General features: G+C 36.7%; 1 protein-coding gene across 1 annotated transcript; it reads right to left on the reverse strand.

Moving 5' to 3' along the window:
• Positions 1–27,677: 27,677 nt before the first annotated feature.
• Positions 27,678–226,944, reverse strand: THSD7A (thrombospondin type 1 domain containing 7A). Its single transcript, XM_082293117.1, has 28 exons — positions 226,788–226,944; positions 149,166–149,997; positions 133,058–133,306; positions 131,348–131,529; positions 129,565–129,633; positions 125,599–125,754; positions 122,967–123,170; positions 101,485–101,676; positions 91,733–91,967; positions 88,447–88,562; positions 86,104–86,236; positions 83,315–83,418; positions 70,730–70,924; positions 68,054–68,317; positions 56,200–56,378; positions 51,489–51,622; positions 50,720–50,873; positions 49,766–49,907; positions 49,181–49,296; positions 42,986–43,103; positions 41,044–41,189; positions 40,292–40,466; positions 38,039–38,212; positions 36,991–37,086; positions 33,923–34,005; positions 33,376–33,586; positions 29,928–30,015; positions 27,678–28,340 (listed from the first exon to the last, which is right to left on the reverse strand). The coding sequence occupies exons 1-28, from the start codon at positions 226,936–226,938 to the stop codon at positions 28,256–28,258; spliced, it is 4,983 nt and encodes a 1,660-aa protein (XP_082149243.1). The 5' UTR covers positions 226,939–226,944; the 3' UTR covers positions 27,678–28,255.
• Positions 226,945–288,358: the final 61,414 nt, after the last annotated feature.

The following is a 288,358-nucleotide window of genomic DNA, read 5'->3' on the forward strand; positions in this document are numbered from 1 at the left end:
TTAATTTGGCTCAATACAATATTAGCTAAAGGATGGTAATTAGACTTGCTAAAAAAGAATGCAACATGAAGAGGGGGAAATGGCCTTATTAAAAAAAATCTCAGCCAGTAGGAAAGATGGAGTCTTAATCTTTATGCACAACCTTCTGTCTCCATAGGTAAGACATTTAGCCTTTCTTACACCAATCTTCTACCCCTAAGAAGAGCTAATATGCTGTTCTATCTGGGGGCTTTTGAAGTAAGTGCCTACAAACTCTTGTAGCATGTTTTAACTGAACAATGTTCTCTTTTGCTGTTGACACATGGTAATTATACCATGTAAGAGAGACCGATGGCCTATTTACTATGTTTTCATTTGTGTTATTTATGAGAATTTGTTTTTACAATGTGCTTATTAAAAAAAAAAAAAAAAAAAAAAAGGAAGTTTGGACGTATTTTGTTACAAGATTTCAGAAAACACTCCTTTATATACCATTAGCACTTCTGGATGTATATATTGTACCAGTGGTAGGCAAATCAGCATCAGGGAGGTGCAGCCTCACAGCTACCATGGCTTGAGAATTAGCTGGGAATGTAGGCTTTTGCAGTCAAATCTTGCTTCAAGCCTGTCCTTTTAGAAATTCATAATAGAATTTTTCTTCCTTTTTCTATACCTGCTTCTCACAGCAGGAGGTTTAAAATTGCCAGAGTTAAGCCGTTTAATAATTACTTTTGAAAAGTTAAAATGCACATGGCCAGGTAATTTCATTTTCATTTTGAAAATAAGTTTTTCCTCTTGTTTCTGAAAAAGGAGGTGGAAATTATGATTGCTTATGAAATTAGTTTGTATAACTGGTTGGGTATTTGATTATTCAAGCATCTGTATTTAACAGCTGAGGTAGTTCTATTGCCTTAAGCATAAATCAGTGAGGTGAGAGCAGATAGTGGGAAAAAGATGGAAATTGCTCTCAGGCTACTTGTCGTACTAAGAGGTCTAGTTGCAGAGGACAGGAATTGAACTCAAATGGCAGATGAAATGGGAAAATCAGAGAGGCCCACTTTGAAAATGCACATTTCTGCAAGTAGAAATAATTCCATCTGTAAATCATTTGGCATGAAATTCTTTTCCTTGCCTTAAATGTAACACTATGATGGTAAAGAAAATCCCTTATAAATGAACTATTGAAACTTCAAAGGGAGTCCTGTGTTTCCCTGTCTTGCAGTAGTCCCCACTGTGCCTTGCAGTCCCTATCCCCTAACAGACATGTAAGATTGAATAAAAGATATAACATTTTGATCAGCAGAGGAAAAGAAGTGATTTGCTGATACTTCAAAATACTTTAAATTCCACCACTTCACATAATTTATCTTTTTAGGTAACACCATGATTTTTGTGTCATGTCATCCTTTCCAATTCTTCCATTGCAGGTCACACATTTATTCTTGTTCTCATGTCCCACACCTGAAAAACAAAATAGGGCAGGGAAACTGTGAAGATCAGTTAGGCAGCATCTCCTTACACAGTGAACTCAGAGCTCTGTTGCTAATCCAGTTTCTGACAGAGTTACCATTGTTTGCCCTTGGCTAGGATTAGCAGTTTTATATATGGATCAGGGATGTGGCATGGGAGGTGAGGAAACACATAAACGAATAGTGTATTAGATCAAATGGGAGAATACTTTGCTCTGTAAAAGGGATGAAGTAAGAACCTAGCATAATTCTGTTGCTATTCCTCGTAAATAAGAACAAAAGTTAAGGTCATGATGGTGATAAGATTGTGAGCAGCCTTGGGGAGGGTGGAGTGGGAATGGATCCCAAAGGAACTGCTGGCCTTTAACAGGATTACCACCTTGTTCAGTAGAAAAGGGCAAGTTAAAAGAGTTTGTTGTGCAGCTATTCAAAAGATTTTTCTTTCAAATAAGTGAAGGACAACACCCTCATGACTGAAAGGACACACCGTCTGCCAGCCCAGCATCTGCCTTCTGGCAGAATCCCCAGGACCTTAACCTTGAGAGGCCGAAATATCTGACAGAGATATAAGATCCCCACTGAGTGGGACATCAAGTGTATTTGAACGATAACGAAAGTTTCCTTTTGTGGTTCATATAATGTAGCTGTGCTGTACCAAGGAAAGGACCAAGTTTCTCAAAATAATGTAAATGATGCATGAACAATATGTAAAATATGCCTTGTCATTTCTGTCCAAACCTGCCCATACCTGGGAATGTACCATGCTTTTTTACATAATGTGGCACACTTTTAACATCTCCCCTGAAAAAAATGGTCAAAATATGTAAAATATAGGAGCAAAATTAGTGTTCTTAAATCCTTATCTTTCAAAAGTACCACAAGAATAAATGACTCAGCTGAGACTCCATTGGAAAAAGTTTAATGGAGTATCTTTGTGTTATATTAAGTGGTAATATTTATGGATTTTGATTCCTATGCTAAGTTGAAACTATATAATATGCAGTCATAAAAACTTGCTATAATTTGTGAATCATAGAATCATCACAGTATATTCTGAGTTGGAGGGGGTAAACAATCACCAAAGTCCATCTCCTGGCCCTGCACAGGATACCCTGGGAATCACACCATGTGCCTGAGAGTATTGTTCAAACACTTCTTGAACTCTGCCAGGCTGGTCCTGTGACCACTTCCCTGGAGAGCCTTTTCTAGTGCCCAACCACCCTCTGGGTGAAGAACCTTTTCCTAATATCCAACCTAAACCTCCCTTGAGACCATTCCTTTGGATCCTGCCACTGGTCACCACAGAGAAGAGATCAGTCCCTGCCCCTCCTCTTCCCCTCATGAGGAAGCTGTAACTGCAGTGAGGTCTCCCCTCAGTCTCCTCTCCTCCGGGCTGAATTGACCAAGTGACCTCAGTCACTCTTCACACAAGCTTCCCTTTTAGAATATTAATAAAATTAACCCAGGTGCTTATTTTTTCCTTATATATAAGAACTTTTTTCTTTTTTTTTTCAATACAATAGAGCTGGCAATCTGTGAGTAGTGGAGAATTTTTTTAAAGAAAAAAGAAACTTGATCACTGGTACGGTTAAATTATGGCTACTAATGTGTCTTCAGCCTATTATGTGCAACAAAAGTAAGAAGTCATTAACCAGAAAGGTATGTGTTAGGAAGAAACAAACCTTTTTACTGTCCTGGGAAGCAGATTGGAATTGATTGGAAAATAGATATTAGGCAGGTGGGAAGTGTATCATTACCTAAAATGCAATTTCATAAGTGTCAAACACACAGTGCTGTCCTACAATAGTCTGTCTAGTTCATAGATTGTCCTGAAATGAGTCTCGACCTACCAGCCTAATATATCTCCCATGTAACGAAGTTCTCTTGCACTCATGTCCTTTGCAAATGCCTGCGGTCTGTTATGAACAATAGCACAGTGAGATAAACTACTAATGACTGCAAAACCATGATAACCCTTCATATAAAGTTCCTTAGAATTTGTGATGGAGCTCTTTTCTTTTCAGCAAAAAGAAGGATTATGAGGAGCAGAGACCATCACCAACCACAAGATCTCTAAAAGCAGTAGATTACATTTGCAGATAAATCATTCTAGCACAAAGGGACATCTAAATGATGCTAATAAAAAATGGAGCTTCTTTATCAGATAGTAATAAAACTACATTTATAAAGATTAATGGAAAAGGAAAAAAATCTCTGGGACCCTATTGCTTTGCACATTAAAAAGCAGCTGAATTTTGCATCTTTGAATTGATTTAAGGAATAGGAAGACAGATTGCATAAATCATTGCTACATCCTTGTCATTATTGTTTTAAATAGCCTGCAATTATAAGGAAAAGAAAAATCTCAGTTTCTGATGGAGTTGCATCCAAAGGCATTATTGGTAAATGTTTTTTTTTTTCCTGCTCTTTATCTTTGGTAAACTGACACAGCCTAATCACCCACAGAGCTGAGGAATAGCATGAGTCCTCTGGGTCACATCAGTGAACCTGGACTGATGGAGAGTGGGCATTTATTGAAGTCTGAAGTCCAAAATATTTAAGATGTACCAAGAAAACAATATCATACATAAGACTATTTATTTGTTCATTTGTAAGGCTGCTCTGGCACAGAGTTAAATGCCATCTTTAGACAGGAAGATGCAAATTGCAGTTGTTTGCATGGTTGGTTTCTTTAAAAAGATTGTATGTGACAGGCTTTCAGCTCGAGTATCAATCTTGCCACAAATTTCTTTGATGGGGCTTTCTCTGAGGCTCTGAGACTTAGCCTCAGAAAGACAAAAAGCTAGTCAAACATCTAGGGCTGTCCAGATGGCTTCTTCTTTATTGATGAACCACCTCTTGTTGCACAATTTTTTTGCTGCTTTTGGGGAGAAAAAGATCAGAAATCTTTGTTTTGTTTCCCGAAAGTTTGTCCCCTAGTAGTTCTTTTCATCACTCTGTAAGTTAATATCAAAGAGAGAATCTGAAAGACATATATGGCAGAAGGCTAGTCTCCCCAGATGCAGGGCCAGGAGGAAGGAGAGAGCAAATAATGATAAATACTGTGATTTCCAAATGCACTGAAGGAGGAGCCTGTGTGATATCTGTAGATGTTTTGCAACTGATTTCATGTTAATTGACATCCGTGATAGCTATTTTATAAATCACTTTCAAAATTATACAAATATCCTTCTTCCCCAAGCACTGCTTGAATTTAAGTATGTGCCTGGTGTTTTTTCTGTTCCTTTGGCCTCCTGGCATTTTCTAAATCTCTGTTGAATGGGGTCTGTTTTTCACAGAATATGATACTGGTGGAAACCACATTCAGCACAACAGTTCACTGGCAGGGGATGCTAATGGGGGCGCTCAGACATTTTGGCTTCCTTTGTATAAGTCGAAAGAATTTCAGCCTAATGCTGGCCGTGGCTCCTTTAACAGGACCAGCTAAAGTGTCTGTGTTCCACACAAACTCCTCCTTTAAGTGAGGAGTTTTAATTGAGTTTTTTAACCTAAACAGAGACATGTCCTCCAAAACATTTCTTCCTCAGTGCTACTGCAAGTATTTCTGCTTTAACGTGGACAATTCTGTTACCTCTTTTTCCAGAGTGACAGCTGAATTTCTGCAGCTCTGCTTGGGTGCTGGATGATTGTTATGATTATTTATGCACAGACCAGTAATGTTCTTAACTGAATTGCAGGATTTATGGAAGTTTGGACAACATGCAGCTAAAGACATCTATAAAACTGTGAGTTTTTTCTGGAATTTTCAGGAAAAAAATTCTGATGTCCAAGAGGTTAAAAATCCTTCCTTCTTTAGGAATACAAGCCTATAGATATACCCATACTTTTGTCTGCTACCAGGGTAAAACTCCCAGCATAGTAAAATGGAGAAAACATTTTTTTCTATGAATTGATGATAAAAAAAAATTTTTCCTTACTCATGCTTAGTTTTTCCAATGCTCTTGAGACAATATTGAATTTTACCACCTCAAAATATTTTCAGATTCATACCCCTAAAGATGGATTTAAGTGTTCCACGATATATTTGTGATTCATTAACAAAAATATATCCCTTTACTATAACTGAATATGTCCTTAAGAAGCTTCATGGTGAAACATATTTTATAATTTTTAATATGTAATTTCTTAATAATTATTGTGCTTCATGTGGCCACCTACTTCATCAGCTTGGAGTGAGATGGCATTTCCCCGAAATTCAGGGGCTGCTGTTGTACCAACAGCCTGGGCGTGTTTGCATTCATTATTTTTTTGCAGTGGAATAATAATAATGGAAGAGGGGAAAGGATGGGAAAAGAGCAGTTCTATGTCATTTCTTTCTCAAATTCAAGTATATGCTGCTCTCTTGTGGAACTTCTATGGTAGTTACACGCATTAGATAAAGGTTTCTGGCTTTTGTTTTCTGACTTTTATTTTGGTCCATTGAATGATGCTAAGACAGATCTAGTCCACATGATGTTGCAGTTTTTTCTGAATACAGATAGCAATTTTGCCTATTAATGTACTATGTTCTTTTTCTATTTTGATGGTCAGCATCCATTGTTGACAGAGCTTTGTGTGCTGCATTTGGAACTAGATCTGAGCTGTTTTGTAAATAAGCATACATTTGTTAATACTGGAAAATTATCTCTTCTACTCATAAGGTGATGCTGAAATGCACCTGTAGTTTTCTCTGGTTCATTCTTTCAATTAAGAGTAAGAAATTTCAATTTCAGTAAGAAAATAATTGCTTTACAAAAGGAACTGAAAACTTGGATATCTGTCTGCATGATGTTTGTGTATGTGGGGTGTGTTGTCTAAATCATGGATTCTCAAATCTTTTCTCATGTATTATGAAACTGAATGATGAGTGGAATTTTTAGAATAGTGTTTCAAGGTGTATCACTGTCCAGTCAAAGAGTGGAGGCAGTACAGTCACAGAGCCATCCTCACTGAGGCCCTGGGGAAAAAAAAACTCCACAAGCAGAACTTCTGGTGCCTGGTTTCCTGAGGATGTCTTCAGGGTGAGATTCTTTGCTTTCTAATGAATATGTGTGAATATATATGTATCTGAGTTTATATGGCTGTTGCTCTGTCATCAAGAGCACCTCTCTACCTTGACATCCGTTTTCATTACAAGACAGAAGTACTTGAGGCTGTAGCCCTTCTGTCAGATGTGGTCAAAAATGTTATTTATTATTGCTGGATAGAGAGGCAGAGCAATTTTATTACCTTTTTTTACCTCGAAAACATTTATTAATAATAATAACAATAAGCTCTATTTGTGCATGAACATGCCTTACATTCTTACATATTCTGCAGCATATTTTATCCAGTAGAATCCTTAAGCAATATACAGGCTAAGAGCTCCCCCTGAGAATTTCTGCTGCAAACCTGATACTTGATTTGTTTCTGGAAAGTCTGGTTGAGTTCACTGATATAAGACACGCACAACAAAATGCTCGACTACAAAGAAACACTTCATTCCCTCATATAAATACTTGCTGCCACCTCTGAGAAAAAAAAATCTCCTTAGTGCGGTTACTTATCCTTGTAAGCAAAATTTTTGAAGATAAGCTATGTTAGAGCACCCCCATCATTAAAACCACACAGGCAATTTCAAGAAGATTGAGTTTACTTTTTCTGAGTAAGTCTTGTCCAGTAAGTTGAGGAAGGATTTAGGTCTTTGGTCTGCTCTGACCCTTGGAGGACCACAGCCTGTTTTCAAAGGGGAGCAAGTAAGGTCCTAGAGGTGTCTTTAGTGCAAACTGGGCTTCCATGAGGCAATGGCTAATTCACTGCAAATGCAGCCTCTGGCTCCCTCCACACCAGTTCCTCTGTGTACCCAAGCCTTGTATTCTCTTGCTTGTTGAGAGGGTATTATCTGGTGAAAAGAGGGAGTACAAAGAATCAAGTCATAATCAGTATGCTTTTGTGAGTCCTGTGAAATAGAGTGAAAGCTACGAGGGAAAAGCAAGTAGATTTTGAGTGTACAATATTTCAGGAGAGATGGGAGAGGGTGTTTTTACGATATTCTATTATGTCTCCTCTTTAGAGAGTGTCTAAGCCAGTGCCAAAGGAATAGTTCTCCAATGTGCTGTTTGTTCACAGGATGGATAGGGGCTGACAAGCTGACCATCAGAACAGCTTCTTTGTCCTTGGAGCTCCAGGTGGTTTAACAGTGCAGAGAAGCTATGAGATTTTACCAAAATGACTGCTCATTCCTTTGACTTTTCAGCCCTGTCCAGCTTATTTTCAAGGACTTTTAAAAGAAAAAAAAATTAAACAGTGTATATTAGGAGGGTGGTGGGGAGGTGAGGGTAAGTACTGGGTGTACACATGATGTAGAAAGGATCTGTCTTGCCTTTTCTAGAAATACATTCATCCAGAGAAGGCTCAGACATAAAAGTATCAGTATTCATGCTACATAAATATCACAGCTTAATCATGGCTATAATCAGCTTTACTAGCAACAAGATTGATATGACTCTATTACATCCCCTGCATTTCCTGAAAGTACATTTAGGGATGTAAAGAGCAGTATTAAAATTATTCTCAAGAGCTTTCCAGGATTTTTAAAATTATAATATTTGTTTATTGGTTTTAATGAAATATATGAAAACTAAGCCCTTTATGACAGGTAAAGATAATATGATAATTACCTAATATAGACAGCAAATAACACTGGCAGTCATGATTATAATCTGGTTTAGTTCATGCAGTTTGCAACAGAATAGAAGAATATGTTGATTTATTACTAATAAAGAATCAGGGGTCATTCTTGTTTACTACTTTAGGTTCTGATTCTGAGCAGCTTGCAGAGATAGATATAAATTTAGGGATGAGAAGAGTGGACTAATAACCTTCTTCAGGCTGTTCCTAATGCAGCCCTGTGTGCAGCTTGTTTCTCTGCCAGGGCCTGCAGCTGAGTCATGGTCAGTGTGTTGTCCACCAGGACCCATTTCCAGGTCTGTGAGCCATCTTAATCTTTAATCTCTCTACAATATTTTAAAGGAAATATTTCTTTTTTGTTTTGTATCTTTTTCTAATTATTTTTAATTTCTTTTCACCTTTGAAATAATCAAGCAAAGTATATAACTAGTTTAGCAAGTGGTGACCCTTAATTTTGCCCAGAAAGGGAGAGGAATAAAGAAAAACTACTGCATATATTCTCTGTTGCCTACTTGGGGATGGAAAAAATGCTGACTTCTATACACAGTAGTTACACCATTAGCTTTTTAGGCAAGAAATAGAGAAGAGAATTGCCTCATGTTGTACAAATTGGGCTAGAGACTTCTAATCCATCAGAACTGTATTGACTCAGCTGAAGTCTGAGGACCATTGGGATAAAGTGGAGAATGGCACTGGCACCCTGAACTTCTGATAAAACTACATTGAAAATTCGTCCAAAGGAGGCAAAGTATCAAAACCAGTGCGTAGTGGTGGATTATACTTCACTTGTATCACTCCTAACACCCAAAAGATGGATGTGATATTTAATGGAAACTAAGACGCTTGTTTTGAAAGGCTTCACTGTTATATGTGTAGCAAATGGTTGTGTCTAAGCTTCTTTCCTGTGCAGTTTGTCCACTTTGCTGAGCTTCTGCAGGGAATAAGAGACAAAATCACTCTGCAGATTTTAATTTCTGCAAGAATGCTACTCCCTGCATAGGACTGGCCTTTTTACCCAGGATTCACTTTTTGCCTTTAAGACTCCATTTCCCCAAAATGTTTGAAAAACTTATTAAACTTCTGGTCCTTATTCCTTTCTTCCATTAATTTACAGAAACTGCTCATTGGTGCATGTGATTGTACCTGCTCTTCATCAGCAGCATGAACTGTGCTTTGAATCATCTCACCAGAAAATAGCATTGCATTGTTTCCTTCTATCTTATCACTTTATTTTCATCTTCTTTTTAAAGCTTATTCATAGCACTGAAGCCTTTCTGCAAAATTGTTATGTGTTCATTAGACTTTTACCGTGTGTCATGATTCAGCTGCAGATGCTGGCAGTGAGAGAGAAAACTGCACACAGGGCTGCATGAATAAGAGCTTGAAGGAGGTCATTAGTCCCCTCTGTTCAGCCCTGAATTTATATCTCTATCTGATATCAGATGGGAGATCTATGTCCTGCAGATTTCCATGTCCATGTTTCTAGGGGTGTTAAATCAGCAAAAAGCAACACAAAGGGCTGGGGCAGTAGCAGAGGTGAGAGCAAAAGCCAGGGAAAACCTTGGCAGAGCAGGGATGTGCCAGATGTGGATAGCGCAATGCTGTATACAAAGAGATGCAAATGAGAGCAGGAATAGAAAAAGGAAATTTTGGTCTCTGAAGGGACCTTCCCAGTGCGGTAATCCGTGTCTCTAAATCTCCACATTGCCCTGATTTTATTTCTGCATCTGCTACACAGAGAGCATCTTGAGAGAAGTCTCAGGACGTGCATCTCCACAGTGTGACAGCCTGTGGATTTTCGGCAGGAATGTTGATCCTCGCGTTTCTCAGGGCGGGGCTGAAGGAGCCGCAGCGCCGCTCGCAGGAGCCGCCCGCCCGCAGCGCCGCCGGGTGGCCGCGCCCGCCTGATGCAGGGACAGAGGTGACAGCGCTGGTGGTTTTCCGGGAGGCACCGGCACGGCCGAAAAAAACCTAACAATATTTTGAAATTTACAGGATTTGCCGAATGTCGCATGCTGTTTGATTTTCCAAAAGGCAGTGTTCTCACGGTGAAAGAGCTAGCTGATGTCTCCTCTCTCCTTGCTCCTCAACGAACGTCCTTCCCTTCCCTTCCCTTCCCTTCCCTTCCCTTCCCTTCCCTTCCCTTCCCTTCCCTTCCCTTCCCTTCCCTTCCCTTCCCTTCCCTTCCCTTCCCTTCCCTTCCCTTCCCTTCCCTTCCCTTCCCTTCCCTTCCCTTCCCTTCCCTTCCCTTCCCTTCCCTTCCCTTCCCTTCCCTTCCCTTCCCTTCCCTTCCCTTCCCTTCCCTTCCCTTCCCTTCCCTTCCCTTCCCTTCCCTTCCCTTCCCTTCCCTTCCCTTCCCTTCCCTTCCCTTCCCTTCCCTTCCCTTCCCTTCCCTTCCCTTCCCTTCCCTTCATGAGTAATGAGTTCCCCGCGGCTCCAGCAAAGCCCTGTCCCACCCTTGCCGGATCCACAGCTTGCCATTGATGCTGAAGTGGACAAATGCTGAAGCGTTATTAAGAACTCGAGTATTGTGGGTAGGTGGGAAGAGTAGATTAGATTAGATGGGTCCTTTGCCAGGAAAACAATTAATATATCATTTTGTCACACCTAGAGATTGTGATGGATACAGAGATAAGATTTTTCAGAGGCAGCCAAGGTGTTTTCACAATAAAAGACTCAATATTTTTCAGTTAACAAAGCCCTGTAATAACCAAATATGAAATATTGACATTACCCATGCGTTCATTGCCATTCTCACTTTCTATCTTGTTTTCATTCTCAAAACATATAAGCTCACAATGGCTGGAATCTCATGAGCTTTGTCTCTTCATTTTATTACCTGTTGCCAAATACTCTTCTCTCCTCCTATTTAAGTCCAGAGCATATTCCAGCATCAGCTCTGCTAGACATAACCAGCTTGGCAAAGTTTATCTTAGAAGCTATTTACTGGAGTCTGTGAGGGAGACTGGTGATACTGTTTGCTTGACAGCAGCTTTGCAGGCAGTCTAAAGCAGAGAAGTAATTTAAATCCAGTGTTCTCTCCAAAGAAAAACTTTGAAAGGACAATAAAAAAGTAGGAATGACATCAATACAGAAAGAAGCAGAGGACAGGAGAGACTCCTCAGTTGTATAGTTCTCATCCAGAAAGTGTGCCCTGTTCATTATTCATGTGTTCAGTGCAGGAGTTCTCATACCCCTCTGTTACTGAGGAATGAATTGGAAGTAGCTGTTGTGTTGTTGTAGGAGCACTGGCATGAAGAAAGAGTAACAAAACCTCTGGTAACAGTGTTAATAATTGTAGAATCCAAATGTAAAGAGGTCAGTACTTGGTTTTATAAACAAGGTATCAAAGTTATTTTTCTGTATATGGTTCTCTGTTGCAGGCCCACCACTAACTTTCCTGGGTCTAACCTCTGGTAAAGGGCAGATTTAACTGGCCTAGACTTAGAAAATTCACCTTCCCAGGACACCGCAGGGACCACTTGTTCCAAGGGAGGTGTCTCTTTTTTCTGCACTTTAACTTGGTACATGCGTTTGAAGGGGTCCACCTTAGTTGTTGGGAAGTTTCACTCAGAGTGCTCAGCATTGACAGTAAAAAGAGATGTTACTTTTCTTGGCAGTGATTGGGTCCTCATTTCTGAGAGAGATGTTATTTGATCTGTAAGATAAGAGGGAAATTATTATAAACACAAGCAGAACTCTTAATGGATAATATCAAACTTAAAAATTAATAATTATCTTTCTCTCACTTCAACAAATACTTATCCAGAAGGTGTAGCTACTTTTTTCAGCCCTTCAAAAATGCAAGGCAGAGCACTGGACACCTGGGTACCTCCTGGGGACTCCTAGGTGTTTATGATTTCTGTTTTTCTGCAAGAGTAAAAATGTGGCTGTTACAGTTAGGACTTCAAAGGGGAAGCCTTTAAAAATGTATTGTCATCCACATATCCAAGTTCAGGCCTTATGTATTCAAAAATTGTCTTATATTTTGGGCTTAGAAGTATGTCTTGGCTCACTGGTACCTTGCTTGGAAAGCTGGTACCCTTTGTGCAGTGGCTCCTATATCCATTTGTCATTTATTAATGGCATTATTAGTGTGGTTTCCAGAGCTAGTCCCCTGGTGATGGATGTTGGACATGCACAGACTAAAACCAGCTTATATTTGTAGAAAGGTTTCTGATGCAACACTTTGTTCTTCCTCCCCGGGCTTGTACCAAGACATTGTAACACATTGGTAGCTCCAGTTAACACACACACGTCTTAGCACACACACACACATATATATACACACATATATTTATATATCTACATGCAGATCAGTAAATTTTAAACGATCAGTAAATTTTTCAGGAGTCTAAAGTTTGTGATAATTAGCACTTGAAAAATGTTGTGAAGCTTTTCGTCATTCGTGTTTTGACATGCAAAGACTAATGTTTATACTAAAAAAATCTGCTAAAGATTCATTGCTTTCATTTACACCTCTGTTTGATTAATCTTTTTTTGTCTTGGTCCATCACTTTTTTTTTAATCAGTTATGGTTCTTTGCTGACAATCTAACATGTTTGAAGTCCCTCTTTGATTCAAGGAAATGAAAGTTGGATGGTATTGTTTGAAAAGGTGCTATTCCTGCTAAATAATGAAGTCATCCTGGCTCAGTTTTTTCACTGATAGGTCTCCATTTGGCTAATTGGTCTGATGACATGTGAAAGTGTTTAGAAGACATCACAAAAGTGACAGAAAAAACATGCCCCCAATTTGTTTTTACTGTTCTGTTAAACTTTTCTGAAGTTTCTCCTTTATTCTTTTTAAAGCTGTAAACATCAGGAGGAAGCTTTATTAAATTGCTTTTACCTCAGACTACAGGGGGCTTTGATGGAAAAGGGGAAAATGTTTGAAACTCTTGGGTCTTTGTTCTTTTTCTAAGGCAAGAACATTGGGAGTCCACACAGTGGGATTTTAATAACTGGTGTTATTACCTTCACAGCAGTAAAAAAGGTGGGGCCACCTGCTTTTACTGGACTGGTTAAAAGGAAACTGAGCAATTCCATACAATATGTACTTGAAAAAGCACAAAGAAGTATAAAAATGTTATTTTCAAAAAGTCAAACAGTTCTACAGAACATACATATGAAGTCTAAGAAAGTATTAACAGACTCTCTCTATTTTGCAGGATCTCAAGTACCACAGTGACACCTGGAAGCATAGGTGAAATTCCCTGAGTAATTAAGTCATTAACAGCATCCTCTGGAGCCCTTGTAGATGCTTCTGTGGCAATGATGGCCCATGGACTAGGGTCTTCTTCAGCACTGAGGATACCCAACATGACACATTTGGCATAAACAGCTACATTCCTGTGAGAAATGAGACAACTCTTAAAAAGATTAATTTACTGAAAACAGAAAAATTGAAAAATTACAGAAATTAGAAAAATATAAAAATTTGGGATCCTATGGCTCAGTAGATGGTATGCCCCAGGAACACAGGGATTTGAGATCTTCTGGCTGAGACAGCACTAGACCTCAGGTAGAGAAAAAGAACTTGCAGTGCTGGGCAGACTTTTAGTTGGTCCAAAGTCAAAAAAAAATTACTAATGGCTCCTTAATAGGAGTAGGCTTTTAACACCCAGCACCGTCGTCTCCCACAGCTAGCCTGGAGAGAGCAAGAGGGGAAAAGAGGCCCTGCCTCTCTGCCTCATTCTTTTTATAGTTTTGCTCCGCCCACAGCCTGCCCACAGCCTGCCCACAGCCCACCCCTTCGGTTTAAAGTGATTGGTGCTTTCCCTTTGATAGATCATCTCTGTCCACCAATGACTCATCATTGTCAGAGGGGTGGTATTAGTTGAGATAAGGGAGCTACAATGCCTTCATTAAAATTCAGGTATTCAGGTTGCCATGGAGCTTGCCTGCAGAGTAATGGCCGTGGCTAAAAATAGCTGCTGGCTATTAGACTGGGGTTTTTGGCCTTGGAATCAGAATGCAAGTGGAAACACCTAAAAAAAGTATGAAAATACATCCAACACATCTTAAAACACTTGTAAAAGTATACAGTAAACACAGGAAAGGTAACTCTTATCGTGTATAGGTGGTTTGAAGTTTGAAAAGGGAGCAACTCTCTTAATAAACTACTTTAAACAATTGAAAACACTGATAATGGAACTGCATTTTTGTACCTGGGCTGATGGGTTAATTTTAACATTCAATTTAAAAATATTTAACTCAAAATTAATTAATTAAAGCACTTAATATGCAAAGACCAAGCACAAAGAGGGATTTCATGTATGACATTCCTCCTTTGTTTCTCCTTTAACCAGCACCAAAACATCCTCAGTGCCCAGAGAGGCCTTGTGATGGCTCCATCTATGCATTGCCTGGGAAATTCCCAACTGTTCCAGGGTGAGCCATCCTTGGCATTCAGGCCATGGCCACTTCACTTACAAGGTGGTGTGTGAATGTGTGTTATACATAGCCAGGGTAACTTTTCTGTAAAAGTGAGCAGGAACAAAGATATTCACAGTATATGGTACTGTATGTATACTCCAAGGAGACATGTTTTACTTATTTTTAAAATTTTAAATCTTTTAGGAATTACAATCAATGAAATTAAATCAGGCATATCTGATCCTCTATGACCTTAACAGTTTTCTATTTCTCCCCTTGCAGTTGAAATAAATACTTCATTTATTGCCCTAAATTAAACTTTTGTCAAGATACCGTAGTATTCTTTGTGGACTCTGTGTTGTAATAACAACTAATGAATCTGAAATTCTCTGGTATTGCCTCTGGAAGGAGATGGTTGTGGGTTTTCACACCAGTTTGCCCCTGTTCTGTGTTGATTCTTGAACAGGTGTTAGTGTTGGCCAAGAAGATGCAACTGTGAGAGTTCTCTATGCCTGCCTGCCTGTCCTCGCTGCTGCTGTATAATCTCTTAATGCTGTTGCAGCTCTCTGCTCTTCATAGCACAGTACTCACTGGAACTGCTGTTTCTAGTGCAAGCTGAAAGATCAAAGCAGATGCTGTGAATGAGTTTATTTTGTGTTGTTTCATTTCACTTATCATCTATTAATTGATCTCCTGAGTCATTTAAGGTCCTCACAACCTGTCATTGCTTTGGTAATTTCTGTTGTTTTGCCGTGTAACAAGACATTATTTTTTTTTCAGCTTTTATTTACGAAACAGAAGAAATCTGCAATAATTAAGGATTTTAGTGCTAGGAAGTTTTGTAAAGTTTATATGTTTATCTAAATATTTCATCTCCTAGTTTGGTGAATCAGGCTGATCTGTGAGTTCTTTTTACACCCAATTCACTGAAGCTGACTCTTTTTTATCGAATCATTTGCTATTACATGCCTGCAGAAGATCTGTACTGCTGCTCTGTCCCTCTGCTGCGCAAATAAGCGTTGCAGCTTCCCCCTGATTTTTTTACCCTTTCCTAACAACATGATTGCTTATAAATTCTTCCACTGTTGTGGCTGTGGTTTATTTTCCATAGGTTCACACAGCTGTGCTTCATATCACTGTACACACGTACAGAACTTGGTGCTCAAGCCTTGTACCTTGGCCCTGTTCTCACTAGACCATAGGGGAACCTTTGGGAATCAAAACTGATTGGACCTGTTTTATGGCTACAGACATACTTTGCCTGGGAGTCCAGTGTATGAGAATCCCAAGTGTTTTAAAGAGGAGTTTGGGAAGCCATGCAAGCCCTGGTTATAGGTGGGCAAAGTCCAGAGGTACTTTGCCTGGGAGTCCAGTGTATGAGAATCCCAAGTGTTTTAAAGAGGAGTTTGGGAAGCCATGCAAGCCCTGGTTATAGGTGGTACAGGGATGAAACTAAACCTGGTGGTTGAGATATTCATCTTGCAGCACTATAGTGATTTTCTGTGGACAAGAAACAGAAACATGTCTCTGATTGTTTCCTGTTGCAAGATTATGAAATAGATATTTGTTTTGACAAAGAGGACATCCAGGTGCAGCTACATCACCAAAGTCTACAGAAAACTTGCATCACGCTTATAGATAAAGATAAGGGCCTACAACTGAAAAAAGTAAGGTTTTTCCCAAAGGACTGTCAGGGTTTTTTTTCATTAGAAAGTCAATATATGGTATCCAACTTTAGCTGAAGCTTTAAAACAGCATTAAATTGCAAAAAGATCAATGAAAATATAAGTAAGCAAAACAACCTCCCATCATGGTAAACTTTGCAAAGGTGTCACCACCTGGCCTATCAGCAGCACAGCAGGATTGTTTTCCACTGCTGTAGGCAGTTTATTTTGAATACTTTGCCAGATCGGACTTCTACTGCTCTCTTTTCTCCATTGCCTGGAGAGAGTGTTCTTTAATTGTAAAATTAAATGAATATTTAATGAATAATAATGAATATTGGAGCTGAAATTTGCCCTGATGTTCTTCAAGGCCATATATCAGGCCATATATCAAAGTATGTTTTTGTCTACATGCGTTTGAGTTACATGTTTTCCTTGCCATATTCTGAAGGAGCACTGAATATCTGAATGTGCTGGAATTTTAGATTGTTCTTATTTCCCCTCATTATGACATTTGCATTCCTTCAAATCCTCCTTTCAAAAGAATCTTGTTCCTCTCTCTTCAGCTCAAGACTATTTCCACCATGCTATGGGGTTAGCAGACATGTTTCAGGTGCTTCCCTGTGTGCTGTGATCCTTTCTGCTCAGGGAACAATCACAGTCTGAGGAAAAGGAAGACTGACCAGCTCTCCTATTTCTTCTCTTTTATGAATTTATGGCAATGGTACCTGCTGTAGACCCAGATCTGCTTCTAAACTATCACCCTGGAACTAGAAGGGCAGTAGATTGTAGGAGATGGCACAAGTTAAAAAAAAATTGGTCCCCATCATAAAAGTTAAAGCCACCTAAGTCTGCCAGATACAGTGGCTGGTAGACAACTGCTGGCCTAGGGAGTCTTGACACAAACAGTACTTGGCTTGTGAGTGTAAATGCAAGAAAAAGCCCTCCAGGGTGCTGTGAAAACCTGGCATTTTTTATTTTTCTTTAAAGATTAATTTCAAATTTTCCACTCATTAATATCTTTTGCTAGTAAGTTGCTTTATAAGATGTTGTACTACTGCTAAGAAATTCTTTGCTTATTCTGGCCATGTCTTCTATGGTCATTTGCTGAGCTGTAGATAAAGGCACTATTTGTCTATTAACTATCACAAATGTAAGTTATTTTGAAATAATTCTACTCTGCTCTTGAGGAACTTTCGCAGTACATGCTTTGTCATGTCTTTGATCATATCAGACTTTGCTGTGGCTCATTTCTTTATGACATATTTTCCCTTGCTTTTCTTTTTCCCCCCACTGCTATCCTGCAGTGTTTTGCAGTTAATTCTAGCTACTCTTTAGTTCAGGCACTTTTTTCTTCCAGTTGCTCATCATTTTAATAATTTCCATAACTAGCCCGCAGGCTTCTTTACTGTGTCTGCTCAGTCAGTATTTTTTTTTAGCACTAGCAAGTTCTCTGTCCATATTGAACAGTTTTCTAGTTCATTGGTATATCAGGTGGACAAAATTAGTGCAACTGCTTACCCTTGCGACGCAACATCTCCCATCATGATTAAGATAAAAGCCTTATTCATGCTCACAAATACTTATATATTTCTTACAAAAATTACCATTGTTGATTTTTTCTTTAATCACATTGCTTTGCACATAGTGCACTTTTAGTAAATTTAGGATTTTTGCTTCAGTTCTAAATTAAAGTATCCTACTAAACTAGCTTCAATTTCTTCATTAAAAATAGCAAGACGTGCTTCTAAGGTAATGACAAACTTTTCTTTCACTTCTACACATTTCTCTAATGATTTGAAGCCAGTGTGTATCTAGCTTTCAAGGTTTTCTCTTTCTTTTTTAAAACTTGATGTACGAAGAGAAGATTAGTGTATCTATATTCATATAACTCAGAAAGTCATCTATCCTTTTTTCTCATCCATCTGTCCCAGGATTCCCTCTGCTGCTACATAGTTGTTGCACTCAAAACCTTGCTCATGGGCATAGGAGAAGCACACCTTTTATAAAAGTAAATCTAAAAAATTATTAGTGTAACTGAAAGCAAAGCGCTTCTAACCATTAGTAATTCAGATCTAATTGTTTAAAAAAGAAGGTTAATGCAGTTAAAATGTTTATACATACACCTTCTAGTGCCTACCTCCCACTGTTAGGCTGATGTCTCCACTGCTCCTCTGGGTGCTGAGATTGGTGGGGTTTCATACTGGTGGCACTGGTGGGGTGATAGTGAATTGCTAGCCTCTGGAGTCCTTCAGTGTGAGGAATATGATGATTGTGGTAATTCTCTCTTTAAGATCAATTTTTTAGGGGCCATTTTTATGTGTCTGCCAAAACCCTCTTACACCTTTGCTCTGTCTTCACTGGGCTATAATTCCATATTACACCCAATTAACTATATATGGCGTCTTTTATGTATGTTAGACACTATTTCTTTGTTATCTCTAAAACCAGTTGTGTCCAGCTCCAGGTCTGCAATCGTCATGTTAGAGTCTTAAACACTGTTCTCCACAGAACAGCTGCTTCTTACTGCAATCTTTATAGTGGTTCTACTGTACAAAGTCAAAACAAATTAAATGTAGACGTGGTACCCTTCCTGCTACTCCAACTTGTTCTCCTCTGTTGATGGTCTTAGCAACTAGTTCACCTGCCTTAAAAGACTTCTAGAACATGAGAGAATAAAAACATATAGATGTAGATACATGTGTCTGACAGTCGAGTATGTACAATGCAGACAAAAAGAATAAAGAGAAAGATTCTCCTCTGTCCCACACCCAAAAGACCCTCCAAAACAAAAAAAAAACCCACACAGAAAACAACTAAAAAAATCTAAAACCAAACAAAAGAAATAAACAAAAAAAACCCCAAAAGAAAAAGGCTGTGAGAATTTGAAGACATGAATGTTGGGGTCCCTTCTCCCCTGCCATGTAGCCCTGGCAGAGGGGCCCTGAGGGCACAGACACGGGGTTTCCCTGCCCCTGCTCAGCCTCGTTCCCATGGGTTGGTTTGTGTTCCCTGCGCGGGCAGAAGGACCCTCGGGTCCGTGACTGGAACAGTTCCTGGGCAGAGCCCCGGCCATGCGGCTGGGGAAATAAACATCTCTGAAACAGCTAGCAAGAATCTGTCCATATATATTTCTTTTCCCTGGGCCTTGTCTGAGGCACATGTTGCAGGATCCCCACTGTAACACATGCACAGGAAATTGATTGTACCAACTCTCCACAGAGAAACCGAGAGCACAGTGAACTTCCTTGTCCTTAGGAACTGTATGGTAAATGGTAGATCTGGGAGGCTTTTTTGAAAAGCAATTTGAATACACTGATTTAGAGAATTCTTTAAAATAATATTTTTTTCCTTCTTTACGAGCAATTTAATTTACTTTACTTTTATTTAATTGTCCTGTGACCTTGCTGAAAAACAACAAAAAAAAGAGAACAGCAAATCAACAACCCTCCCAATCCTGTTGTATGTGTGGTTTCTTGTTATACACATAATTCAATACAGTTAAGCAGAGACTGCCCAGGATGTTTTGCATGCTAACTGACAACTGCTGAAGTAGAACATAAAAAGCTCTAAACAATGTAAATCAAGTAATAATAAATATTTTTATCACTTATTTTCTTATAATCTCTGTAGCGTTATTAATGGTATGTAAATCCTTAAATAATAGCAGACAAATTCACAGCTTATAAGAATTTGTTAAACATAAAGGCAGTTTTTAATATGGCATGGCATGGCATGGCATCTTGATGAGACTCATGGAATATTCTGGAGAAACACACTGTACTGCTATTTCATCAATCTAAGGTGACAGATTAAAGTCTTGTCATCTGCAGTACCACCTCATTTCAAAGTGAATGCAGTTACAGAGATGGAGTACAGCAATTTTTAATGTAAATAATGTTTTGCCTTTCTGAAAGAGCCAGTTTATAGTCTTGAGGCCATTAGACTTCTGTCCTGGCTTCTTCAGCAGTGCAATTCTGCAACAGGATTGGAGAGTCAGTTTGAGATTGATGATTAACTTCTCACTTGTGCTGCAAAGCTTCCTTTAATATTTCTGTAAAACTGAACAAATGACTGCTCCTAATGTTTTGCTCATCAACTAGTAAGTGGAGGCCATTTAAGACAGAAATGTAGGATTTAGCTCCAGCTGCTGTTCTAATGTTGCAGAAAGCTTTTGCTGCAGTTCATTAAATTCAACTTCAGGCAGTCACAAAACTGCCAGCTAATTATTTTTTCTTTCCTTGGCTGACTGAATCCTAGTGTCACCAATTTCCACTCACAAAATGGAGCTACAGAAGTCTTCATTCTGAAGATTGAAGGAACAAAGCAGTGAGGATGATACCAACACAATTCTTACAAAACCAGGTAAGACTGAATTAGTGAAACTTTATTTCCAACCAGTTTGTCAGACTATCTTGAAAGTCAGACTCTGTATGGAACATTGGTTATTTGGTAGCAGGTCACAGGGCCTTTATTAATAATTGATAGTTTATATTTTGGGGACTAATAACCAGATTGGAGATTCAGGTTACGTGGGTTCGACCCTCTGGTTGAAAAGGAGCAGACCTGTGGCTGAGAAGTAATTTTCCTCAGTATTGAGTACCTGGGGTGTTTTATCCTCTATTATCTCATTACAAATCAAATTATATTATGAAAATTTCTTTCATTTTTGTGGAATATCAAAACTAAAAATGGGATCCAAAATTGAAAGATACATGTATGGAGATGTCCCTCCTGATCTTGCATACAGAATATGTACCTGAACACAGCTCTGTTAACACATGGATGATGCTACACACCTCTTAGAAACTGTTGTAAACATACCTCGAGATCATCTGTATTACTCATGACCGTAAGTGGTTGGTATAGCTTATCGATAAAGTAACTAAAATCAGTACATCCATGTGTGTTTAAAATAACATTCCAAAATGGGCAAAGTGAATAAGCTCCTGCCATGGAGCTGCTCATGGAGTAGGGATTTTGATTGATTCCTGGGGTGATTTACTCTTCAGGAAGTTTACAGCCTGAGAATATTTCCAAGCTAGTACACCAAGCTTTCATCCCAGAATTCTTGGAAAAATAATAGATACTGAGGATTTGAGCTTATGCTAATCACTGTTTATAGTCATATCACTGTCAGGATTTCAAAGAGAGACTTCTCCCTTCTGCTATGATTGTACACAAAGAGGACAGAGCCCTTACTATGATTTTACAATTAGAATTTACACAAAATTAATATAAAAAAGGGAACAGCAGAGAAAAATGTAAAGTAACAGCAATAGAATGTCATGATTAAAATATGTAGAATTAGGTATCTTCAAGGTTTCTAAATACATCTTAATTGTATCTTTAGTTACATCTTTAGTTGCAGGAAGAGAGGAAAAATTACTTCAGCCTCAAAAGTCACATTTTCAATATGTATATTTTTGCTTCTGACAGCATGTCTTCAAATGTCAGTAAGTTGTCCACTGGCAACTATTGTCTCACTGCAATCTTAAGAGTGAGAAGACAGACCAAAAGAGAGTTAAGGCTATGATAGCAATCAGTGCAAATCAGGAAAGTTCCACATAAGGCTGGAACCTGGCATTCGTGTCAAGCACCAAGACACAACGAGGGCAAGGTAAGAAAGCTGTTAAGGGAATTGGGTTAGAGTATGAAAGCAAGAACCAATATGTCACCCTTTGTCTTAAATGACAGTTTCATCATTTTTACATGACACAAGTTGTGTAAATTAGTTTGGGCTCAGCTGGGGAGAGGTTTTTGTAGGACTTCATAAGGCAGTGCATTAAAAATAATCTGTCAGTACTGGACCACCAACAAACTGAATGTCCAGTTGCAGAACTTCTAAATAAATTCTGGCCATGGGCTCAAATCAAATTGCTATTTCCATATAGGTATCTTAGTGAGCAGCGCTGGGAAGAGTTAAGAAGCTGAGAATTAAGTTACATTTTGACATGTATAGGTAAGAAAGAGGGTTTGTTTTTATAATTATTCAGAGAAGGAAAAAATAATATTTGCTTTCAAATGCAACATTGAAATGGTGATTTTTTATTTGTAAGATAACAAAACTGATTGAGAAACAATTTTCTGCCATTTTAAAGAATTATGTGACACACTGAAGGGTATTTTTGAAAATAAAACCCTCTTCATTTTCTAATTTCAATTTCAGAATATAATTCTAATAAATTTAAGGGTCTAGGTTCTGAATAAAACCCACAAAACATTAAGATGTATTTGGGAGCTTCTAACCCCTAATCTATAAATGGACAAGAACCAAATCTTATTTTCTCTGAAAAGACAAAGATTTTTAGATACATAAACCCATAATGATAATTAAATATGTTCAACATTGAACTGTTTGAAATGTGATTTCTTTGAAAATGGAAAACAACAAGAGGTATGATCATAGATTATGATCATGTGGCTAAGTTTTACCTTCACCATAGTGACAAATCAAAGGACTTTTCCCTTGCCTAAAGGGGGTCCAAATCAGTCCTGTGGCTCCTAGCAGAGCCTGAAGAAGGCTGGTGGAGACTAATGACCTCCTTTGAGCTCTTGTCCATGCTGCCTGTGCACAGCTGCCTCCCTCACTGTAAGAGTCTGCGGCTGAGCTGTAGTCAGCATGCTGCCCACCCACCCGCTTTTCAGCAGAGCTTCTACCTAACCAAACTAGGACAATCAGGATTAGGCAGTATCCAACAGCATCAGTTTGCCAAGAAAGGTCAGAATATCAATACCAGGACTGGCTGGAAGGGTCAACTTCTAGCACCTCCCCATGTGGATATAGCCACAGGTTGGTGTTAACAGCCTGCCACCCTGACACTACTGTGCTCTCATGAGGCTCAGTCCTGTCCCAGACCAGAGCTGCCTGACAGCAGAAAGAGGAATGGCATCTGCCCAATGTCGCTTAAGGTGCGCCTCAAAGTAAGCCTTCCAACTTTTCTGTTCAAGCGGGACTTCAAAATTGACTGAATGGGCAAGCAGAGACTAAGATACACACACATACCCACCCCATCCCTACCCCACCCCCAGAAAATGCAAATGTTTGTTCATCTGCCTGGTCGTTACCTGCTTTTGGATAGACAGCCAGCTTTCCTGCATCTAAGAAAACAATCAGAAGATTCAGAGAACCTTTTCTGTAGCTAAACTGATAGCAATGCCGAGCAGATCTGGAATGGCTGCTCAAGCTCACTACTGTTTCAGCAGGATAATTTTCTAGATCCAATACTGTAGGTCTAATGTGAAGACCTAGATTAGAAGGCTAAAATATTTACAAGGCATATCTAAATCTCTTTATGTCCTTTCATTACATACCTCTCACTATGTCCTTTCATTGCACTTGTACTAGAAAATCACATTCTCCTGTAATGTTTTGGGTCTTTTTTAAAATAAAGACTACCTTTCCCATTAATCTAGAAGTCTTGCAAACAGTTGCCAAAGTCCTACCACATTTTCTTTACTGAATGTGAAGACCCTATAATCTTTGTTAGTATACCATAGCTAATTATCTTCTGCAGAGCTTAAATGAGAATTTAAATTTTCTTCCCTCAGGTATTTTTTAACTGGTTATAAAATTCTGCCTATATTCAATTAAACACATTTAAATGATTTAAAAATTCCTCTATTAAGTTGTAGGTGGGAATTCAAGACCAATGCTTCTGTGATTTTACTGTGGATTCCAGCAGGAGAAAATGTAGGCAGGAGTTACTTGTGAAAATCCTGAAGTGCCTCAAAAATCAGAGTTGTGTGCTCTCAAAATTGTGTTTAAATCTTTTAGGGGTTAGCCTGGAAGAGTTACTGGGGAGGTAGTAACTACGGAAACAGGACAAACACCCCATGATCTGTAAATTACACAGCAGAACTGCACACGAAAAAAATTGAGTTTTGGACAGCACAGAGGTATAATATGAGCAATTATGAAAAAATGCCAAGTGACTTCTTTTCTCTTTCTTCTTGTGTAGGGACAGTGACAGATGCAGCTTCACTTGAAGTGAATAGATGTCTCTTAGTGACATCTTGGTTGATGCCTTATTTTCCACAGAAGGGTTGTTTTTTCTGATATAAAAATGGCAAGGAAGAAAATTTTAAATACCATTGATGTATTTCACTTTTTTGATATTTACCAATCAACTAAATACGTTTTGTAAACTTCCAAGTCACCTAGGACTGTAGCAACAGACTTGATTGCTACCATAGCATCAAAAGTACTTTTCTTTTTAAAGAGAAAGACTAATTTTTAACAAGAATATGTTTGCTGACACCTTTCAGGAAAAAAAGAGACTGTTTAAAAGGTGGTCATATTTTACGGATCTGGCTTTTATTGTTACTCTATCCCAGCATAGTATACTACATGTATTAAAAAAGACATTAAATGATTTTGTGTTTATATTTATTGTCAGCAATACATCAGTTATGTAAAAATAACCCAGATGAAAATGTAAGTCTTGTTACATTTTCACATCATCTGTATTAACTGAATAAAGCTTAGTGACAATATACACAAATTTGCAGTAGTAGTTGTACGTAAACATTTTGTGCATTAAAAAAAGAAATATACATAATTTAAAAAATAAAAATGCATTACACAATTTACAAATTAACATTAACCAAAAAACAAAAGGTAAACATTCCTCAGACAGCTGCCTTCTCATTCTACAAAATAAATATTCAAGTAAATTAAGTTAGGCAAAATAAAGTCTTAACTCTTAACAATTTACATAAAGGTAAAAAGACAGATTTCCGTTTAATTCAAGGTATATTTTACAGTGATTTACACATAGAGTTTTTTAATTGGTCTCTTCAAATTGTAAGATTGGAAAAAACTTTATTACATTTTGACAGAAGGAAGGGGGTTTCAAAATTGATGCTTTATACCAAATATAAACAAGCTTGTGCAGTTGCATCAAAGCTTCAAAAAGGAACTGCTCCAGGTCTCAAAGCAGACACAGTAAGCTAGAAACTACAGTTTTAAAAAGGAAAATATAAACCACCACATCAACAGGAAAATATCTACTTTTCTATTTTCTGAATGGTTTATTTGACCACTGGAAACATTACTTTCACAAACTAATAATCTATAGTAGTGGCTGCTTTAGGCACTGGATTTGTAGAAGCACTCTGATTTTTAAAGCAAATTGCTTTTCATTCTATACTGATAATTCACATATTATTTATTTCTGTTTCAATGCTAGAGGGCTTAATCATCTTTGCAAATTTTAGATTTACATAAAATTTCAGCCCTCTTTACAGCCTAGTATTTTTTTCTTGATAACGAGGGAAGCCATTCTGGCTTCAAATTTCCATGCACTTTGTTCATAGAAAAAATAATAGAAAAATGCACTCTAGATTTTAAAAGCAGCACTAGGATGATGCAGATGTGCACCAGATATTCACTGATCAGATATAAAATGCAACATATACTAAAATACTTGCATGGATTGCAAAGGCCAAACATACTTAAAAAAACCCTCCTATCTCTTTGTTTGTCCCTTTAATATGGTAAGAAAAAGGAGATGTCATACCTTTAACTTCAAGTTATTAAATGCTTAGATTCAGAACATAAAATTCTTCAAGGCAAGAACTAGGCAACAGCTCCTGCTAAGACCAGCCAGTGTCATAAATAAAGGTGACTCATTGCCAATGACATAAACCCTGTTCCCTCAATGCCCTCTTGGTCCAAAACTATTTGACAACACAGAATCAGACTTTTAAAAGAACAGAAGTCATTATTAAAATTTGTCTCCACATGTAGTTATCATTCTTTAATATTATATAAATTTTCCATGTTTTTTTTTTTGTATGTCTGACAAAAGAGGAACCAACCATTTTTTCTTGTTTTCTACTCAAGAATGCAGAAAATTAAAATTATCAAGATTTGCATTTTTGCAGTGGATCTTTACAAAGTGATATAAGACTGAAGACTCCGGTCCTGAAACACATACATGAATGAATCACTGCTGTGGCAGGGGGCCATGGAACTCCATCAGCTGCAGCTGGATCAAGGTATAAAATGAGAAATTAAACCTGTACCAAAGATTGTTACCATTATTCCTCTGCTCATCATTCCCACCTGGGGAATACTTACACAGTGGGAGGAATGTAATTTTCTTGATGCAGTAACACCACACTGGTAATATGTCAGCTAAGTTAAAGTAGGGCCATAATCTCTCTTGAACATCCACAAAATGCTCATTGGTTTCAAGAATTATTCTACACAGAGCAAAGGTGTGTATTTTTAAGTACTGATATCACCCGTTGATGTCCATGAGAGCCTTGTCATTGATTTCAGTGGATCTGGAACAAAGTTTGCAAAGCTAGTTTCATTCAGGGTGCAAAAACTGGTGCTTCTTGAGAAAATAGAGTGATGGGTAGGCAGAAGTGGTTTAGGCTATAAAAAAGACCTGAGAACCTAATGTTGAACTTTATATAACAATTATTTTTGAGAGGTTGCCTGATAAAGTTTTGTATTGCTTAGTAGTGGCACAGTCACTTGTATGTTTAGGCTGCACATGGAAGCCATTTGAGGAGAATAACCTTTCTCAGGTCATGGATCACATCCGAAACAGGCAAGTCATGAGTGGGAAGTCAATGACCTTCATGTTGGAAGCGTAACATTGAAAAGCCATAAGCATGGAAGAGGTTAACAATGAGTTTTCATACTGCCAGAGTTTTTTAAAACGTCATGAGCATTAAAATAGCAGAACTATTGATCATATTTTTCACTTGCCAGCACACTCAGGAGTTTAACTGAATAATTAAAAGATTCTGTCAATTATGCTAATTAGAAAAGACAAAATGTCTCTGAATATTGCACTGCCAGTAACAGTGAAAAAGCTCTCATTAGCAGAAGGAAAGAAAAGCAAAACCATTTTATTTTAGTTGAACAATTGGAACACCTTTTTAGACAAGAAGTATGTCACTTAGGATGACAGGGCAACCACTTTTTCTTTTCTTTTTTTTTCTAACAAAGTTAACAAATATAAAAAATCTAGTCATAAACAGCCTTCAAAGTACAATTAGAAACCAGCAGGACAATCTATACCAGTATAGGTAGATGGGGCAAGAAACTAGACACTTGTATTACTGCCATGGTGTAGAGTACAAATGGCTGCTGTGATGAGGAACGGTGTGTACAGCACACGTCGTAGCCGATTCCATCCCGTCACAGTCCAAACTGAACGCTACTCTCTTCAGGATTCAAGACCTGTCGACTTGACACTCCTTGCACAAGATACAACATTATCCTTTCTGAAAAGAGGCAGTTTCTATGGCAATACTAGTTAAGTGCATATCATGCTGCACTAATATAGTGCAAAAATTTGCCTTACATGTAGCAAAAAAGATGCAGGCAACAGTTTGAGTTAGAGAAAGTAGAAACGTATTGTAACATTTACAGCAGGTATTTTTTTCCAGACAGCAACCACTAGAAAATAGGGAATCTGAGAATGCCTCCTTTCTGGATGTACACATGAGGCCTTTATACTTTGGAGTGGTAACAGGACAGAATTTTGCAAGTGAGTCATTGCCCTCTGAAATGCAGGTTAACACAAGTTATCATTAACTGGCAAACTTTTGAACTTGCTTTTAATCCCAGTTAAAAGTTAATATTGTACTAAGCACTAAAATGCTCTTCATCATGTATATAATCTGATAGAATAATACATATGGTTCAACTGAGTATATATGTTTGAATATAAAGAGTCATAGACAGCTTGGTACAAACTTCACATGCGTACTGATTATACTCGGTTAATGATGCAGGGGCTTCCAAGTGTTAATAATATGTCAGCTACAGTATTCTGGAGACACAAGTGGTGCTCAGTTCTAAGGCTGAGGAAACACCACAGATCTCCAACTGCTGTGTCTATTAACGTGATTCTGCCCGATTTCTCAGTGCTGATGGTCTAAAGTAAAGCAATAATACCTTGAATATTGGTAGGCATTATGAAATCCATCCTTCTTTGTCTATGGTGCAGTTACAAAAAAGAAAAATTCAAAACACTTAATCCACTCCATAAAAAAATCCCTGTGGCTTCGGACACCTTCCGATTTCATTCCTATAGTTTAGACTCCATTTGTTACCATGAGAAGTTGTATTTTACATGTCTGCATCTCCATCATAAGCCAAGGTTAAAGGTTTCAGTCGGTTGTTCTGCCTTCTCTGGGGCTTCTTTGGCTTTTTGCTGAAACAATAAGATAATTTGTAAATAGAACAAGCAACTAATAACATACAAAAATGTACTTCATTCTTAAACAAAAGATGAACATGTTGATAATGCATTCAGTTGTTTGTTTATAAAAGCTATAAGCCTAAAACCTTCACTAGGATCACTAATTTTCTCTTTATCAACCCAAAGCGATATCTAATTCAAAGCTCAGTTGTTCAGAAACAAGCTGTTATGGTGCTGATGTGACTTGATGAAATCCTTGGCAGGTACTCTTGCAATATCACTCAGTTTTCAGAAGAACTCAGAGCCTGTCATGCAATATTTGGGCATGTATCAAAGCTGCAATCAGGTTCTTTTGAATTATGTGACTCAAATCTTAAACTGCTCTTGATACATCAAGGGTTTCCACAGGAAAGATCCATCTTTTGACTGGCTTTATCTCATTATACTTGCTGGAATGACTACAATTAGTTCTAGATGTTATAATCAAATCAGCCATTAATAGCAGAGGTATGCTTGTTAGCCATAACATTCCTTGTCTAGCCTTGAATTCGATTTTAATCCAGCAGTACTTCCAATCCATTTGATACAGTTTTAAAAAATTACCAGGCCAAAGGAAAAATGTTTATCCATGCTTTAGTACTTGTCTTCTTTTAGAGTGTAATATAAGCATTTCTTTAAATCAGGCCTCTGCATCCTCAGTCTTATCCAAAATCTTATCTCAGCTATGTCACTTAGGCTGCTCAAATCTGAATCTTTTATACCAAACCATTTGTTACAATGATTTGCAGTAGCCACAGATTCCAGTCCAAATAATCTGCAGTGCATTTGAATGCTAGTGGATTTCCTTTTCCTCAAAAAAACCCCCAAACACCCCCCAAAATCAACCAACCAACCAAAAAAAATCCCAAAAACCCAAATGAATTTTTGTATTACCTAGACAGAACTGAAATTTTGGGCAAAGTTTACTGAACGTCCAACACACCCAGAAGCCCCACAAATGCCTACTAATGCAGTACAGCCAGGAACCTGATGCACATGACCACACTTTCCTCACCTTTCATCTGTACAGTCATTTGGATCAGAAATTCTGAACAGGACCTAGAAAACTTCAGGGAGCACATTCTCAAAGGTGACTTTTCAAAAAAATATTATTTCATATATTAAAAAGATGATAAAGTTTTCAGAATTTTTCTGGCTGTGTATCTCTGTATCTTGTTGTCTAGAACACTTGTCAAATATAAAATATGACTTGCCTGGTTACTAAATTTCTTTCTTGCTATTTCTCTCAGCATTTTGCAATACAGACACAATAAAATTATTCTGGACACTGTACATAGCAAATGAGATAAACTGAGCAAAAATAAACTGTACACTGAGCTATCCCATATTTGTAAGTTCTTCTACCCTCAGAAGAGCATGTGGTTATCCATCATCTAGAGTATAACCAGAATCTGCTAACCTGAGTTTGGACAAAAGGACATGGGAAATTAAACACTGCAGTTCACAGAAGAGCCTGCAGTTTCTACAGCAGGAGGTGTAAACATTTGCATTACAGTCTGTGAGGGGACTGTTTTTTTAATAAATAATTAAGGAACTCACCAGGCTAGATAGATCATAGAAACAATAAAGATGAGTAAAACAAATGCACCAGCAGCTACACCATAAACCCAGGTCTTCAGCCTCCCATCTAAAAGGAATGAATGTTAGTCAGTAGTATTTGAGTTAGTCTTGTTGAATTATTAGTTCTGATATAGCATAGAAATACTTTAATAATCCAAAATAAATGTCTTCACTAGCAATTACAGTTTAATCAGTGTAAATATTGTTAAATAACTGAGCAATGACTTCTCTGTGCTCTGCTTTTCAGTTGAAGTCGATAATTCAAATGGAGCTGAGATCTGGGGCAGCAGGTGAGATACCCAGAAACTCAGCTTTGGGGCCCCCTGCTAGCAAGCAATCCCTCAGTGTGATCACAGGGCAGTCTGGGACTCATTTAGCATCACTTTCTATTCTAGCTCTGGTAAATCAATCTGCCTGTTATTTTTATTCTTCTTCCTATTTAGTTTTATGTTTTTAAATACCCTTAGCGTGCTATACCTCATCCATACCTTAACTGTACATACGCAACTTTTACTACTGCATGAAGTCATATTTTTAAAATTTCTTTCCTGACCAAATGCAAGTTTTGTTGTTATGAGTAACTTCTCCTCACAGAACAAAAATACACAAAAAAGGACAACCCATGCTCATAAATAAAAAACCTGTCTGTTGTTAATAAGAACTGTATTTATTGTGCAGCCTGTGCAGTCTTTGTTTCAGACATGATGTCCCTGCAGGCTCAGGCATACATACCACTCTCCTTCTTGCCTCAGATGCACCCATGTCTACCAAGAAAAATGATGTGGCTTTGTCTGTGGGGTTTTGCTCTGCCCCAAATGAGCATGTCACAACCAAAGGTGAATGCATATTTTTTGATTCACTGCATCTAACTAATTTTCCAAATTTCTAAATGGCTTTTTGCAAACATTTTTTTCCAGGAGGTTAGCTAGCCTTGTTTCATCTCCTTGGCAATAAAAAAAAAAAATCGTTAAAAAACTGAATTATTTCATTTACAAGTGGTACAAGTTTTATTTCATGAAGTTGTGTATATATTCAATGTAAGCAAATACAGCTAAAATTTTTCTGACCAAACACTTAGTGCTTCTTGTTAGTTCTGTGGAACCAAAATACATTATCAATGCAGTTTATATTTCCACAATAATAATAACAGAAGTTAGACTAAGATTGTTTGGTTACACAGTAGTGTTCTTTGCTGTGCAGTTAAGTTCAGGCTTTCTGGTCTGTAGCAGTGCAAAGTCTTGCTGTCATGCGGACAAGTTGTTCAAGACTAATCAACATCAAAACATTACCTTAAGTTACCTTCGTTACCTTAATCAACCTAATGAATCATTATAACTGATAATAACTTACATAACTGAAATAACTGATCCATTAAAGATTAATGGAACAGTAGATTTGACCTGACACATGTCCTGTGATATGATAATATCAATGGGAGGAATTCAGACATTAGTACTGCTAAATAGGTTAGTTTCCTCTCTCCTTGGCTTATTTCCATTGGTAAGAGGTTTTTTTATTTTCAGGTTGGCTTCTTTTAAAATAGTAACATCTCCTTGAAAAAAAGACTGGCAATATCTTGTGTACATATTTATTTGTTTTTGTCAAAGCAAGGAACTCTGTTAATGAGGTCATTTCTATTATGCAACTACTGACATCTAACTCAGGCTTTCTGAATTCCCTCTGGACAGATTATTGCTAAGTATACAAGGCAACTGGCATCTCAGACTCATCTGTTTGTGGTAATACTTCAGCCCAGACAACTGAAGAGGATAGTTTTAATACCATCCTTTCTGGAACTGCAATGTAATTTGTGGAAGAAAAAAAAAGAACTATTTTAAATCTAGACTTAGAAACTGTGGGAAAGGAATAATCATGCCAGAGTAAACCCAAACTTTTACAATGGATATCCAATCCTGAAATAAAACAATCAAGCCTAAATCTCATGTGAATTGGAAAATGTTCACTTTCTCTCACATTGCTCATAACTTCACTGCATAAAGTATTAGTTTTATTGAGTATGTTTGGGATTATCTGAACTATGTTTCCTTCCTAACTCGAATTACATAAAATTGGTGAGTTTTCATGAAGTTTTCAACTGTAATCTTGCTCCAAAACCATGCCTGGATTCACATGAGCATCCACATTCCTAAACTGTTGAAGGTGACTGATATTTGCTTATTGTTGTCACTCTGGCTGCTCCAACACACCTTCTGGCATTTTCGGGAGGAGTTAGCTAAAATGAGTAAATGATAACATATATGGTAAAATGCTGTTTTTTAAAAGAGGACCAGAAAAGTTTAATTTTCTATTCTTTATTGTTGATTAAAGTACTTGGAGTAAAGACCATTTTATTGCCAAAAAAAAAAAAAAAAAAATCAAAGTACAAGTAATACTAAATACTCATAGGACTAACGGGATCTAACATAAGTATTCCTAATTTCTAACCCAAACATTATTTTATCTGATTATTAGAAATATAGTTATAAATCTCAACTTGAAACATCTTATGGATTATGCATGTAAAGACAGTGCTTTCAATTCTGCAATTAAAAACGTCCAAAAACCCTTTAGAAATAAATGACCACCCTAATACACATGTGTATTAGTATATTTACCCTGTGTGATTTAAGACAAACTTAAGATGATAACCAATTGCTCTCTTCCATACTAATAATATTTTGGACAAGCAACATATCTCTTTATGTGAAAGTATTTTGTTTATTAAAGTTTTATTTATCTAAATGTTTAATAGCCCTAGGAAATATTTACTGACATCTGATTACCTGATGGACTTTATGAAGTATTTTTTATGAAATAACTCTCATATTTTACGACACTGGCACATAAGTCTTTGCTCAGCTCTAAAGAACATGGTCCATCATGAAAGCAAATACTGCTAGTAGAGACTTAGAGCACGCCTATGCTAATTATTGATAATATGGTTAGCATTTGAAAAACATGAATTAGTTTAAACATGGATATGTCAGAAAAGCATTAGCATACCTATACCGAATATTTTCCTACAATTTATGCTATGGCATAAATTTTAAGAAGTCTCTACTCTTTGCAGTCTCCAGTTCTACCTTTTCATTCCTCTGTCAATGGAATTATTGGTTGAGAAACCATAATTTAATATACTGGCTTGCACCTTTGCAGCAAACTTCCTTCTAAAGTCACATTTCAAATAGCTTCTGTGAATTTTATCAGGTAGAATGGCTAAAAGGAAACTGCAATATAAGATTTCACTAAATATATTGATGGAGTAGTGAGAAGCTAGGCATTTACTTCTGTCTCCTCTGTTTTCAGTGATAGTAGATGCCTGCCTTCTTAAATGAAATCGTAAGGGTTTTTCTTTTTCATTTACAAAAATGTAAATGCCAGACCCTTCAGCAGTTCTTAACACTAAGAACTCATTGCATGACTTCACCTGGCCCAAAAGGCTGTAGAAACCAGGTCCTTCCTCGTCCTGACTGGTTACTGGAGGGCTGGGTAGGGTTCACAGCTCGACTGGTTTTCACATCTCCCTTTTTGTCCTCCATGGTGGGGATCACCACCACTGGGATGAGAGTGCACTGTTCGAGTGTGCCATCAGAGGACATAACTTCAGTGTATCCATCTTCACAACTGCACGTTCTAGTCTGTAGGGAACAAGTGTTTTACACCGTGTAGCAGAAAAACAAGGTTTTCTGTGAGCTATAAAGCATAACATCACGGATGACTGGAAGAGAAGACTTTTTTGATGAGTGCTAGCCTGGAGAGTACCTCTTCATATATTTTTATGCAAGTTCATGCCATATAAAGAGAGATTATTTAACATTTAATTGAAAGGTTGAAAATCATGCGAGGTGGATTTTAACAAATTAGTGACTAGTAAAATCTCTGAAAATACTTTTTGTTGGCATAATCTTTGTAATCAAGAGATGTGTGGGAAGCCCTCATGGGGGTGTTCTATGCTCCAATGCAGTAGCACATACCTCACTGCAGTAAGCGTGGGGTTGGCTGCACGGTGGGTTACATGACCTGTCAGCATCTGGTTGGCGCATCACTAAACAGCCCCCTGTAGGACAGAAAATCATATTTTCACATGGTAATACCTCACCACTGATGAAATTACTGATGTCATTACTTGCTGCAGTATCTCATGGGTGACAGTCTTGTTGCTAATTTGAATGTAAGAGTCCTTCTTTTATTCCAAAGTGAAGGATAATTGGAATCAAGTGTTTTCTTATATGTAGAGTAAGGTTACAGCAAATGTATATAATTTCATGTGTATTTTAGAGAACTAATATTTGGCAATTAAGCTTTTTGTTTTCCCCTTTGTTCCCTTGTTGGATTGCCCAAAAAACCAATTTAAATGCTTTGTTGTACTCAAGGGAAGAGATTTGGTTCTCTGGGGCCCTCCTTATGACTTATATATTAAAACTGCAGCCACGATAGAAACAAAACCATCTTTTTTATTTATTTCTTTTCCTGTTAAACTGAAAACAAGTTACTCATCCTGTTTATGAAAGGACACCTATTTCCTGCAGCTACTGGGTCACTTTTACACATGCTATAGCTTTGGCTTTATGAATTGAGGCTTCATGTTAGTCTAAGATTTTATGAAAGGAAAGCAGCTTTATCAGTAAAGCATGTTACAGTACTGATGATAGTGTGGGTTTCAGTCTTTTCTCTTTTTATAGAGACCTAGTTTTCATTTCTACAGCTTTATATATAGCGCAGTTATTGTTATGGACCAATACACACAATCAGGCTTTCACTATCATTTCAGCCAGAATAACTTTAAAATACATTTAGAATCAGTTTGAATTTACCTGTGTTTCCTTTTAGCTTATAGAAGAGGGATAAGCATCATACTTTTTAAAATTTATACTGCTACAGGACAACTCATCTTGCATCTCCCAAATTAATACCAATTTTATACTGGTGTGATATGATGATGAAATCCTGATAGCTGAGGTTGGTCACAACCATAGCAGATGCAGTTAGATGTGGTTAGGTAGATCCAAGTGTTAATGGAATGGCTGGTGAAGAACAAAGAAAAACCCTGCTGGTTGCCATAAGTTTTCCCCACCCCCAGAAAAGAAAATCATACATCCTAGCATACAAATCACATGCCTGTGGGAATCTATGTAATAAAATATCAGTCATCCAAGGAAGCAGAAGGAAAGAGTTGCCTCATCGCCCATGGGAAATAACACCTTCAAGTAAAAAAGAACTATTCAGCACAATGATATTATGCAAGTAAGGAAATAAAGACCTTAAAATACCAACAGAAATCACAATAATTATTTAATAATGTCTGAATTAAAATACACTGTGTTAGAGCCAAATGTGTAGGAATGAGGCAGTCAAGACACAGTAATCAGAGAAATGGGTTGCTTCTGGATCAAAATAGGTAATCTCAATTTAAATCAATCATGTATATGAATCTATCACATCTATGAGCTCTTAAATACTGTAGTTTATACAAAACACTTTCAAAGAATCTACAAATGTAAATTAAAATCTGGTATATTTAATGTGAGAAGGTCCCAAAGAATATTTTATTTAAGTGTTGTGTTTGAAAACGATCATAAAACCCATGAAAACTATAGTTTTCCATTTATCAGAAACATATGAAAAATATAGTTTTACAGTTCATGGAGACCGGTGATTGCATGTTCCGGGATATCCCATTAGTCTTCATTTCAAATCAGAAAGTTACCACAGCTTTAAAGCCACATAAAAACCAACTTTGAAAAATAAAAGATACAATATAGGTCTGAGGTTTGTCTGCCTTGGAGGTCCCAATATGAAAAATCTGCCAACAACACATAGTCATATATTTGTCTTTCCTAGAATTTATTGCACAACTGTATTCAGTCACATCAGAAGAAATTATTATTTTCATGTAACTGACTGGGATTTATGAATACATTCTGGTTTTAACATCTCAGAGCTATAATCTCCAAGATGATATTTATTTCAAATCCTATAGGACCTTTCATAGATAATATCCTATATTAATCTCAGTAAGAATTCTTAGAGTTTTACTTACCACAGAAACATCTTAGCTAAGCAGGAAGTAATCAAGGTGCATAAATAATGCCCTGTTGCTTTTCTTGTGAACAAGATGTGTTTTGATATTCCTACACCAGAAGGTAAGATTTGCAAGAGACTTTGAGCTATTATTTCAACACCTTGTAGAAATAAATATTTTACTTCTACTGTTGCAACAGACAGTAGTGGTGGACTCCATCATCATGAGGTATTGTGGTGGCAATACATGAAAAACAGCTCTCCTCCTGTGAGTCACCTGACAGTGACTGGCATTGAAGATGTGTTTACAGTCTCTGGGATTCTTTTACTATCATTTGGTCTGATATAAAAATTATTTAAATAAATGCATAACTCTTAGCTGAAATGAGTCCTTATTTCCAATATATAAATCTGTATAAATAGATTCATATGAAGATTTTCTTCTGAGATCTCAGTCATTCTTAATTCATGGATTTTGTGCTTTGGTATGCACAAAAAGTCACTGCATCCCACAGCAGTCCACTGACATATCCTGATACAGATTTATCGCATTGAAATAAATAAACTTACATTAGCACATTTATTAAAATTTTATATTTTGCAACTTTAAGGAGATGTATCATATATGGATGATATTATCAAGCTCTGCAACTTTCTTTGCCTTTGTATAGGCACTGAAATGACCTGTAATACATAACATTTTTATTTGTTGTAGGGCTTGAAATTTGACACCCTACATTTAGAAGTGTAAAGATGCCTATGGTAAAAAATCCCCAAACATATGCAATGTAACATTTCAGGTCCACTACAGAGGATACTATTTATATTTACTTTTAGCACGACATGCTGCATGATTCTAGAAAAGAAACCACATCCTTAATATGCAAAAAGATGATGGTTTTGATTCATACATCAGGAAGTGTTTTTAGCAGATCCTTTTCATTTTTTTTCAGGTTTTTTGAGAAAACACATTATCCACCTGTTTTCCAGGCTTTTTTGTGTGTATAAAAAGAGTAGTTACCTGTGACGTTTAAACCATCTGACCTTTGGCACCACACAGTCCGAGAAGATCCCTTCCATGGGCTAGCCATCCACTTGTACTCATAGCACTGGCCATCTGCACAGAGAACATTTGTATTTCAAGAAATTTGATGACAAGGTTTTAGACTACCACTGGCAGCAGCCACACTCCTCAGCAGACCATACTCATTACGAATAGTGGCTTGTAGAGTTAATTAGGCCCCCTTTTCCTTCATCCAGCAACCTAGAAGGGTGCACTGCACTTGTGGAGATCCCAGAGTCCCCTGCACTTACTGGACACATAGAGAGTAGACCAGATGTGTCCTAGACACTAACTAGGCTTATTAGGCAAGCCTAATGTAGTTGATGGGCAAAAGAAATGTTTCCAATAATCCCATAATGGTTGCAGCCCATCTGTTGTGCAAAACTCATTTAGGAGTCAGGTTCCTTTCCTGGTGACACTGAGCTTCAGCCAGTGCTCCAGTGATGAGGGCTGCATCTGGCTTTACATCTCAGCTCTTCTGTGCACATCTTATATAGTCTGGGATGAATAATGAAGTCCTTCTGCACCTTAGTTCTCTATTATAAATATAAAATTCCTTTTCGTCTGATCTGGACCCTGAAGGGACAAGAAATGTCTGCACAGGAAACTACTTTTCTTAGATACTTTGTCTACTACCATTGGTAAACATGGCAGAGACATTTTAATGACATTGTCACACAATTAACAATTCATAAATCTGGTTATGAATCAAAATTCAAAGATTTCTTTTTATTAATGCTACTAAACAGATAAGGAAACTGTCCCATATAAAAAGAAATGTCATTATTAAAAAAGGTTAATTCTAAAGGGGTAACATATTATAGTTACCACTTGAAAGTTTTTCTGTTTACAGATGATATATGGAAAACAAGAATTTAAGCACATTTCTGTCTTTCAACTTTGCATTTGCCTAAAATTGATAACATAAACAGAAATATAACAAAATTATGGTTGTTCTGTATTTTTTTCTTGCTGGAACAAGCCTTGCATATATTTTGGTGCTTACCGTTGCATGGTCTTGTTTCCAAAGCCTGTTCTGGACAGAGATGTTGATTCTCTAAGTCCTGAATGATCACTGCTCGAGATCGGACTTGTATTCCTCCAAAACCAAGATCCTCACCATTAACACAGGTTAGCTGGCAAAGGCTCCATTCTGACCACTCTCTCAAGTAACAGTCCCCTGTCAAAGAGCAATTTATAAGATGAATGACCATCGTATGTGAAGAGGTTTTTGCAATGAATATGTCTTAAAAAAAAGTCTAAATACAGTTTCCTTATTTTCCTTCTTTTTAGTTCCTTTCATTCCTCTTTTTAAACTTGACTAATAGTTAAGAGAAGATAACATTTCGATACTATCTGAATGTCTGCATCATAGAAAATATTGAAAAAGATTATATAAGCACCTATTCATTCTAAAGCAGTGTAGTTTCTTGTAGCATTCCCATAAGACCACTGTCATTATGAATCTCTTTGCAATGCTCCACCCAATGTCTGGATTTTTGTACATTTTAAGATATTGTGCACTGTATGCCTTATGCTAAATTTACATATCTTTTTTTCAATTCATCTTTGATCTTAGAGAACATTGTCTAGTATTAAAAAGACTAATTATTGCTTATCCCCATGCAGATTTTCTCTAAACAGACGTAGAAGAAACTGATGGAACATTCTTTGCAAGAAAGGGAAATAAAAACGTGATTAAAATGTCTGCTCTCCCTATTTCAGTTAGGGTAACAGATCTGTAGAATTCTATAGTGTAAAACCAAAAAACAAATTTATACTAATGACACTAATTAGCACGATCAGCTAAGGAACATTTAAGGAAGATCTGAGGCACAACCCAAAGAAATAATTTTGTTAAAACACAGTTGAAAATGGGACTAGACTGTGCACAGACTCATAAATAAACCTCTTAGTTCTCATTATTTCAGTGAGAAATCCATTAAAAATTCATGCTACCTTGCATTATACTGATGAGAGATATAATCAGTACTGTGTTGACCAGACGCCTGATTAATGAAGGAATTTTATTTGCCAACCTTAGGAAAGCATGCAAAGAAATGAATAATTGACAAACTGATGTATACATAATAGGAAAACGAGTAGTGATTTTTGGAAACATTAGTTGGAGCGTATCATTAGCACATCCCCACAGGGCAGTTATTCTTGCTGGTTAAATGTGAGATTGTTGAAGAACAGGTCCCTGCTCAGCAAAATTTTTAAAGCAATCAGTAAGCAGCTATAATTTTCAAATAAAATTCAGTAATATGAAAACATAACTACAGTCTTTGTATTCTTCCAATTTCTATTTAAGAAATAAAATATGTGAAAATCATGCAATTGGAATGCTAAGTACAAAGCAGTGGTGGAAATCTCTCTATTTTTTTATTGATTGCTATTTATTGAGACAACTTTTCCTTCATTCCAATCTGAAATGAACTGGGAACAAAATTCTGGGGAAGAGGAGTGTTTCAAGAGAATGAAAATAGAGTACCAGTGTGAAATGATAGCTACATTAGAACTGAAAGAGTTTATCACTTTTGAAGATACATCATTAATGACTACTGAACAAGAGCAATATACTTCAAATTTTACAAGTAAGTGTTTAGAATGAACTGAAGGGGTTTTACTGGAAATTAAACAGCTCTTATATGCTCTTAATCCTTCTCTGTATGACCATCATGAACCTGATCCTTTAGATTCAGTTCACAAAGGCAATGATCGTGTATGTCACATCCAGAGAGTTAAACAGCTAGAGGCACCCATGTTTTCTCAGAGATCAAAACTTTAGTTTCATTTGGAATAGAACCTTTAAAGGAAAAAATAAAATGCCTTAGCTTATCTGCCTTAGACACCCATAAAAGGCATCAAGTTTTTAGCCACTGGTAAAAGTACTAATAAAGTTGTTAGGTAATCTATGCACTTAACACTAATACTTAGCTGTAAACCAACACCTTTTCTCATAGAGTTAAACACAGGTTTTATTACAATAGATTTTGTGAAAAAATGAATACATCTTAGGTACTATCTGTGACAGAGACCATGTCTTTTATAAATTTAAAATCTAGTATTTTTTCTAATTGATTTATTGTCATGAAGCCACTCCTAAGAAGTAAATCTGTTGGTCATTTGATGGATGAATCCAATCAGTAAAGCAGATAAAAAAGATTTAATTGCCTGTGGCTAATGCTGGCACTAATAGCTGTAATGACACCCAACCAATCTTGAAATGCAACATTTATTTGAACAGCTTTGTTACCTGGACAAGGGAGAGTACAGGTTTCCTCAAGTATTATCTTCTTATCACCATCTATAATAGGCTCTATTTCTCCACAGAATTCCTCATCTACTACTTTGCCAACATCTTCAGTGGATCCATCATAAACCACACAGGAAATGTTCCTCACTCGTGTTCCCTCTCCACATTGAGCATCCTATGGAAGGAGAACATACATTGATTGATACTGGACAGAAGAAAGTGCCAAAAGACTAGATCTGAGTTACATGTCACTCTATCTCCTATTATTTTTGCTTAACTACTTATTCATTCCAATAAGGAGAAAAAGAAGACAAAAGAGAGAAGACAGGGTTCGTTTCTTCTGAAACAAACAAAAAAAAACCCAACCCAAAATTTCTGGTCACTGTTGCTTGTTTCTTAAATTATGGAGCTAATTATGCCTTTGAATTGAAAACACAGTAGTATATCAAGTGAAGATATCTTCTAATAATGTGAATATATTTCTGCTGATATTCTTTTACAATAGAAGGATTTAAATTATTAGCAAAGGTGCTGCTCAGGTACCAAAGTTTACATTTATACTTTGAACATCTGTAGGACACTGTTGTATCCATTGACAAATATAAAACCTAAGAAAAAACCCACACTTTAGTTTTTGTATAAGAGAGGTGGAAGCAAATTGTTTACAGTGTTGTGAAGGAGGTATCTGGGCATATCACAAATATGCCTGGATCCACATGTTCCATAACTTCAAAGTCCCATATGGCTTTTACCTCTACTTTGCACGCAGACCATTGACCATATTGCCATCGAAAACAAGGTTTTACTGGACAGGGTTTGAATTGCTCCATCTGAGAAGGACAAGGCCTCCCATCACCCTGAAATGGCTGATTTATGGTCCTTCTTCTGATCATTTTTCCTGTAACAAAAACCAGCAGTATAACTAACAACAAAGTAGTTAGACTGATTTATTCCTCAAGATGGTTCTATTTTGCTGAAAAGTGTTGTATTTGAATAAAGTAATTTTTTCCAGATTTGACAAACTGGATTATAAATCAGATCTGTTGGCTCTTGTCTGTTATTATTATTGTCTGTGGGTTCATATTTTCCAAGTCAGACACTTTATATTCTGTCATTTGTTTGTAGTGTAAGAAGTGCAGGAGGATGTCTGATTAGGATTGTTCCTGTAACAGCAAATGAAAGCAGTTATTTCCTAGTTCAGAGCCTGAAGAAAAATATTCTTTATGAATGTGACAACATGTTTGTGGCATTTCAGTGGAGATTCCTGCTCTTTATCTGGAGTTTGCTGCTAGAAGAGGCCAACATGTTCTGTTCATCCCTAAGTTAACACAAAAACATGTGTCCCATAATTGTCTGATTCTAGCAAACAAGGACTTGCAATTTTCTGTCACTGTCTGTTGGAAAACATTACATGCAAATTTTGCAGGAAATGGAGGATTCTTCACTCAGGCCCCCAAAAAATTAAAATACAATAGGCTTATCTAACAATTATCTCTTCCTCAACAATGAGTGATATGCTACCCACTGAGATACAGGTTCTATTTCAAATACTGATATAGCCTGGAAGAGGAAGACATTTTTATCCTTTTAGCAATTCTTTCTCCTTTCATCTTGCAGTGGACATTAGACCATTGTGCTTCATTACAGAGAGTTCATGTGATATAACTGAAAATTTCCTTCTGTGTCAGAAAGAATGGTCAAATGGCTGCTCTAGAGTTGTCAGCTCACAAAGGTTTCCACAAAATCAACACAGCTGTGGTATTTTCATATATTTATAGATAAATATAAGAGCCAAGTCTGAAAAAAGATGTATTTATTTAAATTTGTATAGTGAAGCTTATAATAAACTAAGGCATTACACAGATTTACCTATATAACACCTGATGTTAGCCAGCCAAAAGAATTAATTTTAATTCCACATTTCAATCTCATGCATTTTCAGTTGAGTAGTCTAATGATAATGACACTAATCTTTTGCTGAGAGCAAGCTACACAAGTTACCATGCATAAGCAGAACAATATCAATCTCCCAGACAGCTGTGCTCACTGCAGACAGCTAGAAAGATGTTTGCCAAATGGAACCTCATCATTCTTGAATTCACAGCTGCTCCAACTGATATGTTACAGGAGAAAAAAAGATTTTCTTGAAAAGTACCGGAGGAAAAACTCCAAACAACAGCAAAGAGCACACTTACACACAAAATTCTTCCTCAGCTAGATGGCTATTTGCGTGGGTTCACAAAACCAGTTAAGATTTGTGGTCATTGGATTTATTATATGGCTATAACTTGTCTAAAAAGACAAGTCACTTCCAACTTGTTTTTGGAACAATTTTAGTTTTGTAAACTCACCACTAATAATGAAACCTAGGAGAAAATCCCTCCCTACTCTTCCTCTCCCCACCAGATGAAAAATAAATGTTCAAATCCATGTTTACTTCTGTCTCAATATATTATTCATCATATTTCACTTTTTTCCTGGGATCAGAAAATATTTGGATCAAATTCCCATTATTTTCAGTGAGCACAGTCTCACTCAATCTTATTATTTCCATAAATAAAGCTGATTTACATATCTGTAACTCTCCTTATCTAGCTACATTTTTTAGTTCTGCAAAGAGAGGTATCATCACTTTTATTAAAGAAAAAAAAAAGAGAACTCAGTCTTTAAAATATGCCAAAGGTATGTACTGACCTGTAAGGCCACAAGTTTGAGAGCACTCAGACCAGGTGGACCAGTCAGAGAGCTGACAGTTCACAGGACATTCCACCACGCAGGACATATTCATTTGCCATGTCTTTTCCAAACCAAGCTGAAAGAAGATGTTAAATGGTTAGCCCACAACTCCAGGCCTGTACCATCAGTGTACAAAAAAGTACAGGTAAAAAAGTAAAGTAATTAGGACATTTCAAATTCTCATAAATGCATATACTGATCTCTATATACATGCATAAATACTATTTTCATTAATCATTTTCTAAACTAGAGCCTATAAATGGAGGGCTTCAACTCTACAGTATTACTTTTTAAAATAGGTGAAGGCCAAAATAATTTAAGAAGTATTTTGAAAGAAGGATGCAAAAATACTGAACAGCTGTTAATAAGTGAATTTAAGTGGTACTAGAAGCCACATTCAAAACTAGCAAAAGGAGAAGGATGAACATGTATTGGATAGTCAGAAGATGTAGCATATGCTAAAAATTTACAGGAGCTCAAGAGAGAATGAGCAAGTTGATGGAAAAGAAGTCTGAAGGTTTAAACACACAGAAACCCCACCAGGCAAATGCAGTCCAAGAGCTGAAAACAGGTGGAGGCTGTGAAAGGAGTAGATGGAAGCTCTTGTATGTCCGTGCTTCTTACTCTTCCTTAGGCATCTGCTTATGCCTCTCTTGCTTTCTTCCTAATGTGCTGTATAAGTGCATGACTATTCTATTCTATTCTATTCTATTCTATTCTATTCTATTCTATTCCATATATTAAGCACCATGCAAAGATATTGACATGACATTGATAATGACTTGTCCAAAAAAAAAAGATATCTGCATTTTTTTCTGAAAAAATTTGCAAAAACCAGAATCCTCTAAAATCCATAAAGTAAAAGCTCCAGTTGCTGGAGGAGTATGAGAGAAAGGGACAGAGAAAATAATCAGTATAAGAGAAATGTTCATGAAGGATGTCTGGACTTCAGGCAGCTCTCTTGAAAGCTGTTTATTGCATAGGCGAAGTTACAGCATTTCAGGGAGTGGGTATCCAGAGCCAGCCCTACAGCTACCAGCTCCAGCTGTAGGCATACCTGAAGCCCCTTTCTGTTCAAGTTACAAAGCATTATATACTTTTCTTTGCAGAGTATCTTAACACATAACAACCAATAAGCACCATACACAATACCTTTACATTTGCCTATAGCCTATCTTAGCTACTACCATCACCATATTATAGTCATTATTATCCAATCACAAGAGTAAGTAAGTTACAATTTAAGCTTACGATGGAAAATTCTCAGACCTCTCCTCTTGCTACATCAACATTTCTTGTTTGCCTGCGATAGCTCTTTTTGGTAAAGACATGTTTTCTATTTACTTATGCTCTTCTTGAGATTTATTTACTTGGTGAAAAACATGTCTTTGTTTGTAGTCACATACCTTTGTCCTATTCATAAAAATCTCCTTCCAACTCATCTCCAACCTTTGCCTTCTCAGTTATTCAGTGGTCAGTGTTTCAGCAAAACATCTTTTACTCTATATCAAAACTTGCTTTCATTTCTATCTCATCCTCAGTTTCTACATTCAGAGATCTTTCTGCCAAGCCTACATATCTGTGAAACTTTCTTACCAAACTTTCATCCTCTCCAACAAATCAGACTCAAGTTTTCCTGAAAATAAATTCTGTACTCAGTTCTTCCCCAGGTATGATTCAGCCTAACGCTGTGCCCCAGGGAAGCAGGAGTTTTATAATCATGCTCAGCACATGGCACAACGACTACATGATCCTTTGGTCTGATCCTGGACAGCCATTACTATGTTCTTATGAACTACCACACTCCAGATTTTCTCCATCTATGGAAGGAAAGAGATACTCTCACAAAAACACATGAAAATATATGATGCAAGATGAAATACAACTGATGGCAAAAATATTAGTATAACAATAATAACACCTGCATTCTGCACAGCTGAGTTAAAAGGGTAGGTCAGTGTATGATATAAAAAGGGTAGGGTGTATGATATAAAATGTGATGGAAAACCAATCCTGCCAATATGAACAGATCTACAGCTTTCCAGCACAAAGGACTGTCCTCCTCACTGGACCTCACCAGCAGACCTTGATCATCATTGAGGCCTTTCAGAATCCTAGGCAGTTGTGAATATCTTTAACTAGAAAAAATGTTTTGTTTTGTTTTTTAAAAAGCAAACTAGACATTTCAAAACCTATTAATTTTAATGACTGGAAAGGGTAATGATATAAAGCCAGCAGTTAAGACTTTAAAAAGGAGATAAACCCACTATTTCCTACTAAACACAAGCATAGAGCAATAATTAGGCACAACGTTAACATGTCCTCCATAAACTACCATGAGTATTGAAAATGTCTCCTTCTGATAGACTCACCAAGTTTTAAATTTGCATTTTCAGTACCATTTATTGAGACAAATGAGGATTTAGACCTCTGTTCTCTTTTATACATCAAAGAGTGAGTTCTTGGCTTTTCTCAGTGGTTCATCATAGCCTTGGTTATACAGCTATCACACACAGACAACACCTGAAACCTTTGGATTATCTGGAATTTGGATGATTAGGAAGCTAGAGAACCCTCTTTGAAGTCCATATTTGGGTCAAACCTTCTGAGCAAAGGATTTAAAGCCTGCTGAATTGATTCCTGCAAGTTAGAGAAATATGACCGCCCTCTTACAAGACTGGATTTCTCAGCTGGACTTCAGCAGCTTGAGAGGGAAAAGCCCAAAAAAGATATTAACAATGAAGAGGAGAAAGCTGAAGGCCATCACCCACAGTGATCTCCTATTTGCATATCTCAGACACTGAAGTGCTGCTAAAATAGATCTGGGGAACAACTGACAGGCTGCAATTTGATAGTATTCACGTATTCCTTTCTCATCCCTCTCCTTCCTTGAACTGATGAACCACAATTCAACTTGAAGAGCTTAGAAAATATTTGAAAAGGTGTTCAGTAGCTCCCTTACCCTAAAGCCTTTGTTCTGGATGAGCTGCGGTTTCTGACTCAACAATGGCAAATACTGAAAGCTACCCCTGTGCGCGCTGGGCACACATGCCAGGGGCAGCAGGCTGCCAGACCAGCATGCTCTTTAAATCCTGTGATCCACAAGAAGTATCTGTATTTGTTTATAGGACTGTTTGGCACCAAAGATTAAACCCTGCTGCTGGAGGTTAATCATGTAATCTGACAAGCAGACTATTCACCAATAAACCAGCAAAGTCCGCTTTTTAATGCAGACACGACTGCTGGTTTCTAGGCTTTTCTCATCTTTAATTAAAGGCAAATGAATGAAAATAAGTCTATAAATAGGAATATGACCAGGATCAACTTGCTTTAGGTGATTTGATTTTCAAATATTTAACGAAAGAAAGAGAAGTCAAGTTCCTGTGATAAGTAGAAAACAAGTAATCCAGTATTACTGTGCCTTGAGAGTTTGAAGAGAACTACATTAACATAACCAGGACTCAGAAATAAGCTCTATAAATTGATTTATCTTGGCAGTAATCAGGATGACTGGCTACCTTCTTTAGCTGATTGACTCAAATAAACACAAAATCATATGGACACATACAGAAATCAGAACACAGGTGCTCAGATGGAATGCTAGTATTTAACTATGCTGATGCTCAAATATGGAGATGGTGATAGACAAAATTCAGCATAAAGGTTTTTTTTTATATATGGATTTATTATTTTCTTGAACCACATATTATACAGAAACTCAGAATTTGCAATTATATGTCTCAATTTCTCAGCGATTAGTGTAGGTTTTTCTATTATGATCTCTCTTCTTTGCATGTAATAATAAGAAACACAAGCCAGTAAATGTACCTACACATAAATTAAGCAAGTCTTTATTCATACATCTAATACAAGGTTTTATGATAGTCTAGTGAAAATTCATTAGCTAGGTCATTACAAAATTATTTCATATTACTCCTATTCATTAACTTTTCCAACCACATGTACCTTATCTTGAATTTCACTTAACCTTTCTGCACTGCCCTTATAATGCAAAAACACAGAAGAAACCCCCTCCCTGAAGGATCATTAGTAAGAAGTGTATAGTGTGTATTCATATTTTGATAATTTCTTGAATACTCTCTCATGACCTGGAAGGTCACAGAGCTGGCTTTCACATCTTTAGAGTCTTAACAGAAGGGTCTGTTAAGATCTGAACAGCTTGGCTTTCCTCTTAATCAGGTTAACAGGTTTTACTCCTCAGTTATTGGATCAGCCTTTGACCTCATTGGACTTCTGCTTACACATCCATAATTCAACAAATAGTCTTAACAGTGTGACTAGGGAGTGGATCAGAGCTTTCTATAAGAAGATGTATCTCTATATGTTCTAGCAAATCAAAAGGGCAAATAGGAATGTAGCGTGGTGGCTGTTGATAAATCCAGGACCCCACTGCAGAGATGTCTGTTAGCCAGTCATTTACAGCAAGTAGCTTTTGAGATATTATATTCTTGCCCTAATTATTTTCTGAGTAATAAACTTTCATTTCTTAAATGCAGGAAAGCTCCAGAGGTTTTCTGAAATGAGATTCCAGTGTAAAATGTAATCAGTTCTAAATGTTGTTTTAAATCTTTGCTTAACAGGAATGATTTCTTGGGTTTATAGTAGAAGAAATCTATTTTCCTGTAAAATCAAATCAATAATTTTTTTTCTGTTGAAATATTTATATGGATGGATAATTTATATCATGTCTTCATATTAATTAATAAATATTGCAGCCTCTTAAAAATGACAGAAATGGCAGGCCTTTTTTTTTCTTTTTCTTTTTCTTGACACATTAAAACATTAACAAAATGTATGAATACATTGCTTTATTAACTTCACAGAAACTTGATGGTAGGTAGTCATATCCTGAGTTTTTTCTTGAGACATAATTTTTGTGGATGCCCCATCCCTGGAAGTGTTCAAGGTCAGGTTGGAGGGGGCTTTCAGCATCCTGCTATACTGAAGGGTGACCCTGCCCACAGAAGGGGGTTTGATATTTAAGGTGATATCTTTAAGATCCCTTCCAACCCAAACCATTTTATGATTCTATGAAATTATTAGATTTGATTATAAACCCAAGAACTATGTAGGACATGGGACAGAAGTAAGTCTCATCTGAAATTCTCTGCCTTTGATAAGAACTTATTGATTCAGCAATCCAGGATGTCGGAGGAGACTGGAGAAGTTTAAGTAGCTCAGATATACGATTACAAAACTATAGTCCAAAGCAAAGGATGAATTTCCTGACTCCCTCCACTTCTGATGAGGCTCTTTTCTTCGGGCACATCCTGAGGAGCAGCTAGTTGCGAGAAGGGTCCTGCAGAAAAGCTGTTGGTGCCAAAACTGCTGTGGAGGCCTTTCCACCTTTGTCCCCCATTGCAAGTAATTTTATTTCTAATGTCATGGTGGTGGGGGAATGGCAGTAGAAACAAGTGCAGTTGCTTTCCATCAGAAATGCATGTAGAATTGCCCTCAATGTAGTACTGGTGTTGTCTTCATGTTTTTGTTCATACTGCAATGTCCATGCTATTGAAAGCTTTAAGACTGACACACAAAATTTCAGGAAACCAGTGCTGTCAAATTGGAGGTTAGTTTGAATATTTGCAAAACGGCTCTTTCAAAACTTAAGGGCTCCTGTCTGCTAGCTAGTTCTCCCTATATGCTCCTACTTAATATTACATTCATGTTGCATATTTTTTCACACTAGCTTGGGTATCTTTTGCATCACACAGCTGGATAAAAGAAGTTAACATTCAGCCCAGCTGCAGAATGATACTTGAGAAATATTTTCCAACACATCGAGTAAATGATTGATACTGGCAGGTGTCCAAGACTCCATGCAGAAGTTGCATCAAATTAGAATTATGATTAGTATTCTGACTGAGATTTATTCCCTTTATTCTACTTTATTAATTATTGTTTCTAAGTAATTTCCTTCAGGACATAAAAATTAGCATATGTTCACAGAGGCACTTAAAGGTAACCAAAAGAAATAGTATAAAAATCAGTTGATGGCTCAGTTCATTTCAGAGGTACTTAACAATCCATGAATAGTGCTGCAAAACATCTGGTAAAGATGCCATACAGCTCAGTTGGCTCATTATTAATTAGCATCATTAGAAGGAAGCTTACTCACAGGTACCCACTCACCTCTTCACAGTATTTCAGGTCAACTGATTTGCCATCACTGCGAACACAGTCGAGCATCCGTGTTTTGATACCACTGCCACAGACAGCCTTCTCGCTGAGCTGACACGTGCTCCAGTCTGCAAAGGAGGAATTGATTAGCCTTGCAGACTTTCAGACAAAATTCATAATGATCCAGTCTCCCACCTAACTCTGATGGTAACCCTTACAAGCAAATTTTACATATGCAAAGGCTCACAGAGACCAGCTGCTGCACCTTTTTGTGAAACAGTGACCTTTACTGCAAATAGTCAATGCCACGGTACCTTCCTGAAAAGTTCCTATTTGGTTTTGTCTGTACGGATTTTGAGTAAATCACAAAATGATATGAGAAATACTTTTCCTGGGGTTACAGCATGCCCATTTCACCTGCAAATTCTCTATGTAATATATTATCTGGATCAAATGGCCTGAGTCAGTTTTCAGTACCAGTTCCACAGCTGCCTCTGGGTAAGAACAGAAAGCAGAAAAATCCATACTGTAAGGTCAATGGAAGTGAGCTGTAAGATGTAGTACCAGGCTGTCACTAGAGCATAATAGCACAAATACCTGTCACGTTGTAGTCATAGTGGTAGCAGTTCTTGTTCAAAGTGCAGGCTTCTGTCTCGGAGGCAGCAGGACAAGGCTTTCCATCATCTGGTTGTCTTAGGGATTCAGCTGACCTTTCACGGACACAACTTCCATTGCATGGCTTGAAAGTAAGATTGGAAAAAGCTTGGACATTTTGGCACCCTGATACCTTTTTATGCAGCATTACAACAACCTTTCAAGTAATCCCTTCAAAACACAAATTTAAAATAACAGGTTCATGCTACTGTATAAGTGAAACCCTTTCCTTGTTATTTCAGAGACAATTTAGTCTGCTCTTTCACCTTGGTACCACCCAAAGGGAAATATCTTTAACCTGGTAACACCTCTCTATTTTCCCAACTAGTGCATATTTCAGTGCTAGTGCTTTGGAACTATTTCACTCATAAAGAGGATGCTCACTTTCCAAATGCTATAACGTAGTGCACAAAAGCCTCAATACTGAGACAATTTTATTTTTTAAGTTTTTTTGCCATTTCTTTTTAAAATTGCTGTCAGGAAGGAAGGGGAGACCCAAAATTACCTTTCTATGCTCAGTCTTGATCTACAAACTTTACTTGTACCAGGATAGTGACATTTTTAGTTCAGTGACGGTATCACTAAGGAGAGGCTCAGAGCTAGGCTCATAGTCAGATTCAAAAGCCACTGCCAAAGCTATTCCACCACACAGAAGGCCCCCCACACTGGGAAGGGTGACCATTGGGAACATTTTAGTCTGTGTTCTGGAGCAATATAGCTTAATGGAAAATACTGTCACACTTTAATTTCAGCCAACAGAAAACAGCCTTAAAGATGACACTACATATAGATATTTACACATGTAATCAGTTCAACATCTTTGCAAAACACATAATACATACACTTTTAAAGTATCCTCCCAAAACTATAAATGTGACACTTCAGTATACTTCTTACCAAAGAACACTGAGACCATGATCCCCACTCAGACATAACACAGTCCTCTGGACACGGCAACGTGCATTTTCTAGCACCAAGTGGCATCTCTTCAGGATCACACAGATAGTCTTCTACTGTGTCAGAAGGACCATCCACAGTGTTTAGCATGCACCTGGAAAAAAGAACTGCACATAAACTGCATTTGCCTTGGATTTTGTATGGTATGTGTTCTACAGTAATCTGAGGCATTTTAACATTTTATCAGCACATAAATGAAATAAGTACTGATCTATGAATATCCAAGAAAAGCTGAAAAGCCAAAAATAATCCTTGTTTTTACAGACAACAGCCACATAAAGGCATGCACGTAATTTAGACAGCCCCTACCAGTGATTTGCTGAGAGCCCCTGGGCAGGTGATTTGCTTGACATTAGCTTACCTCTAAGCCAGAATAAAGCAAATCATCTATAGTTTAGACTTATTTTGTGCATACTTCAGCTGATAACTTTAAATCCAGAACTACTGAAATTTCAAAAATTTTATATTCTTAGTATTAATCCTTAATTTAAACAGATGCCTCTTAATTACCAATGGATTAAATTAGGAATCAAGGCCTATATCTATAACCAGTAGACAGAGTTGTATTGCACTCTCTGTATCTATTCTATCAGCCAGGGTCCAGGTCTGAACTCAACATCAGACATAACATAGAATTATGTCAAATTAAGTACAGACAAAACTGAAAGTGAAGGTTCTTTAAAGTGAAGGAGGAGCAATATTGTTTTACCTGACTTTCCTTGTTTGAACACCTTCTCCACAATTCTCTTTTAAGTCCACATTGGTCACCTTGCAGACGCTCCAGGGCTCAGTAACCCATATGTACTGGCTGCAGTCACTGTGGCAGGGAACCACCTCATACACCTGGAATACACATTTAGTGTCAGTTTTGGTGCACACAAGTAAGATAAACATGCAAAACTGGTCATACAAAAAAAGAGTTAATGCTCTTTTTGGTAACAATAACAAATAAGAACTTGCTGATTTAGACACCATAGTAATAAAACAGATTAAATACTTGATAGAAAACTACTGAAATAGCAAAAAGACAGAAGCTATCGAATGATGGATTCTCTGGTTTTCTCTGCCACTAAGCCCATGCTGTGCCATTTCCACTAAAAACATCAACACAACAAACATAAAGCCTGTAACTAGGCTAGCTCAAGAGTATAACTTTTTAAAAAATATTGTTAAAACTCTTCTAGCACTTTACCTCTACCCCTCACATCTCTTCTCCACGATTCCATCCCACTATTATTATACTATTATCCCAGTTATTAGCTGTGGAGTTTTTGTATTTCTAAGGAGAGGCGACCTCAAGAGAAATTATACCAATATATATTGATTCACTTTATTTATTAATTGTGTATGCTTAAAATCCCTCTAATAAATTTGTGTACCAACATTAGTATTATGTTTAGATTTGAATAAAAATTTTTAAATGGCATCTCATATAGCAATTTCTACAGTGTTCCATGTACTGACTCAAACACACATTACAAAAAAAGAGACAGACAACATAGACACAATCAGGAAGAACATGTAAAGCTTATATCTCCATTTTAGAAACTCTTACCTGTGCCTGAAGAAAGTATTTTCATGAACCCAAAGAAAAAAAAAAAAAAACAAAGAGAAAAAGTTAGAATTATGAGAGGGAAGCATAGGTATTTAAATGGCATCAATTTAGCTTTTATTATAGACAACATTCTGTTCCTCTGCAAAGCAAAAGGCATCAATTTTTTTCTCTTGGATCTCCTTTGCTGTCACAAGGTAATTTGCAAAAATTTGCCCTTGGAAGAAAACAACTTTGATAAATCACAACTGGTGTGAAGAAATTGTGTATTACCTAGTCTCTTTCCATGTTAGATAGTAGAACTGTTTTCTTTTTTTGCCTGTAATGAGCATCACACCTTCACACAGTAGGGAATTCAGTTTCCCTTAGATATGAGAAAATCCTCAGTGTTTTTGAAGGACACTGGTCTTCTCTATTAATTGAAATTCTTCTGACAGCATTAAGTGGAATAAATTCAAAGGAATAAATGGAACTGGCAGTTCTCATCCTTCCAAAGTTCCTAAGTCCTTCATGGAATTCTTAATTATGCATAAATTACTTAAAGCCCATTGCCTTGAAATTATACCAGCTAATTTGACATATCATTCTAGGTACCAAGTCAGCACAACTAAAACTGCTGGACAATCTAAGACTTGTCTTAAACAAGTCCTTGATTTCTTTTCAGCAACGCTGCTTGTGTATAAAAAGAGGGCTGATGTTTTGATAATTAACCTACAACAAAATACCACCAATCCCAGAAAATATAATCCCTTGAATGCTAAATGTGTAGGGTCTGGATATCCTATCACTATGCAGCTCATCAGCCCACGCACAAGACCACCAGCATAGTCAGCATACTTGGGCCTTCTGTGAACTACATAAACAATAAAAGACATAAAAGTGTGTGGTGAAAATGCATATTAAGGAAGGTACTGGACTTGGCTGAAAATTTGCTCTTTAGAATTTATCTCCAGAATTTCCAAAATGAGAATAGGGAAGCCTTAATTCAGGGAAATGTCTATATGTCTGACCCTGGTTAGCATAAGAAGAAATACATAAACCCCACACACTTAACAGCTTTTGCAGTAACATAAAATTTGGATATCTTGATAGAAAGCTGGAGGAGAACTCTATATTGCATTGCACATGTTAGAGGTGTTCTCCTGATCCTACTGGCACTTTTGTAGCTATGACTGCAGGCCACAGAATTTGGATGGTATAAGAGTTGCATACCTATCCTGCTCCTGATAAGGGGAAAAATAATGCCTGGAATCAATGAAAAGACTGATGTCCTTAATTTCTCTAACACTCTCAGATTAGTCTCTTAATTTGAAATCATCTGATGGCCATTGGTATGATTTTATATCAAACCTGACTCTAGTATTACTGCAATTATGATGTCTTTTAGCCTAATGAAGTCAGTACTGAGCAAGCTCTATTCAGTTGGAATGTGGTTTGGGAGCCACCCTGGCATGCCCGGCCCAGGACGAAAGACACTGAGTGAGACATCCAACTTTCACTGCAGTCAGTCCTTCCTCAAATTACAGGCACACATGTCAGCCCTGAGAGACATTGAACGTCTTCTTAAGAAGGTCTTAAGCATTTTATTTCAGCGTTTCCCTAGCCTTACTTTTAGAAATTTTTCCCAAGGCTTAACCCAAATCTGCTGGCAGCAGTGTAAGCTCACTGCTTTTTATCCTATCCACGATGTCCATGGAAAATGGATTATTTCCTCTTTCTTTGCAACAGCCCTTTATGTATGTACTAGCAGACTGCCAGCATTCCCCTCCCATCTCCTGTTCCTTGGGCTAGACATGTTGTAGTCTTTCCCCAGGGTCATAATTCCTAGATGGCATCTTACAGCATAGTCCCTTTGTAAATCATAGTCCACATAGTTGTGGGCACCAAAGATGCAATTTTACCACTATGGGCCATTTGTGTGCAAATAAACATGTTACATATATAAGTAATAAATATGTAACTAAAACACATATTTAATGATTGAAATGAATACTCTGAAAAGTCAGTACTTTTTCAGCTGAATGGTGGATCATATTTAGTTTAAGTAACTTAGTCATTCAGAATTGGAATGACTGTGTATTTCTTTGCATGTTTCTGAAATGACAGGGAATATATTCAAAAATGAAAAATACAGACTCTATATCCTTCAACGTCCTTGTATTATCTGTGGAATGTCCTTCTCATGAAAATACTATATTTCCATTTTATTTATACAATAATTATACTTTGAATCGTCTACTATTATTAGGCAAGTATCATGTAACCACAAATCAAATGAGTAAAAGTACCGGCAGAGGGCAATAGTGTTGCACAAACGTGACGAACAGACCTCCAGCAAAATCACCTTTGATGCAGAAAAATACAAGCCTATTATGTACTACATGAATATTAAAGAAGGAAAGAGACTTTTGTATAGACTATAATTTGCTTCTATTGAAACACGTTCCTCCTAATTTAAAGCATATTTACATGCTGACCCAAATCCAGCAACCCCATTCTAGTTTGTATTTCGTTAAAGTAGATCACAAACTTAGTTTATTAGCTGCAGTTTAACACTTATGATTTTCTAAATTAGAAATAATTACATCCCCTAAAGTAGAAAATTAGATCAACAAGCCATTTCATTTTGTGCTAGCAAAATGTCAATAGGATAATATTAAGTACATGCATTTTTATTCAAATGTAAATTGAGAGCACATTTTTAAAAAATCTTTGAATATTTACAGAAAAGACCATGTGGTTGTTTAATATGCCTATGCAGACTACATTAAATTCAACAGTAATATGAATATAAATCAACTTTGAAGAGCATAAGTTAATTGACAAGGAATGTTTTTCCTTTCTAAAACTCTCCAAGGAAAGAAGCTTCAGGGGTTTAACTTTGGCTAGTGCTAAACTTGGTCCCAAAGACTAAATGCCTATTAGTGGTCCAAGCATCCAAGCACTACCAGGATACTCTTAGAACACATTTTATGGCTTAGTTTCACTTGAAGAGGATCCAGACTGTGTGGTCAGACTTCTCCTTACTGCAATATCAAGTACAGTTTGTGGGACAACTGGGAGATTGACTTCAGAAGTGCATTTGTGACTGGAAATGCACTGCCAGGGCAAGCATGCCCAAGAAGGTCAAGCTCCAGCTTGATGAGAACTCACTAAGGGACACTGGGATGATACTGTGTGACTGTTTGAGAGTTTTGTTTTCTGATCTAAGATATCAGGAAGTGACACAAAAAATCTTGCCAGTTTGAGCAACCAAAAGGAGACATTTTACCCCCTGTCACAGAATCACAGAATTAGGTTAGAAGGGACCTAAAAGATCATCTAATTCTAAGCCCCCTACCATGGGCAGGGACCTTCCACTGGACCAGTTTGCTCAGAGCCCCATCCAACCTGGCCTTGAACATTTCCAGGGATGGGGTATTCACAACTTCTATGCACAACCCATTCCAGTGCCTTACCAACCTCTGAGTGAAGAATTTCTTCCTAATATCTAATCCAAATCTACTCGCCATTTGAAGTCATTCCCCCTTGTCCTGTCACTACACAGCCCTGTACAAAGTTTCTCTCCATCTTTCTTGGAGAATCTCTTCAGGTAAGAGATCTTCAGAAACATACTCTTCAAAATCTGCATGTAAACATGTTTTATTGTCTCCAATCTGCAGTTCAGAAAATAAGCAAAATTCTTGCAGATGAGGAAGTAATGAAGGTAGATCCTTTGCTGTGGAACTCTAAACCAACACATACTCTTTCTACCTGTATCTGCCCCTTATGCTATACCATTTTTCTACATCAAAAAAAAATACAGATAAAAGGGTTATCTGAGATATGGAAAAACCTGTATCAATAATGTAAATATAAATCAAATTACCTGATTGACGTGATCTAGCTTTGGACATGGTCTTCCACCATTGTAGGGTTTTTCACGGAGCCATTTAGACCGAACCTTTACCCCACTCCCACAGGATTTACTACAGCGAGACCAGTTGGACCACTCACTGAGCTTGCAGTCTGAGGGACATGGAATAATACAGGCTTCCTCAATATACCCTGTATGAACGGAAAAGGAAGTGAAATCTCTTCAGCATGTCAGCTTGCCATTCCTCCCCGAAGCCCTCGTCTACTTCATTTAGATTCTCCAAAGTTTGACTTGACAGGACTGTGTGAATAGAGAGATTTCTTCATCATTAGGGCTAAATTAAATTCTGCAGAAAATTGACACATATAGCTGGAGACTGTTTTAGAACAGCAGCTGAGCATCCTCACTGCTCATCATCCCATCTGATTAGGATTCACACTCTCCAGATTTCAGCATTCAAACTTTCTGACAGCTATGGTGTAATTGACACTAACTATCTCTTGACGGCATTGTTCTTACTCTGTATAAATGATATGTAATTTTTTTAAGAAAAAAAATGTTTAATTAAAGATACTCCACCACTGTATCAAGTAATTCAATTGTAGTTATACATCAAAAATCCAACTGAGAGGAAATGCATCTTGCCAGCCTGGAGCAAGGGAACTTAACACCTTGTGACCTTTCTAAGGCTAGAAAGAGAGAGTAGCCCACCACATTAATGATCTGCCGATTAACAACCATCTGCCCCCAGTAGCACACTGAATAATTACACTGAATGGAAAAGCAGATGTTTGGTTTGGATAAGTCATCGGTCCAGAGAGGTTGGAAGGGGCTATGACATGGTCTGCAGGGAGTAACATGAGGCCTCAATTCACTGAATAAGTGAAAATGTCTCTCTCAAAAGCAACATATGCCATAGCTATACAATATGTGTAATCTATTCCAATATTTAAGGGAGAAGCTATAATACATCAAATAAAAAGCTGGCCTTTATTGCATTTTTACTACAACTATATCCTGAACTCTCTTATCCCCTTTCCTCTGTCAGATCTGCAAAGTACCATTAGCAAATATTCACATTACAGATTAAAAACCTTGGTGCATTTAAAATTGTATTAAAATATTTAATTAAAATATTTAATGAAAACAGTTGGAAAATTGGCATGTACTTGGCTAAGATAATTCTCAAAAGATTGGCACAGTTTGCTAGGCTTCAAATGTTTCAATTGTTTGTCAGATATATTTACATTTTTAAATTCAAAAGCAGTCTATTCATCAGAGCTGAACTGGTTTTAACCTATGCTTCTGAGTAAAGTTGTTTTGTCTCTTCTAAAAGCAACCAATAGCAACCAATCTCAAGGTTTGTAAATAATCAGACCACTTAGATTTTAATTCTGTATACCTATTCCTAGTTAATTTGTTGTTTTAGATATAGTAAATTTGTTTTAATAGCTAATCTAGTCAATTTGTTTTAGATATAAAGAAAAGAAAGTTTTTTAAAGACCTACAGTAGCATTCAGAGTATTTTATGGTCATATTCAGGCGATGGTTTTATCATGTATGGTTTTACTCTGTTTAGAAGTACAGAGCACATTCTGGACTTGAGTGCCTTGAAACTACTGCTCACCAAATGTATCTTCCTTAAAATGCTTATTTTATATATGGAATGTTATTAGCGTGAATTACAAGCATATTTATTAAATATCTGTTGCCATTTGATCAACCAGTTCAGTGATATTATATAAAAGGGACACTGTGTTAGACAAAATACATTTTTGAAGATCGCATCCCTGCATATCAGAGGTGCTGACATAGATTGCCCTGCAGCAGTAGATGCAAAATTGACTACATCTCACTTTACCTGACATCTGTGAGTCCTAGAAATCTGATGCACCCTGTATCAGAGCTCCATGCTACACTGAACTTTGACTGCATAAATACCAAAGTCTGTATCTTCACCAAAAATGAACTTTCAACTGGCCCTCTCAGGTGCTATGCAAAACCATGGACTCATTCAATCAGGAAGCTACTGAGGGAAAATGGAAAAAAATACCCAAAGCAAGTTAAGAAAAATAACTCCCTTCAAACAATAAATGTTTACGGACATTTAATGTCTGATAGAACTAAGTGAAGATTTTATTGCTCTATGAAATTTCTTGTGATCCTGAAGTGCTGCTTTTACCTTCAACATAACTTCTAAATAATTTTTTTTTCTGGAGAAACCTTTCTACTATAGCACAATTATGCATTTAACATTTGTTAAATTTCTGTCTCTGGTAATTAAGGTCTGAAAAACCCAAATTCAAGTTGTTTTAAATATACTGTACATCCTTAAGTAGGTAACTTTAATTGGTACAGGCTGCTTCAGGAAGACTTTATTATCAGGAATTCCATAGACCTCTGAGTTTGTCTTAATAACTATGAAAGTGTTCTTCCCAATCTTTGCCAAGATTTTCTCCAGGATACCATGGTATTTTGGGACTTTGATAATACTTCATAGCCTACCAAAAGGAGCCTGCATGGAACACACTAAACTAAAATAATTGACAAATTAGAAACTGTTTTTTCTTTTCCCCTTCAGTTCATCCAGACAAGGGCAAAAAGTTTAACAACATGTTCAGAATCTTGCAGATAGAAGTTGTATCAAATACATTACAATATATACAATTTCCAGGTAACATTTTAATTACACTGAGCTGTATTCCAAGTGATTCCATAAAATATCAAATGAAAACATATCACTAGAGGAACCTTTATACTATCTATGAAATATTTACATTGAAGTTAGCCACCAAATCTGCCTTACCATAGAATGCAAAAAGGCCAGAATATTACCATATTACAGATATAGAGTCTCAGTAAGAGTTATAGAATGGAAAACTGCAACCTTGCTGGTAAGTTAATGCATTTTGTAGAGGATGCAGTGGTCCAGATGACACTACCCACACACTGTATAATCAAAAGATACTGAACTGCAATCTTATTCTGGGTCCTTAATCCTGCAAGCTTAATGAAATAGCTTCTGCTCACCATACAGGTCTTTCCTACGCCATCTCCATGATATCTGGCCTATGATGGTCTCCTCTCCCTCTTTCCTATTTTCTCAGAAAAGCTTCAAGACTTAAACTCCACATATGAAAGTAAAATAGTTGAACAAGAAGAATGGGAAAGACATGTTTAGAAGAGAACAAGAATGGAGTCAATCAATGAAAGCATCAAAAAGGGGCTCTAACAAGGTAGGAAGGCTTGGTGATCCTGGAAGCATGGAACATTTTTGGAGAGCAGAGAGAAAACCACTTATTATTTTGTAAGATGCAAGACAAGCATTAAAAAACTCCTAACCACTGGTATACTGAGAACACTGTTAAGGTGTCCACAAAGGAATGTCAGAGCTTCTCCAAACAGAAGGAAAAGGAAATAAATAAGTGAAGGACAGGGAAGTGGTCACAGCACCAAGTCTGACAGAGTTCAAGAAGTGTTTGGACAATGCTCTCAGGCACATGGTGTGACTCTTGGGGTGTCCTGTGCAGGGCCAGGAGTTCGACTTCAGTGATCCTTGTGGGTCCCTTCTAACTCAGGACATTCTATGATTTTTTGAAGTTATTTTTCGTGGCAAAGAGTCAGAATTCGAAACAACAGAGGAGATGCAAAACAAAAGAGAGACTAAGGAGGAATAGAGGAAAAGGTAAGAAAAGACATGGGGAGAGAAGAGGAAATAAATGGCTCAGAACATAAAGACAAGAGAATTGTAAGGAGATACTGCATAGGCATAGAAAATAAAGAAAGACGAGAAAAGAAATAAACATCCTGCCAAGAGTAATATCTTGGTGAAGCACAAACAGAACAAAGTGCTCTCAAGAGCTTACTCTGGTATCCTCTGTCCAGACAGTGAAATGTAACGAAGAATGTTCTCGCAATTCAAAATAGAGGACAAAGGGAAGAAATACAAACACTGTGCCCTCTGATTTGAATTCCATATGTAATTAGTATGCAGAATGAAAATGACCTTGTTTTATCTGACATCAAAAAGTTTTTGGCATATTCATCCCTTGGCACATTTCTTCTCAGTGGCCTCAATATTTTGCCCAACAGACTATTTAGCATTTAGCTATGCTACTGGATTCCCTTAGAACTGAGGCAGAAGCAGACTTCAAATTGCTTACAGATATCACTTTTGTCAAGAAAGAAGAGTGAATTAAAAAAATAAATTACTTGTTGCAAATTACTTGTTCCACTCCACTTACTACCTATCAAATGATACTTTTCAGGACAAGCTTCTCTGAACTTGCCATCACCTCAGATGCCTTTCTTTGTGTATGAAGTCAGCATATCTTTTAGGGTGATTATCTCCATAACTTCATAGCAATCCTCCCTCAAATCCAAGAAGGTAGATGTTCAGGAACTTTGAAAAGTTTATACTTTCTTTTTTTAAATTTTTTTTTGTTTTTTTTTTAAATTTCAGATGTTTGTATTTGTCAACCTTGTTCACACTGCAAAAATTTTAGCAAGTGAGAAGACAGCATGGTGTTGTACAGAAAAAATATGTTAAAAAAATACTGAAATGCAGAAACCAGAAATACTACATGCAAATGGGACTGGTGATGGAGACACATAGTTTCTGACATGAAAAGGATATGAATGAGCCATGTTTTAATTTTCAGCATTGTTTTCAGTTTGATGAAATCATCCTTGAAAAGGTACCACTTGTGTTGGACAAACCTTGTGTGTGTGTTAGTATAGAACCTTATTACAGAAACAAGCCTCTAGTGTGTGGGTAAGCATCTGTATGGTGGAATATCATCCAATTATATCACACAGACTGGTTGGTTGATATAATTGCACCAAAAGTCATACCAGAGCTCTGAGGTTTAAGGAACAAGCAAGAAATCACCAAGATAAAACACAACAGATGTAGAGAGAAGGAAAGAATGGGAGCAGTGAAATGTCTATGAAGAAGAGCTGAGAAGGTGAGGGAGGGACAGTGAAAGAGAAGACTAACACTGTAAAGGCTGGAACTATGTTCTCTGGACATTAGCAGTTCACTTTTTGCCTGCTGTTTCTCATCCTGACTGAAGTCTTTCACTGAATGCTTCCTGCGTCTCTTCCTTCTTGTAACATCTGAGGGATGTTGGAGAGATGAGACCTTGGTGTACTGTGGTACAGGGTACAGGCCCTCCATGGTCCAGAGAGGTGTTGGAAAGAGTTGCCTATATCTAGGGGCCTATGTCTGGTCCCAGGGCAGTAGTTTCTCAATTATTTCAGCTCCTATAAGACTGTGAAATGGGCAGTTGTCTGTTATGAGTGAGAACACGGCTATTCTATCATTAAAGATTATTGAACCACAATTTAACAAATGGCTTTGAACCACTAGGAGTATGAACTGAACTCATTAGTAAAAGGGAAAAGTTTACTGTCCCATTGCTAATTGGCTATAAAATCTGGACTCCTAGAGCAAACTCATTAACAGATGTGATGGATAATTTATAAGGGAAGACTTTAATGGACTTCACGCTTTCTCTAATGACAAAACAGGATAAGTAGGTGGATATAAGACTTTTCCCCACAAACTGCATGTGCAATGTGTAGGAACAGACTGACTACTCCAGTTGAAGGGTGCAAACATAAACATCTTACAAAATGTTTACATGAACTTTTGTCCCTAGGACTGACAAAGTTATGCTCCTGCTTTCATGATTAAATGCCATGCTATGTTTCAAAGAAAAAAACCTGCAATGTCAAAATGGTTTATGTTCTTCTCATAGATTTTTTTTTTCCAGGAAATATAAAGTTCATGGATCTCATCTTCCAGGACAAAGAAATATACAAGTATTTGCATTTCATTTGTAACAGAATATATATATTTCTAGAGACTATTCATATTTCTGCTGAGCCATGGATAGATTGAACACCATAAGATTTTTTTTTTTTTTTTCAGGATTACCCTTCACAGCCTCAAAATCTGAGAGCAATTGTTCATGCTTAACTATCTCCTGCATCAGCAATTCCTTCTCTGGTGAACTAACTACAGGTCTTTGAATTGATGGAGGACTGCTTTAAGACTGATATCCTGTTGACAAGGCAGATGTGGTGGCATCAGAATTCAGAGGCCTAAGGTAGGCTTTCTGGAGCAGATCAATAGGTAGCATATTCCTAGAGAACACACAACATAAATACACATATATTTTAAAAAATACGAGAAAATATATAAGCTATGAGGCAGCAAAGTATCTTAATAACAATTTGAGAACCTAGGCTTAGTACCACACTAGATTAGAACTTCCTATGGGAAATATATTTACTTTTGAATAAACATTCCACAGAAAGCTTTAATTAAATTTTAGCACCAATTTTTTTTTCTTGATAAATTTGCATTGCTTCAGGTTAGAATACTGAGAGTGAAATAAACAGATTTTTAATATCCTAATAAAAGTAGATAAAGCAAGCTGTAACAGATCTTGGACTATACAGACTGTTATATCATACAAAATTTTATTTTATTGCACATATAAGCAATTAAATACAAAATTCCTCGATTCACATTGATACTCTTAGCAGCTGTTGCAAAAGTATTCACTGATACGCAGATATTTCTCTCTAATCCTCCACATAAGCCTTGTAGCCACAGAGGGCTTTGTAGAGTCTGCACAAATCAATGCATCTCATTTAATTAATGCTAAAGGGGGAAATAATCTCACACTAATAAGGCAGCAGACAAACTATCCTGACTGCTTGACTGTGCCTAAGGTCTTAACAGTAAACGGACATGAATTAAGAAGGGTAATACGACCTATATAAAAATGCTGCATCTGTCTGCCATGCGCCTCTGCTTGCCTTCAGTAGGCGCACACAAATACAACCACCGCTCAGCTTATGTGGGTCATGATTCATAATTGATATATGATGGAGAAAAACTAAATACCGAAGAGTAAATAGTGTAGTTCATAAGCATGACAGTGGCTTGCTTTTAATTTTTTGTCATGAAAATTCCAAGGTACAGTTTAAAGGTAAAATGAAGAGAATCTCTCTCAATTTTTTTCACAAATGCATGGAAACAGATTGTTGGCAGACACATGTCATTATCCACAGAACTCTACAGTACACAAGTGATGACAGCGATAAAGCTATGAAAAACAACTGCTGCTTTTCTAATTGAAGAAAACCTTTCACACTTGACTAACAAACTAAGTATATGTTTTAATATTTCTCCAATAAAATTACCTATGTAGTATTGACGAAAAGCAAGAAGCAGAGAAAGGGCAATTTATGTGTCTTCCATTAAGGGAAACAGGTAAACAACAGCTCAGTTACCACTTTTAGCTGATGTCAGCACATCTGCTGACAAGTGGAAGCTACTAGCTCTTGCCCACACTCTGCAGAACTGGAATGGCTGAAAAATACCAGTGGCAGAATATTTCAAATGGCTGCTGAATAGTGTAAACCCTTACCAATAAATTTAACTCAAATTTGAAACAAAATATTTTGAAAATAAAAGTCAAAATGCTTGGCATATATATCACAGATGAAAAAAGAAAGGAAGGAAAAAACAAAGCACCTTGTCTCTCTGCAGATGAAACTTAGGTCTACCTTCAGCTGTTTGTTTGGGGCTTTTTTTGAAGCACCTCTTAAGCTACAGAAAGCTAAAGACCCTCTGCAGAAGAACTTCTGCCCCCTGCTTCCCAGCATTCTCACCTAGCAGTAAAAACAGATTTAGTTAACTATATTTTGTTGTTACTTTTCTTTTACTGCCACTCCTGTCTTTTTGAGAAACTTGTCTGTACTTGGGGCTTTCTAACTGCACCCAAAATTTCAAAAATTAGCACAGGAATTCTCTGATGGCTGTACTAATTTAGGGTGTTCCTTGTGTCACATCTGTCCTTATCTCCTTGGTGTCTGTGAAACAGTCTGTTAGTTAACTCTTCTCAAATATTTTGAACATGAGATGCATCAAGCAGGAAAAAGAGCCCTTGAAGTATTTATTCTTCTGCTCCTGTTTACCTTTCCTTTTCTGAATAAATCAACTGAATTGTGATGATAAGCACATAACATTTTGCAAAACAAATAGCTTATGAATTTTTGGGTACAGCAGAGGAGGTCTGTCTTCTCATTCTGTCCACTCAAAACAGCAAGACTTGCAACACCAACCTCTTCATGGTTTCATAAATTTACATTGCAATATTTACTTATAACTTTTGAAAGTCTCACAATTTGAGTTTCTTGTGTCATTTGAATATATCACATAACATATCTCATGATGTTTTAATAACATCAGCGTGGGTGCAGTTTATCCTTCTTGTCAGATTTAGGGGTTGTTTGCACAGTTGAAGAAGTTCAATTATCTCCATTTCCCACCTCAGGATTTCATAGTGTCAGAAGACAACAAAAGTTCAAGTAAAAGTTGGATACCAGACAGGAAATATCTTTCTTTAAATGTTGGTCTTGTTTTCTCTCCTAGTGCAAGCTAATTCACCAAATCATATCCTATAAAAACTGCAATTACATAATATTTTACTTGGAAAAGAAGTAACAGACCAACAGGAACTGAGAGTAAAACACATTTCTGAGTGAAACAGATAACATAGCAGAAAAACCTGATAACACTTTGGATCAGTTATAAAATGAATGAAAATCCAGTGAAAAATCAGTTACAAAATGAGTGAAAAAGCATAGCTGTAGGGAAATAAGCACCTCTGTTAAAATTTACAAAAATAACCCAAGCAAGTTTGAATTATGTGTCAAGTTCTGCTTGAAAAGCCAAATGCAGATTGATGAGAAGCTACAAGGCACTTTTATTTTTCAGCAGGTGGGGTACTATTGTGATACCACAGAAGTCCCTTGTTGATTTGGCATAATATAGCTTTTATGTTTGTTCTTGAAGAAAAAAAAACAAACCAAACCAAAACAAAGAGCACACAGAAACCTAGAGAAGAAGCTAAACTGAAGAACTGTCACACAACAAGGGCATGAGAATAACAACAAAAGCATCTTTAAATAAATACTGGGAAGATATAAAATAAGATTTAACTGGCAAAACAGCAGTTTGTACACATTGAAAAAAATAAAACAAATCATCAGAATGTAATCCATGAATACAAAGCAGTTATTCAGAAAAGGCATTAAACATAAACTAAAATTAGATTGAAAAATCTATATTATTTGTTCTAGCTGCCTTGTATCTGCAAAAGTATGCTAAACCTGGAAAAATGCTGAAGGCAGACAATAAATTAGGTAAGCTTTACATAAGCCTATACAATGTGTATGCACAACACCTGTCAATAACAGGATCTTCTGGAAAGGAAAGCATAAATTTAGAGACGTATCCATTAGCATCAGTTTAAACCTTTATCATCAAAGTCATGTTAGATACTTCATTCCCTGTATACATGAAATTCCTGTCAAACAATTTTAGGAAAGTAGAAGGAATACAGGATTAGCTCAGTATGAATTCCGAGCTTCTGCTCACACATTACACCATGGACTAAGTTAGCATGTACTGTCCCCCTCAAATTGAACTGACAAGGAAACAGAGACGGGGAGGGGGGTGAGGTGGGGGGTGGTGTGGTGGAATATCGAGGAACCAGACACCTTAATGAACCAGTCTAGAAAAAAAGAATTCGAAAGAAAACACCACATAAAAACAGTGGGTTCAGGCTTCCCAATACACAACAAGTATAGTTATGACAGGAAAATATTTCCATTTTACAAAGTTTAAAGAGACTTCAAATCTCCCATGAGAAAAATGTGATGGAACTGGAGAAAAAAAGAGCACAACAAAGCAATGCTGTGTTGTGTTTTTGGAAGGATGCCTGTGAGTGCTAGTAGCATGTAAACAGCTGCCCTGGCTATAGTAGGAATAACAGTAATACATTGTTAGCAGCTTTTCCACTGGATTATTATCCATTGTGGTCACTGTGAATGTAGGCCACATTCACTGATAAAATATATTGGATCAGAAATTACTATCATGAAGAGAGAGTTATGACAGGGTAAACAATGATGTTTGAGAATATTCTTTTTTTATAATTTTTCATTCCTCTTATATCTCTTTGTTTCTTGCAGTGGAATTGTACCTCAAAATGCACTGCTAGGGCTTGAAAGCAGCTATGCCCCAACTTGTTCTGCACAAAAAAATTGTTCCTAGCAGCAGCATGCTACCTACCATATACAACACCTTACTATTTGCTCTTGGACAAGCAGTTTCCTTTTTTTTGACACAAGAGCTGGCAGTCCCCATTCTTCAAGTCATTGAAAACTGATTGGCCGTGGGACATCAGTTCCCCTACTTTCCTACATATTGAAGTGCTTTTACAATTCTTCACTTTTCAAAGGTCACTCTGAACTTAATGCTGAAAAAACATTAATTTCTAACATAGTGTCAAATACTGTTAAATTTAAAAAACCATCAGCAAAGAAATAGGAAAAAGTTTCTGTTCTGAATTTTCTGATGGTGCCTTCAGAACAAATCAGATTATTCCACAACTTTTTTTTTGAGCAGTTTCTGAGGAGATTTCTAATTTTCCCAGGACAACTGCCCAGTCCAGGCATATCTGTGCTCACACAACTGCTGGTCGTTAAAAGCAGACGCTTCTTTTGGTACTACAAAGATGGCAAGTGGTCATGGTCAGGCAGACCAAGTATAGCACATCCTCTTTATACTACACAGAACAAAACTAGCTCTTTGCAGACCTCATTGCTGAGCAAATAGCTGAGAACAGAATTAAAGAACATTCTCGGAGTAAAAAGATTTGCTGTCCCATGAGAACTTAGGATTTGGACTTTGTCATTCAGATGTGTTTAAATAAACTTACCTTTCGAGTATGAGTTATCTACAGCAAAAGATGATTTTGAATAAAAAAAAAAGGGACAAAATTCTCCACCAAATTATCTTCCAGGTTTGCTTTGAGGAATTTAGCTGAATGCTCACTTTTCCATCAAATAACAAAGATGTCCTAACACCTTGACTTGATACATTGAATTTGTAGTTTATCAAATCTTTAAACTGGAATTAACAGCATGAATTAAAATCTCCTTATTTAATTTAATTTCTTTGATTAGCTATTTCAAATATAGCCAACTAAATAAATGAAATTTCTGTTATCTTAATTTAACATTAGAGAGTAGAACATATGTGAATTAAACTTACATTGACCTTTTAATGGCACTAACACCCAGTTTTTTCATACCAATTGTTCAGATACAGGTTTGCACCACAAGCAGGAAAAAAGTGAACACAAAAACTCCAGTGATGTCAATTAGCACATTTCTGGCTCACTGAAAGCCAGAAACTGCCAGTTTTGACCCTAACGCTACAGATGCATCCCCTTTAGGAAGGAACACTGTTCTTTCCTGGAGCAATGAAAATACAAAGAATATAAAGTCTTTAACCATCCTAGTTTTACACATGACAGATTTACACAGAGAAAAAGTGCTGTGTGCTGTTGAACTCAGGTCAATGCATGCCTGTTTGTTAAAGTGCTGAAGAGCAAATCGTAGAGATAAGCCTATATAAGGAGTTTAAAGAATCTGTGGAATTTCAGCCTTTCCAAAATAGTCCTGTGCTTGTTAATTTTTTGAGAATTTGCCCCTTCTAAATGGCTTTATTCTCAATTTTCTAGATACAGTTATCAGGAAAAAGAACAATATTTTAATTTTTTCAATTAAAATACTTAATTAGTAGCTTACCATGATTTTACTTAATGTTACAATTTTAAAAGTCAGCAAAAATATGTGCTGGGTTTGAAGGCATCTTGGGATAAAAGGCAGCCTAACCAATAAATATTAATCTTCTAATTCTACTTGTACACATGTAATCTTAAATTTAAATAAAGCACATAAGTAAACAGATGAAAGAAAATAGGCTTGTAAATACCATGACTGTTGCATCGTGACGTTTCCACAAGTCGATTGTTTTGGTCGTAGCATGCCATGGCCTGGTAACGATAGCCTTGTCCACATTCCTTAACGTCTCCTTGTACCTTCATTCCCAGCACTACTTCTGTCTTACCCTCTGGTAAAATACAGTCTGACCAATTTCCCACAGACTGAGCACTGTACTTGTCACATGGACAAAACTGATTCTCAATCAGAGGATACAACTGAGAATTTCTGCATTTGTCCTTTTTCTTACTTTTTCCTAGAAAGAAAAAATAGTTATTTTAGCAAGTTTTTATCAGCTTGCAGCTTATCTCCCAAATATTTCATTTAGACTTCTGTAAAAAGTGCTTGCAACCACATACACATGCCTAATATTAGTCGCATTAATCTTTATTAAATTAGGTTATTGACTTGAATTTCTAAAGTAGTGGATACCTACAATTTGCACAAAGGCAATGTCTTTTTTAAAAAGAAGATGTAATTTATTTTTATTTTGGATAAAAATGTTTGGGGAGTAAAGTTTGAAAAAGTTAGCAATTAAACAAATACACCCTTTTCCTCCTATTTCATCAGCAGTGTGCAGTTCAATAATAAGATTTCTATCCGGATCAAGCTTTTTCAAGTTGAATGAAATTTCAGAAGGAAGCAACATGCATCTTTGCTACAATAGCACCTTCTTTTAAAATGTCAAAATTATTTAATTTAATCATCTGTTATCATACATTCGTTCATAATTACCATTCTTCCCCTCTAACAGAATAAGCTCCTTTTCTGAATTTGTTTCCATTCAATTCTGTTCTTGTTTTCTTTCCTAAACTGGAGCATAGCCATCCACTCAATTTCCCCTTCCCATTAAATCTATTTAAATCTTCTCTTTGGTAAAGTTTGCTTAGTTTTCTCTCCATGCCAGGCAGTTCCTATAAATTAATGTAGTAGTCTTTGCAAAAGTAGTTGTTGTTACTAAGTACTCTCTAAGTAGTTGTTATTTAGATAATACTGTAAATTAATATTCTGTATTTTTGGTGCAAAACCAATACATGTAGCATTTTCCTTGCTGTTCAAAACAAGGCACTGGACACAACTTTGCAGCATCCTTAGTTCTTGTATTTACTACTGCCTTCATTTAGAATAGAAAGTGGGTACCTGGAAAAATGTTTATCATATTTTTGACAACACAACTTCTTACTAAATGTATGCTTCTCCTCTGGAAGTATTTACTGGGAATAATTATGAATTTACTCCAAGTATTACAAGTTAGTCTGCTTAACACATTGCCACAGAGAACACACCATAGCACACATCACAGAGTTAGCAAGTTCGAATAGGTAACTTAAATGAGGACAGGAAGTATCACAAAGTGTTAATGATGTGGTAGGAGAATATGTACTTTCTTGCTCTGTTTTTAAAATATGGAAAAATGCTGTTAGTCAGTTTTGTCCATTTTTTTCATTGTGGAAGCAAACCTGACATAAAGTTTACTGGAATTATTAGACAGCCACAGTGAGGCTTCCTTAAGATCATGAATTATTCATTGTCCACTGGTCTTCTGATTTGCAGGGGGATAGAGATGGGGATAGGGTTTGGATCCTATCACATTCTTTCAGAAGCTGCTAATGGGCACCCCCCTTAGCTAGCTTTCCTTCACCACAGACAATACAGACTAATTGGCAAAGAGCGCTGTGACAGAGCCTAAGCCTTACTCTTGAGCTTTCAATTATAATTTAGAAGCAGAGCATGTTTTTTTTCTCTTCACTTTATGCAGAAGAAAAAATAATTTCAAAAAACTCCCCCAACAAAACAACAGATTAAAAAGAGGTTGAAGAGAAAAATGTTTCCAAGTGAAACAGTGTCCATTATGTAGAACTAGGACAAGTCTGCGGTGAGGGCATCACTGGTAAATCTTTTTATTCTGCTAAGTAAAACCTAAAGGACACAAAATAAGAGCACAAATAAGGACATAAAATTGTCTCAAGAAATAAGGCAGAAAATTAAGCATATTGCCTCATGTGGTCTGTGGTGCTGAATGTAGACAATGGAAGAATGGCAAAAGAAAGAACTCGGAGAGCCAACATTCAGCCAGAGAAAGGACTGGCTTAATCACAAATCTGACATTCAAGACTGCAGCTAAGTTCAAAAGAGGTAAACAAAAGCTTAAGGCTGAAAATGGTAATCTATAGCAAAATGCTGAAAGCACTCAGCTGCCATAGTAATTCTAAATGCACTAAAAACACCATCAGAGAGAGAAGTCCACTTAAGCCGAGACCAAATGTGGGAAGAGGAAGACAAGTGGGTTAACATCTGATCATGTTAAGGTGAGATGATTGCTGACTTGTCTGTCAAAAAACCCCACACAAACAAACAAATAAACAACCCCAACAGAACAAAAAAAAAAAAATCCTACTATGTGCACTATATTTAGGAAAAAAAAATGGCATTTTTCTATGTTCTCCCATCTTCTCTCTAGCCACTTACCCATATCAAGAGTCTCTGACATATGGCACGAGTTTTCACTCCTGGGTATTGCTCCACCAACAGCATATAGAGCATGACACTGCATCTGGTTTCTGCCACTATGACATTTGTCATAAGGGAACCTCAGAAGTTCTCAGGTTTTAAACAAAACAGTATCAATAATTAATAAAAGAGGCATTATTTTGCTTGTTACTCTTACCAACAAGAGTGCGTTTTCTTGTCCTGACTCCTCCACAGTCCCCATTACAGGGAGAAAATTTTGACCAGTTCGTAAACTGACAGTCATCTTGGCAGGGAATCTGGCACATCTGTGTTAAGGGTGGTAATGGGCCAGAGTATTTAAGGCACTCACTGATGTCAGCTGGTCCTCCATCTTGTCTGCGACAAGTAATTGCTGGAAGCAAAAAGAGGTGGAGTCTAATTCAGCATTTTTTTAATGAATGTCTCTATTCAGTTAAGTAAAAACTACAATATTCTACTGGAAAATCACACTAAAAGCCCAGAATACCTATACAACAACTTAATATTTGCCACCAGTTTTACCTTGAATGAATACATTTGACATTTCTCACTTTTTAAAGATTTTGTTTAAAATAATTTATCAGGACTTACCAGGAAAAAAAAATTGCAGAAAACTGTAAATATTATAAAGGTTGTACCATGTTATCCACACCTGCTATACCACTTTACACATTATCCTTTTTCCTACTGACATAGCCTACATCTCAGACATTAAAAAACTTGCAACACCATCTTAAGTAACTTAATTGTATGTTATAAAGTTTTACCAGCAGATTGAATTTTAGAAAGATGGATAGACATAAAATTTAAAAGTATATTTGAGTTCTGGATACCACTTAACCATTTACAAAAGTATTGCTGCCTGATGTTCTTCAGCAATTTTTAGTCTTGAAAAAGGTTTAAAGAATACAGCGCTGTTTCCTAGGGAAGGACCATCAGGCAATAGGGGTACAACTTTATAGAACAGGATAGCCATGTCCTGAATAAAAGCTTCTTACTTAAGAAGAAAAACAAATTCCTTAAGGAAACATCAGTAAGGAGTAAGGAGTTGGAACATAAGGATTTACAAAGAATAGGGAGGGCTGTTTCATTAATATAGTCTTTAACAACCACAGAATGGTTAATGTTAAGGGATTACTGGAATTCCCTGCTCAAGCAGGGTCCCCTAGTGCACATGGCACAGAATTGTGCCCAGAAGGCTTTTGAATACCTCCAGGGAAGGAGGCTCCACTACTTCTCTGCACAATCTGTTCCAGTGCTCAGTCATCCTCACAGCAAAAAATTTCTTCTTCATGTTCAGGTGAAACGTTCTGCGCTTCAGTTTCTGCCCGTTGTCTCTTGTCCTAAAACTTGGCACCACCAAGAAGAACCTGGCTCTGTCATCTTGACATCCTCCCTTCAAATACTTATAGACATTGATATGATCCCCTCTCAATCTCCTCAAGGCTGAACAGGCCCAGCTCCCTCAGCCTTTCCTCAAAAGAGAAATGCTCCAGTCCCTTAATCGTCTTTGTTACCCTCAGCTGTATCTGCTCCAGGAGTTCCTCTTGTATTGAGGAGCCCAGAACTGGACTCCAGATGCAGACTCACCAGGGCTGAGTAGAGGGTCAGGATCATCTCCCTCAACCTGCTGGCAATGCTCTTGCTAATGCGCCCCAGGATACCACTGGTGTCCTTGGCCATAAAGGGCATTGCTGGCTCGTGGAAAACTCATTGTCCACTAGGACCCCCAGGTCTTTCTCCACAGAGCTGCTCTCCAGCAGGTCAGTCCCAGCCTATGCTGGTGCATGGGGTTATTCCTCTCCAGGTGCAGGACCCTGCACTTGCCCTTGTTTTATATCAGATGGTTCTTCTCTGCCCATCTCTCCAAACTCTCTGGATCCTTCTGAAAGGCTACACAGACCTCTGGGGTATCAACCACTCATCCCAGTTTTGTTTCACCAGCAAACTTGCCGAGGAGGCTCTCTACCCCTTCATCAAAGTCAACAGTACTCTATAACTGTTTCTCAAGTATATTTTTTTTACGCATGGTTGCTTATCTATTCTATCCTAAGCTCAGTAAACCTAACTTTAGGTTCTTCCCCAAAACAACATAAGACTTATTATACAGTAACAAGATAGGAAACTTCTAGTTGTTTGTTCACACAATAGAATTATATTTATGCTTCTTGGCATCTGACAGCACTCAGCAGATGCGGTAGCTCGAGATTGTAAAATAATTTGGGTCACCTATTGTTGCAGTAGCATTGCATCCAAATATTCTGTATACATATGAAGGAATATAGCTTTTTAAATTATACTCCATAATTTAAGCATAACTCTTCAATTGTGTTGACAATAATTGCTTTGTTAGCATGTATTGAAAAAAAAAATCACGTTCAACTGCTGGAGAAAAAGGGAGTTTGATAATAAATAAAAGAGAAAACTGCCAATGAGTGGGCAAGAAGAGGGACAGGTGCCCATCTCTTCTTTCTGGTGACCATTGACAGGACACAAGGGAATGGTGTGAAGCTGTGTCAGGGGGGTTAGTTTAGATATAAGGAAAGGGTTCTTCACACAGTTGGGAACTGGAAGAGGCTTCCCAGGGAAGTGGTCACAGCACCAAGCCTTACAGAATTCAAGAAGCATTTGGACAACACTCTCAGGTACATGGTGTGACTCTTGGGGCTGTCCTGTGCAGGGCCAGATATTGGACTTCGATGATCCTTGTGGGTCCCTTCCAACTCAGGATATTCTATGATTCTATAACTATTTCCTCCAGGAGGAAAAAAGGAAGCATAGTTATCATGGTTTAGTATAGTTTGGGTTTTTAGTAAAGAGGGCTTCAGCCACAGAAGTGATTCTCTTGCAAGGAGGTGCTTACAGCTTCCTCTATGACCTGACAGAACCAATCAATTGGCTAGTTTGAGTATTGGCAACTTTTTTAAGCCAGCCCCCCGCCACAGCCCTGCTGTGTGCAGGCAGCCCCCTGCTCCATGCGGGCCGGCCCCCTGCCACAGCCCTGCTCTGTGCAGGCAGCCCCTCTGCTCTGTGGAGGCCAGCCCCCAGCCAGTGCGGCCGAAATTCATCTGAGGCTACTACCCAGCAAAGATCATGTGGCCAACAGCGAGAGGTGAATTCCAGCTGCAAGGCTCAGGTGAGATGAACCCTTTTAGTGCTGTAAGTTTCCTCTAGAACGGATGAAGCCTGCAGACATCAATCCTCTCCTGAGTCAGAGGAAAGGTGAAGGTAAGTGAAGAAAACACCATAAAGACACCTAAGTCAGTGAAGAAGGAAGGGCTGAAACCCTGAGAGAAAGAAAGAGAAGATGCTTCAAACCTAGGAGCTACAATGTTGTAAAGCTATGGTGATGGACTATGATACATCAGAGTACCCGTTGCAATTTCATGAAAGCATGGGGGGGTGGAGCGTTCAAACTGCAATTGTGAGGAAAAGCACCTGTGCTGAAATAAGCAAATGTTGAAGTAGCTGTAATTTGATGAGAAGCTTGAACAGAGATAGATGAAAGTGATGACTACCCTTGCTCCCAGGCAAGGAGAAGACCTCTGTTCCTGGAGATGAAGATGCTCCCAGAGACAGGTGAAGAGAACCTTTGTTTCTGAACAGCTCATCCTTAAAATGGAACCCCATTAGCTAAAGATTGGACCCTCGAAAACAGTTGTGGGAAAGCTGTAAGTCGGGGGAAGGGACTCTCACACGCGAGCAGAGAACCAACCTGGGCGGCTGTCTTGCTGTGACAATGAAGCCATGAGAGAACTGTTTCTTGTGGAGATGTCTCCATAGCATGAGCAAGAGAGACTCCTCTCCCTAAGTGAACTGAAAAAGGTTATTATAGAGGTAGTAAACTGACTGAGAATCTTAAGGATTATCTTTTTACATTGTCAGTGGGAGAAGGGAGAAAGGTGGGGGGAAGAGAAGTGTTCTGAAGGCTTAGTCTGACTTTTTTTCTTTCTTTTAGGTCCGTTAATAAACTTCTTTATATTCTTTTAAGTTTTGTGTCTGCTTTGCTTTCTCCTAATTCTTATCTCACAGAAGGAAAATAAGTAAGTAATAGATATTTTGAACCAAACCACTACACTTAATTGGTGTTTCTGCCCGGTTTACGAACTGAACCCGCTACAACAGTTCAGGAAACTTTTTTTTTTTAGATTGCTTTGAGGTAATTGTAATGGTCTAGTGACCTGTGATTTCTTAAAAAAGCTTTTTAGTTTGACAGTTCTAAACTAAATTTCTGCCTCATGAAGACTGTAGGAAGCTGAACTTGACCCGTATGTTCCATTTCAAGTCCTTGCGCCTACTAAAATATATCCAAAGGTCTCAAGGGAACTATTTTTGCCACACGTTTGTGATAAAACACTGAAAGGGAGGGGGTGTGTTTTTCCTGAGATACTAAGCAAACAACTTCCCTGATCCTTGACTGCCCTTTGGAGCAGGGCTGCCAGCACTGTTTGTAATAGGCTCAGCACTGCATTAAGTTGTGCTTATTGTGACCAGCTGCACACTGTCTAATACAATTATTCTGTCAAATCCTATTATTTTTAGTGTGGTTTATATGAGGAAATATTTTTTTCAGACGTAGGTCTAGTGATTCAGTGAGAAAAATCAAATATCTAAAAATTGAAAATCCATGCTATCGGATTTCTAAGATTACACAAATATTTTAGAAAAACATAAGTCAAACTCCTATCTTCCAATAAAAGCCTAGGCTATAGCTTTGGATTCTTGTGAGATACAATTCTCTGCTAATAGCACACATCAATTTCCTTAAGGTAAAAGCATAGTTCAGACTAGTTTTGCCATGTGGAAATTCACAGAGGTCAAACCTAAATCCTCTGTCTTGAGTTTGACCTTGCTATGTGCACACATCAGCAAAACTCATTGCATTATCTTCATTGCATTATCAGGGAGATACAGGCCACCATTTTCAGCAATGAAAACTATACTTGGCCAAGGGCTAAAAGACAGTCGACTAATTAGCCAATATCCTTCAATAAATTTATTTGAAAGTTTAATACTCATTTTACATACTGCCTCTCCATCTAGTCCTTTGATAGGACAGTAAACATTGTCCACCAAACAACATTCTTTCTTTCTAGCTAAATTGAGTTTCTCTAAAGCTAGTATTCATTCCCTCATCTTTCCTAGTTATTAAACATTACTCCATGAGCATATATCCACTCTGCCATGATTTTTTTCAGACTCATATTAATGTATCTAATTTACATCAGGCAGACTCAGGTGAAAAGCTCCCCTGAGGATTAACACTTTGGTTTTTTTCCAGATTAACTGTCAGTTGTACCATAGCAATCAAAGCAGGAAAACTCTTCATTCTCAAACCTAAATATTTCACCTTAATAACAACACAAATTAGAGGACAGCTTGGCATACTAAATCAATTCCTGAATCTTAATTTTCACAGTGCCTGTCCATAACTATTCATGCTACTTCTGGTTGACAAGACCTGGATGATTCATTCTGTGTTCTATTTTCCTATTGTTATTTTCCAGATTCAAGTATCATTGTGAAAGGTTTATACTCCTTGTAACTGCGAAAAATGGGTATTTTTCCATTATTAGAAGCAGAGATTTTGACAACCCTATACATTCCATTAATACACTTTTTTGGCCAGCTAACTGTCTTGACACCTGAAATGCTCTCACTGTTAGAGGAGTTACTTTTTCCACTCACAAGCTAGTCTGGGCAAACTCATCCCTGCGTCTTTGATCAAACCTATGGTTTTTTAACTACATTCTGTAGAAGTTGATTAACTCACTATAGAGAGAAGTGTCTTCAACTACATAAAGCTATACAGTACCAGGCTAATTATTTTGCTTATACAACCACATTATATTTATTACAGACATTAGCAGTAAGTGGAAAGAGCATGGTTCCTCCATTACTGAATTAAACACTGAATTATTAAGTGAAAACATAAACCAAGAGTACAGCTAAAAGAAAAATCAAATTTAACATGGAAACCATGTTCTGGTATTTAACAACTATTAGCTCCCAGAAGAAAGGTGTAAAATAAATAGCAGTCTAAATTTAATAGACGAGGGACTTTGATGTAATTAAAACTTTATCGGATAGCATTGTTTCCACCAAGTCCCCACAGGAGACTACAGGCGAATATATTTCTTGTAGGCATAATGAAACACTGAGACTGTATTTCAGCAAGTCATGTCATGTGTGAGTTTATATAAAAACCTTTCCAGTGCTACCATCATTAGCATACTTCACTGACATTTCACTGAGATATGAAATTCAGTGAATCCTGTACCTAAAAATTTCTTGATAAATGAAGGTGATCTATTGTCCTTTCTTTTACAACACACTTGTGATACCATTTTTTCAATTGTTAAGTGTTTTTAACAACAAAAATATTCCTTTCCAATTCTAAAAAACAAGAATTATTTCAGCACACTACCTTTTCTTATGCCTTCTATAAGAAGAGAATAGTTTCAGCTATGATTTCAGCTATGTTTATTTCTTTCTTTGTGGGACACAGCAGACTAGACACAGTGTGACAAAATGTTCCTACCATGAAGTACCTTAAGAAGGAGCACATGCCCATAATATTGTGAAAATACAAGCCTGAGTGTTCTTTATGTTCCAAAGAAATAACAATGTATTTCTGCTAAATAAAGTTGTCTGGAGATTGTGGCTCTTTTTTTTGCAAATAAAAAATTAACTCTTATGTAAACACAGCTTTTGAGCAGTTGTCCAAATTCTTACATATGACTACTGAAGATGATCACTGTACTTTGCTAAAATACAAACTAGGCAATAGAGCACTCTCATCTGTTAAGTCTCAATGACATTAAAATAGCAGTTTATAGCTCCATGAAGAGCAGCACTCCATGATCTTGTGCTTTCAGTAAGGGCATGAAACACCCACAACAGCAAAGTCCCCTGCCTCCATAAGCGAAGCCTGGAGAGGGAGGCTGCTGTCCCTGTTTAGCTATGGAGCAAGAAAAGTGCTTTTGACCACTTGTTCTGTGTTTGAGTCTCCCCATGGCTCAAACAAGCCTGCAAGGCTTCTCTGCGCGCTCTTGGCCATTCTGGGAAGCTTCCTCCCATTCCTTTGCCTTTCAAATAACTACATACACCCTGTGAATAAAGAGTAGTGAGAGCTCGAAACCAGATCTTTATTAAAGGCCAATTCCCAGTTACATCAAGCACAGCTATTCAGGTATTCTCTCTGACAGTCAGGTTACTTTAACTTCTGTTTAAATTTACAATTAACCTTCCTCTTGCTATTACGGAATATCCTGACAGATTTCACAGTTTTCATTCCATGTCTCCTACAAAACTCTGAGGAAGATTCTTGGTGGCAAGGACTGCAGGCTGTGCATCCTTCTGCAAATCTCTTTTTGGTCACTGGGATGGTCCATACCATGTGCATCCATCCATGTACATCATGACGTGATCAGGCTACCGCAGTTTGGGCACTCAAGCTTCTCATCTGCTACATGTCCTCTTCACTACCATTGGGATGCAGCCCAATAAGCCCTACTTCAATTTGCAGGAGCTACTGGCAAAACAAGTTTTAGTCTTTCTTAGGTTTTCCTATATAATTCTAAAGGGATTTGAGGTGTATTTCTAAGTTCCTTCACAAGTCACTGAAGCCGAGATCTACTAACACAGATTTAAGATATAACATAACACATACCCGCCTAAGTTGTTCACAATTTCAAACTTCATTTTTCTATCTCATTGAGCAGACTACTATTCTGAAGTTAGATTTATGTACTAATAAATGTTGGCCTTAAAAATACAGAGTGATATCTCTTAGCACACCCCAGCTGAAGCAGATTCTTCTCACCATGAGAATCCAAATCCCCGTCAAATATTAGTAGCTTGGGTTTATTAAGCATTTATTCTCTTGTTCTAGTTTTTGGCTGGTAGTTGTTTTTTTATTTTTATTTTCTTTGGGGGGAGGGTGGTATTTTGTGTTTGCCACCACTGTGCCTCTCTCATGAATTTCAGGTGGCTCATCAATACATCTGATCAAATTAGTCTTGTTAGTTGAGAAACAGCTGATGAAAATAAACACAACATAAATGTTGCAGTAAAATCTAGCTGTTCTCTGTATTTAGTTTTCTTGTTGGGTAGGTTAAAAGGAGGTTTCAAAATCCTTGCTGATGCACACACATCATCTCCTCTCGAGGGTTTTGAACAAAAGACTGATGTCTTAAGTTGCTTCAGTTCTGTAATACATTCCTGCCCTGCTTATCCACTGTTAAAAGGCATTTTTTCAGTGATACAAATTCAGATTTTCATTCAACATAGGAATTCAACACGATTGCTATGACCACCAACCTTCTTCAAATACAGTTCATGACTACAGCAATGAATTTGCTGCTCAGTATTAAGTGCTATTTTACTGTGCTTAGGATTAGATACAAATACTTGCTCATTATTTGCATGAATAACTAACAAACATTTTTTAAAAACACTTCTAAAGAAAATCTTTTTTTAAAACAAAACCCAGAAACCACCAAATCCTTTTATTCTCTTTCCTCTCCATTGACCCAAGTTACAGTTTTATGACATTCATTTAAACTGACATGATTTGTAAAAAAACCTTCATTATACAAGACAGATAGAAACAAAGTTGTCTTTAACAATGAATCACAATTCTAAACTTTATGATTCACCCAAGTATCTCTTCTGCCAAGAAAGACCAAATGTGATAAAAAAGCTGAAGGATGGAAGTGCAAATAGTAAAGTTGTGACATAAAGCAAGGGATGCATATGCTCTAGTTACTCACAGACTCTTAAGATCAGACACCTAAGCAGTCATTTTTAATGATTTCTAACTTCTAATCTTTCCTTCAGATTTAATTATCTTTCTAACTAAAATTTTAACAGTAACAGACTATTTTGTTTAAAATAAACTGCTAATGAATGCATGGTCAGATGTATCTTTTCCTTGGTGCACATTCCTATTCTTTCTCATATAACACATTTGCTGATAATCTATGTGTTACAGTGGTTGTGCGTGGGCAATCAGATCAGAAATAGGACAAGCTGATAGCAATGGCAATATCCCCTTGCACTGAAAAAGAGGAATTCAGAACTCTTTCCACACAGAAGAATGGAATTACTTGCTCTACTGAGTATCAACACAAAATGAAAGGACAATGCACAGGAAACCAAAGGGCAGAGATTACTTCTACAAAATTATTATTCGCTTTGTCATCAAAAGCAAACTGGCGCAAAGGGATGAATGCGTGATTTCTCAATCATGAGCACCAGAAACTTGAAAGAGAACTCTTTCTCAATTGAAAAAGAAATGGTGGTATGTCAACAATTTTCACAGTCAATATTTGTATAGAAATCACAAAAAAACAGTTAAATGTACCATTCAAAATATCTGTATTACAGCAGCAATCATAAATGCAGTATCAGAATGTTATACCAAATGGATTTCTTATTTCAGTGTTTAGCATTTCCTGATTTTGGGGTGGTTCAAAGGACTTGTACAGTAGAAGCTCAGACTTTTCTGTTCCTACATCACAAAATGGCCATTAAAGAAACTATTTATAGTACAGAATTTTTTAATGACATATTAACATGCAAAGTTTTCCACACCTGTAAAAAATCTATTTACAAGCAGCGAAGTATGCAGGAGGGAGCCAAAAATTAACAGGGAGAGGAGATAAAACCTCTTCCAGCATCTTCCTTCAGGAATTGGTAAAACCTTTCTAATACTGTCCAGGGCAGAGCTCAGTCTGTTTGCTCTCAGGTCAGCCTCCCTTCAGCGAGCACCTTGCATGAAATCAACTCTTGTTCAGGGGCCCAAACAAAATAATGTGTATCACTGAAAATTCACACATGCCTATTTTGAATTTGAAAATTAAGAAGGGATAAGGAATATGTTGATGCCCTGTGTAGGAGATAAATTATATTATGAAATAAAACACACTATTCATGTTCAAAATGCAATTTTCTGAGGTGTGAAGCAAATAAAACTTTATCTGATAATCTCTAGAATTAGAGAATTATGTTTTCCAAAGGGAAATTTACTTTTGTGCAAAAATTCAACTTGTATTTCCAAGTCATATTCATTGTAAAGGTAAAATATTTTACTTGTTTCAATCTAAGGAAAAGCTGTACTACTTTGTTTAGCTCCTACAGATTATCAGTTTACATTACTGAGTACAGAAGTAAAAGATACAATCAACACATTGTGAGGTATTACAACACTGAGACATGACACATAATATACCTGAGTTTGAAACTTGCATTTTATGTTGATTTATATCACTTATATAAATGGGAAAAAATACTGGGCAAAAACCTCTCTGTCCTTAATGCTTGTAACTTTCACCACTGCAACAGCCTAAACAATATTTAGATTCATATTTAGATATCTGGACTGAGGCACAAATAAACTTTTGCTGTCCAACTTGAATTACTTGCTCTGTGAATTCTACAAGGGAATTTACACATGGGATGGACCTGAAAAAAAACAGGAGTAAACAAAAATCTTCCTTTCTAACAATTTATCTCAGAAACATTCACCGAATTGTATCAAAAACACCAGCTTTCTTCTGGCCTAGCTGCTCCAGGGGTTCCTAATTAAGGATTACTCATCCTACCACTTGACCACATTACACTAGAGAGCTACTTCCATTATATCTGCTTGTGGGAGCAAGATTACTGCTTGAATACATCATCTTTCACAATATCGAACTCTGTGTAGTACCAAAGGGAAATTCTGCCAGTCTGTTTTATCAGATTTGAAAACTACAAGGCCATTAATTTCAAGATAATTTATTATTCTGTATATGTGTGGCCTGTACATGATTGGAATTATGTTTAAAAAAATAAAAAGAAACTCTCACGACACAAAAGAATAATAAAATCCAATCTGCATGCACTATTATTAGCTACCTTTCTTTATTAACAGACTTTGAGGCAAAGTCAAGAGATTTAGGTACTACCATACAACCACAGAAGACAACACTTTGTACAATCTGAATTCCTGCCATCAAAGACAGAAATCTTATTTTCTCAGTGTGTAATCTGAATGTATCCTCCAGAGCTGCTAGAAATAGATTCCATTGTGATAAACCTTTGGAATAATTACCACAGGCAGGAGTCTTTTGTATTAACAGGCAATGCCTTAAGGTTTCATTTTGTGGTAAGCTCTAAATTGATCTCCTGTAACACTTTCTGAGTAAGCGGCAGGAGCTACTATCCTAAGATTTACTCCATAACTTTTTAAGCATACCATGACCTCCTTTAATACTGCAAGGAAGTTAATGACCTGAGCATTTCACTTCTGCAGTTAGCAATGTCCTTCCTCAGGAATGGCACAATCTGCTGAGCCAATAACTTAACAGTGCTTTAACAAATAGAAGTTTGCGCTCAGAAACAACAAAGGAGAAAACCTTCCTGGAATTCAAGGTTGGCCAGTAGTTCAAAGCAATTCAATTACTGTAACACAGTAAATACGAACTGCATTTATTTTCCTATTGAATGTATTTAATGCACCTACAAAGGCCTTATCCAGCTATACTTAACAGAGCCACACATACACAACTGCTAAAGCCACAAAATTCTCTATGAAGACAGGTGTCTTGGTTTTGGAGACAAAACTTCAGGAGGAAACACTCCAGAATGAGTGTCTCCTCTGGAGGGAAAAGGGCCTCCCCTTTTCCTCCACCAATAAAAGTGGGTCACAATAAGGGAAAGTGGAAAAAACAAACTGTTTATTAACACACAAACAAAACCATGTAGAACAGGATTAAAAAAAAACCCTCAAAATACAACAAATTGTATTTGGGAACAGACACGTGGGCTTGGACCAGCCGGGGGCACTCCTCAGGCTCCCCGGACCAGCGAGGAGGGAAGAGAGGCAATGAGGCAAGAGAAAGGAAGGGCAAAAAGAACAAGAAAAACCAACAAAACATTTTCCCAGATAGCTGTAACACAAAAGAAACCCAAAAACCAGCACAGCGCTCCCAGGGCACTCCCTCCCGAGCCCTGCCAAGCCCCCCAGGTCCATCTTAAAGAAAGAGCATCCTTGGGCATGAAGCGGACGGTTAAGGAATAAAGTGGCTTCATAACATCACCCCAGGACAACAGGTGACAGCAAAGCTGGATTTGGATGTAAAAATTATTTGCTGTTAAATGGAAATGGTACAAAAATGTCTGAATCATTGGGCTCAAAGGGTCAGTGGTTTAGAAGTCTAACCAGCAGCTGTTTAAGATTGTTTCACCTCAGTGGTTAATTCCAGGCACAATTCTGTTTAGTCTCCTTAACAACCTGTACAGAAAGCATGCTCAGCAAGTTTGAGGACAACGGCAGTTTGAGCAGTCAGTACCTGCCTGGAAGGACTGCCATTCAAAGGACCTTGACAACCCAGAGAAATGGGCTGGCACTGAACATTAACAGTGTAAATGCAAAGTCTTGCATCTCTCATGCTCCCATTGGTCTCTGTAACTACCTTAATTTGAGAGTATAGAGAAGAAGTAGCCAGACTGTTCTCAGAGATATACAGTGAAAGGGTAAGGGGTCACAGAGACAAATTGCATCAGGGAGCAAATGGCAGAGAGGCCGCAGGATCTCTGTGCTGCCAGAGACTCCAAACATACTGAGACATGGCCCTAAACACTTTCAGTATTTTCCTTTGCTGATGCCCATAAAGATAGATAAAATTAGGTTACAAGTCCTAAAATGTAAGGCACTTCCCACACCAGTGCATCTATAGATTTCTGAGGAATAAATGACAGAAACAAAGGGTCTAACCTCTTGCTTGTAGCCCAGGTCCACAAGACTCATGTGCTCCCGGGCTGTCTTGGCGCACGTACCATGGTACCAGCTGGCACCTGCGCCATTTGTGGGTCTTCCACCTGAAATGAGAGGGGAAGCAATCCATCTGAACCTTGTAGCCATCAAACCCAAGGCAGCACGAGTGCTAGATGGTGTTATAAATCACCATGAGCTGTTGCTTATTTTTACTAACTGGTCACAGGCACTTCACAAAAGAACTAGTAACAGTACCATAAACTTCTTTCTATTCCATTAACTTTTTTTTGTTCTTTTAGGATGAGGCCACTAAGAACATATGGAAGAAAGGAGGAAGCAAACGTGGAAAGGGAAAGCAAACCATATACATTTTCAAGGATTTTGAAGCACAAAGTTATATTAACAGTGCCAAAAAAATACACAGTGAATATATTAAGACAAAGCACTAACACAGTTATACAAAATATGAAAAAGAAAATTCAAAAAAGAAAACTATACAGAACAATAAAATTACGTGCATTGAATACCCATTTAACAAGAGAACTCCTTTGCTATGAATTTATATCTGAGCATGCTTAGAGTATTATATGATTCAACAAAATGACATACCGAAATTTGAAAAGTGGATTTAATGAAAGGACACTAACATCTCAAAAATCAGCATGGACCAATTAAGTAAAGACAAATTTTAAATAGTACCACAGCCTAATAAACCTCCCCTCTTTCCCACTTTGTTTTCCTTCCTTTCTTTCTTCCACCTAAGTCAGTGAAGCAAAGGTGTATTGAAGTTTCCCAAATACATTCCAGAGTTAAGACTGCAGGGTTGATTTCTGATTCAGGCAATATTGAGATTGTCTTTGGGCAGTAAATACTGTCACTATTAGGTGCTTGATCTTTCCTCTTCCCCAGGTCTTTTTTCACCCCCTCCCTTAGGCATGCCTTCCAACACAAAAATAAATGGAGCAATTCTGCCTTTCTTGAAACAGGGAGAAGTCTTGGAGCTACTAAGATAAGGTAGGATGAGCAAAATTTTAGGATTTTTATTTTGTTTTCACAAACCTTAAAGGATATGATTACAAAGGTAAGGTTGTCACAGCAAACAAATACCTTTGTTAAGCTTCACTTGAAAAATACTATTCCAGAAAAAGAAATAAGAAACAAAAAGGAAGGGTAGCTACAAGAAAGTATTGGGGCAGTGGGCTTGAGTGCTTGCAAGGGCATCTCAGAAAATTCCTGGGAAGTGGCAACACCTTACAAATGTGGAGCCAGCCAAGAAAACCAACACAATGTGAATATCGGCTCACCATATCAAAAATAAAACACAAACAAAAAGAACATTGATAACAAATGAAATATTGTACTGCTTAAATTATTCTATCATTAATATAAACCTCTATGAAACTTTGTAAAAGTTCCTATTCTGCTAGTGCTGCAGAATACCCCAGTCCTTAAATATAACAAATCCAGGCAAGACTGTTTGTTGTCACAACTCTAAAATAATCCACAGTTGTCCACAGCTCCAGCCATCAGCAGTTTGCATGTTTTAAACTATTTCAGTAGTTTTGCACCTCGAGTTTCCTTGCAACCTGCCTCTATGGGACAGCAACTAACTTAAGCATGAGCCAGCTGCATGTGAGTCCATCTGTTGCAGCATGTGTGCAGGTCAGAAAGATGCTAAAGGAAATATATGGAACATGTGTTTAGTATTAGTTCGTGTCATGAAATATAAATGACCTCATCTACCACTAGCAACTCTTCTTTCTTATGCTCAGCACATTATCATGCAGCTCAGATACTGAAGAGATGAGGAGCAACCAGCATTTTAAAAGATAAAACTCTGGCTCTAATTTTGACTATAAAAAGTTCTTGAGCTCTATTTCTCTGGTGTTTAGGGTACTGATTTTGGTAGCTTCCCAATGTTCTTTTCAATCTTTTAATATCTCTTAGTTGCATAGAGTGTGAGCTCCTAATGATTTGAAATGATAATTCTTATCAGATGATGAAAGAATCACATTTCTTTAATCTCAATTTATTTTCATTAAACTAAGCTTAAATTCTATTTTTACCTCTGCAACAGAGAATAGCTTCATGTGTATTACTATTCATAAAACAGAAAAAAAATCTTTTTATTATTTTGTCAAGTAAATCTAACTAACACCATCAAAATCTTCTAAACTTTGTCTCTATCAACAACCAGATCTTGTTGTATGTCTAGACCTTCCCACACACTCAGATGGATATTACAGAACTATCCAAACATTTTCTTAAGCAATGATGGTTCCACCTTCTGAAACAGTCCTCAGCATTCTGTGGTGAAGATCAGACAATGCAGAGGACACAGGGCATATGGGGAATATCTTCAGCTCTGCACTGTCTCAGGGCTTACAGGGATAGAAAAATGAAGGATATGGTAGGTCGAACAGTGTGGCACCAGAACTCAGCTCTCCTAAACATACAAGCTTGCAGTTCAGCACTTTGGATAGTTTAGAAAGACTTTTTTCATGCATAGAATGTCAAAACAGTTTCTAGGAAAAATTTATTCTGGAAAGTCATTCTTAGTTGCTGCAATGTTCTTGAGAAGGAACTGGAACAAAATGAACCGGTGATTCCCTATGGGCCCAGCTGAGTCTACATATCTATTGTGAAACCTTGATTCAGATGTGTATCCTATTTTCTAAATAGTACACGTTAGAAAAACAACTGCTAAGAAATGGAATTCAGCAAGCTTTAGAGGTAGTAAAAGTTTAACAATCATGTCTGAGCTCTTTCTGGTTGATTGTCTCACATACCTGTAGCTATGACAGACAGGAGAAGCTTCACATTCCCTTTCCTCAAACAAAGAGTCTGGGCACTCCCGACCACCATTGGCAGGGAGCTGGATAATGACTCGGTGACGGGACTGCTTCCTTACTGTGACACCCCCTGCAAAGAACAGAATAGCTTGTTTTTACTGCTGCTACATAGGGATGAAACTAATTAGGATGAAAACAAGGTATTTGAACCAAATGCCGTAATATTGACATGCTATTTTGCCCATAAGCAGAAAAATTAAGCCTAATAGAAAAAACACTTCAATTTCAGCTCAAGGCCAGAAAGCAGAACTAAACAGAAAGCAATACCAGCAATACTGAACAAATGAACAGACAGCTGAAATGAATAAACACTTCAATACAAAAAAATTAAACCAGCTCAGTTTGCTGCTACACTTTACAGTTTGAAGCTATAACCTTACCCTAATCATTTGCATGTAAAACTAGAAATTCTGCTCTAGGATTCCTTTACAGTTTGCATTTTTTAATTATTATGGTTATCCATTATTAATGAAAAACTACGAAAGTGAATAGTTCCTTTAGGAATTTTAATTTCAGTCATCTTCAGGTATCGGTTCTTCAGGCAGAAAATTAAGAGAAAAGCTACATATCTGTATTAGTTCCACAGCAATGCCTCTGTTAGGTAAAAATCTTGGAAGTTTGGTTTTTTTTCACAGAGAGCAGTAGAGCAGACATTTGGCTGACTGGGCTGATATCAGCTTTGGGTGGGTTATTACAGCAGCTGCAGCTTGTCTGATCACAGAAGTGTGCTGGACCACAGCCAAGCAATTGTAATTAGGAGCGAGCAGTAGGAGAATCCCGGCGGTGACTCTCCACCACCTGGCCACTCTTCAGCACGGAGGAAACCCTTCACTCCCGAGTCAAACAGCTCCAGGAGATGCCAGGAGCTGGCACAAGGGGCAAGACAGACGTGCAGCCCAGGAAAGCTACTGACCTGCTTACTGGCACAAATGGGTAAACCCCATGAAATAAAAAGTGTTTGTGTAGTATAAAGAGAGTTTGACTCGCCAAATAGACAAAACTCCTTTAGCTCACAAATATACTATTTTTTAGAAGCCTGCACACTAGTTTGTGGTAAATATTCATGAAGATATGCTCATTGCATCAAGAACTTTCTTAAAACCCATAGAAATGGGAACAGAAAAGGATGGAATTTTTGCCCAGTATGATCTCCTCCAACAAAAGTATTTCAGAAAGAACAATTAATACTGCTGTAAAATAACGCGTATTTAATAATGAATAACTATTTTGTAGATTCAGATTTAATGGATTCAATTCTCTGCTCTCTTTCAAAGGTTATGAATTTAGTCTTCCTAACCCCTTTTTTCATTTGTTCGAATGCACTAAACACTGATAGGAATTACTGCAAAAATGCCTTTATTCTTGTTTCCTTTATAAAGCCTAAAGAATTGATCATGACAGCCCAAGTGTGTATGTTTGATGTAAATATATCTTTTGCATTCTGACAAAGTGATAGCTGTGAGTAATCACCATGTCCACATAGGGATTAGCACCCTGTGAAACAGAGGGTATTACAGAGTCTGTCTGTAATAGTACATATCGAAAAATGCCTCCTGTTAAGCTTAAAAAGAGAAATAAAGCATAAACTAATGTGTGGCTAATATTAAGCCTGTCATCACGCTAACTTCATGTGAGATTCCAGAGTAATAAAAATTCAGGGGAGACTCACACTGTTTTAAAGAGCTTTGTCAAATGTATAAAAATGGTGTTGGATTATATGTTTAAATTGGACCATTCACATCAATGTAAAGTCTGTTGGTTTTTATTAACTCTCCTTCAATTTTTCTTGGAGTAGAGCAGCCAGACAAAATTATATACAACTGCACGTCTACTTATCTACATACTTATCTCCTTGTATGTAAAGACTCAGGTTTTTCTGATGAGAAAACAGCATGAACACAGGTATTTCCAAAACCAAAATCTGACAATTAAAATGCTATCATTGTACAAGTATTGATGTTAAGATGATAAGCTGATGATGTTAAGAGATATGTGTCTACCCTGTAACTAGTCATCTCTTTGTCAGTGTAAGATGCAAATGTGAGTTTGTAATATTAGGAAAAATGTGGAAAAAAAATCCAAACAGATGCATATAGAAAATGTATTGAAATAACTGTCCTTTTCAGCAAAAACTCTGTCCTCCCTGCAGCAGCTGTACCAGGTATTACATGTCCTCTGTCAGAAAAAGATGTGTATAAGCATTCTGCCAAAAGTGACTGCTAGTCTGACTGCTCATTTTTTTACTCCTAAAATCTATTAGCACAAAATGGATAAAATTACCTTCTTGACAAGATGAAGGACACACTGTCCAGTCACTGAATGGAGTCACAATACAGTCCTTCCTGCAAGGAAGCAGACAAGGTCTCACAGTTTCAGGTCGAAGGCTTTCAGGGCATCTAAAAAAAAAACCCCAAAAATTACAAAGAAGCATTATCAAATAAACAACCACTTTGCAATGAAGTAGTGAATCATGTGAGGTACTGAATGCTTGCAGACACATGAGGACAGTGCTTGCTGCCCAGAATTCACCAGGATGGAGCACTAATATAAAAACTAGTAGCAATTAAATGCATGTGGTGAAAGCAAGCCAAATGTGGTGTATTCTGCACCTCAGGATTTAAATAGCCATCATCCCTCAGTCACCATGCTAGACTGTATTTTAAGGGTTACTTTCAAGCTTTCACATAATTATGAAGAAAAGCCATCTGATTTAGCTTAGTAAAATACATTTTCAGGTCTCATCACTTTATCTAAATACAAACTCTGGAAGGAGACATATTCAAAATAAATAACACTGCTAACCCAGGAACGAATAGGTATAAGTTGGCTGTGATTATGAGAGAAACCAGAAAAGGATTTAAAACTGCCAGATCAATGAGACTGAGAAAGACTGTCAGAAAAGGCAGAAAACCTTACTTGTTTTAGGAAGAGTCTTGATCAGCATATAAAAAGGATTATTGGACTGCCACATATGGGACTTATTACGCAGGTCATTTTCCCCATTCTGTGGGGATTCTGTCCTTTTTCATCAAGGAAAACCAACTCTCTATGCTGCAATACTTGTTTCAGAATGGAACAATAACTCTCACAGAAGTACTGAAAATATTTAAAATAATTTCAAAATTGCTATTGCTCTAAACACATACAGACTGTGGGCTGTCTGAAGAATATGTAAAGATGTAAGAAAAACATCACATCCATATTTGGGAGCTTTTGGATAATTATGGAAAAACATTACTATGACTAGCTTTTCCTCTTTTCAGTGCTGGGCAACTGGGACCAGAGAGGTGAGAGAGGCAAGTCTAATGGTAAACTATCAAGAAAATCTAGTCTCCATGGTCAGCAGAGAACTATGCCTTGTTGGGGTCCCTCCCCCTGCAATGGAGCTCCTGAGCAGAGCCCCAGCCATGCGGCTGGAGAAATAAACATCTCTGAAACATCTGCCACGAATCTGTCCATATATACTTCGTTTCCATGGGACTCCTGGTTTGATATATACTTGTCGCAGTAATCCCCGCTGCAACAATGCCTGTACAATGTGAGGAGGAGAAAAGCTGATTTGCAGCTTTACAGGAACATACTCTTCAACAATAATACTTGCTCATGCAGGCTTTCTACCATTGTCTCTGCATTTTCCTGCCAATTCACATTCACTCCTCAGTATATGATCAATTACCATGAACCAGCACCCATTCCTCGGTGCCCTCTTAGAATGGTATCTCCACCCTTTCTCTTTTCTCCCCTTCCACCAATGTGAAGAAAAAGAAATAATATAACTATAGCAGCATAAATCTTGATCACTTCTCTGTAAGATCTGTTTACATTTTTAAGTCAACTTGTGCCTTGGTTCCATGTGATTCATAAAATCAGATTCTATATGCAAGGGTGTATTTAGATATGATCAGATACACTTTAAAAAAACCTCTGCTACCAATCACATATATTGACGAAGATGTCAGAAATTTTCTTGAAGGTTAAAATAAAAAGTGTTTCTGGAAAGCATTGAACATTGGCTTACTAATGGCTTTTCTTGCATTGGCTTTTCTCTTAAAAAAACGGGAGAAATTATAAGCATACAAAACAGTCTGAAATATACACATTCACCATTTCACTGAGAACTTCATCTTTCAGGAGCACTAAACACTACAATTCCTCTTCAGATACTTAGGCAAGGCAATTAGTTCAATTAGAACACCATTTCTATGCTTTATATTGTTTGTATTTACTATATGTGGCTTAAAGCAAAGTATTGATTTTTTTGCAGTCCTTACTCAAGGTCAAATTAAACAGAAAAGATACATGCTGGAGTCTGTAACTTGTGAGGCAGATAAGGCCAATAATATTGATTGTATCATACCAAAGTAATCCTTTTTATAAGGGGAGTTTAAAAACAAGGTTCCTATTTATATTTTCATGTTAAATGTCTAGGTCTTTAAAAACGATTAGGTGATTTTGATGTGACGATTTCAAGGATCAACGAAGACTTTTTTTCATTTCATATGATTCATTTATGAAAGAATAAAACAGTCCTCCTCCCAGAATTTAGGGTCAAATCAAAGGTACAGGCATTTACAGTAGATTTAAAAAGGATGATAAATCATTAAAGGTTTGTGGGCTTTTTAATGTAAATGTACCAAACAAGAGATATAATGGTATCGTGGCTAAATAGAGCAGCCACTTAATGCAGATACACAACAATTTAGATTACTGAATGTGCAGACATTACTCCCCACATTTCCATTTAAAGTAAATTAGGCTCAAATCTACTGCAGAATGAAACAACAAATGGCAGGCAGCAAGCAAATATTTAGTGTGAAAATAGCTGCCTCATGAACTTTCTAAACCACCTCTGCTATCAGTTCTTCCAGTTTTGAATCTGTTCTGAGTGGTATATATTTACAGAGTGCCAATCCCTACAAAGATATTATCAAATGCATTTTACTAGCAGCTAATCCGTATTTAAGCCTGGTCACACATTAAACTGTAAAACCAAATTATTGGGCCAAAGGCATAACTTAAAAAACCACATAAATGGGAAAAAATTCACAAAGTTTGTCATGCTAATGTTCAAACTAATGTTTCAAATTAATGACATGTCAGGTTCCACTATGCTACACCTCCTTGGTCTGGTTCTGAGAAGAAGAAATGCTGTACTGTATTGAGATTCACAGCACTACTTTTGAGTGGAACTGCACTAATCCATACAGTGCACTGCTTGTTTGGAGACAACAAGGATCCTGGAAATGGTGCTGGTCTGCATGTCACACACATACTCCAAGAATTTTATCGTGACTCAACCTGATGGTGGCAAGGACCCAACTGGATTTATTCGGCTGTCAGCAGAATCACCACTGTAAATACCACCCATAAAAATCCACAGTGAGAAAGGTAATATCTAGTCTTCCTGTTGTGCCAGTTTTGTATTTTTAGAAGATTAAACGTTCCCTCATGAGAACACAAAAGAGAGGGTCTTTTTGCCTTTGAAAGCAGTCATCAGTGATAAAAATATAAAGCAGTAAAATCCAAACATTAATTACAGCATGAAGACATTTTTAAAGATCTTTACTTTTTTGGGCCTACTTGTCCCACGTTTACTCTCACACAGATGACCTTTCTTGTCTGCATCCCCACGGAACAGGTGGCCTCCCCATTCCAGCTGGCAGAGGAGTTGAAAGCAGAGACAGACGTGTCCTCTATGCACTGTCCCCATGGACCAGTCTGCCAATGGTACACAGTGCAAGAGTGCTCGTTACAGCTGCGTGTTTCCTGGAGGGCACTACTATTTGGGCACTGTATTCCTCCTGGAACAATAAAAGAGGGCAAAAGATCATTCAGTGGAAGGAGACAAATTTTTTTTTTATTTAAAAAACCCATACCACAAACCCACTTTGAAATTTTCTTAGTTATATTTTAGCAGTTTGATTACATGTATTATCAGTTTGATTACATGAAAGAAATGCTGTTCCTTTTTCCTCCTCTTCATATGCCCACTATCGACTTTGACAAATTTCAGTCTACAAGCCACACAGACTGTTCATGGACAGTGTGTAAGTCTGTACCAAAAGGATAACAAAATAATCATAACTTCTATAACACACTAATGTGCTTGGAGTAATCTACAGCCTTACTATTTTGGGGTTCTCTAAAAGAGACTGCAAGAGATCACGTAAGGACGTATGAAGGCTCTGGGCAGGAAAAAATTTTAATTATTCTAGTTATGCATGGCTAAAGACCACTGTTTATGTCTAATGCACAGATCAATTGAAAAGATTTTTGGAGCTCTTGTCCTAGGTCCCAGTGGATATTTATCCATGTTATGTAAACCAAAGAGGATGGCATGGCTGGCAATTTCAGGTCCAGATTAAGATAAAAAGCAGGTTAAGACTAAAATGCAATCAAGTGTCAGTGATTGTGAAGAAAAGCTCAGATAATGTTGTCTTTGTTGTGTTTGGTTTCAGATAGTCTGTTCAGTTTATTATATTCAAGCACGTCAAAACTACTTTGGCCTCCCAATCCTCCAGGAGAAATGAAGAGGTCTTTCCTACCAGAGTTGATCACAGGCTATTAGATGTCCAGCCCTGCGAGCAGACATCACACCTGCTAAATATCTGGTGTTATTAGACACTCAGAATCTAGGTTTAAGATTCTGGCCTACAAGGAACAATGGGGCTCCTATCTCCAACTGATGAAAAGGCAGTGAAAAATCTAAATAACATTTTAGCCTCTCCTAAACACAAGAAAAGTAAGAAAGACGACTGAAAGAGGAGCTTTTTGTTAGTTAATGCTGATGATCCATATGACTTTTCTCTAAAAAGAAAAATGTATGCTCACACCACATGCATGTTGTAGAGTATATTGTCTTTAGATTCCAGCACTGAACTTCAAGTTGACTGTCTGCTCTACAGATATGCAGGAGGGAAGGAGTTTCAAGCACTCATTGTTGATATTAAACAAGAAAGTAAATGTAATCAAAGAAACAATGGACACTTCAAATACTCCAAAACAAGAAAGTCAAGTCACCAGTATAAAATACTTTGTACCCCAAGTTGTTCTTCATGGTCTAGATCTGCAGCACACATGAGAAAAGGTCCATTCTAATGAAAATGCAAGATAAAATCATAATCCTCAATTTATTTCTCTAGGAATATTTTTAATTTCTGGCTTTTTTCTAAAAATATTGATGTAACCAAGCAACAGTTAACATTGTATTAGTTGATATGTCATGCCACAGACTAGCTAATCTTAAATTTTGCAAAGGAGGATTAGAAAAACCTACAAAAATGCGAATTAAATAATAACTTGAATTTTTTTTGGTTCAGAATGGATGCCAAGTCTATTAGAATTGGTTAAAATATGTCAGTGTGCAGAGCATAAAAAAAAATGCCAGACATATTTTCCTAAAAAATAAATTAAAAATATAAATGATAAATTAGAATTTTGGTTATGTGATAAATTTCATAATGTTATCTAATCATCATCCCTCAAGAAAAAAAAAATCAGCTAAACCAAGCAGACAGGAATATAAGCAAGTAAATTAGGAAAGTGAGTGTATTTTGAAGAGAAAAAAAAAATCATAAAGTCAAAGATTATTTGTCATGGAAGGGAAAATTGAACCATGTGAGGAGTCTAGACGTTCCTCCATTAGTAGGGTTAAATAAGGAAAATTTAAAAGATGTAGAGAAGGTTAATAAATTAAGTATTTCCATCTGATGTTAGCTCGAGAAAAAACACAAGGGAAATATTTAATGAAATTTAAAAATTAAAGGGGGTGCATGGGGGAAAAAATATTTTCCCAGAATTGAATGCCACAGTCACCAGTTCCTAAGACATTTGAGAATAAGGTGACAATGGAGGTTCGGTTTCGACATCTATGCAAGAATGTATAACCAGGGAATAAAATGAGATTGACATTACTTGTAAATGAAAAACATTGGGGCATGAATGTCTGCAGCTCAGTGGGAATACAGCTCTGTTCAGATTAAACCAGGAGTTAAAAAACATGCAAAGACTGAACAAAATGTGGAAATAATACTACTAAAATAAAAATCAGTGTGCCATTCTCTACAGGAAAACAGCATTCTCTTGTGCTTCCTCAAATTTAACTAGGTACACAAAATGCAGAAGGGGTTGGAAAACTGGCAATTAGAGATGCCCTTTACAACATCTGTGTAGGGGTAACAACTTTATGAGCATATCCCCAGTTGAGGACAGGTTTGACAGGAATATAAAAGTAAATGAGTATCACAGGAAAAAAATAAAACAGACATTTGAATTCATCAGAATATGTCAAAAAGGGACATACAATAATAAACATCCTTTAATAACAGATGATCAGATGACAGTAAATAACTACTTGGCAGTACTAAAAATAATAATTTCAAGGATACAAAAAACAGTTGAAGCATTTAGTTTTGGGTTTGGATTCTTAAGCAAAGTGGTCTTGGAAATGAAAGACTAGGTTTGCAGAGGGACTTGCATACTGCTCATAAAATAGCTGAGATATGATATTGTTTCCTTGAAAGCTTTAACAGAATTGTCATACACTTAGACTTATTTTCTGCCTGGTTTGGAACTGCTAACAGGTAAGACACCTTGCTCGAGGGTATTCAATGATTGGATTTTATTAATCTTTCTTTGTGACATTGACTTGATAACTTTTAAATTTCAAAATGCTGAACATTTTTTTAAGCATTTAGGATAATTTTAATTAATCGTCTTGATATAACTCATTTTTGCAAATGCATATAGTTTTACAAATGCATTTCAAAACAGCTGGAATAGTCTTAAAGTTTGAGAAAACAGATGTGACTGAAGTGTCTCTTGTATTCTAGTGAGTGAGGTGTTACTCATTTCTTTGCTGTAGGAATGAGGTAGACATTTCTCAAGGCAGCTGCACTTCCTGAAAACAGACACAGTCAGAACCAAGACTGTTCCTGTTCTGCAAACACTGATGCTTCCTCGCCTGGTGTATATCCATTATACAACCAAGCAGAGCTGTCCTACACACACAACAGGTCAGGATGCAGAGTGGACCCATGGGAAAGGAGAGACCTGTCCTCAAGTCTTTTCCAGGATAGGATTTGAGCCCCTGACCCCTCACTACAGTCAGCAATCTGAGTTGATGAGCTCCTGAGCAAAAAAACACAGTAACATACCCTGCCCTGGCTCACCTTTCTCACACAGGTGTCAGGTCACTTAGTAAGTCTTGCCTGAAAATTCAGTTTGCATGGTCCCAAAACTAAGTGGGGTTTTTTTATTCCTGTTTCATGAAAAACCTCATGTTCTCCAAAACTTATTCTTTTGTGAATTAGCAATTTGCTGGTAAAACAATTACTCAATTTTGTACTTTCAGATTTAATTACCAAGCACTATTATTTCAAGCCAGGAAAATACAAAAATTAAAAACAACCTCAAGAAGTGTAGGAAGAGTAAATACATTAAAAAACCCTAAGCATGACTTCTTGTTTGTAACTACGAATTCAAACTGCACTGGAATTTTATCAGGAATAAAATTTTAAAGCATATCAACAATAATTTGCTAAGTGTTGAGAAGAAACTCCTTTGATCCAGCTATTTCTTAAATATTCAATAAATTAGTCTTGCAGATAGATGAAAAGAGCTGTTGGTGCCTGTCAAACAGAATATCTGACAGACAACTGATATTCTATACTATCTAACTGTGATGTTTAGTGGTCTGTGATATATGAGGTCATACCAAATAGTCCTTCTGGCACTACACTTTGCTAATCTATGAGCATGTAATACTCATAGTAAAACATTGACATGCATATGCATCCCTGCCCTAAGAGAATATGTAAAAAAAATTTCCCTTCACTCTCATTTTATTAAATTAAGCTTTTAAGTCATCTTAGTTTCCTCTTTCCATTTGACTTTTGGTTTTTTGGTTTTAGTTTCGTTTTCGATTTTTTTGGGGGGGGGAGTGGGGTGTTAAATCTTCAATTTTCCAAAATCAATATTACTAATAAAACTTGGGATGTATCCACAACATTAGTGTTGTGCTGTGTTGCACTGATTTGCCAGTGTCACTCTATGGCAGTTGTCATAGGTTAGCAAGCACAGTCCCAGAAGGGATGTCCTTGCTAAGGGGTGCTTACAGTTTCCTCTGGGAACTGATAGAACCTATCAGCTGGCCAGTTTGAATATGGACAATTCTCTAAGCCACTTAAGTTGTGACCCCTCTGTGATGCACACTTAAGAATAGACAAACTCCCCCCCAAGCTCTCTCTCGTTTCCGGCGCTGGCACAGGTGGCTGCGGGCCCCGTGCGGGGGCCAGCGGGCCCGGCCAGGCCCTACTTGGGCCAGGCCGGGCCAGGCCACGGCCATCCTGGAGCCGATGGACCTGTTCCAGCTGTGGAGAGCTGAAAACCTGAGGGAAGAGAGAGAGGAGATGCTTAAAGCTGAAATTCTGTTCTAAAGCTATGATATATCAGAGTATCCTGTTGTAATTCCATGAAGATATGGGGGGTGGAGTGTTCAGCTCGTAAGCAAAAGCACCTGCGCTGAGATAGGCAGATGCTGACGCAGCTGTAATTTCATGAGAAGTTTGGACAGGGAGAGATGGACCAGATGAGGACTTCTGCTCCAAACGGGAAAGGAGAAAACCTCAATCCCTAGAGATGGACCAGATAAGGACTTTTGCTCCAAATGGGAAAGGAGAAAACCTCAGTTCCTAGAGATGCTCCCAGAGATAGTCCTAGAGATGAAGATGAGGAAGAGCCTTTGCTCCAAGGGAAGGAGAAGGGCCTCTTTTTTTTTGTTCCTGAACGGTTCAACCTTAAAATTGTACCCCAAAAAACTTCAAGAGTGGACCCTCGAAAGCAGTTGTGGGAAAAGCTGCAAGTCGGGGGAAGGGACTCACATGCAGGCAGAGAGACTCCTCTTCCTAAATGGACTGAACAATATTTGGAAGTGGGCGGCTGTCTCGTTGTGATAATGTTTTCATAGCATGAGCAAGAAGAGACTTCTCTTTCTAAATGGACTGAACAAGGTTATTATGGAAGTGGTAAACAGACTGAACATCTTAAGGGTTGTCTTTTTACATTGTCAGTGGGAGAAGGGAGGAAGGTGGGGGGAGGAGGAGAGTTCTGAAGGTGGTATAATTTTTTTTTCCCTCTTTTAGGTCTGTTAATAAACTTCTTTATATCCTTTCAAGTTTGGTGCCTGCTTTGCATTTCTCCTAATTCTTATCTCACAGCAGAAAAACTGTAATGAGTATTTAGGACCAAACGACTACAGCAGTGTGTGATCAATTCAGAATCAATCTACATATATATTACTTACTGAAAAACTAGGATTCATTTAATACTTCTTAGTCTCAGATATAGTAGCAATGTGAAGCTGTCTCAGTGCACACTACTAATTATATAAGATTTATTGTGAAAAGGGAATTAAAAAAGAGCAGAAATATTAAACGGAATATAAAACAAAAATAGACAAACCCTACATTCAAGAGTGAGGCTGAGCTGTATATGATACCTTACTAGATTTATGCAGAACAACTATATGATATATCAGGTAACATCACTATGTCCTTTACTGTCATTTTGTATTTTGATACAGGGACTTTTCTGATTTTCTTATGGTACCATGAAGATATATTTGATAGTGACACAAATGAGCTAACACTATAGGCAGTCTCACAGACAGGCAAATTTATAAATCACTTTGCCTTTTAAACCTTCAAGCTGAGGACAATGATCTCAGAAAAAACATCAGAAATGGTTATTGTAACACTCATTTCCACATGGAGTAATCTCACACAGCGCAGTAAGTATTTATCTTGTGAAGAGACTCCTTTCTCTCCACTGAACGCAAATAAATAAACCCATCCCAGATGTGCATGACCACACTGTGCTTGAGGCTGTGTAGTTTGACCACAAGAAAAGGGTCTTGTTCAGTATGAGGAAATGATGATGAGAGGGTGTACAGCTGAGGTCAGCTCCTGGCTCAAGCAGAAAACAGTGTGGTGCTGGAGGGGCAGTCGGTATCCCAGAGCTCATTAGCAAACTTTGTCACTGTTGTAATTTACATAGGGCTTATATTTTTCCTGTGAACCTATTCTCGACACTGAGGAACTTTTATAATACTGCTGAATTACTCCTATTCTAAGTCATCAAAAAAAAAAAAAAAATTATTAGGCTGTGGTTGTTTCCTGGTGGCCAGTTATGTTAAGTTGATGGTTTCTTAAAAACAATTCAGCAGCATAGATAGCTGGGAAATAAAAGGAAAAATAATTTCTTAGGTGTGAAATGACATAGCTCTATTACAGACAGTTATCTGCCAATAAAAATGGCAGAATATAGTATTTTTCATTGCAAAGTGGAAAGAAACTGAACAATCACAGACAATACTTGATAAAAAACCATCTGAGAGCCAGATAAAAAAAACCTATTTCACATGTATCTATAGATCCTCAAAAATTTCAATGGGGTTCATTTTTAAGTACCCAAATGAGCAACAATTAAATGCTTCAGATACTTTGAGGGATTGCAGTATTCGCTGTGTATGTAATGCCTGAAATGCTTTGATCTTCCTAGGCTTGTGGACTGAATGACCAGCAGTAGGATGTGTGTGATCAAGGTCCCACACCTGGACTCCTTATATCATCTTACAATACAAATTATTTGCAACAGTCTTGCATATTTTTTCTTTAATTAATAGCCAATCCTGATATATAATAGGAATAGAATATATTTATGTACAATATATTTGCCCTATTGTGTTTTGAGTAAAAACTCATGGCAACATTATACAGAAATTCCTATGGAATAGCGTACCTAGCCTGGTCTGTCTCTCTTACCAACAGTTCAAGAAAAGGTTCAGAAATCCAAAACACTTGTGTGACTGTTCACCTGAACAGAACTGATAGCTGTTTTCAGAACTCAGTTTTAACGTGTAAATGGAATTATTTGTCTTACATTTATGCAGCTTGGAATTTTTAGTTATACATGATGCTTACAGAGCTTCGATCTACAGTTCTGTGCATTTTTCCTAAGTTCTGAATAGAACTGAGAACTGTATGTTTTCCAAAAGATGTTCATATGAAGCTTTCTTTTATATCAATGGAATACAGATGTTCAGATACATGAATATATTCTGTGCTCCTAGAACATGAAATGACCTCCCAGCACTCAGTATTTTATGTTTTGGGAGCACAGCTGATCTCAGTCATGGAATTCTGGAGCTGAAATGTCATTCAGTTATTTGTCATGTAACAAATGACTAAAAGGCATAACAGGAGTAAGAGGACAAAAATGACAGTAATTCTAATTCCACTGAAGGAAAAAAAATAAAAGTTAAACTGATACATTTTGAATATAATACAAGAAAAGGTGAAAACTACCTTCCAGCTAGGGTTGTAAAAATACCCTAAGCCTTGGAAGGTTCGTTCATTTATTTATATATTTTAATTCTCTGGAGTTTGTACAGAGTGCAAAGGGGCACAATGTTGAAGAAATCTGACCAAGATGTGAGTACACTCCTGTAAGGTGGGTAGACCTACCAGCTTGTATCCTTAAAAAAAAGCACAGAATAACTTCATCTGAAACAGCGGGAAGAAGCCAGGGTTCGAGCAAAGCTGAAGCACTGCAACACCCAAGTAATGAGTTAGCTTTCTCAGCCTTACTTTAGGGATTTCTTCACTAGAACCTCTGTGGTTTGAGATCTGTCTGTGATCACTCTGTGCTGATTCTGATCATTGCACAACGAACAGGAATAAAATTCACATACCTAAAATCCAGGCTATGCTGAATAGCTTTGCTGCATCTGCAACTTTGTAAATTAACCTAGGTTGTAGTAAGTATCAAAGTCAGAATAAGGAGCACCTTTTAAGATTAAGCATAAGAAAGTGGAATAATTTTTTCAGTAATTAAGGTTTTCACTTCTGTGGCATGCTTGTCAGGAGTTTAAATTTCTGTGTCCAATAAAATTACAAAAATATATTGAAAATCTATTGTCTTGACCTACATGGACAAGCAAGAAGAGCCTGAATATATGTTTATTTGAATTATTTGGCTCTGTGTGTCCCCCAAAATGAGTCTGTTTGGTACATTGTAAAGGGGCAACACAAACCCAATTTTGTTAATAATTTTAAAAGTGTTTCTACTTTGTTACATAGATCCATCTAAATAACTATGATTTGAATCAGCTACCAAAATATAGTTCTTATTGCCACTTACATTTCTAGCAAAGGCTCCCTTCAGAGAAAAGGTTGAAAGTGCTATGCTATATTAATTTTTTTTACAGTCATCCAAATTCTGTAAAATACACAGTACACTTTCAGCAATGTTAGCCATGTCTGCAAACAGAAAAGTGTACAAATACATCCACTGCTTCCACACCTTGCAGCTTTCACTTTTCAGCTAAATTTCATCTTAATGTAAAGTAATAAAATTCTTAACAGTTTAAAAGAAGAACTAACACATACATGCAATCCTTTTATATTGAAGGCATTTAACTTTTCTGTCAGTAATACATGTGGGTAAACACCTGCCAAGAACTCTTTGGTGCCTATGTATCTTGGGTCCTGGTGTTGCATGAGGCATTTTATCAGCTGGACCCTGGCATACCTGACATGGCCATTTTTGAATCATGTTATATACAGAATACATTTCTTCCTCTCCAAATACTTAAAACCAAGAGCTATAGGAACCAGGAAAAATCATCAAAGAATAGCCATGAACCTATACCTAAAACCTATTTCTTCTTCTCCTTTATATTCCAGATATGTCTTCTCTTTGCATTTGCTGCAGACTCTGCACAAGGACCATTTGAATAAATGGAAACCATTCACGAGTCAGGACTTGCAGAGCAAAAAACAAAGCCTTGCTACGAATAAAAATGTTAGTGGGGTAACATAAATTACCGATTTGAGATAAGAAACTACAAAACCCATTTGCTAGCATTTGAGCCATTAAAATTCTCGTCTTTTCAGCATTCAGGATACTTAGATCCTTCCAAACTGGACCTAAATTAGGGTTGCTAGTCTGTATTGGATAAACTGTTTGCCTTATCTAATTTTAATGGAAAACAGGAAAACCATAGATCTGAAATAGAAACAGTAACATTAAGCATATTAATAAAAACATAGTAACTGAAATGAGCAAAATAAAACCTCTTTAAAACAGCTTTAGGTACCAGGAGTAAATAGGATAACCATTTAAACAATTTTGCTATATTTAAAACCCCCCAACTCCACGTAATAATTTGTTCCTGTCAATCGAGAAATTACTTTGACATTACAAAGACAGCTGAGCATTCACAATCAGACAGGAGCCTGCGAGAGTGTGAGCCCTTACCTTCACCTGCATACGCCAGGATGGAGCGGGCGCGCATCTGCTTCCCTTCTGTGGTTTTGCCGGAGCAGGTGTGTGAGCAGGAGGACCACGCAGACCACATGCTGAGCACACAGTCCTTTGGGCACGGCGCTTCGCACACCACCGGGATCGGGTAGATGGCATCTCTACACAGCTGTCTGTCAACCTCTTCTCCTGGGGAAAAAAAAAGGCAGTGCAGTCTACCATTTGCTAAATTAACTTAAAATGAGCAATCTAGTCCAGATGGGCACACAAATAAATTAGATTCAGTTCTTCTGTATAAACAAGGTAAATAGATTTTTTATTAAAATCCCTTTTCTCCTTTGCCTCGATTCTAGAAGAGTGTACTTAAACCTAGTTTGATTCAATATTCTCATGAAGTGAAAGCCAGCCTGGGTGGTCTTTAGGCTTTCGTTTTGTAATATATACTTGATCCCACACAAAATCTAAATGTGAGTAACAGAGTATATTATACACCTATGGAAAACTGTGTACATGGAGATATATGTATAGTAATGACGCAGTTTTCATCCGCATTCAGGGAGAAAGGGAAAAACATCCTAACTTAACCAGCTTTATAACCCACAATTCATCCTTTGAATTGTAGCTATCCATCAAAACATGAAAAGCTGCAGTAAATTACAGTCAGAGTTTTGTTTGGTTAGAAAGATCTTTATTTGTTAGCAAACCAGCAACACATCAGTCTTTGTGTCATGGAAGTTTAACAAGATCTATGCATTTATATTCTGTAGGTACACATTTCATTATAATAAAAAGATCCTGGCTGGTATGCATTCCTTAATGAAATATTAACTAGTGTTTAAATAGCAGGGTTTCTTTTGTTTTCAATCAGATAATTGTGGGAGAACTGTGTCTGAGATCTGTCTGAACAGCACCTTAATCACAACATGGAGAGTTTTGTGAGGTGACATGATTTCTTGATCAAATAAGGTAATATTTACTAAGGGAGGAATGAACAAATGACCCCATATTCTGATATCTCTAAGTCTCATGATAAATCTTCATGTTGGAGCAAATGATGGAAAAAACGAAGGACCAAGCGATCTGGGTCCACTTTTTAGAATTCTAGCCTTGTTATAACATAATGCCTGTTATGAGGAACTGAAAATGTTGCATCTAAGAGTACATTGGACTTTTGAGGCCCTGGTAACCACATACAATTAAGGCATGAAAGAGGCAGTTCAGTTGTGAACACAACATTTCTTTTTTTTTTTAAATTTTCTAATAGGATGACATTTCAAAGCATCTCAATGCCTTTTGTGCTGTATGATCTTTGTTGTACTAGGGCATAAAACATTTTGCTATGATTCATCTACTGAAACACTCTCGAATCTTACATAATCTTGACAGGACCAAAAGGAGTTGTCTATGTTACGCACTTTCTAAAATCCATCGTGTCAACCCCTTTGTTTTAATAGCCAATATCAACAAAATAATGTCTTAACAATGTTTGCAAATAAACTTAAGTCTTCAATACGACAAAATATTTGTTAGATAGATTGATTAAATACCCTGTAACTGAATCATCAGTTACTCTTAGTAACTACCACATGGAATCTGAAAGCTAATTCAGCAAGAACTGAGCATGCTATAAATTAAGCCAAAGATCTAAAAACACTGCTTTGCCGAGTCCCAAATTAGGCTTTATTGCTCAATAAAATAATAATAACAAAATTATTGAAATATTAATCAAAACAGAAACTACCTAAGCTACATTTTTTTGTCATTCAAGGTTTACAGTCTTAGAACCTTTAAAATAAGAATCTCTGTTAAACTGAGTTCCTGAAACTAGGAGGTTCTTTAATACTAAAGACATATCATGAGTCCCAGAAGTATTAACCAAATTCTTTGTGAAAGAGTAAAAGATGAGGGCCATCCATTCAATATTGGATCCTTTTAACCAGTGCCAACTATTTTATTCATACAGAATATTTAGGCACAACAGTACTACAATCATCAATCTTCCTTAGTTCTGAAAACCAGGGAAAATCCTGAAGCTCATGTTTTTAAAATAGCCCAAAGTAGTCATAGTCATCTGAATTATAAAGACCATTGAGATCAAGTCAGTCTCAGCAGCTATATTTTCTCATATTAAAATAAAAACTTGAGTCCTGCCAAAGGCTTCATAGCTCTCCCACACCAAGTTCTGCTTCCCTCACTGGACTCAGTCTTTGCATCAATTGCTCCTTCTGTTGTACTGCAGGTCATCACACCCTGACACCAATGCAGGAGGGATTCCTTTCTGCTTCATCAGAATGGACATGTGTTTGGGTTCAAGGGCAAGAGATAGAGAAGAGGACTGTAAACATCTATTCCAGATAGAAAAAAAAGCTAGAAAAGGGGTGAACCGTAATCTCAAACTGTTCCATTGCTAGATAAGACTCAATGAGGTAAACTGCACACTTTGCAAGAAATTGTACTATTACAATAAAGTGTGTCACAGTATAAACAAACAACACTATACTGAACTTATTTATCACCTACTGGCTTTTAACTTTAAATTCAAGCTAAATTTGGTGCCACAATGAGAAATTCTTTTGATTAGTTTCAGTCTGAGTTTATATGTCAAATGAAACCAAGCCTTCACTCTCTCCCAAAATCAAAGCCTATCTTTTTTCTTTGCTTTTACAGAGAAAATATTCTAGAGATATTTGTCTTGCATATTAGCATTTTGTTTTTGTCAACTGTCCAATCCTAATCTGATGAATTCAATAGCATAGAAATGTAGTTGGAAGGAATGTCTTATAATGGGTACTTCTTATCTTTGGGGAAATACTTTATTTAGACTAAATTGTTTCTGACATTTCACTAATGATTTTATGAAAAACTTGACCTTTTTTGCCTTCTTCTTTAAAGTGCATAGTGTAGTCAACTACCAGAAACCACTCAACCATAAGCTGGGAACAATGCCAGCGTAATGACTACTTAGAAAATGTCCCATTTGAAAATATTTGCTGTTGTGTGTTGAAGCAAGTCTAGAGGAGGGCCATGAAGGTGAGCAGAGGGTTGGAATATGTCTCCCATGAGAAATGGCTGAGAAAATTGGAGTTGTTCAGGCTGGAGAAGAGAATCCAATGAGACATTATAGCAGCCTTCTAGTACCTAAAAAAGGCCAAAAGAAGAAAGATGAAAAGGGGCTTTTTAAAAAAGCATGTAGTGATAGGACACGGGGGAATGGCTGCAAACCAAAAGAGAGAAGATTAAAGACATTCTTTACTGTGAAGGGGAAGAGGTGCTGGAACAGGTTGTGTAGAAAAGGTGGATGCTCCATTCCTGGAAGTGTTCTAGGCCAGGCTGGATGGAGCTCTGAACAATCTGTTTTAGTGGAAGGTGTCCCTGCCCATGGCAGAGAGGTTGGAACTAGATGATCTTTAAGGTCCCTTGCAACCCTAAACACCCTATGATTCTATGATTTTATTTGAACGTTACGGGTATAAATTCATTTCTCACAAGAATTGAAGACAGAACTCTAAAAAACATGACTGAAAGGCCTCTGCCCTGGGTTACTTATATGTAGAATGACAAAAAGTAAAAAGGAGAGATGAAAACAGAATATGACATTTCTGTCAAGAAAACTCTTCACTGCTTATCAGCTGATTTGTTCATTAAAACCTGGAATCTAGCAATAGTCCATATATACAAACAATGCCTATGTTGTTGAATTATATTTCTCTCAGGCAAGAGACACACATTTTGGACTAAAAACTCCAAATTTCTTAAGGAAATGACGGCATGTAAAAATGACAGGAGAGAAAAGAGGTTTATTTTTTCAAGAATTTAAAATGTCAAAGGTTGTTTAAACCTTTTCCTGGGATTTTTTTTAATGGATTTACATCTGTGAGGAGTACCGAAGGGATAGCCTTTTGAATCTCTTCCTCAAATAATTATGGTGGATCCAGCTGGACAATCAGCAAAGCAAGTTACTTCATTAAAACCTCCTCTTGGCCAACTTCTTGGCTTGAAGACTTCCTGGTATGTGTGCACACTTGAGAGCCACTATTGAACTACGCAACTATTAAGTTGCTTTAAAACAAATAATCAAAAACAACCACAAAACACTAAGCCAACCAAACAAAAAACCCCAAACCTCCTACTGAATAGGCAAATTTTTACAGGTCAGAGAGGTAGCTTTCAGGAAGAACTGACTAATAAGTATCATACTGTATTCATATCACCATTCTCGTTTTATTACATTCACAAAGCAGGTATGGTATCTGTAAAAATTTAGTCTAGATGCTAAAAGTTGGGCTAGACCATCTTCTCTGGTTAATGTAGTTGAGTCATGTCAGTCCTTCGTGTTTTTGTCTACTCATCTGTAAAATGTGTCTGATATTAAAGTTTCTCGTAAAATGCTTTAACAAAGTTCCAATGAGAAGCATTCCTAGAGCTGGAATCACTAGAGGGACATGGTAAAGAAACCCTCTTGCTTATTGTGCATCTTTTAAAATGGTGCATGCTTCGGTGCCCAGTAAAAAATTGCTGTCAAATTCTGACCCGTAGTAAATGGAAAGGCAAGTGCTTACAGAGAGAAAAATGTTTTTTAAGACTTAAAATGAACAGTAAAATCACTGCAAGATTCAATGAGGCATAGAGAACAACTGTAAAAAAATCAGCATAAAATAAAATTGCTGCTGGAGCCTTATGTAATGTCAATGAGCCTGGTCTCAGTTCTGTACGAGGAAACCAGCTACAGTTTCTGAAAGACTGAATTAAAACCTGATATAAACTAAGTAAATTTTGATAATAAAATAAGAATAAATAGAATTAAATCAAGAGAGTGCTTTGAACATTAACATCTAATAGTATTTTTAATATGCTTGTGTAATCAGTAAAGGATGGGAATATCACACAGTGGTAAAACAAATTTTACAGTTGTATTTTAAAGTTCATAAAACAAATAATGACAGCAACTAAGCCCAAATGCTAAAACTGCAGACTTCAGATTATTTATTGCTTATTTCACTATGTTCAAATGTACTATTATATCTTCAGCTTCAAGGAAAAAAAAGTCTCTTGTGTCAGTATCTTGTGCATGACGTCTACAGCTGCTGGGCAGCTGAAATATTTGGAAAAGCACTCCAGAGCTCAGCTTTTAAAGTGTTTGTGGATGAAGAAGGCCTTTTCATTACTTAACTGCCTTCAGTAATGCCTCTAAGCATGGAGGCTGCAGGAGAAAAATGCAGTTACTTCACATGATAGCAAAATCCATGAGCTGTCCTGGTTGCCACTGACTGTTTCCTTCCTTTCCTGTGTAGAAAAATAATCAACAGGAAACTACTGAAGTGCCTCTGGTATGGGTTGTAAAGGCTGAAATGGCTGAGAATGTTATCTTGAATTACCATACAGTTGCCCATATGCATTCCTTTCACATGAGGACCTATACCTGTCCTTACACTGACTCCCTTGTCAATATCAGAATGTATCAGACTGGCTGAGCTAAAAATTTTGTGTGGACTCTGCCCATCAAGAAAAAGTACACCTATCTATATTCCAAACTCACTAAAACCAGATCTGTGCTATGTGCTCAGTCCTGTTTTTTCACTTTAACCATAGTCACAGTTAGTAAAACATATCCTTCTCCACTAAAAGGTCATCAGTCTATAATCTACTTGCCTCAAAGTTACAGGAACGTCATGACTAGACTGTAAGAGTATAGAAGAAATATTAATGACTTTAACTGTAATTATTCTAAAGAAAATTTTTTAAAAAATCAAGAAAATCACTAAATAAGAAAATGTACAAATGTATGCAAATGTGAAGTTCCATACTAGATTTTCTTTAGTAATAACCTGGTCAACACACTGGATGATTAGTCTAATGCAAAATAGAAATTATTCACATTACAGAAAAGCTATCAAACTTATCAAAACCCCATATATCTTCACATGCTAGGACACCTTACATCTGCAAATGAGCAGACAATAATCAATCACCAGGATAAACTGAAAGTATTGATTTAATTTCTAATACTTCTGCATTTCTTGCAAATCACTAATTGATTACCAAAGTTCAGCACAACAGGAAAAATCATGCTTGCCTAGCATGAACAGTCACAGCAAATTATGTTTTTCTTCCAAACCTTGGTGCTCCAGCAGTAGTGTGACTTTTTCTTTTTAAAATGATCAGAAGAGGTACAGAGCTACATTGTGAACAATGCATACCCATAATACTTTCATTCAAATTCTGTCCTTTTTCATAATCAGACACTTGCAATGTGTCTTCCTCAAACTTCTTTATTGTACTTCAACTTTATCAGAACTACTGATTGGAAATTCATTCCCAGGATTGATTTTTGGCAATTGTTTTGTTGTTTGTTTTTCTTTATAGAGGAGGAATTCTCTGTGGAATGTTGTCTTTCTTAGAGCACGTGTCTCTAGTTGAAATGTATACACAACTTCAAAAAGCTGACCCAGATTTTTCAGTAGGGAGAATTTAGAAGTTAATCTCTGAAAACCTAATGAAATAAGCCACAGAAAGGGGAAACAATAATATTTACATGAAATTCACCATCTTGTTTAGCTCAACAAAGTTAAGAGTATTTGGAGGCAAAAAAGCAGCACGTGCAGCAGTATCTGACTGGCAGAACAATTTTTGCCCTTGAATCAGTTCAACGCTAGCAAATAACACATACTTTGATAGACAATAGGAAACTTTAAATGTTTTATTAATCCCACTATCCTTCATATCACGTTGATGGTATTTATTCATGTCTGCTCCAAAAAAAAAGCTTTTATGTCAGTAAAATGGCAGTGTCTTTCAAAATAGCAGCAACAGTGTATTACCTTAGCAATTATCTTCTGTTACAGTTCCTGTATCAGCTGTCAAAAAATACTTATACATTTTCAACATTTGGAACAATTCTTAACCTCTCTAATTATCAAACATAAAGCAACATTAACTACAATTTATGACCTCAATATATCCTACTTCATTGGCTCCTAAGTTTTTCAACAAACACAATGTGAAAAGATGGTGTATTTTCCCCTTGTATTATTCTTATCAAGTGAAGCTTCTACATTCATTTCTAATGCTTAGGTGCCTAGCTGGTAGCTCCAAGTGTAAAAGCAGTTACTAATTCCCTAATCACATGCCTTTCTCTCAATCGCTTTTGCTAAGTAGCATTTGCATTTAATTAAGTACATCTTAATTAGTTGATGGTTAATATTCTTGAAGTAATTTTCTTCTAAGAAGCCTAAGTAGAAATGGCACTGATTTCAATGAAGACAAATACACTGGTTACTCACATCTGTTTGTTATGCAAAAATGACAGAAAGTTGGTCTAATAGTTTAATGATATGAAAACATTGCAGGATTGTAAACTGTTTGATTTGGTGATTTACATGTGCAAATTCACTGTGGTTTTGGTTTCAGTGTAGTATCATACAGTCTATTCCTTACTGAAAGAAAAATGGTAAACATGATATTTCAGCCACTTATTCACAAAACCCACTGTGAATCTCACAAACATGTATGTGTCTATTTTTTTTTGTTAAAGGAGAAACTTGAGAGCCTAAGCACAAGTACGTTCATCTTATTTACATCTTCACTCTACCTGCACACACAAACCAGTGACATATAGAAAAGGCCACTGACTGCTGTCCTTTCCCTATGCAAATAGTGGAGGATACATATACCTTTGAAAATAAAATACTAAATTTTAAAATGTGGTTTTGTTTTGTTTTTTTTTTTAAAGCAAACATTTGCAATGAAAAATGACTAGTAATGACAGGAAGTAATAGTATACTAAAGTAAAATACCTGGAGTTTAGAAACCCACCATATCTAGTGCTTTTCCAACCAAAGATAACAGCATGTTAACACACTTAAGAAAAAAACATGATCTTTTTATAATTTTCTATTCCCTAATGAGATGAAACATCGTATTTTACAAGCAATAACTTCTTGTTAATGGTTATGTGCAAATTTCTACTTTATTCACCTTTTGGGAAAAATTATTCTGATGAGTGGGATGACACTGGCTTCAAGAACTCCCACATTCATGCAGAAATATAATTTCAAAAATAGTACCTGAACACTTCAGCTCCTTCTCTGTAACCAAACCAGTAAATGAGCTCAGTTACAGCTTACAGGGTAGTATGTGTTTGCTAACCTTTCCCACCACACAGCATATTACCAACTGTGTAGAAAAAATGCAGATGCAGGTAACCCCCTGCAAGTGGTTTATAGGAAAGCTGAAAGATGTGAAAGCCATTCTGCTCCAGAGGTAAGACAGTTCTGGTTACAAGGTTTCTTCCCCGACCTTAAATTCATCCAAAGTTTCAATCACGCAAATTTCAAGGAAAGTGAGTCACTGCTTAAAAATCCAGGTCAATATTCCTTAATACATCAGATATGTTTGCACCATATACAAACCAGTTACAGGAATAACCAAAACTGAAATAGCACTCCATACCTTGAAATAATGATAACAATAAAGGGACAACTCTGACACAAAAAGTAAGAACATATTTTAAAGATGGATATTTCCTGCTATAATTGCTTCAGATGGAAAACATCTTTGCATATTCTTTGTCTGTAAATTAAAAATAATGGTTAAACATAATGAACTAACACTTTCAGATACAATATTAATGCTTCCAGTAATCCCATTTTTATGTCTGGTAATAGCAGAACAAATGTATCTCCATTTATATTAGAGTCATCTATCAGGATTACAGTCATGTAGATAGAGTATAAATTTGCCAGACACAAATAAAACCAGGGTATGAAACAGTATTTCTTTACCCAAATAATATTTTTTTATTTAAAATGCAGTGTCATTTGCCCAGATTAAACAACAGTATGAAAAAATAATATCTCATAACTATGTTAACATAGAAATGTACAGAAAACTGAGGCATTTGGCTGGGAAAAAAACAAACAAAAACCAAAACACAAAACCAAAACCAACAAAACACCATGCTTTTTTTTTTTTTTCCATGAAAGTGAAAACTTCTTATTTGGGCTCGGCTTTTTTACTTAATGAGATTGAGAAAAATGAAAAATAACTGTTCTCTTTTGGCCATCTTAAAAATTTGTGGTTAGCAGTTTGAAATTTTGCCTCTTATTCCTTTATCCTCTTTCTAAATTTTCACTATACTTTGCTAGATTTATTCAGGTTGAAAACCTGAATTCACTCAGAAAGTATAGAAAAAGATTTTTCCAATTCTCCCTGTATTTCTAAATGGCAGTGATGATGGCAGCCACAGTGTCAGTTCCCCCAAGCATACAGCAATCACTTGGCTACCTGTGAGGGTCTCAGTTAAAAAAAAAAAAAAAAGAAAAAACAACAAAAAAACATAGATGAGGCAAGTTCCTTCACTACACACACACAAAGGCACGCTGAGGGTGTCTTGTAGTACTAACTATGGCTTAAAAAGTAACACAGCCTTTTTATCTCTGACACAACCCTGTAAGTTACTGACTGCATATTTTGTATTATGCATCAAAGACTAATGGGGAACTCTTCTTACAGGTGATACTTCTTTGATTCTTCACTACTTCTGATAACACTGAATATTCAACAGCATGAAATAGGCTATATCTGAAATATTAAAATCAGTATCTCTGAAAAAGCATGATCTAAACATGGATGCTGAAAAATTAATCTAAATTAATTAAACCGGGACTTTGAAGGATATTAGTTAAACTGTATTAACATTTTGTACGGCTATCCTTATTCAGAATGAAAGAGAAAATTATTGACAAATAGAATTAAGGCCACTTTAACTTTGAATAAGAGGATTCAGGGACACATTTATATAGTTTAAGTAATTATTTTTGCAGTTAATTTGGATTAACTTTACAAAGTGTCTTCATGCATATAAGTAAAGTAAACAAAAACTGAAACTGATATGCCTATAGCTGAAAATTTCCTATACTTTTAACTTGATGCCATAGTAGACTTGTACCACAGGGATAGAAGTTCAATAATTGCAATAAAGACTCCAGCAGAGTACCCACACACTGCCTAACAACAGGAGTAAAGTTTTCCTACTGCTTGACAGGTAGTTGAAGCATTTTCATGGTTCATTTGCTAATGTAGTCTTACTGAGAATGATAAGGAACAGAGAATACAAGTGTATTGATCATAACCAAGCAGAGCTGCCTCCTAGCGTCAAATAAGCCAATCAAATGTCATCTTGATATGAAAATAAAAATAACTTTGATGACAGGCTACGGTCCCATTGAGAATAAAATCGATATTAGTCATGGGACCAAGTGGGATCAATATGTCAAACCAATAGGCCATTTTAGCAGGATTGGGAAAGGAGGAGAAAAGTGCTGACAGAGCTATAAGGAAAAAGGAAGACAGTGAGAACCTCGAGGATGAGATCACTTGAAAATTCACACTGTATTTACGAAAACACTTGTTAAAAGAACCAAGTCACCTTAAAAAGATATTGTTCCAAGATCAACAGAGCATTCTCATAATTTTTTCTCAATCAAGCCACAATTCATACAGTGACAAAATGATATAAAAGTATGACTTCCAGGAAAAAGATTAAAAATTTATAAATAGACTACAAATAGATTTCTCTATTTGTATGTAAAATGTTACAAAAGATCTACTGTGTTTAAAAGTGAAGAAAAATTCTTTCACAGACTTTAGAAATAGTGATGGTGTTATTTGAATATTGGTAGCAGAGGATTTAAAATACATGGATTTGAAAATGCAACATGTATTTATTTTATTGCAATGTGTCTTTTTGCTTATTTAAAAAATAACATCTTTCATTAATCACTGGAAATTACAGTATTATTTTTTCACTGCTGAGTATTCTCAGGAAATTTTTAACCTCATCAGATATGGGCAGATCAACAGTTGAAGTCTTTTAAAAGGTTTCACAGGTATTTTATTGTGTTATTTTATGCATTTCCCCCTCCTTTCCCATCCAATAAGGTCAAAATAACCTGGAGAGCAAGTTCGGGAAGGGCAATGGAATGTCAGTGACTTCAAACCAGCTTGATTAGAAAAGATAATTCTGATGCTCTGCTCTGAACTAGATTAACATTCAGGGATATGAGTTAGGAAGAGAAGCATAAAAAGGAAATAATAGGCAGGGAAAACAGTAGCATGAAAACAATGTGACAGTTTCACTAATGTCAGTAGAATGACAGTGCTCACCACAATCTTTTCAACAATTCCCTACACTGAGTTACTAATCTGCATCTTTTCAGCAGCTACCTTAAATGGCCTGATTTTTCAAGAAACACCAAAACTTTCACAAACTTCAGGCTTCTCATTTTCAGCATAAACATTATCTTTGGTTAACAGCGAAAAAAGTTCAAAAAGTTGCATCATAAATGGGTTCATAAATACTTCAGCATTGCAGTACTTTCCTAGAATTTGGCCAACAATATTTTAATGCTATTCTTCTCTGTAATGCAAAAGCTTAACTCAAAGATGAAGAGAATGATTAATGGTCGGCACCTGACAGACTATTAAGTGAATTTTTCAGTTGGTCAATTACCTAGTATTTCACTACTATAATGTGAATTTGCAGCAAGTTTACAAGTGTGCATTTGTATATGTTTGTCATACCTCTTGCCACACAAATACACATGTAACTCAAAGGGGGGTTTAAAAGAGTAAGAAAAATTATTTTATACAGCAAAAGATAATTGCAAATATTTTCTTTGCATTATTCATCCAGCTGCAGCTAGTAAAGAGTTGTCACTCTCTATGTAATCTGACAGCTCAATTCAATCACAGTTAAAACATAGGACCCAAGAGGTGCAAGAGAGATCACTGCCACTGTCATGTTTACACATTTCTGAGAAATGGTTTTTAAATTAATTTCATGGATGCTTTTGTCTGTGTCCTACTACTGGCAGATAAAATGCATCTTTGGAGAGCATCTTTTTATCTATCTTGCAATGAATATCTTCTCATCATTACAAGTGGAAGGCACAGCATGCCTTTAGGGAGTTCAGACTGTGAATTAATCTTTTCTTTTGGAAAAATTTTCATAGCTGATTCCTCCCCAGAAGACTAAAACTAACCCATCCTTTTGACTTTTTCTTTCACCTAGCCTCAAAGTGTATGGATTCAGAGAAGGAGCTCTCAGGAATTCAACTAGACGTAAACATCACCACATTTTATATATGCTAAATTAAGGAAATACAATAACATTGTCACAACTTAACAAAAAAAAATCCAGGAACACCTCTAAAAGTATAGAGACATTACAACTTTTCTACTCTGTTAATAAATTCTGCAAGTTATTGTCCTAAAGTCACAGAAATCTGAGAGACTTCACTGTAGATTTACACCCACTCACAGAAATAATTTGTACCCTGAAAATAGCGTTCCCTTTCACTACTGGTTTTCTGGAAGCCTGCCACAATATATAAGATGCTTCTAGCTAATGTAATTCTTCTCTTTCCCCTCTTTAAATAAAAAAACCTCAATTCTGAGACATTCAGAATAAGAGATTTCATTAATATCTTTATATCTTTTCTTAATATCTTTTAATATCTTAATATCTTTTCTCTGGAATAATATCTTTTCTCTGGAAAACACTCATGCATCAATTTTCTATTTATAAAATAATATCAGTACCGATAAAGGATGTCTAAATAAAATTAAACCCAAACATCTGATAATTTCTAGGGCAAGATTTACGTACTAATCCACATTACCCCCAAAACTGTGCCAAGAAATCAAACAGTAAATGCCAAAATTAAAGCTGCCTTTGTATAGTGCAGTTATTTTAACTGCATAATAGCATGCTTATTATTTTTCCACTGGGTCCCTTCCTCCTTCAGTTCACAGATTGGAAACTCCTTAATGAGGAGCTATTCAGTATTTTTAGTTTTATTCTCTTTGTTCAAGTCATGAGCCTATGTTTTACCACATACTAATTAAAAGTGTTATTAAAAGAGAATTGGCATCTTTCATAAGATTTTTCTGTCATGACTATCAGATGCCCACTAGTACAGCGTTATCTTCAGAACACTGAAGATGTGATGGGTCAGCATTATTTATATTTTGCTGATGCTGAACAAAAGCAGAGCAAAATTAAACCCTGAAGAATAGGACAACTAAGGTTAGTTGTTTCACAGACATTGCATTCATTACTACAAAATGCCCACCTAATCACCAAAGGAGATATATCTGTCTCACAAATAAGTGGCAGGTTCTCTGGAGAAAATGTCATGTTGGCACAATTAAATAATTAAATACTTCCTTCTGATGCATTCACATAAGGACCAGACAAACTTAATTTCCTAATGTTTGAGGACTTGCCTTTGCAAACTAAAATACTAGATTTTGATGTACTATTTCTTCCCAGTTTTCTAGTTTAAAGCAGGAGTCAAATGATAAATAGTATTTCTGCCATGGGTGTTACACTGATGCTCGAAACTGCTCCTCTGTCTCGGGATCTCATGAGACAAAAGCAGAAGCGGACTGAAATTCATGGCATTCCAGCCCTAGAAGTTATGAATTTTCTTTACTTCCCCATTCTCTGGATTCTTATCCAGCCTTACTTTCTCCATACACTAATCCCAGTCTGTCACCTCATTGTCCTTTTCACTTGGCCCTGCCAAATTCTTTCCAGCTACTTCTCAAATCCTCCCATGGGATGACCCTTAGCAGATTAAATCCCTCACCAAATTCATTCCTAATGCTTGCCATGTAGAAACATTTCATAACTTCAAGTTCCTTACTTAGTTTCAGGAAACTGCCCTGGAGGAAACCAGGGTCAAATCCTACCTTTCCCCAGTTTTCAACCTCATTGTTTGGCCAGAACCAGTTTCTTCCCCTTGTCTTCCAAGCCCTTTTTCACCAAGTCCCAGGTACAAATCTCTATTTCCCTCTGCTGGGGTTGTGGCTATGTAGAGTCACGGACAATCTGCACTCCAAAATCTGAAAGGAACACTGGAGAGACTGGTATCAGTTGTTTACCCTGCTTTTGAGTAATCATTGTGTCTGAGCATGTTTTATTTTGAAGTTTCTTAAGTATTCAGTGAAGACGTTGCTTGTGTAGTACACAAGAATTGCAAGAATTGCAAAATGACACAGATTATTTTAAGACTAAGTGGCCACTGGAACAGTTATCTTGTGAAATCAAGTACTTTTTGGCAGATAAGAGTGGTTTTTCATTAACCAGTACTCAACACAAATTATGATCTGTAAGAAAGGTCAGACAATGAGCTGCTCTAGGCTGGAAGTACTGAGAGTAAAATTCCTATTTATTCTGTCTCAACATGACTAGCTCATGATGGTGTTTTTATCCTCACCATTTATCAACACAGTGGTTTCACAGCTTTGAAATTTGATAACATTTATTTAGAAAATGGACCATAAGCATGCAGGTTGTTGTAAAATATAAATAGGCCTGTGCAATATTTTCTCAGATGGGAAAACTGACTCCCCTCAAACCTAGTGAGAATATACTGTCTTAGAGCATTTTATCATAAAGATTGACAACTAGTGCTGTGTCATATAATCTTCCGAGAAAGTGGTACTTAATGTACATCTATGTATCATTATTTTTATATATAACAGAATTAGATGTAAAATTGTGTTTTCTAAATATGTTTTGTAAAAGTATTTCAAATATTTTCTGAGTATGCTTTAGGGAGTTAAAAAGTTGTCACACAAATCCAAAACCAAAGGAGTCCAATACAGGCCTAGAAATCCTGTTTTATAACCCATCCATAACTCCCTAACCCCCTTTATCTTTCTTGTTTCATAATAGCATAATTTGAAGTGATAAATGGAAAAACTGTACAGCATTAAATTGACCTTCCTAAAAAATCCCAATTGTTATGAAGTGTATGTAAAATTACCCCTCTCTGCATTCTTACCGTAATGAAGCTGAGTCAAATCAGAATTGGGTTCCTGCATTGCTGAATGTTACATAAATCAAACCCCTCCCTTCTAATTTCATCACAAGCAGTTCTTGCAATATCTACTGGTTGTGCCATCAAAAACAAGAGAAAGTTACTAAGAATACATATAAAACCTGTAATTGCTCTCTTGGATACATTTTCAAAATATTTGCACTTCCCACTTCAGCAACTTCTACTCCTAGAAGTCCAATAAATTTTACACAAGTGAGGTGTTACATTTTAGAAGTAAACAGGTCAAAATACATCAAGCTCATCTGAACAGACAGTCACATTATGATCTATGACCCCAGAAAAAGATTTTGGTAACAAGATTGGCCCACCTGTTTTTATCTTAATTATATTATTTATGGGCATTAATGTCTCATTAGGCATTGTCCATACCCAAGTGCAATTCTGTCTTCAAAAAATATATCATAAATTGGAAACAAGGGCCTGTTGCACTGTTATAAATGCTAATTGTTTACTGGACTATGCAGATGGAACTCTGGTTTTGTTTTACTTATCTCTTTAATTGAAATCATCACATCAAATTACAGGCAAACTATTAAAGACAAGGACAAAAAAAGTTATGTATTTAATTCATTCCATATAATTAAATCACTACATGTTACATAAACACTAAAAGCATCCATTCTTTTATGAAACTTAATAGTGACATGTCACTTTTCCTAATATCAAGATGAGAGACAAAAAGGAATTGGTGTCATCAATTGTGACCTTTTATTGAAAGAAGAATTATCAATTATCATAATATTCTGAGACTTGAATGAGATAGTCTAAGCAGTACTGCACTCTTATTTTTCCTTATATTCCTTTATATTAAACTTAAAAATCTTGTTAAAAATAAATACCTTAAAAATCCAATGGTCTGAAACATAATGGCCTTAGAGTGTCAGTTTTAAGGTCCTTTCTTTTCACTGTATTTTATCCTCAGAAAGAAACTCTTAAATATACCAAGCATCCAATAAACATATTCAGTAGTTTCTTATGTTAGCAGGAAAATTAAAGGAAAGAAAGGAAGGACTTGGTTATAAGTTTCAGAGCCTATGTGTTTACAGTGAGGAACAAAGTATGCATCATACATTTGATTTAAATGCCTCAGATGGTCATCCAAAAAGCTGTCAGTGGCAAAGAACACTTTAAAACAATTCTATTATGATATTAGCTAGGAAATAAATATTGGGAAATGATGACTAATGCCCACATAACCAAGTTCCTGTAAGCATAAGGCACTATGAGCTCAAAGGAACTGTCATTAGCTACTGTATTTTTCTGCTAATTGACTGCTGAGCATTGACCAGATTTTGATCTGGGTTTTCTTAGAGGCATAACTGAATAATTCAAAGCAATTTGAATTTGAATTTGGCTCTTCATTCTTTATAAAGAACTAAGTCATAAAGTGACACAAAGTAGTATTTTCTTTTCTAAATAACCACTGTAAAATCCAACCAGTCTGACAGTTTCTTCATTCAATGCATACAGCTGCACAATAGAAATGTCAGAAAAAGTAGATTCTTTACCTGTGGGCACACCTATAAAATACCTATGCTAAAGTCCATTGAATCTCTTATTTTTTCCCATCATGAAAATAAATGAAGACCAGAAGTTACGGAGTTAGCATTTGATTCAAACCATAAATATACAGAAAGAGCCGATTCTGAAGCCAGTCAAAATATTTTAAATAAAAACAATTGCACCAGCCAATCTTCAGTTTTTCCTAAAATTTCTTCTATATATTTCATTAGCTGCTTATTGTAAGATATTATAAAGCCACTACCAAAGAATTAAGGAAGGAAATTGAGATATTGATCAGGAAACTATGGAAGAAAATTTAAACAAGATGAAGACATTTTATAGGATTTACTTTAAAGTAAAATTCAACAAAATAAGAGAATAAGTATTTCAGAGATAAATAGTTCTAAGTCTTGAGAAAAACAATAAAGTAAATAAAACATAGGATGTTATATTGCTGATGTATGGTGTCTTCAGTCGGTCTCACTAGCAGAGAATAAACACAGATTAAGGACAGGTATCCTGGAAATGTCCTCTGTTCCCTTTTGGTCAGTATAGTGCTTCAGCTCCAGACAAAGCAGCTAAACTAACCGGTTTGAATGTGTCTGAACGAAACAGACCAGTCTGCCTTCTATATCTTTTAATTAATACCAACACCACTGCTTTGCCCCCAGTATTGCAAAACAGGTAAAATCTTCCCATTTACATCAGAAAATACTGATGTCAGCAGTGGTTTGAATTTGCACTTCAGTCTCAGAAAGACCAGACCTGTGTCACCCACCTTCATCCAGGTGCCAGAACAGAACTTGTGGCACTCAGCTACATCAGCAGGCGCCTCTGCTCAGACAATTTCAGCAGCAATTTTGCTACTTTAAAGTTGTAGGAATTTGCATATACACGATGAACCTTGCTGTTGCCATGGCTCCCTCTTCCAAGTGACTCAGCTGTGAGGCGCAAGACTGCAACGAGTCCACTCCTGTCTGTCCCCTGTAGGGCTACTGTAACCCAACAATTAGTGAGCTTCAAAAAGATCCAGAAGAAATCTGCACTTCGACAGTGAGATCTGTTTTATCCGGAGTAACACACGCTGCAGTACAAAGCCCAGTATTTTATAAAGACTGTTAACCAATTTATTATTTACAAATTCTTAGAAAATGAGTAAGTCATTTCAGATGAATATGTGAGGATCAGAAGTACACTACCAACACTACAGCCAATGCCAGTACCTGAGCTTCAGCCTTCAGCTAAAATACAAAATGAGTGAATGAGCATTTTGAAGGTATTTTCATCAGTAGTTAATATTGCAGATTTTTATGACAGAATTTTTTGTTCCCCTATTAACATATGAGTAACACTAATATGTCTATTAACAAAGTGGAGAAGAGCCAGCTTTCCCACTACGGACTTCTTGTTAAATAATACAGAGATATTTTTGAAACAGTATTCTTCACAGATTGTCATAGCTGCAGAGAAATAGTGCAAATTCATCTGTTCTAAATTCTGACTGTGAACTGTGTTAACACTTTTGATAATAGGTAGTATTTACACAGGTGTGTATGTGCATGTGTGTGTATGACTTGCATATATTACATGTATAACAAAAAGATGAATATAAATTTATTTTTAAAAAGTCATTCTATCATTAGCAAAAGTTAATCTGTAGAATGAAACACTAGTAAAAGATGTCTAATTATTAAAATTATGTATACAATGAAGGAATTCTGATCACTCTCTGTCCAGTCTAGTAGCTTCCACAACCAAAAGGTGTTGTTTTCACCTAAAAAACTCCTTTGTAAAATTTCCTGGAAGATTTACTAAGAATATTTATTCTGAAAAGGTTCTTTTCACAGTAAAAGACTGAAGTTCCATTTATATAGTAAAATACATCAAAGTTCATTATAGGCTCTGCAATGGCAACCCAGGGTACTGACTGTCATATTTTTTTCATCCTGAATGAAAATTCTGATTACTGCCATCCACTGTGGAAAGACAATGACGCTCACTGGCCTTCAGCAAAGAGGCAGGAGGATAACCTATTGTTTGCTGTTGTCTCAAGGGCTGTAATGACTCTTATCTAAACACCAAAATGAAGAGAGGAGCTAATTCCAATTATACAAAACAACTTCACAAACACTGCTGTTTGATTCTAATTGTGAAGCCAAACACCCAAGTCAAGACATATTATCCCAACTAATCATGCTAAAGATATATAGAACAATGCAACTGTGCACAGGAAGGGAATATACTAATCAGTGTCAGGTTTATTTTATGTTAAAGCTACAGAGCTTTATCTATTTAGAGTACAGTGCTTAGTCTGAAATATACACCACCAGCCTTTTTCATTTTATAAAGCAGAAGCCATGGGCACAATATGCTTTTGTTTTGATACATTTAAGTCCCTTCATTTCAACCTTTCCTATCCAGGCACTTTAAGATTTAAGACTGGTTTAATAACTACTACTAATAATAACAACAACAACTCTTGAAGAGACTGAAAGTAATATTGTTAAGCAAAGATTAGTTCAGTTTGAGTAACATAGCAATCTTAATGCTTTCCATATTGTTTCCCTTCAGGGTCATTTTTACCTGTAAAATTGAGTGTAATTCCCTGTGTACTACTAGGATCAAAAATATAGCAACACATGATTATTATACAAATTATGTATCCTGTTAATTGAGGCACAGTCTTTAACTTAGAGCCAATGCATTCTTCTCCAAGAAGTGCTCAAAGAACATTGAATATCACAAATTTCTTATGATGAATAATTTAAACCATGATATTTAGACAATGGAAGAACAGCATTCTCCAAAAATTTTTACTGGAAACTACCCTTAAGCTGTGGGGCTTGTAGCAAAACTTGCCTGACTGCAAAGTGTTGCTCTCTTGTATTTTGCAGAGCAGAATATAGATGCCTGCAACAAGTGTTTGGTAAAGGACACCATGGATATTCTGTTGACTGCCAGGGTAGGAGGCCAAAGTACTAAATTGGAACTACCTGGGAAGAGGTGGTGGTGTGTGTTTAGAACATATTTAAGAGTTTTACAGGATTTCTAGTGGGTTGGTGCTATGGGAGACAAAGTAATAAGATGCTTCAGTTGAGTCAGCTTGGAGGTGGAGATTGCTGATGCTGGTGGGTCTTCATTTTGTTTGCTTCTACTGCATCATATTAATCCTTCTCAGGAGAGAGCTAATCAGAAGACACTTGGTATTACTGGTGCAGTGCAAAGATTGTTTACTAAGAGAAGGAATTTCAAAGAGCTCGTGCAATTCACTACTTTACTCTCCATTGTTTTTGCACTCTGTCGAATGTTACTGAACACACATTTTTGTGACTGGATGATTGGGTGATCAGATCTTTGCAAAGCAAGCCATAACTGCAATTTGTTTTCTCCTTTCTTTGAAGCTATGCCCACAACTCTTTAATCTTAAAGACTGACAGGCCAAACCCTGACTTCTCACTCTTTCTGGGGCAGATGACTGATACAGGCAATGTATAATGCCATATATTTACAGCAATATATAATGTCATATAATTCAGAAAGACAGAGAGACAAATAATAATACTGGGAGTAAAAAAAGTTAAACACAAGCCTTCAAAGACACATTTGGCCAGAACCAAAGCCCATGAAGTGCCAAGAGCAAATCCTGTGAGTTTTCAATAGAAAATATATATATAAAAGACATATATACATAAAAGACATCTCAAAGTTTACTGGCTCAGTTGCATGCTCCAAATACACAATTAGTTATAGTCTATATAAATTACTATATTACAGTTTAGTAAGAAATTGTGTTAGATGTGTGAGAAAACACAGTTCTTCAAAATAAGGGTAAGCCAAACTAACCATAATCTAGTAAAGCAAAAAAATAGTCTTTTTGTTTTAAAGATTTTTTTTTTTAAGAGTATTCACAATTATTTAGGAAACACCTTGATTTATGAGGAAAAGGCCAATTTTTGATCTGAAAATGTATATGAAAAAACCTGCAAATAGTTTCAGAGTGGCTGCCAAGAAATTATTACATTGCAAAGGGAATTTTTTTGAGCTAAGGGCATAAAATATGGTAGATTCAGTATTTTAATTTTAGGCTAATATCTTTCTGAGCTGTAAAAATGATCTCTTAGATGTATGCAGAAAAATAAAGCTTACATTCTAACTCTAAGATATTCAATTTAAGCCCCAAAACTCAATTATGACCGAAATTCTTCAGCATGAAAGCTCAAGATTTAAATATCTCTATAATCAGTTCTTATTACTTCTGACTGATTTAATTTCAAAGTATTTTGTGCAGCTGTTAACACTCATCAGAGGTGTCCTCTTACTTAATCCTCTGTTGGAACTTAGAAGTCTCTTACCGTACTGCACTGCAGTCAGTACAATTATTTTAATTTATATGCTGCTCTAGACTATAATGTTACTAATGAATAAGGACAATTCTCACAACAGTAATTCATGAATCTTCTGTAGATTAAAGTATTCTGTAAGCAGCTTTCAAAATTGGCTTTTATGACTATGTCATGCAAGATCTGTTTTGTCTCACAGAGGATAATTGAATAATAGTGATTTTTTTTTTTTGACCTTTTGAAGAAGCAAGACAGTTTGGACTGTCAACCCAACTGTAACACACATCAAACCATCCTTTTTAATAAACACATTATTATTTTTCTTCCAGCTATACTTACTGCAATGCATCTTACTTTGCTCACACTTTATTTGTTTCTGGGCTCAGAGGATCAGCTTTGTTACTGGGATTACATCAGGGAATTCAGTCAAGCCACTGCAGGCATGAATCTGACCTACTGATGAACAATAGCTGTTTTCTATTTAATTTTTTCTAAATCACTTAGTGAAGCTTTGAAAACCTACCCAGTGTAAGTGAAGGAACTTGGTCCTAGAGCAACTAGAGGTCTTACCCTTCCTAACCAGTACTAAAGGACATTTAAATCTTTTCCAGACAGCTCAGTTCTAAGGATCAAGAAAGCTGAGAACAAAAACTGATACCCTCTTGGACTACATTTTAGTATCTTCACTCTAGCTGGTGTGGACTGTAGGAAAAAGCACCCATCTTACCATCGCTGTTGACACAGACGACAACAGGAACCTGTGTACCAGGGCCACATGGCTTTTCATTGTCAGGAATGCATTCCTCCAGCCCCGTGATTCTCCAGTCATAGCAAGAGGGCTCTTCACACGGGATGGCTTCCAACAGGTGAGGGCAGTTTCCTGTTCCTCCTGTAGGCTCATTGGTGATGCGACGTTTCCTTAGTTTAAAGCCTGAAATGTCCATGAAGATAAAAATTCAACTCTGAAATGTGAAGTGAAGCACTTTTTATCTCTCTATACCTGCGTGAACAGTTCTGTTTCTCTTCTCTGTAAAACACACCACAGACACTCAGCAGAACACTGCATTTTAGATAATTGGGTAGAACTCATTGAAGAAGGACTGGAGATCAAATTTTACAAGAGTTCCAATGTTTTGAGCCTCCTCAGGAGGCTTTGCCTTAAACACTTGTTTATAATAGTCATGCATACTCCAGGAAGGAGACAGGATAATTTCCTGAGCATCACTCTTGCCATATCCATCTCATTTTATAAATCCTGACTATGTTGCTGAGTTACCATTTCTCAAATATGTTGTTTGTTTTCTTCTCAGGTATTTTCCAACAGGGATGGATTATGAAGTGAAATCAGCTTATAAACACTCCTTCCCCCTCCAATGCTCCAAAATAAAATGGAAGAATAAAAAGATTACCTTGTGAGAAAAAGAAAAGCATGAAAACAAACTCAAGTCCCATGAATATATTTTCAGTAATAAACATCACAATATTCCCTTGCAAGTGTTTAAAAATTTCCTTAAGACTACCTAAACTCAACTTGGAATGGAGAAACTGATGGGCCTTATACACTGTCATCTGCCAGGTCAATGTCAGTAGCCAAAACAACCCCCTCTCTCGCTTCCAGCATGGCCCATTGAAAAAGCCAGACTAAATACAGTCAGAACAACCTAATCAAATTGAATGGATTCAAGAAATAGTTTCTTGTGTAATAACTTTCTATATTTTCTGATATATCTGATTGGAATATTTTAACTTTGTCAAGGGTTTGTTTCTTCTCACATCTTTCCACAATCTCTTTTATTTGGGGCAGATTAGTAACATACAGACATTTTTTATAGAATACTACACATAACTCATTTCTACCAGGACACAAACTAAACAGGAGAATTTTCAAACACATATATGCAGGAACTGATTCCTTGAAGACATGCTCTTAATTTAGTTACAATAAGCATTGCTTTAAAAATAAGTTTTCATCTTCAGTTGCTGTTTTCTTTTTTCCTAAATTGAAGCGTTCAGCCAAATTATGTGCAAAAGGTTTAGTAAGCCTGACACAAAAGGCTGATATACTTTCAAAAATAAAGACCTCCAATTTCTACAGCAACAAAGGATGCAAGTGATCTGGAAATATGTAGACAGACATGTTACTGAAAGTGGGAGTGCCTTTACAATTTTTACATCATTCTCTCAGAAGAACTGTCAATGCAATTATAAAATAAAAAGTAAGAATTTCCAGATAAGAGGAAACCTTTGGCAGTTGAGAAAAGATCCCTGCTCATATGTGCAGGAATAAAGGCTTGCATAAAGTATATTCTAATATATTTCTATTAGAAAGATGCCCAAATCAGTCTCACAGACCTAAACTGTATCCTTGAAAACATAGCAAATCTTTCACTGATGGAACAGCAACCAAAATAACAGACTATGTGACAGCTGTACTCAGAGGAGACTTAATCTGATAGATTTGCACACTGAACTACTTTTTCCTTCTTGAATTGATCAAGGTTGAGTCAGAGTTCCACAAAACAGCTTTGTAAAACTTGTATTATTACGCTTTGACAGAAGTGTAGCTAGCAGTATGCCAGAAAGATCCAGCTAAGCAAACATAGTAATCACAGCTGTTCCTTCCAAGGGACATATGCGGCTGCCCTTTCTTACGACTGTTTTTAATCAAGAAACCAAGTCTGTATTCCCAGCTTCTATCAGATAATCACTTTGCAGCAATGACTAGGCCAGTTTTTCTCATTTACAGCCAGAAACCCACAGACTTCTAACATGAGGTCCCTGTCACTGTATTCGTGCTTTCCTATTTTGATGTCAGGTTACTACAATCTGTTCTGCATAGCAATAAGTTTTAAACACGCTGAAATTGAAACCAGCACATATGTCATCAGTAAAACAGCATCACATACCAACAGTGAATGGTCCCGTCTCCTTGCCAGATCATGCTTTACAGTCTAATGGTGAATTCTTAAGATATTAATGAACTGTAAATCTTTGGGTGCCTTGTACACAACACACCTCAAAGGAAGCTTCTGTCTTCCTTTTGAGACAGTGCCTAAATTGTGATTTGAACACACAAACTGTATCCCTTTCAATCTTAGAGGAAGGTTTGAAACGGGACTTGACCTGTAAAAATCCAAAGTGATCTATAGAGCCTAGAACACAGGCTACATTTTTGCTACCTCTGGTGTAAAAGCAATGTTAAAAGTAATCCTAATTCAATGACTTTATTTCGATGCCCAGAGGCACTAGATATACAATTCTTGGTAAAAATTTTAGTGTGCTTGCAAAACCAGAGGAGCCTAGTGAATTAGGAACAGTAAATAATCACCATTAGAAGGCTCTGCTGGATTTTTACATACCCTTCTTGGCCTGAGGGTCATCACAGCTCTCATAGGTGCATGGTCCCCAGGCTGACCATGCCGAGGTCTCACACTCTGTAGGACAGGGAATATGGCACAGCTGGGAGGTGCTGGGAAGAGGTCCTGTACAAAGTTTACGGTCTACTGGCCTTGAAGCTGTCAAAACAAAGTGAAAATATTTCTCATATGTCACCGGTCACGTTCCTCAGCTCTAAGTAGACAGAACTATCCTTCAGTTAGAAAGGCTGTTATCTCATCTTTTTAATCTGATGACATGATAGAAGAATGCCTGCCTTGAAAAAAATTACACAGAAGTCAGTTTACTCTCTGCATGAACAGAGACAAATCCCATTATCTGGAGACGGGAATGCTATAGATATTGCAGCATGGCCTCGGACTCAGTCCTTTCATTTGAGGGGTAAATTATACTGCTAAAACAATTGTTCGCTTTGCACTCTGCAGAAATTGATGTCCTGCTATCTCATTACTTCTTCTCTTAACAAACTGAACAAAAAGCTGCATAAATCCCTTTGCACTTGTATATGTAAGCTATATGATACTATAACTTCAAAGGCCTGGTTAATTAATATTTAAAAGATTATTTTAAAGCTATAACCTGAAACACAGCTAAAATTATGGCAAAAAACTTTTTTCTTTTACTCTAAAGACCATCAAGTGCACACTCAGCGGTAAGATTTGTCTAGCAGCAACTTTAGTTCAAAAAGGCTTTGTTTCAGATATATATATGGTTTGCACTTACTATATATATATGTACATAAATATGACACATAATGTATATATGTAGTTGTAAAAAATGCAGAAGACATTTTTTTCTTTAAAGTTTTGTTAATCGATACAAACACATATGATTCTTCTGTTCTTTAGGGATCAATAAGCTGGGATAAAATCACCCTTCTCCTTCCATACTTTATTCTTTTGACTTTCCAGGTAATAAAAGTAACAGGACAATTCTATAAGGTGTCAGAGTAAGGCACAGTACTCTAACTGAAAATGTACCATTTCATTGACAGCAAGATTTTAATTCTCTTTCATAATACAGGACAAAATATTACACTAAGAAGAGAACATCGTCAAGAAGGCAAAGTGAAGTCTGCCATATTATTTCACTTTGGTTGATTGAGGAAACATGCAATTCCATAACTTTAAACACTCTCATTCTACTCGGCATTTTTTTCCACCTCATTAATTTTTGCCATGACTTTTGATGGAAAGATTCTTGGATGAAATAAATACAGTTATGACAAAATATCCTTCTGAAAGTTGAGATCAATAACCACTCATAGAATGTGAAAGTAAACACCAGGTTGTTAAAGTACGGTCAAGCTTGTAGACATGTACGTATATCTTTGCATTCAGATTTTCTAAGCAGATGACTTTTACAGTTACAGAAAAAGCTCCAATTCTCACTTTGTAAGGGGAAAATGGAGTGAAAAACCTTCACACTATTCTGGTTTTCAAGGTTGTCTCCTTTGGCACAGTTTTACATTGTGTTGCTCCATGTAATGAAAGCATGGAGATGGCAGATAGTAATTTAATATTACTGCCTCTAGCTCACCAATCTCTTGAAACAAAATAATACAAAACCTAATATTCCAACATTTGCATAATGCTATGACAGAACATCGAATTTTACAGTACATTTGACATGTACACTTAACATGCATGATAATCAACATAATATGCATATTTGGTGTAGAAAATGGATATAAGTAAACATAATTTGCCTGTTGAATTTGCATTGAATAGTTTCTAATAAAAGAAGAAAAACAGTAAGTAATTGCTATCCGTACATTTTTAACCTTGATTTAATTGGGGAATTGCCCAAGTGAGACTGATGAAATTAAGGGTCAATTACACCCCTGAGACACAATCTTGCTTCAGGGAATAGAGAGTGTGTTCTGAGGAACTCCATGCTTCATCTCTAGCCTTCATCATGATAAAGAACTTATCATCACACGACTTTATGGAATTTTACTCAGAAAAATAACAAAGATCTTTAATCAGGAAGGTTTAAATAGCAGCTTTTTCATATCTCAGGTGTCAGTAAATTTCTAAATATGTCAAAATGTTTTTGAAATGCTGCTTTTAGACCCTAAGTGATGTATAAATGCTGCCTGTTATATATTGCTTTTACAAGAAAAGAATTCAACCGTAGGACAGAAAATTTATATTTCAGGTTATTAAAAATGTTTTCATCATGGAGCACTTAGGATGAATTTCATGCAGGATTACTCAGAATTCTTTCTTTGAGATGACAGTAAAATAAGAAAACAGCCTTCCCTGTGTATCTTATGACCATCTTGTTTCCATGAATTTAAATGAATTTCTTTCAGCATCAAAAATTTTAATTGAGCTTAGGTTTTGATGCTTACTGTTTAGCAAAGACACTGACAGAAGATGATTCTGGATGCAGATATTTACAGTTTAAAATCTTGTCTTATCTCTGTCCTTTCATATTCTCTTGTGTCAGCAATAAAGATAATTCTTTATTCCTTGGATGTGATGTTGAATGTTGATTAGACTGTGTGTAATAACTACAAGACAGATGTGAAATTTGACCAAATTTTGGGCCAAATATAGAAAGAAAAGTTAATGCATTTTGATAATCTCTCTTTCTCCTTCAATCTAACTAATAAATTAGATTCAGTTTTCAAGGAATTTCAGGTTTGAGGGTAGTGACCTAAAAACTAAAAATTTAATTATCCATTCCTCAAATTGTGTTCTATACTAGGAAATTTTAGCTGAATATATTTTATATCCTTGGAAAACACTCCTCAAATTACTGCATTTGAAAAACAACTGAAAAGAAAAAGAACAGTTCTTCTTTTATGTAGCATTTGCTACATTTATCAAGACATCAAACTCTCCATCTTTCTCTAAAAACCCTCAAGAGAGTAGTGCCCAGTAATGACCAGGCTGGCAAACAGAGTGAATTTGTGTGTGACTGCATCAGTATAAGCAGACACAAATTCATATTTCTCTTTCTGGTCATTTGTCACACTGGTTTCATAGCAAACAACACAAAGAAATTTCTTCAAGTACTCTTACTCAAAAAAAGCAAGAAAAACCCAAGGCCAAAACACATTATGACCAGCAATGAAACAAAATATGTTCTTCTCATTTTCTATAATGCTGAATTCTCCCATCAAAAAACATTAGATAATTCAGAATCTTATGCTCTAAGAAATGGCACAATTCCATGCATGTAAGCAGTTCCCCTGTGTTTAATAGGGCAACAAGTGTGTATTTGCAGATGTAGAATAAATTTATATTTATATAAAGGAACTTTTCTCCTATCTTTATTCTACATTGAGGGTTTTAAAGGTACTCGGAATAAGATGACACAGTCCACCTCATACACTTACAGTGAGAGAAACTTCATGACTAACCAGCTGAGTAGGTGAATACAGAGATGAAAAAATTTAAGCCAGCAGCAAGTAAATGGCAGAATGACAGTGGCCTCCAGGAAACTTGATTGCCACTGCTTAACTGCTACAACCAAAGCTCTTTCTTCTTCCTACTGATCTGAATGGTGTGAGGGATTCCAGTTAAGCTAAATATTAGAAGTTCAAATTCTTACTGGAGACCTAATTTGGTGTTTTAACACTACAGAAGGCACTGGAAACAGCATCTATGATGAAAGCCACAAAATAATTCCCATTGCTCAGAAGTGAGAGGAAAAGCAGTCACTAGCTAAAACTGTTCAGGAGTAGAGCAGGCAACTGTTCCAGTGCCCCAGCTGGCTCATGAACTTCATTACTTGGAATTCTGGCCTCTCAAACTGATCTGAAATTTCCTGAGAATACTCAAATTCATTTAACTATTTCAGAACTACATAAACATGTTAATTACACACATATAGCAAACAAGGTCCCCCAAAAGGGACATTGCCTCCTTTGCATGCTCTTAATCAAAAGGCCAGGTTGCAGCCCTTAATTTACCTACCTGTTATTTCAAAAGTGATTGATAGCAGAGGTGCAACACTAGCCTTCGACTTGCTCTGTGACTGACTTTCTGAAATAACAGGGAAATGCCACCATGAGTATATGAGAATGGAGGTCTCCAAAGCAGCCTTACCAAGACAGCATTCACTACAACCAACAGCAAGCTACACTGAGTTGAAGACGTTTCCTCACAGCATAATCTGGTGGGTGTGTGCCCTGGCTTTTTCCAGTCCTCAAATTACTCATAGTTTTCTATTCTATGAGGGGAGAAAGAGAGAGGATGAGTAGAGCAGCAGCTCTTCGGAAAATCTGTCCCCTAATGTGGAAACAGCCCAGAGCTCCTTTTTTAAACTAAGAACCACTTCACCCCCAGTTCGAGCTCTTGAAAAACTGTTCTCATGTTTATGCATCCAAAGACTAGTTACATTTTAATCAGCTTTCAGGAGCCTGCAGAGATTACCTCCTGATGGGCTCCATGTATTCCTGTCACAGTCTGATAAGGGTAAATTTCACACCCGCCTAATCTGGCAAGACTTCACAGCCTACCAAAATCCTAATCATCATTCTGAACAGTAAGCTTCCATTGGTTTTATTGTTGCCTCTCCTTAGCTAGGAGGTTTTCACTGTTCACACTACGGCAGAGGCATCTAAACTTTGTTCAGCAGAGGCGATTTACTAAAAGCCCTTGGGCGGAGCTGATTTGCATTAGACAAAGAGGCTTGAAAGCTTCTTCTTTAATAAATACAGACGTGGGGCTGCAGAGCTCACAAGTCACACCCTACTGATCTGAGCAGTCATGCTGAAATGGATGTTGGCATTAACATTCCCCACAAACTCTACCTCTACGGCAAGTTTGAGAGTACCTTTAAACCACAGCAGGAACCTCACTAGTCTGCTATTTGGGCAGCCCTGGATAAAATGTGGTATTATATAGGATTTGCATATTGATGTTGTTTTTCCTGAAGTATATGGCTGTATTTATTTGTTTCTTAATAATAATGTGTGTTTGTATGAAATAAGTAGAGAAGAGGATAAAATTTAATTAAAAAGCTAAATGCATTTAGCTTAATTCACTGATTTCTGAATCTATAGTGTTGCATTACTATTCAGAAGTAAATGTAATGTAAACTACTCAAGTGTTATTCTAAAGCATGTAGATTACCAAATGAATTAAAGATTTTTGTCTTCTAAGCTATTCTCTCTTTTCTTAAGAAGCTGTACAGGCTTTAACAGTGACAAGGAATAATCTCTCTTTCAGTTAGGTAAATAAACACATGAAATTATATTGGCTTGAATTCCTTAAAGCTACTTAAAAACTTGACTAAATCAAGAAAAAAAAAATCAATTCCCTCAGAATGAAATCTAATAATATTTTTACATTTTTCTATATTGAGCTTACATGCCAGAATTGACATATTCCATGAAAAACAGCACAAGTTTTTCATCCAGATGAAGGACACACAAGAAATTTTACAGTAGATGAAAAAAACAAATCTAGGACTTCTGACCCACCTTTTCATGTTCTTTCTTACGGGAAGATATCCTGCGCAGTGTTTTTCAGCAGACGCTAAGAAATAGGAATTTGTAGCTAGGAACCTATATTTGCAGCATAGAGAATGAAATCTCTGCTACAGCAATTAAGCATTTTCATCTGAATTACAAGTTAGTAGTAATTCACTAGGTAAGGAGGCACTCATGACAGAAGACAATAGCTGTGAAAGAGCTCTGGAATGCTGACATGCTCTGATTTCACACTAATTTAATTGCAATTAAATCAAATTTACCTTCTTTATCCTTGAGGGTATTTAAGTAGGAGAGGAGATTTTCATTAGCTTGCACACAGTACACCTCCCTGGTTTGAATGCCACCTCCACACAGTGCTGTCTGATTTCCTCGCCTCTTGTCCTGTTGGCTAAGGAGAGGATCGACACGGCATTCTGTCCACTCGGTGGTCCGCCAGCCATACCTGCATCAAATTTGGTTAATTGGGTCTTTAGAAATCATGAAGTCATTTTACACAGTATTAAATTATACAAGCTAAAACACCTCAGTAACCTCATTAATTTCCTTAAAGGCCTGAGCACTTGCAATTTCTTGCATTAAATTTCATATTTTATGTGTGTGGAAACTTTTATTGTACTGTTTAATTTTTTAAATCATTACTCTTTAGGAAGATCTTTTCTGTTCAATTTCTGAAACATACCACACACATGAATATTTTATTTGAGAGAAGAAAAACTTGATACTCAGCGACATATAGTCCACGTTCAGATAAGTTAACTTTCAAGAATATGACTCTCAGCATTGTTTAGAGCTAGACAACTTATATAAAAAAAGCCAAAATGCCAAAGAAATTTGGATGCTGAGAAATATAAGAGCAAATGAGGGAAAAACCTCACAAATCCACCATCCCCCCCAAATAACCCAAATGCCTATTGTTATCTTTGGTAGGAGACATAAAAGTTTCTTCTGGATATCAAGGTGAAACTTTAATTGTATTTTTTATTATGACTACAGAAAAATTTTTGAGTAAGTTCTTTCTTTCACAGTTAAGAGGAAGATCGTTCTGCAGTACTGACGCATCCCTGCTTGGTACTGATGAATGATGAGAATCTGGAAGCTTTCTAATCAGTGAATACAGCAAAGAAGACCTTTGACTCACAGTTAAACCTCAGTTGGGATTATGAACTGCAAGAAATGCCACAGAATTCCCTACCTAACAAGTACTTTAAGGCTAAATCAAGCAAAGTGCTTCCTAATGTAGCTGGAGATAGGAAAAGATGACATTTCAACTCTAAAATGAAAAATATATACCACAGTCAAAGATGCTTAGCATCAAGTGGCATTTCTCCAGACCCTTTTCTCAGTTTGATAAAGAAAAAGCACAGTTGTGACTTTAATATTAATCTTGATTAGATAAGGATTAAAGAAATCTCTTTAATTGTAAAGTGCTCGCTGTCATTTCTCCTAAACTTTGCTTGCTGCCACTGTCAGCCTCTCCCACTTCCCATTTGGGGCCCAGTACTGCCTTTGTTGTGCTGAACACAAGTCTCACTAAAATAGTCTGTTAGCTAACCAGATGTTTATCACCCCTTTCCTGTGTTCAACATTTGGTCTGCAACCAGACAAGAAATTCAGAAAACAATGATTCTAGTAGGGAAAAGATTGCTGACAAAACAATACAATTAATTTATTTTCATCTTGCCTGAACCTGCATATGTGCAAATATTGTCTTTTAAAAATTGAAATGAATTAAAAGAAATTATACTTATTATTAATCCTGTATTTAGAGAAGGAACTGGTTACACTACAATAGGAGCTATTTGCAGACTTTGGGCTTTCAAGAACACTGAATAAAACAAGGATAAAGAAAAATGGTAAAGTCCTACCTATTATTCTTTAGTAATAGTTTGGTTGCTATTCTATTACCAGCGCTGTATGCTTACTTGAAATTGTTCATTTTAGTAACGAAGAACTGAAATGAACCAGCTTACGTAATGCAGGGTGCTACGCCATCTCCTTGAGAAACACATTGCTCTGCTTCTTCTAATTGTGGGCATTCGCTTTCACTGCCGACAGGGAGCTGCTTAATGGTGCGTGATCTTGTACGATTCCCTTTAGGGGTTGTCATGTCAAAGCAGGTTTTGGAGCAGGGGGTCCATTCTGACCACTCTGACACCTGGCACTCCTTTGTGATCACACAGGACTGAAATGTGATGGGCAGCTTTTCCTGTTTGCAGAAGCTGTAATAAGAGAGCATTACAGTTTTTAGCACACATCTCCACAGACAGCCACAAACTCCTACAGCAAAAGCAATGTCAATTGTAACGTGAAAGTCAGTACATATTTTTAAAGCTGGTAATTTTCAGTCCACATGTATTTGATCCCAAAAAGTCAGCCAAGAGAGCTTTTGGTGAAAGTGACTCAAACCAGACAAATAAAATTTTCTAAAGTAAAAAATTACCAGTATTGCCATATCTGTGATCAAAATATTGCCATATCTGTGAATAAAATGAAAATATAAATCTTCATATATATATAGAAGTACAACAGAGGAAATACATACGTTTTTCACTTATCTTTTATTTTTAGGTATACTCTTTTTTTTCTCTTGGAACTATGTTCCAAGTGAGGGAGGATCAAAAACCAAGGTAACTAAAGGTGTTTTTGCAGAGAACAAAGTACTTAGTGTCATCTTCTAATTTCCAGACCACAAATGATTTAAAAACACAATGGCAAACATACTGAATTCTTGGTCACTAATTACTTACTTTGTTAATAGATGGTAGGTATATTGCCACAGTGATGCCTCATGGTCTAAACAGGGAAAGATCTCTGCCCTAAAGTGAGGTCTTCCCTGCTACCCATAGTCTTAATTTCCTGTTCCTTATGAAGGCCATCATTTAATTTCCATTTTCCATATGATTGCTTCATTCACATATTACATAGGTTGTCAGCAAGATTTTCTCCCTCTAAATCACTCTTCATTATAATGTTATATTCTAAGTAAAAACTAACATTTCTATTTTGAAGTTTGATTCACAATAGAAAAATGAGAAACAGAGAAGGTAAACTACAGTTAATTTGAACATAACTTTATTGCTTTAATTTTAATTACAACATAGATTTCTTTTTTTATCATGTCTGGTTTGGAATAAAGATCTGGCTTCTGAAGCAGTTAAACAGACAGGAAAAATATTTACTGGCACTGCAAGTAGCACAATGAAATGCTCTATTCAATACCAGTCCCATAAACTATACAGCAAAGGCTTCTTTTTTTCCTTTTAGAAGAACACAGAATAGTACAGAAAAATGAATATTTACAAGTATTTCATTGCTATACAAAATTTGGCCCTACCCATGTATCCAACATAATTTTGAAGCTTTATTTACAAAATTTTGAAATAGAACTAGGGGTACTTGATGAAACTGAGACTTTAAAAACATAGTAAATGAAAGCATTCTATGCACAAGAAACAGACATTCTACATCTTGCTAGTAGAAGATCCTGGCTGTGAAGACAGACAGTGTCAGCATGTCTAAAAAGAGGTTGACTAACCTGTGAGCTATATATGGATACTAAAATGACTAAGCAATGATAGGGTAGCGATCATCCCTAAAAGATTTACTTTGGATATTGGAGAAATACTAAATGAATGGACTGCAAGAGACAGTCAGGTGTCACATTTTTGATCTTTAAATTGCATCTCCCTCTACCATTGCTGAAGACAATAAGGTGGAGACATTGCTGGGCTTGACAAACTAATAGGGGATTACTCAGCAGGAGTTTTCTAATTATGTCATATTCTTATTATGTCAAAGGTAGTGGTGATTGGAAAACCATAACTCATGATAGTCAACTTTTATTTTGCTTTAGGACAGAAACTAAATCCTATTTGTGGTGAAAGGTACACAGAGTTTTTGAGAAAATTGTTCGTTAATAATGGACTTTTTCACCTACATGTAGCCCCATTTGGCATAGGACTATGGTACTGTCAAAATCCATAGATCAGTTTCTGTACCTCTGACAAAACGTATAGACCCATTTATCCCCCAGCAACAGGTTTTAATGACTGGAGAAAAGATACATTCCTTATAGTTTCTAACATGGGTTGTATTTGCAAATTGTTCTGTAGAACAGATGAAGTATCCAAGTTCCCATCAAAGTTCCCATCCAAGGCGACACCTCTGAGGGCAGAGTAAACCAACCTCTTCACATGCACTGTGGCTGGGGTTGAGTGTAATTGTAGACATATACTGCCAGGGAACATGCATGAAATTGCCACCACAAAATAGTTTTGGTGATGAGGGAAGAGATCATCTAATGATGCGTAACAGTCCGTGGGCTTTGCATCTGTTTCGAAGCTTATTTGGGAGAAGTGTTACACAAGAAAGGCTAATTATTTCCATATGTGGGAATAAAGAAGACCCAAACAGAATTGTACCACATTACTAACTCCATTGTTTATTATGATCCTTAACAGAAGAAGACCAATAAAGAACACCTCACTTCAAATACTTATAAAATAAATCAACTTAAAATTAAATATAAAACAAGTATGTTCTTATATCCAGAACGTAAATATTACTAGGGAGAAAAACAAGAGGCAAAGTGAGTTATCCATTTATTTCCTTACTTGCTTATTAAAATCATGCACCACTTGCAGTACCAAATAAACACCACCAAATAACTGATACTGTAAGTCACCACTACACAACCTCTTTACTGTTATGCATACTGTCATATTATTTTGTGAGAGGGCAGAGATAATTACAATTAGCAAAAGAAGAGCTGCACAAGAAAATTAGCTGCTGTTTCTTCTTTTAACACATGGTTTTCTTTGAGCAAGTTAGAGAAACAGTGAGAGCTAACTGGAAATGGCCACTACTAAGAGTTTTCCTTCATATTGCAGATAGCAGAAGAATACGTGTTGTACTCCAATCAAGAAAGGAAGGGAAAAATCACATATTTCAAACTTAATTTTACCAGAAGAAACAAATATTTCTCATATTTTTCAGTGCAAGTGGCTACATATAGAAAGACTAATAATTAAACTTAGTAATAGTCTATGGTATAAAAATGCTAACTCTGAAACCTAGGCCTGCCTCAGTATATGCGATATTTTAGCTGAGAAGGTTAGTCACATTTCCTTTAAATGTCTTATCCAAGAATTTGGTTCTAAAACAAAACCTGGGAATATGTTTGTTAAACAAAATAGTTCCTTCTGTGTTTGGTACCTAATGCTACAGATTTGTTCTCCAAAAATAACTGAAAGCAAAGCTTACTTTCACGTAAAGCTCTCTGCACTTTTTGATGGATTTGTCGTGTTTAGTCATGCAAAGTTCAGGGGAATCTTCTCACAGGACAAAAGGCAAATGGGCAAGTAACACAACAGAAAATAAAAATAGACAATATTCATTTCATGATGCTACCCAACTCACTAGAAGTTCTGCATCAAACATCTCCATGCCCTGTGAAATTTGAGTAACGTCTAAGTACATATTGAATGCAAAGTTAACCCTTCAAGAAGCACAGGGATGGCACAAATAAGTCCTCACTATCAATCCATATAGTTGTGTCCAGATAACTGCTTGGAAAGCTCAAAGAAAAGCATGAGTTGTACAAAAATGCTGCCAAAAGTCAACAGAGCAGACTGGATACAAGAAGCAGCAGCATAGGGGTAACATGTAAAGTCTGTAGCTACTGGCTCTCAATCCAGTAAATATATTCAGAGGACAATGCCCTAAGTGTCTCTTTTTTAGCAGAGAAGAAGGAATTATACAAATTGAAGTAAGGCACTGGTTTGAGAAAGTACCGTTTCAGACAACAGTTAGCTATAGCGGGGAAATGAAGCTTAAGGTATAGAAGCATTTAAATGACACGGTGGAAAGAGAAATCAATCCCAAACAAAACAAAACATCACACGGGATGAATGGTCCTTATTGCTATTAAGTCAACATTAAACCTATTCCTGACCTCAAAGACATAGATTAGACAAAAGAAGTAAAGAAAAAGGCAATGCGGGTTCAAAGGACAATCTACAGAACATAATTACTGCTCAACCTCTTCTGAAGATATGTGGTCAAGAATTTGTGTCTACTCACGTTCTGCAGCCTTGTTTTTTTGCTTCTACAGCAATAAATAAAAACTAAATATCACTTAAGAATTAAAGATAGGAAGGTTATGCCCAGGGATTTCCAAGTAATTTATGGGATAATTAAGGCTAAAGACATGGGGAGAACAAAGGTTGACACATCAGCCTGGAGCAAATTACGCTATAGTACCTGTGTACAAATGAGCAAGTTGTGCAGTTGAAAGAAATCTCTTCCATCAAAAATAAGCTTTAAAAGGTGTGAAAAAATTAGATTAGTCAAGAGATAAAAAATTCTTTCTGAGGTATCCTGAAGATTTATTAGAGAATAGAAAGTACTTTTACAATTTTAAAAAATCAGGAAAACCTGATTTTATATGCCAGTGACCTGAATGAGAGTTTATAATCTCAGTCTCAAAAGTTGTCTTTTAAGCTGTGTAGAAAAGTCATGGAAGAGACCATTGGAATTTCCTCCTCTACAAATACAACTAGAAAAGAAAGGGGTTTTTCTGATAAATTTTTGCAATAGATAAAGCTGTGCATACTGCAGGCATGAAGCCAAATCCATGGCAATGCATGACAGTAGGACTGCTCTCCAAATTCATGCAAGATGAATAGAAAAAAATAAATAGGTTTCAAACTAGGCAGTAGGACTCTGCTGCATGAACATACTCCATACATAACTTGTACAACTAAGAGATTTTCTGCTTTTGCTGGTGTTTCCTCTATATCGGATTGGACTGGTAATTAGAAAGAAGAGTTAATGCGAAAAATTGAAGAGCAGCATCAGAAAGGATGAGAGGTTCTAACTATTAATCCATGCAGTCAGAAACCTGCCTTGGCAGTTGCAAATAGAGGGCAAAAATGGAAAGACAGCAAGTACTCAGCCACACTATCCCAAGATATGCTCTGGTTTTCCAGCAAACTATGGCTTACAGACTTTTGGAACACAAGCTGAATCTTTGCACTGAAGAAGTTATAGTGTTCACCTCCATGAACTAATATAAATGCGTCCTAAAACCGGATAAGATTTTGGTACATACATCATCTCAGAAACAAAGTATTACACAACTTTTTTACTGACCGATAACTGCAGATAGCTATTTTTGCATTAAAAGTGCTCAGTTAATTTCATTTTCTGGCTTCAGACCTTCCATAACAGTATTCACTTTCTCTGTGGCATTTTTGAGCTTAGAGACTTCTAGAAGCTCTTTCCTTAACTGTCTATTTGTTAGCTCCAAGAGTCCTCTTTCACTTAGTCTTGTTTTATTTGAACACAGTTATATCCTAGAACTACAGATCCTTTCTACTCTATGTGCAACTTTGAGATGAAAACTGGTCTGGATTTGAGGGCTGTTCAAGATTCATGCTGAGGACACTCTTAAATACCTGTACATTACTATGTCTCGACAATCTATAAGTTAATGGAAATAGGAGTCAGAAATACAAGGTATTAAGGCGACACCATTTTGAAGTTTGTGCTTTTCCTGGTACACTTCTTTTCATGCTCAAATGTAATGGAGCAACAACGTGAGGTTTGTAATTTAAATCTAAAATTGAATGGTGAAGAACACGTCCTTTACAATAAATTCAATTAATTAACTCAGTACTGATATTTAATGAGAACTGCTACTTATTGTTTTTGACCATAACATAAAGTAATTGAGCCCAACTGACAAGGTTAATGCAAGCTAAATAATCTCTTCAATAACTTTTGTCTGCATTATTTTGCCTCTATTCCTTCACAGTTATCAACATTCAACTTGTTTTTCCCATTATCCACGTTCAGCTTTGATTTTCATTAATGAAATTTTCACAGTTACTATTCCTTACTTTCATTCACTATACTCATTCTCACAGAATTCTGATATATTTATTTTTTCTCTAGCCGATTTTCCATTTGATTACATACAGAGATTTCCATTATTCTGAAATGAATAACATGGCTACGGTTCAGGAGATTGATGCCAACATAAACGCTTGGCACTCAGGAGGAACAAAAGACAGGGCTTTGACTCAAAAGGACTTAAATTAAATTTTTCATTTTTTTTAAATTGAAAACTGTGAATTTTAAATCCTTGATGACTATTTGATGTGGTAGTGGATTATGTCCACAGGGTCTTGGCTCCTGTCCCTCTAGACCTCTTTGTAGGTATACCTATAGATCTGGCCAGCTGCTCCAGTCCTGGCACAACTGACCTACCCTCGCCACTGGTGCGGAAACCAGACATCCCCATATCAGAGAGCTCAGCATGGCCAGAGTTATGAACAGACACTCAACAGACATCTATATTGTCAGACTCCACACACAAAACCTAGGGAAAAATGGCTTTCTTCCTCCTCTTGACTCTCTCATACTAAATAGTGTCACAGTGATTTGAAACCACATACCCTTCAAGAACAGGAAGAGCTGTGGAGTCAGAATCTGTTCTATGTGCTGGGGATTTCAACCCCAGCACCTTTTGGGAAGGAACTTCATTATTCTTTTTGCAGTTCTGCTTGCATTCTCCAAAGAAAAACAACATAATCCAAGTATGTTTTGAACAAACAAGACTGACTGAATGAATGAATTAAAAACTATGGAGGAGTGAAGAAGATGCAACCAAAAACTAGGCTATCTGCCTGGAAAAAACACATACTGAATATTGTAAGAGGAGGTTCAGCAGTTCAGCAGAAAAAGGGAGCTGCTTCTGAAGGTTTCAGATCAAAGGACAATCAGCATGCTAAGGAAATCCAAAATCCTTTAACAGGTTTGGAAAAAGCTTCGTCTAAACACTAAGGAAGAAGTGCAAGGACTACCTGGCAGATAAAAAAAAAAAAAAAGCCCACAGTGGTCTCCCTCAGAGCAGAATAATTTAACCATTTCCTAACCTCAAATTCCTGCACACCATCAGGCATCTCCCACAATAAGCTACATCATCACAAACCATGAGATTTTCTCTTGAATTCTCGCTGATCGCATGAGACATTACTTCATTGAATACCATTAGAAAAATGGTCTTCAACCTTTACCACCAGCCACAACATGAGACTATTGACATACAAGCTCATTTGACCAAACAAACTCGTGTGCAGGAAGACTTGGAACAATAACAAATTACTTGCAGAACACCAAAACTATATGTTAGTTTAGCACTTGAAAACCAAAATTACACACATACACAAATACATGGAAGCAGGCTTGAAAAGACTGCCATTTTTGACTGAAGGAAAAAATAAAACTAGAGGAAGCTTTTGGAAAAGAATCAGAAAGCAAATTTGTGTTTGAAAATAGTGATTGTAAATCCCACTAAAACAAGCCACAATGCTGGGCAGCATCCTTGCAAGACAACCTACAAGCATGCATGAACATTGGCCCAACTCCCAAAGAATCCTTAAGACAAAGAAAAATATTTTAAAGAGGGAGTTTAATACAAGCATATTTTACTTTTCCCAGTAGAAAGAGTATCAGCAGTTGGCTTAGAATTTTCTTAAGTCTCACTAAATTGTTACAAGGCTAGAGACTGTAAGGAGCAGTTTCCAAAGACCACATCTGCTTCTCATAACTGTAGCCTTACAGTGAAGGAAGGGGTAAAACCTGTACCACACCACTCATTAGCATCTCATCCTAGAAAAGATCTGGCTTAAACTGCTGGGGAATCTGACGACCCATGGGCAGACCCACAGCCTAGATGCTCACACTCTTAACAGAACTACCTCACAGAAATAATCTGGTTCGGTCAGAAGGTCAAATCAACCTTTGAAATATAACACCCATGTGTGCAGTTTTCTACGGCAACTTTGAATGATTGTGGGCAGGAGGCCTGAGGAAAGACAGCAGTATTCATGCTGAATACTAATCCTTTGTGTTATCTGGAGTTAAATCCAGATCTTAATATTGCATGAGGAGGGTCTTCTCCTTGCTTTATATTTGACCACCCTGGAACCTTAAAAGATACTCAGTATGAGTAAGAGGGATTTTGGAGTTATAGGTACAAGAACCAAGCACAATGTTGTGATGTGTTGCAGCAAGCTATTTATTTTCCATGCAGTATTCTCCTCAGAGTTCATACAGCTTGTTGGATGAATTAACCTCTGAAGTAAAATAATCAAATTAACTCTATGCCATTCTTGGACCACAGGTATAGCTGGATTTTGAGAGAGACTGTGATAAAGTATTTGACCTCAATAAAAAAGGGTGGTTTTCTCATAAATAAAATCAAACTTAAAAAAAATTTATTTAATGTGCAGGTACATTAAATAGACAGCAGGAATAGTAGTTAAGTGATTTAAATCCAGAGTTTAGATAACCCCCATGATCTACTCTGAAGACATAAAATGCCATTTATAAAGTCTAGTAATCCTTGAGAGATCCAGTTTATGGTCGGTACACACTTGTTTCTTTAAGAAAGTCAGTGAAAATACAGTGCCTGTACTTTTCCCTAGTAGAAAATGACGTAGTCCTCATTCATTTTCCATACAGCTGCACTGTTTAGTATTGGTCATCTTGTACATTGTTCTGAGAAACTGTTAGTACCTCCTGGTATAATGAGCCATTATAATCACACAAACAATGAGGCCACTTCTATTCAATTACAATTTAAATACTGTCACCTAAGTGTTTTTCACAAGACTACTTTCCCATGATCCCTTCACAAGTTTAATTGATGCTGCCAAACAATTTTGAAATAAACAAAACCACTCAGGCTTTCTACACCACAGGAGAAGAAAGAGATTACCTAAGCTACCATGTCAAGAGAAAATACATCAGCTAATACAGGCAAAGCAACAAGACATGCTACTGTACCCAAACAAGTGTCAACAACAACAGCTGCTGTGGGGCTGTTCCAGATACCATGAGTGTCTGAGTGCCTGAGGAGACAAGAAAGCATGAACCTTCAGTGAGAGTGCTGTCTTTCACAGTCCAGTGATACAGTGACATGCACACACATCTCATGCTACAGATAATTTTAAAATTGGCAGAGCAGATTATTTGGCAAGAATCTACAGGGATGACTTATTAAAGCTTTAGGGAGGAATTTCCCTTTGTCAGTGGGAATTTTCATTACATAGCATTAGTCAGCATTTACTTTGACTGAAATAACAGCTAGATTCACAGGGTTATCAGCAATGAAAAAATAAAATGCCAAACTTTGTGAACAAAAATATGCAATATTAATGTTAAGATATATATTACTGAAAATTATATTGCTACTATTATATGTGTTTCAGGCATTAGTTTAGATCTGTTCCCTGTACTGATGCTTAGATTTGGCAATATCACTGGCTTCATCGCAGTCTCCAGCATTTGGAACAAAGTGGTCAGTATTAGGAGGTGAGCCACAGTTTCAGTGAGACTGCTGAAAGTTAGCTCTGAAGTAGCCAGCCCCGCTGTTCTGGGGAGTTGTGACTTCCCATCCTGTGCATCTCCACCCTGAGGGACAAGATGTCCCAGGAGGATGCTCACTTCACATGCTCCCATACCATAGCTTTATAAAGCTGATTGAGAAAACAAGGGCATACTCTAAATCCCAATATATGCTTAGCAGTTTTATAAAAAAACCAAACAAAACCAAACCACAAAATAAATCTAAAAAAGTAATACATTCTAGTTTGTTCCCTATGGGACTCTTTACAAATTATGATATAATACACTATAGGATTCCAAAATTTAGAAAAATACTGCTTGATTAATATTTATTTATTTTGTCATATTGAGGTCAATTAACATTATCTGACAATGAGTCAGAAAAGATGCATAAAAGTATAGTGTAGGAGAATCTTCATTAAAGATCTCAGTGGCTAATTCAATTTACCACTGTGCCACATAATCTCTTACTAGACTGAAGCTAAAAATTCAACACTGCATTCATTCACAGAATTCATTTATTCATTCATAGGATTTATGGCCACAAGAGATTATCAGAATATGGAGTACAATCCTCATTACATTATAGCCTATTATATTTTGCTAAGGAGGACAATACATGTATATGAATAAAAACTATACACTAGAAAGGCGTCCAATCTTGATGCTTTGCACAGAAATAGATGAATGTCATACATCTAGATGACAGAACAGCTGTTCACTGTATGAAAGGAGTTAAAATATGGTGTGGAAAAAGAAATTGTTCATTGCTATTTCAATTATTCAGCATGGTGTGTACGTTTCCATCTTAAATCTAGATTTGGGCATGGTGTGTCAAATGTGTAGCAATACTGACAAGACACTGTCAAAACAGCAGCCTCAGTAAGATGATGGAGCAGGTACTTAGAATAGAAAGGAACACCCATTGAATAATATTATGCATATCCACAGAAATTACTGTCTCCACCAAAATCACATTAAAAAACTACAGGGTGCTTCTACTTTCAAATTCGTGGAAATTCTAAAGGCACAGTGGAAAATTATAGGAAAGGAATATGTTTGCATCCTGTTTCTCTAGTAATAGTTTACATTTTTATTATCCCAATGCACCTGAAAATTAACCCTGTAGTTTTTAGTTATAAAGAGGTTTTTCATCCAAGATTACTTTCTTCTTCTCTTTTCTCCATTTGTTAACAGAATGTGCTCTAAATAATTCCAAATTAACGAATCAAGATGACTGCATATAGCTCATTATCCAAATTTGTGATATTTACAGGTGCTCTGTAAGTGAACCACTTATGGCTTCTAAATCCTCATAGTATGGTGAGCTTGGAGGCTTCCCCTAAAACACAGCAGTAGAGCTGCATTTGCAGTAACACAGAAAGCAGGTGCAGACATGCATGCTTTCATTTGGTCCTCAGGTTGCTTATGCTCCTTCGTCTCTACAACCCATCCTCTCTGCATTGCTGTTCCCTCACCTTTCTGCAGCCCATCTCGTTGAAGTTACTGCACCTTAACCACTGCCACCTTCATGCACACCCCCCCTTTCTTCCTGTTGCCTCATGGAGGGGCTCAGAGAAGCACAGACAATCTCTTAAGATTTTTTCTAAGCAGGGGATACATTACAGGGTCCAACAAACTGGACTGCTATATTGCATGTCTGAATCTTTTTTCTGTTTGCTGTCTGACAGCATATACCTCTGGGTGACTTGTCTGCTTTCCAAATCAGTGGCATAAATAAAGCAAGAGGCTTATGCTGGTTTGGCTTTTTTTTTTTTTTTATTTTTCCTCCTTCACACAGTTTATAATTTATAAGAGTGAAAGTCCATAAAGTGAATGCAGACATTTGTTTTATGATTTGGAAGGGGAGCATTGGGTTAAGAGGTTTCAGGACCTGGAAAGGAAAACAAAGTTAAAATGCCATTCTAAAGGAAGAGATTCTCTCTCCTTGTTTTTCCTGCCAATATCTTGAATATTACTCACTCATCAGTCTAAATACTCAATTGGCCATTCCCAATTTCCTTAGTTTCTGGCTATTCAGCTTAACACCTGTGGCCGGTAGTGAATATTGTGACTCTGCTTTAAGCAGATACAGGTCTTTGCAAAGAAAGATGAAAAATGAAGCATTACATATGCCCAAGATGAGCAAGACAATTCACTAATTTTGGTCTTACTGTCATCTCTCATGTCTCAGTTATAGTATTGGAATAAATAAAAGCTCAGACTCTCCAAAACTTGAAATTTTCAATGAGATCATTAAGAAAACTTCCAAAAGAGTTACTTTTGTTACAAGATGTGGATATAGTTTTCTAGATATTTAATAAATGCACAGAATCAGTGAGGAAGATTAAAATAATTTAAAATAATTACTTTCTCAGATGAACAGAGGTGAAACAAATCAAAGATGACCACATAGCCTCAAATGCATTGAGGCTAAGAGAATTTGCTAAATAATTGTTTGGCATGTCTTAAATTTTGGATTATTTTCTGCCCCATCATTTTGTTCCACAATTGCAATTGCATATAGTTATATTCCAACAAAGAAATAAAAGCTCTGAATATTTATGAAATTTTACTATTTTTTCTTGAATTCCCACTTCAGGTCATTTAGGTCACCAGTCATGTTCAGCTTCACATACAGGTCTCTTCCACAGTGGTGCTGCCAAGAGAATATTAACCAGTTATGGGGACTGCAACAGAGCTGTTGGGGATTCTTTCCTAGTGGTCCCCTCCATTTTTCCCCCCATTCAGAAGTGTTTTGGTCCCAGACTAAGCAAGATAACAAGCCATATCCAAATGATGTAGAAAAAGAAAGGAAATACTGAAGAAATTCCTGGGATTTGTTTTTTAAGAGGTAGTTATATCCTTGAAGAACTGCTTTAACTACAGCCCCCTTTCCAGCCATTTGAGCTAAGTGACTCTTAGCAGTGACAGGCTGTCCCCACACTTATGGACCAGCAGCTTCAGGGGAACATGATGTGCTTTGTCACTGGATTTCAAAATCTTTGTTGAAGTGCAGAAATATACAGGTCAAGAAGATACTCTAGTTCTGTTCTGTGTTCTTACAGTTATAAATGTCTGTACTCAAGTCCTTCCAAATTTCCCAGTCTACTGGGTTCCCAAGAAAGCATTTCAGTGAAAAGGTTGGATGAATTAAAAACAGTTAAAAAAAATAATAAAAATAATTTTAAAAAAGCTTTTCTTAGACTTGTACAAACCAGCCAAACATTTTTACTAAACTTTCCCACAAAAGTCTGCTCAGGAAGAAAATTATGACAAAATGTTTGCGACACAACAGTCACAGAGTCTATATTACAACAGAAAATTATAGGCTTAACATATGGCATAATCATCATGACCTGTAGTAGGAAAAACAGATTTGCAGCTCAAAATGAACTTTTACATACATTTTATGTTTCTCTACATTGCCAGTTTGTTGTCTAACAGCTCTCTTTGGCAAACCCCAATCTCACCCAAGAGGAAGTATTTCAGAGGATCAGTATTGTCCTCTCCACTAACAGCAGCACTGTCCAGATTTTGTTAACTATCCAGAGAAGTAATTTTATAAGCCATTTTTAATTACTGAAATTGTTTTTTTCTTCAACATTCCTAATATTTTCAGTGCACCAGAATTTCAGACTAAGGGGAACATAAAGCAAACACAGGCCATGTAACACATACATTACTGCAGAACGAGCAATACAAAATCCAATATTTCATCCTTCACGGGAGACTATCTATTGTTCACTCAGCAATAAAGTGTATAAATTAAACTTTGATTTTCTTGTTTCACTTCTCTTTACCATGCCCGGTGTGTTGATGTGTCAAGAGAATTTTACCTTTTTGAAGTTTTGCTGACAGTGTTACAGAACCATTTTCTCTGGAGCACCCTTCTGAAAGTAGTTCTTTTTTAAAACCCTTTTTATAATATATCAATTTTGCTATCTCTGCAAAAAATATTACTCGCCTGAGGGTTTTTATTCTTCTTTCAGTCATGCTGCCAGGGGGCTGATTGTTTCTGATTGCTAAAGTCAAAATTCACTGAAAATGGACTATTTAAGCTGAAGAGCATTTCACATGAGAACGACAGGTTTTCCAGTCACCTTACTTGTCTGTATTATTTAGCAACACATTTACTATGTGATAGAGATTATAAAATCATTTGAGCTGGCTGCATTGACACCCTGGGCAGAAAAATAATTCTATTGTTTCAGATTCTGGAATGGCAGTCACAGAATAAAGCATTTGATTGCTTAGTGAAGGGTGCAGCATAAATGATGCAAATGGATATACAGGTGACATACATAGGTCTCTGAAAGCTAAGTTATCAGCACCAGGATATCTCATATGAGTCATTTCACCAAATTTTATTGTTTATACTATGCAACCAGAAAAAAAAAATCTATATTAAAATTGTTGTGAAGACTACTAGGAATCCTTTGTGCAATTAAAACATAAAGTCATCCATTAGACATAAAAATGCCCACTGAATTATTTGTATAACTTTCTCCTCTCTGAAGAATTGATCCTACATCGTATTATCTATTGTTTCACTGCCTCAGGCAAGAGGGTTTCATTCATTTCCCTGCACCAGCCTGAAATGTGCACAATACACTGAGGTATCTGGACTTAAGACAGCGTCGGTGATCTAAGTGAATTCGAGAGTGAGTGTAAAGATGATGAGTAAAGTATGCCACTCACTTCCAACTACACTTTTACTTTCTTTTACCATTTATCAGAGCTTTGGCACAACTGTGTCATTCCTCCCCCTTTTTTTTTTTCTCAATAATTTTCTTAACCTTTCAAAAACTTAGGGACTTTTGAAAAGAGTGGCTGGCTGCTATCTGATAGCAACTGATGTATAATAAATTATTCCTTGTATTTAAAGTGTAATGATGTTCCTGGGCTAGGCACAGTGTGCTGTGTGATGTGAGGCTGGAAAAGGAAGGAGTAAAGGCAATTTGTTCTGTACCAAAAATGAGATTGTGCTGCAGCCAACACCTGGGGCTTCCCGAGCATGCTGATTTTGAGATTTCTCGTGCAGACATTCATCCAAGTGTGGATCAAAATCTTAAAGAACTGAAGAAAACCAGACCTAGAAGAGACTGCAAAAAGACTATGCAGTCAGCCCTTCTTCCCTAACCAAGAGCTGCTCCAGGTGCACCACTGACACATGCATTTTTCTAGCCTTTTCTTATTAACATTTGAAGATGGAGGTGCCACACATGGCCCAGATAATTTTTTCCAGAGTCTCACTATTCCCAGTATTGAGAAGCCTAGTATTGAGAAGCCTAGCCTCATTCAGCACTGTTGTGATTTGCCCATTACTGCTTTTCCAATACATCCATAATTTAGAGAGAGAATAGGTTGTTCCATTCTTCCTTGTGGATGGGTTGTTACATATTCATAGGCACTTCACATCTTCACCCATATGTACCTCCTTCAACCAAACAACCCAAACCTTTCAGTTCTTCCCTTAAGCCAGGGAAATTACCATTTTCCTGTTTTACTGCTGGATCATCTCTTGAAAGGAATTATACTCAAAAAATATTTTCTACACTTGAAAAAACTATATTATTTGGTTTTTGATGGAAAAGGTGGAGGCAATGACATGTTCTGTGATGGAATGCTTAACTGGCATAACAAAAACTCTAAAGTAAAATACCTTGAGAAAAGTTCCTATACACTAACATAGCAGCATGGTTGTCAGCCTCATTCAGCAAGATATCTTAGTCATTTCACAGTTGAAGTAAAATTGATTAATCAGGCATTGAACTAGAGGGAAGGAAATAGAATCACATCAAAGACAGGCAGACTAGACCGAAAGATTTTTGAGTTGAATAAAAACATTCTGGGGGGTAGGAAAGAAATACATGAACTAGCAAGAGAATGCCAGATAAAACAAACCAAAGATAACATGGTTTTAGAAATGCATCCAGAAGCCTGTAGAAAGAATTATCATAACATCCGTGACTGACAGAACTTTTGAAAAGTAAAATAATAAATAAAGAAATAAAAATAAATATCAGAAAAAAACCCCTTGGCAGACAGCATAAAGGTGCAGATGAGAAAGAAACAGAGACGGTACATGGAATAAACAAAGAGGCTTTACATTTTCCCCGTCAGAAATTTTGCCACAGTAATCAAGAAGGACAAACTATATTTCATGCTCATCTATTTCAAAGAAATATCCTGGAATGAGTAGATGCTGCCTTCCCACGCAGCATCTTTCTCTCTTGTTTTATACTTTTACTATAAGTCTGACCCAGTCCAGTTTCCTGTTAGTCTTTGTGCCCAGAGCCTTAAAAGTAGTAACATCACATCTTTCAAAAATGCATAACTTGCTAGAGAGGAAATGCCTGCTTGAACCCACATAAAAAGAGCAGGCATTTGACAAATATCTTCAAGCTTTTGGGGAAAATCTATTTAAACAAACAGAGGCTAAGGATAAAAAGAGTTTAACAGTGCACATTTATGTATGATCACTAGCCCAGTTTGCATGTTTCATGTCACGGAAAACACTTGCTCTTGATGATGGATGTTCAAGTGGAAATAGCATGAGCCCCATTTTGAGATTCGGGCTTGTGTAAAAGAATCCATTTATGCATGTTTTACTTTAAGCAGACAAAAATTAAAATATGCAAATTCATAAATAATGATTACCTCAGAGCAGCAGTTTTCCCATTTCTGTGAGTACATGTGACCTGCCTTGTTTGATAGCCGATTTGTATGTCCCAATATTTGTTCTCCTGCCTATTCTGTCTGTTACGGTTCCTCTTCTTCTTAATTAACTCGCGAGCCTCAGGATCTCGAACTGCCTTTTCTCTGTCCTTTTCTTTGTCTTTGTTCTTCCCTCGTTTCCTTGCTTGCCTTATTTGTCTTGAATGGGGCACCGAGCATGCACTCCATGGTCCCACGTTTAGGCTGTACAGGCTTTCTTCAACAGTGCATGGGCTGGACTGGCAGATCTGGAACTCAGTGAGGTTGGGGCAAGCTGACCCACCGAACTGCGGCGGAGCCACCACGTGCCGAGTTCGATGCTGAAGTCCATTGCCACAGGTCTTTGAGCACTCAGACCAGGGCGAGAATTCGGCCACGATGCAGTCCTGTCGGCATGGGATGAGGCATCCCTGCTCCTGCCGTGGCTTTGGCTCAAAGTACTCACAGATGACATCCTCAGCTGGAACCCCATTGGACTTCTGTATACAGATGATGTCCCTTGTCTGGATCCCTTCCTCCCCTCTGAGGCACTCCAGGGGCTTCTCGTGGCTGCGGGAGAGGACAGGCCGGCACTGGTTCCAGCTGCCAATCTGCCAGTCATACAGCTCCTTGTGCCAGTCGCAGACCCGGAAACAGCTCTGCTGGTTGTCCGGCCGCTCTGGCTGCCTGCAGTTCGTGGGCAGCGTGGTCCAACCCTCCACGTGGGCACACCACACCGCTCGCGTCTGGATGCCTCCTGGACCACATTCATCTCCCATGCATCTCCCCCATGGACCTGGAAAACAAGAGAAGATGCTAATATTGCACACTTAATTTATTTCTCTGCCATATCGCAAAAGCAAGCTCACAGCATTTCCTGTATGTCTAAGAATTCCATCCTTGGAGAAAGTTAAACTTAGAAAACGCAAGCATGGGATTACTCTTCATCTACTTTTTTTATGATTACAGATACACTTCACTTTTTGTCCCAGACAAACTGAAAATTTAATATTGATTAATTATTAATATTGAATAACTCCCAAACATACACATGAATTAATCACATTAGAGAACTATGAACTAAGCAATCACATTCACAACTTATTTTTTGCTGCCAATGTAGGAGCCAAAGCTCTTCCCTTGAAGGCATGAAGTTGATCTCTCTCATCCACTTGAATAACCTCTCCTGGACCGTTTAATTTTTTTTCTTCACATTTCTACTGCCCTACAGTTTGTACCTTGATACCGATTAATATTATGTTCTCTTACATCCGTGTTGCATACAAAAATGAGAACAAATAAACAATACATTTTGAAAAATAGTGGTGATTTCAAGTAGGCCAATTCTAGTCTTTCCTTTATTATAACTAAAATAAAAATTAAAATCCAGTTTAAAAATGGTTGTTCCACACAATCTATGCTATTAAAGCTCTTGAAGACAGAGACATACCAGCTGGTAACTCTCCAAAGAACAGAAGCTATTGAATCAGAGAATCATAGAATACTGGGTTGGAAGGGACCTCAAGGATCATCTGATCCAAACTTTCCTGGCAAAAGCACAGTCTAGACAAGATGTCTCAGCAGCGTGTCCAACTGGATCTTAACAGTGTCCAATGTTGAAGAATCTATTACTTCCCTGGGGAAATGATTCCAATTTCTGATTATTCTCATTGTAAAAGTTTCCTCTTGTGTCCAATCAGAATGTCCCCAGGAGTAACTAACACCTAAGAGTAACTTGCTCCTACCATTGTCTTAAATATCCAAGGTCTATGGTAAATATTTGACATGCAACATGTTGTTATAATAAATGTCAACAAAAATAAATAAAAGTCTATATCTTTGAAAGATGATGTAGTTGCTTTTTCCATTATTAAAAACTGTAACATTCACCCAATTCAACTTATGAAATCCACAAATCAGAGGTTAAAAAATCCTGTATTTGTCAGGTTTTTTAAGCTCTCCCCTCATACACACTGTGAATTGACTTACTACATAAGAGCAAAAGAACAGGCAATTCAGAAGAAAACCCTGAAAACCCTGCAACTATTTATCAAGGAAAATCTGTCTATTTGCAGACACTTGATGACACAGAAGAGATTTTCTCCGACTAAGGAGTGCTCTGTCCTATGAAGAAATTGGGGCCATGTAATCCTCATTCACCTGAATGACCCCCGTACCAGACTATTTGTGTGAGTAAAGCTGTTGAAGAAGCCAGGTTGAGCCTTTGCTATTTTCAAAGCCAGTTAACAGCATAATTTTGGTACTGCACAGGAATAAGTGAAATGAAGTATGGCAGCTACAAATTATTTACAACATCTTCTTATTGAATGATTGGAAGGAATATGTGGCCACATCTTATTACTGATTCTCACAAGCTTTAGAACTCTCACTGGCTTCAACACAATTTTCATCTGTTCATCCAACATTAACTTCAGTACCAGTTTGGGAATGGGCTGCTGATAGGCTATACATCTAGCCTCTGCTCCTTATTGTCTCTTTTTTAAGTGAACACTGTGGCTGAACAGTTCAGTCGTAGTTCTAAAACCCTGAGAATGAATACTAAATAGGAATACCAGCTGGCAGATTCAGCCCATGGAAACTCCCTCATATTTTTTTGCAAATAAATTTTGAATTATAGTTTCCCATATCTATCTAGCTATCTAGAAAAATGAATGTATATTATATAATATAAATACATTTCAATTTCCATTTCAGCAAGACTGCACTACTTTATCTCTAACCAGCCTTCCACAAGTGACATAATCATGGTTGTATTTAATTTGGGTGTATTTACACTGAGTTGAGAGATACCATTTGCTCAAAACACCACTTTGAACACCTGCCATTTTTAAAAAATAAAGACTACAGAAAATCTCTAACTAGAGCAGAGATACAAAAAATAATTGTGATTGAAATAAAGCTAAATTTTTCATCTTGCAAACTACAAATTTCTACCTTACCATGTCACTACACCTTGTGTATCATTTATGTGTTCAATGAAGAAATCTCTCTTTTTAACGATCAGGTCTTTTCTGTACCCCAGATAAAAATTTTGTCCACTTGGGATTCTATCACATCTCCATTCATCAATAATCAAAAAATGACATTATACCTAAAAATCGTGCTTGTCACCAAAGGATCTTCAATCCAATTCTAAGGCAGTTTTACAGTATTGAAAATGCTAAAGATCTCAGCCTTGACACAATAAATACTGCCTTTGAAAATGTAAATGTGAACAAAAACTCTGTTATGTGACTGTGGTAACTGGGCAAAAATTAACTTTTCCATTACATTACAAATATGTTATTTTTAGAACTGAATACAAAACAGTGATGAGATGCACAGATAGACTCATGTAGTAAATTGCATTATTTTGCTTGTCCTGTGAAGTACTAGGACATTTTATAAAATCATTACAGGTGAGTACCAACAAACCGTGCTTACATGACCCTTTGAGCAGACTACTGCTCCATAATTCTATGTTCATGTGCATGTTAGCATAGAGGTCTTAGTGATGTATCTGACCCTCCCTTTTAGCTACATTAGGCTGATTTTGAAGTTTAAAGACAAAATAATCCACTTAGAGAGCAAGTACACTAAAAGCTTAAATTTTCATTCTACTGCACACTTCTTTATATGACTGTAACAGGGTCTAAAAGGGAACCACAGCTTTGGGGCAAGGACCTGTTTAGGCTTTGTCCTAAGTGATCTTCTTCAAAAAACTAAAATGCTTCCGCATTCGACTAAACCAAATCTGCCTCTCACAGAAAGTTAAAATTTGTGGAAGGGGGCAGGTGTTAAAAAAAAAAAAGTGAAAGTAAAAGCAGAAAACAAAGCAAATAATAATTTGCATAATTCTTCCCTGCCCTCTAAGCCTCTGTGCATCCCTATAATACAGTGACTTTAAATGGCAGAAAATTGTCCTGTGCTTTCCAGCCTCCAGAAATCCCTCTGTCCCTGCAGTCCTGGCCACTTACTCCCTGACCCTCCCTCCTCTCACTCAGATGTCTTCTCTTTTCTATGCTCAGGATCACAGAATATTCTTAGTTGGAAGGGACCCACAAGGATTGTCAAGTCCAACTCTTCAATGAATGGTCTGTCTGGGGATCAAGACTCCAACCTTGCTGTTATCAGCACCACGCTCTAACCAAGCATGTTTCCTTGTTTGTGTTGCTTTTAACCTGGAAAGCTTTAATCACAAACCAAAAGAACTTTTTTTTATTGTGTGTGATAGAATCAGGGATGAATGTTTGTTTTTTAATGCATGTTTTGATACATACAGGAACAAAAAACCAACTGGTACCATTCTTCACAACTAGCTACATTTCCCTTTGGGGTTATGGAATATATAGAAAAATAAAAACATAAAGGAAAAAGACCCCAACCCTAACACTTCCATACTCGGTGTTCATTAGAACAAGAGTATTAAGTAAATTCCCAATGAATTAACTTCAAAACACCTATGAATATTTGAGCAATTTCAAGAGCTTAATTAATTCGTCTTATTTAAGGTGAAGAAGATGAATTGACATTTTGTTCCTTTCTTTAGTTTTTAAAGAATAAAATAATATATAATTTTATGTATTTCTAGCTGTATTAACAGAAACTTGCTTTGACCAAGATTATTCCAAGAAATACCATTTTTTTTAAATTTTGAAAACAATATCTGCCATCCACATTAACCAATATTCCTGTTATTTTTCAGTTGCACACTTTGAAATCTTCACTTATGTTACCCACATTTCCCTGTACCCCCGAGTCACTGTAATTAGCCTCAAGCTGAGGAAGGTTGTTGCTAAATGTTTGTATGGGTATGTCACAAAAGAGAGAGAGATGTTCTCTCTGATTTTCCTTACAACCACTTGTCTCTCTCTCCCAGTTATCAAGAGCCTACAATAACTCACTTCTAACTTAAGTGGCCCCAATCACATTGCAAGCTTCAAGGTGAGACATGGCTGTCTTTTGAAATTAATCACAGGAAAACAGGAAAATAAATGTCTCTGAACGGAGTAAAAGGGCTTTGTGACTTTTTCCAAAAAAGCAAAGAAATGAATCCTAAAGTATTGCTAATCCACTGTAAAGTTTTGAATGATCCTCAGATATGAGAAAATCACATACAGGGGTTTTTTTTTGTTTTTTTTTTTATATTTTTTTATATTTTTATATTATATCATTATTAGGGGTACTACATTTACCACTGTATTTGTAAATATGACATTTTGAGATAAAATTAACTTCACAGAAACTAATGTAGCATACATATGCAACTCAGAATGAAAGAGATCAGCAAAACACAGTGTAGGGTCTCATCCACCATCACTTAAAGGCTGCAGGAGGTGGGAGGTGGCTGCCCTTTCACAAATCTTCAGCTGATAAGCACTAGTAACAACAAGAATGTCTTTAGGAAACCTGTCAAGCCTAATCAAGGCTTTATATGATATTTTAATTTGGTCTTTATGAATATTCTTTAGGTTCTCCCTTTCCCACTGGAGCAGTCTTCACACAGACATCCTGCAGTCCCTGCTGTGTGCTGATCCAGACATGCCTTGCCAATGGGATGTATGTGCACTCAAACCATTTCACACGGGGGAAAAAAGGCTACTGCTGTGAATGCAAAATAGCTTTTCTTTGGATTTGTTCTAAACATACTTAGATGAACAAATCATAGTTTTCCTGTAGAGTGCTGAACTTGTTTCATGAAAATACTATCGTTTATCCACTCTTTATTTAATCAGTGTTTTACAAATGGCAGCTACAGAAATAAATAGGAAGTTTGCTTCTTTTTGTTCTGGGAGTTGTCACTGAAGTCTTAGTGAGTATAAAATGTCATTTGTAATTCTTTGTGTTCTAAAGAGATTACTTTAAAATACAATATTAAGATTCCCTCTAAGCTTCTGAAGGATTAACATTTATTTTTTTACAGAGCAGGACCGTAAGTGAATTAACCATTCCTGCAAATTTATTCTGAAATTTCAGGGACTGATCACAATGGAGTCAAAAACTGAAAACTAAACCTCCACTAAAGCACTGACAGTTTTGCAGCTGAGAACAAGGTAAGCTATAATTGTATTTAATATAGTATATTTAATATACTATATTTTAATATTGTTTCAGGTATTAAAATTATCTCTCTTTGAAAAAGAACTTACTTTGAACTTTGATCCAGGACAAATCAGGCTATGTGAAAATCCCTTGAGCTTTTCTCCTCATACACAAAGAAAGACAAAATAATCCCCCAACTATCCTCAAACATAAAACTCCAAACACAACTTAAAGCATTGAGCAGACATTACTCACATTTTTAACAAATGCACCACTGATTTCAACTGAATTTTGCCATACTTTCTGTGAGAATTGGTTTTGACCCATTTTGTGTTACTTGTTTGGTGTCTGTAAGTAGCATTAACAGTTTAATTCCAGGGAGAGAGACTCAGACTGCATGAGAAAATGAGCAGCTTAGTTTTCAGTATTTTGAGAGGATTGTATTTAATGGGACTATTGAGAGACTGATTAGCAAAAATCTACTTTTTCTAAGTTCAGAAACAAGCTAACCTTACCTAATATTGGAGACCTCAAATTTCTTTGTACCATGAAAAGGTTGTAAAGAGGGCAAAGAAGGTTAGCTGGGTGATACAGGGCTGAGTCAGAAGGACATAAGTATTACAAGATAGAGTTCAAGCCTAAGCAGTAAATCTCAAGAGAGGTCAAAAAGACACAGATCAAGAAGTATTTGAAGGACTCAGAAAATGACACTGAGAGCAAACTGCAGCTCCTGATAGTGGAGCTGGTCAAGGAGCTGGGTGAACAGCAGGTCACTAAGAATACAGCAGTCTCAGAGCTTTGGCAAAATCACTTGCAGATCCTCTTGGCTAAATTAAAATATTATAAGCATGTCTGTAACTTGGTACAGTATACCTGTATTATCTATATTTGCTTTATGCAATTACAGTGACAAAGGAAAAACAACCACTGCTGCAGCAAAGTATTTTTATCACAGGCAGTAGCTAATTGTAGAAGTCTAAACAGGGAACAGAGTCTCACTGATACAGACACATTGCCTTTTACACTGGCAAAAAGTAATACAGCAAAATGCTGTAATTCTAGATAAATTACTGATAACTTTTTTTTTTTTTTTTTTTTTAGATGCAGAGTCTGATATGCTGCCAACACCACACGCTGGCCATATTTGGACAGACAAATTCTATAATTTATACTATTGGGAGTGCCAAGACAGTAGAAGAGCACTGATAGACAAAACCTTTATTTTATTTTCGCGTCTTTCCCACCCGTGGCAGGACTCCCTGGGTGCTGTATGACTTGCTGCCTGCTCTGCTTGCCAGCAAATTCTCCCCTCCAGGAGTGCTATGGATCACCTTGACTGTCATTTCTATTTAATGCTTTTGTCTTTCTTGGCTCCTCTTTCAGAGGTTGAAAAGAACATGCAAGGCAGTGTCTGCATCAAACAAAATGGACTCAGGATATAGAAGAGAGATAAAAATGGAAAGGATTCTCAACATAATAAAACACAGTACCTGTGATTCAGAGGAATATAATGAAGTATCAAATATGTCTACAAATTATTTGACTCTTAGATCAAATTTTTATTTTCTAATAGCAAAAGGGAGAGTGTAAGTCACAGTACAATTCAAAGAATTACAGAATCTGAAGAACAAGTTGTTGAAATTTCTCAAATTAACAATGAAATAGATTTTAAAAAATTTTAAAGTAATGTAAATTAAACTAATTTATAAATTACACATTGTTTTCTCAGCTTTCCAGAGCATTTCAAACAGCAGAATAAAGAAAATCAAAGTATATAAAAATCAGCCTCTTAGTTATCTTTCTAGGTGTGCACATAATTATTAAGGCACTTAATAAAATGTTGACCCTTTAATTCTTTTCCTCTATAAATATCCATTGGGAAATACATTCACACATATTCCTAATACTATTCATGGTACTGTAATTAACATCATCCATCTGTTTTCAAATTTCTCTAAAAATCATGAATGTAACACACATAGTACAAAGCTAGGAGTAACCATATCATTATAAATTCTGACATCAATATCAAAAAAAGCAGACAATTTATTCAGAGTTCCCCTAACAGCATTGTCCTATTACAACCTCACAATTACTAGAATCAAATATTTATTTTCCTCCAGCAAAGAAGAAAGTAAATTTTATATATTAGAAAACTGGTGAGTCCAAGGCAAGGCTGTGTATTCCATAACAAAAGTGCTGAATGTAACATCCTTTCCCAATGTTGATGTGGTTTCTTGTGCTGTAATACATGGCAGTTTTAACACCACATTTCACTTGGTAGAGAGGTTATTTTGCTGCTCTGTGCTTTTTTCTGTGCCTTAACACTGTGACAACTATAATAGATATTGACTTTTTTTCCATTTTTTATAAACATAGGCAGGGTAAAAAGTATCTATTTCTACAATACCAAAAAAAAAAAAAAAAAAAAGGAAAGGAAAAAAAACCCATAAAGAAATCAAATGGTCCAAATGGTCTCAAGATTTTTCTCCTCTTTTTAATGTAATGCTAGTTCTTCATCTGCCCTAGACAGCCAGGCCTGAGAACCGAATTCAATACTTAGATTAAAAAACCCTCAGCACCTTATTATGTTTGTCACTGTTTAATATTTATTTTGTTGCTCTGGCTGTACGCATTCAATTTTTTAAATAAACTGCATCAGGATCCACACTTTTCATAGCACATTTCTGCCCAAAGTAATTTGACTGTACAGCGGCGTAACACCCTGAAAATTGCTATCTGCACCAAAGCTATCAAGAGCCTTCAGCTTGCACTTAGTAGTGCAACATGTTTATCTGAAGCATATGCTGGCACATACACAAACATGAAAGGCTGACATCTCACAGTGCAGAACTATCTGGCTTTGTGTTGTTGTTATCACCTGGAAAGAAATCCTTTCCTTTAGGCTTATTATAAACTTAAGCTAATTCCCAAAACATTATTCAGTTTTAAAACAGTTCTTCCTCCAAAATTTTTTTAGCATAAATTCCTCTCACTGTTCATTTTCCCTTTACATAGTATAGCAGTAGCAGACAAAATGAATATTAAATGAATACGCAAAAGGAATATTTAATTGAAGCAGCATGCTTTAAAGAGAAATAGAGCTTCTCTGTTCTACAAAGCAATTACATTGCTTTGAGCTTCTAGTCATGTTGGAATAAATACTTCTGATATTGCATACAGTTTCTTCTAGCCAACAGTCCGTTTACATATAAAGCTGGTTCATGAATGTTTCTTAGTTTTATTAGAGGTGGTGTTAAACTATCCTAACATATTCCTCACATTGCTCTCCTTATGTTGCCTCTCTAGTCACACTGCTGGCTGAAAAGCCAGATAACGCTCTTCTGACAAAATGATGATTCTCATACATAGCAAACACTCTTGCAGGCTTTGTAAGTTGGATGAAAGGTTTTATTAACCTTTGCTTGTATCTCTGCCACATGCCTGTTTTGGTTTTCTTCTGATTACCCACAGCTGAAAGCTGCTCTGCCTCTCCCCTGTGAGACAGCTACACTGAGTCAGGCCAAATATATACTTACCCCAGCAACAAAGAGCAGGAGCTTGAAGAAGATATAGAAATATGGTGAGCATATATGATGTCCTCCTGGTACCCCCTCAGCTCCCCACAAGCTCCAGTTCCCACACCACAGCAGACATCTTGGTACAAACTTTCTCATATAAATGATACTTATACATGGACATCAGATAAAGAAAATCCACATGTTCTTCAACCACCTTCTGAGTAAGATGAGTTTTAGAACTCTTATGAGAAACTCCTAAATTTTCAGTTCTTTTTTCCATGCTACCAGAATGTAATGATAGAAATGTATAGAAATACCAGAAATGTCATGATAGAAAACACGTGGCATGAACCTATTTTTAATTATACAGTGGGAAAAGAAAAACAAAACAAAAACCAATCCCATGAACAGCAGAGCCAATTACAAGTAAATCCGTGAAATCAGCAGTTACTCCCAATTACTATTCAGCCTGTAATCAAGAGTAAATATTATCATTTTACAATGAAAGCTTTATAATAATACGTGTTACAAAAAACATCACCATGAATTATTCTTATCTCTGTCCCTGTAGCCTTTTACAGCTTTGCCAGAATCTGATTTTAAGAGATAAATCAATTCAGAATCCAATGCCTGTTAAAGAGGAGGATTTGATTTGTATAGATTAAGATGAAGTTTTCTCCTTGGTTTTGAATGAAGATTCACTGTTTTCTTCCTATTGGCATTTTATATTCAATTTACCCACAAATATCAAAGGAAATTTTAACCAAAACACTGCCGAGATAACATCTCACATAACCTGAAAATCTCACTCACAGTAAGTGTTCTCTCAGACCATACGTGGAAATGTAGATTTTTGCACTAGTTTAACCAACAGCAGCTTGCCTCCACTTTTCATCACAGTGAATCCCAACAAGATCTATTGAAAAAACACTACTAGTCCTTGTCATGACACTTGGGCATCAATACATGTTGCAGCACCAATTTCTTGGTAATGTTAGGAGCGTTTATTTCTGTGCAGTCTCATGTAATCTAATGGTAATTAGTCATATTGAACAGGTAACAGAGACTTTAAATCAGATTTAATTTCTATCACAAATAATTTTGCAATTCAGTTTATTAAATGTGGTTTTCTTTAGTACACACAGAGTGATGCCTTAAAAAAAAAAAAAAGAACATTTCTGTTTCAGTTTTCATCAAGACCAAGTGAATGATTTTAATTTTCTGCCTCTGTTTCATTTTCTGCCCTTTGATTTCTTTCCCTTGTTCATCATAGCCTCCTGCTGTGGTGCTGATGGCCAGAAGTGCTAGTTATGAGGCTGCTGAAACCACAGGGTATGTCCATCAGCACAGGCCATCACACTTGTGCCAGCCCAGTGGTTTGTAATCCCAGGCTCTGCTTACATTAGCCAAGGGCAAACAAGTCAAAAACCTCCTTCCCTGAGAAATGAAGAAATTCACTTCTACAGCTTTTCAGAAACTGGTTACAGCTTTTAAACTAGGCTACTAGAACCAGAAATCAGAAATTAAATGTAGGATCTTTCCACACTGACTTGTTTAAAAGGTAAGATTCCTTCAAGGTATGATGTCAGACAAGGTAGCTGGAAGCTGGTAATAAGAAAACACTACAGTTCAGTTGCATGAAGTCAGAAAGGGATTTGGGTTGTACTCAGCCCCACTGCTAGCCTGCAGGATGATCTATGTACACCACTTCTGTCACCTTGCACTTCAGCTTCTTCAGTGTAAGGCAAGGATAACAAAATTAATTTTTAAAGCCCATTAGAGGTATTAACGAATAACGGTGTGCAATAAGTAAAGAGCAGTAAGAATTCATGTTATGTCATTTTCTCTCTGGAAGCACACAGTTTACTCAATATCTTTCCCCTGAGTTTTGCTCTAAATCCCAGTTGTGTTGAATGGTGTGTTTTAATAAAAAAGCAAGAAGCCCAGGTAATAAACTGACACTTTTTCTTACTCTTGACAGAAATTTTATTCATAGAGCACAGCATGCACACTTCTCATCTGTGTCTTCCCTCTGACTCCTTGGCCACAAGAGAGCTAATACAGATTTTCAAAGATCAAATAAGAAGGTTTCTCGTATCTCTGGATTCTTTATAGCATTCTTTGCTGCTAATGGAATGAAATAAAATAGCAGATCTGAACATAATGAATATCACTTAAATAATGTAATGGATCTGTCATCCTTTTGGCTTTCTTCTAATTCATTGGAGCAAAAAAAGTTTAATGAAATTGCATCTACAGAACATTATGCAAAGGGTCAAATGTATATAATTATCTTTATTTACCTTTAAATATTTCATTATTTAAATCGCCTCAGTGTTGAGCTGAAATAACAATCCAGTCATAACTCTTTTGAAGTGCATTAAGACTTTATGTCTTGCTGAGATACATTCTCCCAAGCATATCCTCTGTTCATTTATTATTCATTATCATCTGCATTTTGCCAAATTCCTTTGAAACCCATGTCCCATTTTAAATGGCAACTTTTCCCTAAAACTGTGGTGCATTCATTATAGAGACATCGTACTTAAAAGTCTGTGAAGGCAAGGCAACTAAGTCTTGTGGATATGCTCAAAATACAGGTGCCACTGTGCATCTGGCAAGAATAGATATGTATTAGTTTTGAAGAAATCTTATCAGGACCATATGATATCTGTCACTGCAATGTATGCAAAATAAGCAATGTCTTCATCTGAGTGCCCTGTAATCAATCATTTTCATTCAGACACAAGAAGGAGAAATAATTAGTTCAAGAAAGTGACTTGTTACTTAGTCACTTACTTCCATCTGGCAAACGTGTTGCAAAATTGTATTAAAGAAGAGGTTTTGCCTATTTTTGTGATGCTGGAAATACATCTAAAAAACCTTTTTGTGTAAGTACTTTTCTTAATTTTCTTTTAAAAAAAATTACTATGAAATATTAGCGTAGGCAGTCATTTCAGTACCTTAGACTATATCATAACACTGGCTTTTAAACAGAACTTCCCATTAATCACGGCAGGGACTGCTGCTTAAAAATACATGAACTTGAGCTGATATTATCACACTGACCTATCACAAGAGCCCAAGATGTCCTATTTAAAATGCAATGAATCACTATTACAGAAAAATTAAATGTGCCCAAGTATTTTAAGGACTGCATCAGAAGAATACTCTCAGAAATATCTAGAAGATATCTTAAAATTTCTCTCACCCGTCAAAGAAACAGAGACAGAAACACAGTCACCAGCCTTTGCTTTAGTCTTCTCTCCTAGCACAAAACCCACTTACCTTTCCACTGCTAGTACTATCTTTGATTGTTATTCACAGAGGTTATTTTATAAGTAAAAGCAGAATCTTTTAGCAGATGCTAAAAGATATTTTGCTCTTTCTCTTGACAGGTAACTTTTTTTCTTTAGCATCACCTTAAACCTTCTGTAGACTTGGAAGGATTTATTTGATTACTATATTGGGAAAACTCCAATTTAGTAATTATTAAATTTACCAATTTAATAATCCAAGTTAAGAGAAGGTGAGAGGCAAAGAATGTATTAGGAGACTTCACACATGCGAAGCTACACAGTATCAGGGCAAACTGCATTTTTGTCTCCATAAAGGCAAAACCAAGAAATTAATTCTGTATTAGAATTACGAATTCTAATAATCTGCTGCTTCCAATGTGCTAAAGCATGAAAGTTTAGCAGTGAGTAATTTCACAGATAAATTCTCCAGTACCACTTTTTGTCACTACTATTCTCCTGTTATCAAGATTCTCATTCAGCCTTCAAGAAACCTGTAAACCTTAGATTTTCATCAGACGCTGTTAAAGTCTCTAGAAAGTAAAATCTGACAGAATACATACCATGTGGCAGTAATCACATATTTACGAAGGCAATTCTTTCAGGTTTAATTTTTGAAAGAAAAAAAAAGAAATTTTATTTTAAAATTCTGACAACATGGAGGTCTGGCAGAATTCTTGTGGAGATTAAAAAAATAACAACATCTACAGGAAAGAGAAATTCTTCCAGAGAATTTAGCATAAAGTAAAACATAGTAGGCAGGTGGCAGTTATAACTGCTATTAAAATAAGTAGAGAGAGGGAGGAAGGAAATAATCCTTTGGCTTCTGCTCTTCCAGAAAGCCAGCCACAATTCTAAAAGCTCATCCAGTAAAGATGATAAACCACACACTTTTTCCTCTATCAAGTATACCTCGGTGAAAGGTATGCAAATGTAAAGCAAGTAAAATTCACATTACTGCAGGATTTTTAAAGGTACCCATTATACTTAAAAAAGAATGTTTTAAATCTGATCTTGGCTGTTGGCTGATTCTCACAGTCAGCAGAAACTTAGGGAACATTTCATGCACTGCTGAGATAACACTTGGCAATATTTGATGTTCTACAAAATATGAAGACCTGAAGGAAAGTTGTAAAGACGATGGAGCCAGGCTCTTTTCAGTGTGCCCAGTGACGGGACCAGAGGCAACAGGTACCACCTGAAACATGGGAGGTTCCCCCTGAACAGTAGAAGGCAGGTTTTGGCTGGAATAGAGTTAATTTCCTTCATTGATCATAGTAGTTCACATGGGGTTATGTTTTGGATTTGTGCTGAAAATAGTGTTGATAATCCAGAGATGTTTTCATTACTACTGAACATTGTTTACACAGAGTCAAAGCCTTTTCTGCTCATTACATCACCCTACCAGCAAAGAGACTGGAAGCACACAAGTTGTTGGGTGGGAAGACAGCTGGGACATCTGATCCCAACAGATCCAAGGGGCATTCCAAATCATATGGCATCATGCTCAGCATTAGGAGTTGGACTTTGATGATCCCAGTGGATCATTCTCAATATATTCTATGATTCTGTGATATATAGCTGGGGAAGAAGGAAGGGTGGAATGTTCAGAATTACAGCATTTGTCTTCCCAAGTAACCCGCATGTATGATAGAGCCCTGCTTTCCTAGAGATGGCTGAACAACTTCCCACCCATGGGAAGAGGTGAATGAATGAGTTCCTTGTTTTGCTCTGCTTGTGCATGTGACTTTTGCTTTACTTATTAATCTGTCTTTATCTCAACCCATAAGTTTTCTCACTTTTCTCCTTCCAACTCTCTCCTCATCTCAACAGGGAAAGTGAGTGAACTGCTGTGTGGGGCTTAGCTGCCAGCTGGGGTTAACGCATGACACTCAAGAAACTCTTTTTTGTGGGGGTGCCTGAGCATTAGAACAGGTTGTCCAGAGATGACAGAGAGTCTCCATCCTTAGAGATATTCAAAAACTGTCCTGGGCAACTGACTATAGGTAGCCCTGCTTGAGCAGGATATTTGGACAAGGTGACCTCCACTGCTCCCTTACAACTTTGTATGTTCTGTGATTCTGTGAAATACATACATCAAATTGAAACTCAAAAGTCACAAAGTCAGTATTTGGTCATGTATTTTCCAGAATCTCCTAAATTTTCTAACTTCACTATGCTAAAGTTTCAAGCAATATATGAAGACTTATAGACATTACGCATTTATGAGTAGAAACAGCCAGAAAGTAGACAGCAAGAAAATGCTCTCTGTTAAGGTTTGGAATCCACGAATCATAGAACTTCTTATAAAGTCTGTACCTTTCTAGAAATGGCTATTTAATTCCACGCCACAGATTCTGTAACAGAAAACTGACAGAAAGAACAATTTATTATGAAAACCATCTATAGAATTAAAAAATTTAACTAATAGATGATTACCAAAAACTTAAATGTGTAACATGAATTCACACTTCATTAAATATTAACTATGTTAGAAATGAATTCCTAAATATTTTTATAATTATTACATCCAGTTCAGTAGAGAAAGAAATATGACAGATATAAAATGGCAGAAAAGATTTAAAATTATACTTTGAGAAATTTTATAATGCACTTTTTATGGATTACCACAAGTGCTAAATCTCATTGTTTAAGCTTCATTGAACAATGTATATTTATATTCATTCTTAAATCTCTTCCTCCCAGTACTTCAAAGTATTAGACAAATATAACTTAATTTTCTAAATGGTGAAGTAACAGTCCTTTTGCAAGTTTTGATTTAAGGGAGAAAATTATTGAGATAATAATTTTCCACAGAATCCAGGTCATCAAAACTGCTGAAATGATGCTATCCTATGAGGTTGATCAAATTTCTAGGTAGCTAAATAGTTTACTTCACATTCTTCAATTTTGCTAATGACTGATTATACTTGAATTCCTTGTGTAACTTAAAACAGAACTTCAAGAAAGAGAGAAAGTCCAAGAGTGTCTTTTTATGATATAATAATATTCAATTAAAGGCCATTCCAGAAGGCAACAGTACTTTAGTGAGAAGCTATTGTTGCACACCCCAAGAAGTCTCACTAAGCTAAATAACAAATCTTATCCTTTTAAAATACTGAGATAACATTATACCACTTTAGCACAGCTGCTTTGGCTACATCACTTAGGAAATTAGAAATGTCATTCTCTATTTTAATTCACCTTCAGGAAAGAAGGTTAACTCATTGGCAAGGAAATTTTAACAGGTCAGATCTTTCAAAATCAATAATGAACTGCACGGGAGATATCTTTCCAAAGGGATAACTTCAATTAAAACAGCCTTCACCAGAGATAATGAGTAGAGAAGGAAGGTTAGTGTTGGACAAAGAAACACTGGTCCCCTTGCCAAGTATGTGATGCAAAGATACTTATCAGTCTGAATTATGCTGAAAAATCTTCAAAAGACTCTGAAAAACAGAAAGGTCATTTTGTCTCAAGGAGACTCTCTACAAAGGGGTAAGAGTGACTAAGAATCTTTCCTAATAATTTTTTAAAACTCATCAACATCTAAATGTTCACTGGGCTAAGAAACGAAATAAAAAACCTGTTATGGGAATTTCAATATCACAAAGAACACTGACAGTAATCATATGGTCACTGTTTATTTTTCTGGAGGACGTACAATAGGTAATTATCCATCCAGGCTACATTAGCAGCCATAAAATCTCTCTCACCTTCTTTACATGCACTAAGGGAGAGCAATGTGTCCAAGCAGGGATTGCCTAAGTCTCCATCATAATGTAAAATTTGACTCAATTCCAATTTTACAGGAGAATTGAAGAAGCTCTTGCTTCCTTTTAAAATATAAAATTTATGATTGGATAACAACAATTGCCTCATGGGGAAGTATAATAAAATAATTATAAATCAAATGCAGGAGCCTAAATTTTTCTACCTTGACCTCGTTACTGAATTGTCAATCCCAATGCCTTTTTGTCCCTCTTCTTACCTTATAATAGTACTATTTAGAATGCTTATTTTCCTTGCAGTGAAAAATAATCATCTAGAGAATGGTCACACTTTAAGAAGGGCACATTTCTTTGTTCAACAGCAGGTTAATGTAAGCAAAGGAAAGCTCAAGCCAGTATGGCACCACTGAAAGAAACAAGTCAGCTGGGTTGCAAACAGAATAAAATATACTCCCAACAACATGCATCTCCTTATTATATGCAAATCACAGCACTCTGTTTAATTAGTAAGCTCTGTATTTCTTCCCAGTTTAGACTTTTAAAGGCAATAAAGATATTCCAGAGTAGGAGTTTATAGCAATAAGAAACTTGACTTCAGGTTTCAGGTACAGCATGGGACTGTGTATATCTATTGTAAAATACAAAAGGAACTCAAATCAGAAAGGAGACTTCTTTCTTTCAACCTGTTGCGTTAGGATTTTAGCTTTTATATTTTTCATATCCTGTAATTCTTTAGTGTATAATTCTAAACTCCATATAGACTGTTAGTTACTGGTCTCCCATTCTGGTCAGACAAAACAATTCCTCTCTAGGCGCAAAATTCAAGGACACCTTACTGTCTCAGGCCCCAAGAAATGTAAACAGAAGTGGGTTAGGGGGGAGTAAACTTGGGGTAAGTGACTTCATTACCGAAGCTGTAACTGGAGGATTAACGCCCGATATGCAAATGGACAAGACTTATAAAAGTATGAAAACCCGTGACTCTGCTGTCCATTTTGAGTGTAGCCCCTGGGGGCTTTGACTGCCCCAATGTACCTTGAAGGCCCTTAAATAAATATAGCCATATTTATTCTCTTAATTTTGTCTAGCCTCTGTTTTTAGGTAGCCCCATCAAGGCATCAAACCATTCAAAAAAATTACCAGGAAGACAGAATTCTTTCCCTAGAAATCTTGAGATTGAAACTAGATGCTTTTCTGGAAGATGCACTCAATTACTTATATTCATTTTATTGTTCTAAGATCCAAACACACCTGACCTTACTGTGCCAGGCACTGCGACTTCAGAGACCTTGAGTGCCCAGGTACTGCTCTACAGAGCTCACAAGCTGGGTTGGACTCAAGGGAGGTATGTACAATGCACACACAGAATAAACAACTTGATGACTGTAAGCATTTTAGTTGGACTAATGTTTTCCTTTGATTGCTTGGTTTTCTGGGTTTTCCTGGGAATGTTTATGTCAAATAGAAAAAGGGAAAACTGTACAGAAGAGCCAATAAGTATGAGCGGAACTTAGGCACTGCAACAATGAGGAAGGCAAGAAGAAAGGTCTCAACAGTCAACCAGAAGAGGAGAAGAGCTAAAACCAGTGGATTTCACAAACAAAACCCCCCTAATTTAGCTGTTTCTGAAGCTGCTACTGCCGGTAGCAGGTCTTCAAGTGTCTCAAAACCTACTTGCTTCAGTTAGGCAGGAATTTTTAATCATTTCCAAAACAGATAGTAATTGTGCAATCCACAAATTAGTGCAATGTTTTGTTTCAGAACACTTAAAGATATTCACACAAGTAATTGCTCACTTACACCTCCTTGCAGACACCCCACCCCGACAGTGCTGGCAGAGCAGGCAGACTGCCCACACCCTGCCTGGCAGCAGCAGCGTGGGTGGAATGCTGCTCACACTACTGACGTGAGATCGGATTTCCCCCAATCACACTGGCACTGCTAGAGCCAAGGAGCATCCCAACCCTGACCCACAAGCAAAAGGCATTTGCAGAAGTGGCTGTTGCTGCCAGATGACCCATACTCCAAGCATCCCTGGCAGTTTGCCGTGGCCATGGCATCACGTATGACCCTGTGTTAGCTATCGGTGATTAAGTGAGTGGCCATATGGGTGCCATGCTGCTCATCTTTCCTACTGTCTCCTTAAAGCTGTGATTTATAAGGTCTTGTCAGATCCCATTATTGTTTGGACTACAGCACCTGACCACGCATTAAAATTAAGACACCTGTTGCAAATCCAGAACTAAATTTAAGTTAGATATTAACACAAAGTAAAAATACCATTAATGGACCAGGGAGCATTTTTCCAGCATAAATTCATTTGAAGCACTCTATTAATATTACCCAAACAGTCTGTTATGATTCTATGTTAACAGAGTAAAATATGACATAGAAATCTGTTTGAAACACACTAGTGGGTAAATTTGCTTTCTTGCCTTTTGAAGGAAGGTAAAATACAACATATGCTGTCTACAAATCATTATCAATTTAAAGCTGCAGAGAGCACCATTTTATGATGTAACTGAATATAGTTATACTGATTCATAAATTTGAATTAAATTTATTTAAAGCAGTAGCTTTTATTGAATGTATGTTTTGGTTTTTAAATAAGGAGATACACATTACAGTGAGAGATTTGAAAAAAACCCAGCTATTTTAGTGCTTTGCTCTTTCAATAATTCAAACACTAATAGCTAAAATCCAACAATAGAAGTTCAGACAGTGATTCTACTACTCCCTTGGAGGCCTTTAAGACCTTGGTTTCAGTCACTAATCAAGATGCTAACAGACCTTTCTCTATTATTAGGAGCGATATCAGCTTTCATAATTTCTCTGTAAGAAATGGAACACTTATCCAAGCAAATGTAGTATTAATTGCATGTTTCACTTCAAACACTCTTTACAGCCAACAGGATTTTCACTATCAACATCTAAACAGGTCAACTGTATTACACAACCTCAGACCAGAAATAAGAAGAAATCTCAAAGGCAATGCAAGAGTTGTCTATAAAATTATCCTGCGTTTTCTTTAGATAATACAAATTATCTGGAATGACTTGTAATAAAATGATGTCTTCTAGTTATTCTTCAGCTTATTTTTTCGTTTCTCTGAAACTTTCCAAACATAAGGGTCTGAAAACAGAAGAATAATTAAAGCTGTTTCTCTAAAAGAGAATGTTCATATTTCTGTTGTGCTGCAAAAACCATCAGGCTCATGTCTTGATTCTGGTTTGCAAGAAATATTTGCAAAGCATACAACACTTGAAAAGCATAGAAAGATGGACCCATTGCCATCACATAAAACCCTAGAAGTTTCAAGAACCAAATTAAGGACATTTCCCTTCCCACCCCGTTATTCAGGTATATGCTCTTGTATCAGATGGCACAAAGCATTCCCAATAAATGTACTGCATGATTTTAAAAAAATCTACAAAGAATAACTCAGTCCTGAGGCCTTACATCAACATTTCAACATAAATAACATATATATCCCCTCTTTTGGACATTAAAGGGTTAATTTCTATCATATATATATATATATATATAACAGTAGCAAGGGAGGAAGGCTATTTCTGTTACTTTGTGGTACCCATCTGTTCAATACATGCAGTCTACTTCTGTCCAATGATACTTATTCCTGGTATTACTCTAGCCTTTAATGAGGTTTTAATACATATGGACCTCCTAAGGTTTTAGCTGAAAACATGGTGAACACTACAGGGAATTATTTAAAAAATGGGAATTAAAGTGGTTTGGGACTACAGTGTTTGAAAACACTAAGACTGCAGCTTGGCAATCTTGGTGGGGAGCAAAGAAAATGACTTGCCCAGAGACAACTATGTAGTCCTGAAGAACACAAAAGTATTTTTTCCTTACTCTCACCAACATCAACTAGAAGCAAAGTAAAAAGGTACAATTGTACATTAAAAAAATCTATATTCTGCAACAATACTGTAAACTAAGAATTTATTACTTCTAACAGCACAGCACAGAGCTGGATACTGAAAATTTTCTTCGAAACAGAGAATTCAAAAAATCAGTGACAAAAACCAAGGGCTTTCACATTACGGTTCAGTGCATTTTTGGTTCATGTGAAATACATAATGCATTTGTTTGACACTGCATATGTGTCAGAATTACTTTCAAAATGGAGATAATGCAATAAAAGTTTCCATGATACATACATATTGAGAATAAACATTTCAAAAACGTTTCATTTTCATTAATGGCATTTTCAATTGGTTAAAAAGATAATTTTATCAATCAAAGAGAATTCTGTTAATATATTTTAGAAGAGGCACAAGACCACAGCTACAAACCTTTGGTTGCAAGCATCAAAGCCTCACAGGAGCACACACATATATATGTGTGTTTGTATGTATATATATATACGTCTATATATAACAATTTTACAGTCTAGTTTTCTTTTGTCTGTATATTTCAAGAGGTCCAAGATGCTGCATGATAAATACCCACACAGAGAATGTTTTCTTGATCTGAAATCACATGGTTGCAGAGTCATGGAAACCAGCTACAAAATGCATTTTATTTTCCAGTAGTTCATGGAAGAGGTGGACAAAATAGATAGGTCAATCATGTTCTCAGAAGTTAATCCCAAGCCAATAAGTACACCCTTATCTTAAATACGCAACTGCATTCACAGTGTGACCAAAATGGAATCTTTTGAGATTGTCCAAGATGAAAAATGATCCAACAAGCCTTTGCCTCCTCTATACACATTTCTATACCACCTCATGCTATCAAAAGACCAGGGGCTTCAGCGTTCACATAGTTTTCCTACTGAGGCATCTTATGACAGACTAACATTCATAAAATACACGGCAAGAGAGGAACTGGAGGCTTTGCAGAGAGAGGTTTTGAGTCTAGCTTTAGAGACATTATGCTAGAGACAGCAAACACAAGTCAGTGTGAGCTACTCTCTGGTGACTGAAAATTTCATACCTGTACAAGCTCTGGGCCCTTGATTTACAACAGGCTGTTAAGGGCACTGAGCCACATCTCAAAGATGCACACGCTCCCTCAAATCCCTACCCAGAAAACATGCTTCTAAACAAACATCTCAGAGAAAACAGCCCATGCTGTTCTCATGCATATGGAACCATGACAATTTTATTTTCCTTCATTCTTTAACTTCCCAAACAAACCCCTTTTCAGTAGTCAGCATTTCATTGCAGATCTTGGATTGAATGAAAAAGCTTCCTTCAGCCCCCAGTAAAGAGCAAAGGAAGTAGGTGAGCTGAATGTATACATCCCAGGCTTTCCCTTCACTCTTCTGATCCCTTAGGGGTCACTGTTACATCACCATTTAAAAGTTTGGCTCAAAACAGGCAGATCTCCAGCACCCATGAACTAAGGAAATTAGCACTTGGGAAGCTCATCACCCAAACTTGCCTTATCACACTAGTGGTGATACCAGCTTTTGAACTGCTATCAGAAAATGTCCCAGATGAAGTCCAAATTTGCAATCCAGAGAAGCTGAGCCCCAAAAGGCAGTAGCAGGTGGCTGGACAGAGACAAACCATGGCTAAGCAGCAACTCCTGGTAGAGGCTTCCCTGTGTATTCTGCTGATGTCCTCCTTCAGAGACACTAGAAGGGTTGCATGCTCCTCTACCCTTGTTATTTTAGAAATGCTCTGATGATCATGCCAAGGTCAGAATTTTGACCTAGGGAAATCCCCCAATAGCAGTCCAACAAGCACAGTAGGAGCACAGCTAGTAAATCAATCTGTTTCACAACTGTAAATTGTATCAATGCCCTGGAAGCTGTGAGCTGAATAAATACACTAAAACTGTGGGGGAAAAAAAACAAACAAAAAATCACAAGACCAAAACCATAACAAACTAAACCAAACAAAAAAGAAAACAAGAGTAAAAAACCAAAACAACCTTGGGAACAAGAGATGATGTGCATGCTCAAACTGTCCCTGTCAGGGTGCTGTGATGTTCCTGAGGTCTATTTGCAGTGAAAGGTAGGATTACTAGCTGGGTTATCACCATCTAGGCTTTAACTTTTGGTCAGCCCTGAAGTGGTCAGGCAGTTAGAATAGATGATCTTTGTAAGTCCTTTACAACAGAATGCTTCTATTCTATTCTATATGACCATATTTTACCCATGATTGATCTCCTTAATACCTATTTATATAGGTATATATATTTATATATAAACACCTATTTCTGTGAAATCTACTAGAGCTTTTCACCTCAACAACTTTATCTTTCTCTAACTATCTGCTATTTCAGAAGAGCTAATAATGCCTAAAGAAAGGAACTTTAAAAGCATTTATTTATTTTACAGGTTTCATAATTGCACAACATTCCTGTGAAAAACTGCATAGATCTGAGGTGTTGGAAAGCCACACTGGGATTATCATTTCCACTTCTGCATACCAATAAGGTGGTGGGGGTCTGTGATGCTAAGATTTGGACCAGCCTTGTTTTTCATGAACTGATTATTTACAACATTTTCTAATAAATGAAGGAGGGTTTTCAAACAAGTAGAACAAAATTTCAATTAAAATCAAAACAAAACAGGATGTTTTTCACAAAACATGTAAAAACATCTTGGAAACTTCTTGTTGTAGGTGGTTGTGTGCAAAGAGCAGCAGGACACAGCTACAGAGGAAAAAATTCACAGTAGTTATTACACAGAAAGGGATCACCATTGGTTTAGAAAGACACAATTTGCTGGAGGCAAGGATAGTATTAAGACATGGTATCTGTACATAATTGTCCTCGTTTCATACTCTGACCTCAGAAACAGGCAGGGTCACAGAAAAGGTAATCTGTTAAATTCACCTTTGTTTTGATTTGATATGAATGCTCTCTTTCTTAATCAACATGAATAAACAACCACGCTGATAGAATTCTTCCTCCTATCCCCAAATTATCGTGTATGCTTTCATCAAATCCAGAAAAGTCCATGCTGTCCTGTGTGTCCCAAAGATCACCACAACACTGGGAACTCCACAAAAAACATATTCTTACTGAACTGTGAGGTGTAAGAGATACATCTTATGAAGAAAGTATTGCTTTAGAGGAAAAACAGATGCATACAGAAACTCTAAAAAAAGCCTAAAAGAAAAAGGGAAACTTCCTAAAAGATATTTGTTCAAAGGGAAAACAGCCAGAGCTACTCTAGGCTTTCTTCTCCTGTAGTTCTGGATATTTCAGTAAATCATAAGCAAGATAAATACTTGTAGAACAGTTTTCCTCATTATTAGGCAGAATTAGATTAAAGGTCTTTCTATGATGTAGAAACAGGTGACATTTCCAGGGTTGCTGCTTCCTTTTCATTTGAATACATTTGCAGCTGTGTGTCTGTGTGTATATGCACCTATCAAGTAATTATGTGATCAACTGGGAAAACATGTATATGCTATCAAGTTTTGATAAAAAATTGTTTACCTTTAGTATTGCATACACAAAACACTGAGTGGTTTTATACACCCTATTAATTAAGGGAGGGGGAGGTAAAAGAATGAAAATTATGTAGGAGGAAGGCAAAAATTCCCTCAGACCTAAATATTGGAATAGTTTACTATTACTTACCACTCCAATGAAGAAATATGAAAATAAACCACATATAGATCTATCTAGAATCAGAATCTTAAGGCTTTATAACCTGACAACATTTTGCCTAATTACTCCCTACTCAGAAAATATAAAGCAGCTCTCAAGAAGAAAATCTTTAAGGAGCCAGAGTATTTTTCTGTTTGAAGAAAAAAAACCCTCTCATCCTATGACAGCAAGACCCCATTACAGAATGTGCTAATTGGCTGCACCCTTTGGGAGCTCAGCACACTCCACCTTTTATTTCAAGGCTGACACTGCACCTTAATGGGAGGTTATCACATTAGTCAGTCCCTGTTGTGAAACACCATGTGTGAAACGAGAATGTAAGTGCAAAATGACCGAGATTCACTCTGACTTCAGTGTCAGCACAAGGTTCCTGTCATAAACCACTGAGTGCATGTGATGTGTCTTTGCCCACCTTACTTATATAAGTATCATCAAAACTTTTCAGTTCGGATGCTGCTGTCACTTTATGAATGCCTGTTGTTACTTCTTTCTTGTTAAAAGGTGACTCAGCACAAAGCAAGTTATCATCTGTTTGTATTAGAATTTTCTTTATCAGCTTTAGGAAGGCAAAAACCCCTGCAACAGATCATAATTTTCACACAGCCTGCATATTTAAATGTAGCGATTGAGGCACGGACCCAGACCGGTAGGGAATCTGAATTGTTTATTCAAGGAAATGAGCTGGTTTTATACACTTTTCCAAGGCACAGTATTTCCTTATGTGGCAATTCTCACTACATGACCTATCCCGTGCTGCCACATCAGCAACACACTTCCTAAGTGTCCTTCTATGGGGTGGTCACTCGCTGTTCACTCGTCCGGCAGCTCCCGGCAGGCTCCTCTCCATAGGGCTCTGCCGTGTGACACCTCCTCCCCCCAGGGTCCAGTGGAGACAAACCTCTCTGTGCCACCATGTGCTCCTTTGTGCTGCCATGTGCCTCTGCAGGCACATCTCCTAGCCTACAGCTCAACTCTATCTTATCACTTCCCACATTTAAGTACAGTGAATAACATGGAGTGCATTTGAAAGGTATTCCTGTGCTAACAGAGGCTGCACAAGCTGTCATTTTGAAAGATGCGAAAAAAGATGGTTGGACAAAATCAGGAAGGCCACAGTTTTGTTGTCCATCTACAAACTATTGTAGAATGACTAGAGTAAACAATAATAAACCTTGAGATTCTTCACTGTAACTGCTAAATTAGAAAGAACTAAATTATACACACACATCCAAAAACCCCTAAAAGAATGAAAAACCACTATTCCTACTCCCTCAACATATGAAATGCTAACCAACTCTGTGTGTTAAGCCTGAGCATAAGCTGAACAGCGTGAGTTCTACATGCACTGAACCACCCAGCTTGTACAATGAGATGTCTGATTCTTGATTCACAACACTATTTCAGAAATCACAAGCACATGAATTAATTATATACAGCCTTTCTGAAAAACATCTAATAGATTTTTTTTATCAAATACTGAAGCACTCTTTCTTTCTTTAGCTACATAGTCTGACATGTGCACACACATTCCCATTTCATCAAACAAAAATAGTCAGGGCAAAGTAATGTTTTTTAATATCTAGGCAATCTACCTAATAGTATAAAAGCTATACACATAGAAAGAAACCAAACCCCTAAAATGTGAATTTGCATCTCGCATTCTCTCTTAGTCAGTTCTGCTATCATATTACAAGCCCCAAATACTTCTGTTGCTTCTTCTCAATTCAGGACACTGAAAAAAACCCCAATCTACATAATCAATTTTAGAAGCCAAACTAAATGCACACTCATTGTTCCCTCTTCCACAGGCATCTGAAATTCCAAAATGTTGAAATCTGGCACAGAAATAAACTTTTGCTATGAATCATATGAAGTAAAATCACATAGTTAAAATAATGGAAAAAATTACTATTGACAAAATCTTTTATGACATCTTCTGACTTATTAAGAATTGATTAGTGAAAATTGTGAGTGAAAATATGGCTACCTCTAATGAACACCTTGTCCAACATTTGCACAATGCCACTGCATGGGTGGCATTTATGAAAAACCCCAGATATCAATCAGAGCATTGACATCAGAAATAAATGCAGCCTGTAGTGGTTTTGGTTCAAAATATTCATAACTTACTTATTTTCCTTCTGTGAGATAACAATTAGGAGAAAGCAAAGCAGGCACAAACCTTAAACAGTTGCAGTACAATGAAAGAGTTTACAATGAAAGAGTTTTATTACTAAGAGAATTAAAAGTAAAGAGAAATAACAAGAAATTAAAGCAAATCCCCCCCCCCCCCCCGCCCCTTTCCAGCACTTCTCTCCTTTTACCCAACTCGCACAAGGATAACAGAACATGGGATTTTAGTCAGTGTTGCAGTTCTTGAAAAGTCTCTCTCTTATGCTTAAGGAAAAAAGGGTTTTCTTCAGCTGCACGTGGTTCCCAAACTGCCACCAACAGCAGACCCGCCCGGAAACAAACAATCTGCTGTGGTGTAAAACATCTCTCCCATGAAAAATCTCACAGTTCCTTCACACTGCAAAACATGGGCCATCACATGGGGTTATTCATCTTTTTAAGGATAAGTTCTTTTGGCCTGCACACAAAGGCTTTCTTCACCACAAGTCTCTAAAAGCGTCTCACTGCTTCTGTATAGCCTGGCATCGGCATTCTTCACAATCTTCACAGGCCACACGTGGATTCTCCATCCCCCCATGTACTTCAAATGGATTAAAGAGACAAACAGTTTGTGGTATTACAGTTTCTTACCACGGCATGCAAGAAGGTTTCTTTTAAGCTGCGCGCCAGAATCGCGGCACCGCCCTCTTTTCTCCCGTCGCCATTTCCAGCTCCATCCCACGTGACTCACTTCTCTTTCTCTCTGACTCTGACGCCGCCATGCTGAAGGGTGTTCTTGTTCAGCCTTTACGGTGGGGAAAGCCTCGCTCCCTTTGTGCTGCTGGCTGCGTGGTGTCTTCTTCAGTTCAGCATGAAGTGTGCTGGCTGCAGACAGGAGGCTCTGCCGGCTCCCGTTGACTCCGCCAGCTCCGCATGGAGAGGAGAGGGACCCGCCGGTCCCCAGAAGCCGCGCTGGATGGGTTTAGCTGTGAGCAGTCCATGGCTGGTTTTAGCTGCCTGCGGCTCTGGGACAGTCCCCCCAGCCACCCAGGGACCGTGCCACAGCGTTGGGAAAGGGGGAAAGGGGCAGTGGCCCCGAACCGGCCCGGCGGGGCCTGAAGGCTCGGAGCCCCCCCACCTTCCAGCAGGCGAGCTCCGACAAAAAAGGGAAATGCCACCTTTCCGTGCGGTTTAAATATGTAAATTGTGAGAAGCATCATTAGTCTAAAAGACTGTCCATCAACTCAGGTTCAACCCACTACACAGCCATAGAAATATTTTAGATTTTTATTTTTTCAAACTACCATTTCATTCCATAAGGAGGGGTTTTTAAAACTTCAGATACTTTATTGGATTAAAACAGAGAGAGGAATGTAAATAAATATATATCTATCAGTCACAGTTACAGGGAGCAAGAGGAAAATGAGGCAGCTGAATACATTCTCAGTTCAGTGGATATGTCAGGCATTACCATCCCTAGGAGCTTGGTTCACTTCACAACAACTAAGAGCTTCTACTTCCTAAGCCATAGTGTTCTCCAAAGTGTCCTTCTAAATTCAGGGTTCACTACTTTTTATGAAAAAGTAGAACTCTATATTTTTTTTTTTTTTTTTTTTCAGAAAAAAACCCCTGCATTTAAAATCCCACCTCAGAGTGCCTATGTGCTTATATTTGTGAAAAATATCTTTATGGCTTAACACCATGCATAGCTTTTATTGTGCTACTTCATTTCTCAGGTTTTTTTTAAAGAAACTTCTTTTAACAATCAAAATTTTATCACTTTCATGAATGAAAGTGATTTTTCCAATCTGGAAATGAAACTCAAGATAATTTTAGTAAGGAGATAATATAAAAGTGGATCTTTTTTTGGAGGCCTCCAGGGACAGTTATGCAGAAAGTCCACCAAAGCCCAGCCCCCAAGGGGGTGCACAGAGTTTTATAAGTTTTGTAAATTAGCATAATTGACAAAAAGCACCTATCAGGAGCACAAGTGGGGATGCAATTCCCCCCCGGGTCAAGCCCCTTCTAAGTCTCCCCCCCTCAGATGGGACTGTACTTTGTTGATGAAAATGTGTCTGAAGAGCTGATTTTCAGCCTTGGTAGCCAAGAACCAAGGGAGAACCAAGATAGGATAGGGGCCCTTGGAATATGTTTTGTCTTTCTGTCTAGGGAAAGGGCATTGGAAAGTACTGGGAAAACTAGACAGAATACAATAATAGGCTACAGGGCTCCAAATATATGTACAAAGACTACAGAAAATATACAAAATAAAAACCACAAACATCAAAACGGCATCAAGGGTATTTTATCTACTCTGATTTTGTGTTATAAGCATTTCACCTAATACCTCCTCCTTTTTTTATTATCCTTCTACAAATTCAAAAAAGTTATTTTCAAGATTAGAGTTATTTTGGAGATTATTCTAAGCAATTACATCAATGCACATTCCCTTTCTCAGAATAATGATTATTTGCTAGACTTGACTGCAAGCCTGTAGCAACATTTGATCTTTCATGATGTCATAAAATTTATACTGATTTTTGTATATAGCATGTATTTAAAAGCATTAATAAATATATTTGTAAATCCCAGATCAGCCATTTTCTTTTCATATTTAAGAAGGCTATTTCTTTCATGGAATATTTCTTTTTTTCCTGAGTGAACTTGGAAACATAAAAGTTGAAAAAAAAGTGAGAAGAAAACAGTTACTAAATTGGTCTCTAAACAGAATGAATAGACAATGAATTAGCAGATTGTTATATCTGAAGAAGAATTTCTTCTTTGGATTAAACAGGATTTTTGTCTATAAATCTGTATTTTTTCATTAAGTTGCAATGTCAAAGAATCATATGTGGGGAAAAAGGAGGAAATTATTAAGAGTTCTAATGTATTTGGTTTCTGAAAGAAAAAGAAACTCAACCCAAGTGAGATTTCTACTACAGAAAAAATATTAGCCATATTAAGAAGAAACACTTCATAAACATGTTTTGACAGTAAAATAGGGACTAATGAGATTGTAATTATCAACAGCCAAAGACTGTTGGAACAACAGAATAGATTTCTGAAGTTATTAGTATATTACTTAATTAGTGGCTTCTATGAACCATAAAAAATGTTGATACTTAATCTACACAAGAAGAATTTAAAGGGTAAGTCTAAGTGAATCTGCTGATTTGTTTACAGCATTACTTAAGCCCATTTACAAAAGAACTTTGTACAACTGTAGTGAGGAAACCATAAAACAACCCAGGTGTGTTTAAGTGACATTTCATGCCCATTATACAGCCTCGAAGACAAAATATAAATCCAAGATTTTAAAAACTCATCAGCTGAAGCAAAATGTATCATGAAATACATAAAGGAAAACCATGACAGAAAACAGTCATGATAACATTTGTTACAATGAAATCATGGATCAAAAATAATCCTTTTCAATGGAATTATCTATTTCTTGACATTTATGAAAGATTTGGGAATTTCATGTAATGGGGTAATGCTTATGGTGCTACAGATTTTAGAGGGTTTGTTCAGAAGGCACGGAAAGGGAAAAGAACCTTTACAGGCTACTTTGAAGGTAAGGAGGATGAGCTACTGCTCCTCCTCACATCTGCACTATGGGCAGTAGCAGAGGATTGTGGTTAAATGGCAGCATCAACCAGCTTAGACTTTAGGGAAAAAAAATCTTGCAAAAAAGGTAAAGAAGTACTGAAATCTTTCATCCCATGATGTCACAAGATTCCTAACTCTGGAATTCCTTAAAAACAAGGGAAGACAAACAACCTTCAGGATGCCTCTGGTCAGATTAGAGCACAAACTTACTCTCAAACATCATAATTCTGTGTCTATGAAGTGTAAAATTTCTGTGTAAAATGTAATTCCTGTCACCATGTGATTCAATGAGTTTTATTTAAACTCATCAAGGAAGCGATACTGGGAAGGCAGGTAGGTAAGGCAATACTGATACAAGTGTGGGGATCAAGGAAGGGATCAGAAACATGCAGTTGAAATAGCAGTTATTTGGATGAGTTAGTTTGCCAGGGAACGGAGCTTAAATCATTCTGAGAAATAAATGAGGAAATGCAAAAGGCACTGGGAAAGTGCCAGAGTGAGAAGCACCAGAAGTGAGAGGTGTTTTTCAGCACAGCTGTGATGGATGATGCTGAAGCTGTTCAGCAGATGAAAACACAGAGAGGAACAGAGAAGAGAGAACACGTCAGAGAACTGCCTTGTGACAAATGCACTGCACTGAATCAGCCTCTTCAATACTGTCCAATTCCTAATGTCATCTTCCTTTCAAAAAGGGCTCTCTCATTTGATAAGCTGGGAAGTTATATTCTGATGTCCAGAGACTCTCCAGGTCTTTGCACAAGGGGAAGGAGACAGGCACACAACAGAGCAGAGAGTTAAGTGCAGGTATATTTGTCAAAGGATTTCTTTGTGGTGCTATGGCTTAGCCTATATGGAAGATGTAAGCAGAGGCAAATTGAGTTACTTGGAAAAAGTGCTGCTGATAGTCATACTGGGATTCTTGTCTGAGTGGGTAGGGTAGCACTCAGCAAAGCAGAGACAAAAGATGCAGTGGGGAGCACAGTTTGTGCTTCAAAGCAGTTACAGAAGCTGAGAGCCTCTCTAACTTGACAGTTCCCTCAAAATCCTCAAAATATGAAATGTGATGGATTTATACAACATTTAAATGACAATTTCTTGCTTCTAGTTAAGGTAGGCACAGATTTGCTTGACGTGCAAAATAATTCTTTTTTTCAATCCATAACAAGCGGGTAAGAGAGCTGAAAACAATCTTATTTGTGTCATCATTTTAACTCTCTTTTGCTTCTTCCATTTTGCAATCGATATGGTTATTTCTGCAACGCACACATTCCACACACATGGCTGCAACAGCCTCACAGCTCAGATGCTGCTAGGGATCAGCAGACTGCATGGGCAACGTGAAGCGTACCAAAAAAAGGCAGACAAACAAGACTGGCCCAAAGGACAGAACATGTCTCTCCTAGATAATTTGCAACTACAGTCACATCTTCTAGAGGTATGTACAGCCAAGCCAGAGAGATAATCAAATTTATGGTTTTTTACAGAGCAGTTTGGACAGCACTGCAATATAGATATAATTTTCTGCCTTTGGTCTTTTTTGACAATGACCTTCTAAAATAGGAATGCTGCAATTCCAGCAAATACAAACCTCTGCTGCTTTAGGTAAATACTTCATGTATTTTCCTAAACAAATGTCTTTCATTTGTTCTAAAAGACTTCTGAAAATCACGATTTTTTCTTAAAAGAATTAGGCTTTTTACCCTAACTGCTTCTACTGGTATGAAAACTGGAAACTTGTTTCCAAGTCTTCCTCTCCATTGCTGTTTGTTACCATACATACATACATATATATATATACACACACACATATATATGTCTTTTTCCATCTTCAATCTATCTGTTCATGCACTATTAACTGTTCCTTTTTGCACAAATTGTTCTGATCTTTTTCTTTTTAAATGTGTTCAAGGATAACATGAAACACATTTGCTTCAAAGTTTCACTTTCTGATTGTGCAAAATAGCCTCATTTAAGCCCTTCCTGCAAGGCAGGCTGAACATCTTGATGTTGACAAGTTTTATATACCAGTCTTAGATACTGAATGGTTTCTCTTGGTTTCCTTTATTAAGAGCGAGCCTGATTAATACAACTACATTGCCACACAAAATAGAAACATTTTAACCACCATTTTAATGTCACATTTTCAGTGGCTACATGGAACCTTCAAGTCAGATTGCTAACATTTTTTCTTCCAGCCATGATCCTGAATTTGGCAGCAATGAGACAAAAATCCAGCTACATAATATATTCAGAAACTATTCACTGTATAGGAACCTTTTTTTTATAGGCATTTTTTACTGCACTTTAAATTTTTCCCTCCTTGAATAGCCAAAACCTCAAGCACTATTCTTTTGCAGTTGCAACATTTAATTCTATTAATTTTTTTCTTTTTTTTCCCAAACATCAGAATATTGATGGTGAAATCAATCTAAGTATCAGAGGTGATATCTAATTAGATGTTAAAATGCCACAGCTGTGCTATTTAAGTTTTTATTTTAAGAGCTTCACAAGTTACTCGTTTTGTATTGGAAAAAAAATTTAAATCACTAGACATGCCATCATTTTTCAAATCTTATGGTGACCTGCTCAATTCAAAACCAGACACAGTATCAGTCATATCACAATATCATCACATCCAGAAGGCTAAATAAAGGAAAAGCAAAAATTTCTTCTTTACACATAACATTCTTCTCTGGCATTTCTTTACTCATTAAATATTGTTGCTTCCATTTACTGATAGCTTTTTGGGATCCCAAATTACATCTTTGAGAAAAATAATCTGTGATTCATGCGGCAATCAAAATGCAGATCTTTGATGGTTTACAAGCACTGCCAAAAATGTGGAAAACTATGCTCGTATCATAGTTAAAAATGCTGAACTTGGGAGCAAAGAAGGGTAAACATGGGAGTGAGTCATATATCAGATAACAGTGTTTGTGCAGCTTTCACATAAACAGTAGTGCTGTGATCACTCTTGAGCTGTGCATATGTCAGCCTTATGTTCAGAAAGCATATATGCATTTTTTTCTAACTAAAGAAAAATATAAACTCAACAACAGTGTTCATGAATTTTTTTATATTAAACAATGCTTCAGATCTCTAGGATAGTACTGAATGTGCACAAGAGGCTATGTTGAATGTATGCAATCTAGAGAGACTTCTATTATCAGATAATACAATCCATAATATGACAGTCACATTTTGATTTGACAATCTGACTCTATCCCAAAGGCTATGCTCACTGCACTTGCAACACAAGTCCAATCAAATCTCTACCAAGCTAAAAAGTAATCACCTTCTGTGAAGACCATTAGCAGATTAAGCCCCGGATAAAAAAGAAAAAAAAAGTTACATGCATTTATCAAAGGGCAGAAAAACAATAGCTTGTACATAAGCCATCATTTCAACTGTATTTAGGTAAGTGATTAGTCTTCCTCTTATCACTATCATTCAGTTATTTGACTTCATCATGGCCATACTGTGACCCAAATACAGTAGATACATCAACAATGAGATCTAGTCTGATTCCAGCTGCAGGCTTTTTATGTCTGCTGATATATTAGGCATGACTGATGGTAGCTCTCTTGGTTTTACTTACAAATGACTTTGTTGAAATTAAGTGTGTCTATGAGAAAAGTAAACCAAATTCCAGAAATCACTTTGTTCTACCAACTTTAACAATCAAAAGGAAAATGGATTGTGTGAGTGAACATTCATAGTAAGGATTCAAATACATATTGTTATCATACTTTCAAAGGCCGCACCTTTATGAAATTATGTATTTCAGCACTGGGTTAGGAACAAAAAGCTGTTACATTACTAATAACTTGATACCAAACTTGGCTATTCTGGAATGAGCAGAACATGCAGGGCAAATTAAGGGGGTGAATATAGCAAGGTTTCCCTGAAGATTTCCACTGTCATTTTGTTCAAGAGAAACAATGAGGATTTTCCAAATGAAGTAGGCAGTGATTCAGTGCCTAAATCTCTTATCCTGTGAACTCTTTGAAACATGAGGCTATCTGCCACAAAAATCTTTGTTTCCACCACTCACAGTATGCACCCATTGCTAACCATGCCCTTTGATTTACATCATGCTATCAGAGCTTTTTCCTGCCTTTACGATGAAAATCAGAAAGGTACAGTTCTTGATTAATCAACTTGAAACCACGAAGTAAGAGAATATCCTTCTCTCTCTTACTGTATTTTTAGAGATGGCTTATATTCCTTGGAGGTCTTCTTTCACCCTCTAGTGTGTGTGGTAAACTTTCATTTATTTAATTGTTTACAACACTGTCATTTTTCTCCAGAGAGATTGTTTATCAGAGAAAACTTTTCTTTTACACGCCTTTTTTGGCGCCTGGCACAAAGTTGGCTTTGACTTTGCCCTTTTTTTTTGTACAGTCGGTATGCCTACTCCATAGGCAACCAAAATCTATTTTTGATTTCTTCTAGGGAAGATATTGTTACTGACTTCCACCTCCCCCAGTCTTGTAAAATAAATATCCTTTAATATTTTCACTGGTAAGAGCCTCAGGACCTTGCTCATGCCATGCCCATTGACTTTGACTGTTACAGGACAATAAGAGTCAGGAGATAGAAAGGTATTAATTTCTATCTTTTTTCTAGACTCTATCAACTAGTCTAATTGAATCTAATTGAGGCTAATTGATATGGATGGTGGGTTTGGAGTCCATGTTACGGATTTGTACCATGTTTTAGAGTGCTACGGTTATGAACCCTTAAATGCTTTCCACCCATTCATATCTTCAGCTTTCATTAAGGATCTGTCTCTGTCCCAGTCTCTAAATGTATAAGTCATAGACTTACAGGGCTGGTGCAGTGTACCACATAAACTATGCATTTTCTTTGTATTGCCATTACATCTGGAACACCTAAGTTAGGCTGTGTTTGGATAGCCATTTATCATGTGGAAAAAATGGACATTATGCCATCTCAGAAAAAGGACAGTACAGACCAGTGTCAAGTCCTTCACCCTGACAAGTAGTTCAGACACAGCTACATTTCTGCCAGGAGTGTTCTTGTCTCATGATTTAGATCTCCAGTTTGGGTAACAGCTGAAGCACACACATATGCCCACATGCAGCTATAATTAATACTTACCATAGGAGCTACAGAAATTCAAAGAAACATCAACACTTAACACTTGCCTTTGTTTCTCTAAAGCACTTTCCACAACGAGCTCAGGAACCCCAGACACTCTCTTTGGTTAGCTATTGGAGCCACAAGCCACCCGTGTTAAAAACACGATTCCTTTGCTGTATTAAAGGATTTGCCTGATCCTTCTCAGAGCCTACTGTACCCCTTCGCTGACCTGTGTGTTTGCTCCTCTCACAATTCCTTCTTAAAATATAACTTTAATACTATTTTACAGATTATAGAATTGCAGTTCACTGCGGAAAAGTCAGGATAAGCAGGCTTTGGAATGGAGTTGTGTCACAAATGACACCTGAATGGATAAACTGCTAGTGTCTGACAGGTACACAACAACACTTTTAGTAAGTCATGCCAGGCTTTCTACACATTAAAAATTTTAGTCCAAAAGCAAGACATAATACACATTACAAATCATTTACTTCAAATCTTTAACAGAAAGAACAATGAGTAAATCCAATGCAAGGAAAAGGTCCAAGCCCTCAGAAAAGCAGCTTGGCTGTAGGACATTAAATAAGACCAGAAATGAAATTTAGAAAACCAAACAAAACCCATCACAAAATAAACAAACCAGATCTCATACCCATGGTTCAGGTTGAATGCTCAAGAAGATCCAAAAATCTCAAATTCCACAGTGGCCTTACACAGCAGAGAACAAGCCAGTACATCATCCAACTGATATATGAGGTCTAGAGCTGGCTTCTGGAACTGTCAATGACAAGGAGCAGGCTGTAGCAAAGAAAGCTGAGGACCACCTTTTTCACTGGAATCATCCTAAGGACTCTTTGGTCCTAAAATCACCCAGCAACCAATTATCTCTTCCTATTATTGGGGTATCTCCATCCTTCAAGGTATCAAACACATCTTTCAGCTCTCTGCTGAACAGACATTCTCATTTACTTTGTGTAGAGCCAAAATTATTGTTCACTGTCGCTCAAAGTTCTTATTCTTAATATTAAGAAGATCCTTAGATTGAAAGTTCATGGCAATCATGTAGATGCACGCATAAACTGATATATCAGTGTTCAACTGCTACTTCAATACTCATTATCAACGTGGAGAACTCCAGCCTTGACACTGATAGTTTTCAGATGCCTAAGTGTGGCTTATAGTTAGGGATCACATTCCATGTGTATGTAGTTCTTAAGGAAAAGGTTACACAGCCCCATTGTTAGTCTCTGCAATTCACTGAAACGTTGAGATAAGAATTCCTCTAAGATGAACCAGTTGACAGTCAACAAAATTCTTGCCTGAAAATCACTGAAGTGTTTCCTTGGTCCTCAAAGGATATCAGTTGTTTCTATGAAATTTTCTAACCTAAATGATCACTTTCAGATTGGTGAGATGGAAAAACCACAATTGTAGCTAAGGAAGAACAAATGATAGTGTCCTGGGGTGACGTTATGAAGCCGCTTTATTCCTTAACTGTCTGCTCTATGCCCAAGGACGCTGTGCCTTTAAGATGGGCCCGGGGGCGGGGCCACGGGACCGAGTGCGGGGCGGTTGAACGGCTCAGCCCAAGGGCTCGGGGGGCTCAGCAGGGAGTGCACCGGCAGCACTGTGCTGTGTTCCTGGGTTTCCTTCGTGTCCCAGCTAGCTGGGAAAAGGTTCTGTTGGTTGTTGTTTTCTTGTTCTTTTTTGCCCTTTCCTTCCCCTTGCCTCACTGCCTCCCTTCCCTCCTCGCTGGTCCAGGGAGCATGAGGGGTGGCCCCAGCTGGTCTGAGCCCGGGTGTCTGTTCCCTCTCTGGGAATTTGTTGTATTTTGATGTTTGTTTTTTTTTTTTTAATCCTGTTCTACCCTGTTTTGTTTGTGTGCTAATAAACAGCTTGGTTTCTTTTTTCTCACTTTCACTTCTTGTGACCCATTTGTCTCATTGACAGAGGAAAAGGGGTGGCCCTTTTCCCTTCAGGGGAGACACTCACTCTGGAGTATTCCCTCCTGAAGTTTTATCTCAAAAACTGAGACAGATAGCCAGAGAAACACGTTCACTTATATCTTTATTTATATCCCATATATGTGTACCACTTCTAGACTACATGATCAGACAATATTGCCACCCACAAAGTCACCAAATGTTTGATGAAAAAGAACTTTTTATACCTGCATATACATATAGCTCTGAGACCAGGGATGAATATGCAAAGCATGCCTCTACAATTATTTTTTAATTATTACTTTCCTATCACAGCTTGAGCTATGAAATAGATTATTCATGACTTAACCATGATGCCAGCTGGATTAGTTCCAAGTTAAAGTTGCATGACAGAGGTTAAAATTATAAAAGCTAAAGGATTAATTATTATAAACAACAGAAAGCAGTGGTTATTAATGGAAAAAACATATAATATATACACTTTATGGCCAACAAATATTAGATAACTCTATCCATCTTATACCCCACCTTCTAGTAAATCTTCCAAACCTCTGATAAAGAGCTGCTCTCAAATATGGAGTTTTTCCTCCTCTCACACTCCTACAAAAATTAGATGACCCAAGGTCAATGATGGGTGATAGTCAGTACTGAGCCAAAGTCCAATTTATAGTACAATATATCATAATTTTTCAGTGTCAAAAAAGTCAGAACTGTCATTTGATTAGCCGAATCCATTCCAATCTGAAAATGCCTCTGGCTTCAATATTCTGACAACATTGTCGTCTCACTGAACTCTAAACAATACAAGCAATGACCCCTGAAAGAAAAGGCAGTTTAAGTTGTGTGTATGATTTAAGGGAGAACAAAACCAGGCAGGTAACATACACATACAATTAAAATTACCAGACTATTTTTGCATGCATGTAAACAAATACCAAAGCTTTCAGACTGTAGGTATCAGAAATATAAGTCTCTTAGCAGGAATGTATTTGTGATACATTATGCTGCAACACATCATTTATTTCACAGCAAGGAATCTGTTTCAGTGAATTTCATGTATACAGCTCTGTTCAAATTCAGGTTTAGAACCACTTCCAGGGCATGCCAGAAAGGAGGTGTACAGGCTTCAGCTTTCACTGTAAGGTACAGCAGAGGACACAAGGGTAGCTACCTTCAGAAGTGGGTTAACCACCACTATGCCCTTGCCTTCCAAGCCTATTTGCTTACCTTTTGTGGCCTTCCCATCTCTGGGATTGCAAAGGAAGGCCAATTTACCTAATGTGACAGTTGTATCTAAACAATAGCCACATAACTCAGCTTTTCCACCAGTAGGATCAAATCAAGTTTGTTTAGTACACTGATAAATAGCAATGGTAATCGGACTGAAATCAAATAGCAGCAGATTTGGCATGAGTTAATCCATAGTTTTTCTGAAAGTCAGATGCCTGTTTCAAAGCATCTCACATAAAACTTTAATCTAGCACTGTAGTTCAGTTTTCAACTATTTCGGTCTTTAGACAAAATAATGAGGGAGAAAGGCTGAATTTCTTTTCTTTGAGAAAATACAATGTTGAGGCACTCTCTCAGATACGTGGAATCTCACAACACTTGCAAGATATACACTAAAAGAACTGGTAAGCATTTTTCAGTCTACAGCAATTCTCAAGAATCTGATCCATGCATATTTGAATAACTTTTGGAGTCCTGCCAGACTGACAACTACAGTTAAAGGAGGCCAAGACTGATATGTTAAATAGCACCATGATTACTTTTTATTTTCTTTATTTGGGATAGACGCAGAATCAGCCCAGCTGCAAGCCAAGTATGACTTTTAAGTCACTGACCAGAAAAAGAACATGCTTGAGTTTGCTCTTTCTTTTAAACTTGAAAGACTTTAAGCTTCTATCCTAAACATTATCAAGAGCAACTAGGAAGAGAACTCATCAATTTTTTTTTCTTCAGTTAGCTGAAAATAGCAACAGTCACATAGACATAATTTTTCCTGAAGCATTAGTGGAATATTAGTGGATTTTATAACAGTAGCCTAACATTTCAAGTCAACAGCAGCCCCTTTGTCAAAAAACCCAACACAATTTTAAAAAGTGAATACTTAACAGCATGCATGTGGTGGCTGCACAGAATGCAGAACCATGAATGGAATGGGAAAGATGATTCTCTAATTGAGACAGGACACAGGATCACCCTCTTCCTTAAAAACAGCTCTAACTGTAGCATATACAGCGAGGTTTATGCCCACTGCCCTCCAAGTGAAAACCTTAAGTTTGAAATCGGTGTCAAAGTGTGTAGAGCAGTCTAGTCTTTTCATTTTTTACAAGACAGATTTATATTGCATTGCATTTTTTAATCAAAGCTACAGCAGACTCTGTCACCTTCCCCCCATATATAAAAACAACCATCCTTTGTCCTTTATTCACACTGTGTTGCAAAATACAGCTTTGTTTTGGTGTTGGGAGATTGGAAGGTGAAATGGAGGTCACCCAGTTCCCCGAGGTCAGCCAGCACTAATAACACCAGCCTCTGGAGAACACCAGCAGTGTCCCGTTTCTCTCAAGGTCAAGCAACTGCTGTAATCATCCAATGAGAGACTAATAAGACAATTCACAAGTCTTTTTTCTTCAGGGGTAAAGGATACACATCCATACTGCTCCAATGATTTAAAAATCTTGTGAACAAAATTTTGTTTACAGAAAGAGATTTAAAAATATGGAAAATATGTGCAGTAACTTCAGTAACAACCACTTAGAAGCAGCAATTTTTGGTTTTCAATAGAGATCAACTAATTATTATTAAGTACAGATAACACATAATGAAATCTGTGCACCTGGGCCTTAATTCAACGTGATGGAGTAAAAAAGAAAATCAATGAAATGTGTTAATTCCTTTATTAAAACTATACATATGTTCCTGCCCTATCCAGAATCTTGATTACCTGCATACATGCAGACCCTGGCTTGGCACATGACACAGCCTCTCCTTCCTCACCTCTCTTGCAGATCCATTTCTGCCAGCCTCTTCCTTCTCAGGGGCTTTTCCAGCTCCATTTTCCCAAATCTTAGTGGAACATCCAGACCTAAACTGCAGACTCCCTTACTCCTTCCAACACATTTTACCTTCAGCCTGACCCTAATCTCATCCCATATTTGCTTCCCTATGCACATGATATTCAGATAGAGACTTGTCTTTCCAATCAGCCGTGCAGAGACAACTAAACAAACAAAAATGGGGTGTGTCCATGAAGGAAGTAGGCAAATGGTAGCCTGAACTTTGGATATCAGTAAATCCTGCACCCACTTCTAAGCCATTGAGGGTAATGTAATCCACTTCAGTAGAAGTGGGATCAAACAAACTCTCTGCATAAATGCATTTGTATCCAAAAGTTTACAAAATTCAGAAAAATGCCCAAGTTAGTATCAGTATCACTGGATCTAGAAGTTTGTGCAACTCAAACTAGAAAAGCTTAAAGAAAACAAAGGTATCTTCCTGCCTGTTTGATAAAGTCACCAAGGTATTTATTTTGTTAGTGATATATCTTTTGTTTTTGTACAGTACCTCTAGTATGACTACTGCTGAACATAATGTTAGACAATTACTAAAACACCCACACTTTTATGAGAACATTGCCAAATTAATTTGCTATTTTTTCGTTTAATGTACATACGTATCAGTATGGAATGTACCATCCTGTTACACAAAAATATCCTGCAATGCCAGAATCTGGCAATAGTACTCGGAAGTGATGCTACAGGAATCCTGAGCAGGCATAGACTTCTATATTGTATGAATTGCAATAAAACCCCCAAGTTTCATTACATCCTTTTATGACAGAGGTGTCACAAATCACCAGGAGTTATAAGCAGCTGTATGTCAAAACAAGATGCTGGTATTATAGCAAGATGACTTTCAAATTTGGAGCAAAATTGCTTAATTTTCTTTCTCTCTTGCAAAGTATTTTGCTTCTTATTTCACCAATTTACTTGAAGCCTGTGGAGAGACTTCTCAGCATCTCTGTCAGAAGACAATGACTTTACATTTCTGCTCTGAAGAAACTTATTGCATGGTAGAATAAATTATTCCAGTCAATATGTGATTATTTTCTCTGTGACAGTGCAACCTTGCACAGAAGAGATTGTCTTCATCTTTTACTTTTATTTTTTCTGCCCCAGACTAGATAGCAAATCACATTTTTACACTTTCACTCTTTTTAGTGCAATGTACTTGTTTAAAGAGCAGCAAAGAACTCTCATGTCAATATGTTAAAATATATCCAAGATCTACAGATAAAGTGTTTTTGCTCTTCTGACTCAGATACCTCTTCTGAGATTTTTTTGTAATGATGGACATAACAACAGTAGTTTGGGTGTTTTTCAAACAAAATGGTCAGCACAACAGAAAAAACTATACATCAAGTGTGTATTTTTTAAAGGAAATTCTAAATGGACCAAACTGTGTTAAATGTGGATAGAATTAACTATATATGTATATTAAAAAAAAAAAGAAAAAAGGAGGGAGTTAAGAATTGTCTCCACAATATTAATTATTTTTCAAAAGGAAATTTGATTATTAACACTGTTCTACATTATGTCCACATAACCAGAAAGCACAAATTCTCTCTGAGACAACACATGCCACAAAGGGACAACATATTACTTACAGCTGGAGTTCCTATTAGATGCTCACTTAACATGTTAAAAACACATTAAAAACATATTTTTCAAAGTTGTGCAGCCATATTAGGATATCTAATTCTGACCCCTGATGACCATTTTCTCCAGGGCAAGGTAATGGGCCAGATACTCTGCTACTTAAACTCAGCCTGTTAGGACTGATTTTCATGAAGTTAAGGTGATGCACACCATCAGCACCTGACCTGCATATTTGCTGATTGTAAATCTTAAAGTGCTGTTTGTCTGTCTATTTTTGATTGGATAAGGAGAACAACAACAACAAAAAGTTAGTGGTATGGTAGGTTGGTATTTTGGGTCTTGAAACTGGGGGCAGGACGGTGTTGTATATGAGGAACAAACAATTATTTCATTGTTTGGAAATAATTGAAAGCTTCTTTTTTTTTTTTTTATTTTAACCTTTGGAATGGAAAGTAGTGGAGCAGAATGGTACTATAGAAATATAGAAATATCCATCTTCTAAAGTATTAAATAAAATGTTCAAAAGATATGCTTTCTTCTTACAGAAGAAGTTGAAAAAATCTCTCATCGATATATTCTATTATTAAAATTGTGCAATATAGCTACAGAAAACAATACAATAAAACTGAATTATTTGGGCACTATTAGGTCATAAGACTAGATAAGAACTTGCTTTTCATTTCACCTTCACTAGCATTTTACCACATTTTAAAATGCTGGGACATTAAGCAAAATAAAATGACAATGAAGCAAGACAGATGAATTGTCACTACTAGAAACAGTTACCATGGGAAAAACAGTACTTAACATACATTAATTTTATCATTTTCAATAATGTGAAGTCGAGGGTTAACTACAAAGCTTGAGCTATAGCTCCTGTAAATGTCTGATTAAAAATCATTCACTGTCAGCTTCACTGATAATTTGTTAGTAAATTACATACTTCTACATATTTTTGAAATTCTTTCATAGTTAGATGAACTGGCCAAAATGAGAATTTACATTTCAAGCCCAAATATTCCAGAGAATAATTTCTACCAGATGGCTGAAAGATGGAGCTATTCTTATTTTACTGCTGGCTTTGGATCAAGATTAACCATCCAGTTTTGAAAACTTGTTTCTGTTTCTCTGTACTTGGAACTAAAATAATATTTACACTCGCAGTGAACATTTCACAGTTTCTTCTCAGTCTAAACCATCTCTGATTATCAAAACCATGTATAATTGTGATTCAGACATCAAGTTGCAACTGCAAACATGTTAATTCCAAATTAAAGGTTCATTACTCACATAACAGAAGACAAGTTGAAGCATTTCATAATGACACAGAATTTTTCTTTTGTCTACTTTTGATCTTCAATCTATTTTGGCCTGAGGTCAGCTGGCAAACAGATACCATAGATTGATTTCTGTGTATGTGTGTGAATGATTCCCCTTTCCATCCTTTGGCTCCAAATTGTCCTAAATTGGCATTGACTATGATGATATTCAGAAAACAGACTTCATAGAATTCTCCCAGTGTTGGTTATAAATAAAATTTAAGGTTCAAAAGAAAAGAGTTCTTATTATATATTATATCTTATTCCTTAATACTCCAAGGGATTACTGAAATTGATCCTAATACTATTTAAATATGCATAGTTTAACTGGGTTCATCACCTTTCATTCACTGCATTCCCCTTTTGTAAGCATAGAGAAACTTACTGCTCTAGCAAATCCAGATTTTTCTATAAATACTGGATTCTATTTCCCTTGCAAAACCAAACACATTTCACTCTGAAAGACACCAGCCTAGGAAATTTGAGCCTGAAAAGGCTGGCCCATTTCTCTCTTATGATCAGGCAGTATCATACAGTCAGAATGTTTATGCATGCAGAACAGAAGTTGCTTAAATGATTCCTTAACTTCTGAAAGTGTTTTTTCCTCTTGCGATGTTAACTGAAAAGTCACCACTACAGAAATGACAGCTCTCTAGCAATTAGTGTGACAGAAGGTCTGTAAGGGAGTGCATATACAGAGTTGGCCAGAATAAAGCGTACTCTTTCCAACAGTTAGGAAGAGTTTACTCTACAGAACTGTGGAATAAAACCAACAGAAGCATGTGATCCATGCCCAGATACCATAAATCTACATGAACCAAACTACAATCCCTGTGTGAAGCCTCCTCTCAAGCACAGAACTGCTGCACTTCACCACAAGTAGTACAGGTGCCTGGCTGCTGGTGGCCAGAGAGCTGTGCCTCTTTTCAATATTGCTTTGGCAGCGTTTGAAATAAAAAAAAAATGGACTACCTGACTGTCTGGATGAATAAGCAGCAAAACACGTGTGTTCCTCCTACAACACCAGCAGGCAATTCCTTCATGTTACAGCAACCTGGTCTGTGCTTGGAGATTTTTGAGACACAGGAAGGCAGATTTGATAGGAAATTACCCATCTGAACATAAAGCTTCTCAAACAGCCAACTCCTGCAATTTTTTCCAGAAGCCAATTCTCCTGTACTGTAAGTTAAATAGCAAACAAATTGAACAGAATACTTAAACAGTTGTGATTTAAATCTTGGGTTCCCCTTCAGATTTAATCACCTATCTTTTCTCATTTTATATTGAAGGGCACAATCTTCAGTCTCCCTATATGTATCAAAACATATTTAGGCATTCTGATTTCCAGATTCAATCAGCTCAGGCATATTTACGTATTTATTAGGAGAAAGGTTAATACAAATCATTCTGTTTGGATTCTGTTGCAAGCTTTTTGGGTAGGAGCAATATAAGTCAAGTGCAGCCATTGCTAAATCACTAATAACCTCCTGAAAGCTTGAGTTTTCCTGTTCCAGTTTCATATGCTGAAATAATTACAATGATAAAATGAAATGGAACTTTTATAAGTGGGCTTATTATTCTGATTTACAAATGAATAGAAAGCCTTTGAATTCATTGTTATATAGATTGTAACAATAAAGGAGTTTTATTATCATTACTCAAAATCTGAGGAACTTCATTCATTTCTTGAATATAAACCCTGCTCATCCATTTTCATGGACTTGTCAAGAAAACAGAATTATGCAACTGTCACTCAAATTAAATGAAATTAATATATTACTGTCTACAAGAAAAGCAGGTGTTTACCTAGGAAGCTTTTCATTTTGTAAAGAGACAATATGAGATCTGCATGACATTCAAAATATTATTGGAATGATAAGAGAAGGAATATATTATAAAAATATTAATATACCTTTCAAAGGAGGTATACAAGAGAAATATTGCCCTAATATTCAAGTTCAGTTTAGTGCTGGATATAGATGCTATATATTGTAGAATTGGCTGAATATACTGAAAAACATTCACAAATTTCCAAAACAAGACGTGCTCTACACAAAGTGCAGCCCCACATGAGTAGGCTGTCTGTGTCACATCTTTGAGATGTGCTCATTTAAATACATTGTCTGCAGCAACAGCAAGATCAAAGAACTGGGCGGGATGGATGTGGGCTGGTTAGTGAAGGATGATATGGCAACGACTGACACGGTTCAACAACTTCATTGTCTTATTCTTCATAGACCATAACAGCAAGGTTTGGGAAGTGTGACAGCCCAAACTGGAGAGTAACAAGCTAGAAACTAGTTAAAGAAACTGGAAATATGAAAACCCATAGAAGTAGAGATTATTTAGGTGTGGGTGCTGAACACAGGCTGCTGTGCCTTCAACACCACTGTCTACGATTAAAAAAAAAACTGGAAGAGGATGAAGGGAGAAGTGGTAACATCTGGGCAGATCCAGGCACCCAGAGGCCTGGCCAGCCCCAGCACAATCATGGTCAGGGTCATGAAGCACATCTTCTGAGAAATTACTCACAATGACAGAAAGGGTAATAAGGCAGTATCATTAATGTTCAAAAGAGATTTACCAAGGAAAGATCATTCCCGTACACGAGGAGAAAACAGTGCAATATAACTTGATTTCAAGAAGACTTATGTTCTACTCCAAGAAGACTTTTTATGTTGATTCCTGCAGTATCCTCATTAGCAAGATGAGAACTGAACAGACTTCTAGGGCAGTTTGAAAACTGTCTGGACTGCTGGGTTCAAAGTCTGGCAAAGAGTAGCTCAAGTTGTAGCTGGTGCTCACTGTGAAGCGCAGTACCCCAGGGACTGATGCTGGGGCTCATATTGTTCATACTGCACTTTATTTGCCATGATATTAAATGAAGAAGACTGCTTGATACACTGAATTGCAGTTTCAACTCACAGGCACCTTTAGAAACTTGAGGACCCTTCAGTGTGTTGCCTATCCTTTCTAATTTAGCTAAGTGAGTAACAGGTGAGTAACAACATTCTGTATCTGCAAGTTTCTTTTTTTTTCTAAAAGGAATTTAATACAAACTAAATACTGTTTGTGCTCATGCATGGAGAATAGCTGTGCTCATGCATGGAGAATAACTGTGCTAGTGTTTACATCGTTATCTTATACTGCATAAATTACAAGATTAGATTCCCTACCTCAAATCAACAACTCAGAATTTTGTAATTTCTACTAAAGTTTTCAACCAATAAAACCTGTTTTCCAGAGCTGTCCCTGATTTATACATGATTTTAAGTCAACTAAAAGGACATGTTTCTAGTGAGTGAATTGTTTTATTAGAAAAACTGGTCCTTTCCCATTCCAAAGAGGCAGCTAAAATCAAATTTGTAATAGAAATAGCCTTCATTTGTGGTTGTTAACCACATTTGAGTTCCACATTGGAAAGGAAGAAAATGATCATAAGTCTATAAACTGTGGTGACATCCCTTTGCAATCACAGATGAAGAGTCACACAATGAAGACAAGAAATCAACCCTGACCAACTGGAGAAGGAAGTAACATGTTCCCCAGTAAGCACAACTAGATATTTTATGTATTCTACATAGTAGGCACCCAAAAACCTGCAAAAAGTGACAAGAAACATCTCAGAAACTGGAGAAGTCTACTGTGATCACAGAATTCCTCATTCCAGTCCTGTATATGCTACAGTTATACTGTCAGGATGGAACTGAGGTTCCCAAGCAAGCAGTGTTAATGTAGCACAGAAATCCATGTTTTCAAGGACTAGCTCTGGTTTGGTTCCACAGACCAAATTGTAGTTACGAGTAGGAGACAAATCAGCTGCACTCCCAAACAGCACAGTTCAGCTTAGGTTTACCCTAAGGAATCCAACAGGCACCCAGTGATTTCCATCATGAAGGGAAGCATGGCAAATGGAGATCAATGTATAACTCCACACAAAAAACACATTCCTGTCCCAAATTAAAACACTAATGCAAATGTGCCTCGGGCATCATGTAATACCAGGCCTGGCTTACAGGTATTCCACTTAAGAAACAGAGGTCTCCCAAGCTACCATCCTCAAAATTAAAAGGTTAGGAAAGGTTTACAAGAAAACATGTAAAATCAAAATTGCTTATGTATTTCTCAGAAAAGCTAAATTTATCCTATTTAGGTATCTTCTGTCCATTTCACAGTCTTTGCTTGAAATTCTCATTGCAGATGTGGGCGTTTTTCAGAAAAATAAAAAAATCAGTGCCAGCAAAAACTGGGCTTTTAAGAAAAAAACAAACTTTGCACAAACCAAAACCCAAACCCACATTTTCTTTTAGCTTGTCTAAGAAATACAAGGGCCAGATCATTAACTCAAAGTTCAATCGCAATTAATTCTCATCACAGAATTACTGCCTCACATTCCCTTTTCCTCCTATGTCAATCCAGAAGTGTACACAACATGCCTGTAAGCAAAACCACTCCCAAAGCCAAATCAAAAGATCTAACACCTGAAAGTTCCCTTCAATCTAGGCAAATTTCCTAGCTAGCAGGAAATGCGAATTTCAGATTTTTTAAAAAATCTACATTTCTACAGCGTCATTTGCATTCAGAGTGATTGCAAAGAGTGCTGAAGTTTATTATTAATAAGGAGTTGTTTTACTCAGTGATTTATCACCTTCACATCTAAGAAGGAGGAGGTCGGGCTGCAGAAAGGAAAACAATTCATTCAAGGTGGCATTTCTCCTTCCATTTTCAGCTGCTGAAAAAAATTAGGAATTTCTTTTTATTTAATGACTAGGTAAAATGGCAGCATGATCCTTTTCATTGAGGTTCACAATAAAACATGCTGCCCAAAACATATTCTTCAGAGAATACAACTTTCTGATATGACTGATCACTTTTCCTCAGTCAAATCTCCAATACATACCAGTAAATAATACTTCATGTCTTTTATTTTATAATTTTTACAGAATTATGGAATTTCATAATTCATATTACTGCTAGAGATGTTTTACTGTTTGATTACTGCTAGTCACATGTTCTGTGACTTGAAACACTAGGATAGCTGTATTTATTTACTAGTTCTTGTCTGATAATTGCTGTGAAAGCTGACCAATATCTTTATGGTGCTGATGGATACAAGTCAGTAAACAATCATAATGCCAACTGTATAAAGCAATTGAAAGATTAAATTTTATAGCATTAAAATAAAATGCTGAATTGACAAGTAGTACATTGCCTATTTTTCTAATGAAGTGGAGATAATTAATCCTTCAAAGCATAGCATGTGTCATCCTATTCCTCTTCAAAACATTTTTCATAAATCTCACAAGTTTTTCACTCAATACCAGTCAAATTTGCAAAACTCTCCCTGACAAGTTTTATTCTCTGCAAATGGTGGCCAACAAAGGGGAATCTCCTCATAGTCATCTAACTGTAATTTGCTTCATTTTTTCCAGCCATAGACCTTATTTTCCTGTTAGGATTATGGGGCATTCCCACAGAAGGCAGGTGACAAAGTGAAAGACAAGATACTGAAAAGCCTCATCTTCTAGAAGCAAGCAAGGAGAATGGTTTCTATTTCCTGTTTATGCCACTCCACTCCCCTTGCCAGCAACCTCATCCAGAGCATGTACTGGTCTCCCTCTCAACTCTAGTTTTATTTTCCACTCTGTTGTGCTTTGTTGGGGTCAGATGTCTGTAGTAACAGAAGATCATTTGGAGCTGTTACACAGCATTGCCCACAAGACTCTTCGTTCTGACAGAAAGGCTTTGTTCATTTTTATGTGTATTCAGAATATCAAACCACATTAATTATTTTGTTTTGAAATGTCTCAGAATTATGGCTTTGATTTCTGTACAGAGTTATTTCATCAGCTACCATTAGAAATATAAATCAAATTACATCATGCAAGTAAAGATTATTTAGGACTTCTTTCTACCAGAGTTATGGTACAGAATCAAGAGAACGAGGATAACAAGAGCAATACCAAACAAAACCTACTGTAAGGACCGAAAAAAAATAAATGTGTATCTTCAGTTTAAAAAAAGAGAATTATGGCAAAACACACTTCACAGAGGAAAAAGTTTGCTTCATGGAGAAAATTAAAAAACGTGTCCATAGGAAATAGCACAAATAATTAATTTCATTTGCTTTCCAGAAACTTAGCTTAGACATTAGGAAGTGAAAACATTATAAAATTAAAAATTCACGTAAAAGAAAGACAGTTGACATAACATTAGATTGCCCATGAATATCGTGAAACCTCTACCAACACAGGTTTAAGGCAAAGTAATCTTTCCAAGGCTGAACTAAATGTTCCTTCTAATTCAATTTTCTACAGCACTTTGACTTTGCTCCCTAGAACTGCGTGTTTAGAGATTAAAAAAGAATACATTCCAAATGTCAGAATTGCCATCACAATATATTTTTAATGAGCTAGAAATTAGTATACTGAGCTTTGTGAAGCAAAAAAGTCACACCAGCTGAGCTTTCACTGTAGTCTGATAAGACAGCTCCTGTTAAGAAGTATTGTAGAGAAGGGTTTGACAATAATAGGGATTCCTATCTATTCAGCACAATACAAGAGTGATGGCTGACACAAGCCAAACTTCAGACAACCCGGATAAAAGATGTGTTGTCACAGTACAGAGGATATTGAAGGAACAACAAAGAGGAAGACAGAATTGATGCCTGCACGCATTTCATTAGAAAGAAAAATTTGATTGAATACTTTACTAAATGTAACAGATCTTTCAAACCACAAAGCTTACAATTAATTAGTCCTATCTCAAACAAACAAATGAGAAAGATTTATAACCATACAGAAGAATTATAACACTGACAGATGATGGCTTGCAAGGAAAACCAAATGCACTGGTCAGGAAACCAAAATCTATTAAGTGTTGCCATGTGTGGCCATGTATGTATATATGTGCTATACATAAGGTGTCTAACATACAAGGTATTTTTTGTATTACAAATTTTATATAGTACTACATTAGTATGTTGTCTATAAAATAGATTTATTGTATTGGTAATATAGAAAATAGTAATGGGTTATATAGTATGCTGTATTGATGATCTATAACTCATTCTTAACATGAGCTCTTTCTATGCATACATATATATGCACACACATATTTTTGTAATGTGCATCAGAAAGATCTCAGATCCAGAAGAAAACATTTCACTAGATACATGAAACTCACTTAGATCAGCTACAGCTTGTTTTGAGAATGAATCCCTTGTTTTCAACTCACAAGACTACAGTAGGTAAAGCAGGTAAGGCAGGGACTTGAGCATAGATTTACCATATCTCCAACGCACTCTACACATCTGAGGTGACATCAATACTTCAAATATTCATTCTCCTTATTTGTCTGCTTTTAATGGTGAAGGAACTTTTTTATTTTATTAACGTATTGCTAAGACTCTGATATAAAAGTAGTCCTGCTGTGCTACCTATAAATGGGGATTGTGCTTACCTTCTTGTAGTCTGCAGCTGGGGAGATTTATGTCATTTCTTGTATGCAAATTTGAGGACCTGATAAAATAGCACTTGGGCTTATTGAAGATGATAAGAGACCAGTAAATATGGAAGCAAGCTGGTTACAGCAAATTAGAAATAAAATCTAACAGCAAAATCTTAACCTCTGCACTGGAGTAAAAATGCAACTTGCAGTTATACTCTTTTTAAATATAAATGCAGACACACACATATGTAAAGCTACATAGCACTCATTTACAGAGGATACATAAACTATGTTTGTCTTCTTTAAAATCACTTTAAAATCAGCAGTTAATAGACTATGGACTTAAGGAAGACTGTGGTTGTCAATAACAATGTTTTCCTATTCATATTTTCTCAGCTATAGTAAACAGATTTTTCTTACATGATTTTGAAAAAGCATCTTTCTAAATTACAAAATAAGACACAGTTACTTTGTTATTCTCTGAATTTCAACACTGAAAAAAAATTTAACAGAAACTCCTTGAAAACAGGAAAAGGATTACATTTAAAGTTAGTGTATTCATTTTTTTTCCAAGGCAATCCCTTTGAGCTGCACAAAATCCCTTTCAACAATCATTCAGTTTTTCATTGACAAGCATCAGAAACCGAAGCATAAATCAACAAACACCAAATACTCTTTTGAGGATTTTCCTACTGACATATTTTTTGCAAGAAACACAGATATGCAGTATGTAGCAAAATAGGGGATGCATGCATTAAGGAAGGTTCTCACAGAGGAGATGCTCCAGACACTTAATCATCTTTGTGACCACAACTGGACACAGCACTCCAGGTGAGACCTCACTGGTGCTTAGTAAAGGGGATCCCACTCTTCACTATGCTGGCAGCACTCTTCCTGATGCATCTCAGGGCACTATTGACCTCCTTTGTCGCAGGGGCACAGTGCTGGCCTGTGTTCAGCTTGGTGCCACCAGGACCACCAGCTCCTTTTCTGATAAGCTGCTTTGCAGCTGTGTAGCCTCAGCATGTATTGGTGCCTAGGGTTGTTCCTCCCCAGATGCAGGACTTAGCACTTGTCCTTGCTGAACTTTGGGAGGTTCCTGACAGCACATTTCTCCAGCTTGTCAAGGTCCTCTGGATGAGAGTGTGACCTTTTGGCATATCACTCTTCCATGCTAGGTGTAATCAAAAAACTTGGTGAGAGTGCACTCTGACCCATCATTCAGATCATTAATGGGCAAGACTGGACCCAGCGTTATCCCTGTGGTATGCTGCTAGTTACTGGCCTCCAGTTACAGGCCACAAGTTGTAAACAGGATAGGAGTTCCAGGATCCTCTTTTGCATTATCTTTGCAGTTGCACCACAGAATGCTATAGATGTCACGACGTGCCAACAGTGTTATTCCTGTATTACATGACAACACAAAGAAAATTAATTTATTCATAGAATATGGCACATCATATGGGTATAATTTCTAACCAAGAGTCACCTAATTTGAGTCAGTATCAACCTAAAGAGAGCCAAAATAATTTGATTTATTACGGTATCCACATCAAAAATCCAAACACATTGGGAATGAGAATTAATCCCTTTTTCTGTACCTATCAGTGCAAAGCAACTCTAGCAGCCTGAGGGGTCAATAGACTGAACAGTAAATTTTTCATTAGATTTTTTTAATCCTCCTCATTCTCTGTTTTCTCTTCTTTTTGAATCTCCAAATTCCTGTTTTCCTTTGTATCTAGAATTTATCTTTCAGCAATCAAATCCTTTCTTTTGTCCCACTTCTGATTCTCTCTCACTGCACTCCCATATTTCCCCTGTCTCCTAGATCTGCATATATTAAACATCTTACTGACTTCATGTTACATTCAAATATTTGGATATCTGATTTGGGTCATCATGTGAATAAAAGTCTGTAGGATAAAAAATTTTGAAGTCAAAACCATTGCATTAAATAATACATTCAGTATTAAGAAGTATTTTATATGTTACTCAGGATTTAAAGTAAAATGTCTTCTCATTTCTCTTTCTCCCTTCTACAAGTTTCATTAGTGGGACCCTTTTTTGACAGCATTTTTCTCACATTCTGTACATTGCTGTGTATTTGTAGAAACGTAGGATGCCAAAACCTGCTGTTTATAGTCAATGAATCGCATCTTAAAATCAGAAAGGAAGACACAACTTGTTCAAACATCGCAAATGTCTAACAAAGTAGATCACTTGCACTACCATCATTGGTCCCCTTAATTATCTGTGGTCCCCTAAGTAGCGTTTGGATTTTGGGAAGGTGGGGTAGAAGAAGATGTCATGCCATTGCTGTCAGAAGTCTCAGAGCAGTTGCTTGCCATGTCTTAACAAAACCTATGATTTCTGTAAGCTGGTTTTGGAGTTGGGGCAACAACTCAAGCACGGAGGAAGCTTTTCTTCCAGAGTAGCAGCAATTTACCAGTCACACCAAAGCACACAATATGCCCTGACAGGGCTCTCCCACTCTGTTCACAGATTGAGTGCCCACTATAACTATTTAAAAGCTTGGCTTGCACCAGATTCTTAACAGAACCTGAAAATCTAGCAATTATATAATGGTTCAGGGAGGGAGGAAGAGGGATGCTCTGCCCAATGCAGCCAGAAAAGGTCCCACAGCTACTGACAGAATTTCTTTTGAGTAATTTCTTAGCCCAAATGACACTGATGAACTGGAGTTCATGGTGCCATGCTCACTCAACAGCTGGCACCACTCATCAGTGTGGACACAGGGCAAGGACAGCAAGACTCCTCTCTGAATTGCTGTTTTGCAGCATCACAGATTGAGGGTCAGAATGGACCCAAAACACTGGGTTAATTTTGAACCAGGTCATACACTGAAAAGAAATATAAAAAAGTATTAGATATAAACTGTGAATTTAGGGTAAATCCTTTATTCCAGCTGTAGGATGGAATTTAGAGACTGATATAGAAGTGTAATTGGTTTTGAGTGAAAAATGCAGAAGAACTGATGTACAACTGAAAGAGAATGCTGAAGTGTGGTCAGTATATGAAAGAGCCATTTATCTGATTACCCTCAGTGGGGACAGTAGTTTGTGGGTTTCCCTCCTGGATATTCCCATTTACACATTTTTCAGGAATACTTTAGTCTCTGAGGTGTCTTCCAGATTTAAATTTTGCATTTGATTATTTAATGCAATCAGGTCCAAAACTGGGGAAATGGATGACAAAAGAAGAAAGACGCTACAAGAAGGGCTGGTTTGAGGAAGGAAAGAGAAGTGTCAAGGAAATAAGAGTAGAACCACAGGGCATGGCAAACCCCTTTGGCTGTTCCATTCAAGGGCTTGTCTTTCTTAGCGCTTTGTCATGAAAAGACAAATGTGCCCAAATACTGGTTTGAGATCCAGCATGCAAACACATAGCCCACAATGGCGTTGTGCTTTTATTTTTGTCTAAGCATTCACTTAACACACATTTTAAGTTCTTTAGCCTTGGATATTTAACTCCAACATGACCAAAAAAATTAAATCTTGCTAAATATTGTTACTTGAGGAGCAATGTAAGGGATAGACAAGTTTAAAACCACATCATGGCAATATATGCAATCAATGTTTAAAATAAGTTTTAGTAAGAAATAATAAGTTCTGTGTATTATTACTATACTATGCACTACACTTTACAGCATATGCTATTTCCTCCATTACCACTCATTATTGGAGTAATCTATTACCAATCTCGTGGTAAAGCCTGCCTGCAAGAAAAAGAGCAATTTCAAAGATTCATGTTTTTACAAGGGCTGGATGCAGCCTGGTATGTTAGGAGTCCTGTAGTTCTATTCTGTATCACCAATACCCAGACATTTCTTATTTACTACATTATTTAAGTCATACAGTAAGCAATTAGATGAATGTGAGGAAGACAACTAAGAAGATACACTTACTAAAAATAATTCCAGAAGCCCTTTGACACATGGCACAAAACTTTGCCCTTCAAGAGACTTTGGCTTCATTCCTAGCACTAACAGGTGAAAAAGCCCAACATAAAACAAAGGAATGATACCCATTTTTCCATTCAACACTAAGATGCTCACTAACAAACTAATGAAGCTCTAATGAAACCAATGAAGAGTGGAAAGAAGCACCAGCAGCACAGGACCTTGAAGGTGAAAGCTGCAGAGTGCACCTTCAGCTCTGTGATAAGGGTGACAAAGAAAAGCAAGGTCAAGAACACAAACCTGTGTGAGAGAGCAGATCATGCCAGCTCAAAGAGAATGGGACCATATAAGCGTAAGACATCAGGACTAGAAGGCAAAGTCTCCTAAATAATGCATTCATATACTACACACCAGTCAAGGAAAACATCTGTACAGGAGCTAAGGAAACACGGTCTGAAATAAAACCATTCTATTTTAGATGATGTTAATGTTGCACTAAATGTTGCTAATACTGCTGCAAGACTGTGGCAAATTTGTGATAAATGGGGAAGGAAAAAATCCCTACAGTGTTACAATTATACATTGGGACTAGAAAATCATCAGAAAATATAAAATATAAGAGATTTAGATAACTGGGTAAAATAATAATGTGTGAATATCTAAAGATATTAGTTTCTTTCTCCTTTTTTTTAAAAGCCATAAACATGTTTTGAGAGGAAAACATGAGAATATACCACTGTCATTGGAACATTTGGCTTCAGATTATGAAAGCAATTCAAAGAGCACCAAAACAATCATTATTTTTCCATTATTTTTAATGTGACTTTTTACGTCTTATAAAAAAATACCACTTATGAATGCAAACTGAAAACACACAGCACAGCAAAGACTGCTGGCTGATGCAGAGAAAAGGACAAATAAAAGGTTTTTTCTGAAGAACATTTATCTATAACAAAGGAAAAAATATGTATGAAATTGAACAGGTAACAGCACAGTTTTCTGTTTCAACATTGTTATATGTGGGTTCATCACCTATGAAGTTTAACTCATTATAAACCAACCTCAAATGTTTGTGGATCCACGGTTAATTTAAACAGGGCATATGATTTTTCAAAAGATGTTCTACTTTATCTTTTACAAACTCCTAATATGCCAAAAGTAGTTTCAAATGCCATATTGCTCTGCTATTAAAAGATCAAAAAGAAACCTTTATTGACACTTACCTGGAAAACAGTACCAATCGATTTGTCTTATTCACCAACTTTTTAAGAAAATGATAAAAAACAAACTAAAAGAAATCTGAATTGCATGTAATTGTATTCAAAGTGACATAAAAGAAAGAACAGAGGGATAAAACAAAATATGCATAAATATTCTTCTGAAGTGAGTTATAGTAAATGTAATAAAAATTCTCAGTTTTCAGACAAAACCAGTGATGTTGCACTGATATACAGGCATTGAGACATCTCAACCGGCAGCAGTAAAACTTTGGATGTTGGAACATCTTAAAATTTCTAGTCTACAGTAATAAACAGAAGATAGGCAGACAGGTTCATAAGAAGCATATTTTCATAAATGTTTTCACAGCATTATTTTAAACATTGGAAAAAATACCGATAATTTCTTTTATAATGAATAGGTAGAATCAAAGTTTTAAAAAAATAGTGTATTTTCAACAGGGAAGTATTTCCTTGAATTACCCATTTGCACCTACCATACACTTTTGCTTTCCACAAAATTATTATCAACAATATTTTCTGGCATGCAGGTTGGCTCACATTTTCTTTCCCTCCTGGAAACAAAACCATATGTTTATGTTTCAGTTTATTACAGAAGATGCCCAAATGTTCTCCTGTGAGTATACATGTAATTCTCAGAAAGAAAACAACCTCAATGGAAACTATGTATTATGTATTACAGTGGTCCTGCTTCGGAACTGAGCTAGATATTCTTCCCACAGTTCTGGGGGAATTATTGGCAGAAATAGTTCTTCCCAGATGAAGCAATACTACAGCTGTCCTTTACAAAATGAGAAAGCTTTTGATCCACTTCTAAGATACCAACGGTCTCCAGTCTCATTTCCCTTCTGTCCTATTACTCTTAGGAGAACTGTATAAACAGACATTCTAAAGACACATCAGTAGTATTGTTTCTCAGTCCTGTCAACTTTCTTTCCCAAACACACTTCAGCATTAAAGATGCCCTGTACAGGTTCAGAACAGAGAGGTATATACATGTGTAAAATAATAGATTATTTCCATTTGAATTAAATATAAACAGAAATTTATGAGTAAATTCAGACAGATTAGCTAACTGGAGAGCAACTTCTAATATTTTGTCTGTTAACTCCTACGTCCTGTGATGGGATTCTTATTAGAGCTATATTTACAAAGAAAAAACATCCCAATTCACACATCTCCTATGGTGGTGATTGATCATGCAAGCTGCTGCCTCATACTTGAACGTTATTATTGACAGTGGCCAATATTCCAGTGTCAGGAAAAACTTTTAAAAAAAGAGCTACTGTTAGTGTTCAGCACCTGATGCTATCAGTGATAGAGGAGCAACTCTAATCACGAGCTTGGCAGTACCACTGGCCCTGATCCTGCACCCTCCAGGCCCAAGCGATCGCAGTTTTTATGATCGGATTGGTCTCTGACCCAGATACTGTACTGATTATTGAAGCTTTCACTTGGCAGGAGTAACTCTGACCTACTGTGCTAATAATTTTGCTGATGGGAACTAATTAACTACCAGACAGTCTACACACTCTCTTTAACCTAGCTGTTAACAAGCTTGCAATGAAACTTCAATCAAGTAACACTGTGCCCCGGGTAAATAAGCTTGTACACACGCATGCACATGTGTCTACACTCTAGGATGATGATTACAGTCCTATGGAATGAATGAAGGTAAAATGAAAACTTGATAAAACACAGACTGAAGTGCCCTGTGTTTACATATGTCTCATTATTGACCAAGATAAGGATGTGAAATGAAAGTGGCTGCATTTCTACCTCTAGGGGACTTCATACAGGTCAATTTAGGACAATCCTAAGGAGACTTGGATACACACAACTGTGTAAGTATAGCCCTTCTCTGCATTACTGCACCAGTGCTATGAGAAATGCGCACTGAACTTTACCTAAGAAAGCACAAAAAAAAGTTTATTACATGACTTCAATGATTTGAAGTAATTTGATATCCCTAGTTACTGTTCAAACAGACTAACTTCTTAAGACATTAGAAAATTGGGTGCCTAGAGTGAAGAGTTGCACATACACTCATATCAGAACATACTTGGTCATTTAGATGATTCTGAAACAATGTTTGCATCTATTAAAATATTGGTGTCACTGTGCTAATCCCCAGGATTCACAACAGCCATGGTTAAGACTTAGAACAGAACTAAATCTAACAAACTAAAAATTATCTCCAAATGGAGCTTCAGGTTGAAATACAAAAATAAAATTTAAGAAAAAAACAAGGGGGGGATTACCATGCATGGCAAAAAATCCTGACATACTATATAAGACTCTAAGTAGGCAGGAAATTCCTGTGCAGTCTGTATGCACACATCACAAGTAATGGACCAATGTGACCAGATTAGCAGAGAAAGCAGAAGGTAACAAAATCACTGTGTTGATCTCCTCCTGGTAAAACACTCCAAAATTCAGAATAATCAAACAGAAAATAATCTTTTTTGGATTAGATTAATACATATTGAAGAAAAGCATGCAGATTGATTATTCTTAGTTTCTCTTTGATGATTTTGAGCTTTATCATAGACGGGGTAGTTAATGCCATTTGAATGAGCCACGCTCTGAAACAGCAGAAACTCTTCAGAAAATAACCTGTATAAATTAACCTAAATATCACATTTTAATTGATCAATATCTACCAGTTTTCACTAAACATAAGTAATTGTGTCCGGTTCTATGAAATATTAACTACATGTACACAAACTTTACAATATAACTAAAAAATTAGACGTCTTCTGTTAAAATTGAAGAGAAGTCTAAAACTTACCTTTTGTTTTGTCTAACACTTGTAAACTGACACTCTAAAGTCGTCTATGCTACTGGTTTGCCTTCACCAGACTCACCTACACAGGACTCAGACACTTGGCTACATCATGTACTTTTATCTCCGAAAAAGAGCACTAAAATTAAACAATCTTAAATCAGGCTCTTTGACCTTTTCAGATCACTAGTGTCCACTCAACCTTTTCAGGATGAATGGGAGACATCTTTGTCCAAGACAGTTTATGCAGCAATCACAGTACTTCCTCTAAGTTAGATAAATTAGGCGGTCACTTAACAGGGAGAAAGGCCAACATCAATTGCAGCAAAGGTCACTCAGTTCAGTTATCACGTACTGTATTAAATTGTCATCACATCTGAACAGCAATTTCATCAATAACCCATCCAGCTAGAATGACTGTGAATGTTTGAATCCATCCACCCCCTCTATGGGGAACAGAGAGCAGTCAGAAAGCTCACATGTATCTGTAAGGCCGTGATACCAAATGCCACTAAATAAACACCTGAAGAGAACAAAGGCTCTCATCCACCAGTTTGGGGCAAAAGAAGATGGAATAGACACTAATAAGCTAAAGATATACAGTATAGTCTTTCCCACAGAACTATGAATACCAACCTATCTGCTACTACTTAAGAGTACAAACTCTTTCCATGAATCTTTGCCTCTCAAGACTTTTTGGTGTTCTAACAGTCACTCCGGGAATATCCTTCTCTATCCAGCATTCCAAAGTCCCTGCTTAGTTCTGCTTTCACCAGAAAAATGCAATAGAAGAAATACTTACTGGAAATTTTAAATAAATAGATACAAATGCTATCCAACCTCTGACACAGAAAACTATTCTGTTATTTTGATCCAGTTACTAACAAACTTCTAAATGTCAATAAAAGCCTCTTAGCTTTTATCGTTACGTTGATAAGGAAAGCATTATTTCATTATTTTAATGAAATTAAAATAATTCAGTAACTCTAAAATCCCAATAAATGTGAAGCATTCAAGCATATGAATTTTATGCAATGTAGCATTTATGCACTGTATGCATTCATATTACAAGGAAATGCAATACATGTAGCCTGACTCCATACAGAGGTTAGCTTTTTGGTTTACTTTTTTTAAAGAAATACAATTTATTACTTCTATTTCTGCAACTTTGCAAAAACAACAGCAAAGTCTATCCATTACAAAAATTCCAGACAATGCTGTGCTTTTATTTTGCACATAAAGTTTCAAACTGCTAACTGAAAATACGCTTACTTTTACACAATATCTAAACTTAGATGTCTTTCAGATAAATCATAATGTAATTTTCAGACAATCCATCCTGAAAAAAAAAATGAAAGTGAATGCCTGAGCACTTACAGATGAAATTTATACAGCCTACTCAGGAATCTGCAAAGTAACAGCTGGTGCTACAGCTGTTACATTCAATCAGGGAAGACAAGCAATACCATATGGTGTGTTTTTCTAAAGCAGTTCTAAACACTGAACATCCAAGATACTATACTTAAGGGGAAGAAGGAGGGAGTCGAAATGCAACCATCACTAATAATTAGTCCAATCCATCACAAATAATTACCAAAATGATTTACCATTAATAAATCCTTACTTAGGAAATGTTGCCCAAAACCACAAAAAGAAAGACTCGTGTAAGCTTTATATTTTTCATTTAAGAATCACTTAAGCACTCTTCATTAGGTAAAAGAGTGTTATCTCTAAACACCAGGAATAAATCTAGAAAGTATCATTTCAAGTTGCACTTTCAAGCAGGAATAGCATCAAGAGTTTTGAAGAAAGATACTTCAGGACTCAAAATCTATGATGATAAAATTAAGGCTCATACTTGAAGGCATCAAGATATTAACAGGGAAACACACATAAAAATACAGGTTCAATGAGATAAATGTTAGTTTTCTTCCTGTTACCTAACAAAGCTTTTCTTTCTGTTTCTAACAAAGAATAAAATCCAAACTTCTAAAAAACCGTCAGGAAGAAAATTTTCTCTACACTTTGAGAGAAGAAGCTAGTTCTGGTTGACAGAGATATGTATTTATAGAGATCATGATTTTATCTCTATATTCTGAAATGCAGTTATAACAACCTGTCACCAAATCCACTGAACTAATGGTAGAATACTCTGACACAACGAGAACACGTTGCATGAAAACAACATGGTGATAAAGTAGTATTAATAGTGCTGTGAGTTTTACTTCTAACCTACCATTGTATTGACAGCTTTACCATATGTGCTTCTCAAAAAAAAAAAAAAAATAAATAAAAGCAAAGCCCCACAAATCTCTTTTGCAGCTAAGAACTTGGCATATATAAACAAATATTTTTTGAGATATACTTTTGTGACAGTGTAAACTCTTCAAAAATATATGTTTTAGAAAGTTTGTTTTAAATGTTCAGAAAAAGTTTAATACAAGCAATAAAAATGTTACATAATATGAAATTAAGTTGAAAACCCACATGAAAGAATTTCCTTATTTAATATACTTATTGCAAAATTCAGATATATGTTTCCTTATTTGTGTTCAGGTGCTCATTTTTCCTTACTCGAGGTTAGTTAGTTGACCTCACTTTGAAAATTGTAAAGGGTTTTGTAAAAAGTAGAATAAAATTGTCTTTTTCATAAATGAGGATTTTAAAGACATCAGAACTCAAGTACAACAATCCAAAGTGTCAGCAGCACAAGCTGTATTTCACAGCAACTTTTCCTGTTCCAAAGAGCACTCTTTATGGCACCTTCACTAAACAGGGTGAATCCATCTGCCCCACTACTAGTCCATGGCTAAGAATGAAGCAGATAAACGCCAAATTTTAGTCTGACACTTGATCTTTAATCAGTAAACTAAGACCATCTGCTGAGTTACAATAATCTGTCAGGATGTCAGAAATCCTGATACTGAGAAACAGACAGCAAAGACCTTTCTGCAATGAAAACTACATTAAGTAATTCTGTAGCATCACTACAATGATAAAGTCATTTCCAAGAATCTACTTAGAATCACCACAAAGTATTCAGGAATATTCTAAAACACAGAAGCATCAGATTGTGCTTGTGAAATATGTTCTTACAAGCACATAAGTAACAATAAAATAGACTAATAATATGCAAAGAAACTCTTAATTGCACTAGGCAGAGAATAAATATTACATTTCAAAATGCCTTACCCAATTTCCTGTTTGTAAACAAACTACAAAATTATCTTGTTAGCTAGTGTGAATAGTTGGATGGCATTGAAACTGCAGGCAGTCTTAGAGCTGGAAGAATGCTTTTACATTCATTACATCTCTGAAGTAGAAAGACTGTTTACCTTCCCAAATTGTACTGAAAAGCTACATAAGGATACTAAATCAGAAAAATAAAATCATCTTAATACTTCACAAAAACAAAGGCTAACCAAAATTATCAAAAAATAATGACTTAATTACTAATTCATCAAAAGGCATTGCACAAGCATGACCTTTAAAATTAAAATGGGCGTTGCTTCTGTGCTGCTGGGATCAATTTCTGTATCTTTACCAGCAGTGCAGACTGATGCATTATTATCAAGGCAGAAAAAAGCAGAAGCTTGGAATCATACTGAACTGCCTATCTCATAAATGGCTACCATGAAGTAAATTTCAGTTTGAAAGCTTTTCCTTTACAAATGTTTTTAAACAGTATGTTCTCATTCTGAAACTTTTCTTGATACCAGTTATTTTTAAACACACATAACATTCTCTGCTTTGAAAATGTAATAGCTATGAAAAGCTTATTTAGATACAAATCATTGCCAACAGCCAAGCCAAGGGTTCTCATTTACCAGATTTCAAAATGATGGGTATTATACTTGAAAAATTTAATTCACAGGGACTTCTTATTGCAAGGAGTAAATTCCTTCTTACCCACACTGCACTGAAATTTGATTTTTTTTACTATTGCTATTTTAATTTTCCCCACAAAATAAATGAAGTAAATAATGATAAATAAATAAAATAAATAAAAATACATAAATAAAAACCAAAGCATCTCAGATGGGGTAAGAATCACATGAGCAAGTAGCATTTTCCATTACTTCAACTCAGTAGAACATTTTTCTTGGTAGAAGCAAAAAGGAGACAGAAATGGGCTGTGCACATAAAACAGAAGAACTAAATAAGAACCATCAACTACAAATGTACAGTAACTATTAGAATTATCAAAAATCTACATTAAAACCTCCCCATCACCCCCAAAATTATTTCATTACAACTGAAAACTTAAAGGATGCTAGAATATATTATGTTAATCTAAAACTCATATATTTGTTTTCTTACCAGGTCTGCTTGATAAAGCTACATTGGCATTATGCTCAGAATGAATTCTAACAGGCACCCATATTTCTGAAGGATAAGGGAGTAGTCTCTTCTAAAAATTCTTCCAAACCAAGAGGAAACAAAGTGTCACATAACACAATTTCATCTTCTACTTCCCACTCCTTCTGATTCAAGGATTAGATATTATTCCTTAACTAAAGCACATAGGCTAATCTATCTAATAGCTAAGAATCTTCTGAAAATGAAATAAGATCAAGACACACCTTATAGCTTTTTTTTTTTTTTAAAGTGGATTTGTACATAGTTGTTTAAACACAAGACAATTGGCACTGGGCATTTTGTTTGAATGGATATTGTGTCAGCAACAGCAACTAAGACATATTCCTTTAAATAAAATTGAAAAGAAAATGAAAGTGCATGAGCTTCTGAAAAGTTAGGTGTAATTCCAACAGGACAGAAAAAAAGAAAGTTTAAGGATGCCTCCATGATGGGGAATGCCCCATCATTGTGATCTATCTTAAAATTTAAAGGATTTTAAAAAGGAAGTTTCAGTGTACCGAGCTGCACAAAGAAAGTGATACTACAAAATACATATTAAAGAAGAAAAATGAATTTTTATTAAAAAAATATAAATTAAAATGCAAAAAAAAAAAATCTAGGAGCATCTCATGGAGACTATTTCCTCCTTTAGTATCCAGTAAAAAATGATGAGCACTTGCAGTGTTACCTTGAAGATACATTAAATTCACAGGATCTAAATGCACATAAGATTGGATCCCGAAATTTTATCTTCCCAATGGAAAAATCAAACAGATGTACACTGTTATTGCAACAGTTAATTAGCTGAACTAAACTTCCTGCTAGAAAGATTCAAATTTACCTCTCTCTTTACCATGATGAAAAGAAGAAAAAAAAAATCATAGAGTTGTTGAATGAAATGGAATTAGGTAAAAAGCAAAAATTTTTGTTAAGATATTGTATAGATATGTGTCATATGTTGTTTATCAAGCTTACACAAAAAGTTTCTCACTTTCTTAGGAAGCGAGGAAAAAGTTGTGATCTCTCAATGTCATCTGCTGGATGATATCATGAGTATTCCATGTGACAAGGTGGCTCATAGCCTGACAAGTAGAGCACAGCAAACCACTGACAGCTTTATCAATTTCCTTATCTGGCATTCCAGGTTATCTTTGAGGCCGCAGGCTCTAAAGAACAGCAGCCTTCTGAAGCACCAAATGTCTCTACGGAGTGTAGCTGAATATTAAAATCCAGTTTTGCATTGCCATCATGATGTGCCTGATATTCAGGGCTTGTAACTTATACAGATCTAGAATATCATTAACAAAAGTGCCCAGGTGGTTCAGGCTTTGTCTTCTAACTTCAATTCATCTTTGATAAAAATTTTTAGATATTGACAGCATGAGAAAAAAAAGACCACCTTCATAGATCATCCTTCTCTTTGGAAGTGCATTAACACAACATGACAAAAGGGATGAACCACCATTTCTTGATGGAGGTAGAGGCCTATGGCAGTAAAAATATGTTTCCTCTCCAGGATACTGAGCAGTTATTTAACAGGCAGGTAAAACAGATCCAGGTCACAGGGACAAACATCTCATACAGCATCCAGTAGCCCACAGAAACAAAAGAGGGGTAGGATATGGAAGTGCTAATAACAAGCCATGTGAGGAACTGGGATGAAGACCTAAAAACTATCATATGTACCCAAAAAAAAAGGAAAAACAGTAATTGTAGATGATCGATTTGAAAAGTCAGTAAAACCTCTGCATTGTACAAAAACTTACTGTGTTTAAAGAACTAGTCTATATGTTTCATTTCTCATCTATCTTTACTTCTCATAGAATTCCATATATTTAAGAAAACAATGCATATCATATCAAACTGATGACAACTCAGATATCAGAAGAAAATGTCCACAACATGGTTTTGCATCTTTTCTGTTTGTGTGTATTGTTTTGTTCTTCTTGGTTATGTTGCTTTTTTTTAATAAATAGGTTCTTCATGAAAAAACTCCCATGTGCTTCATAACTTTATTAAATAAGTGATTAGGAGTCAACTCAGTGACTAGAAAGTGTATGTATTTGGGCAATGATCACATTTCAGAAGGAAGTAATTCTCAATCTGAGGTTAGAAGTCACATTAACCCAATTAGAGTAACCATTATGTAAATGGCAGAGCCTGTGCTGCTTGGTGCAACACTAGTCAGTGGATTTATCAGGAAAGATTAGACTTCACGAAGTACAGTTCAGCTAAGCCATGGCTGAGGGGCATGAAAACTAACAAATAGTCTACTTGAGTACTCTAGCCATGAAGGTAAAAAGGATTACAAAAAAAAAAGGAAACTAGCCATAGTGTAACATACAGACAATAGTGTAGTCTTTCTATTACAGTGATAGAAACTCCACTGCTTAAAACATTTACAATAAATGTAAAGCAGAAATTGGGTAAGACATGGCAGTATGAGAGGAAAGAAGAGAGAAGGGGTTAATTATTCAGCCTCATTAAATTTTTCATCAGAAGCAGCAAACTATCTTAGCTTGAGCATTTTCTTTTTCATTAGAGTGCTTTTTAATATTGACATCCAACCAATTATGTTCAAACTAATTCCCAGAATGCTGTGAGACTGTAGCTACTTTCAGAAGTTTTTCCACATTAACGAACTGTATTATTTTTTAATTAGAAGTTCCCGTGTGCTCTGAGACATACAGTGTGGAACAGTAAACCACCCTGAACAGAACATATTCTCCAAAAAGTCTTTGCCTTTCTTAATGAATTTCTATCTTCAGGGAGTCTTCTTCATCTTTACTTTAAAAATTCAAAACCAAAAGTGGACTCCTCCTTTATAACCAATTGCAGCGAAATCTGTGAACTCTGTGCCTCTTAGCTCCAGACACAGGTGAAGTGATAGAACACAAAAGATTTATATATTTTTTAATTTGACATGGTATCTTTTATGGTCTACACTCCAATTTTTATATTTGAGGTTGTTTTTTCCAGATATGTCTGACTAGATTAAACTACTGTAATAACATTCTGAAGATTTAATAAGCCTTAGCTAATGATAGCTTGTTTGTTTTTTACAACAATGAAAAAAAAGTTAACAAAAAGGCATTGTATAACCTGATTCATTATACAGAAAGCAGGGCATCTTTTTTTATGGCTTCCTAATATATTTTGTCTTTTCTTTCCAAAATAACTCTCTCTGGTAACATTTGCATAAAATGTGATGAATGTCCTAAAAGGAAGAGAAATTGCAACACTGAATTGCATTAGCAACTAATATAGGCATGGCAAGACTGAAAACTAATTCTTTGCTCCTCCTTATAATATTTTCTCTTTAATTAAGTTGCACCTTTTCTTCATCTCAACTTCTCCTTAAACCCATGTTTTGTTAATAAACACCTCCCTCTAGTAGTGCTACTCATCACTCTCACAGGATTATATGCAGACTGTATTCCACACATAGAATAATTAATACTACTACTACTAATAATAAACAACTTTCTGGATAACAGTGTGTTACTGTCCAAGGAACAACATACTTAGAAAGTTATGGGCTTATATACTGAAGAGTTCCTTTAGTTTACTAAAACAGCAAGTTCAGAAGGCATATATACAATCTCTCTAAAAGATACATAAGCTATTTTGTGAGCAAATTATCTACCATCTTTCTTAAAATGGCTTACACCAAATAATAGCATCGATATGTGAACAGTAACAACATGTCATTTCCTCTGAAACACGTGTTCACTGGTTTGTCTCTTTGTAGTCTCATAATAACACTTATCAATAGGAGGAAGCCTATTTCTTAAATGAGAGTGATGAAGACATTATGTAAGCAACAGATTGTTATTTTGAGAGACTTTGTTCTGCATGCATGGCACTAATTTTTAGTTCACTGAATTGTCACTCCATTTCTAATAATCAGTTTCCTTTTATATATGAGGCTTTAGCAAAACACACCTACTTTAAATACCTACTTCTGCATCCAAAAAGTCAGATCTTTACTACCCAATTTTGGCTTCTGCAGACTCTGACCCTTAAAGACTCTTACTTTCCTGTTAAGAGAAAAACTAAGCAGTATACTGTTCAGAGGAAACTATGAAGCATGTAATCTAGAAAATTCAGTGATTTCAAGAGAGGGCATTCTCTGTATCACATCCTCAGAGCAGTAAATGAACATCTTGCAGAGTCAAGATAAGAAAAATACAAAAGTGATACTATCTCAAAAACCAAGTTGTACTATAGTTATACAACTAAGTCACAATTTTAGAGTTACTTCCATCAGATATAATTGGCAGTATATCCGGTAGTATAGCTCAAATCTGTACTTTGACAAAAGAATCAAGACTCAGTCATAATCAGTACATATACTCATCATCTGGATTTCCTCCACAAAGCTTTTAAAATATATTTAACACAGAGGGTAAGAAAAAAAGCGCTTATCTCTAGTGAATATATAAATCACCTATACAAATCTGTCATGATATGCACTTTGTGGAGTTTCAGAGAACTCGCGTTTTTACAGCACAGACCGTAACATTCTCCTGCAGCTCCCTACAAAGATGTGAAGTACAGCACAGAAAATAACCTCAATTTCCTGGCTTTATGGTTCAGGTACCCAAACTACTCGCAGGGTGTTGGCATTCATATATCAAGTTGAAATACGGCGAGCCATAAGTCATTCATCCACGTCAAGTTAAGGACTACAAATCTTCCTTGCATGTTCTGTCACTTTATCACTCTTCATCCTCTTCCTTTCATTATCTCCTGCATGGCACCAAGCACATCTTACAGGAACAAGTCAGTCTTTCCAATGCTACCATCTAAAAAGCAATGCTGACTGTGAACTTCATTTAGGATTATGAAAACAAACAAATAAACAGGCAAAAAAAAAAAAAAAGTAGTTTCAATGACAACCTTCAAAGTATGCCTCTTAAAAATAGCAAGCTCAGCAGCCATGAAGGTGGAATTTCTAAAAAGGAGTTAGTGGTATAGAAAAAAAACTCCCAACATTTCATTAGATATGACCACAAATTCAAGCTGTGGCACTGTTCTAGTCAGGAAGAAGAAGACAACTTAGATAATGTATTATTTTATTTATTTTAAAGAAGTTCCATTGGAACCATACAGCAATGTTCGACAGTATGCAGAACATACACATCACACATGCAAACATGCACACAGAGTTATGTGTATTGTTGGAAACACTGCATGAAAATAGCTTCCAGACTGATTCATTAGAAAATTCATGTTAGTTTGAAAATTTCCATATCTGTTCATACAGGAATTTTCCCCTTCTCTCAGCCCCCTGAGTTTTTTCTATCTCACAATCTATTTTAAATATTTGATTTCAACAGAAAAAAAACCCTGCTGGTTTCTTGCCCCATGCTCTTCATGTTTGTATTCTCCACTCATGTTAACTTCTTTCTTCCTTTCTCTAAAGTGTCCTGGTCTTCTCCACTACATCCATTTTTGCTTGTATATGCCAAGTACTACAACTGTGCTAAAGCATTGGTTTCTTGGGTACTGTCTAATAACTATACCAAAAATCCTAAGACTCAAAGTTTCTTCTGTTTTGTCTTTGCACAGACCTACAGAAAACTGTATTCAGGTAAATGGCACTTCATAGATGAGCAGATTCCCAGTGCCACCACTGCAAACCATGTGCAGAGCTGAGACTGGATTCAAGATCCAGCAAATAAGGTTTATGTTCCCTGCTGCAAGTTGTAGCAGTCTTATGACTACCTTAACAGCTTTTTCTCTTCTTTCTCCACCCTATTCCTCTAATCCAGGAATTATTTTGACCGAAAACCACAAGAAAATTAAGTCAAGCAGAATAAAATGGAACAAAATTCCTCACAATGTATACTTGATTAAACTACCAGCAGAACACTGCAAAACAAGCAAAATTTTACATAACACAAGTGTTCTTTTAGGATAATGAAACACATCTACATAAAATTCAAAACAAGAGTTTTGCTACTTGCAAATGCATTTTGGAACTATCACACAGAGAATTTACTTTCCAAGGTTTTTTACAACACTCTTTTCCTATGAAAATAATTCCCTCCTCCAGTATCCTCTAGTATGGCATCTTGAGATCAGCTATTTGAACTACTTTTGGCACTTGATGCTATTTGGATGCTCCTTTAGAATGTTAATAATTTATCTTTGTATCTTTGTAAACAGCATCTTTAACAAGTCTTAATTATGTTGTTTTGTATAAAGCTGTGGTACATAGGAGCACCAGCAAATGAAGATAAATCAATTGTTCTGGGCACTGTGCAAACACAAAAGTCATTATAAAACAATCTCTCTCTGTTCTATTCTTTATTTCTCTAATGGCTCAGCGGTAAAATAGCTATTCCCCAGCACACATAAGGAGAGTTATACTATTGTTCATGAATAAAAACATTTCATTTTGCATAATACAGGAGGTAGAAAGTAATAATGTCTCTCATTAAGAAATTTCTCATTGGATTAGCAGATGGCATCAATCTTAAAAATGTTTGTCTCATCACATCAGAAACACTTTCCAATTAATACCCTCAAACTCACTTTATATAGTACAAACAGACTGCGAGGAAAGGTCAAATAATCTCTTTCCCCCTCAAAATATCTATGGAAAATTCTTACTGGTATTTGGACATTTGAAAGCTTGCTTTCCAGCAACATCATTCACAAGGGATCACACAAGAAAACCTCCGTTTGAGAGTCAATAAAGGCTGCATCTAATGGCACTTCTCCCCTCTATCCATGCAAACACACCAGATTTTCCTTCTCTATTCCACAGACATAAAATCACAAAAACTATCTTGGCAATGGTCACAAAGTACAGAAGCAATTAAAAAAAACCTCCAGCTATTGTGGTCTACTGATGACTTTGAGCAATATCAGCAGCACAAAAAAAAAAATCACAGTCCTACTTAATGCTGGGAACATGCTGATTGCTCCAATAAATGGCTCCTGGATTTTGTGTGAAATCCCAGACACTGATAAGTTTAACACTGTACAGCATTCATGTGAAAATGGAAAACAATGGGATTTCCTAGGGGACAATTATTTGTGCTGGTGGTAACAAAACTGCTTACATTAACTTTCATTTGACTAAGTTTTGATAGCCACATAGTACAGTTATTTTAATTGTGATTATTTAGGAAAACTTTTACCCAATAATATGAATTTTTAGGATTTCTGTATATGGTTCTCTCTTCTAATTCTTCCATTACTTTAGTAACTCTATGTATTTTTTTCTGCCTTACTAGACAGAAATAGACATAAAAAGAAAGAAGAATCCATAAATAGAACCCAAGTCAATGCTACTGCTGCCTCCCATTGTAGGCTCTGTCAGCCCATTGCTTTTTCTGACGCGCTATGCAAACCCACCAGATCTTAAACTTCTGTTACCGAGAATTTTAACATATCTTACCTAAGGAACCCACCACTTTTTTCACTTTCACTAGGCTAAGAAAGAGAAACAGATTTTGACTGGACATGCATCTAGAAAAAGGGTCTCTCCACCCTGTTACAAAGAGAGGACTTGCTTGTGAACAGACCACAGAAGAAGAAAAAGAAAAAAAGACACATGAATCCAGGATGCAAACTTCAATAAACAGGATAAATGTATGCATTGTCCTTCACCCCAGAAATTACTTTCTCACTATACAAAGTTTAATTTATACTATAGCAAGTTTTAACTCAAAATATTGATTCCTACTTGTCTTTGATAATACTGTGCTTTATATTACGTGAATTGGGCTTTCTGCTAAATCTGGAGTTATTGTGTTAAAAGATATTCTGTTATCTGAATAACAGAGTGGGAAAGCAGGATAAAAAAATTACAGCAACATAAAGTGAAATAGGGAACTGTAAAGTTAAACCCTGGTCTATAAGGTCTTAAAAAACCTGAATTAATTCAAGACTGGATACCAGCCTGCAGAATAAAACAACCCATAGCTTTTGAGGCATTCTCCTATCCCAGCATCCCCAATGAGCTGAGGGATTCAGCTGATCCAGTTAGCAAAAGCACTTCAGGGCACTTGCTAAAAACAATCGAGACATCCTCTGCTACCAGTACAACATTACTAACTACCATTTTCCACTTTTCTGACAGCTTCAAAATGCCATCCTACAAGTGAAATCAACCATTACCCTAGCATATAGTACTTGTTTATCTTAGTTAGAGGTTTATAATACAAGTCACATTTTTTTCTGTTTTCCTACTTCAAATATGGCAAAATAACTGCATAAGAAAAAGAATTTCACAGCACAACATTTTTATCCAAACATTTAAATATTTACTTTGATTTTGTTAACTAAGGACAGAATACTAAACAACATTTATAAATAATTTCCTTAAAGCAACCATTTTCTGCAACTCTGCCAAATATTTTGTTGCCAGGCTGAACTACAAGTCTTTTGCATTAGTCAAAGACTTAATACATGTTTTGCAAAATTTCTTTTGAATAAAAAATCTGAAAGGATATTTTATAAATGAGGGCAAAGAGCAACAGTGATGAACATGCTTAATGAAAATGAATATTTCCTTATTCAAGACCCAGATAAACAAGCCCCATTTGACTACATAAAAGTCGGATTTAACTGGGAGACAACAGCAAAGAGTGAGAATTCTTAGATGCACATAACAGAATGTAATAAAAGTGATAAATCCTAATTAATATGAATATATGCAGTGTATGTGTAACCAACACAATCACATTCTATCCTAGAGGATAATTTATATTTAACAGTAATGTTTCGTTAGCATGTTTTGCTTGAATAATTTTTACTCTTTGAAAAGGTGATGAAATACAATTTTTATTAATATTCCTTTTATCTTATTCTGTAACTGAAGACCAGAGAATCAAAAAGATGAATCCCCAAAAACACCTTTTACAATCAATGACAGTTTAAAAATCTTGACAGACCTCTCTCCTCAAGGATGTGCAGGCACCAGCTGAAGTTCACCATGCCATAACTAGGGCTTTATTTTCCCTTGAAGAGGTCCTCATTGCCCTCTTTCATCATCATATGTGAATTCCCTTCATGACAGTTAGGCCTCAAGATAAAACATCTTTTTCTCATTTAGGATTTTCCCTAGCATCTAATCCTCCTCTTCAGATCATTTCTTCATAATCTCTCTAAAATCAGGAGTTTCCTAGTTACTGACACAGGCTTATCTGTCTCCAGTCTCAAGGTGCAATTACTGCAAAAAGTCTTTACTCCCGTTTGGAGAGAGAAAAAAAAAAAAAAGAAAGGAAAAAAAAATACTAAACCAAATGGGTAAATTTTGCCAACGTAATGGAAAAGCTCCAACAAACAAGATGACACAGCTCTTGAAAATGTAAGTGCTTTAATCAGAGGTCTGGTTAGGTAATTCTTCTCTCTCCCTTTTTCCCTTCTGATAATTCCTGTCAGTGTGTATTTAGGTACATTTTGAAATGCCTGCTGGACTGCCAGTCCTAGGAAGGACTTCTGTTCTCCTAGACATTAATATGAGATGGGAACACTCAGTGCACTGAAAATAGGACAGTCCTAGGGTCATACATAGGGAAAATAATTTAAAGACTTTTTATTCATTGATTTTATGGGTTTTAGGCAACAAAGATGTTAGAAGAGGAATTTCATAACTGTTGAAAATTCCATTTGTGGATCCAAACTATTTTCAAAATAGATTTGGCCCTTAGAATGTAAAACCTGACAAGGATGCAATGGTACTGATGTTGTGTTTGTTCCTCTCTCTGCATAAGGAGGAAACCAAGAGGCTGAAAATCAGAGAAACGTCGAGACCCAATTTCATATCAAGTAGCGAAGTGTGATTTGGTTACAAAATCCTAGAGTAACACCTTGAAACAGAAAACATTTGTTTATAGGCTTTGGAAGCAGGAGGCCCTTGTGTAGCCCTCTTCCCAAGGCAATGGAACAAGGATAAATCACGTACAGATGGTGTTGCCTGAAAAAGATCAGAAAGTGATTACGGAGGGCTCTTGGACTGCAGAATTTGCAACACTCTCTGGCTCCAGTGGAAACCACCTGGCCTGCTGGTTTCACTCCAGGCCTCCACTACCCCAAAAGTGCCTATGATCTTCTGTATGTTGCCTACACAGATATTATTGCCTTTCCTCTGATTCTTGACTGCATCAAAGGTTGAACAAGTTATCATCTAAGGCCCAATTCTCATCTAGGAGACACAACATAAGCAGGAAAATATAGATACTTAATCATTCTCTTCAGGAAACAGTGACTTTTTTCTCTTTCCATTTTAATGTTAAAACAGCACTGTTACCCACAGAAATCCTATTTCAAGTTCTACCCATGTTAAAAGGAAGGGAAAATGTCCAGCTGCAATTGTTATAACAAAGACGAAGTCTTGGTACCAACATTTGCAGATATCTCAAATAATTCTGTACAGCTACATCTATCTCTACTATCTGAGATCTGATCAACAGTCTTTAAAACAGATAATGATAGAAAAGGCACTGCAATCTGGATTTTTTTCTTAGGACTTTTTTTATTCCAGAGACATTAATCCAACGCTGCCTCTACCACTTCAAAGGTGTAATGTGCACTACTTCAAGCTGTTGGAAGATCCAACTTTAATGTGCTAGAACCTTGTTGATTTTGTGCATTCTTCAGTAATCAACCAGCATATTATATATATATATATATATATATATAAAATCTCTAGATATATCTTAGTAACTGTAGGCAGGCATTACATCCAACACTGGCAGCACATCACAAATCAGCATGTCAGTTCATTTAACAAAAAAAAAAAAAAAAAAAAAGGAGAGGGTCAAATACAGTAAAAGAGACTTCTTATGGGGCAAGAAACACCTATGCTTAGTCAGTTGCATAAAGAAATGGTAAATATATGTCCTGCATGATGAAATGACAGATGAAGAAGAACATGCATCTTCATGTAAAGTGAAAAAAAATGAAAACTATATGGGTGTCTTCATTTAGGAATCAGCAGTCATCACATTGTTCTCTGCAAAACTTACAGATACATCAATATCTTAGCCCATGGGGGGCAGTATCACACAGTTATAAGGTGTCTTTGAACATGAAAATCACAGAACGGGTCAGGTTGGACGGGACCTCAGCGGGTCATCTGGTCCAACCTCCCTGCCCAAACAGGGTATTCCCAGAGCACTTGGTACATGATTGCATCTCAACAGTCCTGGAATATCTCCAGTGAGAGGGACTCCACAACCTCTCTGGACAATCAGTTCCAGTGATTGGTCACCTGCACGGTAAAGAAATTCTTCCTCGTATTCAGGTGGAACTTCCTGTGCATCGGTTTCTGCCCATTGCCTCTTGTTTTATTTCTTGGCAACACTGAGAAGAGCCTGGCTCCATTCTTGACAAATTCCCCTCAGATACAATTCAGTAATATCCAGTAAAATTCTAAAGCTAATCATAAAAGTTCAGGTAGAATAAAAATAGCATTTAAGGAACTCAAAGAAGTTCAATGTAGCAGTGTAGAACCTGAAGAAAACAACTGCTCATTGCAAAAGAAATTACTCATGAACAAAGCATGTCATTAAAAATTCTTTTCAACATAAAAAGTTCAACACTTCACAGTGTGTGTCAACCTCACATCGATATAATCACCAATCCTCAGTACCACAACTTCTCTTCCATGAGTTGCTAAAATCTGTTGTTTTCTAGCTCAGATCATCAAGCAGATACACAGCATGACTCAACTCCGGGAATCTTGCTGTTTCATCACTTTGCTTTATTTTATGTTAAAAAACCAAAATGGCTTTCCCAGTGACCACACAAAATGAACCAGCTGTGTTCTGGCTGAATAAAATGCATACACCAGGTCTGCACAGGATGGAATGAGAAGTTTTGGTCAGAAACCCAGTTTAATCACTTGCAACTATAATCAACTCTGTTCATTTAAATGCCATTCAAAACTCTGAAGGTCCATTAAACACAGCAGAACACCAAATACCCATTCTCTCAAGAGATCAAAAAAAGTAACAAAAGCCAAACTTCAAAGCAGTTTCAGTTGGAGAAGTAAAAATTACTTGCTGATGGCACCCATATCACAGGATGAGTGAAGATTAGAAGGGACCTCTGGAGATAACTTTTAGCTCAACCTCCCTGCTCAAAGCAGATTATTCACATTGCCCATGCTGAATCAAAGATAATTAAACCCCCAAATGGTTAAACTGAGTATTGCAATAACCTCAGATTTTTATGCTAGTAGTCAGGAGGATGGTAGTAAACAGGAAATCATGTCCCCTGAGAGCTTTTCATGTACTGGAAGCAAACACTTGAAATTTGAATTAGAACACTCCTCTCTTTCCAATGAAACATAACAAAAAAACTCTTCAAACCCCATAAAAAAAAAAAAACAAAAAACTATTATTCTATAGAAGAAAGCATGCCTCAACTCAATCCTCATAACCATTTTAGATTATTGTCAAGGGCATCCTTAAGAAAACATAATGCAGTAAACCAGTATAGAAGACACAGAGTAGCATACACCAAGACATTCAAAAACCTTTAGAAATAAAACCAAGACAGATGCAAGTCATGAACAGCACTTACAAAAGCTGATGACAGACTAAATTCAATACAAAAATAGCACGGTTCTTAAAAACTGGACATAAGAAGTCCCAAAAGGCATATAATCAAGCTGATTGCCTAGACAAAGTCTCAGACACACATTCCCCTGACCTCTCTCCTTCACAGAAGGAGAAAAATGTCATCTGAATTGCATGAGCTCACTACTGTTCAGTTTTGTTTTTCCATATGACGCTTTTGCTGGACACTATACATCTTCAGACCACTGACCAGCAATTTTCCCAGTTCACTTTCTAGATCATCCCACAAGTGGAAGGGGGACAATAAAATAATTCAATACATAGCTAAGAAAGAGATTGCAAAAAATTTAATTTGGAGCCAAATACAGATGCAGTGTCTTATTCACTGCATCTTGTCACTCATCATTTGAAAAGAGCCACTCTTGTTTTTCATTACTTGTATTTCATCATGTTTTCATCTAATCACTGATGTTATGGCTGCAATATTTCTTACTGTAGGCAAAGCAGACAAGAGTGGTCACAGAAGGAAAGCTGAAGAGAAGAATTAGCTCTTCAATGCTCAATGTAATTGGATCATACCTGTTCTACACAAAAGTTCCTTAAGAGCAGTCTTTGCCAGGAAGGGAGAAAAGGGGGAGAAGACAAAAGCTAACACAGTTTCCTTCTTGCTGGATTAACTGACATGACTTCAGAGCACGTGTACTATGTGCAAAGTAAGTGGAGTTAAGTCCATAGCAAACTGACTGCACATGTTCTTAAGTAGTATTTCACTAGAATTATTATTATCATCCTCAAATTATGTTACTATTTTAACATTTTTAAATACAATCTATTACACTGTTAAATGGAGACATAATAAGATGCTGGAGGGTTTATATTGCTGATGCCTAGCAACTTAGAGTAAATGTGAAATGCTTTATGAAAATGTGATATTACTGTGCCTTTGTATAAACCTGTGCACATATATTATCTCTTTTTAAGCGTGTGTTGAACATTTATAAATCTGTAATGGAACTGGAAACTGGTTTTAGTTTGTCAATGGTTTAAAAGGAAAAAAAGGGTCACTGTCATTGTGTAACTCATCTTTGAGTCAGAAGTGAAAGTTGCAAAGGATTTTCCGTTCTTCAGATTTCTCTTTCTAGTGTTATTGGAAAGCTTGTCTTCTTGTTTAAATGAATTTCCTTTTAATCTCCTCTCTGAGCTGCTGGATAGATGAAGCCTCTTAAAAAATTCAGGATATCACTGTAATTGTAAATTGATCTGCTTCTGTGGCAGAAGGCTGGGTCCCTCCATCCAGGAAAGAGACTGTCTTCTCAAAGTTGTTTTTCAGACAAATGATTTATCTCTCTTATTATTGTATTATTATTTAATGGAAAATCAGTTTTTAAACAAAACTACTACTTTTTGGATTGTTTTATTCCTGGCAACATACAGGAAACAAAGCTAACTGCCAAAGCTAATGTGAAATATTTCCCAGTCTGAAATTTTAAAGTTTCCTAAATGAGAGTTTGACTCTACTTACATAGGAACTAAAACTGTATCAAGACAACTAAAATGCACATATTCATCACCACTTAAATCCTGAATTAATGCAATATATTAATAGACACAGGAAAATTCCCCGCTGATTTTTGATGCAGAGTTAAGGTTGAAGCACTGTTATGACTATGCAATCTTTAAAACAGACACGTAACTCATTAGGATCAAAGTAGGGGAAATTATCCACCTACTTTAGTGCTGAATCCACATACCCTATTTGCCTTTGGCTCTTTGGTTATGAGATCTAGCATCACTTAGATAATTTTACCTAATCCATCATTAGCTTTCATGTGTCCTATATTCTGTGGAACAAACCTAAATTTAACAAACCCAACTTCCCATCAATTACCACACTGAATATATTACACGTCAGCACAGGACACAAAGATTAGACATGCTGAACCACATCTTTCTTTGTGAAAATTCAATATGTTTAGAGGACTTTTAATGATACTGACTCCAATTGTAATCATTGCTCCTTCTCATTGTGGACAAGCACTAATACTCTGCTCTTTATGTACAGCACAGATCTGCTGAACAAAATGAAAAACCTCAGAAGACACAGAAAATATATAAGAGATCCCAGTAACAGTGGCACAGAGTCACAAACGTGGAGTTTTTTAATTGCAATATTTGCTTGGATGGTAGAATCCTGTAAGATGACCTATTTTCCCCCTGCAATCCTGCCAGTAAACATTAGTTATTTAGATTAACTTTCTCCCTCCACATACACAAAGCACACAAAAAGGTTATTATTTACAACAAAAACTCAACATGCTGCTGTTGTGTTGTCACAGCATCCTTACTTACCGGTCTTCCACAAATACACTGATGAAGTTTGAAATTCACTTTGTGCACGAGCGTCCCAGGTTCCCAGCAGCAGAAGCACGAGAACTCCCACGCACCGAGCAGGCACCCCTGGACCACGGCAGAGAGAAGCGCTCCCCTCGCTCAACCCCATGCCTCCAGCAGCCTGCTGCTGCGTCCAAAACCCGCAGCACCACCACGAAACCTTCTTCAAACGATCCTCCCCTCTTCAGAATTTCCTCACGGGGAGAAAGGGACTGGAAACCTCTCTCCCGCTGCTGTGCATGGCAGTTGAAAAGAAAAAACTGTTTAACACCAGGGAACAATAGAGTCCTCGCTCGCTCTTGCTGCTGCTGCTACTGCAGCAGCTCCTCGTGCTGGTATGGTCGCTGCTCCACGCTCTTCCATTCAGCGCTTATAGCAGTTTTCCATCAGCTAAAAGCGAGACAGCTGTCCGCAGGGGGCTCCAGCTGACTGAGCAGGTTATCTTGCTCTGGGAGGCAGTAGCAGTCATTTACACCAGCTGGAGAGAGTGAGAGACAGAGAGAAACAGGGATGAGGAGAAACACAAATAGCCCAGTGCTGTAATCTCAGTGCAGAGAGTGACTGCAAAAGGCTGGCTTCCCAGACACATCTCTCCCTGGAATATCCCAAATGATACATACTAATAAGAAAAGAAGAAATCATCATCAGACATGCTTCAGAAACACAAGTCATTCAACCAGAACAGATATAAACAGAACAATATATAACAATTAAGAGAGCATCAGACATTTGTCGTGATAATCCTATGTATGCTGCATTAACCATTTTGTAAACAACAAAAAAATAAGTGATTACACATGCATTAAACAGACAATTAAGACCTTATGAAGGGAAATAGAAGAAAATGTAGAAAAAATAATAAAAAAAAAAAAAAACAAAAACCACTACCTTGTCTTGCATATATTTATCAAATGTGCTTCAGGTAATGGCATATAGCTATCTGCTATGAGGACAGATGAATATGTGTGTATGATAATGTGTATGTATGTGTAAGCACACCACTTCTGTGGTAGATAAAGTGTGCACATAATATATAACACAAGATAACATCCTTTCTTATCCAGAAAGTATGTACACATATATACATGCATAAATGTCAACTGTGTAATTTGAAATAATTTGAAGATCAAGTTATCAATCATTTTACATATGAAAGTATGCAGGATACATTAGGCTGTCAAGATGCTACAAAAATGTGGAGAGAGACAAAGCCTTTCAAATAGGGATCTTTATCTCTCCCACCCACTACGCAGTGAACAGACACTGTAACAAGCCTAAAGATTGGATTTCTGACACCTATAAACTGGGAAGCAAATGAGGAATTTTCAAGGAAACCAATATCATATTCAGAAAGCTACATTAAAAATAAAAAAAACAAAAAACCAAAAAAACACCAAAAAAACCCCCCACAGTAAGAGCACAGGACCCAGAGTTGAAAAATGATGGAGCTATTGTTGTTTAAAGAAGAAACCTTCAGTCAACCTCTCTTGGGACGCCTGTCATTTTGCACAACCTTCCCAGACTCAGCCTTTTCACATGCATTAGATTAAAATCAGTTGTGATCAAATAATTCCCAAGTCCTTGCCTGTTTAAATATTCTGACATCAGAGCAAATTAGCAATGTTGAAGGTTGCAAATTCGTCTTTGTTTACTTTCCACTCTGTTACGCCTCTAAGAGGGAATTAAAGGCTCAGGGAGCTATAGCACCATGAGGCTGTGATTAAGAGAGATAAGCAAGTGTGGATTACTGTTCCTCAGCTGTTGAAAAACAGGCAACAATCAGGAGATTATAGGTTGATAAGGGAGACATAGAAAGCCATGATCTTAACAAATTTATAGCATCCTGATCCAGAACTTGTACCCTCAGCTAAAAGCACTTCAGGAGGTACATTTTATTCACTTCTGCTACATCATACTGTATTCACTTTAGAAAGCATAGTTTCCCCTTCAGCCTTTGCTTTGAACTAGAGAGAACACTTTTAAAACAAAATTTTTTCTGAGTTCATTGATTTACATCAATTTTACAGCTACATTTGCAGTTAAGTTAATCACACACATAGTATTTTACAGGCTGTGTAGAGGGACTTAAGAATATTCAACATAATAAAAATAATGCCAGCTTCATAATTTATGAAAAACAGGATTAAGAATCTGAGGGCTTAAAGACATTTTAAGAACCTCAGGAGATGTATGACAATAGCTGAATTGACTTGAATACTTAAAACATATGTAGCTTATATATTCCTTTGAAAAATGAAGAGTAAAAATGTTGACTTTTTAGCCAGAGCTATGCACCAGACGAAGAGTCAAGTCTATCGAGAGACTAGGGGAAAAGGCACCCTTTTTAGAGTTATTAAATACAATGGATTCTACCTAGAATTTTTTATGAATGTATAAAGAAAGCCTCTGAGAATATTTTGTACGTGACTCAGATCATCTGGAAACATCATCAGGGAACAGATCATCCATGTAGTTGGCACAATGAATCAAAGTGGGTTTTGACAGCAGAACAAAGCAGCATCATGACAGAGGGTAAGCACACGTACACAAACACTCAAATATTTTCTTATATTTATGCAGCTATAGGACCACATACTTCAAAACCAGTAAAATATAGATTATTAAAGTAAAATATCTTCACACTACTTTTCATGGTTTTACCATTTTTTCAGTCACAAAATCAATGAACTACGAAAGAATAATTCCACCTTTTTTTTTTTGTCAGAAGAAATAATGAATTAAAACTGTTCAGAAATAGGTCACAGAGACAAAATGGAAAGAATATTTATTATGCAAAAGTATTTTTGTGTCTGGGAAAAAAAAAAAAGGATCTCTGGAGAGCTGGTTTTGGGACACACTAAGTCACTTATGCAGTACATGCACTCATCTTTTACCCAAGACAGGGAAAGGACAGTGATACCCCAGGCCAAAAAGTAGGCTGGTGCCTGAAGACACAGACACCAACACCAACCTCATCAACCTAACTGCAGGAATTAGACCTCTGTAACAAAAGAGGGAATATATCCTGATTGGAAGTTTCAGTTGCCATCAGCATGCCTTTCTGGGAAAGCTGTTGTTAGCCATTTCCACTCTGGTGTGTCTGAAGCCCTATTACCCTCTCCTATTTGCTGCGGTGAACACGGGACTTCCCTCCAGTTAACAATGCAACCACTATTTCCAGCCCAACTTCTAATATATACTTAACAATCTTAATTTATCAGTTGTTCATGGCTTAGACATTCCCAAAGAAATGGTTAAGTATTTCTGAGAAGAAGCCTCTATACAAAGCATAGAAATAAACTATGATTGACATTAGTATCCATATCACAAACTTAATATGTCATCGTTGTCCCTTAGAGTGCCAACATGGGAGCCTCAACAGACACAATTATTTATTTAGATGTAGAGTTGGCACTTGGGGATATGATTTAGTGGTGGACTTGGAAGAGTCAGGTTAGCAGCTGAATTCCATGATCCTAAAGATCTTTTCCAAACTAAATAATCATAATTATTTTATTTGAGGCACAACAGCTACAAGAAGTCTGTAAACTACTCACACAAAACACTGACAACTTAGCAGCTTTTCATTTTTCTGCAAAAAGTATAACTAACCTCAAAGACCTTTATGAAATGACATAGAGTTAGCCATGAAATATTGTAATAACTTTGCTCGCATTTCCTAGCATTAAAAAGTTAGAGGATGACAAAATAAGCATGAAATACCTTTTATTTTACGGAAAGAGAAATAATAAGATATATACACAATCAATCTGGTGGTATTCCTCTGCTACCAGGCAGTCCCATGCTAGCACCCTTCTCTTTATGAAATGCCATGAATAAAAGGTTCAGGATCATATTATCTTATACCCTGATGATGTTGTATTTCTACATATAGTAAGAGCTAAGAGCATGCAGAGACTACTATATATATATATGGCACATTTGTTGCTAGAGTAAGCAATACACAACGAAGAACTGTGTTCAGAATCACTTTCATCTGCCTTCAATTCAGACTGGTTATGCCAAACCTTTAGAGAAGTTTCAGTCCATTTTTGTAGATCTATAGAAGATGTTTTACAAACTCTATAACTGTACCCCACTAAACCATCTGTGCTGCATGAGTACTAGACTAGCACAAAAAATACAGAATGAGTAGTAGAATAGCCCACATTCTAAAGAGTGAAAAATGTTTTATTTATTGTGTAGAAAAGTCAAAGTCCTCTTCATCTAAACCGTGCTAGTTTTGATTGATCTCCAAGACTTTTCCCCTTCTCTTAGGTATGAAAATGACAAATATTGCCAAGACAAATAAATCACCTATCTCCTATTCATTTAGCTCTACGGTTACAATGAGTTTATTATAGCCAATGCCCACTGGATAATAGAGTACCAAATATTTCTGAGAAGCTTTGTAAATTTGTAACATGCTGATCTTGTTCTGTTGCCATATGAGGTAGGATGACCTTGGAAATATCCGTTTCATGGGATGTAGTGATGCGGTTGCACCCCCAACTTTTAGAGAAGTTAGGAAGGTGAAATATGTTCCCTTACATGTCTGTTTCCTTGTAAGATCCATGACCTAAATAATTCTCATAACAGTTAAAAGAAGCTTTTGTTCTCTTCATTCCCTTACAAACTCATGGGCCAAAAATTCTAGTTCTGCATTTTGTGAGAGCCTGACTTTCATGAGGATATTTTATTACAGTCACAAGTATATTGTAATAATTCTCTTCATATGGGACCTGCAAGAACTTTACTAGATATTGAGTACTTCAGGATGGAATAAGCTGCACGGGGCTCTCTTAATCTTAAGAATTCTTTACCAGACTCAGAAACAATCTCTTCTTTTTTTCATATCTATGCTAAGGACCCCAGTCAGGAAAGCCACACAAATATGCTAAACATGAAAAATCTGAAAAAAAAAAAAAAGTTAGTTTTTCAAAATATGACAGCTCCAGTCTTTAAGTCCAAAATTACACATGCTGTGCAAAACTTGCAGCTGAAGTTATTATTTAGGGATCCTAAATACATGGCCTCTAGGTGTCACACTCGACCATGTCATAATAAGCTATTATGGATTTCTTTTTCTTTCATAGCAGGTAAGAGACCTTGATTTTATCCTTTCAGGGTTTTTATGTCACATCATCTCTGTAAGCTCACAATTTTTAAAATAAACAAACCACCCCAGCCTCTTTTATACAAGTTGTGCAATTATTCACAGTTTTCCCAGAATAACTGTTTTTGCAAACATTAGAGGTTTCACGACGCCTGTCTCTTAAATTTGTTTCATTCTTTTAGGTCATGGATTTGAAGAACAAATTAGGAACTTTCAGAGTTATGTGTTTGAGCTGCACAGAAGCATCACATGTACAAAGCAACTAGAGTATATTAATAATGTGCACTTAAACTCTTCATTGTTTCCTGATTACTACATAAAATTGCTACAAGAAAAAGTTATTTTTGAAAAATTAATGAAGATTCTACTGACATGAATGATTAGAAATATCTCTTCATCTAGTTATGACTTTATAAATGCTTTACTTTTATTTAGGTAAGATAGCAATTCTTGGACTGATTTATCTTTTTTTAAGGTTTTCTTTTTATTGTTTGATTATATTGGGGGAGGAAAGGTTTGGTTTTTAATCTGTTTCACATCTAGACATTTTCCTAGCCATTCTTTCATTGGTATGGGGTGGTTTTTCAATTGTAGGTAACAAAATCGACATCCTTGGCATGAAACACTCACGGTAAACAAGTATTCTTCATAAGGAGAGCACACTGAGATACAGCCAGGAAGTATATCTAGAACTGCTTGCTGGGACATCAAGCTAGAGGAATTCAAGTAAGAAATCAATGAATTTATCCAGGAGGGCACCCAGTTTTGGATAAAGATACATGATGAAAAAGTGTATTTACAATTTTTGTTTTCAAGTGTTAGTTTGGATTTGATAATGTAGCCAAAGGCTACTGGGCTAAATAGATCAATATCTTGTGAAATGTAATGGTCCAAGAACTGAAAAAGATCAGATTAAATTGCCTAATTTTACTTTATGGCTTTAAACTGTGTGAATAAACATTGTTCTTTCTGCCCAGATTACACTGGCTTCATTGCAAACCACATGAAGAAGATCCTATCCAAAGATGAGAACTGACTGAGAAGATCAAAACTGACTCCATGACCCTTTCTGTGTTAATAAAATGGAAAAAAAAAAACACATGAGAAAAATGGCGATTTTTTCACTTAAAAGCTTTTGGTAACCCCTGTTTTGGGAAAGAAACTTGAACTTCACTTGTGCTGGGAATGATCAGTGTGCTCTTCTCATCATAAACTCCAAAGAGAAGTCTGCACAAACTAGAACCTCCTCTGTAACTGTGGTACGAGGATGCACTTGCTTATAGAGTGCTGAGGGCAAATAAAATTTGTGTGCAAAAGTGGAACATAAGTGGCTTCTAAGTCACTAGGATAGAATGCTTGGAAAACAGTGATAGGAAGAGCCAAGAAAACAGGCTGAAATCAGGATAAGAAACCTAACTGGAGAAACAAACTGCAAGGAAGTAGTGACAACCAGAAATTGTGTGGATGCGCTATCCACTGTTTACTCTTTTAATGCATTTGATGTGGCTCTACAGTTTGTATAGGTATGTGAATAAGACTGCACACAGAATGGACCTATTTTAATCTAACTTTCGTTATATCAGTTTCAGAAAGCCCAATAGGGACTTCACTAGTGGAGAAAACAAACCAACCCAGTTGACCATAACTGCCATTTAGAACCAGTTTTTAACTCCAAGCCCATTATACTAGATTTTACAAGAGGTAACCAAAACACAGCATTTAATGGGTCTTTCCAAGTCAACTCTATTCCTCCAATGTATGTGTGTACTTTTGAAATTTGAGTTCCTTAAATCAATGGGAACAGCTAGACCCCATGTCTAGCATGAATTTAGGCTGAATCTAAATGTTTATCTAGACAACAGGCATACTGGAAAAAAATAGGGGTTAAAACTCATAGTTGGAAATGCAAATAAGTAAAATTATTGACAGGACCTGAAAAGCAGGCAGGGAGATTTCAAAGACACAATGGAGAGGTAAGTACTGAAATCCCTGGCAAGGGGAACAGAAAGAGAATGAAATAAAGAAAGAAAATCAGTGCCCATTGTCTTTGAAAATCCTCTCCAGGGAGAGCTTAGTAATATGCACATACCAAATCACCATAAACAAAAGCCACCTTCAGTCAATTTTAAACCTTTTTCTTATTAAAATCCTATTGATTGATCATCCTTCATCTACACGTCTGACAAGCCAATTTCGATTTTCAAGGAGGGAAATGCTGGTCTTCTTTTTCAGGCCATAAATCACTCAAACATTCTGTTATCAATTCTCAAATTAGTTAAGTAATAAAGATTAATAAGAAAATTAAACAAGGTTGATTTCTTTAGTGAGTTGTTTCATTGGTGCAGCTTTTTTTAACTTAATCAATACATTTAGTGGTTTCCAGAAATGCACAGACTCAGTAGTAGTGACAAACACAATATAGGTGGAAATAGCTTTTAATAATTTGTTAACTTCTTAAGAGTCCTAATTTAGCAGGCCAAAAGTACAGCTATGTGTTTTTTGCTGGCTTCAACAGATCGATAAACAAGAGGAGTATTACTTCAGTAAACTGATTAGTGTATCTCACACCATTCAGACACAGGGTAAGATGAGGTGAGATTTAAAGCATTCTGAATTAATAATCAAGGTTCAGTGGGGATTTGCTAACTAACTAAGCCCTAAGATAGAACCCCATTATGTCATTAATAATAATTTGCAGAATCTTAGGTTATAATTAAAGTTACAGCACTAAAGATAATATCTCAAAATAAATCCCTCCCTCTCTAATATTATCTAAAACTTCACAAGTATGTTTTGTCATACTTCCATTATATGGTAGTTGCTTTAACTGGGATGTGGAAGGCAAATCTGTTCCTACTGATCAATCTTACTATTAAAAATTATAGGTCACTCACTGAAGTCAACTCTGGAGCAAACTACAATGCAAGAAGCAAATCTGAATAAGGAAGAACACAAAGTTAACAAATTCTAAGTGCATATTAATGAACAAAAGTTACAATTTCAAACCACACAGACTAGTTGCAAAATGCTGAGCTATGTTAACAAAACCTCCCATTCTCTGAAATGCTGCCTTTTCTTCCTCCTCTTCTGCTGAGCATCATCCTTGCTTCCATTTCATTGCACCAATATTTCTATGGCAAAAAGAAAGCAAGTAGCCAAACCTGTGCATCAAGATAGCTGATATCACAACCACATATAACTGAATTTTCTACATACACATCACAATGCATTTAATGCATTCTGTGTGCTGATGAAAAAAGTTTTCTAAATTATCGGCATTAGCATTAAAACTAGAGCCTCATTAAAGTGGATCAAACCAAGCTTAAGGTGATGTGACACTTTTCAGGATGGGAAAAACATTCATAAAATTGGCACCACTGTTCTTCCCTATGATCACAAAAGACAATATAGCCAGTTTTCTCCAATCACTATTATATTTGCACATCTGAAAATGGGATAAAAGCTTCCTAATTAACTGTTAGTGGGAGCTCTGGTGCTTCCACAGGTTTTTCCCATGAGACTCAAAGCTAACCTTGGTCTAAATAACTGACATTTGCATCTTTACACTCTCTGCAGTATACGAGACAGCTTCATTTGATATACTGCCCACTGAAGGAAGAAATGGTGTGGAGGAGATTCTCAGTGACTGAACTATTACTGAAATATTACAGAAACTTGCAAAGCAGTTGTCTCTGGATCAGCATGCAGTTCAGTTGTTACCATCCAGTTAGATGAGTAGAGCATGATTTCCCTGGGACAGAGATGAAGTGGGGTAGAGAGCACTAAAAATTTGAAGTGTGACTTTGAAACCACAATGGCAATGTTTGAATGATGCTGAGTTCAGGTAAAACAACAAACTGAGTTCAGGTAAATAGGTAGACATTATTTACCAGTGCAAAAAAAAAGATACATCATGTATAAAGCAAAAGTCGATCTTCACACAAAAACCTGTTTCCTAGATGTATCAATAGGATAAAAAATAAGTAATGATTATTTCATATTAGTGACTTAAATACACATATTAAAATTAATATGCTAACTAGATGCTAACATAATTTATGTCAGCTTAAATTCTCTTAGCCCCCATATATAAATACAGACACAACACACAACTTCAGTTGTCTGGCTGATATACTGGTGCCTAAGTATAAGGTAACTTTTCTGAGACATCCCACACAGTGAATGGAAAATAGCAATCTTTGCAATATGTTGCTAAAATACTCTCACCACCAAGTCCACCTCCATACACTGCCTGCAGACACTTCTTCATGTGCTCAAATATTAATGTCTCCATCAGACAGATTGACTCAGAGGTATTTTCAAACCTTGAATATGTACAAAAGCTATTTTTATTATATTACTACTTAGTATTTTTCTTTATCAAGGACAAAATTGAATAATTCAGACTTTCACATGAAAAACTATGAAGAAACCAAAAAATACATTCTGCTTCCTCCAAAAGTTAATAGAAAACCATTATAAGCAACCTGCTTTGGAAACGTTGGAGGATAACTGAACCGTAAATCCTCAGATCGTTTTAGTCCTTTCTCCTTCCTACACATATACAAGCAAGACCATAACATATGTAGAAGTTTGCCCAAATCTGATTATTGTACATGGTCTTATCTGAAGGATGTTAAATATCTTATGGTCTTTGAATGCATCTTAAATACTGAAACTGACTGAATAGCCAGACACATTGTACCTCACTTAGGCTAAAGGAGGGTAGAATTCAATAAATTCATCCCCTGTAAAGCTACAGGGTTGCCATAGCAAAGTAATATACTGAGAGGATTCAGGAAAGAACTCCATTATGTCAAACACTTTAAACATGCATATGCCTACACCAAATCCCCTCTCTCTATCAGTAACTGGTTGACTGGCAGTCAACAAAGCACTTGCTTGATTTCCAACCTTGTGAATCAAGATTTTTTTTAATATAAAACTTAACTATATTGACTTGACTGCAATGGTCTCCGAGAAAAATTATTCTTGATTTGCAGATAGGCAGTTTGACAGGGTTTCCTCTAAGCTCCCAAGACTTAATTTTCATATCTGAAGGGATTGGTGAAGTACAATAAGTTTTCCCTGCTTCTGTTAAGAGTTGAGGCTTCTGACTTCATCTCCTAAGTTTTCTAGGTGCATACATAATTTTGACAAAGGGAAGAACCACACATCTTGAATCTTTGGCAGAAAGAAGGAAAATAAATCTTCCTATCTCTCTTACATGTATTCAAGAAGAAAATTGCTATTATCTTTGGCCAGGACAGAACCTCTTCTTTCCACCAAATATTTAAAAATTTTCAAAGAGATCATCTATTACAGAGAGATTTTCATAGTGCTGTCTTTGTAAGAAATTCTACAGAAAGAAAAATAATTGAAATATTAATAGGGGATGGCATTTTCATTACATTCACATGTTTAGTACATAATTCAGAAATCCACTCTCTCTTTTTTTCCCATTTGAAAAAAAATTAAAATTGCACTAATTCCCTTTCTCTTTTGTGTGTCACATTCTGTTTCATATTCCCATGCTTATGCTAATCTATAATTTCAAGTAGTGATCTTCACATGATATCACAATGAAACAATCAAAAATTAGTTTCTTTGGCTTTGTATAATGGAATAGAGAAGACTCTAGTCATTTGATTTCAGAATGGATCATTAGCCACTGTATTCCTAAACCATTTAAGAGAAATAATTTGAAATCAAACAATAAATAAACCTAATGCATACCTCTAAGCAGAAAGTAATTAAAATAGATAGCAAACATTTGCTTTATTGTCTGTTTTCCCCCTAAATTATGATTTTTGCAACAGTTCCTTAAAAGGTTTTCACTTAAACTGCATTGCAAAAATGAGATCATATTCATTGTACGCTCTTCATTAACTCAACTGATGGTGTTTTAATTCCTACAACATACAAAGTCTGATGTTCATTTTGCAATTTGACATAGCTAGTGTGCGCTGAGAATAATTAGCTTCACTATGACAGAACAAATTATTTCTTTGCAAAACACACACACCACTTTTTAACAAAGATTATTGGAAAATTTTGAAGGTTTTTCTTGTCTTACACAGAAGCAACTCTTTCACTATTAATTAACTTTTCTGTACCCTGATTTTCCCTAATGAACTAATAACCCATGTTCTATCTGCTGGTAAACACTAAGAACTAAGAGATGAGAAATGACACAACACAAGTGTTGTCTGTTCTACTGAAACACATTGGATTATAAACAGTAAATGCAATTTAAAAGACTAGGGATTAACCAGAGAGACAACATCAAGGAAATTCGTTACAACTTACCAATTCATTACAATTTCAATACAGACTATTAAATTATGATGGGATACTGCCTAAGACTTCCCATAGAAAACCAAACACCACACCGATAATTTGGTGAACATATTATGTTAACATATGCAGGTATATGAATGAAGTTGAACAGTTACAATATTCAAAAATATTGTTCTTCTCACTCTATTCTGAGAACTACAACATGGCATCCATGATGTGACATCTGGAAATGTGCCTTATGTTAAAATGTTATGAACATCAGTACAGGCCATGAATCAGCAAGTGACAGAATAACACCTGAAAGTCAGTAAAGGTGCAACCCGATGTCACTGTGGGCTGATTTAATGGGTGGTGTGTGGCTGTCTGGCTGTAGCGGGTTGGGTTTGTAACCAGGCAGAAACACCAATTTAGTGTAGTGGTTTGGTCCAAAATACTCATTACTGTTTATCTTCTGTGAGATAAGAATTAGGAGAAACGCAAAGCAGGCACCAAACTTAAAAGAATATAAAGAAGTTTATTAACAGACCTAAAAGAAGAAAAAAAATCATACCACATCTTCAGAACACTTCTCCTCCCCCCACCTTTCTCCCTTCTCCCACTGACAATGTAAAAAGACAACCCTTAAGATGTTCAGTCTGTTTACCACTTCCATAATAACCTTGTTCAGTCCATTTAGGAAGAGGAGTCTCTCTTGCCCATGCCATGAAAACATTATCACAACGGGCCAGCCGCCCGGGTTGGTTCTCTGCTCGCATGTGAGTCCCTTCCCCCCGACTTGCAGCTTTTCCCACAACTGCTTTTGAGGGTCCACTCTTTAAAGTACTGGGGTAAAATTTTAAGGTTGAGCCGTTCAGAAACAAAAGTTCTTTTCACCCATCTCTGGGAGCATTTCATCTCTAAGAACAGAGGCCCTTCTCCTTCCCTGGGAGCAAAGGCTCTTCTCTTCCTCATCTTCATCTTTAGGACTATCTCTGGGAGCATCTCTAGGAACTGAGGTTTTCTCCTTTTCCATTTGGAGCAAAAGTCCTCATCACTTTCATCTCTCCCTGTTCAAACTTCTCATGAAATTACAGCTGCTTCAGCATCTGCCTATCTCAGTGCAGGTGCTTTTGCTCACAAGTACAAGTTGAACACTCCACCCCCCATGCCTTCATGAAATTACAATGGGTACTCTGATATATCATAGCTTCACAACAGAATTTCAGCTTTAAGCATCTCCTCTTTCTCTTCCCTCAGGTTTTCAGCTCTTCACAGCACTAAAAGGGTTAATCTCACCTAGGCCTTGCAGCTGGTATGTGGCTTATCACTGTTGGTCACCTGACCTCTGCCGGACAGCGGTGCAGCTTCAGCTGAATCTTGGCAGCACTGGAGAGGGGGAGCCGCCCGTCTGCCCATAGCAGGGCTATTGGAGGGGTTCCGCATGTGGAACAGGGCCCATCGGCTCCAGGATGGCTGTGGCCCAGCCCGGCCTGGCCCGACCAGGGCCTGGGCCAGGCCCGCTGGCCCCCCCATGGGGCCTGCAGCCACCTGTCCCAGCACTGGAAATGAGAGAGAGCTGGGGGGGGGGAGATTTGTCTATTCTTAAGTGTGGATCACCGAGGCGGTCACAATTTTAAGTGGCTCAAAGAATTGTCCATATTCAAACTGGCCAGCTGATAGGTCCTGTCAGGTCACAGAGGAAGCTGTAAGCACCCCTTAGCAAGGACATCACTTCTGGGACTATGCTTGCTAACCCATGACACTGGCTAACACACACAAACACACACACACAGAGTTTGCAGGGAAGTACTACTTACCTTGCAGATGCAGAGTGCCCAGACTTGGAGAAGTGTGGGATGTCACTAACCCACTGCCCAAAGCCTGACTCTGGGACCAGTTAGAGAGAACACTGCCTTCCCTCCTCAGCCCAGTGCCAAGTTGCCACAGTGCTAAGTGTGGCATGTGTCAGGTAACTTTCCAGATGTGCATGTTTGTGTTTGCACAAGTGAGATTTCCTGCACAGAGCCCATCCTTCCTTGTTTGGTCCACTAACAAATCGTGCATAACAGCAGTCTTTTGTGTAGAGTTCAACTGCCCCTCTCCCCATCAAAACACAGTCAGAATCTTCTCCCCAAATGGTGGTATTTTATGTTCCCCTTAAGAGAAATAAGATTTGACCTTATTGTATTTCCTAAAAGCCTAAAGCAACAGAACTAATCCTTCAGTCAAAGAATAACCACTGGAATCTCTCTTATTCCTTATTCCCCTCACCAATGGTATCCAAGGTGTTTTTGCAGTAGTAGTATTATAACCTCTTACTGTAGTATAACAGTGTCGACTCCATGAGGTAGACATAGACTTTGGACTTTAGGCCAATCACACCTCCTTGAATATCACTCAGATGGAAGAAGACAGTTACTGTGATCTTCAAAAAAACCCATGCAATGCTAATGTTGCATCCAGAAACACTAGTGTGGGCTTTTTCTCTGACTAATATATGAGTATCATCATCATGGGATACAGCAGTAATCCTAGCCTAATCACATAAAGTTTCAAATTCATTTGGCAAGAACAAGAGAAACAAACTCCAACAATACATAAATCAGAACTATGTATAGAACTGAATATCACACCTCCTACATAAAGAAACAGAAACACCAAACTGAACTAGGCCTGTATATAAACTGAGAGCTGATAATGTTGAGATTTAGCCACCTGTACATAAAACTACCAAAACCAATCAGACTTTTCTATAACACTAACATTCTACATAGACAAAATAAGAAATTTAGAAACAAAACCAAAACAGAAAACAAAAGTGTCATGGTTTAGTATAGTTTGGGTTTTTAGTAAAGAGGGCAACAACAAAGATAGACACAAACTTCAAAACCCAACCCAAACCTAAACCAAAAGCCACTAAACCCCAAGCCCACCCAGAATACAACCTTAAGATTAAGCACACTGGTGGCAGGAGAGCACAGCTCACCCACCAGCCAGTCCCTCAGCACGTGTGGTACTATCCCACAATGCTGATGAACACTAACACTCAGCACCTTGGACAGAGGCTTTTGAGAAACTGTTGATGTCAAACCATTTTCTGCTTCTATTTGTTCATTTAATGGAGCCCAAGGACCATCTTGACAGCATACTCCTTAGTCTTACATCAACATTTTGCAGTTAAAATACATGTGCAACTAGTAAAACACAGACAAACTGGCATAAAGTTTAGGTCATCCATTCCTTGGTACAGAAACCATTATAGCCTAATACTGCGCTACACTTCTTTTTACATACGTCAGAGAGACACTGTAAAAATATTACCCTTAAAACTTTCTAACTATTTTACAGAAAATAAAATATTGTCTTTGAACTGTAGTCCTGTTTTCCACAGAAGTTAAATTATTTATCTTGCTGTTTCTCCTTGATATGTCAGTAGTCATACTACCAAATAAACACAAAATAAATTGAGCAGCTGGATGAAATTAATTAGAATAATAGAATCACAGAATATTCTGAGTTGGAAGGGATCAACAAGAATCATCTAGTCCAACTCCTGGCTCAAAAAATTATACCACGTGCATAAGAGCATTGCCCAAAAGCTTCTTGAGCTCTGCCAGGCTTGGTGCTACGACCACTTCCCTGGGGAGCCTGTTACAGTGCCCACCCTCCCAGATAAGAACCTTTTTCTAATACCCAGCTTAAGCATCCACTTACACAGCATCCTGCTATTCCCTTGGGTCCTGCCACTTGTCACTGGAGAGAAGAGGTCAGTGCCTACCCCTCCACTTTCCCTCACGAGGATACTGCAGATCATGATGAGATCTGCTCCCATACTTGATAAAAATCTATTAAGAATATAATTGTTTTAGTAGGGATGAAAATAGTCTATACACTTCCATCCTGATTAATGTTATAAAATATTATCAAAGTTATGAGAAAGAAGTTTATGGAAGGGGAGAACAAAAATCTGAATCAGTACAGTATCAGTGAGTCTACCTTTGAAAAACAGAAGAAAAACCTAGCATTGTAGAACAAGATTGTTTGCAGGGTCTTCCCTTGAGCTCCCTTGCATGGCAACATTTGTCACATTTATCATAAAACATTACTTCTAAGAGGGAAGGGAAGGGAAGGGAAGGGAAGGGAAGGGAAGGGAAGGGAAGGGAAGGGAAGGGAAGGGAAGGGAAGGGAAGGGAAGGGAAGGGAAGGGAAGGGAAGGGAAGGGAAGGGAAGGGAAGGGAAGGGAAGGGAAGGGAAGGGAAGGGAAGGGAAGGGAAGGGAAGGGAAGGGAAGGGAAGGGAAGGGAAGGGAAGGGAAGGGAAGGGAAGGGAAGGGAAGGGAAGGGAAGGGAAGGGAAGGGAAGGGAAGGGAAGGTTACTATTTTAACAATATGAAACAATTGTGATTTTATTGAGCCAGTTTAAATTGTTATTCTTAAAGCCAGTGTAAGCACAGTTAAATTTAAACCTCTAATCATCATGTAGATTAAACTCAGATGAGTCATAGGAGAAATTTTGCTGATGTTCACTGCAAGAAATCAATAAAAAACTAAAAGAAAAAATATTTATTTCAGAGATGATCTTAAAAATAGACTTAAAAATTACTATTTGGATCCACCTGCAGGCCATTTCAGAAAGACTGTAGCTGAGGGGATGAGACAGCAGGGAAACCCATTCAAGCTGATCCAATTTAGATATGCAAATTTTATCTTGTGTGTTTGAAAAGAACATTATGGCACAGGATAATTTGCACCTTGAGTTCCAAAGAATAATATTTCTAATCTAATGAAAACATGCCTCCATTGTTCATTTTCCCACTCTCCAGGTTTGGGCAATCTACTGCTCTTGTACCCATTTGAAACTGCCCATGAAAATTTTTGTTCCATATTTGAAACAATTAACTAACACTAAACCATAGTAAAACAGCAACAAAACCCTAAACCCACCATACAGAAAAGAAAAAAAGGAAAATAGAGAGGAATTAATTTTTGTAGTTACTTGAAAAAAGAATGTTACAAGTGGCTGACTGATGAATGATACAACATATAATAGTAACGGGGCTAATGTAATTTCCACTCTAGGGATGAAATGCTGAATGAAACAACTGCAGTCTAAGATCACATTTGACACAGTGCAGTGCTACCTTGTTTTTGTCTTTGTTTTTCCAAATACTGATATCAGCTTAGTGGTAAAGTTTTGTAAAAGCTGCACATGGTTTGGGAAGTTTCAGTGGAAACACCATTTCTAAATCACGATATTAAGAGAAATAGAAATTCATCCTGGAGCAAATTAAAATATGTGAACTTCAGTACCAGAAGTGTAACGTCTACCTAAGTAATACTTATCATTATCATACAATTCTATAATTTTTACCCCAAAAAGAAACATATATTTAAATCACTCAATTCATAAAAATTAAATTGTAAAATTAAAATTTTGAAATCACTGAAAAAAACCCTTGAGTTTTGTGAAATTCACATTTCAGATGTGCCTTTAATTTAAAAGGGGAAGGATGCAGTTTCACTACATTAAGAAGCATATTTTGAAGTAAACGGAACATCTTTGTGGAACCCCTCCCAGATCAAACAGGTACAAGACTTATCTGTTTCTCACTTTTTTCCACTCTGTTCACAGTGGTAATAAAACAACCAACACTAAAGGATACCGAAAATAACATTTACAAGTCCTTTAGCTATTGACCCAACTATATCTGACACTCCATTAACAAAGGTTCAAAAAGAAAAAAGAAAGAAATTGCTTCCAGACATTCAGTACATGTAGCTGGTCAGACTGGCAGTTTATTAAAAACATAGCTCTCCAACTACAAATCCCAAATAGGAGAGATTGGTAGCAACAGAAATCTGGAAGCTTAAATTTCCAGGAGTATGTCTGCCTCCATTACACTGCCTCTGAGTTTAGTAACGACCAAAGTAATTTTTTAATATGTAAATTTCATGGTTATATTGGAATGATGCAATAACTACAGGTCATGTAAACAAAATGCAATTAGAAGACAGACCTGCAAATAAAAGGTTAATCTGCTGAAAATGAGCTTAACTGAGGACTCCTCCTATGCTCTCCATCCAAAACAATTACTGGAATGGCCCCAGTCCTGATACTAGTGGGAGCTGGCACAGACTGTGAATCAGGAAATCAGCACAGGAAAAGTGCAGGACCTACGCTTGTGCTATCCAAAACAGAAGAGCCACAAAAATAACTTTATAACAGTAAGTTTTAGCCAGCCCATTAAATAGTGCAAAAGAATGAGGGTTCTGAGGGTGCTGTGCTGCCATGAATTGTTGGACAATGAATGAGCTGAAGAGTCTCAGCAACAGTCAAGACTGTGGGTTGTGGTAAAAGACCCCTCTGTGGGAGGGGGCCTGGAAATGGATGGTGCATAAGGAAGCTTTCCACTCTCCATCAGATGACAGCTGAACATGCAGTGTGTTAGAGAGACCTTGTCTTAGGAGGAGATACTGCTCTATCACAAAGTTTTATATTAACAGTACCTTCATAAAATATGTTTTTATTTTGTGTCTGATTCCAAATTGCTACCTTAACCATTGTGAAAGTCTGATAAATATGTAGGGAAAACTAAGGAAATTAAAATACTTCAAAATTTATTAAATCATTCAGAAATCTTCACAGTTTAAAAGGGCACAGAGGAGCTAAGTTGGGCACTCCATTTGTATGGGTTAAAGAATTCTCTTGACATCCCTTTGTGTCAAAACCATTTAGCCACACGGTTGAAACAAGAACTACCTTCATCTCTCTAGCATCCCTCAACTGCTGTCTTCCTCACCTCTGCCCATTAGATTACTTTCAGCTGGGACTTATGTGGCTGTGATGCAGGATTTTGAACACAGAAAATGCTTTAGCTAAATTAATAATTTCAAAAATAAAAAAGCAGATGTGGTTTTGGTTTTGTTGTTTTGGGTTTTTTTGTGCATGTTAAACTTTATAAAAGAAGATTAAAGTTTCCAGACATTTCAGTCAGCACGTGGATTCAGAAACTACCAAAATAACACAACCTATTTATACAACCTATGAGCTGTATTAACAAAACATGTATCTTACTACATATCACAATTTTCATTTCTTCTATTTAAATACCTTCTTGATATATTTTAGTTTATACAATAGGTTAATTCTGTGTGGTAATAATGTTCCTCAAAATCCTATTGCAATTAACACTTTCCTTTCCTACTTTAAATATAGCCCTCCCTTTCCTGTTAAATGTGTTTTCCAAGAAGATTGGAACATTAATTTCCTCTATATATTTGTCATAGGGCAAGGAAAGAGTAAGACCCAATATTTAAAAACAAATCACAGGAAATAAACTCCTCAACTGAATTAATAAGTTACTTAAATTTTATTACATCAACTTATGTAAGTAGCAAAACACTAAACCACAATTAAGGCAAAGGAAAAAACACTCTGTGAAAAAAAAAGTGAGAAAAAAAAAATCTTTAAAACAGATTTCACAGATCCACATACATATTAGTTTGTGGCAAAAATAAGGAAGGGAGGTGGACATAGAAGCAGACAGATTTTAAGCTTTTATCCATTTCAATCACCTCTCCTGTGATCATTCTAAGAATAAATCCTGAAATCTTTCTTTGAACTCCAGGGAGGGACTTATGCCACGGTGAAAGACAAAAAATTTAATTAGATAAGTCAAAACTCTTGTTATAACTACTACTTTGGTATTTTATGTGGTTCTTTATTCAGAATAGCTGTTCCCTAAATCACAATAGCTGCTCACCATTGCCTTTCAAATCTACCAGATTATCCAGGCATAAGAACACTTGCAGTCCAGTAAATATTTGCAGAATAGCCTCTGTTTTGGTGATTAACAATCCATAAAGAGATTTTAAGCAAAGCTGTCAGTTTAATCTAGCAGGGTATGCCAGACTGAGTCCGACAGTTTTAGTAGCAAGGCAATGATGCAGCTACAGCATCTGAACTAAGGCAGTGCATTTTTAAGAACCCAGGGGAGTTACAGCCCCATTTACTCCATCTGTGATACACCATGGGGGAAAGAGAAGCAAGGTTTACTATGTACTTATCTACAAAATATGTTGTCAAGCAGTTATTTTCAGCACACAAAAGTAAGTATAATGTTTGGGATGTGTATAAAACCTCTGGAATATGATTATTTTCAGCACAAATAAGCAATATTTTCATACTTTGGCATGCAGTGTTTTTATAACAACATTTAGTCATTCCATGTAATTTCTGAGACCAATATTCATTAGAGTTGACAGCACATTTCTTCATAGTGAAGCCACAAAGGTTTGCCCCCTTGCAAATAAGCAGACTGGCTGTGGCCAAACCAAGACCTCCGAGATCATTCAGACCGATGTGCAGGGTGGGTTATTCTTGCACTGCTCTAGCTTCTACCTTCTGTTTTCCATTCATTATTACACTAATACAGAGCTCAATATATGAGAAGTTGCTCCTGGCTTTACAAAGCAGGACTCCACAACACTTACATATATACCTCACAGTATTCTCCAGCTAAGGATGTCTTTTTACCTTACCTACACCATTGATGAAGGGTTATACTACCCTGGCAGCAATCTGACCCCAATGGACAAAACTCAACTCCTCGAGTGATAAACAGAACTTAATATGCACAATACGTTTTCCAAAGTAAAGCAGAGCAAACCCCCTTTTTTCATTTAATGTAACACAACTAGAGAAATGCACAAAACACAGTTTTTACCTTTCACAATAAGCTTGAAGCTGAAGCTGCTCTCCCAACATTAGCAAAAATGATGGACCCTAAATATTCAAGCTAAATTTGCCATCAGTTTGTCAGCAGCAGAAAGACAGAATTCTAATTTAATGAAGTCACAGTAGAGGTCAGAATTTGACCTATTTTCTCCAAATTGAGGCGAACATGGTACGTTTAAGTAGACTGCTTAGATATTGCCTCTAATATCCAGCAAGCTCAAGTAAATATGCACAAATAAATCTGCAACAGAAAAGCTGTGTTATAGTAAAGTGAACTGATCCACCATCATATCTCAATGTTTTCAGTTTGCTAAGACTCTAGAATTTATTTTTACCAAAAAAGAATAGATCATCCGAAAAGAAAAAGGGCAGTGAGGAAAAAATAACCAAAACAATGGTTGAAATAAACTTATTTTTGTGAAACACCTCATGTCATACCACTGATTTTTAGATATTTTGACTAAAGAGGCTGATACTCTGCAAAGAAGCCAGCTAGCTCAGCCAGCAGCTCCCTTCTTGATGCCAAAGTCACTTCTGTGACGCACAGAAGTAACGCAGTTGGACTCTCTCTGGTCGAGGGCACGCCAGAGCTCGTGCGACGAGCACCAGAACTGCATTACTCCAGTAGGTACCAAAAGGTGCTATAAGGTCTCCTCAGAGCCTTCTCTTCTCCAGGCTGAAAACCCCCAACAATATCAGCCTCTCCACATAAGAAAGGTGCTCCAGACCTCTGACCATTTTCATGTCTCTCCTCTGGACTCACTCCAACACATCCACATCCTTATGTTGGGGCCTGCATGAATGGATACAGCTGAACTCCATCTGGGGGCTTCATCAAAGCAGAGATGCAGAATCGCTTCCCTCAACCTGCTGGCCATGCTGCTTTTGATGCAGCTCAGGATGTGGTTGGCTTTCTAAGCTGCTAGCACATACTTTGTGGTCATGTCAAGCTTCTCATCCACAAACATGTCCCAGTCCTTCTCCTCAGGGCTGCTCTCAATCCATTCTACACACAGCCTGTATTTGTGCTTGAAATTGTCCCAACCATGTTGAAATTCAAGACGTTCACATGGGCCCACCTCTCAAACTCAAGACATTCACATGGACTCACCTCTCAAACCTGCCAAGGTTCTTCTGGATGGCATCCCTTCCCTCCAGTCTGTTGATAGAACCACACAGATCAGTGTCATCAGCAAACTTGCTGATCGTCAACAAAGACATTAAGCAGCACTGGTAGTTGCTCAGAAATGGGACTTCACAGAAAAGACAAATGTCTTGCACCAGTCAGTTGTTGCTGAGTGTTGCTGCTCAGAATCCATGATTTTGCAGTACTATGCAGTTTACATTTACTGAGGATAGCTGTATAAAGACACATTGTTTGTAAATCCACGGTTTCTAATTATTCTAACAAAGCATCTCAAGAATGCTGACCACATAGAGAGAAATGATATTAGTAATGTTTCTGTCATTTGAAACTATAGGTTACTGTTTAAGAAATTCATATAAGAGTAGCTTCTCCTGTTTTCAGAATAGTAATAGAATTTGGAATAAATCCAAATTCACTGTTGTTAAATCTCCCAATCAGGGTATCTAGGGTTTTTTAGGTAATTTTTGTTTGTTATGCAAAATATGAGAGTTCTAAGCTATAAATTACTACAAAATTATGGCTCTATTGAGTGTTTGAAACTCTTATTAACTCCTAAGTTGTATTATGACTTAAGTAATGTCTACCTATAAAACTTATAAACTTAAAAACTTATAAAAGTTTCATTAATATATGAGAGCACATATAAAATGGATTCATATAACTCCATCACTCTACCAAGACTTTTATTTTTTTTTTTTTTCAGTTTACTGTGTAAGAAAAATATCAGACTGTTCAAGTATGGCATTATGTTAGTACAACGTGTTCCTGGAGAGGTCTCGTACTTATCTCTCATTGTTATTTCAACATCTATCATTTCATTATCAAGACTGCTAGGGAGGCATGAAAGTTAATGGAACACGTGTCCTAATCTGAAAGACAGACTGACACTTCAAATTACAGATAAAAAGCAGAAGAGGAACATATTAACTGAAAATTTATTATAAGTGCTACTGAAAAAAAAAACCCAAAACACTAAAAAGAAATCAAACTCCATACAGATATTTCTTTCTAGTGATGGAATGTCTATTTGTAGTCCTGACTTCTAGTATTCTGTCACTGAAAAAAAGATAAATATATGAACACCACGTCAAGGAATAACTATAACAGAGAAGACAAATAAAAAAATAGAGATGGATTTACTATCCAAAAAACAGAAGTCCTACAGAATTATACAGTGTGTTAATTAATTTATAGTCCAAATAAACTATATACTGAAAATTAAAAAGATTTCATTTCATTACTAGCATGCAGGGACACACTTCTCCTTGAGATTCAGTTATCCTACTGTGTGCGTGATCTTGTTTCAGGCAGGAAAACAGAAGAAGAATGAAGCTATCATGAACTACAAAGAGAAGCCACAAAATATTACCAAAGGAACCAAAAACAAGAGAACTCAATGTTTAAATTAAATACATATGTTTCTATTCATATAGTAGACCTTACAACAAAGTATTTAAGTGTACAAGAGAGGTCTGAGATTAATTGCAGACTGAATACGTATAACAAATATCTCTAAAGCTATTTTTAAATTCACCTTGTATTACAAGAAGACTTATTTATTATTTAATTTTCCTGATTATTTCCCTGAAAATTATATATAAATGCATGTTTCCTATAGGCAAGCTCCTCAGAGAGGCTAGCTAAAAATATGGAAGCCAAGAGTAATCACTGAACAACCATTAAAAATAACTATTAACTGAAATGGGATCCTTCTAGAAGGTGTGCTTGGAAGTACCATTCTCAGCCACTGTATGAAGGTCGATAAAAGCTGAAAATTACCTCTTGCTTGTCCTTCAGTGTGTACCTGCCTAATTTCTAAAACCAGCAAAACAAAACCAAAAGAAAAAAAAACCTTGCAAGAATAAATTCGAGCATGCTATGGATCTTACATGAAGATGCTAATTTGGATTTTACAATAAAATTTCAAGAAAGGTATCTTTCTTTGTTTGTTTACACCTCCTTGCATCTTTCAGTTAGAAGTTTTGAGTTTAATCCTTGCAAAAACTTATGCTCCACCTCTATTAGGCCTTCATTCTACTTTACTCAATTAATTACCAATTCCAGTTATTTACCAAAAAACTTACTTATGTATATTTAACAACTTAGAACATGTGTTTCTAAATCCAGTGCTTGAAAGCCCAATTTTCTGATGGTGATTTGTGAGGAAGGGCAGTGGCATGGTGGGAACTGTAGCTGCCTGGCCACTGAGGGAGATGCTGGGGAGGAAGGCACTTGAGATGCCTTTTAGGGCATCAGCATCTGAGGGTGATGGGGCATATGACACCACCAGACAGCATGCCTTGGTTAACACCTGAGGTCAGCACTGCACCAGGAGCAGATCTCCACAGCAAACCAGAATATCCCCAGCAGGGAAAGAACACACCTGCAGGCTGAACATCGGCCATCTCAGCCACATGCCTCAGGGCTGCCAGGTGCAGTTGTGTCCCAGGAAGCACAAAGCCCTTGGCAGCTCTGGTTGTGTGCCAAACTCTTCACCTCTTTCAAACTTCCTTACACAGACAGGATGGAAATTTGTGCCAAAGAACACAACACGACACCTTCCTTTTAATGGCCGCACATCTCTTCATTTGTAAAGGGAGCTGAAACAGTCAAGAGATATCGAGGGAGATAATAGCACAACATTTCAGCATGTGAATGTAGTCCCAAATCCCATTCTGTGCAAATCCATGTTACCAGCACGTATGGCAGTTTCAGGACTCAGCACTCCTGTAGAATCTGGAATAAGTGCTTGGCCTTGCAAATTCCAACCGAAACTGGATATAAGCAGGAACAGAATAACTAAGAAATCACATCAAACTACACCATTTGAGCACTTTTTATTACCAAGAAGGATACTTCCCCCCCCCCCCCCCATTACTGTTCTGAGTACAAACATGAGCTGATTCATTAACAAGAAGTGCTATCAATGTTCTTTATCTTTCAAAACAGAATTTCCATGGATGAGGAGGATACACACCACAACACAGCACTTAAGAGGTTTCCTTTACTCTGACATAACACTAAACATATCTAAATTGTCAAATCAATTATTACATCTCACACATCAAAGTAGCTCAAGGTATTATAATGAATAGTTCAAAACCACAGAAGAAATCCAAGTGGTCAATACATGCCTGATCACTTGGGGCTCACATCCTTTTATTCTGTTGAACAAAAGAGTAGAAATCAACAGAAATTATTATTCTTGAATTCTAAATAACTCTGTTTCACCTCCTACCATGGACATTTTAAAGCTACCACAGCCTGTCCGTTGATGTTATGTCTTGTACTTTTAATGAATAAATATTCTTTCAACTGCTTATGTCCTGCATTTTGAACTTTGTTGACAGTTACATTCTCCACAAAATTGGAAAAGACACGGATCCATCAATACTTCAATATCATTTTAAAGAAGAAAATATTCTTTTCCTTGCTTCATGACTAACCAAAAAGGCCACTGTAGGTCTTCCCTCCACACATTTTAACAATTTCTCTTAAATTTGAAATGTGTTGACAAAAAGCTTGAGGTGATATACAAGCCTACTTGCCAGCTGATGCCAAACCAGTGCTCCTGGCAGCTACCAACATCCATTGCTTATTTTCGCTGTCACCAAAGCTCTATTATGTTAATATATTGCCTATTCATTGCATTAACATTTCAACTCATACAAAAGATCTCAACATTCTCATTAAAAAGTATAAACTCATTAAATTTTAATACCCAAGTTATATTAAAAGTGAAAAACAACAAAAGGCTTTTAGAAGTTAATTATTTTATCAAACAACTTTAACAGAAGTGAAAAGAACAATGTCTAGTTTAATCTGGGTATGCTGGCAGTCACTTAAAAATACTTGAACTCCCTGTAAAATTATTTCTTTGAAGAATATAAATAAGCCTCAACATCTGTGTGGAGAGGTACATGAACAAATACAGAAAGGAAGCTTTGGTAAAATACTCTGCTTCTGAAGGGGAGAAAGTTGAGGAAGATGGGTCAGAACCACTCGTCAGAACTTATCTCCCCTCACTCCAAAACACCAGTTAAAAGCTTAGTGAAATTTATTAGGACTGGGGTCACTTCTCAAGCCTACATTAATTGTATCCAGGATAGACAATGGCTAGAGATATCTGCTCAGCTTTTGTTTGAAAGTACTCTTTTATCACATATCTATTCAATCACTACTGCACAGAATGTTCTGAAACAAAAGTTACACAATCCAGTCTGACCTGCAATCTGAAGAGTTCGAAGACAAAGTGCGTTGTTCAGCATAAATCAGTCAACCATACAATGCATTTGATTTCTTTTTTTTCTATTAATCAAGTGCATGAACTTTCATACTGCTATGCTGGAAAGAATGGGTATAATCTTCTTGTAACTATTTCAGAAAGTACATGCATTTTTGATGGAAATGTGCAATATTGCACTGCCTGTGGAGTTCTGAATACATATCTTGAATAGGATTCATCAGTGCCCATTGTGGTTATCTACATTTCAGCTATATTTCATTACAGTCAATAAAGACCTAGTCAATAAGATACAATTTATCTTGCCTGGAAGTATATTTCTAAAACCAGTCAGAAGAATCCTACCCTAAAATATCAAAATACACTCTGAATACAGAAGAGGTGCTATGTTACTAACTCAGCTACAGACACCTAAATTAGATTAGGCCCATGTTACCTGGCTCCCAGATTTGGAGTATCTTCCTTCCTTCTGTAACAATAAAAAAAATCCTATTTATATGGTAATTACAGTTCTTCAGCACTTCCATTCATAAGGCGCTCTATTCTCTATTCTCAGGCTTTTCATAAGCTTCCCTTCCAGCCAATCACTGTTTTGGACTGAGAAACACTTACAAAGTTTGGACAATAAACCTGTAATAGTTTCCAGGTCACCTCGAACCTTTCTTATGCTTCCAGTATGACACACAACTGTACAGACCTGGCTAGGCAGAGAGGAGAACAGCCTCTGCAACCTGCCGACAATAATAAAGTGCAGAAAAACACCACTACAGCCAAACAAAAATGCTCTGATGCCAGGCTGGAATGTAGGTTTGAGAGCTTAGGGTTGGGCTACATATGCGTATATTAGCACCCAGCAAGGCAATGATTTTCATTATATTAACTGAAGTTATTATAATCATACCTAAAGTTCCCCCATTTGATCAAAACCAAAGTGCATAACACACGACTTTTGCCAGTCACGGACCTTTCCTTACCGCCAAAAACTGGCCTATAACTTTTATACAACACTCCCCTCCTAAAACAAACCCCATTGACTATTTTAAAAGGAAACAATTTGAAAGAACTGAAATTTAAATTATTATTTAAATAATCAAAAAAATCAAACTCTTCACCAAAAGAAGAGATTTATGAAATTAAAATGATGGAATTACAGAATCTCAACACAGACTTGGAACTATCGAATCCCAACCTAGCTTATCTGTGTCCACTACAACACAGATGGACTATAATGGGGTACTTTTACTCCTCACACCACATCTCTGACTACCTGCAAAATATGTCGCCCCAGAGTTTCACCTCTTCCTAGGATTTACTGGACCAGATTTTGCTGGGTTATTACTGAACCTTAAACTCCCCCCCAATCATTTCCATATCACTACATGTGATCCATTCCAGTTTTCAAAAACGCATTTATTTTAACAGAATATACTTAGCACCCAATATTTATTCCCCATCTGAAGGAATTTATGCATCTTATACCAAGTAATACTTAAGATCGTTATCAATGAAATAAACTGGGGTTTTTGCAGTTTCCTCAAGCAATATTTATGTGATATTTTTCAACATCTTCTCCTGCTCTTCTGCATGCTTTTAAACTATCAACATCAATCACTGAGAACACTTACAGTATTGATTTCACAGATTAAAACAAGTCTTTTAGTCTTTCTATTAAATGCTGACTTTTAGTCTTTCCTGCACTATTTTACAGCCGGAGACTGAGCTAATATTTGTCACACTGGTTGCTCTTGAGGAGTTACTTTTTCTTCTCTGACTCACTAAGCCCTCTCTAGAGTTACTGTTTTCCCCAGTCAAGAATTCAGAAGCTCTCTGAAAATTAGACTTGCACTTCTTGTTTCTAGAGGCATCATTTTGACTTTGTTAGACCAAACCATGCTTTAGCTGCATAAATCCATATTATCGGACAGTCCAGATTATTCTGCCACTCTAAAAAACAAGTTATCAACTGCAACTTTAATGGGCACTGATTCTGAAAATTAAAGTTAGGCTATTGTGTAAAATATAAAATATCATTGTTTCCTAAAACAGGGCTGTTCAACAGAAACAACACAATTCAACAATGATCCCAGGTGGTTTTTTTTGAAGTGTGACCAATAACAGATTTTTCAATCCAGTTGATGCATATTCCTTTATAGAGTTTCTTATTTCTCACTTCTAGATAGATACTAAATTTAGAATAGATAGATAGATAGATAGATATTATTTAGAATTCCGCCAGGCACTTCTTCACATGTCTTATCAAAGCCTGGCTGATTACTACACTCATCTCTATCGGATAACCTTAAAATACCTTAGAGGGTATATCCAAAATATGGTATAAAATACATAAAATTGAGGTTTGACTAGGTCAAATGTAAGGTGCTGCATCTGGGTGGAGGCAACCCCCAGTATCAATACAGGTTGGAAAATGAGCAGGTTGAGACCAGCCCTGCCAAGGACTTGGTTGTGCTGGTGGATGAGAGGCTGGACATGACCCAGCCATGGGCACTCACAGCCCAGAGAGCCAAACATGTCCTGGGCTGCATCCACAGCAGTGTGGCCAGCAGGGCGAGGGAGGGGACTCTGCTCCTCTGCTCTGCTCTGGTGAGACCCCAACTGCAGTGCTGCATCCAGCTCTGGGGTGCCAGCACAGGAGGGACATGGACCTGTTGGAGCAAGTCCAGGGGAGGCTACCAAGTTGATTAGAGGGATGGAGCACCTCTGCTATGTGGAATGGCTGAGAGAATTGGGTTTGTTCAGCCTGGAAAAGAGAAAGCTTTGGGGTAACCTAATTGCAGACTTCCAGTACCTGAAGAGAGCCTACAGGGAAAGTGGAGAGAGACTATTTACATGAGTAAAAAGTGACAGGATAAGGGAGAGTTGTTTAAAACTGAGAGTAGGTTTAGATTAGATATTAGGAAAAGGATTCTTTACTCTGAGGGTGATAAAACACTGGAACAGATTGCCCAGAGAAGCTGTGGATGCCCCATCCCTGGAAGTGTTCAAGGCCAGGTTGGATGGGGCTCTGAGAAACTTGGTCTAGTGAAAGGTGTCCCTGCCCGTGGCAGGGGGTTGGAACTAGATGATCTTTAAGGTCCCTTCCAACCCAAGCAATTCTATGATTCTATGAAAATATGGAATTAAAGACAAGGTACAAAGAAGTGTCAGTCAATATATTTCAAGGGAAAAATACATCCTATCAAGCACTTTTTAAAAATTTATTTTAAAAATTTATTACTATTATAAGCATTCAACTCTTATCCTATACAACTCTTGGCTCTTTTGTTCAGCTGTGATGGTGAGGAAACAGATTAAAAACATTGGCGATATTTCAGCTCTGGCAAGGGAGGGCGGGGAAAGGCACCCTTTAACTATTCTGAGTTAATTTGAAGGCTGATAGAGTTTAAATTGTTAGCAGTCAATCCTGTGGAGAAGCGTGCAGATTTCAGAGATGAAGTACAAAACCAAAAAAAATTTAAAAACTCAAACCCTCAATGTGATAGACTCAAACTGACAATAATCTCGTGTAATATTTTGTCCAGTAGGATTCATAAGGGTCTTAGGAAAAGTGTGCTACAAAGAGCCAGCCAGCATAGAAGGAGGTGTTGCTAAGAGTCCCCAGTACTCAATAGACAGTGGTGGCAACAGCAGCGTCCACTGACCACAATGGAACCATGTCCCTTGCTGCAGCCAGGGAAACTGCCAGCTCCAGATACACAGTAACCCCTACCTCCACACTGTCAAAGAGGAACTCAACTCTGTAAAGGCCTAAAGGTAAAAAATTAATAATAAAAAAGGACAAGAAAAACAAAACTCCACTGCTGGAACATTTCAATTGCAATATCTAACACTATGCATGACGAAAAATGGTCACAATTAAATACATATTAAATATCTATACATTAAACAAAAGTATCTCTACCAATGAGATTTTTGACATTCATGCAAACTCACATAATTTTAATATAATCACAGTGTGACATAATTTTAAGAGTGTCCAGCTGAAATAGTACCAGACAAGATGTATATTCAGTCCATCACTCTGGATTAACAACAGCACACGTGTCTTTGTAAATCACTACTGTTAGACTCTTCTCTAACAGACTCTAAAAGACTGTACCTTGCAGTCTTGTAAGAGATGAGACTTCAGACATTATAAATAATATTTTTATAACAGATTTTCAAAACAACTTTATTTCAACTCGAGAAGAAGCCCTCAGCCAAACTCCAGATGAGAAACGCTGAAAAAAATAAGCAAACAAGCAAACCTAGCAAAATTATCAAGTGGAGATGTGAACCACAGTTTTCAATATCAATGTAACATCTTAACTACTAACTCCAATGGAATGGAGGAATCAGATCAATAAATAAGCTTAGGTAAGTAGAAAATACTTCCAAAATAAAAAATATGTGGAAAGATTTTTTTTTTTTAACTAAATAAAGACTTATCTTCTGTATTCATGAAAGAGAACAGACAAAAGCAGCATTAAATTTCCCATGATAGGTGAGAAAAGCACATGAAACAGAAGAGTGAGAAATGCATGAGCACTAAAATCTAACAACTGATTACACCCTGCCACCAACCACATCCTCCAAGAGCAAGAGAAAACCCTAATCCTACTTTTCCTACAGTAAAAAAATAAAATTGTTAGAGATTCCTTAAAAATAAAATTATTTCTTTTGAAATGTCTCTGTAATTTATATAAAAAGCTTTGCAATTAAAATGCTAGCCCTAAATATATAGTTAATGAGAGTAATCCCTGTACTCGATATTAACAATTTCCTTTGACAAACCATATTTTAGTTGGTTATTAATAAGTTAATCTAGCTATTCTATAATAAAACATATCCCTTAGGGTGATTCTTGTGGTCATGATTTTGGGTTTGTTTTGCCTGGGTTCTATTTATGATGTGGGGAATAAGAAGTTAGTTCAAACAAACAAACAAAAAGCCACAACACCCACAATTTAACAAATAAACATCTGGCAATGAATTCCCTAAAAATTACTATAGTAATATTTTTCAAGATAGAAGAGTTTGAAGTTTAGCAAGCAGAGAATGTCTGGCACTGGAGATATACCTCTTGATCTACTCAAAACAAAAAATAACAATTAGAATTCTAATTAAGGTTTAAGAATCACAAGTCAAGGAATTCCTAGCAGAGGCAGTAATTGCAGAGCTCCAATCAAAGATTTCATTACACCAATTGCACTCCACCTTCTGTATGAGACTCATTGCACAGGTGCAATCCAGCCAGCACGAGAAGCATCGCTGCAGCAGCCGAGCATGGACCTTTCTGGCACTTTTGTCACTGCACAGCAAACCTGGAGCAGCTTCCCTATGTTCCCACACTGTCTCCACAAACACACATGATAGTAGGCAGTAGAAATAAATTTGCAGACTAGAATATTGGGTAAGGAATTAGAAAAGACAAACTTTGGCAGGAATGTGGTTTGCAGACAGGAAGGAGGGGAAAAACTGGGTGATACTGATATTGTTAGTTCAGGACTGAAACAAGCTGGAGCCTACCTAAAGCAAAAAGACCAAGTTTCCTGGGCCATGGGAGCACCTGTTCCAAGGCTTCCAGTACCATAATCTAACACTTCATAATAGAATCAGGGAATCATTTAGGCAGAAGAAATCTTTATGACCATGGAGTCCAACTGTTAACCCAGCACTGCCAAGCCCACCACTAAACCATGTCCCTGAGTGCCACAACTGCACATCTTTTGAACACCTTCAGGGATCCATCCACTTCCATGGTCAGCCTGTTTCAATGCTTGACAACCCTTTCCATGAAAAATGTTTTTCCTAATATCCAACCTAAACCTCCCTTGGCTCAATTTAAGGCCATACTATACATTTTGTCCAAACTTTTACTCAATTCGTTCAAAACATGTTGTAGTTCCATATAAACTCATTTTAATAGCAGAGCCAGTTTATGAATTGTTCTTTAAAATGTAGAAAATCTCTTTTCAAATGTAGACTGAATTCTATATATTTATATCTTTATCACTATGGTTACACTGTGAATTACACTTGACTTTTACCCTCTTCTACTAAAGGAAACAATTCTAGTGAGTAACCCAAATACTACATCTTTGGAAAGATTTGTAAAGTCCATTGTACTGGAAGCTGTCTCAAAATATTGCACAGTAGTTTTAAAAAGACAAAGCCCTGTTTCAAAACCTGGTAGTTTTGAGAACAAAAGTCTTCAATTATCTAATCACAGATTTCTGAACATGTTAAACAGCTTTTATTTCCCCTGCTAAACTACACAATGCTCTGTGTCCTTGGAGTCTGTCCTCAGTTACATTCAGTTATACAAAGCTGTGCAGAGCAATGATGAACATAATCTGAAGACAAAGCATTTTTCCTGAAAACTGTTTATCCATAGTGGTCTTCCTAATAACACAGCTGCTAGCCAGCACTTCAATACATTGTTTTTTAACTATATCAGGAAGCTGGGCTAATAACAGGAAAAAATGTAAAATTACCCTACTCAAGTAAAATGAACAAAAAGAATTTAGATTCTGCTGAAATAAGGAAGGGACTTTTTCTTTTTTTACACCCAATTTCAGGAAAAAGAACTATTTCAGAAATTATATGCAATGCCTTTCCAACCTCAGGAGACAATTCCACAGTTTAAAATATCATATGGTATGGCTTGAATATATTTTACACTTAGTGAGTATCCATTACATAACTTTCCTCCACTGCCTTTAATTACCCCATTAAGCAAGTTGGTATTTGCATTTCCACTTACAGCAGCTGCGCTAGAGCTGCAGGGCACAAGAATATAAAACCAAGAAGAAAAATTAATAAAACATTATCTCTTCCATTTAGCAAGTTCACTTTCTTTTTTAATGGAAACATTTGTATTAGTAGACTACTTCAGCACTGTAAGATAATAAATCACATAAACCCTGTATTATTCAAGCCAACCGAACTGCCAGATAGAAGTATCATCACTCACTAGAGGCACAACTTGCCCTAAAGCTTTTCTCATTTTATGGTATTTCTCAGGAGTCACTTTGTATCTGAAAATGTTATTCAAAACATAAAAAGTGTGCAAATGTAATGCAAGAGAAATCCCTCTTGTTCTAAACCTTTTTACATAGAAAATAATTTAGAAATTTATTCTAATGTGTTGCACATCTTTACTAATCTGGACACATTTTTGAGTAAACAAAGATGAAGGCTTCACTTAATTAATTAAAAAATCTGCAAGTCATCACACATTCTTAGAAACAACTTCCAAGTTTCAAGACCATTTATTTTTCAGCTAGCCTACACAGTTTACAATACATTCATTAAATATTGCAGTAGTAATTATTGCATAATATTGTAAGAATCAATATATATAATAACTATTAACAACTATGTTATTTATTACATCCACATGTTCTCTAAACATTATGCATATTATAAACAGTAAACAGAGCAATGAGAAGTATCAATTTATTCATTAAGAGCCATTGATCCTGAAAAGCCAGTTCCAGAGTGCTGGTTTCTGCTTTACTAGTCCCAGGCACATGGAAGCCCTTTTCCCCAGAAAATAGGGGATCATGCTTCTACTATGCATTAGAAGACTGACATCCTGTGTATAGAGATGAAGGAAGCAAAGTAGCAGTTTTGATTTTGTCCCTGTCCTTCATTTTTGAAGTCCTAATTTTGTAGCTGCTATAAAATATCCTATTTCCATAAAAGTGTTATCCATGAGAATCTCACTACAATACCTTCTTGCATCTGGCAGGAATGACCCTATATCAGGCTTTCTGCTGTCCTCAGACTTCTCTCTTAGTGAAAATTACTCCACCTGACATCTTTTTCAACCATCTCTATTTTTCACTTCAGAGCAAAGCTGAGGCACCTATTATTAACAAGCAGAAAAACCACTATATTAGAAGCACCAGAAGCATATTACAGCGTGGACTAATGGTCTGTACCAGTTCTGATGCCAAGATTCAGATATTAACACAATTTGAGCATTCCTAATATCCTAGAAGTTTTCCTCTCACACAAAGCAGGTGTGTATCTAGGGAAAAAGTTCTTAAAGGGTGTAAGAGTAGCATATGATTAGCACACACATTACAGCAGCTGTATACCTTTAATAATGTCGTTTTCTCTGTGAGCTTTTTCTGTTAGCACAGGATAGGCCTAAGATAAACTGGTTTAAGAGCTATAAACACTGTCCTAAAACAAATCCAACTAGTATACCATTTTTCATGAGGTGTTTAATTGCATTGCTCATGAAGAATTGTAAGGCCAAAGGAAATGTGACTCAGTTCAAGCAGCATATTTATGCATACCCACATAAAAGTAGAGCACAAAGAATCAGCAGAGCTGTGTATCAGACATGTCACACCAATAAGAAAGAAAATAAATTATCATGCAACTTTTACAAGCCTTAATCTGACTCTCTATTTCAGTTAAAGAACTGATTTAGCAATATCAAGACTTTGGGCACAGCTGCCGATTCCTCCCAGCTGGATGAGAAATATTTCTTCCTTTCTTTCTGAAAAATTAAACATCTAATTCCCATGGAGAGTCTCATGCCAGTGGTTAATTAGGGAACATTTTACAAGAACTAAAAATTGTCAGCAACACAGCAGGCAAATATTGACGTTTTTTTACAAGCACAACCATGCCACGGTTTAATTTCTCTTTCCAGAGCACTTGCAGGCAGACAGCTGCTGCCCAGACAAGCTGAGAACCTGTACACTTACTGCAAATCCTAGCTTTTAGATACTTATTCAAACTGGCAAGAAACATTCCTCCTACATCACTTTCAAACATTTGACAGCCTGGCCATCCATTAAATGCATCTCATCAGCGGATTACTATATATTTCTTCCTTCTAGCGACTGAAAAGTAATGTGATTCATAGGAAGCTGGGAGGACTCCCAGGTCTCAGAGTACCTGACAGGCAGGGGGAAAGCAGGAATAAAAGCAGGGTGAAGGTGGTGAAGGCACAGGACTGAGAAGGCCAGTAAGAGATTACACTGATTAATGGGTGGATCCGAGATACCCTTCTTCACTGAGCAGCTGGAGAGCAGGGTTAGCTGCTGGGCAGGAGGCAATCAGATATTTGCAGTGAGAATTGATGCAGCCTATGGCCAAAAGTCATGTCACTCAGATCTGTGCAAATGCAACACCAAGTGCCACAGGCTCCCAGGGAATAAATAAGAGAAACTGGGAAAAATACAAAAATAAAGAAAAACAAAACTGAAGGCAAAACCAAAATAAACCAATACAACAATAAAACCCCTAGACGTCCTTTCTTCTCCTTTCCCATACATCCTACTAAGTTTAAGTGAAATTCCATTTTCACTCTAAACTTGAGATCCTTGTGCCAGATGTGGCAGATGTGATTCAGTAATGTCAGGTTCCTGAGATGAAAGATGGAGCCACAACTACTGCAGTGGGTATAGACATACACATCCAATTACAGGAGCAATTAGAGAGGATAAAAGACAGATTAGGTCCTCCCTCCAGAATACATACCCTGCCAGAGGAGCTGAGGCCAGGGAAAAGGTGGTAGGGGTTAATTACCAGCTGGAACCCAAATGCTTTCATTTTGACAGTTCAAAATGTAAATCTGTTTAAGTACCATAATTTTAACCAAGCACTGACACACACACATCCAGCTATTTCAGTTATTTTCCCACTTTTCTTGGGTGATGTGAAAAAATATTTCTTTTCCTTTCATTTACAAACCACCCACAGGATTAAAACATATTACAAAAACCTCTCAGTATCAAAGACCAAATATTTAGCATAGCCATATTCAAACAGTTTCATAAATCTTCCACTGATCATTCTGTGTTGAAGACACTGTGCTCTGTAGCACAAAGAAAAAAAATGAAAACTTTCATAACATAGGAAAACTGCACGTTTTACAATCACTGTAACACATGCAATTAATTTTCAGAAAAAAGGTGACCTTCAGCAAACACTGCTTCATCTTTTAAGGGCTAACACTAGAGCATTTAGACACATTGTTATGTCCTTAGTTTCCACAGCCCAAAACGCCCAGTGCCCATCCCTACATGGCTGCTGGGGTCTGTGTGGGACAACCAAGGGAACTGGGTGCCCCCTGGACCTCTCTTGTGGTGCTCCCTTTTTTGTGAGATCAGCTGAGGTCAGATGTATCGTGGAATGAGCCAGAACTTTATCTCATTAAGCAAAAACTCTTCCCATTCTGAGATTTTATTAAATACACATGTTAACAAATTATCAGATGATGTTTTCCAGCTCCATATGTCCATCAAGATTATATTTTTGCAAAGCTTTAGCTAAATCAGATCAGCCAGTTGGACTCAGAAAACAATCATTGATTTTGTAATTTCAGACACACTCTCTGATTTTCTAACTTTACTGTCAATTCAAACTTACATCCAAGAATGTTTACTTAACATGCACCAAATTTAATTAAAGCAAAATGAGATACTGGAGAACTTAGGAAGCAGTATCTATCACAACAACAGTTTTGCATAAAACCCAAAGAAAACATTCTTGTGTTGATTCAGCTGGTAAAGTTTTGACTTTATACTTCATGTGCTGTTACATTGCCAGGGACTGTGTAAAAGAGCAACACTGCTTAATCAATACAGTTCTTTTAACACATTTGTCACCATGCCTTCTCTATTAGGAAGCTGAGCTGGCTGCATGAACTAATCAAAATGCCTTTGAACACCCATTAATACTGTTCAGTTAAACATCTACTGAGTTTAGAACCAATGTGAAGCTCATTTAACACTCTCCATGTTCTACTGGCATAAATCTTTTAAACGACTTCTATTTTTTTACCACTAAAAGGGCAAAGTAAATGGTTCCTGTTATTATAAAAGCTTTCAGAGACGAGAGAGAGAAACAGCCAACACTCACCGCTGAAACTATTAATGATTTTCATTAATTACCAAGTAAATATTATTTGAACCAGAATAATTATGAAGAGTTCAGTGCTTCAAAATATAAACACTTAACAGAAAACATGTTTCTCTGTTATAAAAACCCAAACTTTTAGGTTCAAATTAAAAATATATACCTTCCATCATAATATTACCTTGAAAACAGCAGTTTTAAAGAAGTGAAACGGAAAACAAGGAAATGTAACTTTTCATCCTTTCCCAGTCCGTGGCTGAATATGGAATTCTGAACACTGATGGTAAAGAATATGCAATACAGTAAAGGTCCTCTGGGTTTGGTATTCACCTGTCTCTTTTCAGCACCACCACATTCTTATTACCTCACTTAATATCTGCCAGAATCAGTAAAATGACATCCCTCTACTGTTACTATTATTTTGTTCGACCTTGATATCATGAACACAAATGTAATTATGATAACGAGCCAATTATTTTCTCCAATATAGCAATCAAAAAGACTAGTACTTCCTCCCTTTCTCATGATAATACCTGAACATTCTGGCTTTATTTCATCTTCAATTGCTAGCATGCAATCACTGACATTTTGTTTAGTTTTTATTTCTCATTTCTAAAAAGAAAAAAGCCCAAAACTAAGCAAAACCAACCAGTGAAGTTTTAGAATATTCATAACATTCTAGCATTCATACCATGCTAGATATATGATTTATGTAGGACAATAAAAAAATATTTTAATGTTTGCAGCATTTTACCGGTTTTACTGGCGTAAATTTTGAATGACAGCACATCTGTCTGTTAGAACAACTAACTGTCAATAATGCATCAGCTACACCATACGCTCTGCATATTTTATATAGTTAATATAAAAAGATTGTTGTTGATGATGTTTGAGAGGATTTAAGCTTTTTTAGTACTTTTAGACAATCCAGCCATATCTGCCTCCCATGGGATTTTTTGCCCCATGATTTCCACGTTTCATAGTATTTTGTCCAAAATTTGTTGAACTTAACAAAATAATTTGGAAAAAATATTGTGGTTTCCAGATTATGAAAGTAATGTATACACATTTTGGTTTTTATGATTTTACTTTATTGTGAGGTCAGATCTGTCACAGCAGAAAAGCAAATAAATTAGAAGCCACTATGTAAAAATGACTTAAATAGGTTTGGACAAACTGAAATGTAATTAACACAAAACTGTTATCCTAGTCAGCCTATTGACTGTTAAAATAGTGACTCCACAAAAAACTTCTGGCTTTGTTCCTAATGATCATAAATTGACTAAAAATTAGGCTATTCAAGAGGAAAGATTCTTTCATATCCTGGTCAGAAATGAATCCTTGCAACTTTGATCATTGTGGGATTTATGGTCAAACTGTACAGACAAATAAGTTGCAAAAGAAAAGAACAACATTATTTTTTTACCTACAATTACGTTTTAAGTCAAAGATATGTTACCCAAAGATAGAGTCTCTTATGATGAATTGTACAAATTCACAATCAATTTTTGACTTGCGAGACAACGTAAGTGCACAATAGCAAATTAGCCATTATTTTCTATAGACATTCCTAGCTTTCTTTACTCAGACGTATTTATAACTGAAACAAAAATATAAACCTTAAACTCTCTACGTTTCATGTAGATAAACAGCAGTTCTCTGTTATCCACATAAGAATCATGTCCACTTTAGTATTCTGCTTGTAGAACTGCTTCATGCAGATTGTAGCTCTGTCTGTAAATTATGTCTCAGTTAGGCAAAGATAATTGCTATTGATTCAAAAAATATTTCAAATTTTCTGTAAGAAGAATCAAAGGGTTTTTAGGAAAGAGACAAGCTAATACTTCACATGGAAAGTAGTGAGTAGCACAAATTAAACGCACCTTTCTGCCACGCCAAATATTAATTCTCCACTGCCAGCCAGGGACTTCACAACCATCATGATTCCAGAGCATGTTAAATCAATACCATAAGGATGGGAAACGTCCATGCAATGAATTCAGAAGAAACCTATAAATAAGCAGATAAAAGAAGGCAAAAATGGAACGAATTACCCATATGAGTTCCCCTAAGGATTCACTAAAGGACAGGCAGTGATGATCTAAACCTTGTAAAAGCAATAGTAAATTCAGCATCAATATCTCTGTATAGCCAAGAACATTTGAAGATAAGCATATTTTAATGGCTCCCTACATTTCAAAGTTTATTGTGGCCCACATGCCCCTGGATACTTTCTAATTTCCCCAAGTAGCCCAATGTTTAACTCTCAATTGCATAATCGTGTCTAGGTCATTCCATACATTTTTTGTTTCTGTGAAAAAATACTCCCAGGCATCTGTTTGGGACCTTTTCTACTCCCATCCTTTTTTCTATTTATGCCATCTGAGCACATTACTTACATCCATCTCAAAGTTCTAATTTAAAAGGACATTCCTCTGAATCATGGCTTAGTCTTACCCATTCCTTTCCAAGTATATTGAAAGACATTTTTATTTTCAGTATGAATCTACTTTTAAAAAGTAAAAAATATACACCATCTTTTACCTGACAGGCCTTACAGCCCCAAATAATGCAGATTAAATTTTTACAGAAGCTTACTAAAATCAAAAAGTCCAACTTTTTTACAAATTAATTATCCCAGCAACCAAGTGATACAAATGTAATCTAGTAAACTAAGAACAGAATATTGGCACCAACAGGCAGAATGATTCTGCATTTATACAATCACACCTCCAAATTTCCTTAACTATGAGAAATATGCCAGCAAAACAGAAAAAATAGTAACTGCTAGCCATTCTCTTCTGCTCTGTTTGCTCTATGTCCCAATTCCTCTCTTTTTTTGGAGTTCAGTGAAATCCTCAGCCTTATTCCTAATGTAACCTCCCTATTCTATCTTAAGGACATAGAAGAGTAGACAAAGTGGAATATAAGAAGATGGACCACAATAAGGACCTGCACACATTTGCCTACATTGAGAATGTTTATACCTAATTTCATTTGAGAGCTTCCAATCCTATTTTAGCTTGTCCTGTTAAAAAACAATAAAGATAGCTCAGGCTCAAGAAACATAGATGTAGTCAAAACTTGAGGCAAAGAAATTTTAACATAAGGTAGATCTTATTGTACAAAGTGCTTCCCTTCACATTTTAGCTGTAATATTATGGTTGTATATTGATTACTGTAGAAGAACTGCAGCAAAAGAGACAACCGTGTCCTTTGGGCCACCATGACTGTGAATAAGAACACTTTATTTGAAATCCCACATTCCAAAAACTGTTTCACTTTTTCTTCACGAGGAAATTTTAAAATAAGGATATATCTGGTATAATCAGAAAGCAATGCTGGTCTGTATATCAGTATGCCACCACCTATTTGAGGACTTGAAGCAAGAAGCCCATTGTAAAACAGAATGAAATATCCTTTGTGGTTTATTTTGCATCATTGGCAGTATGAGTTAGATACCTTCATTCGGCAGCAAATCTCTCTCAGTAATCAATGCAAAAATTCATCTTACTGGGCTTTTAGTCTTCTTTGAATTAACACAGTGTACTGGTTTGAGCTGGGATAGAGTTAATTTTCTTCACAGTAGTTCATATGGGGCTGTGTTTTGGATTTCTGCTGAAAACAGTGTTGATAAAACATGAAGGTTTCAGTTATTGCTGAGCAGTGCTTGCTCAGAGTCAAGGCTCATGCAGCAGGAAGAAGCACAAGAAATTGGGAGGGGACTCAGTTGGGACAGATGACCCCAACCGAATAAAAGGATGTTCCACGCCATATGGTGTCCTGCTCAGCATATATATAAAACTGGGGGGAAAAGGATGAAGGGAGGAAGGGGCCTTGGAGAGATGGTGTTTTACTTCCCAAGTAACAGTTAAAAAGGATGGAGCCCTGCTCTCCTGGAGATGGCAGAACACCTGCCTGCCCAGGGGAAGGGGTGAATGCATTCCTTGTTTTGCTTTGCTTCTGCACAACACTTTTGCTTTATCTATTAAACTGTCTCTATCTCAACCCACGAGTTTTCTCATTTTTACCCTTCTGATTCTCTCTCCCATCCCACTGAAGAAGGAGTGAGTAAGTGAGCGGCCAACTGGGGCAGAGAGGCCCACCAGATTTAAACCATAACACACATTTACTTTAATTCAGGGAATTTTAGACCAAGCTCAATTGGAGCAATTAGCAAGTCTGAGCTATTTTGGGAGATATCTCACCCATATGTTAGTGTTTATTTTTCATCCATAAAAATGGCAGCCATATAAACACCTCGAGAGTTTCACAAAAGCTGCACAGAACAGCCAATTATACACAAGCAGTAATTCGAGTAATGCATACAGCAGAATGGTCAAAATAAACAAATTTCTTTTTGCTTGAACCTCTGAACTGTTCAAAATGAAGCCAAATTCAGCCAAATTTCATAAATCTAGTTTATCATGACGCTAACATTTGAAATCCAGCTTTTGGCTTAAAGCAAATATTTATAGCCTAAAGAATGGAATTATAATAAAATGCTGACAAGCCCATACCACACAAAATAGTTTCTGCTAGAGGGTGGTTTGTCTATTCTTGACATTTCAAAATAAATGGATTTACATTTGAGAAATAAGATACAATTCACATTCAGTAACTGTAACTCTGTGGTTTTTTCTATTTGATACATGGGAAATAATTCAACAAGACAAAGTTCAGATTCTTTTCCCTTCCTAAGTTCAAAGTTGAAATTCTTCAGAGATCGTCCCTAAGGCCAATTAGGTCTATTAAGTCTCACATGACAGCAGTATTTAAAAATGAGATATATCACTTGCAAAAGCAGAAGGACACATGTTCCTGTGGCTCAATTCCTTGTTCCTTGTGACTTAAATGCAGCTCCAATGACTTAATGCAACAGACAGTTGATGTAGATTTCTCCCTCCTGCAGCCACATAATTGAGTTTAACTTTTTAAAAAAACAAAACTAGTTCTGAGCCTTCCACTAGAGTGGCGCCACTAACAGCCTTTAGAAGAAATGCATATCCAATGAAGAGCCATCATTTGCCCTTCATTTATGATAAGAATCTGCAAGAGATCGCACAATGAAACACCATGACACTAAAACAGCCTCCAAAACTTATAAATAGGAATAAGAATCCTCTTGACTTGTAAGCAGATATATGACTATTAAAATTAAAATGCTAGAATATCCCAGTTTACTATTCTAATACACTGAAGTTTATTGGTTAATATGAATGTTTTAAGACTTTAAAAAGAGACAATTTTCTGAATACTGTGATAGTTCCAATTACTAAAATATATAAACTCAGGAAACAAGGACCTTCCAAAAACTTTTTTAAAGTAGTCTTGATGTGATGACCTCCTGTTCACAAGAGGATACATTTTTTCACATTTCTTGGCAAAAGGTACAGCTTTTCATAAGTAGAAGTTTTGTTTTAGTTGTGCTCGCTAACTTTGTGATCATTTAATGTGAAATTACCTGTAAACTACAAAATAATTCCTTACACTATTTTGCTGACACCTGATAGATCGTGAAAGTATTTTCACCACTACTTTTACTCATTCTGGTTTGCTTTTTCTTTTTTTTTCAATCATTTGATAAACCTCATTTTCAATCAGAACACAGTCTTTCTTTGTTTGTTTGATTCATATCTGTTGATTCCCAAAAGAAATGGCCACTGCTAGGTAGTTCTTTTCCATACAATTTTTCTTCCACTCATATACACTGCAGTTACGAAAATATTTATTTTCAAAACACCTTGTTCAGTAACAACTGTTATACCAGCAATATTATCAATGGCACACTGTTGCATTCTGTCTTATGTAGATCCATTAAATAGTCTTAGATTACATCTAGTGTTTTCACCTTCCATAGAGTTGAACTGTATAAATACATACAGCTCATGCAATTCATTTTAACTAACCCCTCTTAACAGAAATCCTAATTCTCTAAGGTAAAATATGTCCAGAGGGGGCCTGTTCACACACAGAGAATTTTTCAACAGCTCCTTTTCTCCTTTTACTCTTCTGGGTGTAACAGAGTTGGTGATTTTATCATTACACTTGGGAGTACTATGTGAGAAGTTTCCAAGCCTTTGGGAACCTCATCTCTAAGTTATATGCAGTAGACACAACTGGCTCATCAGAAGAATAATTTATGTAACTAAACCCAAACTGAAGGACAAAAGCAGATCTTCATGTCTTAATTTTTCACATGTAGATCTGTCTTGAAATTGTGTCTCAGACACGTAAGCAGTCCAAATCCCCTTTGGCTCTTTTCTCTTTCTTTTGTGTCTTTTCTGACATTTACTGTGTGTATATACTATCTGTATTTAATATTCCCATCTGCAAATGTACTTTATATCATAACACAGACACACATATATCAGAACAGAATAATAATAAGCTCAGAAACAGCAATTTTACAGTGAGACTTACATTAAATAAATAGATTTAAATCACAGAATTCCCACCACAGCTATAAAGACTTTGGCACTGGAAGGTTTTCTTTAGATTTATTAACATAGTCTGTGACTCCTTAGGCCCAAGCAGGCCTAATAGGGACATTACTGGTTGCCATACCTAAGCATCTTTAAATGACATCAAAAATGAAAAATAACACAATTTTTAAAAAATCCATTATGAAATATTCTGTTTTGTAGAGAGACCAGCTCATCTGAACAGAGAGAGATAATAACAGCATGGCAGATGGATGAAAGTGTTAGATGAATGAGTAAAAAGGTAATATAAGGTGAAAGATATGTTACAAGTATTTCAAGGTCCTGAAGCAACTACTGGAAGTAAACTCAATGGAAGAAATGAGGTTTTGTCCATGATCTGTATTGTTCACATGGGGAGGGGATTTTTATTTCTAGCCTTCAGAGTTGGATTATTTCACTCCTCCCACTAGGCAGAGAATTTAATTTCTATCATTTACAATACACTGTAACACACCCTCTGCCTCATTTAAAGAAAATGAGCAAAATATTTCCCCATGTGAAAAGGAGATCTGCCATCTTTTTTATTATTTCAAGGCATTTATAGCTGGCAGAGATGCAAACAGTGAGTCACAACAGTATGAAAATTTACAAACACCACCATCCCAGTTACTGTAAGGATCAACATACATAAAGGAAAAGGGCAATCATCCAACTCCTGCTGTGTTTACACAGAGCATTTTATTGCAACTCTCATTTTCCTCTTCCTTTCCTGTACTTAATCAGAATAATGCTATGAAATACTTAATTCACATATATTTTTATTTCCTCACACCATTACAATTCCAGATCCCTATCTTGTCTACTTTGTATCTGGTTTTGATGCCACTGAATGCCTGGCTTCAGGAAACAGCAAAAAAATTCCCATGGGATTTTACCTAATGATTCTTTCACATTATGCTTCAGGGATTGACACAAACTGAAAAAATCTTGGATGCTGCCCTCTGCAAAATACACTCAGAGCACGGCTATTTGAATATAATTTGGAATTCACTAAGGGCTTGGATCATAATTTATACTTGCCAAATATATGTTAATTAATTCTAATGACATTAAAATAATCTGCCATTTTGGTGCTATCATACTGCAAACAGAAATTACTAAAAGCCAATTAATTCTTATTAGACTTTATTTTATAATACCTAAAAGAGGATCTTATTTGATCAAATTTAACAATACTATTCCATAAAAAGAAAAGACCACAACAAGCTCCTCAATAAACCATGAAAATCAGTCACTTGAAATCACTAAAAAAATTAATAAATTACCTTTGAAATATAAAAGCTCATGTTCTCAATGGTTTCTAAAAAAATTTGCTCTAGGATATGATTATTAGTAGATAGGGTTCTAATATTCAATTTATATTTGGATTCTATTTCCATCTAGATTCAAGGGATTCAACAGATCACTAATTAGCATTCCATACAATTATTTTCATGTTACTTGATCTAACTCATGAGACAATGAAGGGTTAAATGCTGGCATGTGGCCATACTTAGCATTAATTATGCAGGAGTATACATACACACAGATATGGGCTAATGAAGCCATAACAGCGCTGTTATCAGACCAAGTGCAATCTCTGTTATCATACAGCCATCGGTAGACTGCTGCAAATTTATAACCTCAAAGGATGTTTAAAAGTTAATAACAACACATTACAGTTGTGTCCACGTCACAAAAGTCCCAAACTTTGTTGTTCACAATTCATGATAGCACTTTAAATACAAAACTGTGTCTGCAAATCATCTTTAATTGAGCAACACCCTTACGAGTGCATACTCTAATGAGCCTTTCATATCGTACAGAAGAAAAATTAATAAAATTTCATTGTCATTTTTCTTAACTTACTTGATTGACATCTGTGCATAGAGGGCTTAATGGTTTTCCTGAGTACTGACATGAAAGTATAAAACCTATGTAAACCTAGAAAACATATGCTCATTAAGTGCTAAAATAAATATTCCCATTCTCTGTTCTGTAAACTGAGATTAGGGTTTTTTTACATGGCACACAGGGAATTAACTGCAGAATTCATTAAAGTGAGTGGAAGTCATACAGATAAAATTTACTGCCACAGAAAGAGTTATCTTTAGAATATATCTAATAAAATTTAAGTATGAGCTACAATACCTGAATATTTTAAATAGTCATTGGAGACAAAAGTGGTTGCAGATGTTGGCAACAATGTACAATATTGGTAAACAATGTTGGCTGCAACATAAAGCTGAAGGAAAACATTATATTGTCTGGGTTCAGTAATCATGGTAAAATATTATACACCTCTGGTAAGTGTCTAATTACTGATGTCCTGACTTTTATTTCATTTCATCTGACTACCTAAACTGTCTCTGAAGTGCCTATCTTCATTTGCATTTTAATGAATAATAATTGATATTTATTCAGCACGTTATATTTGCAACTCAGATGTTCATTTATAGATTAATATTCTTATTACCTAAAACAAACTATGCATAGATATTCAGATTTGGGAATTACTAACAAGCAAGACACTGTGGGTAGCATTATAATTTGGTCAACCTGTTGGCCTCAGCTTTAGCTTTTGTATTGTATTAGGTGTCAGTGGTGGCTGGGAATGTCTGGACTCTAGAAAGTTGTACTGCAGTTCCAGGGAGATAAAGAATTAGAGAATTCTCACTGAATTGCCTAAAGGTTTTCAACTTATGCCATTCTTGACAAAGTACTGTAAATCACCCAGAAGAAGTGAGTAGTACTCACTGCTTTCTACAATCACACTGATAGTAAAGAAAACATTGGTCTATATTGGTATATTGTGATCAAAAAGAAAACCAAAATATCCAAAAAATGCCAGATACCCAGGCTTGTACAAGTTTATGAACCAGACCAACTGATATATATTTTGCCTTAACCATGCAAATCCAAATAAGACCAGTGAAAAGATCCAGGACTGATTCCAGAAAGTACATTCCACCTGCATTAATTTGATTTCTGATTTTGATACTCACAATTCAGTAGTCACTACAAAGACTTCCTTACTTTGACACAAAAAAAAAAAAAAAAAAAAGAAAAAAAAAGGAAAGAATAAACCCCAAACTTTAGTGCTATAGTAAATTTGATTACAGATTTTACAGCTTTGGATATCCACAATATAAGGAAACAAATCCACACAAGCACAGAAATGACATTTGGATTTCATATCCATGACTGGTTCTCTGGCAGATCAGGTTTAAATGTTAAGCTTCTGTGAAAAGACTCACCTCCCCCCAGCACTAATCTTTCTCACCCATGCATTCTTGTCAGAACATTTATATTCCAGCATCTTAGAAAGTACTTTGTATTCTTTGCTATATATCTCCCTATTTCCTGGGATAATGTTGAACCTAATCTAAACCAAGCACTCATGCAATGGGCTGCCCTAAATTTTAAAACTGTCAAGTGAAGGCTGCACTCTCTGAACACTCCTGTCTTCAGATCAACCTTTTATCATACAAAAAATCTATTTAAAAATAGACATAAGGTAGATATTTAAGACTGCCTCCTAGGCAATGCAGCTTGTGGATGAGGTCAGTCACGCTGGAAGCAGACATCTAGAATAAATGAAAGACACCTTGAAGTGCCTCTCTGTCTCCTCCAGCTCTAAGTGGTGCTTATGCTAACTCAGTGATGCACAACAACACTGCAGGCAACAAAAACAGATCCCTCCTTATGAACGATACTAAGATACATTATCAATTTTGAAAGAATTAACAATATTTACACACAGAATTTGCAAAGGCATTCTGACTTAAGAAGGCTGCAGGTATTGGGACAGCACTTTAAACCTAAATCCAAAAATGTAATCTAACCAAGAAAGCCATTAAAAATATTTTTAAGAAACTTGGGGAAGATGAGGAAGAATATTACCATATGATACTAGTGGTATAATCTCTGGAAATAAAAATAATCCAAAAAGAAAGCTACAATCAAACCATGCTATCATTGGTTAGACAAAACAAAGTTCCCAAACAGCCTCTTCTAGCCATTTCCTTTATATATAGGAACAGAGAAAGCATGGCTCTCAGAAAATTTCAGCTCACACTGACCAAACTCAAAAGCTAATGTCTACTGTTAATGTTAAAGAACTTGTAGTTCTCTTATTTTCATCACATTATTATATATATTATATAGGTTTGTAAATAAGCATTCTTGTACCCAAGGATCTATTCTAGTGATGGTCCCCATATGTTGTTCTATCAGACAAAGCAAGACTCAAGGAAGCAACACCAGTGCTCACCAATAGCGAGCTGGTGTGGAGGTTCCACCCAGAGGTGCCTCTCTGGAATCCACTCTACTGTAGAAAGGCAAACAAGACTTACTGTGCTGGGACTAACTTGGTAAGTGTAAGCCTACAACATTTGGGCAAAAAGCAAAATACAAGGAAGAGAGCCTACATCAGTCCTTTTTTCACTTGCTCGAGGTTTCTTTTTTATTGTCTTCGAGCTGATATGTTTTGCTGTTACAGTTCTTGCTCTTTTCCAAACTCTAAACTACAAAGTTGAAAACTGAAGAGGTTTTTTTTTTGGTAATTTGTAAACATTACTGTCTAAGCAATATCTGACTTACCTAAACAATGTTTTTGATGTAAAAAGCTAAGGGAAAAAACAACTTCCATTCCAGTGCAGCATTCTTTTTAAACTCCCAGGCTATTAACAACATTAATGTCTTTCTCACCTAATTATTTTTAAATAAGGGAGGAAATAAGTGAAGACAGGCCCAGGTGTTTCAAATATTTCAAATCACATGGTTGAAAATGAAAGAGATGAAAGAAAGAAGATCAGAGTACACAGCAGATTTAAAGAACGCATATAATCATTGCATAGCATGAGATGGCCTCTGGGTTGCAATCAGTCAGGAACCCTCTGTAAAATTATTATAGTGATACAATGGAGTGTTTCTTGTTCAAAAAGTAAGAATATTAATACTGAGTGAAATCCTTGCCCCATTTGATCTTAATAAAGGATTAAGGCAGAGAGATACATGGTTCCCTACAGGCAGATCCCTATGGCTTCGCACAGTGGTTCTGGGAAACCAATGTCATTGCTGTTTCAGGATGAGCCTGCAGCAACTTTTTTTTACATGCTAACTCTGCTAAAATAAGAATGAAAGAATTTACAATAAAGATCATGATGTCTAGAGACTTGAAGAGAAATGGGACTTAAGATTGGTAAAGATAAGTCACATATATCCTTGTAAACTGACAAAAATGTTCTTAAACTAGCTAGCTAAACTTGATAACCATGAATACAAATGAATCTGAACATTCAGATACAAAGGAAATTTAAGCCTAAAACCAATGATGAATAAAAAATGTTTAAATCCCATTTTTAAGCTGCCTGCTGTTACTGACAAAGACTGATTTCAGATATGCAAGATCATTATATGGTTTATTCTTTTCTACAGAAGTGGTACACAATACTTACATCCAGAGGAAACATTTTAAAATGTTAAAATTGAAATAACAAAGTAAATTTACAAGAAAAGGGAATAACACAAGGCTAAAAAAAATATGTGAGAGAAGGTATAAATAGAGATGAAGACAGAAGGAAAAATGGGCAGACCTCAACAGGCACGGAAATGTCAAGGTTAACTAAGTTCATTTAAACATCCTTCCCATGTAAATTCCACATTAAGAAGAAAAAAAAAAATCTGCAAAAGACCAAGGGCTATGACTGGAAATGGTAAAGATATACAAGTTACACAAAGACATTTCAGCAACACAGGAATGGCCAAGAGCTCTAAATGTCCAGAAATCTGGCAGGAGCTGGAGGAACACTTTGGTCTGCAGCAGTAGATAGTAGGCAGGGATGTAGCACTGAAACGATAAAAAAAGAACCAAACAACTCGAAGAGAGAGAAATTTATGATCTCTAAGTATTCTCATGAGCAGTTCCAATTAAATGCATTTTTGTCTAAAATATCAAGTTCTAAAATCCAGTCTACAGTGGTGCTGGGCAGAAAAGCTCTCTTCATATACATCAAATTCCTACATTTTCTTGAAGGAAAGAAAATGCACATGTTACTTTGAAATTACAGACACTGCAGAATTTTTCATGCTTTTAACTGATGGACGTATACTCTAAAAATAGAAACAATTCCCTATTCTTTTTCCCCAACTCACCTCCTTCCCATGAACAAAATAATAAAAAAACCCAAAGCCTTTACTATGCAAAAATAATTTTTAAAAATATCCCAACTTTTAAGTAAGTGGTCAAAGCCATATACATTGCTTTACCACAAACCGATTATGTTTTTCCCACATCCTTTCATCATTTTTTCTACATGTTGTGGTTTTTTTTCATTTGAAGATCTGCATATGGCTATGCCTTGTTTGTTGACTATTTATTTATTGATTATTGCTGAAAAAAGAATCTATTGGCATCAAAGAACTTTAAATTAATCTCCACTTAAATATTCTTTGTGCTTCATTAAGCTGGAAACATATTACTTTTTTTTCAAGTGCAGCTGCACTTAATCCTTAGCAACACTGGAGACAGTAGCAGAGACCACTATAATGAAAACATTTTAAACAGTTTAAAGACTCTCATTCGGCCAGCCTCAAGGGAAACAGCATACAAAACAAATCCACTATTTCTTCAATTAAAAAAATAGAATTAAATTTAAAACACTAGGGAAAAAAAAAATCAATCTACTATCCCATTGATAGACAAGCATTTGAATCTAAAGATTTTTAATTCTATCAAATGATCACATTATTCTCCATGTTTTTGGTGTATATTTTTGTATCTAAGTGAACATAAGTCCAGATGCTAGCTGAGCTTGCAGAAGTTCTATTTTGAAAAGTCACAAAACTTCATATTGTGTTATATTCTCTTATACAAAAGTAAGTAAAATATGAAAGTGTAGCTCAGCAAAAGCCCACAAGAATTTGGTGTACAGCTGGAAGCTGATTAGTGTGGGATGTGCAAAATAAAACAGTGACAAAAATTGTGGGTCAAGGGTCATTTGGTTCTATTGTTCTAGTAAAAGAAAAAAAAATGTTGAAGTTACTAGAAAATGTGACAGCACCCTATAATCTGTTCAAATGCTCAGGCAATATTGTAACAGAGCAGTGCATGTTTTCACTGACAAAAGCAAAATTAGAAAGACATTGCAAGGACATTTCTTTTTTTAAGGTCTAAAACGGCCTTTTCTCATTTCTGGAGCTGAATGAAGCTAGAAAAAGCGTCGATGATGACAAAATCCTGCTTTATGTCACTACGATAGACTACTACTGAGAAAAAGAAAAACCAAAATAACTCTTCAGCAGAATTAGATTGCACGTTATCCAGGGTTCATAAGAAAAGCCCTTCTGAAGCACGATTAGGACACACAACATACACCCACCACAGAGTGCAACAAGTCGTATGCCTGACACATTCATCTCATTGCAGCATTCCTAGAGATGAACAGTCATTTCTGTTTTGCTGAAGAGAAATCCAGCCACACATTGGCAATTGTTCTGGACAGGCCGAAAACACTGAGCACAGGAACTTTGAAAAAGCAGAAGGACCCGGACTTCCAAACTACTTCTCCATCTAACGTCCCAAATGTCAGGAATTTCAGACAAAAATGTCATTACAGACTCAGAGGAACTAATGCTGGTAAATATAGACGTGTACACACAAAGAAACAACTGAATGTATCACTCATATGCAATTTTTACCTTTTCTTTGCTTATTTAAATAGGCCAAGTGTTCAGCCTCTATCTGGAAATAAGCATCCCACAATGCTACATAAGACTGACCAAAGTGTCTCCAAAGGGTATTTTGTTTTTCAGGGCCCTGTTTTTATCCTCTTCAAACATCTTTGCTCTCTGTTTTACTTGAAATCAAAATCTTTTGTTCGCCCACTTTCTAAGGAAAGTTACACCATTCCAAGGGGCCACCTTCTCCCAGTGCTATCAGGCAGACAGCATTCAGTTACACCTCAAAAGGAATGCATACTTCCAGACCCTCTGGAGTCTGGCAGATATATCAGTATGAAGGTATAATTTACACTTTCAGTGCAAAACCAACTCACAGCTCATGTTTGAATAGAATACACTACTTCATCTGGAAGAGACCTGCAATGATAATCTGGTCCAACTGCCAGACCACTTCAAGGCTGATCAAGTTAAAGTATGTTATTAAGGGCATTGTTCACATGCCTCAAACACTGTCAGGTCTCTCTACAAAGGCTGTTCCAGTGTTTGACCACTGTCTCAGTAAAGAACAGCTTGATTAAATGCAAGAGTTAAAAAAAATGATCAATTAATTATGAACAACACTGCTGGAAATAATGAAAACATTTACCTGCCTCAAATAATAAAGCCTGAAGTAAGTTTTATGCATGACCAGTTCATGCTATACCTTAGTTTTAATAATTGATACCACTTCATGGCATTTGCATGAGCATTTCCTTCTGTATCATGTAGAACATGCCAAATATTTTAATTCATCTTCCATTCCAAGACTATCACTATCCTGGAATGGAAACACAATTTTGAGCATCCTATGGACAAGATATTATTTCACTCTCTGCTATTTCCTTTTGAGGAAAGCCATCTCACAGAAGTCCATATAGCTTTTTACTGATTACTGCAAAGACGATGCACAGTAAAATAAAGGGCAACATGGAAGCTCTAGATGTGCTGAAGCACCTACCTATCTTCTAAAGTAGGGGCATCTTCTGCAAAAGAAATTCCTGTCAGAAAACATTAATGGCTCCCTGGAAGCTTCTAATCCATTAAGATCTTGGCACTAACCTTCAGCATCAACTGCACAAAAGACCAGGTTGTGTTTATGAGCTACGGTAAGAGTTGTATTCCCCTGGAGCAGTGGAGATCAAAGTCGAGTCATTCACATAAGACCTTGCTCAAGGAGATCTGGCCAGTTTTGTAAGACAATACTGAATATTCACTAGAGAAAAGAGCAAGAATGACTATCCCAGCTGCAATTAGCTAACCTCTTAAACTGTAGTATCTTATGCTGCAGAATGCTTCCACGAAGGCAGAAAATATTTTCCCCTAGTCTTTGCAATCAGAACTATGGATACAAGTCCTCTTGACAAAGGCAGAAGGCTTGTCACTAAAGAAAATGTTTGAATCATTGGTAAATTTGAAAGCAAGGATGAATGTTCCTCTAGCTCTAACTCTTCAGTTTCCTAACATCTACAAGTGTACCAAGCTGAAAGAGGATGCCCTTTATACTTTGAACAAATCTACAAAACAAACTTAACTTAAAAATGGTTTTGGCTGTCACAAAACATCACCTGGAACAAAACACACTATTAGCCATAAAAAGAACTTAATGAGCTTAAACAGGAACTATAAATTCCATTTCTTCAAAACCACATCTGAATTAAGACCTGAGTTTGATGAATCTTTCAACATCTATCAGCCATTTCAGGCAATAATATGGCCTTGTTTTACTGTTATCTACAACAAAGACACACTGTGAAACTACTTGCAACACAGTTCAGTTCTCTTGTATGGAACCATTGACCAGGATCCCTGAAACCCACGGAGGCTTTCATTCCACAACCATTGTGCACAGAGAAAAATTTGATACCAAATAGGACTTGTTGACACAGGAATTATTCCTGAAGAATTTCTCCTTCAACAAAACTTTTTTTTTTAAAGTTCCTCAATGATGATTTTATATTCTAAGTGTTATAACAACAAACTTCCAGGGTAATTACCTCTCAGAAAGCAGGGAAGCCACTGCACAAATCTCTCACACAACATGCATTCGAATCAGGCTTCTGCATGCATAGTTTTAACACCCACCTTTCATTTTCACATTCTTCTTATGTACAGAGCAGTCACATTTTTTTAAATATTCTTATGTTAGGATCTTCTACAAGAAATTCTATATAAAGGAAAAGGCATGTGGAACACTAGTAAAACATAAAACCTAGATGTTTACATTTAAACCCACTTAGCTCAAGTATTAGTAAAAAAGAAGCCTGAAAGACTCAGATGAGTACTTTTAATTTTGGGTGAGAGAATGCTACCATATCCAGTGCCTCTGCAGTGTTTACAGTTTCATAACAAATTGCTAATTCCAAGAGCAGAGCTTCAGCCAGGTGTTGGAAACGTAATGTTAGATTTAATGGGAAGAAATTTAAATGGATTTTCTCTTTCTCAGAATGTAAATTTAGGCCAAAGGTCTTCTTTTCCTCTCCCTAGGGAAGGCTTAGTAAAGCTTATTGCCCCATTTTACCCTACATAATTTCATCCTTAGCAATTTTCTCCAATTATAGTGGGTATCTGGTATTGCTCACATCTTCAGCCTAGATTACTTACTTTACTGGAATTCCTTTTAAAAATTAACTGATTAGCATGAGCATGCAGTCTTACTCTGGCCTCAGAATTAACATACTCACCCAAACCAATTCTCCCAGTGAGAGAGTTTTTTGTTGCATACACAAAGGACTTTATAAACAATTCACCATGCATTAAAAAAATGCCATAATTATCATTTTCATTACACACATCCTTGTGATTTCATGAAAGGAGTGGATAATATAATAGACTACTATTCTCAATGAAAGAATGCTAATAGAATGCTAATAGAGCATACTAAACAAATTCTGATCTCTGCTGTACCCCTGTAACCCTGCTGAGTGCTCTGGAGCTGACAGAACGACCATGGATTGATGGTCTCAGCCCACGAGTAGGCTGAGCCACCCCAACGCAATCATGGGCTTGTAACCACAAGCCCCGGCGTGCCCTCGGGCAGAGGGGACGCAGCGTTGGCCTCCACAGCGTCCTCGCTGGACGGCTCAGTGGAATCGGCGTGGGATGGGTGCGTGTGCTGGCTCCTCCTCAGAGGAAGCACGTCGGGCAGCCGATGGATTAGGCCTGCGTTAGTCTGGAAACAAAGTAGGCGAGAGGGGTGTCTGGTGTGCGTTCCAACATGTTAACTTGCCAAAGGGTCCAGGAACCAGAAAAGGCCCTGAGGAGGCCAGTACACAACCTTTTATGGGGGGGTGGAGCAAGGCGTGGGAAAGGGAAGCAACCAATGGTGTACAAGCATAGGGGAGGATACAATTTTCCAGAACCAATGGAGAAAACAGGGAGGCGGGAGTCACAACAGGGAACCAATGAACAACTGAGGAAAGGGAGAAGGTTCTGGAACAGGGGGAGGTAACTTGGGATTGGGAGCCACCCAGGGGGAGGTGACCTAGACCTCAGTGATCTCCTCTGGTTCACCTTCCGACCCACTGTCCTGGGCGGGGAAATCCACCCAGTGGATGGCCCTGGTTTTACTGGCATTTGATGGTCGCAGCTCAAGAGTAGGTTGAGCCACCCCAACATCGGATATACAGTTTGGCTCGTGAAGGCTATTCACACTGCCTAGCTAACATATATAACATAAGTAAATCTGCTTTAGCGTGCAAGCCAAAAGAGTCTCCATTACAGGTTAGGTTCTTGGCTTCAAACATAGTAGCTAAACTAAATACAAAATGCAAGTGATGTGAATAGCTCCCAAAATCACTGCGGGAAAATCCTCACCCTATTATTTGAAGTTGGATCTAGTCAAAGAAGACAACAAAATTTATTAACCAACTTTCACTTCGATATGCCTGTAAAATGACTTCAATAGATTTGTGATGAAATTGAACACCATATGAAATAATCTGCTTCAATGGCAGGACAGATTTCTTGGATTTTATCTATTTTTAAATTTTATTTTGCTTGAATTATTATAATTTCTATTTGCTTTTGTCATCCTAGTAATCTATAATCCCCAAAGCATGACACAAGTAACATTATCACAAATAGCTAAGAGGTAACAGAAGATAAATTTTACTCACAGATTATCATTTATTATCTCTTAAATGATGGGTATCTCCTATTCACACAGAATATATAAAAGGAGGAAAAGTAAATTCTATTTTAGCAAATGTAATACAAAATGTGACATGAATTTGTAACAGAAACTGCAACAGCCCTAAATCTATCATTTCAAAATGCCTTGAGCTACTTAGAAAACTTGAGGCAATTTTCAAATACCCTAGAGCAGGCTGTATCTTTATTTTACTTTTCTTTTATGAGGAATCATTAGTGAAGACAGACTTCATACACATTTAAAATAATTTTTAAAATAGTAACAAAAAAATTACACAATACCATAATTTCCATTAAAAATCTCAAATTATTTACTTTTTCTTTTAGATATTGCCTACCATTACAAAGGTACACAGTCCTTTTCCACAAAATGCTGCATTATTTTAATCTATTCAGTGAGATTATCAACAAGTTTGTTGACTACTAACCATAAGAATCTAAGTCACCCTTCTGACCATCCAACAGGCATCTAATGATAACAAAACCAAAATGTTTTATGTTAATGTACTGCGCATGGCTCAATACATACCTTGCATTTAACCCAATTTCACCATCCTCCCATCTTGACCAAGCAAGGAATAAATACCAAAGCTAGCTACATAATTCAGTTCCTTTTTGTTACTTAGGGCTTGATATATCTTGCATATAACCATGTTACCTGATGCACTTCTAGGGAAGGAAACATAATGCAACACATCAGTCTTATGCTTGATAGCCTGGTAAAGAAACTACATAGTAGTTTCAACGTGACACTTCAATCCTTTTAAAAAGGATATTATATCAGGATTTTCAAATGCTCAGAATTCCCGTCTGCCATGAGGAAGTTGGACAGACTGAGGGGGAAAAAAGAGCTGTTTTATGCAACTGTAACAATTAAGAAATTAATCTATCACAGAACAAATCTTATACAACACTGATTTAAGTCACAGTTGTGATTCCACATGGAAGAAATGCAAGGAAGTCTTGGCATTTAAGATTTTTCCCAAGAGCTACCTCACAAGTACAGCCCAAATATAATCAAACTCTATGGAGTGACACACTAGTTGCAAGTTGGTGGAATATACTCTTAGTCATTTTAAAGTCATGAGGAATGTAAATGAGACAAAAGGCAGCTTTGAATGAGACAAAAGATAGCTGTGGTCCCAGGGAGCACTGCTGGCTGCCCAGCTCAGGCAGGGTGCTACACAGCTCCCTCACTTTCCACTGACTTTCAGGCTACAACAAATACACGCTTATGAAAACTGAAGCCAAGGGCAGCATGAGCTGATCCGTACGATCTGCCCTTGCCTATATACCACTGTGGAGTGGTCTTTGAATATTCCACTACATGCAAATTTATCTTTTCAAACTTCCTCCAGGCCTTCCTATTAGACATATTCACAGGAACAACCATTGTGTAAAAGCTACATGCATTTAATCTTAAACTGAAACAAGGTAGTTCGTGTTGCACCTTGCTCTCATCCTCACAGGATTAGGCACATTCAGTGAATTATTACTACCATATTAATACAAGTAAGAAACTAAGCTTTGCTTCTACCCAAGTTAGGCACTCTCTAATGAAGTCAAGTTCAATTCTATGAAGCAGGCCAGACTGTAATAAAATAAATATCAAGACATACTATCACCTTTTTATGGAGAAAAAGAGACTATGAGTAGGAATCTAATTAGATGGTTTTAACTGAATATAAGCGTTTTATTGTGCTAAGAGGTTAAAATAATCTATCCCTATGGACACCTGGAACATATGCCTTAAAAGAGCTGTTTGATAGAGCCCATTGAAGCTTACTCTGATTTTTGTGATTGATTTCAGAAGCTCAATTCATAAAGTAACTGACCACTAGCACTGGAAAGAAGCATCACTTTTGAGGAAAGCTATCCAGTATATGACACACAATCTCTTGAATCATCTTTGACAGGGTGCTGAGGGAGATTAAAACTAGCTCAGTTTTACAGTACTGCTCTGAACATAGTCCATGAAGGCAGAAAACTATATTTAGGAACAAGCACATTATCAAGTCATAGAAGAGTTCTGGTATTTTTTCACCTCCAGCAATACCCATCAAAGCTTTGTTGCCTTACCTAGTCAAGAGACACTGCAAAGAGGAAGCCACTAAAGATTTAGTTTCTCTTCACCTCATGTAGCTTTTAATACAGGAGCATCTCCTCAGAGGATGAGAGTCCCTTACAATGGCCCTGTCCTGGCAGGAGAAGCAGCAATTCCCACTCTCCAGATTTATCACCCTGCCCTGCTCAGCATCTCCAGCCTTCCTTTGACTCCAGCTCACAGGAAGAGACAGGTATCTCTCTTCTAAAGTGAGCAAACTTAGATTTACCCCACCACAGCAAGACTTTACCTTAAAAGTTTGGGATGTAAAATGTAGAGTGTGAAACCTTGGCTCAGGGACACCTATTTTATCACTTATATCTCTTTTCCCCATTAAAAAAATCAGTCTTGAAAACACCACAGTGATCAGCATAAGGGTGGAAAAAACAAGATGTATTTTTCCTGTTGGTGATCTATTTTGGACCTGCTATGCCAGTGTTAAATGTTAAGACCTATAGAATAAACATGTAAGCTCAGGCCCAGACACAGCTATGTGAGTTTCGGTTCAACCTGTGCCACATCCTAAATCTCTTCACTGTGCTACACTGTCAGAAACTCACTGGGAAAATAACACATCCTCCACAAACCCCAAAGGTGATTATTATGTCCTCCACACCTTTCAAATCTTGCCACCATGTCATTTCTCCTTCAATGCCCCACCACCCATCTGCCTGCCACCTCCTCTGAAGATACTGGAAGTGGGATCACTCCACAGATTTTACCCACAAGTCCTACTCCTCTGAACTTTCAGATCAAAACTGACATTTGGGGTTTCCTGGTAAGCATTTGAGAGTCTGAATAAGCTGCATCTAGACAGGCTACTTCTATTTCTATCTTCCCTTCACTTTTGCATTTACTCATCTCCTAATTTTTTTCCATTTTAGCTCACTTCCAACTATTTCTTCTGAGCATACAATCACAAATACAAACCATGTCTTCGGTCTATGGGATGAGTTAGAAAAAGGTTATTCAGCTACTGGATTTTCTCCACTTGAAATTTCAGAGAAGATGTAAGAACACGAGAGGTCCATTAAAAAAAATCACAAGCAGACAGAACCCAAAAACCACGAAACAAAAATCATGCTGTTATTTGCCAATTCATGTTGACTTGAATCAGACATGCAACTCAGAGGTAGATGTGACAAACTGAATTTCTCCTAAAAGTCAGTCATCAACCTTAGAATCTCTGCAGGTGCTTGCAGTGACACTATACATTAAAACAGAGAATGCAGAAATTATTCTTGTTTTGTAAAAAAGAACTTCACTGCTACAGTATGGAGAGTGGTGGATTTCAATAAACTCTAGTGAGCTACGCCCAGCAGAAGTCACAGTGTCATCCATCTGTCTTCTGAAACGAAAATGAATAAAAATCAGTATTTATAGTTCAATTGTGTTGAAAAGTTTATGCCTACACTAACATGCAGGGCAGGACAGAAGACAGCATGTTCTGGTAAAACACTATTCAGGACAGCTTTTGTGCCATATGATAATTTTCCTTCAATTACATATTATTAAATATTAAAACAGGATGAGGGAGAGGGCAAAGTATTTAAAACTTAACATGAAATATTATTACTGCTTTTTAGTTCAGTGCTGCTAGTACTACATTCAACAACTGCCCCGTTTTCCATCACTTTAAAATAGTTTTATTCATGCTGAACTGTGCTATACTTTGAACTGATATTCCGACATGCAAGAGAAAAAAATAGTAAACATTGTGATTTAAATTTTAAAAGAACAAAACTCACAACCAAAAAAACCTGCTGCCACTTCTTTCCTGTAGCTGGTTGTTGTCTAATAACTACTTTTATTCCAGATCTTCAAAGTCAAGCAGGAGTTTTTTCTGGGACAGCATGTCCTAATTAAATTTATTTGTGGCAGCCCATTTTTAAAGATTCAAATTAAACATTTTTTTGGTAGCTGAATGACAGTTTCTAATTCATTTATTAAGCAAGAAGAGCTTTGCATAGACAATAACTGGAACTTCTGTAAAATAGTATTGACAAACACTAAAATGCAACTTATACTTCTCATTTTTAGCTATAAATGAGGTGTGCGAAATCACCTTGTTCCTGAGTGACAAATGTGAAAAATGCCTCAGTTTCACATGAGAACTCATAGAACAAGACCCTTCCTCTAAAAACTTCCCTAACTGAATTCCAGTCACAGTCAGGAGTGAGCAAACGAAGTGTTGCAGAATATCATAATACAGAAAAACTTAAACCACTTTTTTTTTTCCTCTTTCTGAACATCAGGGAAACCATAGCATGGTTTACTTGTTGTCAGGGATAGAAAAGGATTTAGTAAAATCCCTCTTTGGAAGCCCTTGGGAAAAAAACAGCCTGTAAGAGGACACTTATTAAGAAAAATTTTAAATTTAAAGATTAAAATTCTGAGTCCCTTGTGGAAAGAGTTAAAAGATCTAAGGTACAGAAACAGGCTACAGTGTCATTTCTTAAGTAACAGCAGTGTGCTTGTTAGAGATGTGCATTTTACAGTTGTGAGTCTGAAAACAATGGGCTCAATATCCTTGTCGCAACCTGGGAATTCAAAATTGACAATGGGACATTTTATTGAGTTTTTAAGTACTAGAAAATCAGTTTTGCTTTGCCTTAGGTTTTATTAAAAAGCTTTCAGTTACAACAGTCTTTCAACTTTTTGGCAATCATGGGAAACCTTAAGACTCAGCAACATTAACTATGAAAATTCATGTAAGATCTCATATCAATCCAGATTGTTGCACCTTTGTTTCAAAGCAACAAAAGGAAAAAGATTGAACATATTAAAGGATCAAATTGTAAAATCTAAGTTAAAATAAAATTGAAAGTCTTTCAGTCACTAGAAAGGTAGCATTTCATACTGCTAGTTACTTAGGAGACTGCTTGAGAGTCAGGTAGAATTTGGGCCTAAGGACAAATTGATACCAGTATGCATTACATTGATACCAGTAAGATGTTAAAGTGAATTTTATACTCCAATTCATACTTCAGGAACAAACATGCACAGCTTAAATTGTTTATAGTGTATGAATGACTTACAGTGGTAGAGATGAGAACAACTGTGAAAGTGAGACTAAAAATAAAGCCTTTGAATGACAAGGATGTATCATTACTTTCTCTCCCTTGCATATAGTCAGTCAAACACAAATAATATCCACAACTGCTCTGTGATTTCTGATACAATTTTCAACTTACTCCTTTTATGATCAAATGATAATACTTGTCTTAAAATTCTCTGTGGTAGCAAAGACCCTGAAGCAAGCCCACATCTCCTGGCACTCATTTGTTATAAACAGACTGCTCACAGGTTCTTAGCAACCTTCATTTTCATGTTCCTTCCTGCTAAACTGATAGAATTTATTTTTGTAACTTCTTTGTTGAAGGACTATATGGAAAGCAATCCCACATACAACCAACTGTTAACAGGGCTCCATGAGACTTTCAAAGATGTTATCAAACACCATGTAAGGGCTTTCATCTGTTTTGTTACCATTTGCTAAGGGAAGAAGCCTCACACATTCTGACAGCTGATGAACAAAACACAATTTTGAAGGCTCTGCCTCAATACCAACTTGTCACTTATACCTTGGAGAGAAAGGGCTTTTGTTTTCAAAGTACAAAACCCTGCCAAGCAGTTCCAGCAGGGATCCAGAGGCATCTCAACAGTAAATTACCTGAAAGCAACTTCTGTGAGAGATGTCATTTCTGCAGCAACTGCCTTGTGTCTTGTCAGTGGCACCACACAGCCCAACCCACACTGACCCCAGTATCTTCTCTTGGTCACCCTCCCAGGGTCCCCTCTCTCTGCTCTGAAAGAGCTTCCCATAAGATACACAGTGCCACATCTCAGATTTGGCAAGTTTGGGGTGAAACATTTTGATAGGTACTGCTGCATGAACAGCTCACTGTGTTCCCATGATTTTGTGAGAAAACCCATTTTCTCTCCAGCTACTCACCCAGTAGCACTCTTGCAATAAAAATACACAGAAATTAGTCTCAGCAGGGATGCAAGGCAGCAATATATTTATTCCTGAGCTCACGTTAACTACAGGTTAGCTGCTACAAATACATAAGATTTTCCAGTGTGCAGTTAGGAGCTTGTCCACATATTGGAGCAAAATAGTCCACAGACATTTTAACATCTCTGCTCCCAATACCCACTCAAAAATCTTGAATATGAACTGTGCTGGATACTCCTTAACCAAGTTCTGGCTGCTGGAACTTAGTTTTTATTTTGTTTCATCAGGTTTCCTTTTTTTACAAAGCTGCTTACTTCTTTACCACTTGCTACCATTAATGGCTTTGTAGTGAACAAGACGAGCAACATTTGTGACTTTTTGCTTATCTTCCCAGCTCTGCCAGGAAAGGAAGCAACAGATTGTCCAATTTTACTCTGGTACATGCAACTACTTTATAAAATGTAAATTGTCCAGTAGTTGTGTGGGACAAAGTTATGAACATTAATGATTCCTGGCAAAGCCTACACTGCAGTTTCATATCAATCCAGAGATACAAGCAGGGTAAAAACTCCCACAGTTGCATGATTAAATCCTTGCCAGCTGCTTGGCTTCTGGGTGGTCCTAGAGGTGAACTAGTTATCAAGGGCCACTCCATCTGTGACAGCTGGCATCTTGACCCTGGGGCATCAACACAGAGATGAGACGCTAGGTTCTCTGAGATCCTGGCA

This window comes from Coloeus monedula, assembly GCF_965178545.1.
Source record: "Coloeus monedula genome assembly, chromosome: 1".
In the NCBI taxonomy this organism is placed as follows: domain Eukaryota; kingdom Metazoa; phylum Chordata; class Aves; order Passeriformes; family Corvidae; genus Coloeus; species Coloeus monedula.

Bases quoted from the DNA above. Each gene is read 5' to 3' on its own strand.
- THSD7A (XM_082293117.1), bottom strand. From the start codon at position 226,938: ATGGGGTTGAGCGAGGGGAGCGCTTCTCTCTGCCGTGGTCCAGGGGTG. The intron at 101,677-122,966 runs GTAAGATGGGTG...TTTTTTCCCCAG, and splicing joins CGTCTGTGTCAACAGCGATG to GAGAAGAGGTTGACAGACAG. The intron at 56,379-68,053 runs GTATTTACAAGC...CCGTTCATACAG, and splicing joins GTCACGATGCAACAGTCATG to GGTATATTGAGGAAGCCTGT.